We start from the raw sequence: 285386 nt of genomic DNA, 5'->3' as shown, positions 1-285386 counted from the left end.
TGGCCTGGCGGTTCAGAGCCCAGGGCCCCTATCTGCCTGGCAGTTCTGAGCCCCGGGCACCTGGGCACCTCCGGGCCTGGCCGTTCTGGTCCCCAGGCACCTCCAGGTCTGGCTGTTCCAAGCCCAGCCCCCAGGCACCTCTGGGCCTGGCTGTTCCAAGCCCCGGGCACCTCCAGGCCTGGCCGTTCTGGCCCCTGGGCACCTCCAGGCCTGGCCATTCTTCCCCCTGGGCACCTCCGGGCTTGCTGTATCAGTTATGAATGTAAAAAAATTGCTTGTATTGCAGCATCTCTTTTGTCACACATTAAGCCCTGGCTGGGGGCGCTCACTGGGCATTTCCAGGAGGGGCACAGGGCTGGGGTTCTTTGACAAGTGAATTCCCTGTGCTGGGGACACGGTAATTACAACCTCCCTGCAACCCCTCACCGCACTGGCGCTGTCTCTCCCTCTTCCCTCCTGCCCAGCACAGGGCTCTGTCTAGGAATTATTTTGGCCAATGTGATTGCAGCCAGCGCCGCACTGGGCTAGGGACTGCACAGACACATGACAAAGGCTGGCCCTGCCCCAGAAAGCTCCCACACCAGGGAACATGTAGCAGGTAGCACTGTGCACGAGCGTGGGAACAATGTGCCCAGTGCGGAGGCTGAGAGCCATTGAACCAAACTGTAATCCCTTAGAAACCACCTCAAGTCTTGGGGTGCGGCAGGCCCCCCGGCACCTCTGTCTCCAGCTCCTATTGCTCTGTGTGCTCAGGGAGGAGGACAAGGGAGCAGCAGAGAATAGTCAGCACAGTAGTTTTAACCCTATATCTCTTCTCATCACATACGCTGACAACTTTCCATGCCCCCTTTTGCTGTCCCTAGCTGTAATTTTTGGACACATGCATTTTTGGTGCTGTCAGCCATTTTGGGGGGGGGGGCGTGGGGGGAGAGAGAGCGCTTTAAAATTCCCATTTAATCTAACCTTATTGGGAGTATTAGAATTAAGTAAGGTAATAGAGTTTTCCATGCCTTTTCTTCATTTGAAGAAAAGGTATGTTCCACATTAAGTGCAATTCTAAATAAAGTCTAGTAAGCAGGGGTATGAAAAGTCTCAGGGACAGAAGACTATAGTGGTAAATTGTTAACAGCACAATTCTAAATAAAGTTATATAATAATTTAAATTTTTTAGGGATGACAGAATAAAGTCTTTATACAGAACAGGCATTTCTCATTTACATTGTATGCATTTAGTACATTTCTAAATAGCCATTAAATAATTGGACAAAGTCTTCATGAGACAGGAATAAAGGAAACGAGTTAATACATATGTAGAATTATGCATTTTTATAGGAAAATGTGTTTTATGCCATTAGTGCATTTCTAAATAAAGTCATTACATAATATATACAAAATCTTAGTAAAAGCAGAATAAAAAGTGTAAGGACATATATATGTGTTAGCATGCATTTTTCTCAGTTTTTAGAGATTTTTTTTAATGCAGTTAGTATATTTCTAACTAAAGTAATTAAATAACTGTACAAAGTATTAATGACAGGAATAAAGGAGAAGTATTAATACACATATCATGCATCTTTAGCATTTTCTTTATCACAGCTAGTACAATTCTAAATAAAGTTGATCAAACAATTGCAAAAGGTCACAGTATTAGTGACACAGAGAGGAAAATACAGCCATAGAGTTAGTTACACTACACAGAGTACAGTTGTTCCACCGCCACCTTAAGCTTCAGACATTACCAAGAAAAAAAGGCAGGAGGAAGAGATAAGCATCTCATCCCACAGACTGTTACTTGCCAAATGGCAGAAACTGGAAACCTTGTTCCAGGAGCCTGGGAGAAAGCACACCTCATTGGCTCAGCCAATCAGAAGGCATTCTTTTACCCCAGGCTGTCTTGCAGAATCACACATCACAGAATATTAAATTGCATCACATTTTCCTGAGTCACTCTGCAGGTTTTTTCTAAATCTACAGCCTATAGAAATAGTCACTACAGCATATTTTAAAATGTAAATTAGAGCTAAAATGCCAGTCACAAGGGGCATACATTTAGATTCCTTTACTGAATTTTTCACAAAAAAGTTATGTAAATTTAGCAGTTAGCTGGATTTGTTTTTATTTCTGGACCAGAAATAAAGGTTACCTCTTTCTACATAACATTTATCCTTGAAAACTGGCAGAGAGACCCTAGATGAATACATGCCTAACTTTTATTACTTCCCTTATTCCATTTACTCAAGGTAATGTATTTCTTTGTATTTATTGTAAGTTAGCATGATTGGCTTTAGCTCAAAGGAGGCCTGTTAATTTTAGCAGAGCTTTGCTTAAATGAATAGCCCACCATGCAAAAGCAACCCCAGCTGAACAAAACCCTGGAAATATAGTTCACATGTTTACCATCTGTAACGCATGAAGAAAGTTGTAGATTCCAGGGGATAGTATAAAATCCCCTCTCATTTACAGAGGAGCTTTACAAATATTAAAACACAAGCCAAGGCTTTCTAAGGTTTAAAGGACAGGGATAAGAAGGTTGGCATATGCCACCCTCCTCCTCAGCCCCCCTACTTTCTGTTCTGGGTTGTAGTGGTTATCTGAAGAAACATGATCCACTCTCCAAAAGGAGCATGTAGATGTATCAAACTTTTTGCATAACCTACATACATTTAGTAGTTAAACTTATATCTGTAGATTTCTGGACCAGGAATAAAATATCCTCTTCCTACATAATTCCTTTCACATTTGTCTTTCAAAACTGGCGGAGTGATCCTAGCCGAAAGACACGTCTAACTTTTATACCAATTTCCCTTATTCCATTTAGTCTAATATGTTTCTGCAGAGCCTTCTATGTCCATCTGAGATTAGCTTCTATTGGCTTAAGTTGTAGCAGAGGCCTTCTGAGTTTTGTACAGTTTTTGAAGGACAGATAAAGAAATAAAAGTTAGAAAATCATAAAACCCACAGGCACGGCACTAGTCACCCCAGCCCCACTCTGCCCTGCTCCCCAAAACAAATTAAACATACATTCAAGCCAATGTGTATATGATTTTAGGGCTCAACCACCATAAACATACATTGAAACTAGTTTTATATGTGTCACCCACACATTCATACTTGGTTCCCTCCCCCTCCCCAGCATTACTTTATGCAAAACACAGAGCCTAAGAAAAAAAAGAAATCTAACAGCCTAAAATTGGTTACTACATCCACGTATGAGACAAAATGCAGGCCCAGTTTAAATTACTTTTTATATAAAGAGTTGCTTACACTTTTCTCCACACTAATTGTGCTCTTTGTTGTTCTGGAAACCTGTAACTCTTTCAGAGGTTAAGGTCTGGAATGTAGATGAATTAAATTGATTAAACTTGGATTTAATAAGTCAAATAAAAGCAGGAATGGAATATTAGGGAAAACTATCTTTTAGTGTTTGAGGCAGTAGATGCAAACAAAATGTTCTTAAAATAGTATATCAAATACTTTAGCAGTAAATATTTTGAATTAACAACTTATTTGGCATGTAAACACATGGCCTCCTCCTGAGTGTCCCTGTAGGGCTGCCCTGCCTCAGTTTCCCTCTTGGATTCCCAGTAACTCCATGGAAGCTTAGCCTCTCTAGTCCATCAATACAGTTTAACAACAAAATCAGTGCAAAGAAGTTATAACAGGAGGCCCACAACAGAGTCCCGATCACCCCAGTGTACATAGTCCTTAAAACCCAGCTTTGTTCTAGCCCCACCCCACTGTATTCTGCCATCACTTCAGCCAGGACAGCCAACCCAGCCCTACCTTCCAGGATGCAACCCCACTCGTCTGTTCATCCCTGGCTATCTGATTTGGGGATGATAGCCAGCAAACCCCTCTTGACACTCTCCTTGCCTTCAGCCTTCTCCCAGGAACCACCTCTCTCATCTCCTGCTCGTACAGTCCCGTATGACTCCTGTCGGACCTTTTATAGCCCACTGGTGCTGTCCCAACCTCTTAATTTGCACAACTAAGAGCACATGGCCTAGAACAGGAGCGCTGAGCCCAGTTTAAGTTAATGGTTCAGCTACCCTATTCCATTGTACATTTAGCAAAATACAAAAAAGAAATAAAAAAACCACACTCCCACACATACACTCTCAACCCCGCCCTCAGAGTAACCCAGCCTTTGAAAGGGACCACGTGAAAACAGCTCCTGGGGATAAGAGAGTTGATCTGGATTTTTAGGGACATTTTAATGAATGTTTGAAATCTTCATTTAATGATGGAGGTTTGTAGCCATTCTTTGCTAGTAGTCATGCTTTCACAAGGGTAAACGCGTGTCATACAGAAACTGTCCTCAGCCTCGTGAGGCACCGTGTTACCTGGTTTTCCAGACTTTCTAATAATTTTTCAGAGCGGTTCAGAAAGAGCATGCACATAATAATTACAAAGACATCAGGAAGAATGAATATATCTACTGGGGCAAGCGTGCAAGATTGGCTATTTTTGAGGCCACGTGTACCCTACATACGGCCACCGCAATTATCAAATGGTGCGTGTGCGTGTGCACGTGGCTCCTTGTTTTGGGGATGCATGTCCTCACCAGGAGAGTTTGTGTCCATTGTACTGTCCATGTGGGGCATTGTGGGAAGGCGCCTGAAAGCCGGTAGCGGTCGACATAAGCAACGCAGCATCTACGCTGACACTGTCGAGCTAACTACATCGACCATGTCTCTGTGCTGCTCGGGAAGCTGGGGTTGCTAAATCGGCATAGAGAGGCATGTACAGCAGCGGGAGCCCAATTTCAGTGAAGACACTTCTGCAGGTAGGTTGACGCAAGGCAGCTTATGTCGCCCTAACCTGCTAGTGTATACCAGGCCGCCCTGAGCTGAAAAGACACTGTAATATGACACATGACACAAGACACACATGAGGAGCAGGGACTAAACATGGAACCTAAAAGGAACGACAGGGGGCCAGGAAAGCCCTCGGTGATACTCTGCTGGTGCAAAACTTCAACGAGCAAACTCTATTGATTTTTTCTGACTGATAAAAAAGGCCCCATCATGTCCCTGTGATGGAATCAAATGAAAAGCCGCAGCTGAAGTGGAAGAAGGGTGATTTAAGAGATTTGAAGGAAAAGTGGGAGATGAGCTGTTCAGGAGTACTTTGCAATGGACCAGATCCCTTACCATCTATGTTCCTACCACTCGCCCACAAGCCCCGAGGAACAGGGTAACCCCCCAACAAGCACTGGATATAAAAATTGTACCAAACTCAATGTGTAAAGGTCTCTGCCCTCCTTTCCCCCCCTTTCAGTCCCCTTCCTACTATGACACAAACACCGGATACAGATTGAGAATCCCTCATCCCCTCCAGTTTTTGCTGGGTTGCCCACACCCTTCCAGTCCTGCTGCTTCAGATCTTACCCCGCTTCATGGGACAGGGCTATGCTGGGTAAAGAACGACAGGCAGCAGACAGTTTGTTGCCCTCCTCAGGGGCTGGGTCAATGCTTACAGAGCCAATGAGAAATCAGTTGCTCTTGGGGGTTTGCTGGGCTGAGTCCTTGGAGGAGTGGGGGAATTGGATAAGTGGTTTGCAGGGGATGAAGCGCATAATCCTTCACTTTACTTCTTTGTGCTTTTCCTGCAGTAAGCGAAGTTGAGCCGGTTTAGTCTGACGAAGCCTCCAAGCATCTGGCTGTGGCCAAAGGACGTGTCTTGGTATCTGGGGACACCGACCTGCCCCTTCCAGTTCTCTATACAGCTGCACCATCTGGAAGCACGTAGGAAGGCAGCGGTACTCGCTCCCACCTCCAACCTGCCTGCAGCCATGGAGAACAGCAGCAAGTTCGACAGTCCCACAAACATCTCCCTGGCCAGCAGTGACGCCATCTTCGACGTGATCGAATACAAAGCCATCTCGGTCTTCCTGGTGCTGGTGATCTGCGGGGTGGGGATCGTGGGCAACATCATGGTGGTGCTGGTGGTCCTCACCACCCGGGAGATGAAGACGCCCACCAACTGCTACCTAGTTAGCCTGGCAGTGGCCGACCTGATGGTCTTGGTGGCTGCTGGCTTGCCCAACATATCGGACAGCCTGGCAGGGACGTGGATCTATGGGCATGCCGGCTGCCTCGGGATAACCTACTTCCAGTATCTGGGCATCAATGTCTCCTCCTGCTCCATCACGGCCTTCACCGTGGAGAGGTGGGAGAAGACGCGGCCTGCCCCTTTGCTCTTGGTGCTGGATTGGCAGCCCTGGTGGCTAGATCCCTCTGCCCACAGGGCAGGGCAAGCTTCCCCATAGCCACGCCCTGCCCCTCGCCCTCATGCAGACAGACCCCCTCTAGGGATGTGACAGTAGTTCTGTCTCTAGTGGCTATTCAGTTCTTGGCCTCTCTGGTGAGCCACCCTGGAAGGGAATCAATTAGCACTAATGTTAACTAGACCCAGCTCACCACAGCCTCTCAGAGGCTGCTCACCCACCAGTGAGTGGTAGTAACTCTAGCTGTTCCCAGCCCGGGTCAAAGGGGAAATCAGTCACTAGACACTGAATGGTGCCCTCTTACTCTGAATCTGAGAGAGCCCCAGCGACACATATGCAGCTCCAGAATTCTCAGCTCAGTCACCCTGAGCTGCCTTCAGAAACAGCTGCCTCCATCACTGACTCTTCAGGTCTCCAACCATCCTCCCAACTACCTCAGACCTTCCCCACGTGGCTGCCCTGTAGCCTCCCAAGCAGGATCCAGAATAGCAGCAGCAGTTTCATCCTCGGCAGATTCATCACACTGATCTATTCCTGGATGGAAGATTCATTATAATATCACTGAGGCTCCTAGTGTGCTGATCTCTGTGATAAATCTGAACAGAGGTCGTGATACAGCTGTATAATAACGAGTCGTCTCTGCCCCACCCTGCCTGCCTAGCTCTTTGCTCGTGGCCAGTGTCATGGCTCTATCCTTCCTGTTCCCAGGTACATCGCCGTTTGCCACCCTATGCGCGCCCACACCATGTGCACGGTATCCCGGGCCAAGCGCATCATTGCCTTCGTTTGGAGCTGCACCTCCATCTACTGCATGCTCTGGTTCTTCCTGGTCGACATCAATGTCAACAAGAGCCAGCACCTGGAATGTGGCTACAAGGTCTCCCGCAATCTCTACCTGCCCATCTACCTGCTCGACTTTGCCCTCTTCTTTGTCACCCCCTTGTTTGTGGCCACCATACTCTATGGGCTGATCGGGAGAATCCTCTTCGCCAGCCCCATCCCTGACCAAGCTGACGCCATCGCTGAGCCCTGGAGAGAGAGGAGCGGGAAGGAGAAGAACGGAGTGGACACACGGGGGAGCAAGCCCAGCAGCTGCTCCAGGACCAGAGGGGCTCTGTCCTCCCGGAAGCAGGTATGGAGATCCCTTCGGTGGCTCTGTGCCCGGCTTGTGTAGCCAGGTTCACAGCAGGGCCTCCTGACCCACACCTGGTAAATGCTGCCTGGGGAAAACCGGACAGTGCGCATGCAAAATCGATGCTCTAGCAAACCGTGGGGTGGTGGCCCCCCAGAAAGGTGACCTGAGCGTCTTTATTTAAAGAAGGAAGATGCTGCCCAGTGCTGCCAGGCTGAGATGGCTGGGAGGCGCCCTCATGCTGATGGACATGTCCAGCCATCCCGAGGGTCTAGCTGAGCACAGCAGCCATGGGGGGGTGGGGGAGGGAGGAACTGGTCTGGCTGGACTCTCAGGGGGAAGAGCACAAGCTCTCTGGAGGAGCCAAGCACAAGGCCTCCCAGTCCGGTGCCAAACTCTGCCCTACTTAAGCCACAGCATTAGCCTTATACTGGGCCCTGCATGGGGGGAATGTCAAACTCCCCTGGCAATGTGCATGCCCCACACCGCATGCTGAGCCTTGGGGATGGGGGGGCACATCTTGCTTTACACTGGTGACAGTGATGGGCTCAGAGGGGCTGGACAGGGGGTGAGGGCAAGTAACTTTGTCTGACAGCATCCTCCTAAGGCCACCATGGCTCAGCCTTCCCCACCCCCCATGCCCAGGCACCGGGAGGCAGACAGGTGTGGGTATTAAGCCAGGGGGACATTACAGGCAGGTGGCCAAGTGTCAGAGTGTCGGGGGACCAAAGGGGAAGATGGCAAGTGCTGGGATAAAGGAGGCTGGAGTGGAACCGTGGCATCCCCTGCTCTGGGGAACAGCTGGGTCCTAGTGCAGTGGTCCTCAAACTTTTTACTTCCCGCTCAGAGGTAAGGAGGCTGGGGCCAGAGCTGGGGCTGGGAGCAGAGCCCCAGACATGGGCTGGCAGTTGGGCCAGCAGCTGGAGTTGGGGCTAGGAGCAGAGCTGGGTGGCACTCCCTCCCTTCTCACCCATGGGGGCTGGCCTGGCCCCCTCCATTCCCCCCCCGCATATTCCTCCGCACCCTAGGGGGGGCTCGTCCCACAGTGTGTGGCCCTCTGTTCTAGTGGTTAATGACATGACTTGATTTACACTGGTGTGCGCGCGCGCGCACACACACACACACACACACACACACACACACACACACACACACACACACACACACACACACACACACACACACCACTCTGCTTGGAGCCAGCAGACTGGCAAGAAACGTACCTCTGGGCCTGGTGCTGCTGCTGTGGCCTGGAGGGGGCTGTAAATCTGACTTTGGACAGCTTCCCAGGAAATCCTGGGTCAAACACCACCACCTCCAGGGACAGCCCACGGCAGTCGAGCCAAAGGGCCCAATGAGGCAACTGCACAAATGCTTCTTTTCTGCATTTAAACTTAGGAGGAAGGTGAGAGAAAGAGAGAGATGAGCAGGGGACAGTCAGCATGCAAGGGCCAGCCTGAGTTTCTGCTCCTGTTAATAATGCCTAGCTACCCAATTTGTAACCTAGGTGGGCAGGACTAGGGGAGCATACTGTGGGGGGGGGGGCTGTCACCATCTCAGTAGAAGACACAGATGTTCCACATAGGAATGGCCATTCTGGCTCAGAGCAATGGTCCATCTAATCCAGTGTCCTGTCTTCCAACAGTGGCCAAAGCCAGGTGCTTCAGAGGGAATGATCAGAACAGGGCAACAATCGTGTGATCCATCCTCTGTCGTCCAGTCCCAGCTTCTGACAGTCAGAGGCCAGGGAAATGCAGAATATGGCGGGCTGTCCCTGCCCATCCTGGCTAATAGCCATCGATGTCTCTATCCTCCATGAACTTATCCAATTCTGTTTTGAACCCCACACGTGGGCTCTGCTCTCTCTCCCTCCTGTGGATCCACTCAGTATAAATAAGCCATCAAAACTGCTAATGGAAGACACGCGTCTCCGATAACCTAACTGCGACCGACAGGAAATTATTCGAGCCCGACGCAATGAATAGTGAGTGAATCCAGGCCGCTGTGCCACAGGGATTCAATCATTCGCTCAGAGAGGGGATTGTCTTTCTGGAGCCCATCAATAACATTAGGGCCATGGGGGATGTTGCGAAAAAGGGCTGAAATAAACCAGCACCTCATAGACTTATTCTAGAGAAGCAGATGATTGGAGGATTTTTACAAATCAGGACACAAGTGCACTAGCAAAACATGTGTGGGAGAGATGGAGGAGCTCAGGGCTGGGCTAGCAGGGGGCTGTGGGTCAGGACTGAGGGACACTGGCAAAGCTGGGGGGGGGAGAGCCAAGGGCTGGGCTAGCAGAGGGCTGTGGATCAGGACTGAGGGGCCTTGGCAAAGCTTTGGGGGGGGGGGCAGAGCCCAGGGCTGGGCTAGCAGGGGGCTGTGGGTCAGGAAGGAGGGGCCTTGGCAAAGCTGGGGGGGGGGGGCGGAGCCCAGGGCTGGGCTAGCAGGGGGCTGCAGAGCAGGATTGAGGGGCACTGGCAAAGCTGTGGGGGGGAGCTCAGGGCTGGGCTAGCAGAGTGCTGTGGGTCAGGACTGAGGGGCCTTGGCAAAGCTGGGGGGGGGGCAGAGCCCAGGGCTGGACTAGCAGGGGGCTGCAGGAAGGGGCTCAAGGCAAAGGGTTGGGGTGCAGGAGGGGTCTCAGGGCAGGGGATTGGGGTGCAGGAGGGGTGTGGTGGGGCCTCAAGGCAGGGTGCAGGAGGGGTGTGGCGGGGGCTCAAGGCAGGGTGCAGGAGGGCTATGGGAGGGGGCTCAAGGCAGGGTGCAGGAGGGCTATGGGAGGGGGCTCAAGGCAGGGTGCAGGAGGGGTGTGGCGGGGGCTCAAGGCAGGGTGCAGGAGGGGTTTGGGGTGTTGGCTCTGGCCCGGTGCCACTTACCTCCAGCAGCTCTGGGGTGGCAGTGGTGTGCAGTGGGGCTAGGGCAGGCTCCCTACCTGCCATGTCCCTGCGCCACCCCCGGAAGTGGCCAGCAGGTCCAGCAGTGACTCCTTGGGGGGGGGTGCACTGCCCTCACCTGTGGGTACCATCTCCCGAAGCTCCCATTGGCCGTGGTTCCCATTCCTGGCCAATGGGAGCTGCAGGGGGCGGTGCCTGCAGGCAAGGGCAGCACGTGGAGCCCTCTGCCCCCCCACCCAGGAGCCTCAGGGACGTGGTGCTGGCCACTTCAGGGAGCGGCATGGGGGCCAGGGCAGGCAGGGAGCCTGCCGTAGCCCTGCTGCTCCACGGGGCTGGCAATCCCGCGGGCTGTAGTTTGCCCTCCCTTGCCCTAACGCCTGCAGAGCTACCCTGGGAGTAGAACCTGCGGCTGTCTGGGAGCAAGCCACAGAAAACCAGCCTTCGCTTGGCCCTCCCTGTGTTGGGCTGATTTCGGTAGCTCATAGCATCAAGAGACACTTCAGCCAATCCACTCCCCGCCCCACTGCTCTTAACCAGTCCGGTCGGTCCCGGAGCTGCCTAGCATGGAGGCAGTGCTGCTCTGTCCTAGCAATGGTGCTGGTGCAGCTGGCAGGTCTGCTTCTCCGCTGTAAGTGAGACACCCTCCACCCCCTAGCCAAGCCCTGATTATAGCCTAGACCTCTGGTCACTGTCTGGGGGCTGCCTCCAGAGAGCTCCCAGGGATGCTCGGGGGGGGGGGCTGGCAGTTTCCAGCCCTGCATAATTCCTCCCTGCTGCAAACCTGTGGGACACCAGAGGAGGCAGCTTGCTCGGCCTGCTGGATTCAGGCAGGGCCCCTGTGCCTTGGCACGGGGACATTCAGGGATGCCCAGGGATGCCTGGCTGGGTTCCTCCCTCACAGCTCTGTGAAAGCAGGAGCACCAGCTGCAGACAGCAAGCCAGGTGCTGAGCAATCAGTGCAAAGCCCGCGGCCCTGCTCCGGCAGATCCCCAGGCAACACAAAGCCAGGGGAGGAGGTTGAATCCCACCCCTACCCTTCCCTGCCTTTCCCTGCCCTCCCAGCTTTGAGCCAACAGGCCCTGCTGGCCTGATAGCCATGGGCCAGGTGGGAGAGGGTGTGACGTGGCTCGAGGCCTGACCCTGGTGATTGTGATTATGGGGACCTGCCCAGACAGTGCTTCAGCTGCAGTGAGTGGTGAGACTGGGGTCTGGGAGTTGGTTTCCATGAGAGGCGAATTGTCCCCATGGTGACACTCTAGGGCACCAGTGACTCAGCTAGGCCTCCCCACCATGTCCCCTCTGCAGGTCACCAAGATGCTGGCGGTGGTGGTGATCCTTTTCGCCCTGCTCTGGATGCCCTACCGGACGCTGGTGCTGGTGAACTCCTTCATGGACAACCCCTTCCTGAACCCGTGGTTCATCCTCTTCTGCCGGCTCTGCGTCTATGCCAACAGCGCCATCAACCCCGTCGTCTACAACCTCATGTCCCAGAAGTTCCGGGCCGCCTTCAAGGGGCTATGCAAGTGCGGGGGGGAGCCGACGCCCCACAGCCTGTACATGGCCACGGCCAGCTACAGCCTGGCGAGGGAGCCCCTGCCACCCACGCCCCAGCCCCTGGACCACAAGGAAGGCAAACAGCCCCCAGTGGCGAGCAACACGGCTCTGCCCAAGCAGCAGCAGCCACCACCATGGAGCAAGGGCAACAACGGGGATGAGCTGTACTGCAGTGTGGTGTAGACCCCCTCGCCATCTCCGTGGCTCCCCCGTCTCCATATATAGATGTGCCCCGTGCACTGGGGAGGCTGGGCTCAAAATCCAGATCCGATCTACATCGATGTCCAGCGCTGGCACTCACAGAGCACACCTGGGTGAGGGAAACTCCAGGACACACAGAGACTGAGAGGGCCAGCACGGAGGTAATCAAACCAACCCCCACTTTGTGCCTAGATGTTCTGACATGGCTTGGTATCCACCACTGCAGCCCGGTGGTGAGGCAGCCAGTCCCAGGCAGGGATCACAGATCCCGAGACAGACACTCTTGTTTTCCCGAGGGTTCGCTAGCACCTCTTTGAAGGCTGTGGCACTGTCGGAAGAGCTACAAAAATTGGAGTGTTACTGCTTCTCTGAGCTCCTCAGTGGGGCTTGGCTTCCTGTGTCCAGCCTTGGAGGAAGTCCTGGTACTGGATGGGGAAAAAAATCCATACGATTCCACAAACAGCAGGCAGTTAACAATCCAGCAGCAGTGCTCCAGAGCTGGTAGTGAGGAATTTCTGTTCTCCCTGTCTCATAACACAGAAACCAGGCGACACTCAATGAAACTGAAAGGTGGGAAATTCAAAACGGATAAAAGGAAATCCCTTTTCTCACAACGACTGTGGAACTCACCGCCACATCAAGTCATGAAGGTGAAGAACTTAAGATTCAAAAAGACCCTGGCTATGGATAACATCACAAGGAGCAAACAGCCCAGTGTCCTACCAGCCAGGGCTCTGCTCACCAGCTAATGTGTCACAGCCAATATCAGCGTCCCTGCATTGCAGCTGCAGGTTCCACGGGGGGCTCGTAGGAGATCACTGAGCATTGCACAGAAAAGAGAGAGGGGCTCTTGCTATTTAACCCTTCGAATGCTGGCCTTGTCCAGCTCATTGACTGCATTAGAGAATCATCTCCATTGGCTCCTAAATGATGGCAAAGCCTCCAGAATGAGAAACTCCTGCCCCAGAGATCTAAGGTCTAAGAGAGCTAAGGATCAAAGGTTGCCCCCTCGGGCAGCATTGGCTTGGTGGCCTGTTTGTCCTTAGCTGGGGTCACCGACAGTCCCGGGGAGCTAAGGGCTGCTTGCAGAGCTGCACCCTCCCTCCTTGGAATGGCTCTTTAGCAAGGGGCCATCTGAAGGTGAGAACTGGGGTGAGACGAGGGCAGCTAATGCTGGGACTGGAGTTTCAGTTGTCCTGGGCCCACGGGTGAGGAAGAAAGGGGAGCAACACTAGATAGACTTTACCCTCACGTACATACTGCCTGCCTGCATTATTGATCTGGTTTTACTAGACATGGGCTGCAGCCATGAATTTTGGATCTGGATGTAAAGATCGGGAGTATTTGGATCCAAAGTTCTGGTTCAGCCCATTATAAACAGGGGGCAAAATCGGGAACCAGCCCCCATCTCAAACCCCTGCAGAATTCCTAGATCCTCCCGTCCTGGCCTTGCTCCAGGTTTATTTCTGACCAAAGCACGGGCCTATGAGCAGGATGTGCCATGTTCTCCAATGGCCAAAGCCCCTGCAGCATGAATACAGAGCCCCGGACTGCCCCACACAGGGGCTGCGGTTTGTATCCACGTGAGTCTGGATAGCTCAGCATAAACCCAGGTAGCTGTTGTCTTAATTCACGCCTGGATTTGCAGAACCTAAGACCCTGTGGCCCTTTGTATTTCAAGCCTTTGTGTTTCTGGGTATTTGTATTTCTGTTTTTCACCGGCTTGCTCAACGTCCTGAGAAGCCATTTGTAGGGGTGAGTATAACCTGAGGCCTGGTCTTTGCTGGCTAGTTGCAGATCCTAGTTTACTCAGCCTACAACTGCCTGCTTTGGGATTTCCTCCCCTTCTCGCTGAACCGCAGAGAGTTGCTCCATGTGGGGGCTGGGCTGGGCTGCACAGCTGGCTGCTTTTCCCTCTGATGTGGGGTGTAGCCCTGAGCTGGGTTCTGATGGGGGAGGGGTCCTGAATAAATAACACCATGGCTGCACTAGGTGGATGGGGGGAAATGCTGGTAGGTTGGTTGCTAGATCTTGGATTTCAGCCCCAGCCGTGGCTCCGGGAGGCTAAGGAGCATGGGCAGAGCAAGTACAGAAGCAGAAGGCATTGGCCCCTTGTTGTAAATTACTTGTAACATTCTCGGAGAATAAATCGTTCATTCAGAAATTCTCATTATGTATCTGTTCACAGCCTAGAACACGGAGCGATGCAGCCCCCAGCACAGGGCGGTTTAGATCAGGGGTTCTGGTTGGGCCCATAACAGAGATGTACAAAACGTCTGCAGTATTTGAGCTGCTTTGAGACTCCAACACCTCCCTCCACCCCTGCAAACTGCATGGGAGTTAGGAGCCCAGGCTTTGATCTGGGCCAGTCCTAGCCTTCTATACACACGCTGGAAAAGGACTGAAGGGAAGAGGTGAGTTTTAGTGGCCCAGGCCTGCTCACTGGAGCCAGGAAGAGCTTCTCAACCCGCAAGGTTGGGGACGTTCAATGACAGAGAAGGGTAGCACGTTTAAGGAGGCTAGGAAGGAAATACTTTTGCACACAAGGCCTGATTAGCCTGTGGAACACGTTGCCACTAGGTTTCCTGGAAGCCAAGAGGTTAGTGGGATTTAAAAAAGGACTGGCCAGCAAGCACAGCCAGAGGGGCAATAATACAGATTTAGAACAAACTGAGTGCTTGGGAAAGGAGCTAACCCTCCTGCTTCAGGGCTTAAACCAGCCACTAGCTCTCGGGGGGTAGGCAGGTTATTCCATAATACCCAGTACAGGGGATCTTGCTCCTCCCACTGAATTGAAGCATCAGGTACAGGCCACCATCAGAGTCAGGATCCTGGACTAGACAGACCAGAGGGCAGAGCCACTCCAGCAGTGCCTTAGGAATTCTAGTCCTGGCTTTGACTCGGTTTCCCTCATGCCTCACTTTCCCTGTCCCATGACAGGGGTGCCAATGCTTTCAGAGTCCAGCCCCCAGCATCACATGTCAGCCAGCAGCAGAGGCCAGGGAGCTCCGACACCTAGCAACAGGAACTCCCAGTCCCTCGTGCAGCTGAATTTGTCTTGCCACTCAAAAGGCTGAGTTTTCAGATTCACCTCTGCGCTGTCAGACGCCCACTCCCTCCCCACACAAAAGCGGCCCCGTTTCCCATCACAAAGCAGATCCCTGCAGTCAACCATGCAGCGGTGTCAGCTGGCTAGTGACAAACCTACAACTACTTTGGATTCACGGCTCTGGCACTATCCTCCTCCCAGGGCTGCTCAGAACTTCCCAACAGACGCAAAGAGAGAAATCTGCCAGGGCGCAGCCCCCTTCCACCTAGGAACAGGCATGCTCGTGTCATGCCAGAATGCTCCCTACACCTTCCAGTGCTTCTTTTAGGAGCTGGAACAGTGTTTCAGGGCTTCTGCCAGTCCCTTTTCCATCCCACGTCCTCCAAAGTGGTAGGTACTGGTGCTAGCGGTGGGAGCCTGGGACGATTCTGCAGGCAGGAGTGGACAGGGGGGGCCATTGGGAACCTGGGGCAGAGCCGTTGCTGGAGCCAGGTGATGTAGGGAGCTGGGTAGCAGGGCTCCCCAGACATTGGCACCCTCCGCTGGGAGCAGGAGCTGAGCACAGGTAGGGGGGAGGTGAGGATGGGATGGGCTCTGGTGCAAATCACTGCCTGCTCTCCTGGGCCTTCACCAGCTCCCCTGTCATCCTCTCAGTGTCTTCTGCTCCCTCTGACAGCCCTATGTTCCAGCTCTTCTTTTTTAAGGACCCCAGCAGTGGCTGAAGGAGAATCTCCATCTGTTGTTAGCAGTACAGGGTCTAGCACACAGCTGAGCACTGATATCATCCAACCGAGGGAGTAGCAGGCAATTGCCAGGTCACTGCAGTATATATAAGGAAATGTGAATTCCAAGCCCCCAATCACATTGCCTGGGGGACAGCTGAAAATTCAGCCTCCTTTCCCTCGCCCCAGGGTAGAGGCCTATTCAAAGCATCTGGGGCCTGTGCAGAAACCTGCCACTTCCCTCTAACTCCCCAGCCAGCCCAGAACCTGCGCTCCTCCCCCGGCTGCTGGCACAGGATCTCCTGCAGCGTGCGTCACACACCAGCAGTGCGCGTGTACGTTATCACCAGGCTTCAGAGGAGTGAAGTGTGAGGCGTGTGAACACAAGCCGTGAGCCGAGTCGCTCTTTCCTCTAGCACTGTCTTTTTCAGTAATAGACTCGGCGACCTCCTCTCTTCCCCTGCTCGCTCGTTGCCCTTAGGACACCTGCCCTAGTTATGAACGCAACAAGTGCTCATCAGAGCGTGTTGGAGCTAGACAGTGCCAGAGCCCTGCAGGGGCTGATGGCTACTCTTGCTCCATGCGACTCCCTGGGGCAGCAAATCCTGTCTGCCCAGGAGCAAGTATCTGAGCCAGATCCTCCACGTGCCAGTCCTAAGGGGCATGGCAGGCCCTTCCCACAGCAGCTACCTGGGTTGGGAAGAGGGCAACTCAGCCTGCATGCCCTTGGACAGGAAGCCAAGGAAAGGGTGAAGAAGGGTTGTGTTTCTTGCCAGCGGAGGGCATGTTAGCTAGGGCCTGGACTCAGAGTTACTCGCTTCCCATACGCCAAGGACCCGTTGTCTAGCAGGGACTGTCAGTCACCACAGCCCCAGCACGGGGCACTTGAAAATCTCCCTCTCTGAGCCACCCCCATTCCCAAGGAGGATATGTTCCCCACCACAAGCCAGGATTTCCCTTTCTCAGCCTCCTGTAAGATGCCAGCAGCCAGAGAGAGGAGGGAGAGAGAGAGAGAGAGAGAGAGAGAGACAGAGTGTGTGTGTATCATTCACTAAAGGCAATTTGGAAACACGCTGGGTGCTCCCAGTTCAGCCCATGTTTTACTACCTAGTTTCCCTGCAGCGCTTGGCAAGCTGAGATGTGTTAGCACCTCTGAGCACCCACGAGGCAGCAAAGCAGCCCCCGCGGCAGCAAAGCAGCCCCCGCATCCAGGGCGAGAGAACACAGGAAGTATCAGAATGACACTCTATAGATCCTTGGTCCACCCACACCTGGAATGCTGTGTTCTGTTCTAGTCGCCCTATCTCAAAACAGATATTAGAGTGGAAAAAGGTACCGAGAAGGGTAACAAAAGCGATGCGGGGTCTGGAACAGCTTCCATAGGAGAAGAGATGAAAAAGGCTAGGACCGTTAGCTCAGAAAAGAGATGACTAAGGGGGGATATGACAGAGGTCTATATAATCATGACTGGTGTGGAGAAAGTATTATTTACCCCTTCACATAACACAAAAAACAGGGGTCATCCAATTAAATTAAATGGCAGCTGGTTTAAAACAGACAAAAGGCAGTACCTCTTCACACAGCGAACCTGTGGAACTCCTTGCCAGGGGATGCTGTGAAGGCCAAACATATAACTGGGTTCAAGAAAGAATTAGATATCCTCTGTGAACTTAGATCCATCAATGGCTATTAGCCAAGTTGGTCAGAGACACAACCCCATGCTCTGGATGTCCCTAAACCAGAAGCTGGGAGTGGACAACAAGGGATGGATCACTCAATAAATTGCCTCATTCTGTTCATTCCCTAAGTGGCCGGCACTGGGCACTGTCTGAGACACAATACTGGGCTGGGGAACCAGTGGGCTGACCCAGCATGGCCAGTCATGTGTAAGGCCCAGTGAAGGGTGAGGCTGGAACCCTGGCGATCAGCTCCTGCCAGTCACCAGAGGAGAACGAGGAGCTGATTCTTCTCCCTCCCCTTGCCTTTGCCACCGTAACACCACTGACCGCAGCCCAGTTACGCTGATTCCCACCGGCAGGAGAGGAGAATCGGGCTCAGGGAAGGGTGAGCCAGAGGCCTTCCCTCTGGGGGGTCTGGGGAGGAAATAACTAACCTTGGAACAGCTTATGCAAAGGGCCGAAGCAGCAGGGTAGAGGGAAGCTGCAGGCTCTGCCCTAGCAGCCAGGGCCAGTGGAGGGGAGCAGCGAAAGTAGCATCCAGTCACAGGTGGTTGTGGAACGTGCCAGAGTTCAGTCTGGGCCATCCAGGCTGCAGGTGCTGCCTCAGCACCATGGCCGTACCTCCCCCACCTTCCCTGCGGGAACCGCTGCAGGTTCCTCCACTCTCCTCCTCATTAGGTCCCTAAATAGCTATTGGGGAACTGCAAAGCAATTGTGGTTGCCAGGGTGGTTCGGTTCATGACTCTACCTTCCCCGCTTTGTTAGTCGAGCAATGTGTCGGGTTTATTAAACTCTGCTTGTCACAGGCGGCCACGCTACAGCTCCCAGATTACAGGACAAGCAGTGACCACCTCTCACTGGTCTGGAGTGCACCCAAAACCGTTACAGGAGCCGAGTGCAAATCCTGAAGAAAATCCTACAGCCCTTCCACTTGATCCTCACTCAGGTGGACGTGAGCTGTGGACACACAGGCCCTCTGGTGATCAACCCCCCCAGAATCAGAGAGACTCACATCACAGGCCGCTTGGGTAAAGTTGGCCCTGGAGGTAACTAAGGATCAGACGCAGTGAGGGGCAAACCATGGCCCCTGCTTTGTAGGGGTGGTGGCTCCAGGTGCTGGACCTGAACTGTGGGTGCGAGAAGGGGCAGGAATAGGGGCATAAGAACCAGAAATGATTATGAAACTGACCAGCTCGAGTATAATGTCCCATCTGAGTGAAGGACAAAAGAGTAATACACAGTATTGGGGACAAAAAGCAAAATTAGATTTCTAAAACCTTTCCCGGCTGGTCCTTTGAGGTTACAGCAGCGCGTGGTATTCTTTTAAATTTAAACCTCCTCCTGTACCTTTGAGCCATAAATCAATGCTAAATAAAAATTTAAGTGACATCTGGTAGATGAGACGACACTTACAAGAGAAAAACAACTGATGTATGGGCTTTCTGGCAGAGGCTGATGCTTCCCCCTTCCAGCTGGAGAATCGCTGCCTGGCTTCTTAGCAGGTCTCTATTGATTTTGTTGTGCCCAGGGGTTGTAAAAGCGGCTAACCTGGCATTTTGGATTAGGCTCCTGTATGGAGACATGTTAAGCATTTAGGAGAAAGGCAGTCAGGGAAAAACATCTGCCTGGCCTTGAAAACAGAGCTTATAAGTGACACGGAAAGATGGTCAAAAGGATTCTATCCAGCTTTCCGGGAAAGGGTCCTCCCTTACAAAGATATATCTATTGCTCACACTCACCCGCTCCAGGGTACCTGAGCCAAACATCCCTCAACCGCAGAAAATGTCCAAGCCAGTTCAAGCATCAGAGCTGCCCTTTCTCTCTAGAATGGGCTGAACCAAATCTCTAGAGCAGCATGGCTGGACTTGGCAACATGGTCCAGCTCTCAAGTAGTCACAGCCACATCCTTCACCCTCATTCCTTCAGCCCACAGGAAGTAGAACTGCCCATCTTTAGCCACTGCTAAGGAACCTGGGGGTGACTTGACTAAACAGGGTGCCTGGAATCCTCTGCACATCTGAGAGCAGGCTGCAGTAACATGCCTCTCACTTCCCATGCACCCTGCTCCCAAGCGGACTGCTAGTGGATCCTGGTGGATAGGGGATCCTCCCCACAGCTGGAGTCTTTGGGACTGAGACAACGTGGGGGTCCCAAATCTCTTTAAAAATCCGGCACCCAACCATGGTGGAGGCCCTTGTCTGCCTTGGAGCACTAACGGTCTTGGAATATTGTTCCCCTTTAATGTCCAAACTCCTGGGACACCCCAATCTACCAGGTATCAGAGGGGTAGCCGTGTTAGTCTATAAAGGTGCCACAGGACTCTCTTCCAATCTACCACTCCACCACCTCTGCCATACCTCAGGCATGTGATGCTGCAACTCCCCGAGTGTTCCAGACCCTCCACACCCCATTCTGTAGGAGCTGAGGAGAACTGCACAGCAGACATCTGTGTAGGTTTCATTGCAGGGACTCCTCAGCCAATTTAATTGTCTCAGCCAGTGTGCAATTTCTCCCTTCACAGAGGGCACGAGGGGAGATTTATTTTCTCCATACATCATTTACTCAGTAAACTCTGAATGAGGCTAGAAATCACCGATTTATGCCGCCCTCGGATCAGAATAAAATGAGGATGGATTCTCCCATTTAGCACAATTTTCCATTCTGCGTTCACAGAGACTCTCTTTAATTGGATGTTTATAAAGCTATTTCATCTTCATTATTGTAGCCAAAATGATTTATAGTCGCTAAAAACTCAGTGAGCCCTTTACCAAAAAAAAAAGACTGAATAATGAATATCACCCTACAAAATACCCAACAAAATTCCTTTCTGTAGCGGATTGTGGGTGGGGGCTGGAGAACGAGCTTTTCTGGGGGATGCTTAAAAACCAAACCTGTTCGGGTTTCTAAGGCAGCAGTGGGAACGGTACTTTTTGCTGGGAGAGGGAACGGCTACATAGCTAACATAGCTACGTTGCTTCTCCCCTTGTCAAGGAAGGTGGGATCCCCCAGAGCCAGGCCTAGACATCACCACAGCCCTTTAATTGCCCCAGGCTGAGGAGTAATCAGGGGAGTTTAGCCCCACAGCTCTTGTAGAAGTAGTAAGGGTCAGAAAGGATCGTATTGAACGGTGAAATTGTCTCTCTTAATCCTTCTGCTTCCTGGAGTCAGCAGCAACAAGGGCCAAGGGTTCCTCTTAACAGAAAATAGAACGAGGCCGAGACCTACCCAGTAATCTTGGAAATTAAACACTGGCCTTGCGGTGCCTCTAAAGGGCAATACTTCCCCATGTGCAAGCGCTGAGTCTGGGTATAAAAACTTTTATTAAAGGGGAGAGGGAACCTAGGATTCGTTTGGGAAAACACCACAGCCATGTGACTATAAGCAAACCGAACCCCACGGTGTGTTGGGCAGCATGCTTTGCCTTAGTTTCCTACCTTGTGGTGAGAAAGTCCAATGAACAAGTGTCCCTTTAACACTCCCTTCTGCCTCCGCTGTACCTCACTCATGGGTGGCTGTCTTTGGTTAGCAAAGACCCAGAGCTCAGAGGTGCGTTCATGGGGCTCACCTCCCCCCTGAGAAGGGGCATCAAGCAATCTCTCTGCAGCCACTGCTGCTCCTGCAATGTCACGTTCTGAGGTTCTGAACCCAGCCCTCAGCGACTTCAACCCCACATCCAGAGCAGTCTAAGGGATCATCACCTGGCAACACACACACACACACACAGCTGAGCCTACCTGCTCCACCATTAAATGCTGGGGGGGAGGGGACTCAAGTGGCAGCTAGGACTCTTTAGACACAGTCCACCCCCACTATGTGTTGGCATCCCTACCTGCTGCTTAGCAAGTGAGGTTCAGCTGAGGGTGGCATGCCCTGAGCGAGGGGTCAAGCACAGTTCTGCGGCCCTTTTCTCCTACAATCAAGGTAACACGTCAAACACACCTTCACTCAAATCCCAGAGTGATTTGTAACCCACAACCAGCCAAAATTGATCATTTTGGCAAAGCAGCAGCTCCATCTGCTGCGCACCTAGGCAGAGTAGGCGTGTCTATGCAAACACACTCTGCTCCTGAAGTCTCTCCCCCTGGCTCCCCACTAGATGTCAGGGGCGAGCTCATTCAGACCTTGCTTACATCTAAAGTAGAAATGAAGTTCGGAGCTGGCTCAGAATTCAATCTGGAGGGGAAGAGGACCCAGCTGGGAGCCAAGGAGGAGGTTTAGGTTGAAAACAAACCTGTATGAGCCAGTGCTCACAGGAAGAGCTGTGCCTGCTAGCTCCCTAGCTTGGAAGCTTCCCCCTGGCTCTGCCTTAGGTAAAGCAGGCCTGACGGGGCCATGCTCAGACTCTGAGTAGGGTGGCCAGGGCTGCATTTTTTGACCGGAACACCTGGTCAAAAAGGGACCCAGGTGGCTCTGGTCAGCATTGCTGACCAGGCCTTTAAAAGTCAGGTTGGCAGCACAGCTGGGCTAGCAGGCTCCCTGCCCGGCTCTGTGCGGCTCCTGGGAAGCAGCCAGCATGTCCCGCTAATAGGTGGAGGGGTGGCCGGGCGGTGGGGGGATCTGTGCACTGCCCCTGCCTGCAGGCGCTGCCCCGAGTGCTGCCTCTGTAGCTCCCAGTGGCTGGGAACTGCAGCCAATGGGGGCTGTGGGGTGGTGCCTGCAGGCCTGGGCAGCCCGCAGAGCCCTCCTGGCTGCCCCTGCACCTAAGAGCCTGAAGGACATGTCGCTACTTCCCAGGAGCTGCCGGAGGTCAGCACCGCCTGGAGCCCGCATCCAAACTCCCTCCCATGCCCCAAACTCCTCGGCTGCAGCCCAGAGCCCCCTCCTGATCCCCAGTCCCTCCCCAGAGCCCCAACCCCAGCCAGAGCCCACACCCAATCCCACTCCTGCACCCCCTCCCGCTCCCTAACCCCTTCTCCCAGCCCGGTGAAAATGAGCAAATGAGTGAGGGTGGGGGAGAGCGAGCAGGCGGTGGGGCCTTGGAGAAGGGGCAGGACAGGGATGTTTGCTTTTCTGCAGTTAGAAAGTTGGCAATTCTAACCCTGAGGCCATAACTTGCCCACGCGAGTGTCAGAGACAGGAGGGCTTAATCTCATCTTTGTGCAGGCAGGTTAATCTCCTGGCTCTTGTCACATCCTAGTGGACAGCACCTCAAAGCATCCTGCTCCAAAGGAAACACTAAGCGAGCTCCTGTTTAAATCGCTAAGCCACTCAGCTGAATTAAGGTTTATCTCCTGTAAGGCTCTTTCCCACCCCATCTCCTCCTCCCCCAAGCTTCCAGGGAAAGGAGCTAATTGGCAGCACAGCTTCCTGTGCAGATCCAGGCCCTATCGCTCCCTTCATCTCCGGAGATTATTCCGCCATTCGCCAACAGAGACTTCACTGGGCTGCACAAATCTCTCCTAGCCTTTATGCCACCTCGTTGCAATCTGTGGCCAATTTCAAGCTTGTAACAGGAATTCAGATAGAGGGCTTAAGAAAAATGATTAGGGTTTAGTGAATGTTCCCAGGGTAATTTCTCTTTTCCAGCTGCAGGCTGGATTGGTCACAGAACAGGAGGCTGGTGCTAGCGAGGATTGTGATGAGGAAGGGTTTGTATTACAACGGGACCCAGAGGATCCTCCTACCCTCCCCCACCCACACTTCTGCCACCTCTTCAGGATTCGAGCTACATTGTGCTCAGCGTTACACAAACATGGGACCATGAAGCTGTGGGTCCTGCCCCCAAGAGCTTAGAGGCTAAGGCGGTTATTGCAGAAGGTCTGCATAAGATGTGGATTTACCTGGTACATAGCTCTGGTGCAGGCCCCTGATCATAAGGCTGAATTCTACCCAAAGGGATAGGCCTGAACCAGCATTCCAGATCCAGACCTCCCTGAACTCCAGGGAATTTGAAATCAAAACCCCACTCTGAGCTCTGCACACACTGCTCCCACCACCACACCCCAGATCTGGACATTCCCAGACTAAGTGTGTGGGTGCGAGAGACGCTTCCCAGGGCGCCTTGCGTTAGGAGGCACCTCGCCCCCACCTGCCCTTAGTGTGAGGAAGTCTTCTCTGGGCCTGCTGCGGATCAACTCCCTGAAACTACCAGCCTCTGGCAGCACGAGCCAGAACCGCCGCAGACCTTGCTCTCTCTGTACTGGGAGCACTGGGCTCATACCAACCCCCCCAAGTCCTCTGAGCGTTCCCTGGAGCCTCCACTGGACTCCCAGAATCACCCGGCGGGCTGGTCTTGCAGAGTAACTGCAGCTTGGAATGCAGCTTGGCCAAACACAGCAGCTGGATACAGCGCCAAGAGCTCAGAGGGACAGCGAGCACCCAGATCGGACTCAGTGAGTTACATGCAACACACAGTCGTACTCCGCTTTGTTGAGCCTCACCTACATGAGCAGGTCACTAAAGGAGCGTCTCACCCAAAGCTCTCCCCAGTGTTTTCAGTTGGGCTCTTTTCAGGAAGCACTCACTGTCCAGTTACTTGTGAGGTGAAGGATGCCGGGGTGTCCTCTTTACCCTGCAAATATACCAGCACAAACCTTTGAAGTGCACCCCAAGATAGGGTCTGCTGCTCTTTACCTTCTGTTAGTGTCTCTAAAATGGGGCTAATGATGCTGACCAAAGCATTGCCAGCTACCGATTAAAGCACTAGATAAAAGCTGGGCATTATTCTTACCCCCTGGAGAAAGCCCCTTCCAAAACCCGACTGTCTCCGGAACAACCAGAAGGGGAGGGCGCTCCCAAGAGAGTCCACCTCGTGTTTTCTGCTAAGCCCAGTCCAGGCTGTGTGGATGCCTATGGGTGCAAACACACTCCGAGCTTGAGCTCGGGGCAGCCCCAGTGCCTTGGGCTGAAGGTGCTGCACCTGCGCCACACCATGCTTGACACTGCTGCAAGCTTTCTGATCGCCCCATCCCCATGGAGACCAACACCTGACTGTTTGCAAGATACACCGGAGGGGGAGACAGCCGGCGACTCACTAGCTGCAGCATTCTTCCTCCACTTCTGCCCAAACGCCATCTCACCACTGTGCCCACTGGTGTTATCCCAGACGAGTGTCCGGGGCTGTCACTTGGCTGGTGCCAGAGAATGCACAAATCCCAGGCTGCCTGCCACTGGCAATGAGTTGGCCTGCAGCAGCGCTTGGCCCCATAGCTTTCTGACCCGCACGTCCCACCCAGTAAGGTGCTCAAGGCCTTGCTGTCCGGCCTCAAGTCCCTCTGGCCTGGCGTCTCCAAAGCGATGTAGCTTTCAGCAGAGAAGCTGGTGCCCCCTCCCCAGTTCTTGGGCCACGTTTTGCATGTCCTGTCACAGCAGGACAAAGCTGGCTTATCTCCCGCAGGTCGTGGGGCAGCTCTAACTCCACGTGATGCCCCGGTAAGCCCTCGGGCAGCTTCACCTGGCACGTTTCCTCTGCCTGCTGCTCTGGCCGTCAGTGCTCATAAATTCACGCCCTTCTCTAGCACCTCCCAGCACGGGATCTGCGACCACTTCCCCAGCATGAAACCATTTCCCTACCGCCCAGGCTGTCCTGAGGAGGACTCTCATTTCCCCCATTTTGCTGATGGGGAAACTGAGGCATGGGGGAAGGGACTTTACACAAGCAGTCAGCACCTAGCCAGGAAGAGGATAGAGCGACCATGGATTTAACCTGATTGTGACAAAATGCAGAGCCCCAAAGCTTTCCAGCAGTAATTTTCCCAAATAAAACCAGACATCTGGCGATCATGACTGAATAGCTGTCCTCCCATCATGTCTCTTGATCTCGCCTATCCAGGGAACACACTCCCTTTAGTTCCAGGGTTACATGCCACACAAATCTGGAACAGCCTTCCAAGGGAAGCAGCAGAGGCGAAATGAAACTGGCTTTAAGACTGAGCTTGGTAAGTTTATGCAGGGAATAGTGTGATGGAACTGCCTAAAAGGAACAGCCCATTGGCAACTGCCAGTAATAAAAATTCCCAGTGGCCAGTGATGGGACACTAGATGGGGAGGCCTCTGAGTTACTACTGGGAAAGACTTCTCTGGTGTCTGCCTGGTGGGTCTTGCCCACAGGCACAGGGTCTAACCGATCGCCATATCTGGGGTCAGGAAGGAATTCCCCCTGGGTCAAATTGGCAGAGACACTGTTTTTTGGGGTGTTTTTTTTTTGCCTTCCTCTGCAGTGCAGACAGAAATCAGTTGCAGGTTTAAACTAATGTAAATGGTGAATTCTCTGTCACTTGAAGTCTTTAAACCATGTTTTGAGGATGTGAGTAACTCAGCAGAGGTCGGGGGCTATTACAGGAGTGGGCGAGTGAGGTTTTGTGGCCTGCGAGGTGCAGGTGGTCAGACTAGATGATCAGGATGGTCCCTTCTGGCCTTAAAGTCGGAGTCTATAAATCTGGTATCCCCTCATTTTACTGCTGAAAATTATTTATAACCAGCAGTAACCATATGAACTACCCGGAGAGCAAGCATGAGTGCTGCTTATGCAGACCCCACAGCATTTTAAGGGGCCAGCCTGAATGATTTTCACATTGGTCACACCATGTCCCACACACCTGGGCCTCAGAAGGCTCAGCGTTCTCTTATGGAACCATTTCCTCAAGGCCTTGAGTTTGCAGAGCCATTGAGCAAGTGCTTAACTCCAAGCAGCTGCTGAAGTCCCATTGAAATCGATAGCAGCCTTGCTAAGGTCTCATTCCGCCAACCTTCCCAAAGGGAGATGGCAATACTGCTGAGGACGTAAAAACGCTTCATCAAATCCCTGCCCCTCTGTGCCTCAGTTTCCCCATCTGAGAAACCAGGCTAATGGGAGTTGCCAACCTCCTAAGACGTTGTGAGGATGGACTGGTCCTGCGTCAGTGCGGGGGGGGGGGGGAAAGGAGTGGATGACCTCTCATGGTCCATTCCAGCCTGACATTTCTCTGGATTTTCAGTAGGTTCATGGCCAAATTCACCCCTCCCCTCTCCAGCCCTCAGGAACAGTCCACACTAGGTAAATGCTGCAGAGCTTAAGCCAGGCCTGACACTGACAGTCTCAAACCAAATGGATTTCCTGGGAGCATTCTCACCCATGGAAACACTCCTGGAGGGACTCGTCTCCCCATGCTAAGGAATCCAGATCCAGGGCTGTGCCATGAACTGGAGAGCGAAGCCAACTGCTCCACTTTACCTGTCCAGGCTGAGCGAAGGACCGTCAAATGAGCAGGATGGAGAAGGGGCCATCGTAAGGGCGTTCGATAAGCAAACCATACTGCAGGAATGGGCAGCCCTGGCGCCCCCCACGCCCACCCCACAAGCTGTTAATTGCATAGCAACAGTTTAATCACCAGGGAATTCTTGAGAGCTTTGCAGCTGGTTAGCAAGTCTCTGCATTAAGGGACACGCTCCTCCGTCCTTACCAGCGATTTCAATCAGGTCAAGTGCTCTAGGTGTCACCGAACCAGCCCTCAGCCGGTCTAAGCTAGTTCAGAATTGATTTGTAACGGGCAAGGCCGAGACCAGACAGCGGAAACACTCAGATAATCAGCCAGCTGCTCCCCATTGGGTGCAGAGCTCTTCTGAAAAGCCACTTTGCCCAGCCTCACACAGAAGGTCAAGCCAGGACCTGGACTCCAGGAATGAACCCCATTAACTCATTATTTCATCAAGCCAGGAACAACCACAGCTAGAGGGAGGAGAAAAGTTTCATCGCCAGAGTAGTACATACAAATGCAGGAGACGCTGCTATCTCGCCTGCTGGGGGCCTCTTCTCGCTATTGCGAGACCAGCCTCCCAGCTACGCCGCCTCTCGCTTTGTGGGGTGGCAGCTGACACGCCCCAGCCTCTCGGTGCCTGCAGGTCATTCTGGGGGAAAGATGCTGCCGGTTCTTGGAATTTTATAGCACATTGTACGAAAAACGGAATTGGTTTCGGAGGATGACGCAGGGCAGTTTGCTGCAATTAGCACAGAGTGCAGCTCTGCTCAGGAAAGGGACAAACAGCCGGCGTGGGGGGAAGTGTCTCTTAGCGAGGCCACATTGCATATGATTAGTGTACAATCAAGAGAGTCCTCCTGCTGCCCCCCCCCCAACTCCCCGCTCTGCAAACACAGGGGGGCCAGTTCTGGCAGTTTTATCTTAGCTCAGTTGAAGGTACCGGGGGTTATTTTATGAGAATCTTAGTTTCCTTTTAAAGAAAAAGGAAGTTTCCAGCATTCCTGATGATGGAGAAAGGCTTGAAAATGTGACCCAGGTGTATTCGACATCTCAAACAAATCAGAAGTCAAAGAAAAGGAACGCCCCCCGGATCGTCTTAAATCAGGAGATTTAAAAACAATCACAAGATTTTTCTGCTTGACCTGTGAACGCTACAGCCTTCCCCTGCTACCCGTGAGCCAAACTGGGTATGGGTGGCCATTCCAGCAGGCAACGTCCTCACACTGCCTACCTGGCTTCTGGTAGGCGAAGGGAAAGAAGAATGAACAAACAAAAGAATCTCCATGCGAGTCTGCCACTTGGGACGTTCCTCCTGCCAGCAAGCTTCCTACAGGCCAAAAAGTGGAACATATAGAAAAGAGAATCACAGCTGGATGCAGCACCAGGGCAGGGGAGAGAGACGCACAAAGACCCATGGAGCAGGGGAGCTGAAGAAGGAATAGCTCAGTCCCAGCAGTTGGCAAAGAAGAGCATTTTGTCTGTTGCTTTCTGACTGGTCTCGGAAACAGGGAGACCTGGGAGTGGCAAGCAGGTGTCACCAAGGTGTAGGCGAGGTCTCAGCTGATGGCAAAGTGTGGAAGAGGTGGGTGCTGGGTACACAGAGAGGGAAGCAGTCAGATTTGGCAAGAGCCACCCTGTTCATGGACAGAGGAGGGCAGAAATTTGCCAGCTGAATCATTCATGGCTAGTAGTTCACTGACCCCCGATATTCCCCGTGGCTGCACACATGCTTTGGCCCTTCGCAGGGAGTAATAAAAACAACAGCATGCTTAGAAGCACTGTGGCATCCTCAAAGGAGCCAGAACTCCTGGAAGCACTCGGTGGGGAGCGTGGGCTGCTACAAATTGTTTGCCTGGGACACAGAGAAAGATCCCACTTGGACATGTGTACTAGTCCACCTCTTCCCCGGCCCCATAGACCCCTCTGCCCATCCCTCTCAGCTTGTCTAGCCTGGCCTCCTCTCTGTCCCAGCCTAATCTTGGGGCAAGAGCCTTCTCCACCACAGCGCCACAAACTGGAAAAATCCTCTCCAGGCAGCCTCTGCTCTTCCCCTCTTCTAGTCTGACCAGAGACCATCTCCCCCCACATCCATGCTGCATCTCTCCCATGGCTGTTAGCTGTGGGCCCCAGCTGCAGTGTTTAACTCCACCAAGCTGCGTGTTCTCTGCCATGCTTACCTACCAAAGCAGGTTGCTTTGTAGTGAGAGGGGGCGGGGGGTTGAAATGGCTCCGAAAACCCGATTAAGCTCTTTGGCTGGCATGCCCATTTGGATGAAAGCTATAATTAGTGGTTGCCAGCTAGGGAAAACGGCAGCCCAGGTTTATTCCAATTAATAGAATAGAGGGAGTGAGGCGGAGCAGCTTGGCTTGTGGCAAAGCTCATTTCCATAACAAAAGGCGAGGTGCCTATCAAGTGGGCCCCTGTTAATCTAGACAGCAGTGTCTGATGTGGCTGAGTGGGCAATGCACTGCATGTGAGTTTGGCGTGTGAGAGAGAGAGGGACTGGGTGCTGCTCTGCACATGTGTATCTGACTATGTGGTGCATGTGTGAGCAATGCCATGCCTGCAAGCATGACAGAGCATGTGCACTGCAGCATGCCCTGTGCATGCCTGTGTACACATATCTGTGTGTGCTTATGTATTCGGATGAAGAGATCTGACTCCCTTATTAGATGTCTCCCCAAATTTCAAACAAAGCTGTATTTAGCCCCATGGAGCAGGGACACTTCCTGGGGGAGAACGCCAGCAGCAGGGCTCTCCTCTCACCCACTCTTGCAGCCAGGCTGCTGTAGCTTCTAGCAAACACTTCAAAGCAAATCAAAGCCTCCGGTGAGCTCACTGACTTCTGCAGCCACTTGGGCTGCGTGGCCTCCCGGCTCAATTCAACATGGCCGGGTTGGCACGACCAGCCCAAGCCCAGAGTTTCTGAAGCGTGTTAAGGAGGCAGAGCCCTCAGGTATTGGGCAGAGGCAGGTCTGATTGGGCTCCATGCTGTGCCTAAGTTTGAACCATGTCCACTGCTTTCTAGGATGGCATTAGGACCTTCCCAGTATGACTTCCAGCCCTTCCCTCCCCAGCACTAAACGCAATTGAGAAAACAAAGAGAAACCCAGGCCAGGGACCTCCAGAGCTAGAAACATGAGTTGCTACAGCTTGAGCTAGAAGCCAAGCCGCTGGGGCTGGGGCTGGGGCTGGGGCTGGACCAGGACCAGATTCATATGCTCTGTAGGGAGCTGTAACACACTCCCCCCTGGGTTACAACAGCTCCTGGTGCACACTGAAGCCGGGTAGCCTGGGCTGAGGGATGCCCCTGACCCGGCAGCCCCCAGCCGCTTGGCGGTTTCTCTGCACCTCCCAGCTCTGCAGGACTGCTAATGAGCCCTGCAGGCCAATGCTCCTGCAGCAGGACGAAGGCCTCTGGCAGTAATTAGCGTTACCAAGCCCAGACCTAAACGAATCTGACAGGCGATGGAGAGTCGCCATCCAGGCTAATCGCCAGATGTTTGAGCAACCTGCCACCGAGATGAGGGGGAGGGTCAATCTCTCCCCCCCCAGCTGAATGAGGGACAGGGTTAGTGAGACTCCAGGCCAATTGACACTTAATGGGGGAAGATGATGCTCCACCCTGAACGACCCATTTGGCACAGGCTGCTGAGCCCCAGCAGAGCCCAGGTCATGCCCCGCCCACCTCTCTAGTCCTGGCAGCCACCTGCCATAGGGTGTGGCCCTGCCCTGCCCACTCAGCCCTGCCCTTTCCTTCCCAGGGGCGCTGGAGCAATGTGTAGAGTGGGGATGCTGAGAGCCATTGAACCAAACTGTAACTCCCTGGATATGATGGAAACCACTTCAAGCTGGGGGGTATGGCACCTCCCCTCGTTCCAGCACCTCTGCTCCTCCCCCCTCGTGCACAGCACACCCTCTGGGCAACTCCCCAGGAAACTCACACTACAGCAGCCTGGGCTGCAGAGTCCCAGTCACCTCAGCCTTTCGGAAAGCCCCGCCCCACACCAAGGGGGGCAGGACCTGCCTCGCCCCTCCAGGTGCATGGTGCTGAGAGTAGAGATAGGGAGTCTGCAGTAGGGAGGTAGCCAGTGGATCCAGCTCCAGAGCCCTTTGTGGCTTCTGCAGCCAGTATCCATCTCCAGCATCCCGCTAAAGCCACCATATGACTTGCTTGCCCCAGCACTGATTGAGGGGAGGGGAGGGGAGAGGAAGACATGAGTGTTGGGAAAGGGCTCTCCCTTGCCTTTGCCACTACATTTTGATTGCAGATCCCCAGCTCCTCACTGAACCCTCCTCGGAGCTTGGGCAGTGGTAGGGATGGAGCATCTGAGTCCATAGCCACCTCCGGGGAAGGGGAGGCCAGGCGTGCAATCCCCACCCCTGGGGGCTTCTCCAAATGCACAGCAGAATAGACACTAAGGAAACCCTTCACTGCTGCAGGGCCAGGGAGAGGGGTCAGCCCCAGCAGGCAGCTGTTCTCCATCAGATGCAGGCCAGAGCTGATTGCCAGGCAGCATGAGGGGCCCTCGGCATGATCCTTGGAGGATTCTAGCCAGAGCCGCCCTGAGGAACGGTTGGGTAGGCAGCTGACAGGTGAGCGTGCAGCACTGGGAAGGCGATGTCAGCACTCCAGTGAGCACTCCACAGGGCAGGCCCTGCCCACCCCCGCAGCACCCTTTGGACCACAGGACAGAGCTGCTCAGAGCCCCAGGGCGGAAAAGGGGCCATGCAGGATGGGGGAGCCTTGGAGAGCAGCTGCTGCCTCCATGTAGAAGAGATCGACGCAGTGCTGATCAGCCCCACACTGGCTGGAGCCTTGGCTCTCTCTGGGGAAGGCTGTTTGTGCTAAAACAGGATCTTTGCTCTGTTCGGGCCCAGCTGGCTCAGCCCAGCATGCTCCGCTTCCAGTTGTCACCCCCAGCAGGTCAAAGCCCCCCCAGGGTTAGACCCCAAGAGACCCACTGCTCAGCTCCTAACACTTGTGGCTGATTTACGGCTGGTCAGCACCTCACTCCAGGGGGTGGGGAGGTGCATGTTTCACTTCCTTCCCTTGCCCAAAGAGCTACTGCTGTGATGATCAGCAACACCCAGCAGCACAAGTGCTCGGAGCTGGACAGTGGCACTCAGCTCCTGCAGGGTCAGGAGGAGGAAATCCCAGCACTCTGGCCACATATTTTCTGTTCTCTACCAGGGAAGTGCTGGGGTGAGGGAGGAAACAGGACACAGCAAGAGAAAGCAGCAGTTCCCGGCCCTGAGACTGGGCAGGGGAGTGTCACGGGGTCCCTGGGCGATGGTCTGGAACTGCTCCCCACAAAGCCAGTCAGGACTTTGGGGAGCCTTCTCTCCCTCGGAGCAGACTGTCTGCAGGGCAAGAAGCTCACACGGCTTCACCTCCTGGGTCTCTCCTTGGAGCATTCAGCATCCTCTGCCCCTCCGTGCGCTTCCCACAGTGAGCCCGCCCCAGTGGGGTCCTGGGGAAGCCACTGGGTCCTGCACCCCCACTTTGCAGTCAGACGTGACTCACAGCCAGCTAGTAAAACAGAGGTTTATTCAATGACAGGAACAGGGTCTAAAACAGAGCTTGTAGGTACCACGAACCAGACCCCTCAGCTGGGTCCATTCTGGGGGGCAGTGAGCCAGACCCCCAGGTCTGCCCTCCACCCTTGACCCCAGCCAGTTCCAGACTAACAACCCCTCCAGCCCCTCCTCTCTGCTCAGCTCCTTTCCCGGGCCAGGAGGTCACCTGATCTCTTTGTCTCCAACACCTTCAGCTGGTACCTTTGCAGGGGGGGGGGCCAGGCCATCAGTTGCTAGGAGACAGAGTGCCAGGCATTTAGGTGCACTGGCCCTTCGCTCTGCAGCAATCACACACCCTTATTCCACCACCTAGATACTTAAGAACTGCATAGGGGACACTGAGGCACCAACACAGTATTCAGAGCAAACACTAAGAACATTCCTAGTTCGTCACACAGGCTTTGCGAAGGATTTTAGACAGTTACTCTATACTTAGCACAAGAGATACACGGTCCAGCTCTGTGTAAGCAGCACACCTGCATGCGTTTCTCTGCCTCCATTTCCTCCCCACTCTGGAGCCTTCTTCGGGCTCAGGGCAGATTCTTGGTCTACAGTCCCCCTCCAACACAAGGGAGTCTCTTCCAAATAATAGATGTTCTCTCTCATTCACCAGCCTTCCTTTCACCGGGGCTGGTCCTGCAGCTAGACAGGACACCCCGGCTACAAAAAGCATGCCTGCCCCAAACCACCAGCACGTGTGTGAGTTTTCCACTAGTCTGTCCAGCCTGTGGGGTGTCTTGAAGACTAGTATCAACTGCTGGTGTCTTTGGTCTGCTGCTTGGGATCTTCCCTGCTTCACTGCCCCAAAGAAACATGGTCAGACTGGTTACGCTGGACTTTAGCCAGCCCTGAGCCCACTGTCCCAAGGTGTTTCCTCCTGCAGAGGAGACAGCTAGAAATCTAACAACCCACCATTGGGTCTGGGCTGCGAGAGACAGGCAACAGCCCTGACAGCAGACACTTCCAAGTATTCCATGACAGCAACTCCACAACTGGAGGCCCCAGCCTGCTGGTCACCTCTTGCTCACTGCAATGGGGTGGTCACTGATTGCCCCCCAAATATCCCCTCCTGGCCAGAGATATCACAAAAGTACCCTGCTTGTGTTCCTACTCTCCCCACTGCTCCCTCCCCCTTTTAAGGGCTCACTCAGTTTAACAACAGTTCACACAGTCTCCTCTTAGGGGCAAGTTTTTCTAATCCTGCAGTTCATACCAGCTCTCTAGACCCCAAACCCAGTTCAGTGCCCCCCTCTTAATTAACCCAAATCAACATAACATAAACTCACACATTCTTCAGCTCACCAGGCCTTTAAATCCTCTCCCCTACTCAGACAGGAATCTCTTCTAGGCCTCTGGCCCTAAACAGCTTCTCCCACTAACGGGGCACCTTACCCCGTACACTATCTCTAAACATAGCTTCAGTCTCCTAACCCCCTGGGTTTCCATCACATGATGCCTGGTCACCTCATCCTTGACCACCACCCCAAACCCATTACTTGGAAGAGGATAACAAGGCACAGGTGGGACTGAACCCAAATCCCTTAAAGGGCCAGCCCAACCCTAGGACAGTGTTTTTAAGCCAAAGCCAAAGCCAAGTTTTCTTGTCACCCCTTTTGCCATACCAGGACCACAACAGAACTCCCCACCGCTAGTCAGGACACTGCTCCCAAGTAACAATATAGGAAGGGCAGAGTGGTCATGCACTCCTGCTCCGGTTACTTCCCTGGGCTGAAAGCATAACGAGCCAAGGGAGCTAGGGGCTGCTGGCTACTGTAGCTGCCTCTGATTGGGACACTAACTAGCCAGTCAAATCAATGAAACAAACTCTTGTGCAGCATTGAACGAAGGCTGGCCTGGCCGGGGGTGAATTCACGGGGGGGAGGGTGTGAATGACTGGGGAACCTGAAGCTCTGAGGCCTGGAGTCCCAAGGTATTTAGGTACCTGGCTCCCACTGAAACAAATGGAAGTTAGGAGCCTAAATACCATTGCTGATTTGGGCCTGAGTCCCAAGATTACTGGTTTTCCAGTCCCTGGGCCATGACTGAAATAGCTACACCAAACAGCAGCACCCGCTGGCCTGGCAACCCTGCTCAGGTTCCAGCAGAGGCCTAGCCATTGCTCTGTGCAGAGCCTTCTGGGAGCAATGGAAGCAAATAAGCTGCTTTTCAGTCACCTCTGGCCAGCCCCTGCTTTCCCTCTGCCATACAACAGCTCTCCTGGGGCCTGGTTTTAGGCACACAGCTGCAGGCCTAGTTTCTTTGTGCAGCTCCCTCCCCCCCCCCCCCGCCACGATGCATGGGCCTGGGGAGCTGCCCACACCTATACAGCTCCTCATTCACTTGCCCATGTAGTTCCTGGGTCTGGGTGCACCATTGGTCACTGTGTTTGCAAACGAAAGGTACATTTTGCAGAGGCATTTGCACTCCGAGAATCAGGCCGTCCTATTGCACTGTCACCTGGTGAGGTGAGAGGGCACCAGAGGTTAGATACCAAGGTGATGGGCCCTTCTATTAGCACCTCTCAATACTGCAGTGCCTGTGGTGAAATGATTCCTTTGAGCCTTCAGTCTCCCGGCATAGCTCTCTTTGTTCCTGGCCTGCCTGGCAGCTCAGCTGGAACCCTTTCTCCCCTTGCCTGAGTCTCAAACCCTTCCACTCCACAGGATCTCCTCACACAAGCCTTCCCCACTCCCTGGCTGCCCCCGCTGTAGCAGTTGAAACCTCTGTGAGCTGTTTTTCAAAGAGGTGAATGGGCCAAAAGCACTAACCGCTAGGCCCTTTGACCACTCCTTGCCTCGCAGTGGTCCTGGAAATGACAAAGCCATCTATTATTTTCCTCTCTTCAGAGGTTGATTTAGAGTTGCCTGTAATAGCTGCTGATTGCTTAAGTGACTCCTCCCCTTCTTACAGCTGACAGCTGAGACAGAAGGAGGGAGCTTCTCTCTCCCCATGGCAGCCTCCAAGCTCCAGGCAGAGCTTTCCTCCTCCAAGGAAACAGTCACGGGCACAAAGCAGCTGCAGTGTGCTGCACAATCAGGAGCATTAGCAAAAATCCCCTTTAACGCTCACGTGTCCACTGCCACCAAGACCTCAAGCTGTTAGGCTGAGGGCACCGTGGGCAGGGAATGACGTTAGCCACCAGGTGCCCAATTGGCACCAGGGCCCACTAGGTCCAAGAGGCTGCAGTGAAGGGTTGTTGGCAATGGTATGGTGATGGGTGCTGCCCGGCTGACAGTCTTCAGCCCTTACAATGCTCAGACGGGCGCTAGCCCTCTTTTAGCAATGGGGGGAAAGTGACAGAGAGAGAATCGCCCGGCTCCTCACAGGTACCTCAGCTCCTAACATCCCCTGATTTCAAGGAGCCTAAATACCCCCAAGGATTGGGGCTGATAGCTAGGCAATGGCAAAGCAGGGCCTGTGACTTTGGAGCTGCCGGCTCCCAGGCCTCACCAACAGCCAGACGGTCGAGTCCTCAGCCAGCTTCCAAGTAAGGGCAGCTGCCTGCTCCGAGCACCTCTCCCAGGTCTGGTTTGCTGCCCAGGCCAAACAACCACAACACAAACCCACCGCCTGAGCCTTATGCCCTGGGCATGGCTGCCCCGAGCATTCCTTCCAGCGAGCCCTGTCTGTCCCAAGCCCCGTGGAACCCAGAATAGCTGCTGCACTCTGCACAGTGGAAGCACATGCTGGTCGCTAGCGCCTGCCCTGCATGGAGGTGAATCTCCAGCATCACATGCTGCAGCCACAGCTCTCCCCTGCCTCGGCCAATCCATGCTGCAGTCTGTCCCAACCTGCGTAACTGCTGTGTGCACAAAGGCCTCAGAGCTCTGAGACCCGCTCCAGAGACAGACTTTGGAAGAAAGAGGGACACGGAATGAATAAAGATGTCATCAAGAGTGCCGGTGCTTATCTGCCCGCAGAAAGAGCAGCAATGCATTGACTGCGCGGGGAGGGGGCTGGCTCACCAGCAGGGAAAAGATCCAGCATGCCAGGGAGACAAGCAAGACTACACAGGGAGAGGCCCAGCGTGGTGCCCTGGGAGGGCAGGGTCATGCTGGGCGTAGCCAGAGTGCTCGGCATCAGATGTGAGACACTCATTCGCCAGTGAGACACCCCTGCCTAGGACAGTCTGTGCATATGTGAGCAAGGGGAGGGAGCAACTGGCAAGCTTCCCCTGACCCAGCCTGCCCTAAATTCCCAGACGAGCCCTGTGTTAAGATGGAGTTATGGGTGCGTGGCCGGGTCAGGAATTTATATGACAGGGATGGTGCAATTCTCCCCAAATTAAGCCTTGTAAACCCAGGGAATTCAGCCACGGTGCAATTTAAAAGTGATCTGAGCCTGTTAAAGTCTGAGACACACACAAACCACCTCAACTCCGCCTGTCACTGACTTCTCAGCGAGATAAAACTCACTGCAATATTGTCCATTGGCTAGATCCCAATATGATTTTTTCTAGGATTAATAATTGTTTTGTCCCTGTTACTGTTCAGACCCGAAGGTTCCTCTTTCACCAGAAACCTGAATGGCCCTGCAGAGACACCACGAGGAGAAAATGAAAAATCCTCAAAGGGGCCTTGCAGAATTAGTTTAATGTGGTTTCCCACACACTCACAAGCCTCAATCCAAATCATACGGCTCTGGCCTGATGTCATTACTGACCAGCCCCCATTGAGGAAGAACAGCTCAGTTATGAAGAATAATAGGAGACAATGCCCAGTCACCCAGTCAATGTCTTCTCACCCAGCCCCCTGCACTAGCTCCCCAGTGAATGGGGCAAGTCGGAAGAGGCTGTGTCATTCTGCTCCTGCGATGAGAAGGGGCAAGGAGAAAGATCTGATGCTCTCTGGCCCTGCTGGTGGAGAGTCACACCGGGCTGCCGGGGGCAGCCAGAGCTGGTGCTAGGCATAAGCAAACTAAGCTATTCTGAGGGCTCTGAGCAGCTCAAGGGGCCCCCTATTATTAGTATGTGTTGCATGTGGGTGGGGCCCCCAAAACGTTCCTGCTTACTTAGGACCCCCAATGGGCTGGCGCTGGGTGCAGCCCACCAAGGCCCCTCCCCGGTGACAGAACGGGGCGCTCAGCCCGGGGACTGAGGTGCCCTGGCAGGAGCAGGGCAGCACGTGATGAGGCACAGAGACAATGGCATAAGCTGCCCACCCTACTCAGTGCCCAGAGGGGTGCAGGCGGCAGGCAGAGGGGAACAGGAATTCCTCGCTCAGAGGAAATTCCATCATTGGGCCCCCTTCCTGGAAACACCCCGGGCTCCCACCAGCCTGCAAGGCAGAAGCTGCAGGTCCTCCCCCTGCCTGCCCAGACTCTCTGCATGGGGATTGGCTAACGAGGCAGGGCGTGAGGGAGGAGTTTGGTCCTGGTCAGGATATAAACTGAGCCAGAGGAGCTGAGAGTGAAGCCACAGAGATTTTCTGGCTGGCTAGTAAGTGTCTGCTCCAGGTAAGGCTTCTGTTTCTGCCCTGAGCTTGTACCTCTGGCTAGATGGATGATGTGGGGGAGAAAGGGGTGCTTTGAAGGTGTGAGGGCTCTCCAAACCCCGGGGGGGGGCAAGGGTGCTTTGCTGGGGCAATTACTGAGATCTGCTCCTATAGCACGAATGAGCAGCTTGCTATCTCTAATTTCTCTGGGGGGGAGAAGGCACAGTGGAGGCCCCTGGCTCGAGGGGCTAAGCTCTGACAGTCTCTCCCTAGCCCTGTGTCTGGGGGAGGTGCAGTTCTAAGGGGCAGCAGGGATGATGGCCTGAAGATGGGGGTGGGGCAGAAATTTGAGGGTGAATCCAGGAAGCTGGGGGTGGCTACAAAAGGTGAGATCATGGATGGGGGAGGAAGGCAGGGAGCTGCTAGAGGGGTGCTGTATGTTCCCCATCCAGCTCCTCCATAGCACTAAACTGTCCAGCCAGGACTGGGGCTTATCATGTGCCTGGCCCATGCTGGGGAGGGCTGTGGTGGTCCCTGGTAAGGAATGGGAGAGGGTCCCCACCAGACCCCCTGCCTTGGGTGTGGCCCATACTGGGGGGGGGGAGGAGAATTCCTTCTTTTCACTCCCCCACTTAGCTGCATGTTCTTGCCCCCATCCAAGGCATGGGAGGAGGGTTCCTTGTGGGGCCCTCACTTGGAGGGCTGGGGTGTTTGGGGAGGATGGTCTCTCTTGCTGGGGGGACTCAGGAGGGGTGAGGAGATGCTTTGTGCCCATGAGTCCAGGGGTCTGTACTAAGGCAGGATGGCCCTGGGTGGGGGTGGCACTTCCTGGGGGACCCTCCTACTCCCTGGAAGAGATGGCAGCCTGTGGTGTCTGGGGAGGGGATGGCATGGGGCAAAGGGCAGCCCCTGCTCCCCCTGACTGAGTGCAAGCAACAGGGGGCAGTGTGAATGCTGGGCTCAGAGCAGTCTTCTGCAGGTGCTGGGGAGCCAGTGGGGTGGACCTCCAGCTGGGGGAGGCTAGAGTGTTAATGCAAACAGTTCCCCTGCAAGGCATGAGGGGAGGCAGTGTGAGCTGGGAGTGACCTGGGAACCTTGGCTCCCTGAGCTGCTGAGTCTTTCCCACGTGCTGCCTTGCTCAACAGCTGAGCTGGCAAACAGACTGTGTCCTGGGAGCAGCCTGTCCTCAGCCCTTCCCTGGCCAAAGGGCACTCCCTGCACTGGGGCATTTGTGGGTCAGGGTGTGATGTGAGTACCCTATGCAGAGCTCTCTCTGGAGACTGGCTAAGGGACAGCCACAGCACAAGGTTCTGGGGTGCCTGTGGTGGGGGAGGGGGGCTGAGGCTGGCCTGGGGGGAGTCTGTGCTGGTGGGGGAGCGAAGCAGTCTGGAGGGGTGATGCTGATTGAGGGGCAGGTCAGTGAAGGATTAAAGGCCCTTTCACTTTGGGTGTCTCTAGCTTAGATGTGATAGCTGGTGACTGAGTAGTGTGGGATGTGAGGATGCCCAGTGTGGTGCCAAAGGGGCAGTGACTGAGCAGGTTTCTGGCAGTGACAGGCCAGTGCCTGGGGGCTGATGGCAGTAGGGGGGCTTGCTGGAAGAGGCAGAGGGGGTGGTGGGAGCCATGGCCTCTGTACTGAGCACCTCCCCTCTGCAGACCAGGCTGCTGACTACCAAGATGGACTATGCCAAGAAGTCACTAGGCCTGCTGTCCCCAAGGTCCCTCTCCAGGTAAGTGTCAATGGGCTGAGACCCTCGCTGCAGGGTGAGCCCTAGGTGGTACAGCTGGCTGCAAGCCTGAGCCCTTGCTGTAGGGCTGGGGTGCAGAGATGGGAGAGGCAGGTCCGGTGCCTAATTACAGGCTGATCTTACTGGCCCTGTGCTATCACTGATCCCTATGCCACTGGGTAGGGAGTCCTCAACTGGCTCCTCCTTCCTCTGCTTTGAGTGGGTGGCTGATCTTGCTTGCAGGGCATGGTGGCCCCTGCCTAGCTGGGGAGGGCTGGTGGGGCAGATCCCTGCCTGACCCCTCCCTCTGTCCCAGGTGTGTTTCTGTCAGTGCCTCCATGACACAGCAGCTGCTGTCCAGTCCTGTCCCCAGGGCCCGGCCCTATCGCATCTGCAACTGGGACCGTAGCATCCGCAAGGGCCTTGTGGCAGAGAGCCTGAGGGACCTGCTTGACAAGGTGAGTGTGGATGAGCTGATCCTGGGGGTGCCCTGTCCCACCTGCCTCTCCTCACCTGTGGCCTTGCCTTCCAGGTCCGTACCATGTTGCTGATGGTGGGCACCATTTCACTCGTCCTGGATGAGGATGGCACCAGTGTGGAGACAGAGGAGTTCTTCCAGACACTGGAGGAGGGCACTGTGTTCATGGTACTAGGCAGCGGGCAGACATGGCATGCAGCCAAGGTGAGCAATGGGATCCTGGCATGATCTCTTCTCCCTGCCCACTCACCCTCAGATCAAGGGAGCTCGAGTCTTGATCACTCCTCCAATGCTGGACCAGGGCCCTTGGGATGGAGCCAGGCTAGGCTATCCCAGTCCACTGACCTGCAGTGCCTTGTACTAGGAAGCAGGGCTGGATCCTGTCTGCCAGGCATTGGGACCCTCTCACAACCCTGTGCCAGGGACCTGATCTCCTGGAGTGCCCAGAGATGGCCTAGTCGGTGCTAGGCTTAGCAGTATACCCCACAGGATAACTCAGGGGTGTAGGTGCTAAGAAGGGCCCCAGAGAGCTCCATCCATCAGTGAGATGGAACTGAGCTCTGATCCACCCATGGGGGCAGATCCCAGGGTACTCTGCCCTTCCCTTATTAAGAAGGTAGGTAATGGGAGGTGGGGGAGCAGTCTAGGGAAGACTATGGGGCAGGAGCAGCCTAAGCCTCTATGGGAAGGGCCCAGGTACAGCCTTCTCACCCTATCAGATGGGTCCTAAGCAGCCAAATGCTCCCTAGTTGTCCCTGCAGCTCCATGTTGACCTGACCCCTGCATGGGGAGCACCTCTGGCTCCCTGCTAGCCCTGTGAAGGTCCATGAGGCCAGAGCTGGGGCTGTCCAATAGGGAGTTCCTGCTAGGGGTTGGGGGAGCTCCACCAGGCAAGGTGGTGGCTGCTGCTCCCTGACACTGGGCTGGTCTCTTGCAGATGGCAGGGTACCAGCTGTCTCTCTCCCGCAAGCCCCGCCGGAGGATTGATGTGGCGTGTGTGACTTTTGACCTATACAAGACCAACCCCCAGGACTTGGGCTGCTTGAATGTCAAGGCCACGCTCTATGGCACATACAGCATGTCCTATGACCTGCAGTGCTATGGGGCAAAGAGGCTCATGAAGTGAGTGCTGGGCAGACACCCTGCATGGTAGATGTAGCGGGGAGGGAGATCCCTGCCACCTGTGCTGGGAAGGTTGGAGCCACATGGCCAACCTGAGTCCAAGGGCTGGTCTGCCTGGATCTCAACCCCCTCCACCAAGCTGGCATGTCCACAGACCTGCCCCCATTCCCTTCTGGGAGCTACTGAGCCTAGGGGGTAGGTGCTACACAAAGGGATTAAACCCTGCTGACTCCAACTGGGCTGCTCCTGTGCTGGAGGGCAGAGCAGGGTGTTCTCTGGGCAGGGCTTCAGGTAGATGCTGGTCTCTAGCACAGCTCACTATACCTATCCTGCCACTCAGTTCCTGTTCTGATCCTAACAGCTCTCCCCTTTCCCCAGGGAAGCCCTGCGCTGGACTCTCTTCACCATGCAGGCCACAGGCCATGTGCTGCTCGGCACCTCCTGCTACATGCACCAGCTGCTGGATGCTACAGAGGAACAGAAAGAAGAAGAGGCCTCATCTCTGAGGCGCCTTCAGACCCTTCACTGCAGGAAGATGCTTCAGTAAGGCCTCTGCCCTTGCAACTGCCTGAACTCTACTGTGACCTCTCCCACTGCCGCATCTGCCCAGGAGCAGGAGGTGGAGAGTGGGAGTGTCAGCACTACACTGGCTAGGAGGGCCCAGCTCCCCAGGGCAGGTTCCCTTGGGCTCTTGCATTCCTTGCTCTTTGCCTTCTGCCTAGGGGTGAAGGCCTGGCAGAATCAGCTCTGCTTAAGCCAGCCTGCAGCTGGTGACTTGCCTGGAGTAGCTTCCTTCCACACCCTGAGCTGGCCTCACTCACAGCTTGTTGCTGTCCTATGGCACTTTCTCAGCCTTGGCACTGTCTGCTACTCCCTGTAAATATATTTATTCACATTAAAGATGGTCTACAAAAGCCTCCAGACTCCTGCTTGTTCATACACACACCTCCACATCTCTGGGGTGTCTGCAGCCTCCTGCTCTCTCACCTATCCCACCACTACACAGGGGCTGTTCCCTATGGTCTCTCCAACTGAATTCCCCTCAGCCAGACCTAAAACTGTCCTCCTGGGCTTAGGGACACTCTGAAGCAGGCAGGTGAAGACATGAGGCTAGTTTGGCTTGTTAAGCCATTCCTCTAGCTTCCTCCTCTCAAAGGGGATTAAGCTGAGGTGACAAGGGCTGCCTCTTGCCTGCACAGTAGCTCCTGGCTTCAGCAGCACACAGCCAGGATGGGGCACCCACTCCACGGCTAACCTGCCCAGCAGTGCATGAATTCAGGAGCTGCAGTCACTGCCCCAGGAGTCTGCAACCTGAGCCAGCAGCAGAGGGACCAGCCCCAGGTGAATCCTGCCTGTCTCATGGAAGGCAAGTGTAGGGAGATAGGGAAGGTGTGATCAGCAGAAGCTGCATGGGGCATAGGCTGGTATCTGACTCTAGATGACTCCCCAATTCAGCTTTCTCCTAGCCCCCTGCCCTTGCACTACAAGCCTTCCTAGCATTAGGTGCTACAGACACTTAACTGCTTGGAGGTGGTATCTAAGCCATGTCTAGCTGGGTTGGCAAAAGCAGCCAGTTGTGGTTTGATTCCTCTCTAGCTTGGTAGCCTGTAGCGCCCCAGTGGGGTGGGTCACCTGAAGAACAAACAGTATGATGCCTCTGTTGCTCTGCTACAGGGCTGAAGCCTCCATGAGGAAGAATGTGGAAGGGACCAACAGACCTCTCTGTCTAGTAAGACACTCTGCCCTGTTCCACCATGGGGGAGGGGAGCTCGTGGGGGTGGATCTAGAGTAGGTTAAAACACTTCCTTCAGCTGTGCACTTCCGGAACTTAAAATCCAAAGAGGCTACCCTACGTCGGGGTTTGGGGATAACCGTTATACAGTGGAATTCAAGTTGAGTATCATGGCTTATGGGCTGGGGCAAGCCTGGAAATTCCATAATGAACAAGCACAAGGAGACCATTACCAGGTGTCACTTCTGATGACTTGATTATAGGAAGACTCCCCCTCCCCTCACTTTCAACTCTATCATGACTTATGGCTGGAGGTGTGGGAGCCTCATGCCACTCTGGAAAGGCACAAAGTAGCCACAGCCTAGAGCCCTTGCAGCCCTCTTGTTTTGCCAAATTAGGGGTGGAAACAGACTTTGAACACACCTGCCTATTACTCATTGTATATGCAAAGGCTGCTCTCAGCCCCCCATCATTGAATAGGGTTGATGCAAGGGGGGCAGCTTTCAAAAATATTCCAGTTTGATAATCCTTTGCTATTCTGTCCTAGGTGAAAATTTGTCAGAGAATCATCCTCACCCATTGTTCTAGGGAAGCTATCTTGCCCCTCAGCTTTTCCCTAACCACATAGGAGGACACTGATCACGAGGGTACCATGAACAATGACTGGAAATAACTTTCCAGAAAGCTTCCCTCCTGTGGGGCAGTTGGAGTCCCATTGCCAAGGGGCTGGGGCAGCCATTTTGAAAGAAGGTAACTTTCAATGCACTAACCTAGCACAGGTTTCAGAGTAGCAGTTGAGTTAGTCTGTATCTGCAAAAAAAACCAAAACAGGTGTACTTGTAGCACCTTAGAGACTAACAAATTTAGTGGAACATAACTTTCGTGGGCTACAGCCCACTTCATTGGATGGATGTAGTGGAAAATACAGTGGGAAGATATATATATACACACATCATGAAACAATGGGTGTCACCATACACACTAAAGGAGAGTGATCAGTCAAGGTGAGCTATTATCAGCAGGAGAGAAAAAGAACTGTTTGTAGTGGTAATGAAAATGGCCCATTTCCAATAAGTGACAAGGAGATTTGAGGAACTAGGGGTGGGGTGGGGGAAATAAGCATAAGGAAATAGTTTTACTTTGTGTAAAGGCCCATCCACTCTCAATCTTTATTCAAGCCTAATTTAATGGTGTCCAATTTGCAAATTATTTTCAATTACAGACCTAAAAGTTGCAATATTACAACAAAAAAACTTAAAAAAAGACACTCCAATGAGAGATTGCTGAATTGGAATTAATTTGCAAATTGGACACCATTAAATTAGGCTTGAATAAAGACTGGGAGCAGAGGGGCCATTACACAAAGTAAAACTTTTCCCCCTTCTACAGTTCCTTGCATCTCCTTGTCAAATTGCTGGCAATGGGCCATTTTCATTACCACTACAAACAGTTCTTTTTCTCTCCTGCTGATAATCGCTCACCTTGACTGGTCACTCTCCTTCTAGTGTGTGTGGTACCACACACATACACAACATGAAACAATGGGTGTTACCACACACATACACAACATGAAACTGGGTGTTAACATCCATTGTTTCATGTTGTGTGTGTGTATATACTCTTCCTACTGTATTTTCCACTGCTTGTATCCAGTGAAGTGGGCTGTAGCCCACAAAAGCTTGTGCTCCAATAAATTTGTTAGTCTCTAAGGTGCCACAAGTACTCCTGTTCTTTTATCCTAGCACAGAGGATTCTCCCCCTCAGTGCTTGCAGAAGGGGAGAAGTTAGTGGGCTGGGGCCCACTCTGAAGAACAGGGGGAAGGAGAGAGAGAACTGATCACTAATTCTAACATGGCAGATGGAGTCTACACAAGATTTCACTGAGTTTTAACCTGAGGGGAAGCTTGGTGCTGAGATCACTGGGGCACAATGTCTTGCAACATCTTGAATCTCTCTAAAGGATCCTTTAAACTTAACCCAAATAACAGATTTACCTACAAAATGTCATTCTGGATGTGGTGTATTAGCAGAAGATACTCTGTATAGCTCATACAACAGCCTGAATCCCTGCTTTATGTGGGAAACTTAATAGTTAACAGTAGTAAGTCAAAAAAGGGACCCTACCAAAAGGCCAGCCTTGAGTCCTCCACTCATCCCTCTAGTATTGCCAGCCCACCCATGGCTTTCAAGTCAACTAGAGAATTATCCCCTAGTCCAGCACAGAGGTGGGTTGGTAGCAGTAGCTGCCCTTTGAAGGCCTCCAGGGCATTCCTTGGGCTGTGTGTGTGGCAGGACCATAAAGGTGGTAGGAACCACGGAGTTTCAGGCTGGAAGATGTGGCTGAAAGCCTGCCCAGGGGGAGCAAACACAGCTGAGCTATCACCTAAGGGATAAACTGAGCACTCCTCCTGGAAGTGCCCAGGGCCGTGCTCATCCCATCTAGGAGCAAAAGTACCGCCCTGGGACTGAGCTGACCCCTCACCAGTGAGCTAACTCCTCAGACAACTTGCAGCAAACTTGTCACAGTCAAGCCGGAGAAGAAAAATAACCCAGAGTACAGGACCCAAGAGGAGATCTGCTCATTAAGAGTTTTTTTTGTTTTTTTTTTAAATCAGCTTTAAATTTGGCTGCTGCCCATTCTTCTGTCTGCTCTGCTCTGCTCCTGAATCATCATTATTCACTCCGTGCTATTCATCCCTGCTGCTGAGTGTCTGGATTCCAGGCGTAATCGGCAAGTCTGTCACTGAGCCAGGCAGAATGGGACCTTTCTCAGTCGGCTGTAGCTATGCTGGCAGGAGAAAGGGGAGTGAGTGGGGAATAAATTGGCATGCTACTCAGAGCAGCAGCAAATAGTTAAGGGCCCGTGTGTTATTTTCATAACTCTGGTCCCAACCCCCAGTGGTGGTGCCCAGGCTCTAACGGTGGAGCCCTTTGCACAGTTGGGCCTGTTGTTGCATTTTAAACTCCTCGGGCCAGACTCTCTGCTGTCTCCCTGGGGGAGAGCCCCACTGCTCTGGCCAACAGCAGAAGGCTGGCAGGTGCGGGCAGCCTGGCCCACGGTCCGTCTGAGGACACCTTCCAAGTGTGCAAGAGAGAGAGACAGTAAATTGCTGCTCAATAGGAAAATACTTTTGCAGTCTCCATCCTGCATTCCATGGGCCCCACCCTCTCCTCAGGCACGTGCCTCCTGTTATAATTGTTTGCACTGGGTGGCACAGAAGGGTCACAATCAGGGCTCCATGATGACAGGTGTGGTACAGCCTTAGTCCTCCCAGCGGCAAATTCCTTCTACTTACAAAAGATCAAGGGTGGGTTTTGCTTTTTAAGCTCCTGCCATTTGTCTCCTGCAGTCTCTGTTTGACTGTAAACTTGGGCACAGGGACTGAGGGGCCATGTGATTTGTCTAGCGCCAGGCACATTAGTTTCACAAGCTGGTGCAATGGATCCTCCCCCACAAACGGCTTCGGGACGTCATGATACTCCTCGAGTACAGTCCTGCACTGAGATATGCTGAAATCGACAGGAACGGCTCCTTTTTAATGTCAGCCACTGCTGCCTGCAGGGGGAAGAGATTTGTCCTACCTAGGCTCTCACCTGCTGAGCCTCCCGCCTTCCCCTGGGCCTCAGCCAGGCCTGGAGAGAAGGGGCTTGCTGATCTGGTTCTAACGCAGAGGGCTCAGTTTCTTGGCAGGTGTACATGAACAGATGCACTGCTGTGACGCACGGATGGACTGGCACATGCCAGAGCCTGGGGCTTTTCCTCACACTCCCTTGGCATGACTCCCTTGGGCTGCGAGGGTGGTGAGCACAGCCAGACCCATTGGGCCCTCTACAAATAATTGGCCAAGAGGGGGCACTTGAGAGAGAGCACCATAGCCACCTCCTCCAGACCTGGAGCAGACAGTCAGCTCTTTCTATCCATCTGCCTAGAGCAACGTGATTGCTTCTGGCTGCCCATTGCCAGTAAAGTTCACTGTCTCTTGTTGGTGCTTACCTGGCTAGTGATATAAATGCCCAGCAATCAAGTTTTATCTCATCCTCTCTGCCTGCACCTGGTTAGTAGCAGCAGCGTGGAGAGGGTTTTATAACTAGCCTGGTCAAGCCCCTGGGAATAAATAGATTGCACTTCCCGATCCAGGCTCATCGAGGCCCAAAGCAGCGACCCGGCCTTCTGCTGAGACAGCCTCGGCCAGGTGCTCGGGGTAGAATTAAAATGGAAATCAAACCCTGAGAGTTTAGGTTCAAAGCCGAGCGGAGGGGAGGAAGCCAGACACAGACTGTGCAAGCAGCCTCTCAAGACGAATTGCAGGGAATGAAGCACCGCTCCAGGGCGAGCACAATCAGTTCTGGCAGCTCAGACAATGGGGACGTCTCTGGGGCAATGAGCCAAGCCAGCTTTGCACCTGAGGATTTTGTTTCCCATGTACTGCACCTTTCAGTTGCTAAAATCCTGGCTGGCTGCAGCCTAGAGGCAGCTGCAGCATGTAACCATTACAGAGGGGGGCAGCTACCTGGTGGGGCTTCACTTTTGCTCTTTCCTGCTGGGTGTTGCTCAGACTGAAAGGACACGGCTGCTCCTTGCGAACACCACGTCGCCAATGCCAAGCCTTTGGAAAATCATGAGTCAGGCCCCAAAAGCTTTACAAAAAAAAATCCAAAATGCTTTTTCTCTTTTTTTTCCCCTTTTCTTCCTGGCTTCTGAGCCTTCAGGGTGCCTGTGGGTCACATGTTTTGAAGCTTTTCTCTGCAACCAGCAGGGGTAGAAATCTTTTCTTAAATGAGAGCTGAGATTTTCAGGTGTAGTCACATGACTGCAGGAGCTGGGCTTTTAGGAAAAACACCAACTATCACAAAACACAGCTGGCATCACTCTGTACCACCCATAGAATGCCAGGCATGTACACCACTTCCACTACACCCAGAGCAGTATGGGTCCAGCATCACTCTTATGAAACAGGCCCTATATACCTTGATAGGATTTAAACAGTGGGCTGCTCAATAACTAAATAAATAACCCCCTGCATCATTTCTATATTTACTGCAGTCATTGGTAACACCTACAGCATTTCTTAGTGAATAGAATCATAGAAACATCGGGCTGGAAGGGCCTTGAGAAGTTAACTAGTCCAGCCCCCTAGACTGTTAGGCAGGACCAGGTAAACCTAGACGACCCTTGACAGCGATTTGTTGAACCTGTTCTGAACAATCTCCAAGGACAGAGATTCCGCTGCCTCCCTGGGAAGCTTATTCCAGAGCTTAACTCCCCTTAGTGTTACCAAGTTTTCCCTAATATTCAACCTAAATCACCCTTGCTACAGATGAAGCCCATCACATCTTGCTCTACCTTCAGTGGACATGGAGAACAATTGATCTCTGTCCTCTTAAACAGCTCTTAAGAGATTTGAAGACTTATCAGGTCCTTTCTTGGTTTTCTTTTTTCAAGACTAAACATACCCAGTTTGTCAAAACCTTTTATCGTGTTTGTTCCGCTCCTCTGACCTCTCTCCAATTTGTCCACATATTTCTTAAAGTGTGGCACTCAGAACCAGACACAGTGCTTCAGCTGAGGCCTCACCAGGGCCGAACAGAGCAGGACAATTATGTCCTGTGTCTTACATACAACACGCCTGTTAATACACCCCAGAACATTTTGCAGCTGCATCACACTGATGACTTATATTTGATTTGTGATCCATGCTAACCCGCATATCCTGTTCAGCAATACTACCGCCTGGCCAGCCATTCCCCGTCCTGTAGGGGTGATTGAGTTTGATTTTAACTGCCGTAGTGCCGTACTTTGCACTTATCTTGATAATAATCAATACAATATCCCTGCCATAGCATTCTAACGGCTGGTTTAAAGATTCAATATACAGTTGAACATGCTGTAGTAAATTCTACAGGGTTTTTCTTATAGAAGTCGCCCACAGCCTAAACAGGCCAGACCAGACACTCCTATCCCACCATTAAAAAAAATAATCTGCGAACAAGGTTCCTCCCAGGACAGCTGAAAGGAGTTAGCCAGGAAGCATAGGATGAGAACAGCATAGCTGACGTAGTCAAAGCTTGGTGCAAACATTAACTAGTTAATCCTAATTAATCATCCTAGCAATGCGATGTGTTACCCCAGTAAATCAATGAGCCACAATACCAGTGAATGCCGCTGGCTTAATCTCCTGCCACCCAGACAACTGCTGATAGTCAGAGAGCTGGTGGCAGTCAACGATAACGGCTGAGCAGGCTGCGGGCATAGGGAAACCCTTGTTCTCGCTGTAGAAGAGGCGTATCTAGAAATGATAGGCCAGCAGACGCAGGCACACATGCTGTGCAAATCCTTCACTGAGACAGACAGACAGAGCGGCTGTTCGGCAAGGATTTGGACAGCTGCTGTGATCCTGCTCCTGATTGATGTGTCACCTCCCACAACCCCCCAGGGAGCACCATCTGTCTGCTGCTCAGGTTTGGCTGGGATGTTGTGTGGGTTGGGGAGGCCATGTCGTGCTCGATAAACGGAGAGCTCAGTTATTGCAGGAGGCAATGGTCACATCAACTGCATGTTTTATGAAACGCCGAATTTCCTCTCCCACGTTGGGTTGGGAAGAGATGTGTGGATTTGAATGGTTTCCCAGCACTGGTCAAGCTGAGTCCAAAATGGGCAGGCTGCATTACTGCTCCCCATCTCTTTCTGCTAAGGACACGAGACCGGCCATACTGGGTCAGATCAATGGTCCATCCAGCCCAGAATCCTGTCTCCTGACAGTGGCCAACCCCAGGTGCTTCAGAGGGAATGAACAGAACAAGGCAATTATCACGTTATCCGCCCTCTGATGTCCAGCTCCAGCTTCTGGCAGTCAGAGGTTTAGGGACACCCAGAGCACGGGGCTCTGCTTAATCATTTCTCTTCTTCCATGTGCCATGATCCTCAGCCTTAGGGGCTTGGGCATTTCTCCTCCTGGCCACGCAATCTCCAAAGAGGGGTTAGTTGTTGAGGCTTCTCGCTGTAGAAGAGGTGTATCTAGAAATGACAGGCCAGCAGCCGCGGGCACACCTGCAGTGCAAATCCTTCACTGAGACAGACAGACAGAGCAGCCGTTCAACGAGGATTTGGGCAGCTGCTGTGATCCTGCTCCTGGTTGATGTGTCACCTCCCACCCCCCCCAAGGGAGCAGCATCTCTCTGCTGCAGCTTCCCTGCAGGGCTTTAGGGAAGACACACGTGCAAGTAGACAGTTTTAAAATACTTTTTTTCTAACGGCTTTATTCTTATTGTTAAAACAAGTGACACTTTGCTTTAAAAGCAGGCTGGCTTGCCATTGTGTTCCCCACTGGTCCCAGACCCCCAAAGGGGAGAACCCAGGCAGGGATCAAACCCAGCTGGCACAGCTGGGTAAGGTTGAGACACAGGGTGCTGTAGTCCAGGGCCCAGCCGATGAGTGGGAGAGTCACAGCACATCTCCCCAGGCGGGGGGAAGACCTGAGCCCTGACACTCAAGGGACACCTATGAAAGGCCCGCGGTATGGGCTGCAGCTGGCCCAGGGCAGCCGAGCTGGGCTTGCGGATTCAGGCTGTGCCCTAGGGAGCTAAAAGATGCAGTGTAGACGTTCGGGTCCAGTGTAGACATGCCCAGAAGGCATGGAGGCGCCCTGTAACTGTGACACCAGCTAGCTCAGAAGATAAAGCTACTGGTCCTGGATTTCACAGACCAGTTTAACAGTTTCCCTCCAGTGACTACAGCGCCGTCTTCAGGCTCCTCCTCAACCCAGGAACTTCCCAAGAGTCCAGGAACAGGGTTTGCCTCTCCCGAGCACAGGACCCTGCTGCCCCTGACTGGCTGCTCTTCAGCTGCTCTGCCAATTAACCTGCTGTGATATGGCACCTGATGGGCAGGGAAGAGGCAGGCAAGCAAGTTTCTCTTCATTAAGGGGTGTGTGTGGGGGGGGGTTGTAAACCCCCTACAGGCCAAGGTGGATGCTATCCAAAAGTGGCCTGTCCCAAAGTCAAAGAAACAGGTCCAATCCTTCTTAGGCTTGGCCGGGTACTACAGGCGATTTGTACCACACTACAGCCAAATCGCTGCCCCACTGACCGACCTGACCAAAAAGACCCAGCCAAATGCAGTTAAGTGGACTAATAAGTATCAAAAGGCCTTTACTCAACTTAAGGCAACGCTCATGTCTGACCCTGTGCTCAGGGCCCCGGACTTTCACAAGCCATTCCTAGTAACCACGGATGCATCTCAGTGTGGTATAGGAGCAGTTCTCATGCAGGAAGCAACGGATCACAACTTCCATCCTGTCGTGTTTCTCAGCAAGAAACTGTCTGAGAGGGAAAGTCACTGGTCAGTCAGTGAAAAGGAATGCTATGCCATTGTGTACGCCCTGGAAAAGCTACGCCCATATGTTTGGGGATGGCGGTTCCAGCTACAAACTGATCATGCTGCGCTAAAGTGGCTTCATACTGCCAAGGGGAACAACAAGAAACTTCTTCGTTGGAGTTTAGCTCTCCAAGATTTTGATTTTGAAATTCAACACATCTCAGGAGCTTCTAACAAAGTAGTTTATGCACTCTCCCGTGAGAGTTTCCCACAATCCAGTAGTTAAAAAGTGTTCTTAAAATGTAGAAGTCTGTTAGTTATATACTTAGTGGTATATGTAAAGGTGCATGTGTTGTGTTAATCTGTTTATTTTAAAGTTCTAGCAGGAAATCGCCACCAGTGAGCTTTCCCACTGTCTGCAATTTGGGGGGCGTGTCATAAACAGATAGCTAAGGGTTAATGTCTCTTTCACCTGGAAAGGAGTAACCTGAAACACCTGACCAGAGGACCAATCAGGAAACAAGACTTTTTCAAATCTGGGTGGAGGGAAGTTTGTGTGTGAGTCCTTTGTTCTTGTCTTGTGCCTGTCTCTCTCTTGGCTATGAGAGGATTTCTGTCTCTTGCTTTATAATCTTCTGTTTCCAAGTTGTAAGTACAAATATAATAAGGCAGTAAGGTTTATATGGTTTTCTTTTGTATTTACATGTGTGTAGTTGCTGGAATGTTTTGAATTGTATTCTTTTTGAATAAGGCTGTTTATTCATATTTCTTTTAAGCAATTGACCCTGTATTTGTCACCTTAATACAGAGAGACCATTTTTATGTATTTTTTCTTTCTTTTTATATAAGCTTTCTTTTAAGATCTGTTGGAGTTTTTCTTTAGTGGGGAACTCCAGGGAATTGAGTCTGTGCTCACCAGGGAATTGGTGGGAGGAAGAAGTCAGGGGAAACCTGTGTGTGTTAGATTTACTAGCCTGACTTTGCATTCCCTCTGGGTGAAGAGGGAAGTGCTTGTGTTTCCAGGACTGGAAATAGGAGAGGGTGGAGTCCCTCTGTTTAGATTCACGGAGCTTGCTTCTGTGTATCTCTCCAGGAACCCAGGGAGAGAACACCTGGAAGGGAGAAGGGAAGGGAAATGGTTTATTCCCCTTTGTTGTGAGACTCAAGGAATTTGAGTCTTGTGGTCCCCAGGGAAGGTTTTTGGGGGGACCAGAGTGCCCCAAAACACTCTAATTTTTTGGGTGGTGGCAGCTTTACCAGGTCCAAGCTTGTAACTAAGCTTGGAAGTTTTCATGCTAACCCCCATATTTTGGACGCTAAGGTCCAAATCTGGGAATATGTTATGACAGGGGTGTCTGTTGCTCTATGGGCTATTTGGGAACAGGCCCTGACTATCTCCAAATGATTATAGAAGGGTCCCTGTAATTTTTGCCACTTCTCTCTAATTGGCGTCAGAATCTAAAGAAGGTCTTAAAAGGAGCAATGGGAAAATAATGGAGGACTGCACGACCCTGTGGCACAGCCCCTGCTGCGATCCACAGTGCATCGAGGAGAGAGACCGATACGTCATTATAAGTAAGCCAGACACTGGGCCAGCCTAGCAATCTGGCTATAAGCGCACAGCCCTGCCGCGGTGTCGTGTGGCCACACCCGGAAGAGTGCGTTCAGCTCCATACTGCTCCTTGCTGGAAAGATCCCAGGCTCGGCTCCAGGCGTGTCAGGGACAGAAGTGATCGGGGGCTGATCTGGAAGTTTGGCTACACAGAGCTTGGCAGAGGCGTGGTCTATCCTGGGGACATGCGTCATGTTAGCAATGGGTTGGTTAGCTTGTTAGCCATCACTTAGCACCAGTGTAGACAAAGTCCCCTTGGGTTAACCAGGACCAGCAACAGGTTTTTAAACAGGAATTCTGCTGTCAACAGTGGGAACAAAGTCCCAGTGCAAGGCAGAATCGGGTTGGTTATAACATGTTGGCTAACAAGCTTTAAAACTCCAGCCCATTTTCCAAGGCCAGACATGGCCCAGGAGTGACAGCTGAGCAGCACATCATGAATTAGAACCTGAAGGAATATGGCTTGGGGCAGGCGTACACGATAGAATTACTTTGGGAGAACCACGTTGCTCAGGGGTGTGAAAAACCCACACCTTGAGTGACAGATGTACCGACCCAACCCCGTCTGCAGACAGCACTATGACACAGCGTCTCCTGCTGCCACACATGGGGTGGAGTAACCATCCCGACGGGAGCCCTCTTGCTTCACTGAAGCGCTATAGCAGTGCAGCCCGTTGCAGCCAAAGGTTGTAAAGATCCACGCCCGCATTGCATTCAGCCCCCTCTCTAGGAAGAGTCATTCCAAAGGGATTTCCCCCCCACATGGGAAGTGAGAATAAAAGCCAACTTCGGCTGGGACACACAGGGACAGCCTTGGTCAGCGTGAGGTCTGGAATCCATCCCACCGACGAGCATCTGCAGCCCCTACTTTAGGAGCTAGCTGAAGCCAGTGCGCTTCTGTGGGGCTGTAAGAGAACAGCTTTGTTGCTTCACATCTTTCACTCTCTCTTTTTCTTTTATTGATGCTTCCCATGAGTATTGGGTGGGGGAGGGGCTGGGGGTGTATGGCAAGTGAATGGTCTCTTCTGGGAAGACAGGGCTTGTCTGTATGAAGCTTAGCTCGCAGCAAGCTGGGGGGTAAGCTACCCCTCACCAGTCTGCCGCACGCTAGTGGTCCGTGTGGACCCTGCTGTCGTGCACTAAAAGTTCCTACTGCACTTTGAGTTACCCCACTTTGAAACAGGAATCGCAACATCCTGGAATGTCATGAACAAGCATCTTTGGGTCACAACCCCTCTTCTGTATCCCAGTGAGTCCCCAGCCAAATGGGCCCAGTATGGAGAAGGCTGAGAACCACTGCTCCAGTGCAATAAGGTGGCATCTGGAGATGACCCTTGCAAAAGCATGATGCAGATGATGAACTACAGCTTAAATGGTGGCGAACTCCACTAACTTCCTTAAATGCAGGTTCTTATTTCTTCGGGAGCTACTGGCAGCCTGGTGCAGTCGGAGCCCAGAGAACTCTCAGGCAAAGAAACCGACTTTTCCCTCACTTACAGCAAAGAGACCGAACTGAATTAAAGCCCTGGGGAGCTGGCATTGTCAGAAGCAATAACTCCTCTGCTAAGGTTAATGGTGCCAACCTAGCCAAACAAATCAAGCAGAACTGCATTTGCTTTCAATGGGTCTCTGATTAAAAGTGCACATGCCCGGGTACAAAAAGTCATTTGAAAATGCCATCAGCCTTCACCTTCCTCGTTGCCAGGTTTAAAACCACAGCCGCAGTTGCGCATGACACAAGGCGGCAGCTGTTGCTGATAACACTGACCTCTCCAGAGAAGACAAAAGCAAGCTAGGTTTCAGTTCTGTCAAGGCCACCCAGCGGCACTGTGGAGGGGGAGGAAGAAGTGGGTGAGTGAGTGCTGAACTTTCTGGAGGTTTATCTGACGAAGCAATCATGCCCTCAAGATGAGTTTCTCCTCAAATTCTCCAGCTCCTGGAAACAGACAAGAGCTATTTCCATAGCAGAACCTGGTGATGATTCCATTAGCAAACCTATCTGCCATCCCCCAGCAGGAGCCTTGATTCATCCCAGCCATACAACAATGGGGAACCACAGGCTGGGCTTTCCTCTTCCCAACTACAGCACATCCGTTGTGTCAAGTGTGTTCCAAAGGCCTGGGAATGCTGTATGGATCAGAGGGGCTTGTTTGGTGATAGCTGTTGGGTAGAGTTTGCTACTTCAACCTTAATGACACTTAAAAGCCCCTGCAGTTTGGAGACTGTGCTGCTTCTACATTTGCCATTGTCCTGTCTTTCCCCAGTTAGCGAAGATCATCCGCTAAACCAGGATCTTTATTTGGTACAATAAACTCAGGTGAAGCAGCAAGAGCAGATGAACTTTTAAAAAAAAACATGGGCTCTGTTTTTGCACACATCTGCGTAAACATGCACACACACGCTTTTCTGCACAAACTACCATTTGCCCCCAAACCCACAGAACTGGCCCATGTAGCCAGATTTTGATAACTCTTTGCAGCTAAATACCTGCATACTTAACTGACATGTGCAATCACAGTACCTGTGCATCCAAACCACCAGTAACACACCTCTTTGCATATTTCTTTTGCATATGCCACTAGCCAAACACATTTGAATTTTTGCAGGCACAAATTTGCACCCAGCTATAATAATCAAGATTACACGCTTTATTTGCCAACCTCATGAAAATCCCATTTGAGTGTGCCGTTTCCACCATGAGCTGGGTGCGCTCAGAACTGCCCCCGTCTATGGATGGGCATGCAATTGCAATGTCAAATTAGAGACCGGGTGTGGGAGCCTTTGAAAATGTGCCCTGACAGACTGAAGACCTGGTTATGCATTTATCCCTAATAATAATAAGAACCCGAATGAAAGCAGGAAAACAAAATGAGTGGACATGACATGGAGGCTGAATTGTCTCTAAGTAGAATGCTTTTTAAGCTTTCCCACGAGGCATCAGTGGGTGTCGAAGATTTTGCATTTGGGGGCTGCACAGCAGAAACCGTCAGTAAATGGAAAATGTAGCTAGTGGCTACAGCATGAAGCCTCCCCACCGATCTGAATACCCGGGGTGCAGATGTGTGGGAGGAAGGCTTGCAAAGTGGAGGGGGAAAGAGAGAGAGAGAGACGGGGCACGGCTGGGCTGGGAATTGAATGGATAAAAAAGCATTCCAGATATAGACACAGAAGAAACGGGGAATGCGTGTGTGTGTGTGTGTGTTGCATTTTTTGATGCTTGCAGTGCTACAGACAAGTAATTACAATCAAGTTTGGGAGTTGTGAAATAATCTCCATTTCCCCTTCGTTACACCCCCTTTTATAAGGGAAAGGTAACAAACCCCACATATATGTCTCCATCTATCTTCAGTGCCCCAAACCAAAGCCTGAGCATTGATCTACATTTTCCGTCCCACTCTTTCTCCAGGGGCTTGGCTTCCACGGGCTGCCTTAGTGGGCGCTAGCTGTGGTGGGGAGAGGGGAAGGTTGCCAGAAGAGAGACTGCCTTTGCTGGTCATGGCCTCAGCAAACACATGCTTCTTGCAGCCTGATCTACAGGAGGGAAATTGATTGAATATATTTAGATTTCATAGAGTTTAGGGCGAGAAGGGACCAACTGGTGTGACCTGCTTTATACTGCAGGCCATCACATCTCACCCAGTTACTGCTTTATTGAGTCCAATGACTTCAGCTCGGCTAAAGCATTTCAGTCCTCAGTAGACAAAACTGTTCTGTGTCACAGGCAAGAGACCCCTGGAAACCTCTGCCATTGATTGATTAGGTGAGACATGCCTACATGATCCCAGCAGCCAATCCACACTCCATGCTGCCGAGAAACGTGAACCCTCCCACCCACATGATCCCTGCTAATCTAACCTGCGGGAAAAATTCCTTCCTGACCCCAAATCTGGTGATCAGTTAGCATGCAAGCAAGAATATCACCAGCTTTTTAGAAAGAAGATTTTCTGTTCCACCCCTGAGACTGGTTCACCCCATTCAGTGTCCTGTCTACAGCTGTGTGGAATCTCAGATGTGTCAGAGGAAGGTGAAAAAAAAACGTGTCCTAGCATACATCAGGCCAATTGGACACCAAGGGTGGGGAGGAACCTACCTGAACCCCAGCAAACTACAGGCTGAAGCCCTGAAGCATGAGATTTGATTACAATCGTCGTCTTAATGCAGAGTGTTATGAAGCATATTGAGAGCATTGCAGGCAATTCTGTTCTCCCCATGGCTCAGGAAGGAAAATCCACTTCATCTCCTATAGCAGATGGATGCTCTAAGGAAGCTGTTGCCATACAAACAAAAATTCTCACTTAAAAGATGTTTTTGCTCAGCCTCTGGCTCTGCAAAGTAAGAGCCAGGCAGCAGTTCAGAGAGTGGCTCAAACTTTGCTCTAAGCTGAGAATTTGGAGGGACAAAGCTCTCCATGAGGATAGTCCCTCAGCTTTGGAATTCCCGTGGACCTAATTGGCCCAGACATATTGGTTTTCAGGGTATGCTGCAAAAATCCATCTTTTTGAATAGCCTCTGGGAACCAGGGGGATTTTGACTGGCTTCATCTTGATTTGCTGCTTGGTGGCTACACATGCTAGAGGTGCATCGGGGACACTGCTGTTCTTTTAGCTTTGTAATGGTTTCTATGTGACGGCAAAGGTGCCTGGGCCCTGGGATCTTTTGTGGCTGTTTATCTAAATCTAACAGATACAAATGCACTTAGAAATGAAGTCCAGTGAAATTACATGCACTCCCTCTGTCACGGAGTCACCGGGCGATGCTCTGGAACTGCTCCCCACCAAGCCAGTCAGGACTTTGGGGAGCCTCCTCTCCCTTGGAGCAGACTTGTTCAGGGCAAGAAGCTCACACGGCTTCACCTCCTGGGTCTCTCCTTGCAGCATTCAGCATCCTCTGCCCCTCCGTGCGCTTCCCACAGCGAGTCCACCCCAGCGGGGTCCTAGGGAAGCCACCGGGTTCTGCACCCCCACTTTGCAGTCAGACGTGACTCTCAGCCAGCCAGTAAAACAGAGGTTTATTCGATGACAGGAACAGGGTCTAAAACAGAGCTTGTAGATTCAGCGAACTGGACCCCTCGGCCGGGTCCATTCTGGGGGGGGGCAGTGAGCCAGACCCCCACGTCTGCACTTCACTCCTCGTCCCCAGCCAGCTCCAGACTAACAACCCCCTCCAGCCCCTCCTCTCTGCTCAGCTCCTTTCCCGGGACAGGAGGTCACCTGATCTCTTTGTCTCCAACACCTTCAGCTGGCCCCTCTGCAGGGGAGGGGCCCAGGCCATCAGTTGCTAGGAGACAGAGTGCCAGGCATTTAGGTGCACTGGCCCTTTGCTCTGCCAGATATTTAAGAACTGCCATGGGGACACTGAGGCACCAACACAGTATTCAGAGAAAACATTAAGAACATTCCCAGTTTGTCACACCCTCTCTCTCCTACCGCTGAGCGTGAGCCCTTCAACATGGACGTTAGGGTATGATGCTCAGAGCCGGACTTGTTCGTTCAACAAGCTTCTCAGCAGCCGGGCCTTGAGCACAAATACACAGGACCCTCTATGTGCCCCTCTCCACCTTCTAATCACACAGGATGAGCCCTGGGGTCTGACAGTCACACCTAGTGAGGACTCCACCAGAGCAGGCTGCCTCTTCTGCCTTAGGCTCAGCATCACCACTTCAGGAGCAGTCGCTCATTTCAAGCACGCCAAGGCTATACCCGCCCACCCCTGCACCTGCGCATTTTTAGGTGAAGTACAGCAGTCAAGAGAGGGAGTGGATAATAAAGCACAGCATGGACCAGCTCGGCTGATGCATCTGAATCAGCCTGCAGCACCCCCTTTGCTATTACAGGCCTGCATTTCTTCCTACAGTTCCTCCAAAGCCTCTCAGTCCTCACTGGCTGTTTCCCCTGCCACAGACTGCTGGTCATGTGGGTTTAGACATGTTCCCAAAGTGCCGCATCTCCTGTCTTAACTAACTGCCAAGCGACAGACCTTGGCCTGGGCCAGATCCAGATTTCAAATCTCATCTCCCCCTGTGTTCACAGTGTCTGGATAAAGGGTTTGAGGTTGAGCCCACCTCTAGCGTCAGTATACTTTCAACCTCTTAGGGTATCCAGGAGGAGTGGGCCGGTCTAGTGGTGAGGGCAGGGGACAGGGAGTCAGGAGAGGTGAGTTCTGTAGCTCCAAGTTTATCACTGAGTGAGTCACTCAGCCTCTCTGGGCCTCAGTTTCCCCATCCATATATCAGGCAGTGAATCTCAGCTGGCAGATGTTGTGAGACCTCAGATTATTTTTGGTGGAGGAGGGTGTGCGCGTGGCGAGGATGATTTAAAGGAAGCTTAGGCTCCAGCAGCAGGAGTTCAAAATGCCTTCCAGACCTTTACATCAGCAGCCCTGTAAGGTAGTTAGGCAGGTCAGCATTAATATGACTATTTTACAGATGGGGAAACTGAGGCACAGAGAGACCATACCCACACAAGGAGACAGTGGTGGAGGCAGGACTAGCATCCAGGTCTCCAAACTCCCATGCTGCCTCCCATAAAGAGGGCAGGGCAGGTGCTTAACAGGTCAAGCCCTTTCCTCTCAAGGGTTTTAATCACTCTGTGGTGTCAAGCCCCTTTACTCTCATCCAGTACAAAGCAGCAGCGGCGAGCTTGCTTCCTGCAGTGTTCAGACCAGACAAAGCCAGGCAAGCGGCCATGGTGATGCGGTGGGATGGGAGGACCACCACATGTTTTCTGTAAATCTGCCTGGCCCATCTTACAGACCAGGGAAGGGGAGAAGCACCACGCAAACATCACTCGGACATAAACCCTCTCTCCTCCTCCATTTTGGGTAGAGGGGCGTGAAATGGTAACAGCTGAGCTCCCCTCAGCTTTTGATCTTTGGAAGAGGCTCCCCGGGACAGCAGGAAGCACAGACCCCACGTCACCCCGGACACCACTTCAGATCTGAACCAGAAACCTCCCCCGTCCAGCCTGGGCAGCACAGAGTAACTGACTTACCTCTCCTGGCCACTCCCACGGAGCTCCTGTACTTCTGGCTGTGGCACAGCGTCCTCTCCACGCCACTCCCAGGCCAGCATGTCCCTTGAGCGGAGCTCCAGCATTGGGAACAGCCAATACAGCTTACACCTAAGAGCCAGACAGGCTGGTGCCTTGGTCCCTTCAGAGCCAGGGCATGCAATGACAGGCAGTGACTGTTGCTCCCTGGGATTAAACACTTTGTTCCCAGGCTCCCTAGGGGCCAGGAGAAGCTCCATTTCAGAAGCCCGAGGAGAATTCAGCTCTGAGTCCTAGAGCAGCTTGCCACGGCTGGCAGGCTTGTCGGGCCTAACTGATTGCATGTGTGTAGCTGGGCAGCAATCAGGGGAACCAAGCCCAGGGACAAGCCAGATTTGCTTAGATGCTGGCCAGCTGGGGGTATGGTGCTTTCCTTGTTTCAGAACTGCCTGTTAAATAAACCCTGCCCTTAGGGGGCGCTGTGAAACGTGGGACCTGGACACCATTACTCACAAGCCCCAGGGCTGCTCCACCAAACAGCACGCTGTCGAGCCCGCTTCTTCGGGAACGACGACACCCTAGCAACATGGGGAACAGCCGCTCAGCACCTCCGGGGGTAGCTTTGCACCACGCAGGATCGAGCGTATTTCTGTGGCAGGCCAGGAAACCAGTAGCGTTTTCATAGCGGCTATTCCAGGTGAGATGGAAGCAGCTGGAGCTGCGACAAGTGATCGCAGCCGCTGCTTGACCCTTGCTCCAGTGCATTTGTGCTGCAATTCCCTGCCTCCCCTGGAGCTGTCATGAGTCACAACGGGCTGTGTTCTTCTCCGGCTGAACGCACACGACAGGGAAGAAGGGAAGAGAAGCCGCCCTGTGCAGTAGAAAGGTGTCACGCCCCTAGGAGGCCAGCCCTGGGCTAGCTGGGGGTGCAGCCTCCTCCCAGGACTAAGATCGCAGCAGGTGCTCTGGAGGGGCTCCCACACACTCTGTCAGCCAGACCTGAGCAGCGATTCCCCAGTTTGGGGGCAGCCTAAGACCCCTTTGCTCGCACGGGGAGCAGCTGCTCACTCACATAGCCCTGCTAGCGTCACGGGCCAGGAACTGCTCCCCAGCCTGGGGAAGGGGTTCCCCCTCCGCCACTCAGCACGCTGTGTCGGCCAGCCTGGGTGGGGGCCTCGCGGCACCTAGCCAGCAGGGGCACACTACAGTGGAAAGGGAGCGAAGGCCCTGCAACCCAGTCACCGAGTGCCCTCCCCCGAGGGGGCAAGGGGCTGTAGGGCAGCCGTATCTGGGCAGGTGCCTCTCATGGCAAGGGCTGGATTCAGGGCACAGCCTCTCCAACGTGCGGGTGTATCTGTGGGGGGTCGAGGTTTGGCCCCAGTATGGAGCAGATGCACGGCTGCGGGCATGGGATCAGACGGGGCCTGGCTTTGCCCTACCGCACAACACAAGGCTCAGGGAAGCAGGTGGAAGGGTTCGCGGAGTGTCAAGTCTCAGGGCGGTTCCTCCAGCTCTTCGGCTCACACCACTCAAGGGTGCTACAACGTAGTCTGGGACGGAGGGCAATGTGGCCTTGTCCACCCCAGCCAGCTCCCTAGCCAGGGGCTCTTCCTCTTTGCAGCTCAGGCCTGTCTGCAGAAGAGGCAGGTTCTTTGGCCGCTCCCAGAGAAGGGTTTGAACCCCGTCCTTGTTCTGCTGGCGTACGCCTGCCTGCTCTGCGAGGCCGGGGAAGAGGAAAGTGCGATTGGATTTGCCAGGCTAAATCAGAGCCCAGCTGTAAAATCCCTCGGAGAGCGGCTGCCTGGGGCCTGGCTACCGGCCAGCAGCACTCAGCAGCACAGCTCTCCCTGAAACGAGTGTCATTCCGGAGCTGTTCATTAGCCAGGCAATTAATGTGCAATCAGAGCATCGCAGAGATGGCTGGCACGTCACCAACAATGTCATTGAAAATAATTGGGGTCAGCAGGGCTCCTGCTGCCTCCCATTGTTCACTGGAAAGGAAGGGCCATGCAGGCTTCTCACCACCCACGGGGCTGTTGCAGCCCAGGGAGCGGCTGTGTGTGGACACTCACCTGGGAACAGGCTGACTGGCGAAGGCCGGGTGGAGGAGACACGCTTACCTGCAGCGGAACGGCTGGGGGTCGCTCTGGGGAGTGCGCGGGCAGCGCTTTGCATGCTACTAGCGGCTCCGTGCACATGAACAAATAAAATAACAACCAGTGGACGTGCTGCTGTTTGTAAAAGGAACCAGCCTGTCAGATTCCAGAGAGAGAAGGAGAACCGGCTGAGGGGTTTTTAGTTAAACAGCTTCCAGAAGTGACTCGAAAACTAGACCCCACATTATAGTTCTACAGGGTGGTCCAAACCCCACTGGAAGGATCCCCTTACTGCAAGGAGGGTCACCCTCTTTTCAGCTCATGCCCCGCACCGTGGGCAAAACATCCTCCTTCAGCCAACCCCTTCCCACAACCCTTGGTGGCTGCAAAGGACAGTGGGATTTGGGTCACGGGACAAGGTTTCAGCCATTCTGTGGGTTGTGAATCAAAACATCACGAGGGGTGAGGGGCTGGTGCAATTTGCTTGGGAAGGGGGACTTGTGCTGCCATGGTGTGGGTGGCTGGAAAGTATTTAGGAAACTGGGGAGAATGGAGATAATTCTCAGCTGAGGTCAGTAGGTTTCAGATAATCACTATAGCCCTCTGCTGGGCTCATCGTTCTTGGATTCAAAAGGCCTTTTCCAAAAGGGCGGGGAAGCTTTGTGAGTCTCCCATGGACCCCGTAGGCAAAACTTTGCCTTGAAGGAAGCTAGAGCGGGACAGACTCTGATGGGCGCGTCCAATCCCACATCCCACACTAGCTGTCCCTGAACGTTGACCCAGCTGCATTTCCCTTGGCCTGGTCCAATTCAGAAGGAACCACTAGCTAGGGAACAAGGCCAGCTCTGATTAGCTGACTGGCCCGCTCCAGGGGGAGGTAGCAGGAGAAATGGTTAGCAGGGGAAAATGAAAAGAAAGATGAAATGTATATGGTCATCTTTGGAGTCCTTGACCAGAGACGGTGAAATAGTAGCTTAGAGAACAGGGAGCGTTTCGGGGTTACTTTCATTGCCTGCTGGGCTCGCTGTCTCTGCTGAGCCTTTTAAGAACACCCTCTTGCTACTGCAGCCTGTGGATAACAGTTAGGGAAGAGAAGAGGCTAATGGGAGAGAGGGGTGAGGAGAAGGCCGAGTCCCCCCTTTGGTTTGCCAGGTGGACACTTGTTATAACCGAAGGGCCGGATCTTCAGCCAGACGCCGGCTGGTCTCTACGGTTTGCGCCCTCTTTCGCACCCACAGCTGACTGCACCCAAGAAGGGGACACCTGGCTTGTGCCCTTGAGCCCGCTGCGTGATGTATGCACTCAGCCAGCTCTGTGGGCCTGTGACAGGCGGGTGGGGGGCAGTCAGTGCCCTGTGCCAGAGTAGTTGCACAAAATGGTGGGGGGTTGCTAACTTAGCCCCAGCTCTTTGTCCTGGGCACTGTTACTGGTTTCTACCCATGGTGCCTGCGCAGAGCTTCCATTTATGCTATGGGGAGCTGGACTGGGGAAGGGGGACAAGCCTCCATTACTGGGCCTAGCCCAGACTTAGTTTCAGCCTCCAGCACCCCACCGTGCAGTACCAGCCTGCTATGGTGCTCCATAAACAGAGAGCAGCCCCAGAGCCCCACTCTGCCAGATTTGTAGCTTAAAGACAGCTTTAAGAAAGAACAAAGGTCAAGTCCCCATGAGAGCACATGGTGTAGCTCTCCCCTCTGTCACAGGCCGAGAACTCAATGGCCGTGACCTCTGCAGAGGCTCATGTTTTCCAGTCTGGCCAGCCCAGATTCAATCCCCAGTGGTGGCCAAGAGGGCAGCCATCGCATGGCGAGGAGCACATGTTCCTGGGATGTGCTGTGGATCTGCTATTTCCTCCAGCTACTCCCATGTCTGAGCTGCTCACGTAGGGATGGCCTGGAACCCTGGCAGAGGGGAGCAGGAGACAGAGGTGGCCCAGGCCTCGATGTGGCAGGCGCACTACGGGCTGTGCCTGCCGAGCACAAGCTGAGCCGTGTGAAGTGTCTGGCGTGCGAGGCTGTTCCCATGAGCTGGCAGAGAAGCTGTGGGGCTGATGGTATTTTGCCAGCCTGCCAAAGTTCTCTCCTCTCATTTAGCTGCTGCCAGCTGGTTGGTGGCTCATCGGTTGCACGTGCAAGCGGATTTAGCACAAAACCGGCTCCCAGCCCATCTGCTGCCTGCACCGTGGCTATTTTGAAGCAGTAGGTTATGGATGAGTCTTGCGCACCTTCCCCCGCGTCTGACGGGGAGGCCGAGGCGGGCAGGATGCATGTACACGTGCGAGAGCTTTCCCTCCTCTCTTCTAGTCCGGTGCTTATACTGTGCCCATCGCCGCAGCATCTGAGCCCCTTCCAGTGGGGCAAGTCTGGGCAAACCCTCGGGATAACCTATCGGCGGCCCAGTGCCTCCCTGAGGCAGTGGCTGCGGGTTAAGTGGCAGATTAGGCGTTGTCATGAATGAGCGGAGCGTCTGTAGTGACACCGGCTGGGATCAGTTGACCCAGGCGACCTACCGCTCCTCCAGCTGCAGGGCCTGGGCAGCTCAACACCCAAGTGACTTAGGAGCTGGAGTCCCACTGAAAGTCAAGGAGCCTTGAGCTCCAAAGCACTTAACTCCCTTTAGAAATGGTTCCCCCCAGTGCCTGGGTTATAGCTCTTAGGTGCCAGCAGAAGGGGTGAGTGGAGGAATCCAAGCCCCACAGAGCTCTGCCATGGTTACTCATTATGCCACCCCTGCCCTGTCTGCCCCACCAGTGAAGCCAGCCTTGATGTCCTGTTCTCTGCTTCCCACCCAACCGGCTCTGCACCTTTTTCCGCTTGAAGCCTCATGGAAGTGAGGGGCACACAGCACTCCCAGGAGCCCAGCTTGGGGGTCTGTGCCTGCTGTCCACCAGGCAGCTCTGCCCAAGCATCCCAGCACCCCCCAATACTCCTGGCCTGCCCCTCTCGCTGCTTCCGCCCCCCCATCGCTGCCAGTGCACCTCTGCACCATTGGCTATATCAGCCCTAGGCCAGCCCATCCCCTGCTTCCCGACCCTGCACCCTTCCATGCTCCCAGGGTTTGTTGGCTGTAACTGGGAGACCCCAGCTCGTAGGAGCTGTGGCTGCCAAGTGAAGAGGGTCTAGTCGGGAGGAAAGGGGATGCTAGGATCTCCGGGAATTCCCGACTCATTGTGTCTGGCTTACGATAAAGAATAGCAATCAGCTGAGGCCCAGACCCAGCCGCGCTGGCAGGAGGGGCCCCAGAGCAGGGCATAGGGAAAGCTGCTGTGCCCAGGCCGGCAGCCCCCCTGCAGCGAAGGCGGGGAAATGGCAAGTGCAGGCTCAGATCACGACTCGCCCTTGGGGGAATTCTCGTCAGATATTTCCCTGCGAGGCGCTGAGCTCCGGGGGGGAGGAACGTGGGAGGAGGGAGAACGAAGCTTAGCAGGGGACAGGAAGCTGGCAGGGAGCATCGAGGGCAGCAGTGGGGCTGTGAGCTGCTGAATTTATTTGGTTATTGATTTGTTTACGGGAGCCCAAGTAACCGTGTCGGCCAACCACACGGACCCCCACTGTGGCTCACCCGCCTCTGCTCCACCAGAGCTTTCCTCCTCCTCCAGGCAGCCTTCTTCCCCCGGCCAGCCCTCCCGAGCACCCACCTTTTCTGTCACAGCGTGGCTTCTCCACCTGGCTGGGCTCCACCCTGGCCCTCGCTCCCTCCTGGCACGGCCCCCCGGGCCTCCCCCAGTCCTGCTCCGCCTTCACAATGACGTCCTGCACCGCCTTCTCCACCTGGCTGCACAGCGCTTCGGCCAGCTCCACCCGATCAGCCGTCGCCACCTCCTGTGCAGCCTTTGCTAGGATACCCCGCAGAGCCACTTCCACGTGGGCATGCACGGCCCTCGTCAGCTGGCTTAGTACGGGGAGCCTCTGGGCCTGCTTAGCCCTCTCCAGATCCTGCATGGCCAGCACCAGGATATCGTGCACAGCCGCAGCCACTTGCTCATACACCTGCTTCAGGACGGGCCCGGACATGGCCTGGGCTTGGGCCGACTCGCGTGCATCCTTTAGCCAGTTCTTTTCCTGGGCCTGCAAAGCCTTCAGCTGGGCTTCTGCAGTGCTGGCTTGGAGCTGCGCAAACCGGGCCTGGAGCTGGGCCATGTGCATGAGGATCTGCGGAAGATGGAAGACGGTCTGCGTGGTGTTCACTGGGGCCTGCAGAAACCTGGCAGGGGCCCGCGCCGCGGCCTTCACCTGAGTGTCAGTCAGCACATCTTCCCACGCTGCCTGCAGCTTGTCCCAGTCAGCCCTCACCTCTTCCCAACCAGCCTTCAGCTCAGCTTGATCGCCGATGCTCTGGTCCCCGGGGGCTCTGATCTGGCCTAAGGGAACCTTTCTCCACCCCTAGCAGAGAGAATAGAATGAAAACGGAGGGGTGAGGTTCCTTAACTCCATCCCTCTCCTCAAGCCCCCTTTCCTTCCTCTGGTTTAGCAGCATCTGTTCGAGTCTGGGGGCACCCCCCACGCCCTGTCCAGGAGAAGATGAGAATGAACCACCCGGGTTTTATTGCCCGTGCCTGGGAATTACGCAGAGGGGGTTGGGCTGCAGTGGGAGGGTCACTGTGTTACGCTCGAGGGGTGCAGTTAGCTGACAGTGCAGACAAGAGCAAGTGGGAGGTCAGCGCTGCTGGCAGCAGGGTGGACATGCCAACAATGCTGAACGCTAGGCCTTGTCCACGCTGGCAGGTGAGCCACTGCCAGCAAACTTGGCCCAACACTCCTGTGGAATGCAATAGAGACTCACGTGGCAGCAAGCCCACAAGGAGAGAGGGGGTCCGTCCATCCCAGGTCTGAGAGCCAGGCAGAGAGGAAACTCCAGGAATTCCAGATTCAGTGCACCTGCTTTTAAAAAGCAACTAACCTGGCATTAAAAAAAGAGCCTTGGCTCGGCCCCCGCCCCTGGCGGTAGCCATGGTAGGGGGAGGTGCCCCAGAGTGGGACAAGGGGAAACCCACTGTGTCCAGGATGGCAGCCCCCCTCACAGCAAAGTTAGGACTAGGAGACGCTGCAGGGCAGGGGAGACCTCGAGAGCTGGGTTTTTACAAAACATGGCTTGTGAAGCTTGAAATGGGAGTTGCTCCTTGAGCTCAGGGAGTGCAGTGCTGAGACCAGGAGAAAGGAGGAAAGAGTCGATTAACAAGCACTAGACTAGACAGCCGGCCTGGACAGTCGGGAGAAAGGAGGAAAGAGTCGATTAACAAGCACTAGACTAGACAGCCGGCCTGGACAGTCGGTGGCGATGCCTGTCCGAACAGCTTGTTTATTTGTAAGGAGTCCAAGCAGCAGGTCATTATCTCCGGTCCCTGCTAGCCCTTCCTGTGCACCTGGCCGCGCCTTCTCTAATAGCGTCTAGCATTATAACGCTCCCACCACCCTTTCTTTTCCATCCTGGGCAGCCAGCTGGACTTCCTGGTCTTCCAGCCCAGCTTTCTGCTCTTCCAGACAATCTTCTTGGTCCTCGGGGCCCAGGGAGGCTTTGCCTCCCCACCAGCCATCCCCCGAACCTCCGGCTGCTCCTGTGGGGCCTGCAGCTGGTCCCACAGGGGGTCTTCCACAGGTGTGGCCTGGTCCTGCTGGAGCTCGCCTGCGTCGTCGTGCACGGGCCTCACCCCATTGCCCCGCAGCTTGTATGTGGATTTGGCCACTTGGCTGGGCCCAAGGCCACCCCGGTTTGGCTTCTCCCTTGCGGCCTTCACCCCTGGGTCCTGTGCGGGACTCACCTCGCTCAGGACAGCCACCAGCTCAGCCTGCGCGGCTGCCAGCTGAATCTGAGCCTGCTCGTGGCTGGCCCTCAGCCTGGCCCTGGCCACATGGAGCTGGCCCTGAACGCAGCCCAGCCTCTCCGCGATGCTCTGCTCCATGGGGGCGCTGATCCACCCTTAGGAAACAGAACAGAGACTGAGGGGGGAGGCCCCTGGATCATCTACTCTGCCCCACTGGTACATGGCCCATCTCCCCGTGCCTGTCCCTGAACGCCGAGGGGTAGGTCAAACCCACCAGCTCGCTAAAGGCCTAAGAGCCCTGGGGTAAGCGTTCATAGGCTGATGAGATGGAGCTGCCTTCAGGCCTAACTGAGAACCTTTCCCTGGCTGTCGGGTTGGAATCCAGACAGGCAGGTCCCCACTGGGAAGGAGCAGATGCTGGCAGCGCGATTCCCTGCCAGGCAGGGTGGGGATAGGGGAGCCCAGTGCCGGTGGTGGGGTGTTCCAAGTCCCTACACACCATCATGGGCAGAGATCAGCCCCTGGCGGGAGTGCGTGCAGGGATTGCTGTGAGCGAGGGTTTGGGGAGGGTGGTGTGGCCAGCCTGCAAGAAGCTGGTGGCTTGGGTTCAGATGACGTGCCATACACAATCCTTCCTCCTTCACAGAGGGGTCCCAGTATGACCAGGGGGCAGCCGTTCCTGGATCCAGGTGCAGGTGCTGGCCATGCATTTGCCCCTCGGTGACTGGATGATGCGTTTATGTGGGTTCTGGGGCAGATGCTCCCTGGGCAGGAAGACTGGCACCTGGCTGCATTTCGCCAGCCTCTGCCCTTCGCACCAGCTGGGCTTTGCGCTCCTGTGTCGGGATCTCCCTGGGGCAGCATGGACAGGACCAGGCAGCCCCTAAACTGTCCACCCCCAACTCTAGCCAGGCGCAACCAGCCGGAGCCATGTGTCCCTTGGGGGCTCCTCCTCTCCCTCCTCTCCCCCATCCAGGCTGGAGGGGAGTTTGTGGCTTTGGCATCTGTCTGGGGATATGGCAGCAGCTGGGTCTTACCACCACGTGTCCCCTCTCCCAGGGGCAGTGATGGCAGGTAGTTGTGGGGCAATCCAGTCCCTACGACATCCACCCTTCCCCAGTCTCTGGGAGCAGCTTCCTTCCCCTCCGATGCAGCCAGTGTCTCCCAACTGCCCGCTCTTCTAGAACCAAGTCCTGTGACATCAGCGCCAGGCTGCCTAGGGGCCTCGTAACCCCGGCCAACAGGGGCGAGGGGTCCCGCGGGCACAGCGATGGGCAGTAACTGCCGGGCTGCCTCCACCCAGTGCTCTCCTCGTGGTTAGAGTGGGGGACCAGCTCAGGATGCCTGGGTTCTACGGCAGTTCCGTCACTGACCTGCATGGGCATATTCCCCTTTCTGCCCTCAGGTCATCCTCCCGCTCACTGGAGCCAGCGAAGTGCCCCAACAGGATGCGGGGCGCAGCCCGTGTTTGGCGTCGGGAAAGTGGTGTTATTCAGGCATTGCCTTCTGTCCCCGTAAGGCTGCAGTCGATGCAATTACCCTGCACTTTCCTGTGGTACCGCTGAGCCCTCAGAGCGCACGGGTTGAGTCCGCAGCCTCCAATTCACTGCTGCCGCGGCCCAGTAATCCAGTAAGTCAGGGCCCTTCCACCATTCGGCAAACTCCCCTTTCTCTGCCCAGGGCTGATCAGCAGTTCGCTCCAGCCCTCGCCCTCCATCTCAGCTTCTCTCCTCTTAACCTCGCCCCCTTCCCTTCCCTGTCCCTGAGCCCTTCACTTTCCTTGCCATTTCGCCAGCCTCTCCCACCTAAACCCACCCCCAAAACTCATGGCACTACCGCATGCTTGGCAGCCATCACATGGTTCACTCTGCCGGTGTGAGATCCCCCTCCCCACCCGGCGGCTGGGATCGGCCGCTCGTGAAGGCAGGGGCTGGCTAGTGCATGGCACAAACAGGGTCTCACACGGCGGGCTGGGCATGCGTGTCTGTAGGCACCACTGTAATAAACAGGCGGAATATTTTCTTAAATCAACACAACTAGCTGGCCGGTGCACTCACTGCGCTTGTCCACTTACCTTGGCTGCCACGCTGGCCCCGGCCCTGCTCCACGCTCATCGGCTCTGCCTGTGATCAGGAGCGTGGTGCTGGCCGGGCGAGTCGCAGCGCGGGGGAGTTTGCTGGTTGTGTTTATCTGGGATGCTGGGTGGGCATCGCGCTGCTAGCCCATGCTGCTGCTGCCTTCATGGCTACTGCTGCCCCAGCAAGCTTGGCTGATGGTAGCTCAGGCTGCTAGCCCTGCTCCGAGTGCCGAGCTCACAAACCTTCCCCCCCTCCCCGTTCCCACCCGATCATGCTCAGTCTCCACCCCCGCTGGGACGCCTGCCCCTCCACCCTGCCCTGGGGGGTACAATGGCAGCAGGTGGGGGCAGGGCGCTCTTGAAAGCCTGGCCTGCCGTGTAAGGCCCACTCCCCGCCCTGTGACCCTGGTGTTGTGCCGGCAGCTCCGCTGGGATGGGAGCCGCACGCACAGCCCTGCTGGCATCCTGAGCCCTCGCCCCAGGCAGCCTGGCCGGCCCTGCCGCCCTGGGCCCAAACTGGGCTCCTGGCCCACCCAGCCACAGACAGGAGGTGTCGCCGCCTCCTTCCCGGGTCTGGCTATGGCCCTTCTGGTTAAGACTGCGAATAAATCAAATTACTTGTCCCCCTCCACTCATCCCCCAGCAAAGGCCCAAGCGTGCCCTCCCCTGGGGGGTTATCACAGCGTAAGGGTGAGAGCTTTAGCACCATGCCCTTCACTCCGTTGTTGTACCCACACCACGGAGCAGAACATGGCGGCAGGGCTAGCTTTTGGCCCTGTAGCAGGTGGCGAGGGGGAGGAGAGGGGTGTCCTGGTCTGGTTTTGGGCCCATCTGCTGCCTCAGTTTCCCCCCAGTCAATTCACTGGCTCCCCTCCCACTGCGGCCCTCCAGCTCTCAGCATTGTTAGGGCATGGAGCCTGCCGGCAGTTAGCACTGAGTACGGTGACCAATGTCCCGATTTTATAGGGACAGTCCTGATTTTTGGCTCTTTTTCTTATATAGGCTCCTATTAACCCCCACTCCCTAGCCCAATTTTTCACATTTGCTGCCTGGTAGCCCTAGTACTGAGTCCAAAGGCCAGTCTTCTCCTCCCCGGGCACAGCCCTCCCCCCGACGGTTGTCTTCATTTAATGGCCACTTCACCCCTTCTCCTGGGCTTGGCTTTCAGCACTTCTAGGCCCCAGCCAGGCCCTTCCCCAGTGATGGAGTGGCTGCCCCCCCTCACAACAGCGCAGCTGTGGGGGAACCTGCACCCATCTTCTCCTACCTGTGTCCAGCCCTCGGACCGGCTGGCCTGTGATCCAACCGGCCCTGACTTTCCTCGTCCTATGGCCCGGCCATGCCGCTGGCTGGTCCCCCACTCTTTAACAGCGCCCCCATGCCCACATCTAGGTGCCCTCTCCCTGACTGCCCCGGGCTCTCCCAACAGGCCTGGCTCCTGATCTCCTGTGCCCTCAGCCAGGACCCTGGCACCCATTCCCTCCACCTGGGGCTGTGGCTAAACCTGGTACAGGTGAGGCTAAGGCCCCCACCCCCTTAAAGGGGTCCTGGGAGCAGGTGTGGTTCCCATACAGCATGCCTGGGGCAGGCTGCGGCGCTGGGCAGAGTGGGCTGCCCCCGAGCAGGGAAGGACAGACACGGGATCACACCCTGGACCTTTGCACCTCCCTCTGGGGCTGAGCCCCTTATGTCCCCTGCCTCTGCCCCGCTCCTTGATCAGTGCTCCATCACCATCCACGCAGCCTCCCTCCCTTGGCCTGTGTGTGTGGGAAGGGAGGTGCATGGCGGTGCCCTGCTCTCTACCACAAAAGCCTATTCAGAGAGCGAGCGCTGGCTAATCAGCCCCGCGGTGATTCACCGTGTGTCACAGCTGCTCTCCAGAGGCCTGTTGCAATGGCCCTTGTGAGCAGGCCCACACAGTGGGCTGAGGACTCGGCTGGATCCTTTGGGTTAAATGGTCAAAACCACGCAGCTCCCACTTCAGCACCTGCCAGGCGGAGCTCAGCTGGGAAACCAGCCCCGAGTTGGGTGCTTGCTCGCCAAGATCCCAGCCCACGGCTCCCTCTAGCGGGTCCAGGTCTGCAGCACCCTGGGTCTAGCCAGGCCTCACTACAGTGGCACCTCTTTACAGCCCTGGCAGAGAGCTGCACTAATGCAGTGGCCCCAGTGGGATTCAAACCTGCGCCCCTGGGGTTCCGAGACCACTGCTCTCACCCCTGAGCTATGGTGCCAAACCCCCCAGCGCAGGGAGGAGGTTGGTGAAGGCTGAGGCACCAGCATCTTCCTCCCTGCTTGGGAGCTGAGCAGATGTGCTAGGTTTGCACGACCCCAGTCTCCGTCCATCGTCTCCGCTCAGCTCCCCTGCAGCAGCCCATTTTCTGTCCCTCCCCAGAATCCCTGTCCCTGCAGCCTCACCAGCGGGAAGCGCTGCCCGTTTCTCTCTCAGCCTCCAGCCGTCTGAGCTGCACTCTGAGCGGTGTTTGCCCTCGCCTGTCACGCACCCTTCGTGGGAGGCTGTGCCCAAATGGCTCCCTTCGGTCAGTGAGCCAGGCTGGAGCACGTGTCTGGGGGTCACCCCTGCCCCACTCCTTGCAGGGCCTTTCATCAGCCCAGGCACTGGGGCTTGCAGCACAGACTCCAAGATAGCCCAGGGTCTTCAGGGCTGAGCCCACCTCCTGGGAAAGGACAGCAGCTCAAGAGGCAAAGGGCTGTGGGGGTGGCCAGCCGTCCCTTCCCGGGCTGCTGCAGCAGAGCGCAGAGGTACAGCTAAGGTAACTTATGCTGCCCGCCCGAAAGCAGCCCCACTGTGGCCTGAGCCCCACCAAAGGCACCATCCTGCAGGGCCTGCCTGGATGGGACAAGAAAACGCGCCCCAGCTACAAACATGCCAGTGTGCCCCAAGCCCCCGACTGGCATGACCTAACTGCCACCCGCTGGCCAGAAGCATGAACTGCTCCCGGGCACGATGGCTTGAGCTGGCACATCCCTGGCCATGGTAATAGCAGAGACCGCTTGTGGAAGGGACGTTCTAGCAAGGGCGGCTTCTGGCCCAGTCCCGGCAGGCTGTGCAGGGACATGAGCTGCTTTGGCAGGGGTGGTGTCCAGTGCAGCACTCCCTCGCCCAATAAAAGACGCCCTGATGGTGGAGAGTGCTGCAAAAGGGATCCCGGACCACAAAAAGCAGGCTGCAGCTGGAAAAAATGAAAAAAGCGCCTTCTCTCTGGCGATGCTGGTACCCCCTAGAGCCAGTGGGAGGAGGAGGGGAGATCCCAGCTAGACTCAGAGTATGCTTTGCCCGCCCGGCTTTGGGGCTCTGCCGGCACATTTTGAGGATGCTAAGGGCCTCCCCATTTAGCACCTGGCCCAGCCACGCTACCCTGGCCAGTTTCATCCGGCCTGTTTCCAGTGAGTATCCCTGTCTGGTTCCCCCAACCCCTCCTCAGCCAGCACTAGGGGACAGTGCGTACAATTGCCCCTGCCAGCAGCTCTCCCTCTTACTGCTAAACCAGCAGCTGTGATCAAATGCCTTTCAAAGGGATCTAAACCATCAGGCCTCCTTCTTCAACTGTGGGAAGGCTGGGGATGAGGGTGCTTTCTGCCCTTCCACCGCCCTTACGTTGCAGCCCCTTCCCTCCCCAGCTGCAGCCATTCACTGGGGCTCTGATGCTCCCCCCTCCTCCATCCTGGCAGAGTCCTGGGCCAAGCGCTGTGGGGTAACCAGCACCTCTCACCCTGAGGTCACATGGCTGAAGAGAGTGTCACGTGGCCAACACTCCACACGATATCCGTGCAAAGAGCAGGCATGTTGGACAGCTCCCGGCTGGGTTTAAGGGCAGCCTTATGCCAGGTATAGAGACCACCCGCAGGCACTTCTACAGGCCTGTGTGACAGCTGCCCACTTGGCCGACACACCGGGGGCTTCTCCAGCTAAAAACACAAGAGCCAGGCCCTGTCCCGACCTCTATCGCTGTGGATCAGGCACCAAAGGCTTCCGGCAACGCACACGGCCCAGGAGGTGACCCAGGAGCATGCTGTGCGAGCCTCTCTGGACACACATGGGGGAACACAGGTTCATTAGACATATTTATTTATGTACATGCTTATACACACACGTGTAGGCTTCATTCTCATCTTCAGTGCTGTCTTGTTTCTTGTTCCAGTCCCCCTTGGTTTTACACACCCGCCCCACCCCGGCACAGGCTCGATGGGGGATGAGAGGGGGCCCACACGACGCAGGGAGCTCTGGAGAAAAGATCCAGAGAGTGGCTCTAAAGAAGAATGGGGCCTGGGCCTCAGGCGGAGGGGTCTGTGAGCCGCCAGCCGTGGATGCCCTTGCCCGGGCCCCCAGAAAGGAGAATCCAGGCATCACTGCTATGCTGTGCTGTGCAGGGGGCAGCCCCTTACAGAAGGGAGTCTGCAGACAGGTGGGGAGGGGGGATATTTGCCCAGACTCCTGTTCTCTCCTGCTAGCTCTGAGAAACCAACCTAGTGCCGTCACCAGCCTGCCCTCGCCCCAGCAAGAGCGAAGAGCCACCAATACCTCCAACCTCATCCTAGGGCACAGCGCTGCCCGGGCACAGCTTCCACCAACTCCACTGGGGCCCCACGGGCAGCAGGATTCCACCGCGAAAGGGGATGTGCCCTAGAACTGTCCCCGTGCCCAGGGGCACAGCCTGGGGACCGAGGCTGCACAGACTGGGTGAGCAACTGGGCATTCAGGTGGATGCAGAAGAAGTTGGCACCCAGGGATACCCAGTGCTGTGCTAAGGGTGCCAGGCAGCCTCCCTGAGCTGCCTATGCCAGCGCAAGGCTCTCAGCCAGCGGCCAAGGGATTGGCAAAGGGGAGAATGAGGCTACTGCTCCCCTAAAGGATTTCTGGGCCCAAGGGACACTAGCTGGCAAAGGGTTTTCTGCTCAAGCCCCTTCGGCCTGTGCTGCCAACACCCCCTGCTATTCCAACAGGCTGTTTACGAGCCGGCCTGGCCCAGCGGGTCTCAGCGCAGGGCTTAGAGCCAGGGAAGTTGGGCTGTATACCAACTTCCTGCATGACCTGGGGAGAGGATCCGTGCCTCAGTTTCCCCATCTCCAAACCAAAGTGCCAAACCACCTGCTGGATGCTGATTGTGAGAGGCTGGAGCGAGGCCTGGGAGACGGAAGGAGAGAATCGAATTTCTGCATATTTGCCCCCAAACCTAGAAAATCGCCTCGACCAGCACTGGGGAGCAGGGAGGCAGCCCAAGCTGCAGAACCAACACCGAGTCAGAACGAGACCCCTGCAGTGGGCGGGTGTGTCGGGGAGAAGGTGGGCGAGGGGGGCTGCCTTTCGACATACACAACCCAGAGCTCAAAACTGCGGTAGCAGGGAACACTCCCTCCCTCCAGCTTGTGTAACACACAGGGGGGCAGCATGTAGCCCTGGGCATGGGTCCAGCGCAGGCTGGGTGTGTCCCTTTCAGAAGAGCCGCCCCTTCCCCCCGTTCCAGCCTCCTGCAGGGCCCTGGCTTGGGGCGAGGCCTGCTTTAGACTCCGTCGCTGGGCCAGAGCCAGCGGCCACGGGGTGTGAGCTGGGGTGGGGCAGGGCTCACTTGACGTGCTCGGCGGCGTGGGAGGAGCAGTAATACTTCTTGTGGGCGATGAAGGTGGACAGGCTGCTGAACTTGATGTTGCAAAGGCGACAGTACCTGTGGTTGCCGTTGGGGACTGGGCTGGGGAGGGCCTTGCTGGGCGCGGTCTGCACGCTTTTGTCCGTGTAGCCGGATGTGAGCCCAGGCTCTCTCAGAGCCTCAGGCACCGGTGACACGTTCAAAGGGGCGGCGGGCGAGATGGGCAGGCTGGGCCGGGGGGAGCCTGCGGGCAGGGGGCTGCCGTTGGAGGCCGAGGAAGCGGCGGGCTCCTTGCCGTTGAAGCTGTCCTTGCGGAGCCTGGCGAGGGGCTGGGGTGGGGAGGCCGCGGGCAGGGGTGGCAGGCTGCTCTCCGGAGTGCAACCGGCCGGTGTCCTGGTGGCAGCTTGGAGCACAGCCTCTGGCAGTCCGGGGCCCACCCCTGGCTTGGCTCCGAGGAGCCCGTGGGCATTACGGAAGTGCTCGATCAGGTCTCCCTTGACGGCCCCATTGAGTGGGCAGTAGGGGCAGCCGGCCAGCGGGACCTTGGCTCCCATGAGGGGGAGGGCTTTGGGGCTGGTGTAGCGCTGCAGGGAGTCCACGCCGGAGGCACAGGGGTACGTGGCTGGCAGGGCCATGGGTTTGGCCACCAGGGCCCCGGGGCTTGCCGACAGCACTGCCTTCTCCACCTTGACCCGAACCTTGTCAGGCTCCTCGCCCGGCATGTCCGGGCTCTCAGGGGCACCACTGCCCCGGCCTTTCGAGGGGGGGGGCATGGGCCCCTTGATCTGGTGCAGCTGCTGCAGGGTGCCGGCCTGAAGGGGCACGGCGGGGCAGTGGTACTTCTTGTGGGCCAGGTAGCTGTCCAGGCTGTTGAAGCTGATGCGGCAGGCCGTGCACTCATGGTAGTCCGCCAGGGGCGGCAGTGAGGTGGGCAGCACCTCCCCCTGCAGCCGGGGCTTCTTGCTCAAGTCAATGGGGCCGTCGGCATCGGGGCTGGAGCTGGGGGAGGGGGCAGCGCTATGGACCTTAGCCACAGAGATGAGAGCCGAAAGCATGGGAGGGACCTCGGGCTGGGTGCCCCCTGCCAACGGGTCTGCGGCGCTCGCCAGGCCCCCTGCCAGCTGCTCAACCAGGTGGTGGGCCGGTCCCAGGGCAGGGCTGGCGGCGCCGTGGATTTCGTAGAGTTTGCGGCGCTTGCGGGCGCGGACGGGCTGGTGCAGGAAGGGCACCTTGGGGGCGCTGGGCCGGCGCAGGGGCGGGTCGTGGCGCGAGGCACAGTAGAAGCGCTTGTGCACCATGTAGGTCTCGTGGCGGCTGAAGCGGATGTTGCACGCCTCGCACACCGTCTTGCTGGGGTCGTCGTCCGCGTCATCCACCGAGCTGCTGGGGCTCTGGCTGTCCTCGCTGACCCGGCCAGCCCCATCCGCCTCGGGGGAGCCTGCCTTGGCACCGGCACCGCCCTCCTCCACCTTGATCTCCAGCTTGGCCTCTGCGGCAGGGGCAGGTGGGCTGGCGTCCCTCTCAGCCTCCCCTTCCTGCAAGGGCGGCCCCTGGCCTTCGACAGCAGCGGGCGGCTGGGGTGAGAGCAGAGCTCCGGGCGTGGCCGGGCCCTTGGCGGTGGTGGGAGGGGCTTTGGCCTTGCGGGAGCCGGGTGGGCTGTCCTCGGCCAGGTGGCGGCTGGAGCAATAGAGGCGCTTGTGCACGTAGTAGTTGTTGATGTTGTTGAAGGTGATCTCGCACTCGAAGCAGGTGGCGCCCTTGGGCACCGGGGTGCTGGGGTAGAGAGTCGGGGGCACCGTGCCGTGCCCCTGCTTGAGCCGGCTGTGCACCAGTTCAGACATCTTGGCCAGGATCTCGGAGGCCTGGGGCATGACCGTGGCCTCGTGGCCGAACATGTACTGGGGCAGGAAGACGGTGCCGCCAGCTGTGCCCACCCCCGGCTCGCTGGGCACCGGGCTAGACCCTGGTGTGGGGCTGGCGATCTCCGACTTTACCTTCCCCGAGTGCAGGCTGCGCGGGGACGAGGCCCTAGAGGAGGCTTCCGGCTCCGACCTGGGGCTGGCAGCCGGCTCTGCCGGGGAGATGCCTTTGGCCACCTCACCCTCCCCGCCTGGGCTGTCCATGGGCTCCTCCTTGATCCTGAGGGGTGGTGCCGCCTCACTCGAGGAAGACGAGGCTAAGGGGCAGCCTTCTGCGTGGCGGGGCCTGGCCTCGCCGTTCTCCACCTCGTCCGCCAGGGATGGCTTCACCGCCGGGGTGTTGGCAGGGGACTCTGGCTGTGCCAGGGCTGATGTGGGCTCTGCCCCTCCGAAGACAGTGGGCAGCGGGCCATGCAGTACCACGTGCTGCCGGAGGCTGGCCAGGCTGTCGGCCACAGAGCCGCAGAGACTGCACTTCAGGATGGGGGTCCCGCTCGGCTGGCTCGGACCTGTCAGCGGGGAGGGAATGGGGGGGATCAGTGTGTGACTCCTGCCTGGCCAGGCCCTGTGAACTGTGGGGGCTGAACAGGCCCCGTGCCCCACCCAAGCCCCCTCAGTGGGCAGGAACCACAGGCCCAGCCCACGTGGCTGCGTTTCTTAGGGCCGGGAGATTCTCCTCCCTCACTCCTTTCCCTCCCACCCTGCTGGATCCCATCTGGAGCAAGTGCAGGGTGCTCAGTGACCCAACCCCACTGGCTTGGGGCCTGGAGCGGACAGCACTGCCTGGCGAGGGGCACAAGCAGGGGGCCTACAGGACATGCCTCTCTGGATGGCAAACGTCGGCCCTGCCCCAGGGCCAACTCTGCCCCAGGGCGCCAGAATTCCCATGGGCGTGGGGGGCAGGGCAGGGGCAGGGTAGGTGCCCTGCGAGCCTGAGTCAGCCCTGGGGTTAAATCCGCCTGGCAGCTGGGACTCCAGGCCCAGCTCTCCTGTCCCCTGGAACCCTCTGTAGGGAATCTCTAGGGAAGGGCAGGGCCATTTCCCAGGGCCCCTGGTGCTGATCGTTTGCTTCGCTCGTCAGTTTCAATTTCCGAGGGGTTCTGCACAAACAACCCCTGCTGTGCGGGGTGATCACAGATCATTTCGATCCAGTTTGGGGCCAGCACTCTGTCCCCACTGGCACGAGGCAATTCCAGCCGGGGAAGCCCAGCCTAAGCCAGGAGCTCCAGTGGCTCTGGGTACAATCGACACAGGCAGACAAGTTGAGGCAGGGCAGGGGAACAGACTGGGCCTGGGGTCAGTGCCTCTGGGCTCCCTATACCTGGCAGACTAAGGCCAGCTCTGCCACCCTTGGGCACGCTGGGCCTGGCACAAGAGGGACTCACCTGGCGCCAGCGGCTTGGCGGCTGGGAGCCCGGGCCCAGGGGAGTACACCTCGCCTTTGGAGCCTGGCTGGCAGATCATGTGGTTGGTTACCAAGTGGCTGTACAGGATGTCCCGGGTGGTGGAGATAAAGCCGCAGCTGTGGCAGACTCCTGCAGTCACAGGAACGACAGCGAGAGGAAGAGCTGTGAAGGCGATCGCTGCCAGCGAGCTTCACAGCGGTCGCGCGGGACTCTGGCTGTGCTGCAGCTAGGGGGCGTGACGGCGGCGCGCTGCCAGCTTGGGGCGAGCTAGCTCAGGTCCCAGCAGCCGTGAAGGCACAGCCGCCTAGGTCAGCCGCCTGAGCACGTACCCAGGCTCCCAGCCATGGCTCCGAGCTGGCAGTGTAGACATCCCCGCTCCCACTCGGCACTGCGAGAGCTCTGGGGCAGGTGAACTGCACTGTTCGTATTTCCAGCTGGGGAGAGTCCCGATCTGCCGCCCTGATCCCACCAAGATGGGCTCCCAGCTCCTCCTCCCTCCCCAGCCCGTCGTTAAGCAGAGCCTCAGCGTGCAGCTCCCTGCTGCGTGGCGAGCCAGCCACAGGGGACACGGCGACCCAGAGCCCAGCCGAGGGACCCACCGTTCAGAGTGTCCGTGTGCACCTTCAGGTGACGCTCACAGTTGGCTTTCGTGGTGAAGGCGGAGAGGCAGATCAGGCACACGAACGGCCTCTCTCCTGAAAGGCAGAGAGACGGGCGTGAGAACACATGCTGCTCCCTGCCCCCATCAGAGCCTGCGTGCCCAGGCGCTGGGACGCCCGGCAGCGAGACCCCAGTGCAGTGCAGCCCCCCTCGGCCACACAGCTAATGGGAGCAGGGGCACTGCGGGCATGCGGGTCTCAAAGCTTTGAGGGGAACGACTGGGAGGTCCCAATGTTTAAGATGGATGCACACTACTGCAGTGGTGGGGCTCTGCCAGAGAGATGATTGACAGCTCCCCAGTGGGGCAGCCCCACCCAGCCCCTGGAGGAGGCAATGGGCTCACTGCTCATTTGACTCCATGTGCCAAGGGAAGCTGTGCCTGGGGGCGTGGAGGGGTCACGGGCTGGCTGGCCTCACCCCGACTAGAGGCTGCAGTCACACGGCCAGGGGGAGGAGGACAATTCTGGCTTGCAGAAAATTTCCGAATCTCAGCTAGAGCCACAGCCCCAGCCACAGGCCTGGGAGGATGTGTGACAGCACAGGCTGCGATGGGCTGACATGAGTCTCTCTCTCTCCCTGCTAGGGAACAAAGCAGGAGGTGGCACAGGAGGATTCACGGCCCGCAGACCTGCGCTTTGATCCTGCCCCCAACGATCCGGAGGCTAAAGGCTTCCCCAGCATCACAGCCCCCCAGCCTGGCTTGAAGCTACACACCCTCGAGCCCTGTGCCACCTCCCTGGGCCTCGCCAGGGGCGCCCTTACCGCTGTGACTGCGCATGTGAATCTCCAGGGAGCTGGCGCTGGGGCAGCTCTTCTTGCACTGCGGGAAGGGGCAGACGCGCTCGTTGGGGTAGGTCTCCTTGGGCTTCTCGTCCACGGCGGGCGAGCTGGAGCTCTGGCGGCTGGCGCAGTAGTACATGAGGTGGGCCTGCAGGTTCCGCTCACTCCGATACCAGATGCCGCAGTCCTTGCAGGGGAAGACATCCTCTGCCAGGGGAAGACACGTTAAACAAGGGGAGCAGGGCAGAGGTGATCACGAGTCCCCTCCCTCAAGTCCAGGGCAGATCCTGGCCAAGGTGGGCCCAGCAGGGTCATGGAGCATCCTGTCTAGGGGGCGGCCAAGCATCTCCCCGGGACATGCTCCTTCCGATGGCAGTTGGTGGAAAGGGTTAAATAAATGCTACTTCACACGAGCAGCACTTCTCTATCCTCCCTTCGCCTCAGAGCCCTGCCTAGACTCTATTCAACCCCCGACCCCGGGAGCTAGGTGCCACTCAGTTTTAGAGATAGGGAAACTAAGGCCCAGTTCAGTGGAGCATTGCCCGGGGCAGAGCTAGGAACAGCACCCAGAGCAGACCCTGCTCATGGCATGAAGTTGGGGGATGAACTGTTGCCCTGGATTGCTGGAGGGCAGGGTCCAGCCTGATCGGTCTGGGGTGGTGAATTCTGTGATGCAGGCGGGTGTCTGCCGGGAGCCAGGAGGAGGACAGCTGGATCGTTTCCCGCAGGGTTGCCCGGTGGCTGCTGCTGACTTACTGTTAACGACAGCTGTGGCCAGGATGGCTGCCATGCCCGCCTGCTGGGGCAGAAGCTGTATGTCCGCATGCAGCATGGCTGGGTAGGTGGAGTCCCCGGGCTCCGATTTCATGGTGTGGTTCGGGATGCCCTGCGGCTCGGCCATAACGAAGGCACTCAGCAGCTCCTTTTCCACAATGGCCTGGGTGGTTTTGCACCAGATCAGTTCACCTAGAAGGCAAAGCTTTGGTTACAGGAGCACTGAGCATCCTCTCCCCACCCCAGTGCCCCCTGCCTCAGTGCTGGGAGGGGACGGGCAAAGAGAAAAGCTTTCCATCTAGGGACAGATCAATGATGCAATGACCTTGAAGCCTGGCCAATGTAGCACACAGTGGATGCACCAGAGGAAAGGGTAAATCCAGCACACATAGCACCTCACTGTGTAGCACTATGCAAGGGGAGGACACTTCTTCCTGACCTCAACTGATGATCTACTTATGCCCTGAAGCATGAGGATGGATGCCCCCAGCAAGCTTCTTTTAGGAAGTGTGACTGCAGGGGCTCCCTGAGCCTTACAGAGTGGGGATCCCTCAAAGCTGCTCTGGCTCTGTGTGCTCAGAGCTGCAATGCCAGCGAGCCCATGAAGCAGGAGCCCAGGGCTGCAAAGCCTTCTGGATAACGACATGCAAATGAGAAACGCCAGATTGTTTTAAAGGCGCAAAACAGCTGCCTCTCCAGCATATAGCACAAACTCCGGAAAACCAGTTCTACCCTCTGATCCCATCCGCCCAAGAAAAATTGCCAAGCATTGAGAGGTGAGCTTACAGACGCCAAGGGTTTCAGCCGCCTTTATACAGTAGCTCGTAATACCCACAATTGCCTGGAGGTGGCAGTGTCAGCACGTGCTGAGGCTTAGCAGATTATAGTGGCCTATTCACACTTTAGGCTGGAGCTCTCCCTGCCCAGCCGCTAATGGCCTGCAAACCAGGGAGCCCCCAGGAGGGCCCCTCTCCAGGGGAACAGTTGCCCGGCCGCCAGGAGTCCGGGGAACAGTTGCCCCAGGACTTCTAGCTGTGGAGTAGAGAATATAGACGGCGGGGGAGACTGATGTAGGGCAGTGGGGAGAGATGGGACGGTGACCCGATGGGAACTAATAGCTCTGTCCCCCTCCCATCCCAGGAGCCTTCCCCCCCAGCCATGCTCAGCCCAATTGTCAGCGAGCGCCTTGGCTCTATAAAGAGGACGGCGGCCCTGTGGCTGGCACGACACACCCATGTCCTGGGCACAGTGAGCCGTGCTCCCTGCTCGCGGCCCGGGCTGGCCTTCTGGGGACACAGCCTAGCGAGCCAGGCTGCGTTAGTACGGATCAATAATTCCAATCGCAGTCGGCTTTCTGCCACTGATGTTCTCCCGCAACGAGCTGCAACCTGCAGGCACAGGGCGTGGACTGGTGCAGGGAACCAGCCAGTGAAACTGACCAGAACCAGAGCGTGAAACTGATGGGCACTCATTGGCCTGCCTGAGCCGAGTGACGGGCAGGACGTGATGAGCAGTAGCCGCAGTTACTTTCTGCCAGGCCTGACAGCCTGGCCCAAAGGAGTGTGTTTGTGGGGGGAATAAATCTGATTTTCAGGGTGACGCTGGCCCTTTAAACACGAAAGGTCCCCAGTGGACAGGATGTGGTAGGTGCGAGAAGAGGCCAGTTGGCTTGCTACACAGTGCGGGTAATACCAACCCTTCCTGTAGATCACCGAGTTGGCGTCGGCTTCTCCGGACACCAGAGGCAGCCTGGACAGCCAGCAGCACTCGTCCCCCAGCATCAGTGTCACAGGCGGACTCTGCCAACAGGGGAAACACAGGAGAGAAGATGCGAGTGAATGTATGGCTGTTGCTGACCCATCCCAGCAGGGAGCAAAACAAGCCCTGACCCAGCTACCTCTGTGGGGTACCCACTCGCCTGTGCCCCAATGGTAAGAGCCCAGCCGTGGAGGTCCTGGAGGTGGGGGACACACAGAAGGAGGGGAGAGCCCCAGCGTTGAGCTCCTCCTGGCAGGATCTGGGGACTGTATAAGCCCCACTCCCATTCTGTACGTGGGCACTGCTGTGTCAAGTTCTCCTGGGGCGCTGAGGCGTGCGAAGAGACACGCGTGGGTTCTACGGGGATTGATGTGGGGGAGAAGGAGCTGCTGGCCAGGCCAGCATAGGGAGCTGGAGAGCTCTGGGGGCACAGAGCTGCCAGCACTACTGTAACACCCCCGCAGGGAAGCTCAGCCCCAGGCAGCTGCGGGGTGTAGAGCAGCAGGACAAGGCCACCCCTTGGGGGTGGGTGAAGAGGAGACAGGCTGGGGGTACGAGACAGTCGGGAGGGGGAACTGACTTGCCTGGCTGACCCACTCAAAATTGGACTCGTTTGCAATGTCTCCGTATTTACGGTAGGGTATGTGCATGCTTGGATACACGTCCACACGTACATACAAGACACCCCTGCGTCCCCAGCATACATGCCGCTTGCTGCAGAACTCGGCCCTAGGATGAGCTGTCGCATGCACACTACCCGCCACTGAGATCATCTCATCTGGCAGCCGAATTGCACTGACTCCCGAGAGTCACTTCTGACCCAGGCCCCTCCGTTCCCCAGACCTTCAAGATCCCCTCCCTGCCCTGCCCCAAGTAGCTGGATGCTGGGTCTGAAGCCATTCTGGGTACAGAAGATGCAGCCAGGCACCAGCCCAGGTTACCGCTCAGCAATGGTGCAGCATTTGCATCAGCCAGTCGCTGCTGCAGCATCAAACAGGGACAGATGTGTGGGGTCTGAGAGCCCTCGGGGTCCTCTCCTGTCACACCAGTGTCAGGGCATTGGATCAGGACAGCCCCAGCACCGAAGGGTGAAACCCCACCCCGACTCCCCCACCCGCACCCTCCTTCCGCTTGGAGGTAGGTGGGCTCCTCTCGGCCCCCCTCTCTGTAGTCCTGGAACAGCTCCCAGCAGCGCCCGCCCCACAGAGTGGCTGGGGAGCCCCTCCCCTTTGATCGACCTCGGCCCTGTTCCCCAGAGCCAGCTCTGCTGATTGTCCCACGAGGTGAGCTCAGGGCATTGAAACACTTCGCCTAGGTCTGTGCCTGACCAGGCTACACTGCACATGGATCCAGATCAGCCCCTCCCCCTGGCCCACTGCCATTACGGGCATCAGCAATACTGCAGCGTGCCGTGCAGGCCGCTGGCCAGCCGCCCCTCCGGCACCACGCGCTGCTGGCGTGCTCTGCACTCGCGCTGACAAGCATGTTATTTCCTCTGCTGCTTAACTCGGGGTCTAACAATCCCACGTGCCCCCTGCACAGGAAACACTCGCATCACCTCTGGCCTTGGCGTAGCGCCAATGCCGGGGGCAGAGAGGAAGAGAAGGGAGGGACTGTCTTTGCTTGTCCTGGTGCTAGCAGGATTCCAGTAGGCATCTGCCAGCAGGGGTGGGCATCACAGAGCACTCTGCATCCCCGCAGAGTCAGTGCTGGGCCCCGGGTTCACATGCCACGCACTGCCGCGGCCTCGGGGATCCGACGGGGGCGAGAAAACATTTGCACAGGCCACATGGTGGCAATAGCAGACCATGAAGCACCGGGGCCTGATGCTGCCCCCCACCACTGTGGTAGGGGGCAGCCGTCTGCCTTGTAGAACCCGCCCCTGCCATCACGGGCATGGGGGAGATGTGGTTGTGTCACGCTGACTCTTCCTGACTAAACATGCCCAAGACACTACCTCTGTGCATAGGAAAAGGCCAACAGGACACGTGGGACCCCCCACCAGAGCCAGTTACACCCAGCCCTACCATGCCCTTCTGAAAGGCGGAGAGACGGGCCTGGCCTCCACCGGGCCCTGTCGGCTGATAACCAATGGCTCTGCCGGCAGATTGGGGAGAGGAGTCCCGAGCGAGGGGCCTGGCTGATCACAAAGAACGCTGGCCCCCAGAGGCCTGGCTGATCACATCTGCCATGGCCAGACCGCGAGGAGAGATGGTGCCTCTCCAAGGGCTGGAGCCCACACCGTGGAGGTTTTGCACAAGGGGAGCCTGCCTTTTCCAGCTGCTCTTGTGGGCCCCGCCAGACAGTCTGAAAAGCGCAGAGGGAGGCTGGCCTCAAAGCCAACCCCCCAGAACAGCTCAACTAAGACGCTAGCACTTGGGGCGTCGGCCAAGCTGGGTGCCTCGCTGAGCACTGTCCTCACGTGCCCCTTTGATCACAGCCCCCTGAGCTGCTCTCACTGGGGACAGGGCCCTTGGGGGAGCAGCAGAGCCAGGCCAGCACTTCACAGGGCACCGTGTGCCTGCAGAATGCACGCCTCCATCTGTGTAGCTTAACAAAGAGACGGTTAAAGGGTGGCTTGATCGCAGTACCTACACAGGGAACCACTATTTAACCTAGCCAAGAAAGGGCTAACGTGATCCAGTGGCTGGGAGCTGAAGCCAGACAAATTCAGAGAGTAATTAACCACTGGAACAATTTACCAAGGGTCACGGTGGATTCTCCAGCACTGGCAGTTTTTAAATTGAGGCTGGGATGTTTCCCTAAAAGCTCTGCTCTGGGAATTACTCGGGGGCTGTTCTCTGGCCTGGGCTATACAGGAGATTAGAGATGATCACAGTGGTTCCTTCTGGCCTTTGAATCTAGGAGTCTATGGACTGACTGAAGGCAGCAGGCTCTGGCCCATAGCATCGTGCTGCTTTCGGGGCAGGGACTGTATTTGTACAGCGCCTGGCACATTGGGGGTCTGCTCCAGGATTGGCTCCCAGCCATTACAATAATACAAAACCCAAGAACTATCCCAGCAGGTTCAAGCCTGGGCAGAGGGACACAGGGATGCCCCATCTCCAGGGAGCCACAAGTTTCCAGTCTAGCTTTATTCACCCCACCAGTTACACACCAGCTTCTCCCAGGCGACTGGTTCATGGCATTGTCCTGGACCAGGTTGGCTGGCTCCCAAGCTGTGCCACCGGCGGCGTGAGCACCAAGACAATGCACATGAGGGAAAGCACCAACACACACCACAGGAGTCGTGTCTGTTGGGGAAGGACGGGGAGCTTACAAAGAGAAGGGGAGCTCCTCCGGAAGGACCTCGGGGAAAGAAAGAGGCCCCAGCAGCCGGGATGCACCACCCCCGGCAAAGCGTCAGGGCTCCAGCAGCATCTGCCTCCCACTCCCCGCTTGTGTCTGGCCTCAGACCAGCTCTGCCTTCACGCGTCTCTAATGAATATTAATGAGTAGAGGAGGGGAAAAAAAATAAATCTGCCTGATCCTTCGATGGCTGCTGCGGTAACGATATGAAATCTAATTATTCCTCCCAATATTTCTAAACCCTCACACTCCGACTGACAGGTTTGGTCGGTTTAGGCCTTATCACCACAAGGAGCAGAGTGCTCCTAGCGTGATGATACACACACACACACACACACACACACACACACACACACACACACACACACTCTTTTGCTGATGGTGCAGAAAGGATCCTAATTTTTTGTATATATTTAAAAGAAAAGAAAAGAAAAGAAAAGATGTAACGGCCGGAGCAATCCAAGGTCAGAGAGGCGGGTGGGGCTATGGAAATGAGGGGGGTTCACGCCCCCCAGGATTGGGCAATGGAATGTGCTCATCTGTCCCACACCAGCGAGCCCAGTTAGCTGCAGATGCTCCCACTGGCTTTTTCTGTCCCCTCCCCCAAACTAGGGGCAATCCCCAGCATCGGTGCCCAACAGGAAGCAAGTCCGGCCTGCCCCTGTGGGAGCCACCTGCCTGCCTCTCGTGCTGGGCAGGTGTTTGGAAGGGTTAAATATTCGCCCCAGACACAGGAGTTCTGGCTGCATCTGGGGGTGGGCGAATCGTCTCCTGGGAGTGGGAGGAGCGCGTGCGCTGGCGTCCCATGAGCTGCATTCTGGGATTGTCCCGGGCGAGTGGGGGGGTTGTTGACAGCCCCCGAGTGCCCCAACCCACCGCCTGCTGGGACAGAGTCCTTGGACGCACTGCTCTGTATGGAGCCCCCCAGCATCGAACCTTCTCTTGCCACACAAGACTCCCCCCCTTGCCCAGTGCCTGTGAGCTCCGCCATGGCCCAGGCCACCTGAGCAAACCCCTCTACTGCCAAACCAGCCCAACAACCATCTGACCCCAAACCAGCCCCTATGGCTCGGCCCAGAGACCCTCTGATCCCAACTGGCCCCTGCAGCCCAGCCCAGGACCCCAAACCAGCCCCTATGGCCCGGCCCAGAGACCCTCTGATCCCAACTGGCCCCTGCAGCCCAGCCCAGGACCCCAAACCAGCCCCCATAGCCTGGCCCAGAGACCCTCTGATCCCAACCTGCCCCTGCAGCCCAGCCCAGGACCCCAAACCAGCCCCCACGGCCTGGCCAGAGACCCTCTGATCCCAACCGGACCCTGCAGCCCAGCCCAGGACCCCAAACCAGCCTTCATGGCTCAGGCCAGTGACCGTCCGACACCACACAGACTCCCGCATCGCAACCCAGGAACCCTCTGACCCAAACCAGCAACCCCCTCCCGTCCCAGTGACCATCCAACCCCAAACCAGACCCCGTGGCCCAGCCCAACGCCCCAAACCAGCCCCTGTGTCACGGCTCTGCAACCTTCAACTGCAAACTGACCCCTGAAGCCCAGCCCAGCAACCCCACACTGCCTCCCCCCGATTCAGCTGAGCCCTCCTCCAATCCCAAATCGGGCCTGTGGCCTGGGCCACCGTCCTACCCCAAACTGGCTCTGTGACCCCCTGACCCCAAACCGTCCCCCATGGCCCAGCCCAGCGACCTCAAAGCATCCCCCAAGGCCCGGCCCAGTGACCATCCAACCCCAAACTGACCCTGCCTCCCAAGTAACCCTACAATAATGAACCGTTCCCCAGGGTCCCACATAAAGTGACCCCCCCTGCCCAGTGCTGCTGAGGGAGCAAGCAACAGCCACGCGCATACAGAACAGAGGGGAATGGGCTAGAAATCCCCCCCCCGCCCCCACATTTACACTGGTTTGGTCTAACTGCATCCAAATACAATGGCTCATCTCCCTCCTGCACCCCCATCTCCCCAAATTCAGCAGGGCTCAGCCCAGGCCCAGTCTCCCTCTGTGTCCTGGCTCAAGGCTGGGGAGGTATCGGGGAGGAGCAAAGCCCCCCGGCCCCTCTGACTGATGAGTGCTGGCCGCCTGGCATGGCTCCCCCTTCACGTGCTCCCGTCTAGGGTGACCAGACAGCAAGGGTGAATAATTGGGACGGGGGTGGGGGTAATAGGCACCTATATAAGAAAAAGCCCCAAATATCAGGACTGTCCCTATAAAATTGGGACACCTGGTCACCCTACCCCTGTCCCAAGGCCATGCTGTGCCTTGTTCCTCCCTCCCCCCCCAGCTGCCCGATGGCTCTCACAACTCTCCTTGTTTTTCTCTTAACAATGAGGTCAGTGTCTCGGTTCTGAACCGGCCCCGATAACCATCAGAAACCCTATCTGCGCTGCATCCGCTCGCCAAGCTTTATCTGGGGCAGTGCCGACCCCTGCTCCGCTGCTCCGACACCAGCAGGCACGCCTGGGGGTGGGCGGGAGCAGGGACCGGCCCCACCAGTTAGCCATTAACTTTGGGCCGGGGCTGTCCAGGGCTTTGGGGGAGGGAGACACCTGGGTGGGGGAGGGAGAGGAGAATAAGGATGCAGGCAAGGCAGGCTCAGGCCCTGTTATAGCAAACAGCCTGGGGAGCCCCCAGAGCTGGGCTGGGCAGCTCTGTGGTTCACGGGCACCGGTCCAGGCTGGCTTTGACAGCACTGCAGAGAACCAGCAAGGAATAGTCACAACACCCCTGTGCCCACCCCTTGGCACAATAGGGCCAGTAACATTCTCGGGGGGCCCTAGGCATCCGTGTCCCCATTGCCTGGTGGGGGAGCAGAGCCCAGACTTAGATCCAATCCCCTGCCAGACTCAGATGGCACCGTGATGCAGACATCTTGCCTGAACGGCGGTGGCCCATGAGCCGGCCCTGCAGGGCTGCTGCACAGGGCTCATAAGCAGAGTGGGACACCTGGATCCTTGTGTCCCAGGCAGAGGAGTAACTCCAGCAGTGGAGACATGCCAGGGCTTTTATCTATGGGGGTTGTAGGCCACCCCTTCCTAGCTGGGTTCTTCTCCAGGGGGGCTGCAGGCCAGGCTGGTTACTTGGCAATGACAAGGTGCAGGATGTCACTTTGCCCTACTAAGGGACAGGAGAACCCTGCCTGGTTAGCGCCTGAGGGGAGGCAGTGTTGCCTAGTGGCTTGAGCACTGGCCTGGGACTCCAGAGAACTACCCACCACTGCCACCATCCGATTCTGGACAAGTCACTGCCCCGTTCTGTGCCTCAATTTCCCCATTTTACAGCTGACGCTGCCCTCCTTTGTAGGGCGGCTGGAGAGCGACAGACAAGAAGTGCTGGTCCGTAGCCCAGCTTGGTGTTAGTATTACTAGGTGGAAAGTTGTGCTGGCCCAGGCTGCACTTTGCATAGCTTGAGCAGATGGCCACGGCCAGCGACAGTGGAGACGGCTTGTGGTGCATCTCTAACAGCAAGGTGACGGGAGCAGGGCGTCCCTCTGAAGAGCACTTGCTGTTTGGATGTCACTGTAAGCCTGTAAGCATTGGGTGCACCCATGTTTACCCCAGCAGCCAGGGCAGCCTGCCTCAGAAACTTGGCTGGCCCAGAGTTCCCAAGGCAGATCGGAACTACGCTCCTGCAAAGTGCGACGTCCCCCCAGCTGCCTCCCCGCAGGTCGGGCACAACAATCAGAGCGAGACAGACAAGCCAGGCCCGAAGCATGCGCCCCGCGGCTTGTCCCCGGGCAGGATGGCAGCCTGTAACCAGACGCCCCGGGGAGGCCGTGCTTTGTTCTTCCTCCCCCCTCCTCAAAAACAACAAAGGAAAATCGACTGAAGGGCGATAGTCACTATCAGGGATGGAGCTGCGATTCCTTCCTCAGTTCTCTGGGCAGAGATAGGAAGGGAGGCGAGCGGCAGAGAAAAGCAGGGCTGGAAATCATCAACACGGCTCGATAAGGGAGCTGCTGAAATAGGAGCAAAAATATTTAGACAATAAATGAAGTATCCCAAAAGCCGCGCGTATCTTTAAGGAATCAATCATCCTGTACCGGGTGTCTGGACATACGGCGCCAAAGGAGAGATAGCCGCTGAAATGGAGAGATAAGGGTTAATCAAGGATTTAATTCAGCAAAGATAAACAGGGTCTGAGCTAAGAAAAAAGAGAGAGAGAGAAAGACACAGCCAAGACTTTGTCCCAATATTTCTTGCAAGAACCTTAAAGTTCTGGAAGATCCCACCGCCCCCTCCTGGTTTCTGAAGATATGGTGGGGCCTGGCCAAGCCCCCGCAGCATCGGGCCGCGGCTGGGAGGGAAATCCACGGAGGGCACAGCTGTCGCCTCAGCCTGTCCTGCTGGAGATGGTGCTGTCTCTGTAAGCTGGGAATCTGTCTCCCCGCGGAGGAGTGGCTGAGCTCCCAGCGAGCCAGGCTGGGCCGTGAGACACAGACGGCACTGCCAGGATGACTCAAGTGTTGGGATGGCTCGCTGGACAGGTTTCAATCGGGCTTGGGAGCAGGCTCCCAATCCCGCAGCAAGGACATCTGCTCCCAGCAGCTTGTCTGGTTCAGAGAAGGCTGGGGTGAGGGAATGCCAAGCCATCCCTGCTAGCTTATCTGCCACTCTGCACCCCGCTTCCAAGCTGGCTTTTCCCCTGGTCCTCCCAGTCCATGTAGAAAGGCAGATACTTCTTAGGCTGGCAGCCCCCAGAGCCCGTAAGCTCCTGGCAGATGGCGGGTGCCACGCAGATTAAATAACGAGAGGGCTGAATGCAGCACACTCGGGACAGGGGCCTGGAGGCACTGGCTTTACGCCAGGTCTGCCAGTCTGCTCCACTTTGTACCACCTCCCTTCCCTGGCCTAATGGCCAGTGCTGCAGATGCATCTTCCAGAGAGGAGAGTGGAACACGGTCTCCTCGGAGTCACCATTGCTGCCCCCTGACTGGTTGATGCAGGCGTCTGTGACTCACTGGGATGTTCCTATCTGCCCCCCAGCAGCAGTTCTGTGCTGCTCGTCACCCTACGCCCAGTGCAGCTCCCTGGGCTACCAGCATCACCGCCCCCCCCCCACAGCAGAAAGGTACCGTGGGTACTGCCCGAGCTGGGCAGGGGGCTCTGCCAGCGCACTAAAGCGGGCAGAGTCTGGCCAGGCACATGAGTACCACTGGGACCGCGACAGCCACAGGCCCCCGACTCAGCCTCGTAACTCACAGCCAGGGAGCCTGACCTGGTTCGTTAAAGCAGGTGACTGCTATAGAGACACTCTAGCCCTGCCCCGGGTCTCACACCCCGTGTGTATTTATGATACCGTACAGCACTCATTGCACCGTCCATCCACGGAGCGCCGTGATTTCCAAACACCATACATAAAGCCTCAGACATCGCACTCCGATGTGGGCAGGTCAAGGGCATCATCTCAATATTAGTCCTGGGGAAACTGAGCAGAGAAGTGACATAACCGAGGTCACCCTCTGAGTCAGTGGCAGGGTCAGGATTAGAGTATGCAACCCACAGGCACAGAGCATGTGAGGCTGCTCTGCATCCCTGCACCCTCTCAGGTAGGACACCAAGCCCGAGTCAAAAGGTCCGCATCCCTTCAGCCCCCTGGGAACTGAGACACCAAAACTGCCCTCCTGAAAGGCACCACTGTCGTGTGTCTGGCTCTTTTATTTTCCAGTGGCAACTGGGTTCCAAACTCTGTGTTTGTGCTAGTTCTGTGCAGAAACCCTGCTTGCAGTTTAGATCGATCCTTGTATAGCGCCCGTGGTCTTTGTTAGGCCATCCCTCTCTCCAGAACCTTTCGACACCGGCTCCCTCGGCTCCCTCAGACCAGAAGAGAAACCCTGCGCTCTCAGAGACATGCACCATGACAACGCACACACGACAGTAGGTGGATGTGCAACTTCAGCTGGCAGTTTTGCAAGCATTTGCTTGAAAATATGGCCCATGACATTACATATATGAGACAAGAAGAGTATGTTACCAAAGCATCATCAGTTCTTCTCCAGTCATACATGCTCCTCCTACCCTCCCCTGGGCCAGAACGGGGCAAACTATTAGCAGCGAATAATCTCTTTTTTGACTTTGGCTGTTGATTTTTTGTGTGAATTGCCTGGCTCAGCTCCCATGAGTTTGGGTGCACTGGCAGCTACTGGACAAATGTCCAATGGAAAAACCACATTGTCCACAAACTTTACTGCGAAGATCCAGCAGTCACTATTTGAACCGGGAACAGTTCTGCCTGGCTGTAGGGCACACAGCACTCTTTCAGTTCCCTGATTGGATGAACGTAACTCTGAGTACCTTGCAATTGTGTATTTGCAGGGCTGAGGTGGCCCATGCTTCCAAGTGTGCAGAGAGGCCTGACACGGTGAACTGGACGTAGGCCACGGATAGTCCTGCTGTGGGGATGCACTGTGACACCCTACCTGGGAGCTGGGTGGCGATGACTGAGCCCTTTGGGAATTCCGGGTGGCTTGCCCTGTACTGCAGCTCTGCCCGGGGCATTTTAATAGAGCAGGAGGGGAAAACTGGTGTGTCCCTCTTGCTGGTCCCGCCCTCCCTGCATCTGTGGCAGTCCGATGTGAGGACTCCGCGCACACTCCTGCCAGCCACCTCACCCACTGGCTGCTCTTGGAGAGCGAGAACACAAGTGGCCGAGACAGCCACAGCATGGCCCTTGAAAAGGTGAATGAGCGTTGGGGAGCCATTTCTGCAACATTCCCCCAGGTCTAGACAGGTGCAGGTTCCTGGGGGCAGGGAGCTGTAGGTTTGCCAGTCTATGAAGCACCAAGGGCACCTGTAGAATCTGGACCCATGCTGAAGAACGGGAGGCAACAATGGATTGTGCTTGCTGGCAGGAGCCGGCGAATCCCAGGTGTGCTGCTCTGATCCTGGGGCCATTCCTGCCCCGCTGTCCCCAACACTCTACAGAAAGCCTCTGGCATATTCTGCAAGTGCGGACACAGCTTCCAAGCAGACTAATAAAAGTTTGTGCAGTGCCTGGAAGATCTATCATCCTATGGAACTGGCCAGGCTGATCACAACGTCACGCGTCTGATCAAGAGTACTACGAAGCAAAGAAGAAATTCTAGTGGGGAGGGGGACATGCTCCCCCTGCAGTACATCTGTGATGAGGGTTAGTGAAACAGGGAGGGGGGCGCACAGTGAGAGACAAGAGTGTGGAACAAGTTTGGCTGGGTCTCTGCACCACTGACAGCGGTGGACTCAGAAATTAAGCCCCGCAGGTAGGGAGCTCCAGCTGGGATTTCAAAAGAGATCACAGGTCTGTTCATCAGCGCACTTCTAAAGCCTGCTGCTGCTGTGATACACCCCTGCCAGGGTCGGCATTAATGAGATGAACGGAACAGGAGGGATGGCAGCTTGCGTCCCGCGTGTGAATGGCCACGTTCCGCCACCAGGGAACTGGGGCCTCGACTTTGTGTTATAATTACACCCAGGTGTTTGGAAGGGACTGGGGGAAAAGGGAGTCAGGCATGCACAAGCTTGGGAGACAGCTGGTGCAGTGGGAAAAGCAAACCTTAAGCCTTGTGCCAAACTGCAGCTTGGGGACAAAACCAGGATGACTCTGTTGTAACGGTTTATCAGCGAGAACAAACGCAGCCCATCCATCATCTTGACCAGACCTGTGCACTGGGCCTGGCCTTTTCTCAAGGGGGGCTGTGTGCGTGAGATTTTAACCCCTTTCAGTCACTCACAGAGGGACGGAGCAATTCTCAAGAGCCTGCCAAAGTGAGCACAAGTAATCTCATCGCCACGGCCAGCCACAGCTCGCACCAAACCTCGCAAGAAAGGCTTCCAAAGAGGGGACCAATGCCCCACAAGAAGACATCTTCCAGGCATCATCCGACACCACCGAACACTAAAGCGTACGTCAGCCACGGTACTTCTCCAGGGGACGGGTGTGCACGTGTGAGGGAGGGAGATACCAGTTGAGACAGTCACTGAGGAACAGCGCATCCACAGTGCACAGATTGTGGTAGGGAGGGAAATTCCTGCCAGAGTCTAGATCTGGAGCCAACTAAGTCCTCCTGCCTGTAACTCTAACTCTTCTCTCCAACCGCCCCTCTTTGGAAGAGATTTACACCCTGTTTCCGCCACCACCATTTTAAATAAGCAAACAGGAGAGAATTCACTGGCGCCTTTTAGCTGATGGGGTATTGACAGTTACAATGGCCTCTCCCTAGAGAGGATCTAGGGGACTGCATGCTGAATGGGGAGCTCCTGGGCAGAGCTGGCCTTCCCTAGATTTCTTGGTAGGGAAAAGTATTTGATTAAAAAAAATAAATCAGAACAATGACTGACAGTTCCCATTGGCTGAAACCCAGGGTTACAGCACGTGAGATTGACGATAGCCATGCAGAGACTGTCCATGGATAATACAATGGTTCATGAGCTTTTTCCTCTGGGGAAAGGGGGGAAAAGCCCTTTTTTAAATGAAAAGAGGGTTGGTTTGAAAACTTGGGGTCAGTGCTGTCCCCTGCAGGCCAAGCCCAACTCTGGCGGCTCCTGGTGCCCCAGCTGCCCCACTCTTGGGGTTGTGAGGAGCCCTCTGGGGGTCTCTGTGGACAGGCAGAGGGATCCCACACCCTGACCGGCCAGTTTCTGCTGGGGCCTGCGTGTAGCTGCTCTCTGCACTGTTCCTGCCTAGGAGCTTCAATCTCCTCAACAAGACATTCCAGGCTGCATCCCTATGGCTAGGACCATTCCAGAGCCACCACCGTGACCTGGACACAACCCCCGGAGATACCAGAGCCAGCCAGGAGCACGACAATGCCTGTGTTCCTCCAGCTCATTCCATGGTGCAGCCTTGTCAGGCTTAAGTGCTGGTAACCAGGGCATTTGCTGATATGTAAATAAGGCAACATACTGGCAAATAGGTAAATCAGGGCCACAAGTCATTTGCATAAACTCTCTGAGCCGTCAGCCTTAACACGGACGGACATCTCACCTGCATTTTATGAAAGAATAAAAAACGGACAGTGACGGCACCAGGCAAAAGTACCATCATCCCTGAGCTGGTCTGGAGATGCCACAGCAAGGAAACCCCCGGAGTGCTGCTGCAGGGCTGCGAGGGCTGGTTCTCCCATGGAGGGGACAGAGGCCCTGGCAGACCTCACCCAGACCAGCTGCATGGGGCCCAAACAATGGGAGCAGAGAGTGGTTCTTACCGTCTCGCTCTGCCCTGGAGACACTGGCTCGCTGTGGATATTCCCTGGGTACGGCCCCCAGGATAATCCCTCCGGCAGGCTCCGCCTAGCACGCACTCTGCTCTCCCCCTCCACTGCGACCAGCTCCAGCTCATCTGGGGAGAGAGAGGACAAGAGGAGGGTGAGGGAGGGGCCTGGATTCACCCTACTGCCCCATGACAGCCGGCAGCATTCAAAGGGCACAGCAGTAACCCGTCAAAGCCAAGCCCAACCGAAGAGCACTGCCTGCCTTCCAGACTACAAATGGTCCCCGTTGAACAGGAACAAAGTCAGACCTTTGCTTGGCGATTTAAATACATGTAAGTAACCGACTTCTCATGGGACCTGCAGCCCATCAGGAAGCAAGTGAGCATCGAGGCCTGTTTGCAGGAGATTTCCAGGTCAGTTTGGTGGAGTCAAGAGATTCTCAGCTGGTTCAGAGAAGGATCAACTTTTGGGTGCTTTGCTGCATAGAATCAGCAGCCCTTCCTGTTTACCAGGCACTGTGTTCTCTTTCAATCTGAGCGACATGTCAATTCCCTCTGGAAATGTCTAGGGATTAACTAGGTGTGGCTGAGAGGGGGAATGTGTGTAACATGGATATGCAGCTACCTAAAATAGAAATGCACAAAACCCAACAGTGCTTGTGTTCTGCACAGCTGGGGCAGACGGGGACAGAAATATCTTCTGGGTCCAAGGCAAACCACCCTTTGCAATTCAGCAGCTGGAGTGGAGGAGACTGAGCTGGTAATGAGGAGTAGAGGGAGAGATTGCACACACATGGGGAGGGTGGAGCTGATAAACTGGAGAACCAGGCTGAAATCAAGGGAATCAAGCAAAGGCTGAACGCACACAGGAAGGCACAATGAGATGAGTGGGGTGGACAGCACTGTAGGATAGGAGCTGGGGGAGTAGTGATGGGCAACATCTGAAGGTGAGTTGATGCAGAGGTCAAGACTCTTTAAGAAGTAGTTTCGTTTTCTCAGCAGCAGCAGCACCAGGGCTGGCTCCAGGGTTTTTGCCGCTCCAAGTGGCCAAAAAAAATAAAAAAGCCGCGATCGGTGCCTGCTCCACTGCACCACTTTCTTCTTTGGCAGCAATTCAGCAGCCGGTCCATCCCTCTGAGAGGGAACCGCCACTGAATTGCCACAGAAGAGCCCGACATGACGCACCTTCCCCTTGGCTGCCCCAAGCACCTGCTTGCTGAGCTGGTGCCTGGAGCCGGCCCTGCCAGGTGTGCACAGCTCAGCCCAGTGCTGCTCCCAGGGCACAAAGCGTCAGGCTAGGTCAAGTCCAAAAGGCCTCGTGTATGGTGCGACTTTTGAGCAAGTTGGCTCTAGCCAGGTGCAGACAGGCAACTGGCATTTTAAACCACTGTGGTGTGCAAACATGACCAGGATGATGTTACCCGGTGGTGAGGACACCTGAGGCCAGACTACGGCACTGCCCCCATCTTTGCTAGCAGAATAACAGCAGAGCTGCAATAATTCCCAGTCTAGTACCAGTCCAAGGCAAACAGTGCTATCTAGCAAGGCCTCTTCCTCAGTGCTGGAGCAGGGAGGGTCCTGCCACTCGGCCTGTTCCCATGTAAAGCCATCCTGAGCCACAGAAACCTAAACGCACCGCTGCTCCTGCCAGTAATTGTCAGGAACAAGAGAACCAGAACCATCTTCCACTCAAGGCAACAGCAGGGAATTGCAGCCCAGGCTCAAGGGAAGGATTATATGTGTAAATGCAGGGACCTGCGCTCACATGCGGGGGATCAGACTGATCCGTACATATAGGGTTGGGGTCCTGCAGGGGTCAGTCCTGGGTCTGGTACTAATCAGTATTGTCATTCATGACTTCAATAGCAGAGTGGAGAGGATGCTTATAAAATCTGCAGCTGACACCAGCTGGGAGAGGTTGCTAGCACTTTGGAGGACAGGATTAGAATTCAAAATGAGCTGGACAAATAAGAGAATTGGTCCGAAATCAACCAGATGACAGGCAATATAGAAAAGTGCAAAGTACTGCACTTAGGAAGGAAAAACTCAAACACACCAACAAAGTGGGGGCTAACTGGCCAGGCGGGAGTACTGCTGGAAAGGATCTGGTGGTTACAGCGAATCACTAACTGAATACAAGTCAACAAGGCGATGCTGTTGCGAAGAAAGGCTACTATCATTCTGGGGTGTATTAACAAGCATGTTGTATGTAAGACATGAGAGGTAATTGTCCTGCTCTATTCGGCACTGGTGAGGCCTCAGCTGGAATCCTGTGTCCAGCTCTGGGTGTCAGACTTGAGCAAAGATGTGGACAAATTGGAGAGAGTCCAGAGGAGAGTGACAAGAAAAATAAAAGGTTTAGAAACCCTGAGCACTGATGAGGAAAGATTAAAAAAACTGGGCCTATTTAGTCTTGTGAAAAGAAGGCTGAGTTGGGACCTGATAACGTAGTTGGAGACTGTTAAGTGCTGTTATGCAGTGGACAGGGATCAACTGTTCTTCGTGTCCACTGAAGGCAGGGCAAGAAGTAATGGGCTTAGTTTGCAGTAAAGGAGATTTAGGCTACGTATCAGGAAAACCGTTCTAACTCTAAGGATAGTTAAGCTCTGGAATAGGCTTCCAAGGGAAGTTGTGGAATCCCCATTGTTGGAAGTTTTTAAGAACCAGTTGGACAGACACCTGCCAGAGATGGTCTAAGTTTACTTGGTCCTGCCTCAACGCATGACGACCTCTCTAGGCCCCTTCCAGCCCTGACATTTCTGTGATTCTATGAAATCATTTAAACCTGGGACACATTTCCAGACAGCTCGGGTTTGCTTTGCTTCATGTCTTCCTTTGGACCTCTGAGCAGGGATCTCTGAGCTAGGATCTCCTGCTATGGTCAGGACAGTATGCCCTACAGGATTACGATTCTTGGTGGGGCTCGGTCTCTCCTATCGGCTTGTTTTTCCACAGCATCTTTCAAATCTAACTCACATAGCACATTGATTTGCACTACGTCGATGCCTCTCACAATGAAAGAGGCTGTGCCCAGGTGCTCATGTCTGCATCCACGGCAGAGCATGGAGTGAAAAGCCTCTTCCATCACGCACCCCGGCATTCCATCACAAGGAGGCAGTAGGAACCATTTCACTTCCGAGAACTCTAAGTCGAGGCAGCTTCAGGGCTTAATGGCCTTGATGATCTGATAAGTTTCTAGGTTTAATGGGTTAGATAACATGTAAATACACTATGAATGCTGCTCTAAAATGTTTTAACTGCGCTTTTGTCTTTCCAAGTGCAGATAAGTCGGCAGCAAACCAACACTCAGATGTGTGCTAAATGGAGGCCCCATCACCCCACTCAGCAGGGTTAAAGTGAAGACACCAGTGGAAAGGGGACAGCTATTGCATCCCCAGAAAACCTGCACCGAGAGAGAGAGAGAGAGAGAGATTCACGGAGTCCAAGGCCAGAAGGGACCATTGTGAACATCTAGTCTGACCTCCTGCATAGCGCAGGCCACAGAAGCTCCCCAAAATAATTCCCAGAGCTGAGCTTTTAGAAAAACAGCCTATCTGGTTTTTAAAATGGCCTGCGACGGAGAATTCACCACGACCCTAGGTAAGTTGTTCCAATGACTAGTTACTTTCACTGTTAAACATTTACACCTTATTTCCAGTCTGAATTGGTCTGGCTTCAACTTCCAAGAGTTGGATCCTGTTAGATCTTTCTCTGCTAGACTGAAGAGCCCATTATCCTGTATGTGTTCCCTACATAGTACTTATAGACTATCAAAGTCACCCCTTCACCTTCTCTTTGTTCAGCTAACTCCTGTAATCATTCTTGTGGCTCTTCTCTGAACCCTCTCCAATTTAGCAAAGTCCTTCTTGAATAGTCGACACCAGAGCTGGACACACTGTTCCAGCAGCGGTTGCACCACTGCCCAACAGAGCGGTAAAATAATCTCTCTACTCCTAGTCAAGTTTCCTCTGTTTATACATTCGAGGATCACATTAGCTCTTTTGGCCACAGCGTCACACGTTCGGCAGATTATTCACTATGACTTCCAACTCCTTTTTGGAGTCATTGCTTCCCAGGATAAAGTCCCCCATCCCGTAAGTATGGCCGACATCCTTTGTTCCTAGATGTAGACATTGGTGTTTAGCCATATTAAAACGCCTATTGTTTGTCTGAGCCCAGTTTAACAAGCGATCCAAATCACTCTTCATCATTGGCCTGTCCTCTTCGTTATTTACCACTCCAATTTTTGCATCAGCTGCAAACTTTATCAGTGATGATTTTTTGTTTCTTCCAGATCATTGATAAAAATGTTAAGTAGCCAAGCACCAATCCCTGCAGGACTCCACTCGCAACATACCCATTCAAGATATTTCCTTGTTTAGAATGACACTTTGAGACCTATCAGTTAGCCAGTTTTTAATCCATTTAATCTATGCCATGTTAATTTCAGATTGTTCCAGTTTTTTAAATCAAAATGTCATGGGTACCAAGTCAAACGCCTTACAGAACTCTAAGTATATTACATCACCACTATTATCTTTATCAATCATGCTCGTAATCTCTCTCTCAAAAAAAGATATCCAGTTAGTTGGACAGGATCAGTTTTCCCAAAACCCATGTTGATTGGCATTAATTCCCAGATCAGCTGCTCCATTATCTTGCCGGGATCAATGTCAGGTTAAAAGGCCTATACTTACCCGAGTCATTCCATTTACTCTTTTAAAACATTGGCACAACTTTTGTTTTCTTTAGAAATGTCCCCGGTATCCCAAGGCTTATTGAAAAGACTGCTGTACATGCAGGCTGCCCTCTTGTGAAGCTGACCTGGCTGCAGCCCAGCCTGGCTGTCCATGACATGGGCTGGTGACTGTTGTCACGGAGTGTGGGGAGTCCGGCCCTGCACCCCTCTTCCTGGGACCCACAGTGACTCTCAGCCAGCCAGGAAATTAGAAGGTTTATTGGACAACAGGAACACCGGTTACAGCAGAGCTTGCAGGCACAGTCAGGACCCCTCCACCGAGTCCTTCTGGGCTTTCAGGGTGCTTGGATCCTAGCTAGGATACCCTGAATTCCGCCCACACAGGCCCAAGCCCAAACTCAAACTGCTTCCCTCCTGCCACTCCCTTCCTTTGCCCCTTCCCGGGCAAAGGTGTTGACCTTTCCCCTCCCTTACCTAGCTCAGGTTACAGGCCCTGGCATCATCCATCCCCTAAAGTCCTCCCCTGCTCTCCCACTCCCCACACAGACAGTCCCTACTGCATCACAACTGTCAACGAAATACAATTGCTCATTTCGCTCTGAACACCCATGCAGATTATCCAGGAGGTGGTGGGAGAAAAGCAGAGATTCCAGCCTCTGAGCACTTATTGTGTCAGGAGAGGTACAAAACAGTTCTGCTATACCGACTGATCCCGGCCGACTCTTCATGGCTGGGCCCTCAGCTGGGTTTGAAACCTCTGATCTTCAGAGATGAAAATCTAAGCCTTTATTGTTTGAGCTAAGGGAGCAACTCTACTCACTGCTAGCAACAATATATTCTTAACCTCAGAGGCAGGCAAAGGCCCATGCTTTCCTAAAACTGGTTTTACACTCAGTAAAGATGGACTTTCCAATTGCAATAAACCAGAGGAAAAAAAAAATAAACAGAGACTCCGTAGACTACGTTGGCCAGATTTTCAAAGTTAGGGGTGTGCAATTATACATACATTTATGCATACCCAATTTGCATATGCAAATACAGCACTAATACACACACACTCAGAGCCACTTATAAACCCACATCAGATGTCTGTATGCCCAGCTCCCCGACCCTGGCCCTGGATCGGTCTAATGCAGAGTTGAATATTGAAACATTCTGGACTGAGATTTGTCCATGCTCCCTCTCAGCTATTAAAAGTCACTTAATGTTCGTGAGGTCTCCACTACCTGCCAGCTCCTTTTCCTGCCTGGATCTGCCTCTCCAGTCTATCATGTCTTTCGATGGCATCATCTGCCCCACTGGAAATTCAGCCCAGCCATGGGATCCGGCAGGCCAAGGGGAGGAGGCGGGGCTTGTCTGAAGGCAAGTTGCTTTAGTATTAGAAACACCGTGAGGCAAAAATAATGTGCCGGTTGGATAGCTCAGAGCCTGATGAGGGTTTTATTACCCAGCAGGTCTCTCTGCACTCAGGGTGTTGGCAGCTCAGTGTCTGTATCCTCAGAGCCGGGGTTATTTCAGGAGAATTACAGCACTAAGGGGCATCATCCACGAGGGAATGCCTGGCTAGGAGGGGCTGATTAATCTGAGCTGGTCCTCGGTCCACACCAGACTCAGCTGCCTCCTTCTAGGTCTCATCTCCATGAGCTACGAACCTTGCAGAAGAGCATAGGTGTGGTTTCCGTCTGGGGACTGCCCAAGCTCTAACCATCGTGGTGTCGGAGAGCCTCGCACACAGTGCCGCTGGGAGGGCAGAATCACCATCCCTGCTGTATAGGAAGGTGGCTCAGCACGTCCCCCAGATCACACTCCTCCAGGGCTCAAGGGTAGCAGCAGCCACCAGGCAGCTCCAACGGCATCACAGATGCATGTCCTTTCAACATGGTTGCTCGGTGAGATCCCCGGCGCCTGGTGCCTAGGCCAGCCCTTCGGCTTGTGGGCTTGGGCTCCCACAGATCAAATCAGTCCAAAGCTGCCTTCCCGGCGAGCCACTGTAGCCTGTGATGAGAAACCACCCCCAGTTCAATTTCGGAGCCCCCTGTCCACGTGGGGCTACCTCCCCCAATCATCCCACTCCTGCTCCCTTCCGCTCTGCCCGCTGACTAGGAGTGAGCTTTAGCAGAGAGAAGCCTCTCCTCAGATGTTTTATAGCGGGGTGTGGCTTTGCTTTCTGGGGGGTGAACATAAATAAGAACATAAGAACGGCTGTACCGGGTCAGACCAAAGGTCCATCTAGCCCAGTATCTGTCTACCGACAGTGGCCAATGCCAGGTGCCCCAGAGGGAGTGAAGCTAACAGGCAGTGATCAAGTGATCTCTCTCCTGCCATCCATCTCCATCCTCTGATGAACAGAGGCTAGAGACACCATTCTTTACCCATCCTGGCTAATAGCCATTTATGGACTTAACCACCATGAATTTATCCAGTTCTCTTTTAAACACTGTTATAGTCCCAGCCTTCACAACCTCCTCAGGTAAGGAGTTCCACAAGTTGACTGTGCGCTGTGTGAAGAACTTCCTTTTATTTGTTTAAACCCGTTGCCTATTAATTTCATTTGGTGACCCCTAGTTCTTGTATTATGGGAATAAGTAAATAACTTTTCCTTATCCACTTTCTCAGCATCACTCATGATTTTATATACCTCTATCATATCCCACCTTAGTCTCCTCTTTTCCAAGCTGAAGAGTCCTAGCCTCTTTAATCTTTCCTCGTATGGGACCCTCTCCAAACCCCTAATCATTTTAGTTGCCCTTTTCTGAACCTTTTCTAGTGCTAGAATTTCTTTTTTGAGGTGAGGAGACCACATCTGTACACAGTATTCGAGATGTGGGTGTACCATGGATTTATATAAGGGCAATAATATATTCTCAGTCTTATTCTCTATCTCCTTTTAAATGATTCCTAACATCCTGTTTGCTTTTTTGACTGCCTCTGCACACTGCGTGGACATCTTCAGAGAACTAGCCACGATGACTCCAAGATCTTTTTCCTGACTCGTTGTAGCTAAATTAGCCCCCATCATATTGTATGTATGGTTGGGGTTATTTTTTCCAATGTGCATTACTTTACACTTATCCACATTAAATTTCATTTGCCATTTTATTGCCCAATCACTTAGTTTTGTGAGATCTTTTTGAAGTTCTTCACAATCTGCTTTGGTCTTAACTATCTTGAGTAATTTAGTATCATCTGCAAACTTTGCCACCTCACTGTTTTCCCCTTTCTCCAGATCATTTCTGAATAAATTGAATAGGATTGGTCCTAGGACTGACCCTTGGGGAACACCACTAGTTACCACTCTCCATTCTGAGAATTTACCATTGATTCCTACCCTTTGTTCCCTGTCTTTTAACCAGTTCTCAATCCATGAAAGGACCTTCCCTTTTATCCCATGACAGCTTAATTTACATAAGAGCCTTTGGTGAGGGACCTTGTCAAAGGCTTTCTGGAAATCTAAGTACACTATGTCCACTGGATCTCCCTTGTCCACGTTTGCTGACCCCTTCAAAGAACTCTAATAGATTAGTAAGACACGATTTCCCTTTACAGAAACCATGTTGCCTATTGCTCAACAGTTTATGTTTTTCTTTGTGTCTGACAATTTTATTTTTAACTATTGTTTCGACTAATTTGCCCGGTACCGACGTTAGACTTACCGGTTTGTAATTGCTGGGATCACCTCTAGAGCCCTTTTTAAATATCGGCCTTACATTAGCTAACTTCCAGTCATTGGGTACCGAAGCCGATTTAAAGGACAGGTTACAAACCTTAGTTAATAATTCCGCAACTTCACATTTGAGTTCTTTCGGAACTCTTGGGTGAATGCCATCCGGTTCCGGTGACTTGTTAATGTTGAGTTTATCAATTAATTCCAAAACCACCTCTAATGACACTTCAATCTGTGACAGTTCCTCAGATTTGTCACCTACAAAAGCTGGCTCAGGTTTGGGAATCTCCCTAACATCCTCAGCCGTGAAGACTGAAGCAAAGAATCCATTTAGTTTCTCCACAGTGACTTTATCGTCTTTAAGTGCTCCTTTTGTATTTCGATCGTCAAGGGGCCCCACTGGTTGTTTAGCTTCCTGCTTCTGATGTACTTAAAAAACTTTTTGTTATTACCTTTGGAGTTTTTGGCTAGCCGTTCTTCAAACTCCTCTTTGGCTTTTCTTACTACACTCTTACACTGCCAGCTTAAGTGCTTGTCCTCCTTTCTATTTGTCTCACTAGGATTTGACTTCCACTTTTTAAAGGAAGTCTTTTTATCTCTCACTACTTCTTTTACATGGTTGTTAAGCCACGGTAGCTCTTTTTTAGTTCTTTTACTGTGTTTCTTAATTTGGGGTATACATTGAAGTTGGGCCTCTATTATGGTGTCTTTAAAAAGGGCCCATGCAACTTGGAGGGATTTCACTTTAGTCACTGTACCTTTTAACTTTTGTTTAACTAACCCCCTCATTTTTGTATAGTTCCTCCTTTTGAAATTAAATGCCACAGTCCGGGCCAGCTCCAGTCACCAGCTTATCAAGCAGTTGCTTGGGGTGGCCACTCCAGAACGGGGCGGCACTTTCAAGGATTCGGCTGCAATTCGGCGGAGGGTCCCTCACTCCTGCTTGGAGCGAAGGACCTCCTGCTGAATTGCCGCAGATCGTGATCGCAGCTCTTTCTTTTTTTGGCAGCTTGGGGCAGCAAACCCCTGGCGCCAGCCCTGGCCACAGTGTTGGGCTGTTGAGGTGTTCTTCCCACCACAGAACACCTCAACAGCCCAACACTGTGGCAGTAAATATAGCCTCCAGCAAGGGGCTCACTAGCTGATTGGCCCCTCTTTTGGGGTGGGGCTGGGGGGTCAGAAGCATCTTTCCTGTAGCTGTCAGAGAACCTTCCAGGTTTGCTCCTTCCACTTTTCTCCCCGAGGGTGGCTCTGATCCAAGAGGTCTCTCTCCCTCCGAAGCGTGGGATCAGCCCAGAAGGTGCGAGCCAAACACCCTCGACCCGCAAGCTGTTGGCAGAAGCAGTGATGTCAGGAGAAGCCAGACAGGTCCTAAGCCAGCCCCTGGCTTGTTTTCTCCATAGTTCAGTGCAGGACGGTCCACTGCTCAGGCTCATACAGCGCGGATGGCAGCGGCGGCTATAGGACCCAGGAGTCCTGACTCTGTTCTGTGCACGACTAGCTAATGCTGCTCTCAGACATTATCCTCCTAGAGGCCAAAGGGACTCAGGCTACATTTGTATCTTAGGGTTTATCCTGATTTAGGAAATTAACACGGTGATGGTGCTGCCCGTCCAGTGTCCCATCAGCATGTCCCTGCTGACTGGGCCTCCTTAGGTACCATTACAAACCAGCTTCACTCCGGGATGAGAGGATTAGGGGAGGACAGAATAAAGCCACATCTCCCTGGCAGGAAGAGGCAGAAGGACAAGGGGAAAGAGCAGAGGAAACAGATCCCCTGGCCTCTCCTCTCCTGGGAGCTCTCAGCCACGTGGGACCCCTTGCTGTTAATGAGCCTTTGAAGAGCTCAATCGGATTTGCTGCTTTGACACAAGCCCTGCTTTATTTCCCCGTTCTTGAAGATGAGAAGGAAGGACAGAGGCAGTAGCCACCTGCCCACCTAATCCCTGGCTCCCGGAGGAGTGTGAAGGACTCTGAAGGGCAGGTGCTGGGCACAGCGGGAGCTACTCCCTACCCCATACCCCTCTCCCCCAGGGGATACTGAGAAAAGGGAACAAAACCCAGCAGGAACAAGGAGGGAAAAGCAACCGAATCCACAGTCCCTTCCAATCAGAGACGGGCAAGGAGGGAAGGACTCAGAATCCATTCGGATCAGGCTAAGGGTTGGGGCTCGGGTTCCAGCCAGAATCAGAGCTAGAAGTTGACAGGGCTGAAACCCCTGCACTGGGCCCCAAACGGTGGAAATCTCGGGGGTCGGGGGAAATGAGATGGTCTCATAAGATTTCTGCCATCTGGAAACACAGCAAATCTGGTCTGGCAGAGCCAGGACACTTTCCTTTGCTGATCCAGTCCTGGCCAGAAACCAGGGGTAGGACTCACATCCAGAGGCACAAATGTGAACATGCTCCCCCTTGAAGAAAAGGCTGGGTGGGGTGGAATGGGGCTCCAGACACACAGCGCTGGCTTGGGCCCATCAGGGCAGAGCTACAACTTTACCACCAGCAGAGAAAAATACAGAGGGTGAAAGCGGCAGTATCCCTGCCTACGACGCTGTCCTACAGGCAGAGCTTCCGCTCCTCACGCGGTAGCCTTGATTCCCTTGGGATGAACCACCAGCCGCGCACGGTTCCTCTCACGCTCTGGGCACGCCAGAAAGAGCCCCTCTTACATCAGTGGACGGGGCCTGGGTGCCAAGGACCGACTAGTGAAGATATTCTGTACCTGTCAAACCAGCTCAGGGGTCTGCGGCTCAGAAACACCCCGGGGCTGGCGATGGAAGAGCACCGCCGACAGCCTGGCAGTTAGGGCATTTAGGGATGTGGGAGAGACCCAAGCTCAAATCGCTGCTCTGCCTGGTTCAGCGGCACTATCAGTTTCAAGCTGTTCTGCTTTGTATCAATAATTAATTTTTTGTTGGGCCAGAGAGCACAAGACTATTCGGCGCTTCTGGGGTCTCTTGTTTTGACCTGGACCTGAGAAACCTTCCCACCAAAAGTTTGGTCTCAGAGACCTTCCTGGGAAACGTTTCAGTTTTGATGGCTCAGTATTTTCAGCTCTGTGGGCAGATAGGGAAGGGTTGTTGACAAATTCCTGACCAGTTTGACTTATGGCTACCACTTGTGGAGAGGGCAAAATGCAGCCAGCACCAGAGGGGAGAAGAGGTCATGCTGAGATAACTGAAAAGCCAAGGGTGAGGAATAAAGGGGTGATGGGGGGGCGGGTTAGACACCCTCTCAGCTCCCAAACGAAACCTGCTGCAAGGACACTGCCAGCAGAACTGGGCAGAACAGGCTCTGTTTGGGGGATTACTCTATGGCCACCTTCCCTGGGGTCTCTTTGGCCTGCATCTCCTCCATTAAATTTTATGGACTCTGCTCAGAAAACAGCAGCCAAGCACATGTCTCCTTCCCGCAATCAGTCCCATCCCTCTCCCCCGCCACTCCCTCTCTGAGAGTGTCCAAGCCCACCCTGCCAGGCTCCCTGGCCCCCCACCCAACAGCCATACTTCCCTTCGGTGGCAAGATTTGCATTTCTCAGCGGCACTTGGGCACCGCGTGATGCTGGAGCAGTTTCTGTTACTGCACATTGGCATGACAGAGCCGGGCTCCGAGTTCCCATTTCCCAGGGTACAAAGTGAAACGCCCCTCGGGAAGGGCCTGCCCTAGCGCACACAGGGGACTTGCCCACTCTGCCCCGGCACGAGACCTGCCACTACACGGAATTCTCTGAGCCAGCCTCAAACACCGGGAGAAGAGGCTCATTGCAGAGACATGCACCATCTGAGCCACGGGGCAGGGTGCTGAACAGAGGCGCCAGTCCATGAGGGGCCAAGGCCCTGCTGCTGGGCTCCAGAAGCACCGGCCATGCTGCAGAGAGCCAAGTTCTGGGAAAGGGACAGCTTCAATCTCACGTGTCTATTCCCGGTGCAACAAGAGCACAACCTTGCCTGGCTCTGGAGGGGCTGAGGCTCCCCAGCTCTCCTAGGCCAGTGAGAAGGGAGAGCTCTGCAGCTCAGAGAGCGGGTGGGTCACCTGGAGGTCCCTCCAAACTAGTCACCGCCCGAGATGGGACCAGGAAAGCACAGCACTGAGACGATGGGGAACAGACACCGAGCCGCCCGGCCGATTTAGTTTGTCTCGTCCACTGAAGACATCACCAAGGGCTGAGCCCAGTGCTGGGAATCTGGACTTTCCACCTACTTCGGCCCTTGGACTTTGTTACCTAAACAACGACACACATTTGTATGGCATCTTCCCCCTGAAATGATCCCCAACGCGCCACAGAGGCTAGCCCCCCGCAATGCAACCAGCGGGTACACAGCACCTGGCACTGCCATGAATCCCTACTCGTACAGAAGGGGCCGGCATGCCCATTGAGCCCTGCCTTTCCCAGGCTTGTAGGAACTTGTCCAAAAGACAGAGTACACTGGGCCTTGAAGGGTTAATAGCCTAAATCCAAACCCCAGGGACAGGCCTAAAGCTGTTAAAAATCCCAGCAAGTGGATACAGGGTCAGGACGCCCGGTATCTCCCTTTATTACTGACAGGGCTGTGAGCCCATTTCCCCAGTCAACCTCCCAGGGCCCAGCCAGAAAGCGGCAACCTCGCTCATTAGAGATACCCCCGGGCTTAAACCCTGGAGCCTTTAACTCAGGCGATGCTCCTGTCCCCCTGAGCTTGAGAGAGAGTCCTTGGGCTCCCAGCAGGAGCAAAGGAACAACATGCTGCGGAGGGAGGCTGGGACTGGGCTTTCTGTTAAAGGGGTCCCTGCTGAGGAGCTCCGGGGTGCAGGGATCTGGCTCCCAGTACGGCCCTGATGGCTTGGCCCAAGGAGCTTGCTGTTTGCTTGGCCCAGCAGCAGACAGGAATCCCTGCAGCGATAAGGTGGCGCTGTATTTTTCAGGCCGGGGTGGGGGGAGCTGGTTCCTTGCATACGTTTCTCATTCGAGCAGCTTCCTCCTGTAGGAAACCTCAGGGGAAATTGGTGACACCCTAGACAGCTTGGACGGGCCCGGGGGTTACGCAGCGTTCCTGGCCAGTTTGGAAAAGGAGCTGATTTGATGCCCAATGGCCACCTCCCCTCCTTGGCCCCTACCCCCACCAGCCTCTCTGTTCCTTTCCCCCCACCCTGTCCCCGCGTCTCGCGGGCTAATCAGCTGCGTTTGGGTCAGGAGACTCCGTCTCCGAGATAAGAGCGCCGGCCTGACACTCTCCATGTCAGAGTACTCCATCTTCTGTGTATCAATCCCCAGCAGAGAAAACACACAGCCACTGATAAAAGACAACCATTCCAGACACAAGGGACAAAAATAGTGCAGCCTGCGCCAGCCGGCCACGAGCCTTCTGCCCGTGCCAATGGTAACTGGGGATGCAAGGGGGCGAGCGGATGACCCTGCCCTTGGCCCGCCAATTAACAGGCAAGTGGGCAGGTCAGACGTACTGGCGGCTGCAGCAAAGCGGTATGGGATGAGCGCAGCAATGCTGGAGTTCATGCCACAGCAAGGTCAATATTTCCCTGTATCAGGGACAATTATCCCCAACTGCCTGTGGCCTGTGGGTCCCACATGTCCTGCTCTTTCCCTGCAGGGTGGTGGTCGATTGTCGCAGAGTGATTGCAGTGCGGGTGTATGGTGTGCTCTGAGCCACTGACCGCCAAGGCAGAGCTGAGCTGCCGGCAAGGCGCATTCCCAGCCTGGGCAGTGGGGGGTGTAACTACATTGCTAACTCATGCACCATGTGGCTGAAATTCACAGCGAGTCCCAGCAGCAAAACCGAAACGACAACGACAACAACCGCCGAGGAATGAAGACTCTGCACCTGCATCGCCACCCACGTGTCTCCAAGGGCTTCTCTTCACTGCACTGTTAGCTTGAGCGATAACTTAAGGGCCGCCCCTCACTGAGCTCAGGTCAAGCCGCGCTTTAAGCCTGCCCACAGCGAGCCAGTGTGGAGTAAAATCTAGGCCTCCTTGCTCCCTGCTGATGGAGCTGAAAGGGCAGGGCACAAGGGGCCGGCATCGGAAGGGCGAGAGCAAGGCGCAGCGGTCCAGGTCCTGCAGCAGCTCACCGGAGTGTCTCCATCACTTTATGGGGGTGGTGGGTGGAAATGCAGGAGGCGCGAGAAGGAAGGAAGGAAGGAAGGAAGGAAGGAAGAAGAGACGATGACAGACTTGGGAGCAGCTTGAAACAAAGTTTGCCCACCCACTCCCAGGAGTCTGAGGCCAACCAGTTCCCAGCCTCCATCTACAAACCACATGCCAAGCAGGCCTCCTGAATGGCACCTGCCAAGATGCTCAGCCCCCATGCTCCCACGCGACGCGGCCACAGAGGCCTGCAGAAAACCTGTCTCGGGAAGGTTAATTACGGATTAAATGTCACCTTTAAGACTTTTAGCTGGAGGCAGCTACAGAGAAGAATCATATAAGTCAGAGATGGAATGAGCTGCTAGTCTCCACACTATGCCCCAGCCAGGCCAGGCCTGCTTCCTACCATGCATGCCCTGAGTGGTTTGTCCTCTCTGTTTATTTGTATTATGGTAGTGCCCTAAGAGAAAGCGGGGCCCCTGCACGCTGGGTGCTGTGGACATGGTAAGAGACAGTCCCTGCCCCAAAGAGCTTCCAATCCAAACAGACAGGAGGTGGGAAGAGAAACAGAGGCAAAATGATTTGCCTGAGGTCACTGCTAGAGCCAGGATGAGAACCCAACTCTCCTGACTCCCAGCTCCGCTCCTGCTCCACTCGGTCGCAGAGTCTAGTTTACGAGTGGTCTAAGGAATGGGGCTTCCGTTGCCTCCCTTGGGTAAAATCTTAGCAGAGACAAGGCCCCTGCAGTTTTCACAGTGAGGAAGGCTGGTCCAGCGGTTACTTGGAAAACCCGACTTCAAGTCTTTGCTCTCCCACGTGACTCTAGGCCAGGGTCACTTCATCCCTCAGTTCCCCGTCTGTCCAAGGGGGATAACAGCATTGCCGCCCCTTGGCTGTGGTGAGAATAAATCCACGAAATGTTGTGAGGCTCAGATACCACGGTGATGGGCGGTGGATGAATACAAAAGATAGCCAGGCCTTTACTTGGCAGTGAAGACAAAGCCTCAGACACATTCCAGAGCCCCTAGCCCCACCCCAATCTGCCACTCAATAATTCCTTCCCACCCTGCTAATATTTGAAGAATGGTCTTAGCCTCTCCCCCATCTTAGCCATCTTGGAGCCAAGCTGTACAGATTTCACTTAAGTCCCTCCCTCCAGCTACAGCATCATTTTTATCGCACTTCTATGAGCTCTGGCCAGTCTGTCAGAATCCTCGTGGCAGTGCAGTAGCTGGAAACAAATGAAATATTCCAGGTGCGGTCATGCTGGAGCAGCACACGAGGGATTAGTGCCTCCGAAGTTGTCAGCAGCTCTGATCGCTTTGTTCTAGTCCATAGTTATTGCAAATTCAAGGTTGGATCAACTGGAGGAATCTCAGGTTGTAGCCAAAGAGTTCTGGGGATTTGAAGCAGAACTGTGCCACAACTTGTCCCTCGCCAACAAAAGCCCTGGCAGTGCCAGGAACCAGGGCAACAGTGCCCAGCATGCCCCTGCTTCTTCCACTGTGGCCTGCTGGTATGAGTCATAAGACATAAGAACATAAGAACGGCCATACCCGGTCACACCAAAGGTCCATCCAGCCCAGTATCCTGTCTACCAACAGTGGCCAATGCCAGGTGCCCCAGAGGGAGTGAACCTAACAGGTAATCATCAAGTGATCTCTCTCCTGCCATCCATCTCCACCTTCTGACAAACAGAGGCTAGGGACACCATTCCTTACCCAGCCTGGCTAATAGCCATTTATGGACTTAACCTCCATGAATTTATCTAGTTCAGCCATCACCGGGAGGGATCCATTCTAGGTATAAGTATAGGAAGGAGAGCGTGTGTCTATAGGACTATTCTAGGGTGTCTGCCCAGCATTGAGCTGGATTCAGGTGCATTTCGCTTTGTCTTCAGTCAGTTGGGTGCATGGGTTTGAGAAGTGACGCAGCGGGTAACTGCTCTGCAGTCACTTAGCAACCTGGGCTTGTTTTAGTGACAAAAGGTTTTTGGCTGGTAACGTTGCACTTTCCAAACACTAGCTCACTCCTCACAGTCAGGCAGGGCAGGGCAAGACCAACCTCTATGTCAGAGATGGGGAAACTGAGGCATGGAAAGATCACACAGTCAAGGGCAGGGAACTCCCAGGCCTGCACTCAAACCACACCCCCCTCTAGTGTTTCGGAATGGCTGGGATCCCCACTCCTTCTTGGCTATGTCAGACGCACATGCACATGTCTGGCCCCTGCAACAAACCATTTCCCCACGGTTCTTGTTCACACCACACAACTTTCACAGCTGCTTGAGTTATGCTATGCAAACAGCACCAGAGGAAGTATCCACATAATGCAGGCAAACAATGCTGTATTACGTTATTTCCATTTCTTCCCCTCCAGCACAGCAGAGGAAAAAACGAGACATTTCAGATTCTGCATATTTATAGTCTTAGGCCTTAAAAAGAAATCTGCTAATGAATTCCCTCCTGCACTCCAGAGACAGAGAGAACTTTACACTGCATCCCTTCTGGGCCTGGGGGAGGCTTCTCTCTCAGGGAAGCTGCTCCCCTAATCCGACCCCAGAGCCAGTGAACTAGCAGAAGTGAAACCCAGAGGGGCATGATGCCACTTGTTCTTTAATGAGAGGCACCAGTCAAGGCTGGGAAATGGACAATTAGGTCCCTCATGAAGGGGACATCTCGGTTGCTGGCCTGGTAAGGCACGAGGGAATGCAAATGAACATGAGTTCTGCTCAGCTCTGTCACGTCACATTACTACAAGCTGCATTTGAAGGGGCATTGGAAAGCCAGGTTCTGCTCATGTTCTTCCCAGAGGAGGGGAAGACGGGCGGATGGGGCTGCCATCAGCCTAACACTAGAGAGCCTTCAAAAAAAGAGGAAAGTGGGTTTATATCTAACTACATTTCAGGTGCGTGATACAAGGAAACCATGACCAAGGTGTAACCCACCCTCCCCTCTGCGTTCGGAGGGCATCGTGGCTGCTTCGGCGACATCTCCAAATAACCAGACCTGCAGTTCTGGAGGAGCAAAGTCCATTAGCTGATCTGAGTGCCGGCCGTGCAGCAAAGGCCCTGTGGGAAGCTTGCCCTGCACTGTATGCACAGCTCAGCAAACCCAGGCTGCTTGGGGTCGAGCTGGCAAAGAGCTGATTAGCACTCAGGAGTTCCTAATGCCTGAACTCCAGCTCTGCCACCAGCTTGCCCAAGTTTCTTGACCTACCTGCTCATCTGTGAAATGGGGACAACAGCCCACTGCAGAGGTGCTGGGAGAACTAACTAGCCTGGCTGTAGAAAGGTCTAGGTGCTATTCCAGAGTAGGGTGCAGCATGTGTCCACACACACGCACAGCCTGGGTAGCCGAATCTAGGGGAAAAGTGGCTTTGATCCTACCAGATCAGAATACAGGTCCCATGACTTCGACCTCCAGCCCTCAGGTTTCAGTACAGCATCCGCTCATCTCACCTACCTTGAGCCTTCACAGGGACTACTCACCTGAGCAACCGCTCACCAGCGTGGGCAAGGGATGCACAACCTGGCCACATGCATGCGGCCTTACACCTCTCCTGCACAGAACCTCCCTCCCCGCCCCCCCCGTGACGCACAGGGAGTGCACGCTGCCTTATGATTAACGCTGCGAGTCCGTCACGGAAGTCATGGATTCCGTGACTTTCCACGACCTCAGTGAAATTCAGCAGCTGCAGCAGGTGACTGCAGGGCCAACCACAACGGTTGCTGCTGGAGCGGCCCCAGAGGCAGCCACATCAGCCACTGCTCATCAGCCCTGGGCCTGAGCAGCTGTCCCGGGGGCGGCCTGGTGGGCTGGCTCCTGGGACTGCCTGAGCAGCAGCCTCTGGGCTGGCCCTGGGCCCCCCCAGAGCAGCGGCACCCCAGGGCAGCTAAGATTTAGTCAGGGGTGTTTATAGTAAAAGTCATGGACAGGTCATGGGCTGTGAATTTTTGTTTATTTCCATACCTGTTCGTGCCTTTTACTAACAATACCCGCGACTACACCTTAGCCTTACTTATGATCATTTATGCAATATCCTGACTCCTTGGCACTACAGGGGATGGTTGCATGTGTTCTCTAGTGGGGGCTGCTAACAGGTGTCGGGAGGGTCCCACATAGATCCCGGGTAGATTGAAGGGAGACCATCACCATGGAGGGCTTTACCGCTCAGAGACACCTGCAGCATCGCCAGCCAGAGAACAAAGCCAGGAGAGGTTTGCAAAGCGCAGAGAACAGAGAGTGGAAGGGATTCCACAGTCACAGCCATGCCATTCCTCCGGCACATCTGTGCCCCCGCCGAACGCACAAGCGCCCTGGCAGCTGAAAACAAATCAAGTCAGGGACAATCATGCATATCATTAAGAGCCGGGCCTCGCTTGCTAATAGCCAAAACAATCTCTCCGATTATCACAAGGGACAAAGTCCATTCTCTCTCCTTGTGTGTGTATGTGTGTGTGTCTCTCTCTCTGCCCGTAATCTCAGGATCTGTGGCGCTGGCTCTCAGTTTCACCACCCTGCAGGTTAATACAATTCCCACTTATCTTATCTCCCCATCAGTTTCCTGGCAAAGCTGGTATCCGATTGGCTCCCGCCAGCCAGCTGGTCTGGAAGTTATCGGAATAATTTCTATCTCCGGGATCATTAACCAAATCGGGCTGTTTGCGTTGGATAAAAAATAAAATACAAAAGGCTGATGCGTGGGGGGCAAAGGGGAGGAAAAAAAATGGATGTAGTCAGCAAGGTTTGGCCTTGTTGGATTTCACCTGCCGAAGCAGTCCCCAGGAGGAGTGGGAGGGGGAGCAGGGAGAGCTGGAAATCCCATGTGCCCTCACTCCTTCGACAAAACAGTCTCTCCGTGGCTCACAACCCTTCTGGGAGGCCAGGGAGGCCCCCGGCGGAACAGGGAAATTGCAATAGGCCAGTTACAGCTGGGGACCCTGAAAGCGCAACTGACTAGGGCAGGGATGAGCTCAGCCTGGCACGTGTCAGGCAAGGCCACAGCCCAGAGACAGCCCCGCGGCGAGCCCGGCAGCAGTGCTGCCTGGGCTGTTCCAGGCTCTCCTGGGGAAGGTCTGCATCATTTGGAAGCAGTGTTATCGTTACGCGCCCTGGCTCACTCACCATGAACCAAAAGGGAAATGAGACCCTGGCTTAGGCAATGCACAGGGGCATGAAACTGGCGAAGCATCTCCCTGGAAGCAGCATCAGCCTACGCTGTTATCTCACTGGCGAGCATCCCATTCCTCCCAAGGGACATTACATCCTCTCTCCCCCTCCCTTCCTCAGAAGGGTCAGCAATTAGCAGCTGCCGAGGTACAACACCAGGCTTCAGAAGGTGACTTGGGCCAGCGCAGCCAGCGTATGACATGGGACACTTCCCCTGCTTCTATAACGTAGCCGCCTCCCCACAACAACCCCACAGCGCCTTTCCTTCCAGCGCGCTCCGCCTCAGGACAGGCTGGATTAGCAGACTGCAACCGCTGACTCCACGTCGGCACCACTGCCGTGTGCCCATGACCCCCCGGGCTCTCTCTGTGTCCGGCTCGCTCTAACTAGACAACAGACCATGCCGGCTCCAGCCACAGCCCACCTCGGATGAGATAACGGAGCCGAGTGTCGCTGTGCACTCAGCCGGGGGAGGTGATTACGGCCTTTGGCACTCAGCGCTGCCTGCGTTTCCTTTAGCGCAAGCAGGAAGCGAGGATGTGCCATTTCACAGCCACTCACAAATTCAGCTCCGGCTATAAACATCTGGCAGGGGCTTTCCGGCTCTTCCAGCTGGCATACCAAACAGCACACGCAGACCTCAGCCCGCCAGCAATGGGGGCGTTAAACATTAACCTGGCAAAGGGGCAGCAGCGCAAACAGGAAGCTTGTTCTGCTGACTGGCACCAGCAAGGACACCAGAGAGCTCTGGCCCTCAGGGAACCATGCTCAGGACACAGACTGATGGAACAGCTCTTGCTAAAAAGCCTTTTGCAGTAGCAATGGGGTTCTTTGTTAGCCCAGACCCCTACCTGCCGCAGCGGGAACACGAGAGGAAGCACAGATGCAGCAGACCCAGAGTGGTCACTGCATGGACTATTGAAAGGCATGCTGCAGGACACCACTGCACGTGCACACACTTGAGATTCTCGGTCCAGGCCCAGGCTGGATAAACTGTTAATGCTGAGTTCATGCAGCTCTTGACTCTGCTGTAGTACGGCCCAGTGAACATGGGATCACAACGCCTAGGGACCTCCTCCACTGGGATGGCCTCAGGACCCCTGCCACTGCCTCCCCCCAAAGGCTAGGGCTTGGGAGATTGTTCCTTAGCATCTGGGGCTCCCATCTTTGATCCCGCCAGTCCCTCCCATCTTTGATCCCGCCAGGGCAGCAACAGAAAAAGGGTTCTGAAAAGCAGGCCCCATGGCCAGTCCCTTCCTCCTCTGCCTTTGCCCTCGCTGCAGATACCTATGACTCAGGAAGGGCTCTCGCCCCTCCCAGCCTGCGGGCTCCAGCAGGGGAAGTCAGTCACCCTGCCCTCTGACATAACAGCCCATCGCCTTCCAGCAGCGGAGATGGGTGGGGAGGATCAGAACCCCATCACAGTCTCAGCCACCTCACCCCTAAGAGCCATGCTGCTGCCCAGGGGACCATCGCTGTGGGAAAGGGGAAATATCGGTAGGCAGCAAGGAGGAGGGTTGGCACATCCAGCATCCTTTCATTGGTTGCGCCTTCCTTGCTTAGCGCGAGTTCCCAGGGGAAGGGGGTGGGAGTTGGTATCTGTGGAGTCAAACTAAGCTTAAAATCAACATTTTCAAGGCCCAAACGCCTCACCCACCACACACCCCTACAGAGCACAGGGCAGCCCGTTGGAGCCGTCCCTTGCAACTCCTGCCACTGCAGGCCTTGCTGCCCATTCACCCCCTAAACCAGGCCGGAGGGTGCAGGAGAATGGGCAGGCCCCGACACGGGGACAGCAGAAAGCAAAATGCCGAACAGGGAGCAGACACTGGAGTGTTGGGATTGCAGGGACTCTAGTATCTCCAAGGCTTTTGCAGAATCACCTTGCTAGTCGAGCCGGTAAATGGCCTCTATGGGGACTATATGGGGCATCCGCCAGGACAGAGGCCAATACCCCTTCTGTGAAAATTCAGGTTGATGGCTCAGCTGAGTCCTGTGCAGTAAGAAGCCACCCGCTAATGCCACAGTGGGCTTTATTACCATCTCGAAGGGCAGAGCTCTCCCTACAGTCTCAACCCCGCCACTCCTTGCAGCACCCAGGCTTTTATCCGGGGGGTCTCCCATGACAGCAGGGCTTCTCAGCTTCCAAGATCGCACCACGCCATAGCCCACAGCAGCATGGCTGCAGTCAGAGCGTATGTGCACTGCAGAAAGGGGCCGAACGGAGGTTTCTTCTGGCTGGGCGTGTTGCGTGGATGGTGTGTATTTGGGTGGGCGGGGGTTGGGAGGGAATTCAATTCAAAGGTGACCTGAACAAAACCAACCCCCAAGAATTCAGCTCTCTGAAAAACCCAGCACATGTCAGTGACAGACACACACACTAGTTCAGGGGCAATCCTCCCAGGCTTTTTAGCACTGCTTAATTGGCAGCTTGAAAATCTTAATTGCTTTTCTCCATTGTATGCCGGGGAGGTGTGCTTCTCCCCCATATTTCTTTGATGGGGTAAAGATGAGGCCATTTCAGGCTCCTGGCTGACAGTCGGTTACATTTTAAAAAAACACCTCCCTGCCTCCATGTTCCTGGTTGAACTTTCCTTTTTTATTCTTAGGGGGACGCAAACCTCTCGTCTCACCCCAAGCAGGCTACAATGTTAAAGTCTCAGAGCATTTGGGGCTGGAGGTGGAGAATGGAGTGGGGATTCTGGCCCAGGATGAGCCACTGAGACATATAGCATCTAACAGCAACTCTGCCAATGACACCGCAGTACAATCAGTTCCATGTCTCCCTGCCTCAGTTTCCCCACTGGGAGCACTATATATACCCACCTACGTTACGTGCTTTGCACTGATCTTTTCAGCCAAAGATTTCAATGGATTAGCCCTCCCGCGTGGGAGATGGAGAGCAAAAATGAATCCCATCGGCACGACGCTGTAATTTTTCGGTGGATAAATTCATTTTAAATAATTCAATTGCCACCCAAAACCATCTCTTCTAGACATGCTCATAAAACCAGTGCCCTAGTGGGACTGAGCCAGGATCGGATAAGGAAACTGTGTAAACCCCCACATAGGAATTCAGTTCATTGCCAGACTGCTTTCCAAGCGTTCAGAGCTTCAACACTGCCCCCACCACACCCACTGTTAATTACAAACACAATGACAGCTTAAAGGAGCAAGATTTCACCTGCCTTCAAGTAACTAGACCCCAATCTTCCAGCTTGCAAATATCACTAATACATTGCTTATGTAGGACCTAGACTAATGTTGCTGTTTCACACGTAGGTAGCTCCTTTCATCAAAAGATTTCAACAATATTTTCATGCATTCATCCATTAAGCTGCGCTACTCCCCTGTGGATGAGGAAAGGATATAAACATCTTCTACATAAGGGGAAACTGAGGCACAACAGGCCTACTGGCCCATGGGCTGTGTCTATACAGAGCATCTCCTGCTATCGCTGTAGCAGCGTTGCAGTTTCATTCGAGGGATTTGAAGAGTAAACTCAGGGCAGGCAAGAGCAAAGTGACACAACTGCCGAGTCTGGAATTTAACCAGAGCTCTGCCTCCTAGCCAAATCCAGGGCGCTCACGCTTAAAACAAAGACCTTGCAGTACTCTGATATGTCCAATACCAAAAGCCATTCCAGTGCTATCCACGATGCTGCGCACAAAGATGCGAATCAAAGGGGCTGGGTAGGTTTAAACTCCATAAGGAACACCGGGGCTGGGCTGTGGGGAATACCAACAGTTACCCAAATGGAAAACTTACCAGGGGAAAGGGCCTTTTCAGTTCCCAGCATTCAGAAAAGGATCTTACAACCAAGGGGAGAGGGAAAAACTAAACCCAAGTGTAAATCTTGGTTCATGTGCCAAGCACGTGCAGTTAATAGTCTCTAGTGTGGGAATCCGTAGAGCTGTAAAAAGCAGGAAGCAGAAGTGAGAATGTTTGATTATTAATTATTTGTATTGTGGTTGCGCACAGGAATGCCCTCAGGGACCTACTGTCCCAGGTGTTGTACAAAGACCATGCTTCACCCAAACCGCTGAAGTTAGGTTTTGCAAGATTGGATTTGCACAAAAAAGTACAAATGAAAATGCTTTCATGGCTTAAACAAACCGAAACACAACCAAGGAAACCTGCTAACTTTCCCTTCCAGCGGGAGAGAGCGCTGGGAGGAGGCAGAAACATGAGAAAGTGAAACTGACCAAACAAAAAGGCGTAACTGTCCAGCCTGGATTCACAGGGCCAAGCACTAAGGGGGAAACATGAATGAGATTTGAAAATTCCTTCCAGTTCAAGTGTTAGCGACCCGGGAGAGGGGGGTGGATAGCTGACATATCAGCACTGATCACGGCAGCACTGCTGGAGCTGGAGCCAGCCTGTTTGTTTCCCATACGGAATAGCACTGTGGATAGAGGAGCATTTCTGGACATTCACACACAGTCAAATCCCAAAGGCAGGGGAAGGGGATGTGCATCCACTCCAGACCCAAAAGGCTGCGGGGAGATGACAGACTATAACCCCCATGTAGCAGATCGCTGCTTTTAGCCGAGCGGGAACTCTTCATGTGCAGTTTTCCCCTTCCCTAACCTTTCAGTGCCCCGTCTGTGCAAGATCTGAATGCTGCGAAATCCCACCTTACTGGGGGTCAGAAGAGGAGAGAGATTTTTCCTCCACACGACCCCCACTTCACCCCACCCCCTTTTCTTGACACCTTAATAAAACATGGAATAGTGAAAAAATTCTGCCCGTCTGCAGTAGGTTTTATTTGAAGACTTTAGAGTGTTTGGAACTTCTAGGAGAGCATCTGGATAAACGCTGCTATCAGGGGTACCCAGCCTCTGCGCTTCCTGCCCTAATCCACTGAGGTTGGCAGGGCGAGGCAGTTAAATGCTTATAAGTCACATTGAGGATTTAATGCAATAGACCAGTAGTTCCCAAACTTGTTCTGCTGCTTGTGCAGGGAAAGCCCCTGGAGGGCTGGGCCGGTTTGTTTACCTGCCACATCCATGGGTTCGGCTGATTGTGGCTCCCTCTGGCCACGGTTCGCTGCTCCAGGCCAATGGGGGCTGCTGGAAGCGGCAGCCAGTATGTCCCTCAGCCCGCGCTACTTCCATTGGCCCGGAGCAGCGAACCGCTGCCACTGGGAGCCGCGATCGGCTGGACCAGCGGACGCGGCAGGTAAACAAACCAGCCCAGCCCGCCAGAGGCTTTCCCTGAACAAGCGGTGGAACAAGTTTGGGAACCACCACGCTATACACACACTTGTTACTATCAACCCTCCGCTGTTCAAAAGACCGAAATCTCCTTTTGGCAGGAAATGCCAACATTTCAAAATTATCTTTTTGGAGGGGGAGAGTGGGCAATATTGGAATGAAAAGTCGAACTCTGAAAAGCGTCCTGGGGATGAACACTCGTTTTGAAAGTTCTGAATGGACTTTTCAGAACAGAAAGTTCCATTCCGAGTCTCCCGCCGAGACGGTTCCACACCGTCCGCGGAAGTGACATTTTCATGGGGAAAATTTCAAATGGCGACAAAGCCGTATTTTCTGGTGGGGACATTTTTGGGGACAGAAAATGTCAACCTGCTCTACTCAGAGCCTGGGAGCTGGGCACAGGGTTTGGTGCCTTGCCCCCTGGTTACAAATGGAGCTGCTAGCATGGCCAGAAAGAGTGCCCAGGGCTTCTGACCCCATGCTTAACCATTAGGCCATACTCTCCTACACAATGTATGGGAAATTCTTTCCTTCTCTGTGTGAGTCCAGGTAGGAGAGGACTCTTGCATTTGCAGCGTGCACACCTTGCCCACTCACCAGATGGCTAATCCTCATTACAGCCAGATTTCCAAAGGTACCACAACTGGGACTTGGTTTTCCAGACAACTCAGCTCCCCTGTAGGCACCAAGGCCCTTTTGAAATCCTTGCCCCACACAACTTAGGAGCATGTGTCCCAGTGGCTTTCAATGGGACTTGTGTGCCACAGAGCTCAGTGGGAGCTGCCGGGCACTTGGGAAAATCTAGGGCCTGGGGTCTCCAAGCGTCGGTGCCTTTATCACTAATGACGTCACACTGGGACAGGCCGATAACAGGAAAACACAAGCTGATCACAGCCAGCTGGTCCTTTAGTCCGTTCCCAGCGGCAACTGATGAGCTGTTTGAATCCTGGCAACCTGGCACATTCCTGCCTTCAAGATGCAGCATCCGCACGCACCAAGGAATCGCTATAATTCTCGCCACTCTGTACGCCACCGCAGCCCAGGCTCAACCTGGGGAACCCTCCTGTTCCCCACCGCTACCCCCATGCCCCTCATTTCCAGCCTGGAGCTCACCACTCTGTACCCCACTGCAAGTAGCTGCCACCGGTGCGGGCCCTGCGGTCCAGCACAGCACCTCTGATGGCAGCAGTCAGGAGGTCCCCAGTTCTCAAGGCCTAGCTCCCCCTGCCTTCTAGCAGGCCTCTGGGCGAGACCCACGCCAGAGCCTGGGGCTTCGAGCAGCCGCTCCCGGGAGACGGAAGGAGTAAATCCTGACAACTCTACTAGCGAGGCGATGGCACCGGGCCGATAAGATGGAGGGGAGCGACTGGGAGAGTCTTAAGCTACATACAAGCAGCATCTTCGCTCTTCACCTTGACTCATGAAAGGAAATCACTCCAAAGGGGCTAAGGAGATTATCCCAGCTTTGCCGTCCTGGGTGCTCAAGTAATCAGGGCGGCCTTGGGAACACAAAAGAGTGAGCAGGGCTTCAATTAGAGCGGGCGACAGGGGTGGGGGGTGTTCAAGGCAGGGGCAGGCTGCTGTTCTGCCACATTTCCAGGGGACCCCAAATCCCTCCGCTGTCCCCCCTGCCCATTATGGCCCATTGTTGTGCTGAATGGAGGTGCCTGGGGGAGCACAATGAGGAGGATTTAGTAGGGAACTGGCAGCAGAAGGGGGAGGTGGAACGGTGGCAAAGACCTTTGGTACGTCTCAGATCCACAGGCTCACGATAGCATTGCCTGCTGCCCTGCTAGCTTTGCCCATCAGCTGAAACCCTTTGGAATGCACCCTCCAGCATCCACCCCCCTCCACCACGGAAGGAAGGAGGGTTGGGGGTGCTAGAGAGGGGGGGCAACGAGTGTGTTCCCAGTAGCAGCCAGCAGAGGGCCCTGCAGCCTCCCAGTTTGCTCCCAGTGGGTTCCCCAAGTCCACTCATGCAGGTGGCCCCCCAGCCATGCCAGCTGGCTGGACTGGGGCTGGGGCAGATCCAGGTTCAGGGAGGCACGGGGCAGCAGAGGACAGAGTGCAGCAAAGGGGAGTGAGGCAGCTGGGCCATTGCACTGAGAAGGGAGCGTGAATGGAGAGGATGAGGGCAGGGGGCTGACCCTGGCAGGAAACAGGGTGGCTCCATGAAAGATGCCCCCCAGACCCTCTCTCAGCCGCCAGGCCATGTTGGAGCACAGTGTCCCACCACTGAGTAGCGGGCAGGGTCAGACTGGCACCTCCCACCCAGAGGTCTTCATACACGACTGTGGGGTCTGTCTCTGAGCTCCGTGACCCCTCCCCCAGCACTGCTCCCCTCTTCAGGCTCTGTGCCTCTCTGCCCCCGCTTGCAGACCATATTGCCTGGCAGGAAAATGTCCCTTTAATGCTGGATATGGGCACAGCTGAATCCTCTACAGGGGAAGAGAAAACCTTATAGGAGAAAACGTCCCATCCCCTCCCCGCCATCCACTCCCATCTCTAGGGGCTTCCCAGCCCCCCTTTTCAACATAAGCCCCCCTCTCCCCATCCAGCCAGGAGCCAATATAGACACAGCCCCTCCCCCCGCGAGCTGGGTTTGGGGGATTTCTCCTCGCTATCACTTCCCAGCATCACTTGGGAGTTATTGATTTTTTGACACAGTACAACAGCAAATCGTTATCGCGCCGAACCCTGACCCCGCTTAATGGAGGAGCTCTTACCTACCCTGAATAGCAAAATGGGCCAGTCTGCTGGCCTGGTTCCCAGCCCCTCACCGGTGCCAATCCTGCGCAGAGCTTGCCCCTCGCATCGTACCGGCCCTTCCAGGAGGGAAGCAGTGAGGGGAGGGAGGCAGCGGGTGTGATTTTACAGAGGTGTACTCTGCATATCCCCGCTACCAGATCAGAGGGCCAGTCAGTTACTCCACAGCTACCAATCTGGGCTGAGCGCCCCGTACCCCTCATGCAGCATGGGGGGAAGTCTGTACTAGGCACGCTGGGGACGCCCCGTATTTTATAGCAGGGGCAGGGTAACATTTCAGTGCCCAGGGTCATAGGCTCCAGCTCTGCAGAAGAGATCATTATCTCCAACCAGACCAGTAGCCTGCCTGCGTCCCACCACGGATACTCCTGAGCACTGCACGGCACTGGTACAGCTCCAGCCCCGAAGCACCATGGCTCGGTTGTTTCATCTCGGATTTTGTCACCCCCAAGGATGCAGCCACTGATGTGGCTGAACTGGTGAAGAGCTTTCGGGGTGCTAGGAAAAACCATCCTCCCAGGGGGAATGTGCTCGGACCCAGGCGAGGCTGCCCTAGATATTAAGCGTGGCTTAGAAAAGTTTCCTGTCTATGCAATGAGCATGGCCAGGGCTAGGACCAGTGTAACCAACCCATGCACACAAGGGCCTCACAGGGGTCACTGAAGATGCTGCTCCTATCCAGAGCCCAAGCCCATCCTCTAGGCTTTACAAATCTAGGGGCTTCACATGCCTGGCCTGTGGAACTCCTCACCACAGGGCGTTCTGTATCAGCAGAGATCCCCAACACAGAGCGTGGCAGAGAGGATCCCGTTTCTCTTCCCTTTGCTCATTAAAGGGTTTGACCCCCACCTCGGCCTCCCGCCTCAGGCACCCCAGCAGGTATGTGGGGATGAAACAGGCGCAGAACACCCAGCTGTGCCAGGGGCTCCCGGAGCAGGCGTGGGGAGCTCAGCACAACACCTGCTCCAGGGACCCAGCGCGGAGATTGCCCTGTCAACTGATGACACCGACAGCTGGCAGATGCCAGAAGAATACCCTGGAGAACCAGCGGAGGCTCAAAGGAGGGGAACCACCCTGATGGTTGCCTTCATGTCCCACTGGGGTTTGCAAGGCTCTACGCCCGTCCCAGAGGGTTGGGGTGAGTATTCAGCCCTGCGCTTGGTTGCTTGTAGATGGGAATGGGGCGGGGGGAGGAAGGAATCGACTCCAAGATCCAGCAGGATTTTCCATCTCTGCTCCCACTATCTCCTGTGCAGGCTGCCCTCACCCCGATCCTGTAGAACACGACCTTGGCTGGCTGCACCCAGTCTTGGCACCCATTGCCCTGGCTGGCACTCAGCTGACAGGTGTGCTCCTTAGCCCCCATGCCAGAGCTTCCCTGCCCAAGCAGGATGTGCACAGATAAGCACCCGGCCGACTCCTCCTCTGAGGGAGATTTGCACAGAAGGTGTCTCTGATGTTGCAGCAGCAGCTGCTGCTGGCTGTCGGGGAAGTGTCCACCGCGCACACTGGCACCTCAGTTTCTTAGGCTCGGTCAACACGGCAAAGTTCGGTCGGCGTAACTCTGCTGCTCAGGGCTATGAAAAACGCCCCACCCCGGGTGATGTCGTTAAGCCAGCCGAAGCCCTGGTGTAGGCGGCAGTAAGTCGCTGGAAGAATTCTGCCGTGCAGCTAGCTACCGCCTCTGGGCGAGGTGGATTTTCACAGAACCCTCCCGTCATTGCCGGGAGCGCCCCCACTCTCGTGGGCCGCTGCAGCGTTCCTAGTGTAGATGGACCCTGGTTGAAGAGATGGAGCTGCCATCACCTAGACCTGGCTCTCCCCTCCAGTCCCACAGCCCTCCCCTGTCCCCGGGGGGAAATGAACAATGGTGGAAAGCGCGGGGCTCGCATCGGAGAAGATAAAACGGTAGCTCCAAAGAGGAGAAAAGAGCCCACCCTTTTATTGCAGACAATAACCATAACCCTGGCGGGAGATACCATCGCAGTTCATTTCAGGCCTGAATGTATGCCCTTCCAGCCAGGATATGATCAGACCCTTCCCTTTGTCCCACCTCTTGCACTGCGATGGTATCGGGGGCGGCTGGCCAGGGCCGGCTGAATGGGAAATGCTTTAAGAAAAAAAAATCAGAAATAAATTAGAAAAATCCTTCCAAGGAAAGAAGAAAACTTTAAGGCTCCCAGAAGCTGCCGGCCTCCCCCAGAGCCCCTGCACAGCTGGCTGCATTGGAGGGATGGAACGGTGGGGGGAGCAGAAGATCTAGCCATGGGAAGGGGGCTCTCTCAGCCATTCTGGGGAGTGGGTGCGGGGAGGATGACCCCCCCACAGCCCCTTCCCAACTTCTACAAACAGGCTGACTGGAGCCAGCCCAACTCCATCAGAAGCCTTGAACGGCAGCGTGACAGCTCCCGTGCGCCCTGCTGAAGCACCTGCCCCCTCCTCCCTTCACGCCTCCATATTTGAGTTAAAGTAAAAAAACATTCGACTCACTCCGTTCTAGGCAGAGCTGGGGTGATGGGGGAGAAAGGGAAGCCCAATGCTGGAAAAGCCATTGAGGCTGGGGGTCAGGGCTGATGGGCACTGGTACAGCTGGAGGTTGGGGGAAGTCAGGGCAGGAATATGCAGCAAGGCTGATGGGCACTGGCAGAGCTGGGGGTGGGGGGCATCTCTTTGCCGCAGCCCTGCAGCCAGCGTTCCAGCCAACTGGGCCGGGGAGCCAGGGCCCATTCTCAGGAAGCGAGGACAGGAGGAGGAAGCAGAGTTGAGAGCCACGAGCTGCCACCGAGCACAAGAGAGATCCTGTCCCGGGAACCAGCCAGTGGGACATTCAGCCCTGGGCTGGTTGGGAACAGGAGGGCAGGCCCAAAGCCTGGGCTCTCCCGGCTGGAAATGGCCAAGGCGGAGAAGCCAGGCCCAGAAAAGCCTGCTGCTACCATTGAAGCCATGGGCCCCACTGGATATGGTGCTGGACCCACTAGACCCTAATGGCCAATGATGGGACATGAGCTGGGGAGGGCTCTGAGTTACCGCAGAGAATTCTTTCCCAGGTGTTTGGAATGTGGGTCTCGCCCACATGCTCAGGTCCAACTGATCACTAAATCCAGGGTCAGATTGCCCATGGGGTTTTCTCCTTCCTCTGCAGCATGGGGCACAGGTCACTTGCTGGTTTGAACTAGTGTCAATGGTGGATTCTCTGTCACTTGCAGTCTTGAAACCATGATTTGAGGCCTTCAGTGACTCAGCCAGATGTCAGGGGGCGATTACAGGAGCGGGCGGGGGAGGTTCTGTGGCCTGCGAGGTGCATGAGGTCAGAGTAGATCATCACAATGGTCCCTGCTGGCCTTAGAGTCTACGAGTGACTCCCTGGACAGCGGAGCCTGCTCAGCCCCTGGGGCCTGGGTCCAGCAGAGGACAGACGAGGGCACCTGGGGCATCAGGACAATCAGAAGGGACTGCGGCAGTGCATGCTGTGGAGGAGACAGGGGTCTCCAGCTCAGACCGGCCGGGGCGCCCCATAACCCTACCTCCCTGCAGCTTTACCTGCACCCACTGCACGGCCCCAGGCCTTCGCTGCAGTCCTCTTGCCCCTACCCCAGCTCCAGCGGCTCTGAGCAGGGCAGGGGCAGGTGCATGCAGCTCTCAGGGCTCAGGGCCAGACCATCCCCTTCCTCCCCACTGGCACTGGCTGCCCCCTCCTCCCTCGCCTTGTAGTCTCAGCAGCAGCCCCAGAAGCACGTGGGCCACCAGATCCTGACCGATCTCCCCCTTGGCCACCAAGGCAGCTCCTGCCGGGCAGGGGCAAGGGCTGGTGCAACCCTCTGGGGGCTCGATGGAGCCCTGCAGCCGACCTCTCACCTCCCCCCAGCACAACACTCCAGAGAGCTGCCGTGATGCACCGATTGCCCGCCCCTGCACATTGGCTCTGAATCCCCCCAGCCCTTCACACCCATGTGCAATAGTGTCTTGGCATCGCAAGGACTGCAGAACCGGGAGAGGGGGGAAGCAACCCAAAGAGGCCATGTTTGGGCCCAGTTGCTCCTCTGTCATGCCAGCTGGGAAGGGGGCTCTGCCGTTTCGTCATCCAGCTTCAGTTGGGGCCAAGGGTGGCTGCCCCCACCACCACTGCTGAGTTCAGATTTTCAAAAATGGGGGCACGGGGGGATGGCCTTCCTGTTTAAAAAGTGTGCGTGAGGGGGGAGGGCAACAGCCCTTTGGCCTTCCCTGGTCTCTGGCACCTGGGATCTTGGCAGCGGCTTGAACAACATCCCTGCTGGTACGTAGTGAAACCCTGGCCTGGGCACTCCCAGCTGGCCCCATAAGGGGCACCACAATGCCACTACATACTTTCATGGGGGCAGGGAAGGTCATTCCAGATGTGCTGGGTCCCCCCCCCCCAGACAGGCTTAGATGGGGCAATGACCCCATATGTGGGTAACAGGCCCCTCAATGACAGACGAGAGCTTCCCTGTTTGGTACAGACTGGCAGAGAATTGGCCAGTCAAGGTCCGCAGCTGCCCTCCCCATCCCATGCTACTCCAGGGGAAGGGCAGCAGAAAGATATCCAGCATCAAGCATTATCAAAGAGGCAGTGCAGTCCAGTAGGTGACACACCACAACTGGGAGCCAGGACAGCTGGGTTCTATTCCTGGCTGTGCTGCTGACCCGTTGGGTGACATTTAGCAAGACAAGTGATTGCTTTGTGCCTTAGTTTCCCCTCCGTCCATCTATCAGTCTTGTCTGTTTAAACTGGAAGCACTCTGGGGCTGGGACTCCCGCTCCCACTGTTTGTCTGTGCAGCGCCAGGCACCATGGGGCCTTGACTTCAGTCTGCCACCAGAACAAACACCAGACACACAAGCAGCCAGTGAAATCTAAGGAAGGGAAGGCCCTAGCGAGTCCTCTCAGCACCCTGCCCTTATCTCACGTATCTCCCCCTTTCCCCAGGATCTCCCTGTACTTTGCTACAGGAAGCGCTGTTCCTGGTTTTCACATGGGAATGCGAGGCGGAGGTCTACTGGTTCATCCCCCAGCTCCTGCATCATCTCTGTCATTCCCCCACAGCACCTCCAAAGTGGCCCACAAACATCTCACCCATCACTGCTTTGCAGCCACCTCTGGGTTGGAACGTGGCAGCTGCTTCACAGCTCACAGCCACGCTACACAACAGTTCAGGGCTGGACGCTGCCAAGGGGAAGTTGAGCAGCTTTGGCTCAGATCATAGAAGGTCAATGTAACGACCAGGGCTGGGACTGAGTCAGGTTAATGGGGCTAAACACCAATGTGCCTTGGAGATCTTTCATGATCCCGCAGGGGCTGGGAACTCAGGTGAAGGAGCACACCTCCAGCTGCACAGCGCCCCCTAGTGCTGGACTAGGATCAGACACACAAGTGCCCCCCCCTACTGTGTCACCAGCACAGAGCCAGAGCAGCAAGCAGAGTTATCAATGGTGCAGGGGACACACCAGGGTGCCAGAGGCCACGGGTGGAGGGCTGCACGGGCAGAGGGCTGCATGTGGCCCATGTGCGTGTGGGATCCTGGCGAGTTCCAGAGGATCAGGTGCTGCCTCCCCCCGCCCCCAAAGCCAGTTAATCTAAAACAAATAGAACGAGTTGGTGTTAAACTCAGCTCAAAGCGATAAAGGAAAATAACTGGAATAATTTTTCCCACCCACACATACCAAAGGGAAGGGAACACACACACACACACACACACACACACACACACACACACACACACACACTGCACTAATCGGGAGGATCTCTCCTGGCCCTGTCCATCAGCGCAGGCCGTCCCGCCTCCCTGGGCCCTGCTTGGCCCGATAATAAACCTTGAGGTTTGCACACAGACTCCAGGCTGAGAGAGATTATACAGACAGGAGTCACAGTGCAGATAAACACAACTGAACAAGAGAGTGGAGAAAAAAGGGTGGGGGGAAGAGTTTGCAGTTTTAATTAGTGACAGTGACCCCACCCTTCCCACACAGCGAGGGACGAGGGTGCTATAGGGAACTGGGAAGCTTCATTGGGGTGGGAGGGATCAGACCTTCCCACATGTAGGGGTTCTATAAATGGGAATGTGGCTATTCTCCTCCCCCAACACACATACTTGCACTGGTCTGTGCTGAAGGCAGTGGGGTTCAGGGGTTACAGCAGAGGGCTAGGAGCCAGGCAGGACTCCTGGGTTCCATTTCTAGCAACGGTTCCCACCTGCTCCCTGATGCATACCAAGTCACCACCTGTTGATTCATTTTCTTTCCCGGCCCTGCAATGGGAGGCTGTTATGCCCTGGTTGGTGGGGTGAGGCTCGGCCGCATCTGGAAAGGGCTTGGCGATCCTGTGATAAAGAGGTGACGCAGCAGGGCTGAGGGATTGGTATTGCATGGGCTGGGCATAGGGCAGCAGGAATTAATCCAGTGAGCGGGCGGACGAGAGCCACTGCTTTAGACACAGCCCGCAGCGAAAGGAAAGGGAAGGCAGCAGGAGAGGTCAGGACACTACAGGGGCAGGGGGCTTGACGGCTAAAGTGCTCCAGCAAGGCTGCTCAGGATCACTGGCTGTAGGCCGGTCACTGCCCACAGCAGCTACGCACCAGCCAAGGGCTGCCCTTTGCCGAGTGAGCTGGGTGACTCCCCTGCTTGTGCCCCTCCTTCAGCCCCATGGCGCTAGCCATGTGCCGGCCTCAGACGGGACATCGACACAGCACAAGCTGGGCCCAGGCTAGCCTCCCCAGGCTAGTAGCTGCCATTCAGACCTGTGCTTTGAGAGTCCCTGGGCTACACGGAGTCAAACCCCCTTCTGGGAGCAGCCGGCGTCCCCTGCCACTGGACCCCACCACTTTGGGGCTGCTCAGAGACGTCAGAACATCCCAGCCCAATGGGGATTTCTATACCCTCCCCGCCGGGGGTGGGCACCGCCATGCTCCGTGTCACCTGAGAGACACGGGCTTCCAGCAGGCACAGAAACGGGATGGCTCTCGGGGCTACCTCCCCACCCAGCCAAGAAGCTGGCACTGCGAAGGACAAACCCTCCTCAGCGTCCGGATGGGACTAGCCTAAGAACAGAAGCTAACCGGGGTTGGGCTGGTCACTGGGAGCCTTTCAAAGAGATGAAGGAAACTTCTGATTCAGTGGGGGTGAGGGGGCAGCCCGCTCTGGTCCATGCTGATCTAACGACCCGGTGTACCACAGCATGGCAGGGGCTTGCTTCCACGTGAGATGGAAAACTGAGCCACAAATACCTAGCTACCATTATGGCAGTTTTGACAGACAGTGCTTTTCTACACCAACCCCACTCTGTCTGCTTGCATGTTCAGTCTGATACAGTCTTCTCCTTCACTTCCTGCCCTGCGCCGTTCCACTGCCTCCCGTGCACTTTCAAATCGCTCCCGCATTCCACCCCAGAAGTGGCTGCATTTCCAACCTTCTGCCTGGAAGTTCTCACACAGACCTGCTAATTCCAGGTCAATCTTTGGGAGGCAGAAATAAATTCTGGCACCTGCAAACAAGCCACCCTGGCTGGCTCCCAGCTGAGGGACTCTTGAGGCAGCTGCACTGGGGAACATGCCACCCCAACTCTCTATAACTAACAGTGAATAATCTTTACTGCGCACCCAGGGACAGAGGCAAATAAAACCAAATAAACGAGGCAGTGTTAAAAGGCCCACAGGCTGCAGATATACTTAAATCTTTGATGGGGACCAAACGGAAAGACAAGAGCCCATAAAGGGCAGAGTTACAGCTCGGCGGCGGAGGAGGGGGTGGAGGTTTTCAATTTTCCGTTTTTACAGGGCTGATTGGTATTTGTGGGGGCCGAAAGGCTGCCATGATGAAGGCGCCAGAGGCTAGGCGCATGTGAACGGGCAGGTACCTTGATCTAGCTGCAGAGCGCACCCATTATTCAGCAGAAGGATGGCGCAGCGATCGGCCCTGCATGGGAGACGGTCCCGTAATAGCCTTGAATGAATCGCTCCTGTGCCGGGCTCAGAGCACTGCAGCTGCAGGGGGCCGCAAGGACACCCCAGGCAGTGCAGAGAAAGGGGTGTGCCACTGCTGTCAGGGGAGAGACCTCAGGCTTATGGCAACCAGCTCCCTCTCCCTCTTCTCCCGCCCCCCTGCCTGCTCCACTTGGGCCCCGACCAGATGCCTATCTCCACTCTCGTCCCACCCTCCAGCCACCTCTCAAGCCAGAAGATGCTCTGCTGGGGGCTGAACCAGGAAGATTCCCTCCTAGCTGCTGCCCGGCCCCTCTACAGCTGAGAGGGCAGGAGGAGCCTATCCCAGCCTCTCCTCCCAGCCACATCTGGGGAAAGGAGCAAAGGAGACAGGGAAGAGAGAGCACAAAACTCAGGAAGCCAGTGAAGATGGGAGAACATTAGTCAATATGGTTCCACTTCCCTCTGCTGTCCAGCTGTTGGAGAGACTTCGAGCTAGAGTCTGGGCTACGGGATGATTCCACCCAACACCTGAGAGACAGCGAGCTGGGACATTAGCACGCTTCAATCTTCCTCCCCTATTTCTCATCTGCACCGCTGGACACACTTCCCCAGTGCCCCCCACCCCCAAGAGGGACCAGCTTGCCTTTCGGATTACTCACGGCACAGCTGAGAGAGCTTGCCATGGGAGGGCTAAGGAGAAAACAGAGGCCTGTCTTGGGAAGAACTAAATTCCCCCTCCCTTAAAGAAACACTACAGAACTATTTAAGACTCAGATTTAGAACATTTAAAAAAAAGGGTGGGGGAGGGAAAAGGTTTGTAAACCCCGCCTCTAAATAAATAGTGCATTTGAGATTTTAAAAGTGGCACTGAAAATAATGTGGGCTACTGGAGGGGAGATGGTGTGGGGGGCAGGGAATGTCATCCCCATCACACCAGGGCACAAGCAGCAAGGAACTTAGTTTCACTGTCCAAGCCGAGCGCCCTGCAAATTTTTTTAAAAAGAAAACGTTTGCAAGCACAAGTTAACCGTGGAAGGATTTCGAGAGATTAAGGGGCGGGGTTTCAAAAGTGAACTCAGTTGCCTGCGCAAATAGCAGCTACCGGGACTGGGTAGACAGGGTGTGTACCCAAAGTGTGCAAAGAGCCAATTAGGTAGCGCCCTCGCCATTTGGACATGCAGCTACCCAGGCTGCATGTGCATCTCTGGTAACTCCACGTACACACTTCCATTGCACGGCTGCGTGCGACGGTTTGCCTGTGCAGTTTAATCAGTGTGGTCTAAAGCAATTTCAGTAACTCCAGTAGGAATTTGGGGTTTCCCAGTATGACTTACAGCAACAGCATCCGTTTAGCCAAGTGCCAGTGCAGCAAGGGATTGTACGCGGCCATCTCTCTGCTCTTCAGGCTAATTATAGAGCCCCTGCAGTCGCCGAGACACTCACCCTCCCTAAATCACTATTATGGCTTGGCAGCCTGTATTTCAGTCGATACAGACCAGACCTGAATAGGGCAGCAGAGCCATTGCTACAGTAAATCTACCATACTCCGACATTGAGCTAGCCTGGGTTGCAGAAGGTTGCCAATAAAGAGCTTAGCCCGGTGATGCATGAGGGGAAGAACTTATTACTCCTCCTCAACCTTGATGCCTGAACCAGATGCTCTGGTGGTTTTCCCCCAGATGCACCAGCAATTCCCAGACAAGTTACTTAGCTAAGAACTCTGACGCTGTGGCTGTGCAGAAGCACACCGGCTACAGAAAGAGGCTAGCGGAACGTTTCGGAGATACCAGAATCCCAGCCAAACCTTGGAGAACCAAACCGACAGCCAAATAAATTCATAGCTACTGTTCCATAAACAACCTTAACTCTCACCCACTTCCCCTGAGACAGATACCTGGAGGTTTGGTTCTAGAAGCAATCTCACAGTGGAGTTTCTGAATCCTTGCAGGAAGGGAATTGGGTAATTAGTCTCTTGTGGTACCCAGTATACATCAAAAGGGGAAGGGGAAGGTCATCTGGGGCTATTACAACTGCTATACGCAGGGTGGAGGAGGCAGAGGACATTACAGAGTCAGAGTAAGGCTGTTGGTGGCAATTTAAAAACCACGAATTTGCCAGTGAGGCTTTTCGCTGCAATCAAGGATGTGAATTTACACCTTTCTTGAAGGGTTTGGTCTAGGAATTGCATTTGTTTTTTAGACTAAAGTAACAGATATCATTGGTTACAATGAGGCGCAGCGACCCGCGCTCTGTGGCAGAACAATGCCATTTCTGACGAAAGTCTCATTCAGATTAGATTACAACCCAGATTAACCAGATGTTAGGAGGAAGGGACGAGACTCAGTGAAAAAACTCTCCCCCCCCCCCCAGTAAGTGGCAGAGAGATGCGATTGGAAGACAAAGGACGACAGGTGGAGATGAAAAGACCAGAAGCCGGCAGACGACTGGGTGTGTTAGTGATGAGTACCTGTGTGCACTATTCTTAGCCAATCACAAACAGTAAAGATTTAAGGAAGCTGGGTGCAGTGAGAATGGAGATCTAAAGCTAGCTACACCGCTGATATGGAGTCACCAATGGTGCTCCATAATATTATAGTACATGCTCACGGACCAAGGAAAGGGACAAGACGCTCACAGGCTGGCCTACTCTGGGGGTTTGATCACTAGTGCACCGGATCTCCCAGAACCAGAAGGGTTTCACCTTCCAGCCAACTGGATGCAGGGCCTGGATTAGCATCTAGCTACAGCTATGGATGCATGAGGACTGCATCTCTATCCCTGAACCACTGGCCGAGCCCCAGTGGAACCCCAATCTGCTGCGTTCATGCTGAAACATACACGCACAACTCAGATAAAGCCAAAGAAATGGAGGTTGTCTCTCCAGCACCTCAAATCTCTGAATGGTGCCTCCTTCTGGGGTATCAAGGAATTTAAAAAAGTAGCTTCTGCAAGGGGGCAGTCCTGGGCATGGTGCCTCAGAGGACCAGGGTAGGAAGGAAGGGAAGGGAAGGGTGAGAGCATCTGATCCTTTGGAAGGGGGCTACTGAATCTGAAATCAGCATAAAACAGACTCATGCACCTTATTCTCTCCTGGGATTGGCTAGAAGCTAAGCCTTACTGATCAAAGGCAGCAATTTGTGAAGGCACTTGCCCATCTCAGGTAGAAGCCACTTTCATGGTGGGAGGATTCTGCTAAGAGGAGGGGGGCAGGAAAGTGAGGGTCTCTTTTTGAAACAGGCAACAAACTGGCTGGCCAGTCAGGACTTGAGTAGGTAGCACTGGGGTCAGCGCAAGAGCCAGCCTACAAAACAGGAGGAAAATTAAACGGCACAGTACCTCTGTAAACGCTCCCAAGTTGAGGATTATAGATTATAGCTATCAGCTATTTGCATATCAGAATTTTAAGCAGCCAGCCACCTCCAGCGAACAAGGTCATTTCAAAGATAAAAATATTCCTTCTCCCCTGCCTTTCACGCTCAGTCGGCACGCCACACAACCCATGCGAGAGATTACCACGGAGACATGTGCAGGGGTCCCTCCAACGAACAGAGAACTCTACAGCCCAGTGCTGGGCGCTCCATCAGCCCCGGGGGAGTGGATGGGAGAGGGTGCTACCGGGTTAGAGAAATGAAACAGTGCGGGGCACACCAGAAAGGAGACTGGCGGTGCAGAGTGGGAGAAATCCAAATGGGGGCATGGGAGAGGGGCAGTGCCTAGACACAGAGGAATGAAGAACAGGGAAGATCTAGTCTCACGGAAGAGCCCCAGGTCCCTAGAGCCATAAGAAACTGACCATACGAAGCACGACCACCCAAGTCCAAGGAATGGGCCCTGGATCAGTCTTCCAGCAAGAAGGAAAAATCTACACCCCTGCCAGCCACCACTGAGAGTGTGTGTGTTGTGGGAGGGAAGGGGGGGGTCTTTCCTCCCCAGCAGAAGGGAGGCCAGCAAGAAATGAACCTGTCGGGTCATGTGCAGAAGGGGAGAGATGGGCCTGATCCTGTGCGGTCTCAATGGGGAACTTCTACAGACTTCAGAGGCAGCTGCACCAGGTCAGGTCCCAGGCTTCCCCTCTGCTGGCAGCTGCTCTGCTTCATAGACAAACAAAAATGGAGCCAGATGAGCAGGTGGCAGAGGGGGAAGGGGAGAAGCTAAAGGGACACTAGCAAGTTTAACCCCTGCAGGGCTGGAAACAGTTGTGCTAGTGCACCAGAACCAGGAAGTGAAACGGACCAGTCTGGCTTCAGGTGTGGAGCAAAGAGATAAACACCAGCAGGGGGAAGCACGCTGGGTGTTTCAATCGCTTTCACACTAAGTGATCCAATGCATTGACACGGCCCCTTCAAATGGAATCTCTGGGACCCCTGAATGGCTGTGGGGGAAAATCCACCCTGAGGAGGCTGGGGGCACAGAGTTGCCCACTCGTGTGATTCTATCACTAAGTCTGGTGATATTTAGGTTTTACTTCTCTCCGGGAGCCAGAGCTTTAAATCCATCCCTCACGTGGAAAACGTGTACGAATCCGGCCAGCCACGTTCAGGAAAGGGGAACACATACTGGAGCAGGTGCAGAGAAGGGCTGCTAGGATGACCAGGGGTACGGAGAGCCGATCTTAGGGGAGGAGACTTTGGGTACGTCTACACTGCAAAACCACCCCGCAGTAGCAAGTCTCAGAGCCCAGGTCTACAGACTTGGGCTTGTGCAATGGCGCTTAAAAATAGCCGGATAGATGTTCCCACTCTGAGATCCACCCCCTCGTCGGGCTTCAGAGCCGAAGAAGCAGGAACACTGACCCAGCTATTTTTCAGGCTCTAGCGCAGTGGTTCTCAAACTAGGGCCACCGCTCGTTCAGGGAAAGCCCCTGGCGGGCCAGGCTGGTTTGTTTACCTGCCATGTTGGCAGGTTCGGCCGATTGCGGCTCCTACTGGCCGCGTTCACCGCTCCAGGCCAATGGGGACTGCAGGAAGGGCGGCCAGAACGTCCCTTGGCTTGCGCCGCTTCCTGCAGCCCCCATTGGCGTGAAGCGATGAACCGCAGCTACTGGGAGCCGCGATCAGCCCAACCTGCGGACATGGCAGGTAAACAAACTGGCTCAGCCCGCCAGGGGCTTTCCCTGAAAAAGCAGCGGCCCTAGTTTGAGAACCACTGCGCTAGTGCAAGCCTGAGTCTGCAGACTTGGGCTCGGAGACTCAGTCTGCTGCAGGTGTTTTTTTGTGGCCTCGACCTACGCTAAGAGAGCTTAGCTTATTTAGCCCAGCCAGACACAAAGAGGACCAGATTGCGCTCTGTAAACACAGCAGGGGTAACACTAGGGAGGGGAACAACCCCGCAAGCTAAAGGACAATGGTGGCACAAGAACAAATGGGGATAAACTGGCCATGAATAAATTTAGGCAGGAAATTAGAAGGCTTCTAACCATCAGAGGAGTGAGGTTCTGGAACAGCTTCCCAAACAACCCCCCGGCTTGATGGTGGAGTTGGATACATTTATGAACGGGATCATCTGAGATAGCAGGGACTGGACTTCATGCCCAGGAGGTCCCTTCCACTCCTATGTCTCTGGCAAGCCCAGCTTTCATTCAAAAGACAGGGCAAGTTTCCAGGTCTCATGGTTTCATAGAGAAGCTTGAAAATGTCCCTCAAGAGCACCCCAAAGAACCAAAACTCAGAAGGGAGATCAAAGGAATCCCCCTTCAAAAACTAACCTTGATTTTAAAGCCCATCACATGATTTTATGGGATCTCTTAAATTCTAGGGGATGGTGATACTGATTATGTCTTCATGAGTCTATGTACCACTTCGGGTGCTACTGCAGTGGCAATTGTGAATTCCTAACGAGGAGCAAACTTTACACAGAAATGGGAGGAGGGGGAGAGAGAGAGGGAGGGAAAGGGCATGCAGGGAAGTGTTCATGCTTGCTCTCTTTAACCTAAAGATCTGATCTGATCTGCCCTGCATGCTGGGAGTTCGGATCTCAACTCTGCAGACAAAATTTCTCTCTCTCTCTCTCTCTCTCTCTCTCTCTCTCTCAGACACACACACATACACACGAATTTGAGTTGAGCTGGACCATGCCCCTCTTTGGCATGTGCCAGTCAAGGAAGTGGGGGTTGAAACCTTTGCATCTCTAGCAAGACTGGCCCCCGCAGAATGGGGGTGTGGCCAGTCTGACAGGTGTCATTAGCTGCCCATGCAGATGGTGGGGCCAGCTACACATATGGCCCTCAACATGTAGGCTTGCAGCCCGCCTTTGCTCAAGACGCCCTTGTTGCATGTTAGAGGAGAGAGGATGGGGTTGTCACCCGGTGGCCATGTGTGCAGGAGGCCCAGGTCTGTTAAGCCAACAGGGGTGGGAGGAGAAACACTCTTAGGCAGATGGAGCTCAGGCAGCAAGGTCCAGCCAGCCCAAGGGGTGGAGTTGAGACACTCCCAACATGGACGCAGCAGGGCCAAGCCATCTCTTCTCCACATCAGTGGCCAATCACCAGGCAGTCTGCGGCACAGAACGAGCCCTTTTCCTCACTCAGGGGTCCATCTCAGCAGGATTCCATGATCCTACACAAGGGGGCCACTGCTTAAAACGTGGACGCCTCGTTAGCCAGCTGCTTGTGCCCAGAGCAAAGTGGAAGCCACTTCTGTAGGCCCTACAAAAACGTGTTGCTTCCCCCCACCCCCCAAGTTACACAAGCCATGAACTGATACGTTTAAAACAATCCTGGAAATAGATCGGTTCTTCGGGGGCTTCCCAAGCGAAGCTCGGTCACAGTCAGCAATGTGGAGTCACCCGACAACATCTCTTTTAAAGGGAGTCATTCCGTTACACGGCCTCCCTCAAAATAAATTCATACACCGGTCGTCCCCCAGGACTTAGCATCGCAGGCAGAGCCTCCTCTGTCACTGAGAGGCGACTGAGAGATCAGCAAGTGAGGCATGACGGTGAGCTACCTAGCCTCTTTGCCTCCCTCCTTCGAGACGATCCCAGAGGGGAAGTGATGCTGCCACCCCAAGTGCCCCGTGCAGCTCCAGGCAATACAGAGATACACCTATCCCCTCCCCCGCCAAGCCCCACAATCCCCAAAGGAAGTTCACCAGAGCAGATTAGAAGCGAGATCCAGAGAGGCACAAAGAAAAGCGTCTGGGAGCAGAGCCGCTCCCTCCCCCCCCCCCAACCTGCATCTTCACAGCTGCCATTGCTGACATATGGCGGATCCTGCCAGATAAAAAGAAAATTCAGGCTGCTCAAAGTTTCCCTTTTTGCCAGTTCTATTCCTGATAAGTGCAGTGCCTGCACGGAGGCTGATAGACGGCCTATCGTGGCGGTTAGCACGAAAGGAACTCCCTATCGCTCCAGCATCGCCGGACTGCCATCAACTCCCAGCCACACAGAAATTAATATCACTCCAATTACCAGAATAGAGATGGGCTGGGAGAAGGCGATAATAAAATCTCTTTTACATATAGAATGCAAATAACTCACTCTGGCGCGGGCAGGGGAGGGAGAGGAAAAAGCGGCGCAACTTTCCCCGCACACCTTCAGCCGATTGAAAGACAACACACAGGGACAGCTGGGGCGGCGCAGAATCTGTTCTATTTCACTGCTGCTTCAGCCTCTCAGGCAGCTGGAGAGTGACAGAGGCAGGGATGCTGGATCGATCAGTTTGCACGCAGCGTAATTAGGGACACAGAACTAGACGGGAATTCCTGGCTCATTCGGTCCGTCCCGTGCCAGTACAGGCAGCCCCATCATACTGTGGATCGTTCTCCTCCCAGCATAAAAGTAACACGTGCTCTAGCCGCTAACCCCAAGTATGCGCGTGCACACACTGCTCTGAGCCCCCAATTCTGCCAACAAGCCAGGGCACTCTGCTCAGGACTCATATGCAACCCTACAAAAACAAACCCAAGGTGAGTGGCTCAGCACCAGCCAGCAACCTCGTCGCAAAACAGCATTCCCAGGATGGCACTCGCAGGTAACTCTACCAGGTTGCCCATGGCATGTTGTGGAAGAAAATTATCTGGGAGATTTGACCTCCCAGCTTCCTAAGGGATGCTGAGCAGTGAGATGAAGTTACTTAAGGTATTATGAAAAATACTATCACAATAACCCAATTAAATTAAGTATCCAACCCCATAATTATCTCCCTGGCACTGCCGACCGCTGGGATGGGGAGGGAATAGGAATACTTTGCTTTTTATTCCCTGGCTTGGAGGGGTCCTGATCAGGCTGCTTCACCCCGCAACCTCTTGACCTGCCTCCCAATTCATTCCACCAGGCGACCAGTGAACCAGAGGAGAGCTCTGAATATGGGGGCTAGGAACTGGGGAAGCTGCTTGGCTGGAAGCAGTGCTGCAAAAGGAAGAGGCAGAGCTGCCAGGGCTGAGGCTGCTTATTAGCAATTAGGCTAATGAGGATGAGAGGTCAGAGAGAAAGAACACATCACGTCACCTCTCCTCCGCCTCCCTCCATGGTCACTAGGGCAAAGGGCCAGGGTGGGAGGGAGCAGATAAAGAGGAGATTGGTGAAGTGGAAGCCGCACAGATACTTCCTGCCAACGCATCCAGGAAGGGCCAGGGATATCAACTGGAGCACATTTCCCTTCCTTGATGAGTTTAAATGGGGGAAGGAGGGGAGGAAGGGGACCACTGACAGTATCAGCAGCAAACAGCAGAGAGATTCATGCTGGGGAGGAGGCTGGTTAACTCTCCTGCCCCAGTCAAGAGACGGGGCCAGCGCTCTGCCAGGCCCTTCTCATCCCCAATGGGCATGGCCCCAGAGGGAAGGTGACAGAACTGATCCCCACTCTTGGCACAGCCCCTCCACACCCCACTCACACTCCTGGTTGCTTTGCACCAAGGGGAGCGTCTGCGCCCTGGGAGGGGATGGGCAGGGCTAGCCCTGGCATGGGGCCTGCTCAGTGCCACGGGGCCTGTTGCCAATGGGTATTTCACCAGATGAGGCAAAGGCACTGGCGACGGGGTCATGGGAGCTGCACATGTGCCTTGGCACTCGGTGTTTCCCATGCTGCTTCGATAGCAGAGCCGGGACAATCTCCAATCTGGCCCTTAGCTAGGCAGCCCTAAGGCAGGGCTAGAGGCCATTCCTTCAGCAGCTGGTCTTTGCCATGGGTGGCACTTAGGGAAGGGAGGAAGGCCCCCATTAAATAAGGCACACGCAGGCAGAGCCACAGAGCCAAGGGATTCACAGGCCCTTCTCCCCAGAGGGTATGGGATTCAAAGTCAAACCGACAGCAATCGAGCCTCAAGGTCACACCTTCCCAGCATGCAACGAGGGCTCAAGCCGAGTGGGGAGGGAAACCCAGTTCTCCTTGTTTAAAAACCCAACCCCAACGTCTCTCTTTCTGCAGCGGTTCTCCCCCGCCCCGCCATCCCACCCAGCTCCGCTAGATAGGAGTGTGACACCACTGCCAGCGGTGCCCAGACGCACGGGGGAGTATAAGGGAGACCTAAACTGACCTACAAAGAGGACAGCTGAATGGTAGGATAGGAAACACAGGGATCATCTCCTTCAATGGATGAACTACAGCCACACCCCCACCAACTTTCACCTAGGTCTTTCTAAGCTAGGTCTTTCCCCCTGCCTCAGTCCATGCAGGGAGCAAAGACACACCTCTCGGTCGCAAGGAGGATATCCACACATACTGCACATCTGTTAACGTTTCAGGTCTACAGCGATCCTCGCCCAGATTTGGGGGGTTAGGGGGAGGAACCTTCCACCTGGGCACCATGGCCAAACGTTACCAAGACAAGCCTGTAAGCTCCTTGGGAAAAGACCGTGTCTTCCTTTTGGTTTCTAGATACCACAGCGATAGGTCCACCAAGGGCCCAGATAGCATGCACAGTACTGTATTGTCTGGCAGCCGTCACGCAAAGACACTCAGACTCAAAACACAGAGATGACAAGACAGGAAGACGGCGATATACGGCTATACACACTTCTTGGGGTTTTGATAACATCACTAACCACTCTAGCTCTCTTCTTGTGGTTGCCATGATGCTATCAAAGCTCCACCGTGACTGCGTAGGAACGTAGACCAATGACCAGAGCTGGTATTGCAAATGCAATCACATAGCGGTCAGCGCCGGATAGTTTTTTCCAGAAGAAAGGAAAAACGTTATCCCTGGATCACCTTACACACTGTATATCAATAACTCCTCCTTCCTGACACCACATGCTCCTGAAGAATGGAGATCCAAGCATCTTCAGCATGATATTAGCATGCAGTTATATTAGCATGCACTTATAACCCAGGCACTACGTTAATACAAATAATAAACAATTAAAAGCTATTCAAGCCCTTTTGAAAGAAAAGCAACTGCAGTACAGGTCCCTGCTCTCCTGCAACAATGAGTTCCACAGGTTGGCTGAGTTTACATCTAGTCCTATTAGTGGTAAATATACTGTCCTTCACCATGTCATCAAACGACCTCATACTCTTCTGTTAAGGGCCAGGACCCGGGTCCCCTCCAGCTCTTTCCTTTCTCCTGGCTAAATCCTGAGGTTTGTAATATTCTATCACACACAGGTCCCACTAGACCCCAATCTCCGTTGTTACCCTGTTCTGGGCCTCTTTTAGGATCAATGGCACCTGTTTTGAGGCTGGAGGCAACAAAGCCTGAAAGCCACACCACAGATGAGCTGAAGGTACAGAATAGGGGAGTGAATGCAGCTCCTGTTTCAATCCCAGGCTTCAGCCACCGCCTGCGCTTCCTTTGTTCTCTGGCCTGCGTTCTGCAGGAGATGGGACACATCATCACAGTGGTCCCTTCTGGCCTTGGAATTTAGGAATATCGAGGGGACAAACGTGGCATTCGGATCTGGGATTCAGAGTCCAACCCTCTCCCCTCCTTCAGATGCAGGAAGTTTGGTGGTGCTCGGATCCCGAGTCTCTGCTGCCTACAACGGCTAAATACACCATCGATGCTGTATTTCTCTCAATGCCCACATTTCTTGGGCCACACATTCAAGTAGTTTGTAACTTGCCCCACTCACTACTAAATCTGCTTGTGTTGCGGGGGTGGGGCTTCCTCCTCGTGTGACATTATTCAGGTCTCCTTGTTGACTTCAGGAGACTGCACACCTGCTTCCCCACCCCCTCCAGCTATCACCCCAGTGTCACTGTGTAAACAGACCTCCTGAGACATTGGTGCCCATTCTTCTCAAAAGGTCACTGGCTGGCCAAGCTGCTCCCAGCCGCCTCCATGGAGCCCTTTGAAAGGCAAATGGCCTGGGAAGACACTGACATTCAAGACATTCATATATCTGCCTGGTCATACATGACCGGCCAACAACAGAAGAGCCCAGAGACAATGAGCAGCAAGAGAGAAAGGTCAAAGCCATCAAACCCGGAAGCCAGGATGGCTGCTGCCTCCATCCCAGGTCCAGCCATGGCATTTTTCAGCTGGAAGACAGTGTAAGCCATGCTTCTTAGCGGGGACAGCACGGAAACGAAACCGTGGAGATACACGCTGCTGAGCCCTCCCTCCTTTAAGATGCAGGGTGTCCCCGCAGGGTTCAGGATGGGGCAGAGGACACGTTTTGGGGACAGGGGGGATTTACCTGGCCCAGTCCATGGGTTTGGCTCCTGCGGATTTTCTCCAGGCTCTTCCTTTTTTGACTCCTTCGGACTTTCCGAGGCTTCTTTGGACTCTGCTTCTGGAATGGAAGAAACGGCCTGTTACCATGTCGTACAAGCTTAAAAGGAACGTCAGATACAACTTCCCACCGTGCTGGGGACTCCTCTGACAGCCCAAAAACCCACCAGAAAAGGGCCACCACAAACGGGAGACAATAGCAAGCAACGTCCTAGGACGTTCTTCACGGAGTAGAGTTCCACGGCCCGTTTGCAGGCCTTTCCCCACCCTACTCATCTCGCATTCACTTCCAAAACCTCGAAGCTCAAGCCCCACCATCCCACAACGCCAGCCTCCATTGTCCAGTTCCTACCTTCTCAAACGAGCCCTTCTGTTCTTTCTCCCAGGCTGCTCTCCGCGCTTGGGGAGAACTTCCTGTAAACACTTGCAAAGCCACCTTATCCTCGCCCTTCAAATCCCTCCTCCAGCCTCGGCTCTCTGCAGCAAAGCCTACGACTAACCAAGCTTGACAACTAGCCAAGGTGCGCTGAGACCACAGCCTGTCATTCTGGCCTTCTTATGCTCCCCCATTGGCCCATCTCCATCAGTCGCCTCTTGCCTTGTATTTGGATTGGAAGCTGCTTGGGCAGGCACTGTGGTTTTCTTCTGGGTTTGTAAAGCACCTAGCGCCTGATCCATGGGGATCTCCTCGGCATTACGATACCGCCAAGCCAGGAACCCCAATTCTTCCTGTCTACTTTGCAGGCATCCCCAGTGCACGCGAGCAGGAGGAAGCCTTTCCATCCAGGACTCCTGGGTTCCTAGCTGTGAACAAGTGAACAGCAGCCTTTTTGACACCCTTCTCAAGGGGGCATTAGTCCATACACAACCCGCTGCTGTGCAAATTGATGGGGCTGGTAGTTGAACAGCGGATGTGCCCCAGGTAAAGACTCCAGTGTACCGGGAGAGTCCTGCAGGGGCAGCAGCCACTGACATAGCAGCATGGTTGCGTATGGGGCAAGTGAAATGGGGTCTTACGGCTAGAACACAATGGAGAGCTGGACCCAGGTCAGAGGAGTACTGGCAAAGCGGTGTGGTGAGCAGCGGCCTGGGAGATAGGATTAGAGTAACAAGGGGGGGTTGGGCAACTGAGGTGCACTGGCAGATTGACTGGGAAATGACCTGGATTGGACTCGTATTATCCACGCATACAAGGGAACTTCATCGTAGATCCAGAGCAGAGCATTGCCAACATGGGAGAAAGCGAGAAGGGATGCGCGTGGGGGTGGAGGTGGGAGCAGCAGGGCGGGAAGAGTTGGCATTTGTAGATTTAAGAGCAACTCAGAGCAGATTTTTAGATTTGTATCAGCAAAACATGCTCTGGGAATGGTGATCAGTTGCACATGTGCAACCAGCGAGATACTGCCCACTAACGCAACTGTGCAATGGCACGTAGCCAACACCTGACCCTCGGTCTCCAGCCATCTGCCCTAAGCAGAAGGATATCGCACAACACTAACCGAGTGGGAGCAAGGCCTTCAGCGAACGGAGAGTGTAGCGGGGTGGTTACCCCGCTCTTGAGAGTAAAGGGAAGCAGCCACAGCTGGGGCAATGCCCCGACCAGGTGCCCCTGGCCCTGGTATAAGGGCTCAGGGAGGACCTGGGTCAGATTCTCTCTCTAGCTGTGGAGAGAGAAGGACCTGGCTGCCTGGGAGCAGGGTACCGGAAACAGGGCAGTGCTGGGGAAAGGCAGGAGGAGATGGGGAGCCTTGGATAAGGCCCAAAGTGGGTACTAGGGCTACAGAGGTGTAGCCTGGGGATAAGCAGAGGCACCTGGTCCGGTGATGAGTGACCATTACAGATTGCAGTCTGCCCCAGAGAATGAGGGCTAGATGATGATTGGCAGTAGCCACTGAGGCAAGGTGGGGATAGAGGGTTGGGGGTTTCCTGGGGAGGGGAGACTCAGAGTGGGGGTACTGCAGAGGGCAGAACCCTGAGGTGAAGGGGGACCAGGGTCTGGGAGGGACACGGGGCCATAAGGCAGGCGAGACACTGGTCTGCAGAGGACGCTCTGGGCTGGACAAAAGTTAATTCCCAAGATGACTAGCAGGAGGCGCTGTGCCGGCGAGTCTTCACTCTGCTACAGAGGGGATTGGCTGAGTGCTGGTTTTTGCAAATTTCAAGTCACGCCAGAGGAGTATTCAAGCATGCGACACATGCAAAGAGACATACCAAGAGCGGGTGAGCATCTGGAGACATAAACCCCTTTCTCCTTCGCTGTGGACTTGGAAGTTCTCATTAACATTCAGAAGCCTGAGGGAACCTGTGGGAAGGCACCTCCTTACCTTTCCATCCCACCAAGGGCCCCATGTCAGGGAGCCTGCTGAAATACAGCTCCCAGCATGGATCTATTTGTGGCGTCTACATAGCAACTTGATAACAATTATTTTCTCCATTAACTGCTGTTAAAGATGGTGCCGATAAGCCTATCTGCATATGACAGTGCGACAGATTAGCGCCCAAAGTGCATGTTTGTCTTCACATCCAGGGCGGATAACCATTGCAAAGCCCAAATCGATAGGCGCCATAAAGAACGCCCCTGGGTGACGTCACCGGCATTGGCGATATTAATACAGGTGATAAGCAGGATGATTAACATCAAATAAATCAATCACCGGGTATAAAAGTCCTATTATTTTTGGCTATAAATCAAAGTGCCTGGCATATTGATTTTTATCCATCTCGCTGAAAGCTTTCGCGGCTGTTATTGCTGCTCGGCATTATCTGCACTATCACCTTTTTATCAAAGCAGCCTAGTGCCAGGTGCAGCTCTCCAGCTGAGTTTCCAGCTCCCTAACCCCCCAACCTCGGGACTGCATTGAGCTCCCCAATCAGATAAAGAGCCACTCGCTTCCTCTGTCAGCCCAGCCCAGCGGGGAGCAAAGTCTGCCAGCAACAAACCACTTCTCAAAAGGAGCCTCCTTAAACGCCCCTCGCACTCCCGCCCCTGACCACCTCAACAACCATCGCGCTTGGCGGATGACCCAAGGCCCCATTCAGTGAGAACAGGGCAGGGGGTGGTGTGGGAGATACAGAGGCTCACGGACAAGACTCTGGCTTGGAGGAGCTCATGCGCTCCCACCACGCTAGCTGCCCCTTATCGGGAGATTAACATTCTGCTCCATTTGCTCAAGGCCTCCTCCCCCTGGGAGTTTTCCTTCCCTCTATCTAGGGGGCAAGTGCTCCAGTTTATTGACTGCCAAGTCAGAGGCCAGAATCTTCCAGTGGCATCGATCTCCAGAAACCTTCGCTATCATGGCAGGTCTCGGACTTTGACGGAGGGTGGATTCCTGCTAGGAAATAGATTCCGCAATCTCCCTGTGGTGGCGCTGACTGCCAGAGCCACCTGGTGGGGTCCAGCACAGGAAGGGATGTGTCTACGATCCGCACCACGCACGGGATAGGAGAGTGTTTCAGCTCCAGTACGGGAAAGAAACTAACCCTCTCCAAAATGTGTATCAGAGCTAAGACTCCGGTACCTCTCACCCCGGGGCATGATCGTATTGATTATCACCATCTGGCACCACTGATCTCAAAGGGCACTGCAAACATTCACTGAGCATCCGGAGCTAGGATCGCTTCGCGTGGCACTGAAATGCAGTCACCTGCCAGGCTGGGGTGCAGTGCAGCTGCCGATTATTGCTGTGTGCCAGCCAGGGATGCTGCATGATTGTTTGGACAGGAAGCAAAAGACAAGGTAGCAAGCATCATGCCACTCGATCCATGCCTACCTGGGGCAACTTCCTCCAGTGACATCACCATGACAGCTGTGCAACATCATGTGCACATTTCCACTGGGGAGAGAGCCAGCTATCCACGACCGTGTCCCACGATCCTCAGTGGTTGCAGGCTGGCTCCACTTTATGGGTCACTTTGCACCTGGTAGCCAATGTCACCAGATTGCACTGGCGCATTTAATGCAGTGCAGCCCTGCACCTACTAGCCAGATCTCCCACTCCTGCACCCCCCTACCCCCTTGCAGACGTACCCCTACGCTGGGCTCGTGCACTCTAGGGGAGGCTGTCCTCAGATCACCGCACAGGGATGGTTAGAAGAGCTGAAACGGACATGCAGCCAGGAGGCCAATTAATTAGCAGTCAGCCCCATGTCAGTATCACACCTCAAGTTTCCACATGCCTGCTTCTGGCTCCCCATACAAGCTCAGTTTGCCTCCACCAGATTGCCAAGCAAAGGGGCCGCTCAGAGCGAGACAGGTAAAGAAACGGCCCTACAGTGACCAGAGGAAGAGCCCATCTCCTCCTTCCACTGGCTGCACTGGTGGAAGATGGGGCAAAGGGGCACCGGCTGAACCAAAGTCAGAATTACTGTGCCAGGACACTTTCTGATGGGAGGGTCAGGTTAGGAAGCATTTCAAGGTGGAGGCCTGGGTGCCTTTTGCCAGATCTCAGGCCTCACGGAAGTTGCTCCTCCCAGGCTGATTGCCAATCAGGGAGCCGAACACACCCCATGGCTGTGTGGAGTTGTGAACCCTGCAGGGGCAGAGGTCCGGAGGGAGATGGTGGTCACGGAGCCACAGACCCAGCCAGCAGCTCCCCCGACACCAGGGAGGAGTCTCCTTACGCGGAGCCAGATGGGAGCAGGTCAGGGATGGGTCGAGCATGGCGCCTGCAGGGATTCGGATTTGCAGGTGACAGTTGTGATGGCATCATTCTGCCAGTCTTGTAACAACAGAGTGGGTTGTGCTACCCATGCCCGACTGCTGCTCCCCACCTGGGGCAAGAGGCCCTGGGGAGGACCTAGCATGAAAAAGCCCCCACGAGCAACTAAGCCAAACATCAACCTTCTCCTTGAAGCACCACAACCTCTCGCACTCCCCGGAGCAGAGCCCACCCCAGACACCTGATGGACAGAGGAAAGCGGATCTCAGATACAGCCCCAGCGAGGGGCCAGGCTGGCTGCTCTTCAGCCACAGCGGGTCCAGAAGCAGCCACGCTCAGACCACAATGCTTCTCTTTCTCCCATCATTTCTGTGGCACGTCAAAGGCTGGAGGAGCCAATCCTGCAACAAAGGCAGTGATCCAACCACTGGAGAGCCAAGAGGAACCCCAGCTCCTCAAATACAGAGCTGCCAGGACCCCTGTGACTCCACCTGGTTCGCCTAACACCCTGCCCTGGAAAGCCCCCGCACCGGGGCGCATAGGGTAATCACAATCAACACTCACTAGCGTTCTCGAAGGGGCCTTAGAGGCCAAGCCATGGACAGGCCTTGGAGAAGAAGCAATCCTGGCATTGTCTTCGGAGCAGAGTTGAGGCACGCTGGCCAGGGGGTGACCTGGTGGGCTTGCACTCCTGCTGCTTTCCTTACCGCCCCCTGCTTCCCCACTAAGTAGAAGGCTACTGACGCCCTTGGGCAGGGATCTTCTCTCACCATATGCGGCTTTACACGAGAGCCCAAGCAAGCAGAGCAGTAACTCCACGGCCACAAGCCACCAGAGCAGGACTCACCTTCACCGCCAGGAGGGCATGAGACATCACACTCTGCAGATCCATTTTGGGTTGATGCTGCACCCTCTCTCTCAGCTTGGCTATTCTCCTCTGCCGGGGCGTCGTCACCTTCCTCCATCTCCCCAAAGGAACCTTCAAAACACAAGAGGAGTCGGACAGGTAAGTGACGAGAAGGCAGAGCCCTCGGGCCATACATCCAGGCAGGTGCCTGGCACAAAGGCCTGGCTAGCAGTTTCCATCAGGCAGATTCTCACCCTTCCTTCGCTGGGGAGGGAAGATGGGAAGCCACCTATTGCAAACTCTGAAGCATCCATAGTCAAGGAGCCCTCTTCACAGGGGGTCATTTCACAGCACAAGACTGATAAAGTGCCTTGTTCTTGTCAGGGCTTGGAGAGCCACCCACTCCCCCTCCAAGAAGTGTTTCCTCCCCAAGGTTTCCCACCTCTTCCACTTCCAGGGAGAGAAGCAGACAAACAGACACATGCTAATTTCTAAGAGATATGTTCCTTTGTCCTCTCCTTCCTGCTAGGAGCATAAGAAAGATGCTCCAGTGACACACAGTGACTCCAAATGTTAGATACTCTTCCTCCCACCCCCTACACTCTCCTGGGCAGATGGAATGGGTCCTTCCAAAAACCCTACCTGCAAGAACACAGATTTCAAAGTCACACACTCCAGTCACAGAGAACATTGAGGGCGTCCTGATAGACTAGCAACAGTTCCTCCCCATGAACTAGTCCATTTCTGTGACGGGGCGAGAGACACTAAGTGCCAGGATGGATTTTTTCTGGGGGAGCACGAGCAGGGTTTATACCAGCTCTGATTCACTCAGCTCTATGTGCAAGAAGAATTCAACAGCTGAGAAGTGCCTCCCAGGGCGGACTCCAGCGTTTTCCACGCTCAGCACTGATCAGAGCACTGGCAGCCCTGACTCGTAGGCAGGGTCTGCAAGCAGCACCCCCAGAAAGGGATCAATATGCAAAGAACAATGCCCAGGGGAGGGTCTCCAGGGCACTCGCATCACAGCACCCAGGGTGAAGGCCATTTCCTTCACTGACCTTACCAAAGGACCCGGATACGGCTCATCCCCAGCCCCTCCAGAGGGCACCCCCCCGAGCCCAGCTAGCAGGCTCATCCCGCGCCAGCCAACAGAAAGCCCGGCTAGTTTTATTGTCACTTTTATAAGCTCCGCTGGCCACCACAGACACACGTTATTGGTTATTGAAGGAAATATATTAAGGCTACAAATGTCTCTGTGCCTTGTAAACAGTGCTCTCCAAACATGCCACCTGCTCAGCAGAGAGCAATCTGGACAGCTCAGAGCCGGGCTGGGGGGCGGGGGGGGGGGGGTCTGAAAGAAACCAGTAAGGCAGGAAAAGAAGAGGGGCGGAGGCCATGGCTAGATAGGAGCTGCTTATAGTTCCTTCTAGGTTCTACTCCTAATCACACAGCTTGTTTGAATCCATCTGCTCCTGGAGGCAGGGAGCTCAGTTATCTCAGGCAAGGAGGTGTTCTACTTCCTACCTGGTGGGACAGAAAGGAGAGGGGTCCCTTCCCCCCCAGACCTGCCCATCCAGAGTGAGAAGTCCCAGGGGCACTGTGGTTTCACCTGGGTGGTTTGCTTCCCACCCATCCGGCAAGTGCTTTGGTCTCACACTGCTAACACAGGGCCCAGCGGCGAGGATGTCTTTCGCCATGTTAAGGCATGCAGGGAACTGGGCCCAAGCCCTCTCCATTTGTTTCACAGAGATCCCAAGGAGCCACCCATGAGACGGCATGAACTCCCGCAGCTGGGCACCAGGCGGACTGGGACAATGGAACGGGCTTCTCTCGGCACTCGCAAAGCCCTTGTTTCACAATGTCCGTAGAGATCGGAGCAGCCAGACTGATTCCCGCACTGGCGTCTGGGGCCCATGGGGAAGAGGGACGGGGGGCAAAGGGGAGAGAGGATTATTTTGACATGCCCCTTGGGAAGTTGAGGGGGGGCAGGGGTTGAAGGAAACTTTCCCCACTCACTTTACTCTGGGGTGAGGCTGCCTTCATCTCATTGGCAAGGCCGCAGCCTGCATGGAGCGATACTGAAATGTTTGAAAACACATAAGAACAGCCACACGGGGTCAGACCAAAGGTCCATCTAGCCCAGTGTCCTGTCTTCTGACAGTGGCCAATGCCAGGTGCTCCAGAGGGAATGAACAGAACAGAACTAGGAAGTTTAGACTTGAAATTAGACGAAGGTTTCTAACCATTAGAGGAGTGAAGTTCTGGAACAGCCTTCCAAGGGGAGTAGTGGGGGCAAAAGACATATCTGGCTTTAAGATTAAGCTTGATAAGTTTATGGAAGGGATGGTATGATGGGAGAGCCTAATTTTGGCAATTGATCTTTGATTATCGCCAGATAAGTATGCCCAGTGGTTGGTGATGGGATGTTGGATGGGATGGGATCTGAGTTACTGCAGAGAATTCCTTTCTGAGTGCTGGCTGGTGAGTCTTGCCCACATGCTCAGGGTTTAGCTGATCGCCATATTTGGGGTCGGGAGGGAATTTTCCTCCAGAGCAGATTGGCAGAGGCCCTGGAGGTTTTTAGCCTTCCCCTGCAGCGTGGGGCATGGGTCACTTGCTGGTGGATTCTCTGCAGCTTGAGGTCTTCAAACCACAATTTGAAGACTTCAATAACTCAGGTATAGGTTAGGGGTTTGTTATAGAAGTGGATGGGTAGGGTTCTGTGGCCTGCTTTGTGCAGGGGATCGGACTAGAGGATCACATTGGTCCCTTCTGACCCTAGAATCTATGAACAGGGAATCATCAAGTGATCCATTCCCTGTCGCCTATTCCCAGCTTCTGGAAGCCGCTACTACACATTGTGTTTTTCCGTAGCATCTTCCGGAAGACATTAAAGCCCTTTACAGACATCAGTGAATTCAGGTTTGAAACATTTCTCTGGATTATCATCATCATCCCATTTGACCGACAGCAAAGCCACGGAATGGCAAATCAAGGGAGAACAACGCTGGCTCCTTAAGGGACTGGGCTCCTCAAAGTGTGAAGGACATTCTCTGCCCTCATTTTCTGTGCAATCATAAATGAAGACAGTCTGAATTCCTTGGAGCAGAGTCTAATATGGCTGGGCCATGTGTCTATCCAATGATGCCATCTTGGCAGACACAATGGGGTTGAAGCAGAGGCCTCCAGAGCTAGGAAGGTGAGCTGCTATAGCTGGAGATGACAAGCCAAGCTTTCTAGCGAGGGTGGTGAACTCCCATCCTCTGCTGATCAGGCACCAGGAGGGGACGCGGAACGCACACACCTCAGTGGGTCACACGTACGCCGAGCTCACTCCAGAACTGGAGGCAGCTTTGCTCTTGCAGCCTCTGGATCCGAGTGCGGGTTGCGTTATGTTTCTAACTTCAGTTCCACTGTGCAGCCACGTGGCTGTGCCACACAGACTAGCTCCAGCAGGACCAGCCCCTCAGGGATTAGTCGGCCTCCTCTTGGAAACCACCTGGTTCGCAGCAGACACGTCCACGGTGAGCGGTTGAGACAGGCACGTCTAACTCAGGGCAAGTCAAATGCTGCTAGCGCTGGAGACAGGAATTCCCGAATAGGACTGCTGGCCAAGTCGTTTGCATGCTGCTACCCAGAATGCTGTCTCTCGCAGCTCATGGCACAGCTGGTCCGGGAGCCTGGGGCCCACGTGGAGAGGTTTGGATGTGCTAGTGCAGTGGTATTCAGCCTGGGGTCCGCAGACAAGCTTTAACATCTCCTTTCCCTTTCCCATTCCCTCTGGGGCGCCTGGCATTGGCCACTGTTGGAAGACAGGATGCTGGGCTGGATGGACCTCTGGTCTGACCCAGTATGGGTGTTCTATGTTCTGCCCCTCCATTTGAAAATTTTTAAGGGGATTCACAAATGAAAAAAGGTTGAAAACCACTGCACGATTGAATCCCCCCCCCACACACCCCATGCAGCTGAGAGGGGGACTTCCACCGTACGCAGGAGTAGCAGAATGAGTCCCACCATACCCAGGAGGCACTGCCTGGCAGGTCATCCAACCATTACACCACTTTCAACTGGCTGGTCAAAATGTGCAGTCTGCGTTACCCCACACGTCAGTGTGCCATGGCCACAGCAGTCTGTGCAGTGACTGAGCCAGCCAGGTTCAGAAATAAAACCGTAGTCACTGAAAGAAGAGAAGAGAAGCCTGCTTCTAATGACGGAGTCGCGTAAGGGAACGCTGCCGTGGTAATGAGCAATCCAGTGCAGAGAGAGAGAGATCAAACACAAAACCACAATCAAACCGATTCCCCGGGAACAGACCATCGCACCCTCCAAGCTTAACCAGGCCTGGAACCTCCAGCCTCCAAATATGGCAAGCAGCTCCTGCCAAAAAGGGGAAGGGGAATAAAACCGCACAGCGCATTTCTCCAGACCTCAGCCACTCTCTGTGACTCCAGGCATGTCTATTTACACCGGGAGAACAAAGGGCCCATAATCTATACAAAGCAGACAACAATAAGTGTGAATAAAGAGGCTGCCGGAGAAGGGAAGGAAATTTATTCTAATTCTGCTAATTTCAGTTCCAGCACAATTAAAAAGACTCTGATAATATTCAGAAACAATTGCCAGCTAACAAATCGTTTCTCTTGCGGTAAATGAAACATTGTTAGGCTAATTTTTTCTTTCACGCCTTCACGGCTCTTGGGCGTCTGATAAAGTTAACCCGATTCTCTCCTCCTTCTCCTCTCTTCCATTCCCCCGCTGTGGGCAGAAAAGGCCAGTCCTCGCCAGAGGAGAACAGATGGGGCGGACGGGACACAAGCGACGTACACACTACAAGCTAGGGGTGTGGTTCCCCTGCTCCTGGACGCATACTCCCGCTAGCTCTCTTGGAGCTAACTCGAGTACAAATAGCAGAACAGCCACAGTAACAGGGGTAGGGGTAGCAGAAACACGGCTGAGCTGGTTTCCATTGGGTGCACACTCTGCATGGCTCAGCCATGCCCCTGTTCCGTGCTCCCGTGGCTCCACTGCTGTTTCTACCCATTGAGCTAGCACGAGCATGCAGACACGAGCAGGGAAATCACACCCCTAGCTTGTAGCACAGACACAGGCACAAGCACACTTGGCTTCTATCTGTTCAATTGTCACTGTCATGCCCAAGGTAGCCCAGGGCTGCTTGTACTCAGCACTGACCACCCAGCCGCACCCTCAGACATCACCCAGCAGCAATTCTGGGCCCCAGCGAAGGGCAGGAATCCTGTTCAGAGAAGCCTCGCACTCCTAGCTGGACTGTCACTCGGAGTTTTGACAGCTCCTATTGCAACACAGCCCCGATCTCGACCTGGGCCTCTGGGTGTTACCATAATACAAAATAATATTAATCCAGCCTGACAGAACAGGAATCTACTCAGACAGAACTTCCCTGAACCCCTCTTGCCAGATGGATTATGCTGGGCCCTTCCACTCCTTATTCTGAATCAGGCTCATTAATCCTGATGAGAGGAAAAAGCTGGATGGCTCGTTAGATTGAAAAAAGGGACCAGGGCCCTTCCACCACCAGGCCCCAGATCAGGATTAGGCATCCAGCCGCGTCACCAGGAGATGGACACCAGCATTGTAAGGGGCATCATCATCCCCACAGCTATGCCCCTGTTTAAAGAGAGACCCCAAAGACTGACTGAGTCATGGAACATCCCCATCCAACTCCAGGGCCCATCTGTGGGGCAGTGTGGAGGTAGGTTGTAGTGTCTCTGCATGTACTGTGTGTGTTCTGAGAACAAATGGATCCTGGTCTCCAGGGATGTCAATCTGGCACCTATCAGCACCAAATTCACTCTCACAAAGGTCCATGTGGGGTCCTGTTGAACTTTAGGTCCATCTCTCTCCTTCATGAGATCCTCTTCCAGTGGAAAAGGCACTTCTCAGACACCAAGGCACCCAGCCCTTCTGGATAGATGCCAAGCATTAAATAGTTCAGCTCTGGCACAACAGGAGCCAGGATCACAGCAGCAGTTTGAGGAAGCCCCTGCTGCGTACAGCGTCATGGAATGCAATGGGTGTCTCTGCTGTGCGTCCCTGTGCCGGGCCAAGACACGGTCGCATTTCAGGGAGAGTAACGTCATCCACTCAGTAGCTAGCGCTCAGGATCCCGGGGTTCAATCCAGGGCCTGTGCACCCAGATAATGCACGTGCAGAAGTTCAAGGAAAACTGACTCCCAATCTCTGCTGTGCACAGGAGAAAATGCAGGGCCAGGCAGGGGCTGGAGCTAAAATATTTTTGTATTTCCATCAATGATGCTTTATGGTGCCACCATCACAGCCCCACATTCTTGGCACACAAGGTCAAGCTATTGTGCCCCATCTGGCTTGGGGATACGCTCGCCAACATCCCCTCGCACCCCCACACTTGCAACTTTGCACCCCTCACTCTAGCTGCAATGTGCCAGGAGCAACAATATTCCCAGCTGCGCGGGTTAAATGAGCTACTGGATATTTAAAAAAAAAAAAAAAGAGAGAGAGAGAGAGAGAGAGAGACGAAGCAGTGAGTGGAGCGTCATTTCTCTGGGATTGCTGGAAGCCTTGCACAGTTATCACCTCACGCAGACTCCCTCAGCTTGCCTGATCTGTCTGTTCTTCATTAAGCAAATACGCTGAAATGGAAATGAAAACATAATAGCTATTTGATTTTCGGAGAGATATTTTGCATATTGGTTCAGTGCTGATAGTGGAATTTCATCAACTCCCTTTTTTCATGCTTTAAAACTGAATTACTGAGGCTGGCTTTACAGAGAGGTGATGAGCCAAAAAATGCTCCGTTCCAAGATACTCCGCTTAGACGATTAACTATTCTCCATCCCCCCTCCCTCCTTCTCTTTCTCGCTCTCTTTTTTTTTTAAATGATAACAAGGAAGGATTTCTTTTTTAAATTACAGCGATTGTAAAAACTTGCATTAATCTGAGATGTGACAAAGTTAACCATGTGAAGGCTGGCCCCGGATGAGATCAGAGCCATTAATTTATGGCTTGGCTGGTGGCGGGAAGAAGGGGTAGAAAATTTTTGCTTGGCAGGATGGGAGGGGGGAGTTGAAAGTTCCAGAAAACTGAATATCCTACAGAACAAGCCCATCGTACCTCAGAGTGCAAGGGGCAGCACACTAGAACTGGTCAGAGACAAGACTTGGGAAAAACCTATTAGCCCAATCACCTGTGTCCTCCACCCCCAAGCTATACCCCACTCCTGTAATTTAAAGGAATGTAACAATTGCGTGCTGTTCACTGTAGCCATCTACCATCAGTACGGAACTCAACAGATCGTAGACAGTGTAGCTTAGTACATCTCCTCTGTTGTTGTTTTACCTTCTTTCCATTCCTGGCTTTGTCCCACCATTCCACACCTCTCTTTCCTATCACTAATCAGGGTGTATTTTTTTTCCTCCATGACTCTGTGTCTGTGTGCGTGTCTCTCTCTCTCTCTCTCTCTCTCTCTCTCACACACACACACGCACACTTTCCATTGCTTTAACTTATCCCAACATTGTTCCCCTACCTGCTGCCCCTCTCCTCCCATAGGGTCTGAAATGACCAGAAATCTCATTGCCACAATATTAAACTAAGACAAGAGGCTCAGCTATCCAGGGGCAATGGCTGAGCGAGAAGCCACCTGCCTCCACGTAGTTATTGGAGAAGCGGGAGGGTGAAAGAGTGCTGGGATAAGCATCAGGTACCTCAACCATGCTTGGGAACGCCACCTCTGTCCCTCCATCAGTTTCTCAGCTGCTGCTGGGGTGCAGAGGTCTCACCTGTTTCGCTCTCTTTTGGGTCCCTGTCCCCCAGAGGGCAGCTCTGGATCACCATTGTTCTCAGCTCTTTCCAAGGCTGCAAGCGTGAAACTGACCTGGCTTGTCAATTTCACATGGAGCGGCTCCCTAGGTAGCAGCAATGAAAACTGCCTAGTCAGGTTTTGTTTTTCAGCAGCTTAGATCTCTGATCAGCAGTGGCAGCCTTGGAGTGCAGTGGCACACTCAGTTCAGGTCTGGGAGACTTGCATCAGAGCACAAGGATTAGAAACCAACAGTTTTAACAAAAGCTGAGGGCTTGTCTACATGGGGAAGTTATACTGGTATAAGCCAATGTGTGAATTTATGCTGGTATAATTATCATAGAATATCAGGGTTAGTAGAGACCTCAGGAGGTCATCTAGTCCAACCCCCTGCTCAGGACAGGACCAATCCCCAGACAGCTTTTCACCCCAGTTCCTTAAATGGCCCCCTCAAGGATTGAACTCACAACCTTGGGTTTAGCAGGTCAATGCTGAAACCACTGAGCTATCCCTCCCCCTCATGCAGACATGTTGTCTGGTACAAAAGGCATATGTGTGTGGGGGGAGGTTAGTTTCTGTATATTTGGAAGGGGCTATACCAGTGTAATTAGATCAATTTACTGATATAATTGGCAAGAGACCTTCCCAGGTAAACAAGCCCCTAGATACTGCAGAGCTGAACAGCCTTCTCTCATGTCAGCTTCCTACCTACTCCCACCAAACTGTTTCTTCGAGCCCTTGTAACAGGTTTCATCCACCCTCATGTATGTGTCTCCAAGACGTAGGAAGTTGCCACCAATTCTCACCTTGCAGCGAAAGCTTACTTGCACCTCGAGAGAGGCACTGGCAGGAGAATTGGAGAGTTTTATTCTTGAGGGCAACATCTCTCCACCCCCAGCAATCCTCCAACAAATGCTTATTTCCTGACTCACTCAAAGCAACCCCCCCCCCAACCTTTGGGAAGAATTTAGTAGAGCGAGGTCTCCCCTACTTCTCTTCTCAGGCGCCGTCTCCCTTGCCTTCAGGAGTTGATAATTAAGATGTGCTACCCCACTCTCCACCCTTCTACACAGAAGGGCTTTTGAGCCGATGTTCCCATGAGTGATGCACATCGGTGGCCTAAGGTTTGAAGCCCCAGCTCATTTCCTCACTGAATTCCAGATGCTCCACTCTCCCATCGGATTAGGAGGTGTGGGGCCTTCACAAACTCTGCCTCGGATGCAGGCTCTCACTGTTGTCCTACAGGTGGGACACATGGGAGAGCTGCTAAGCAACGGCTCTTTCTTCCCCAGCCTTGATCACAGAAAGTTTGTATCAGCACCCACCAACTCCAACCTCTACTTCTGCACCTGTGGCCCCAGTCAAGTCTCGTCTCTTTGAGCCTCAGGTTCCCAGTGTGTGAGATTGGGACAATAACCCCTGCTTCCCTGGGGGCGTGTGAGGGGCCACCTGCCAAGCCCTCTGGAGAGGAGGAGCAGCGTGGGTTAGAATTCGAGTTCAGACACAAGACTCTTACATGTCAGGGGATTGGGGAGAACCACCGTGTTAGCCAGACCACGGATTCATGGATACATTTACACACCCAGCAACTCTGGAAGTGACTGGCGATCTGGGGCATCACTTACTGGGGAGAGGGGCTGTCCCAATCTGACACACACTAAAGGAGCCAGTTTTCCAGAAAGCACGTAGCACCCACCTTCCGAAAAAATATCAGGCCCTTTTTAGGTATCAAGTTGGGGCACCCCAAAAATGGAGGCTCCCAAAGTCACCAGCGGCTTCTGAAAAATCTTGGCCTGTGTGTCAACTCTCCTGCTACAAGCCACTCACTGGTCTCTGCATGGGCTGCTGCAGGGAGAGTTTCACCTCTAGTCTCCATTTCTTAGATGCCTACCCCACGCGCACACCCCTATTGGCGCACCAAGGCTCCTGCCAGCGGCTGGAACGCCCTGAAGCCAGACTGGTGCCGGGTTCTAGCCCCCTCCCTTCTCCAGCAACAATGGCGGCGGGCTGGAGCAGCCGTATTTTGGGTTTACTTTATTTTATTTGGAGAGACACTGCGAGAGAGGGAAAGTGTGAGTGACAAACTAAGCTGTGTGGGCTGTCAATCATCCCTTTCAGGATCAGGACAGCCGAGATAATCTCCTGACGAGTCCTTGAAATGCCCACTTTGAGGATGACAGGTTCATATTTAGCACATCAGTCTCCCCACAGAGCCTAATTACTACCTAGGAAGGCCACTCGTTCATTACCAGAGGATTAGAGCAGGGGGTGGATAAGGATAGTTAGCAGCTACCAGCGCAGGAACAGAGACAGCCAGTGTCACGGAGTGTGGGGAGTCCGGCCCTGCACCCCTCTTCCTGGGACCCACAGTGACTCTCAGCCAGCCAGTAAAACAGAAGGTTTATTGGACAACAGGAACACCGGTTACAGCAGAGCTTGCAGGCACAGTCAGGACCCCTCCACCGAGTCCTTCTGGGCTTTCAGGGTGCTTGGATCTTAGCTAGGATACCCTGAATTCCGCCCACACAGCCCCAAGCCCAAACTCAAACTGCTTCCCTCCTGCCACTCCCTTCCTTTGTCCCCTTCCCGGGCAAAGGTGTTGACCTTTCCCCTCCCTTACCTAGCTCAGGTTACAGGCTCTGGCATCGTCCATCCCCTAAAGTCCTCCCCTGCTCTCCCACTCCCCACACAGACAGTCCCTACTCCATCACATCTCTCCCCCCTTCGAGACTGAACTGAGCGGGGTCACTCTGCCCAGTGACCTGGGGAAGTTCAGGGTCCCCTCTCCGGGACAACGCATCCGCTGTCAGGTTGGCACTTCCCTTCACATGGACCACGTCCATGTCATAGTCCTGCAGGAGCAGGCTCCACCTCAGGAGCTTGGCGTTGGCTCCTTTCATCTGGTGCAGCCAGGTCAGGGGAGAGTGGTCGGTGTACACGGTGAAGTGTCGCCCAAAGAGATATGGCTCTAGCTTCTTAAGGGCCCACACCATGGCCAGGCATTCCTTCTCGATGGCCGCGTAGCTTTGTTCCCGGGGTAGCAGCTTCTTACTCAGGTACACGATGGGGTGTCTCTCCCCCTTTTCATCCTCCTGCATTAACACTGCCCCCAGTCCCGTGTCTGAGGCATCAGTGAACACCATAAAGGGTTTGTCAAAATCTGGGTTTGCCAGAACTGGGCCACTAACCAGAGCCTCCTTCAGCGCCCGGAAAGCCTCCTGGCACTGCTCAGTCCAAATCACCTTGTCTGACTTCCCCTTTTTGCACAGTTCAGTGATGGGGCCGGCTATGGCACTAAAGTGGGGCACGAACCTTCGATAGTACCCCGCCATCCCAATAAAGGCCTGGACCTGCTTTTTGGTTTGGGGAGCAGGCCAGTCTCTGATCACCTCCACCTTGGCTGGTTCCGGCTTTAGGCAGCCGCTCCCCACCCGATGGCCCAGGTAAGATACTTCAGCCATCCCCACCTTGCACTTCTCCGCCTTTACTGTTAACCCAGCCTTTTGGAGTCGGTCTAGGACTTGTTTAACCTGGGATATGTGGTCCTCCCAGGTCTGGCTGAAGACGCAGATGTCGTCAATATACGCCACGGCAAAACTCTCCATCCCCCTCAGTAGCTGATCCACCAGGCGCTGGAAGGTGGCCGGCGCTCCCTTGAGGCCGAAGGGCAGGGTCAGAAACTCATAGAGCCCCAGAGGGGTGATAAAGGCCGATTTCAGCCTGGCATCTGCGTCCAGCGGCACTTGCCAGTAGCCTTTGGTAAGATCCATAGTGGTGAGGTACCGAGCACCTCCCAGCTTGTCTAGGAGCTCGTCAGGCCTGGGCATAGGGTAGGCATCAGATACGGTGATGGCATTGAGCTTTCGATAGTCCACACAGAACCGGATTGACCCGTCCTTTTTGGGGACTAGCACCACTGGCGAGGCCCAAGGGCTGGAAGACGGCTGGATCACCCCCAAAGCCAGCATGTCCCTGACCTCTCTTTCAAGATCCTGGGCAGTTTTCCCAGTGACCCGAAAAGGGGAGCATTTTATAGGGGGATGTGACCCGGTCTCCACCCGGTGGACAGTCAAATTAGTGCGTCCAGGCTGGTTGGAAAACAGCTGTCGGTACAGATGCAGCACCCCCCTGATCTCAGCGTGCTGGCCCGGGGTCAGTTGATCAGAGAGGGGAATTGCCTCCAGGGAGGAACCAGCCTTTGTCCCAGGGAATAGATCTACTAAGGGGTCATCTCCCTGCCCCTCCCAATGTCCACACACGGCCAACACCACATTCCCCCTGTCATAGTATGGTTTCATCATGTTCACATGGTACACCCGACGGTGATGTGCCCGGTTTGACAGCTCCACCACATAGTTTACCTCATTCAGTTGCTTGATAACCTTGAAGGGCCCTTCCCAGGCAGCCTGGAGTTTGTTTCTCCTCACGGGGATAAGAACCATCACCTGATCCCCGGTGGCGAAGGCACGGGCTCGTGCTGTGCGGTCATACCAGACCTTCTGCCTCCTCTGGGCTCGGGCCAGATTCTCCCTGGCCAGGCCCATGAGCTCGGCCAGTCTTTCCCGGAAGGTCAGGACATACTCCACCACTGACTCTCCCTCGGGAGCGGCCTTCCCCTCCCATTCGTCCCTCATCAGGTCTAGGGGCCCCCTCACCCGCCTTCCATACAACAATTCGAAAGGTGAAAACCCGGTAGATTCCTGGGGCACCTCCCTGTACGCAAACAGCAGGTGAGGTAAGTACTTGTCCCAATCTTGTGGATGCTGGTTCATAAATGTTTTTAGCATCATCTTCAGCGTCCCGTTGAACCTTTCTACCAGCCCGTTGGACTGGGGGTGATACGCTGAGGCCCAGTTGTGCTGGACCCCACATTTCTGCCATAAGGACCGGAGCAGGGCCGACATGAAGTTGGACCCCTGGTCCGTTAAGACCTCCTTGGGGAACCCCACCCGGCTGAAAATTGTCAGCAGCGCATCTGCCACTGTGTCTGCTTCAATAGAGGACAAGGCCACCGCCTCGGGGTAGCGAGTGGCAAAATCCACCACCACCAGGATGTATTTCTTCCCTGACCGGGTCGTCTTGCTGAGGGGTCCCACTATGTCCATGGCCACCTTCTGGAAAGGTTCTTCTATGATGGGTAAAGGCCTCAATGCCGCTTTCCCCTTGTCCCGGGCCTTCCCCACCCTCTGGCAGGGGTCACAGGATTGGCAGTACTGTCGGACATGGGTAAAGACCCCAGGCCAGTAAAAGTTCTGTAGCAGCCTCTGCCTGGTGCGCCGGATTCCCTGGTGCCCTGCGAGAGGGATGTCATGAGCCAGGTACAACAGCTTGCGACGGAACTTCTGGGGAACCACCAGCTGCCTCCTGATCCCCCATGACTCTACTTCCCCTGGGGGAGCCCATTCTCGGTACAGGAACCCCTTCTCCCACAGGAACCTCTCCTTGCAACCTCTCCTCATGGTCTGTACCGCACTAAGGTCAGCCCGGTCCCGGTGCTTCCGCAAGGAGGGATCTTTCTGTAACTCGGCCTGGAACTCAGCAGCTGGGACAGGAATGGGGACTGGCTCTCTCTTGCTGGCTGGGTCTGGGGCCGCAGCCTCTCTGCACCGTGCCCCTGGGCGTTCCCCGTTCCCTGAGTTAGGGTCCTGCACCTCAGGTCGAGTACCTTCCCCGTTGTCGGGGAGCAGTGCCATTTGCCGACTCTGACTACGAGTCACGACCAGGGCACTCTGGGTGTTACTAGGCCAGTCCTCAAGGTCCCCTCCCATTAACACGTCAGTGGGCAAATATTGGTGTACCCCCACATCCTTGGGGCCCTCCTTGGCCCCCCATTTCAGGTGTACCCTTGCCACGGGTACCTTGAATGGGGTCCCGCCCACGCCCATCAGGGTCAGGTAGGTGTCGGGCACCATCCGATCTGAGGCCACCACCTCGGGCCGGGCCAGCGTCACCTCTGCGCCTGTGTCCCAGTACCCAGTGACCTTCCTCCCATCCACTTCCAGGGAAACAATGCACTCTTTCCGGAGGGGCAGCCCTGCGCCCACCCGGTAAACCAAAAACCCGGAGCCTGGAGCATCCACAGGTGGTATGTTGCCAACCCCCCTTTCCTGGGAATGTAGCCCCTCCTCCAATTGGGTTTTTACCCAGTCCACCCTCTGTGGGTTGGGTCTGCTTGGTCTGTCCCTGAGCTTGGGGCACTGGGCCCGTATGTGACCTCGTTGGCCACAGCGATAGCAGCCCATATCTCGTGGGTCCCCTTGAGTGGGTCGGAGGGACCTGCCGCTGGATGTTCCCCTTTTGGGGGGGTTCTCCATAGGCCCCCTTTGGGAGGTCCCAGGATGACTCTCTCTCTGCGTTGAGGCAGGCCTGCTCCTTCGAGACTCCTCCCTGCCATCCCCTGCCCGACTGTCCACAAATTGGTCAGCCAGCTGGCCTGCGTGCTGTGGGTTCTCCGGCTTCTGGTCCATCAACCACAGCCTCAGGTCGGACGGGCACTGCTCGTACAGGTGCTCCAGTATGAATAGGTCAAGCAGGTCCTCTTTAGTTTGGGCCCCAGCTGTCCACTTGCGGGCATACCCCTGCGCCCGGTTGACCAGTTGTAGGTATGTGACCTCACGGGTTTTACGCTGGCTCCTGAACTTTTTCCGGTACATCTCAGGAGTCAGCCCAAACTCGCGGAGCAGGGCCTGTTTGAACAGTTCGTAGTCCCCTGCCTCCGCCCCTTTCAGTCGGCTGTACACCTCCACGGCTGTGGAGTCCAGTAAGGGGGTGAGAACTGCGATCCTGTCTGCAGGGTCAACCCTGTGCAGCTCGCAGGCATTCTCAAAGGCCATCAGGAAGGTATCTATGTCCTCCCCCTCCTTACGCCGGGGCAGCAAGTGCTTATCAAAGCTCTTTGTAGGCTTGGGCCCCCCCTCACTCACCGCAGCCGGGGCCTCACTGCTCCTCAGCCGGGCCAGGTCCAGCTCATGTTTACGCTGTTTCTCCTTCTCCTCCCGCTCATGTTTACGCTGGTTCTCCTCATGTTCACGCTGTTTCGCCTTCTCCTCCAGCTCTTGCCTCTTTAACTCGAGCTCCTCCCATTTCAGCTCCCTTTCATATTCCAGCCGCCTCCACTCCACGGATGCCGAGCGTTGCCGGGAGGATCCCCTGCTGGGGGGTGAGCTTCGCCGGGCGGATCCCCTGCTGGCCGGGGGTGTCACGGTGCCCTCGGTATACACTGGGCTCCTCCCCGCCCTTCCCCTACGCCTAGGAAGGGGGGGTCTCGGGAAGCCCTCGTCCGCCAGCTGACCGCTCCCAGCGGGGACAGACACTGGTGCCTGAGCTGCATCTGCTCGGCTGCTTCCCTCAGAGACAGGGCTCCGTTCATTCATGCGGTCTCCCTGCTCCAGCTGGGCAATCAGCTGGTCCTTGCTGAGCCTCCCCGGGCGCAACCCCCTCTGCTTGCACAGCTCCACCAGGTCACACTTGCGCCGCTTGGCATACATCTTCCTGCTGGCCACTCACAGGCCGGGGCGCTCGCCGCTCCCCACGGTTTCCAGGGGGACCCCTAGTGCACCAGCCCTTCGTGAGGTCACCACCTCTCTGCCAGGGTCGAGCTGCAGACTCCTCCACCCTTGGACCGCTTGCTGCAATCCCCCGGGGGACCCTGTTACTGCAAAGTCCTTCTCACTGGGCACACACTCCCAGGGGTTAATCACCCCTTCGTTTTACTGCTCCCCAGTCACTTACTGCAGGAAGCGCCGTCCACGGGGTGCAGTATATCCCACCGCTGCCACCAGTTGTCACGGAGTGTGGGGAGTCCGGCCCTGCACCCCTCTTCCTGGGACCCACAGTGACTCTCAGCCAGCCAGTAAAACAGAAGGTTTATTGGACAACAGGAACACCGGTTACAGCAGAGCTTGCAGGCACAGTCAGGACCCCTCCACCGAGTCCTTCTGGGCTTTCAGGGTGCTTGGATCTTAGCTAGGATACCCTGAATTCCGCCCACACAGCCCCAAGCCCAAACTCAAACTGCTTCCCTCCTGCCACTCCCTTCCTTTGTCCCCTTCCCGGGCAAAGGTGTTGACCTTTCCCCTCCCTTACCTAGCTCAGGTTACAGGCTCTGGCATCGTCCATCCCCTAAAGTCCTCCCCTGCTCTCCCACTCCCCACACAGACAGTCCCTACTCCATCACAGCCAGGTTGAGCTTTGAAAGGGAAAATGGCACATCCAGCGTCAGCACCAGGCATCAGCTTGCCAGCAGGTTCAAGATGCTGCCTCCTGCCTTCCCATGAATAGAGAGAAGCAGGACCACTTCCACCCCACTTACTTCGCCCAGCCCTCCTGCTGCATTTCAGGCTCAGTTCAAAACTGCCCTCCCAGTTTCTTAACTCTTCTGCAGACTGGCCCCACTCTGCCTCGTGACCCCACAGCTTTGTTTGCCACATGACAAGAACACTTTGCAGAGCCGTGGTAAGAAGCACAAGGGAGGAGGATGGCTGGTTAAAGAGATTCTACCAGCTGGGCTGTGGCATCCCTCCAGTCTGTGGAATTCACTCCTAGCTGTACTCAGGTTCTGATGTTTCCATTAAAAACAAAATAAATATTTCTAGCCACCGCCACTAATCACAAAGAAAAATCTTTAAACACATAAACCAAGCGCAATACATGTAGCAACGTCTGCCTGAGTCTGCAGACAGCAGAGCCCCTTGGAGAATGTGAACGACAACAAGAAGTTATTTGCAAACTGGTGTTTATTTTCCAGCCCTAGCAAACGGGCTGAAAAATTAAATATACGGGGAGGAAGGGTGGTCTAAGAGCAAAGGTCCTGGATTGAAAAGACAGGTTAAATCCCTGGCCCGGTGACAGATTTCCTGTGCTGACTGCAGGCAAGTTGTGTCATTTCATCTATAGAGTAGGGATATTTAGCACATCCATCTCCCTACAAGTCTAATTACTACCTAGGAAGGCCACTCCATTACCAGAAGATTAGAGCAGAGGTTGGGGGCTAGATAAGGGGGTGCTTCTCCACACCTCACATGGCCATAGAAGGTAAATCCATTTAGCAAGTGTAATGTTGTGTAGCTACCCCTCCTCCCCCCCTTGCCATACTAAATCCCTAGATACCAGACTGTAGTTTGTACACATGGTACTAAACAAAATGAAGTGCTTTCCTGTGATCAGTGTTAACACCAAGAGACAGACGCAATATTCACAGTCAGGAAGCAAAGAGGGTGCAGGTCAGAAAAATTGTCATTACACAGGTAATTATTTGATCATTTCAGTCCAATTAAACTTCTTTCAGCATCTGAACAATAAACCTTTTCTTGATCCTTCTCATTTATCCAGCAAATTGAAAAAAAAATTTGTTTCCCGTCTGCCAAGTGAAAGACCCTGGACTATCCGAAAGCAGGCATGCAGACAAGAGCGAAGCGATAAGAGGCCTTGATAACAGATAGAAAATAGCAACAGATTCAGACTTTCCCACCGGCTTGGAAATCAGGGGAGGCGGCGATTCCACGGGGCAAATTACAATCTGTTCTCCGTCCATCGCCCTCCCAATGTAGGGGGAAGGGGAGACAATGACAAGACAAATAGGCTCATATCTTCAGCTAAAATATGTTTGATCCTCCAGGACTGTTCTGCACTGCCACAGGGTAGGGGCCCCAGTGTTGCCAACCTCTGAGCCTTTAAAAATAACAAAATCCACAAATTTATTCGTCTCCCTGCAAAAACAGTTAGATTTTTATGAAACCAATCACAGGATTTTCAGTTTGGGGGTCTCCCTACCTGCCTTCGGGCCCATATTTCCAAGCTCCTGTCTGGAGCCGCGAAGGCTAGACACATGCTGCTTTTTTTTAAAAATGAAAGGACAGGTTCTCACGCAAAGGACTCCAGAGGCCGAGGCACTGAGAAAAAACCACCAACTCTCCAGGCCTGGGAGAGCTGGTGACGCCATCCCCATAGAGAGGTTTTACTGGTTTACAGAGGATCTGAACAGCTTAAATGCTACACATGCAGATGCTGAATGCAAACTCGTAGGGTGTGCGCATGCGGGAGTCAGACAGCCCGCCAGGCCTGCCATGGACTTAAGGGTGATCCAGAAGTGGCTCTAAGTTAGTAGAGAAATGAGGCTGAATCCTTCCTTCCATGCCACCAGTTTGCTGTGTGACTATAGGCAAGTTACTGTCCCCCAACCTCCCTCTTTTGCCTGTCGTGCCTATTCAGACAATAAGCTCCTTGGGTTAGAGACTGTCCCTCTCCTTCTCTGTACAGCTCCTAGCACAATAGGGCCCTGATCGCATCAGGGGGCCCCAGGTGCCATCGGAAGACAAATACAAATTAAACAGTGTATTGAGTTCTGCCCGTCAGCTCTGTTCAGAACCTTAACAGCCACCTCTCCCGCAGCTGCATACGTCCCAGCCCTTCATCCACTGGAGCTCACAGCTGGTGTGGAGTGAGCTTGCCCCTTCCTCTCCCACCCAACAGGAGGAGCAGGAGGGATTGGGATTCATTGGACAGAGACCGAATAATGTAGCTGGAGCTTTTCCCTGTCCTCCCACCCTTGGCAATCCTTGTTTGTGTAAAGAACATGGGGGACGCAGAGAGCAGGAGGAGATCGGCACCCCTGGAAAAGCTAGATAAACCCGTCTCCGGGGAGAGCTCCTGCTCCTCTGAAGGCAGCCGAGGTCATTCCCACCACAGATCACACACCTTGGCAACCCAGATGCTTGGGGTTTCCCAGCAAGCCCAGGGCACTCCCAGCCCTGCAGAATGCACAGGAAGGAACAGAACCATCATACCAACAGCTGGGGATAGACCAGGCCGCACTACAAGCCCTGGTTTTAGAGGGCTCCTAAGGACGCCAGAGGAGTTTGAGGGTCCCCCAACTGTGCACCCTAAAAGCATGCAAGGTAGTGAGGTGCCCTAGCCAAGCATCTGGTTCCCCAGTATCATGGCTGAGGAGGCAGGGTGTGGAGAACAGAACAGGTCTCTTCAGACACTTGTGACTTCAACACAACCATATCGGGCTGGAATCCCGACCCCGCTCAGGCAGGCAATAAACTCCCCATAAAATCAATACAGGCGTTCTGCCCTGGTGGCTATGTCTACACAGTGTGCCCAGGCTACCTACCTGAGTGAGGCCAAATCCAGTGATCGCAAGGGAACAATAGCCATGAAGACAACACAGGGTCTGTGCCATCGGCGCTGCGCTGCCTTCACTGCCACTGTTACCCACACTAGCTGGATCCAAGCTCGCCCACGTAGGCCAGCCCATGCACAACTTTTGCTGTGTAGACAAACCCTTAGAGACCTTCTGGACTGACACCTTAACACTGTGCCGGTTTTAATAAATCCTCTCCACCCACAACAGCTACATTTGAGGACTAACCGAAGTTAACCCCAAACTAAGGTCTCTGCCACCTACTCCCAAGAGGATGCATTGTCCCCCGGCCAGCAGTACAGAGTAAATAGGATGCATCTCTCCAGATGGGGACCCCTAACAGCAGGAGCACTGCAAGGCTGATCTGCAGCCCATGGAAAGCACACATAGGAAACCAAGCCAAGCTGGGAAAGGCAAAGCACTGCAGCAGATAAAAAAAAGTTAGAGGGAGAAAGATGCTAAAAAGCAGGAACAAGGGTTGGTTTCTAAGCCTTGTAAGAACCATGCTCACCTGCCACCGTCATCTCCCAAAGCCCTCCCAAATCAGGGGCTCTGCCATCCCAGAGATATCCCCCACACACACACACAGCCCCCTCCAACTTAGATCAGGCGTCCATTCCACCTGGCTGGAAGGGTCAGCTATTACTAGTCGGAAGCTCTGATGCTTTGTTAAGAATTTGGAGGCATCTTTTGGGGCCAGCTCTGCACTTTCAGCAACGGAAATGTTTGAGCTGGTCCCTGTTCGTTCACAATACCACCCCCTGGGTGACTTCCAAAGCTGCCACACAGCATGTGAATGGAGGCGCTACAGGCAGCTGGACAATTCAATAATGCTTAGGGGGTGGGAACAGAATAGGTACACGGCAGGATGTGCAATTCTTCCCGATTATTTCTTCTCCCGTGGCCTTTACCTTCCCTCTGCAGGGGACAGCATAACGTCTGGGGCGGCTCTTGGCAAGCCCACCCCTAGCAAAGCTTTCCCTCAGCAGGAGAGAGGAGATGCTCCGGACTAGCCAAGTGGATAGGTCATAGGTGCACGTGCCAGGAGCGTGCACACAGAGAAGGGCCATGCGCACAGGGCACCTGCAGGAGCCAGCCCAGATTTCTCGAGCTGGCCGTTCCTGGAAAGCGTTAACATGCAAGCAGTGCCGGGCTCTGAGGGAACTTGACCCTGAGGAGAGCAGGAGGAGTGACCATGCTGGAATGAGAGGGCCATGCACAAGGAGCTGGGGGTGACTCCACGTTCCCCTGCAAAGTCAGCGAGCTTGATAGAAAGCAGATAATGGCTCTTTGTCTCTGCAGCGTCCTTCAGGCTCTTATCCAGTCGCTGACCCTGAATGCATCTTCAAATTAAAAAGAAATATAGAACGGAGACTGGAGTCGGCAGGCGGATGCTTCCCACCAGGCCCTGGGGAGCTTAGAGACTCTCCCAGATTGTAAAACATGGGCATGCTGTCCACCAGCCACTTGGCAATTGGGAAGCAAGGAGACCAGTTATTACCTGGGCTTGAAAACACTCCCAGCTCCCCTGTCAACTTGGCCCCAAGAGTCTCGGCCCCAATGCAGGCGCAGGTCTCACTCCAGCTACCACACTTCCCTCTACCAACGTCTTCCTCCAGCCAAGGAGAGAGTCTTCCCTGTTCTCCCCAGGGCTTTCCTGCTCTGGGCCAGTCTGACCAGAGATCCAGCTAAGGGAGAGGGGATAAGCGACTAACTTTGCTCAGTAAGCCAAGCAGGGATCTGCCTCCCCTAAATGCGGGACAGCCTTTTGCCTCCTCACCATTTGTCTCTGACCACCATACCCGGAGGGCAGGGACCAGGCACCCGAGATGAGAGCTTCCCCACTTGCACGTGACCAACAAGTCACTGGGTGTAGAACAGGTTTGGCCAATCATCCAGGCTCCTCCATTTTCCCCATGTCCTCATCACAAGGTTCACTAGGGTCTCTCCCTTAGGAGCTGCGTGCACACACAGCAGGGGAAGGATGGACAAGTGGTTAGGGCCCTAGCTTTGGACACCTGAGTTCAATTCCCTGCTCCGCCACAGACTTCCTGTGTGACTATGGGCGAGTCACTTAGCTTCTCTGGGCCTCAGTTCCCCCATCTGTACAATGGGGTTAATAGCACTGCCCTAGCACACAGGAACTTCAGGGTGGTTCCTGTTGCGATCTGCCATCACCAGAGCCACTGACCAGATAATCACGCTCGCCGTAGCCAGCATCAACAGATGACTTTTTACACCAGGGAGTGCCGCAGAGAGGAAGCCATTGTTGGGAGCAAGCAGGTGGAAAGCCACAGTGCTGCAGACATGGCAATCATTGCTCTCCACCGCTACAGGCATTTTGAAGAAGGACTTTAGCTCCCTCCCTTTGTCCTCATTTTTACTTCCCCCTCACACCATCTTCTTAGGCCTCGTCTACACTTAAAACTGAAGTGGACATAGTTTGGGGGATCAGGGATATCCCTGGTCAGGCTGGCTCCAGCTTTTTTGCCGCCTCAAGGAAAAAAAAAAAGAGATAAAAGCCACGATTGGCAGCACTGCAGCGCCAGCTTTACCGTGCCACTTCATTCTTCGGCAGCAATTCAACGGTGGGTCCTTCACTCCGAGAGGGACGCACCACAGACCCGGATGTGCCGCCCCTTTCTATGGGCCGCCCCAAGCACCTGTTTGCTGCGCTGGTGCCAGCCCTGTTCCTGGTGGAGACACAGCGAGGTCCAGGGAAGAATGTTTCCACCAACCTAGCTCCCGACCAAAAAACAACCCCCTTCCGTCCCCGTAGGTTGCCACAGGCCCAGTAGCGTAGACTCAGGGCCTTAGTGAAAGAGGCGTAGAAGTTGTACAGCCATCGGGGAATGCTGCTCTTTATATTCACAAGAGCAAAAGACCCCAAAGCACCTTCACCCACGCTAACATCCTCTGAACATTCAGGGTGAGGAATTAGGGCTACAGGAGCCAGGAGAGTTCAGAAGTGAGGGGGTTTAACAAACAGCTGCACTCACCTAACATTTGTCATGGGTGTTTTCTTTGTTAGACTGAAGCTCGTTGTATTATCACCTGTGGGTACGTTTAATGCCCACTACTCATCACCACCGTCTCTGGGCACCTCAGTCTCAAACATACTTACCCTCACACACCCCTGGGAGGCAGGACGGTGCTATTACCCCACTGCACAGAAAGGAAACCGAGGCACAGACAGATTAAACTGACTGCCCACAGTGACAGAGTCTGTGGCAGAGCAGTGACTTGAACACAGGTCTCGCAAGTATCAGGCAAGGGCCCTGACCACTCGACTATTTTTCCTTTCTTATCCTATAGGGTATTAAATAGCTACCCCAAACCTCGCTCCAGACACACACAGAGTTCTGGCCAAGCCAACACTATCAGAAGACTTAACTTTGGAAAAACCATGCCTGCGAAGCACAGATATAAGTCTCAGTAGTCAGATACCCCTTTCACAGGTTTGGCAGCTGCCGCTCCCCAGTTTAAAGCTCGAGTGAGGCACAAGCAAAAGCCACCACCATTATCAGCACCTCTTTGATCTAGGGCCCCGAATCTGCTCTTTGGAAAGGCACAGAGCCCAGTGGGATATGCCTAGTGTTCACCAGCCACCCTGGCTGCCTCCCACCACCTGGTTCAGCCAGACAAGAAGCCAGCTCCTTAGGCAGCCCTCACCCACACTTACATCCTCAGACCACAGCCATCAGAGGTGTGGGGGAGGGAGTTCGCTCACCCAGCTCAGTCGAGGCACGGGACTGCGGCCACAGGCACAAGCAAGCATGCGATGCCATCGGCTGTTTTCAGACGCCTATCTCCTCTAGAAAGGATGGGTGACCGTGCTGATAATTGCGGATACCGCAGAAGAGGATGCTAGGGAGATAATCTGCTATTATAAAAGAGGAGGGTGGCTCTTGGCCAGATGCACAGCACAGAGAAAGGGCCCCAGAGATTGCTCCATTCCACTGCAGATCAGAAATCCTTTGGCTGACATCAGTTCCCCCTGCCCAGGATCTGGGGGCGGGGAAGAGCGGAGTTAGTGAAGCTGAAAAAGGAGCATCTCCTTCCCAACGCGGAGAGGCCCTTGTAACTTACTTCCCTGAGCCGTGGTTTAAGATTGATGGAATGCGAGTCTCTTCCCAGCAGTGGCTCCTAGGGGTGATGGCCGGATGTCTCTGCCAGCGCATCCCTCTCCGGCGCTAACACCCCCGAGCAACAGCGCACAGAGCCAGACCCAAACTTCAGGGGCATCCTGCCTCAGGGTCTGACTTGCGCTCACCACGTCCCTGGGAAGCGCTCACCAAGCCGAATGGCGGCATGGCGTCATCCTGACCTTTGACCGCGCCAACACCAACAGCATTTTGAAAAGAGACAAGTCAGCCACCCGGGCGGATGCATCTGAAGGGCCAACTGGATCTTTTCCTATGTGGGAAACCCTGCGAAGCAGGAGCAGGCAGCCCCCCCGCAGCCCAGCGACAGGTTTAAAGAGCATCTCAGGGCCTGGGCTCCCCCCTCTTCCCGATACGTTTTAATATCAATCCCCTGCGAGTAGCTGATAATGTTTGGGCCCGGCCCAGCCCCATGCTACAGAGGTACCTATCGCTAATTAGGAGCCCTTCTCTATCACACCGAGATAAACTCGGCCTGACCTTGCCTGGTGGTCTCCATGGCAACACGGGTGCCCTCTCCACATTATCTGTCCCCTCCCCCAATGATTAAACCCATTAAGTCGGGGGGGGGGAGGATAATGGGGAGGGGAGCAAGAGAGGAGATGCTGAGCGGAGATAAGTCAGGCAGCTCTGGCAAGCGGAGGACTGGAATCTAGTGTGATGTACAAAGCCGGCCCTGCAGGCACTTGCTAGCAGAGTCCTGCTAGTGTCCTGACTGGCCAGTTCAGCCGATGTAGCTACGCAGTCCCCGCTTCGTCTGCTGGTTTCCATCCTCCCACCTCCAGACTCAGATGCACCTTTTAACACACCTGCACGCCCTGCACAGCCCAGCGGTCCTTGCACCACCTGCCTTTCCCCGAAAGCATGGCACCCACTCAGCCTTGCATCCCTGCTTGCTGCTGAAGCAGCTTCGTTTGCAGCACTGGGCCAAAGGTTAGGGACTTTCTGTGCCATGGCACAGCCGCGTGCGGGGTACGGGCCGGGCCTGGCCGGGTTACACAGGGGGCCTGCTGGGGCCGCGATGTGATGCTGGCCAGAGCCAGTGCTCGTTTAGCATCTCTGGGCGGTGCTCAGGAAGTGCTCCATTTCGGCAAGAGAGCAGCGATAGCCAAGCTACTACTAGCGAGGCGTCCCCCCCACCCGGGGCCTGGCCAGCAAGTCGCAACCCTGAGCTAAGGGCAGGGGACGGAAAAGGAAACCAAGTCAGAGTCTCTCTGGTGACCCTGAGTTGTACCACGTGAACACCTGCTGGATGGCAGCTTCCTATCACTACAGGCCTGGCTCTGAGCTGGCAGCCTAGAGGAGACAGGCCCCGTCAATCACAGACTATCCCCAGGGCCCCCCCTCCGCAGGACATCTCCCAGTCTGGCCAAGGAGGGCCAGCACCATGCAAAGACCCTCAAAGCCAAGGTCTCCCATCCCAGTGCAACAGCTAATCCCAGCAAGATGCCGGCTCCAGCTCCAGGTGGGGGAAGTGGGCCAGGCTGGCAGCAGAGGGCACAGGAGGTGTAGAGCCTCCATCAGCCACACTCGGAGCAGCAGATGGGGAAACGAGAGGGAACAAACCCTGCTCTCCCATTGTGAACAGCTGCTCCTCCCTGCTCGTTTTACTAGAGAGCTGGGTGCCCCGGCAGAACGTCTTCTCCCCAGAACAGAAATGCCCCCCAACACACACACACTCGCCCTCAAAAGCTTTGGGGGAGGCTGGATCTGAACTTTGCAGCTCAGGCCCCAGAAAAAGGGGTAGGGGGGGAGAGAGACAAGGAGAGCCAGAGCCTGAGAAAAAACAGCCCTGCTGATATCGGAGAGATTGGTTTCAGACGGAGCTGCTCCCTCTGCCAAGTCCATATCCTATCTAACCGGGGTGTAGTTACTTAACATTCATCACTGGCTGAACTCTGTAACTTTATCAGCTCCCAAGCATGGCGCCATCTGAGGGCCCGGCCATTCTCAGCTCTCAGATAGGCCAGATAAACCACTGATAGATTACAGGAGATTGTTTCACTTCAGGGGATGCGATTACTAATAGGAATAGTAAGAGAGCCCGCATCATATCAAACAGCCAACAAGGGGGAGGTGCTGGGGTGGGGGTGGGGGGGGGGAAGGAAAATAATGAGAAAGAAAAATACAGGAACAATGGCAATGAAGTGACTTTACGTTTCAGATAGGGCCGATAAAGCACTGATAGATTTTAAGGGAGGAAAGATTCTAATAGAGCCATCCCCAGCCCTACGACACATCAGATGGATAGAAACAGATTGCTTCACAAAAGAGAATGCGACTTTTAATGCAATCCTGGCTTTTCATCTGATAGAGGAGGAGGAAGGAAGGAGGGAGGGGGAGAAGAACTGTAAACGGAAGGGGAAAAGTGTTTAAAATTACACCCACACTAGGCCAGACACAAAGGGGCTTTGGCTGGAGTCTGGGCTTTTATGGCACCTTCCATCCAGAGGCTCGGACAGTAACATGGATGCCACTTTTCAGATGGGGAAACCGAGGCAAAGGGGAAGCAATCAGTCGTGGCTAGAAATAAAACCCCAAGCTCTCAATTCCATACTAATGTAAGTGTAATGTAAAGCCAGCGCTTTCACCCCTTCCTGGTTTTTAGTCACTCCAAAAGCATGGGCTCATTAAGGGCCCGTTGCAACAGCCCATCCCTACCTAGCAAAGCACAGAAATACATGCTCAAAATTCAGCACGTACTTTTGTTCTGCTGAAGTAACGGGCCAGAACCATGTACTTCAAGTCAAGCACATGGTTAAGTGCTTTGCTGAAGAAGGATGAATGTAAGTTACGCACTCAGAGGCTCTGTCAAATGGGAGACAAATGGCACAAGTCTAACCCAGTGGTAAGTTTTCCCTTTTAAATCAAAGGAGATTTCAGTTCTTAGAGCTCTCCACTCCGAAGAATCCCAGATCAAGCAAGCTATGTCCAGCATGGGGGTGTATATTTTGCAGAATCTCTTCAGCCAGCTCTGAGTCACAGCTGTTTAGCAGCGCATGCCACCACTCGTTTAGGACAGGAAGTGAATAACCACCATCTCCAACCAACATGTGTTAGGCAGAATGCACAGTAGTTATCCCCAGTGGGACTGACCAGGATATTGGTCCTATTTCAAAAAAGGATCTGGAATGAGGAAGAGCTCTCAAGGCCTCTGTTAGCAGCTGCGGGCAAAGAGGAAGTTGGGGGATACGTACTGGGCCAGCATGTGCCCACAGCCAGGAGCCGGGAGTCATGCTTCAAATGGTTTCACATGCCCAGGGGAGTCAGATGCTCCAGGTCATCTCCAAAGATGGAACTTTCAAACACCCAGCGTGGCTAGCAGTGGAGAGAAGGGAGGAGACAGTCTCTGAGTCAAGCCCCACGCAACTCAAGGCCCATTTCTGTTCCCCCTGAACCGGCTCCTTTATCCATTAGCCAAGTCCCACTCCCGCTGCCTTCCCATCCAGATCTCAGAGCTGCCCCACCCATTGGCTCGCTGGGAGTTATGGAGAGCAGAGCAGCTGGGAGGACCCGTTCCCTTTCTGCCCCCAAAGTCCATGGTTCTATAGATACCTGAGCAGATTCAGATCCAAGTCTCTGCAAGGAGATCGGTGCAGTTGCTGTGCCAGCCCATTGACCATCAGCGGCTGCTTCTGCAGCCTTGGAGGAGGGAGGCAAATAATCACAATGAAGGTTCATGCAATTGTACACAGCTACATGGAGCAGAGAACGAGGCCTGGAGCGTACTGGTCTCAGGAAGGGTTCCTGTGGCACTCTAGACCTCTCCATCATCAGAACACTACTGACTCCCCCCATCAAGCACGCCATGACGGAGAGGAGGTCTAGACAGCTGGAGACCCGAGGGGGTAAACAAAGCAACAAGTGGCTCAGACAGCATCCAGTAAGCCCTGGCGCTTAGACCTTTGGGCTCTAGAAAAGTTACTTTGCTGGCATTTCTCACACCCCAGCTGCTGAGTGACGCTGACAAAGGCAGAGGAGGATTCCGAGACCAGCAGGGGAGATGGGTGCCTACAAACTGGGGAATCTGCCAACTTCGTCCTATTCATGGCTTAAAGGGGAGCCACACGATTTCGAGACTTGGAGCAAAAGGTAAATGAGTCAGGACACCTGGGTCCTACTCCCACCTTGGTGTCCCACTGGAGCGAGTCATTTAATACACCCAGTGCCTCCACTTCTCTATCAGAGAGGAGACTTGTTCGGTCCTCAACCCTGCAAGGTGCTGTAAGGAAGTTTAGACTTGAAATTAGATGCAGGTTTCTAACCATCAGAGGAGTGAAGTTCTGGAACAGCCTTCCAAGGGGAGCACTAGGGGCAAAAGACATATATGGCTTCAAGACTAAACTTGATAAGTTTATGGAGGGGATGGTATAATGGGGTAGCCTAATTTTGGCAATTAATTGGTCTTTGACTACTAGCAGTAACTATGGCCAATGGCTTGTGATGGGATGTTAGATGGGGTGGGATCTGAGTTACAACAGAGAATTCTTTCCTGGGTGTCTGGCTGGTGAGTCTTGTCCACATGCTCAGGGTTTAGCTGATCACCATATTTGGGGTCCAGAAGAAATTTTCCTCCACAGCAGATTGGCAGAAGCGCTGGGAGGTTTTCGCCTTCCTCTGCAGCATGGGGCAGGAGTCACTTGCTGGAAGGTTCTCTGCACCTTGAAGTCTTTAAACCATGATTTGAGGACCTCAGTGGCTCAGACACAGGTTTGATATAGGAGTGGGCGGGTGAGATTCTGTGGCCTGCGTTGTGCAAGAGGTCAGATTAGATGATCATAATGGTCCCTTCTGACCTTAAAGTCTATGATTCTATCTATGAAAGTGGGTGCTTTTCTCAGTGAGCATAAAGCACTTTGAGATGCTTGGACACAAGGTGCAGTATTCCTGTCCCACGGCTCTATATAGCCCCAGCAGTAAAGCACCCTGAGCCAGTAATGTCAGAATATTACCACCATGCACTAACTAGGAGAAAAAGTGCTTCAGGGATATACACCCTCATGCTTCAGGGCACGAGTCAGCTACTCACTGTCAGCAGCCGGGAAGTCACAGCTTTTCCCTCTGGGAAAGTCAGTGCACAGTTGTCCATTACAGGGGATTTACACTTCCTTCTGAAGCCATTGTTATTGCATCCTGGCTGAGAAGGGATAACAGACAAGATCGAGCATTGGCCGGCTGCGTATAGGGATTCCTACATTCCTATTGCCAGAGAGATTTTACTTCTCTTCCAAGCTAGAATAAGCTGGCAAATATTTGCTCACCAGATGCAGCCCTCAGGAATGCCCTCCCCCCAGCTTCTGGCAGGGCAGGAAGGACCCGAGGGAGAGATCTGCTATGGGCAGGCTTGAGGAATGCTTCAGGACTTCCCTGCCGGTGCGCAGGACTGCATTTGGTACATGATTCGTGTGTGTGTGCGCGCGCGCACGCGTGTGCTCTGTTAGTGGAGTGCTGCTGGGGGGGCCTGCAGGGTGGACCCAGAACAGAGTGGGGCGTAAAGGTGGAAGTTGGAAGGGGATCCGGACAGGTCTTTATCCCCTTCCCCGTCTCCACTGGATTCAGCCTCTCCATGATCTTTCTCCCCAGTCAGGACAGGTTTGTCTAAGGCAACAGCTGCTGCAAGAGTGTAGAGAAGCCACTTTTGTTCCCTTGCGGGCAAGAAAATCTGCCTGGGCGAGCAGCTGCCTCTCCTCCAGTGCTACTACGCCCAGGCTGCAGGAGCCTGTAGAGGGCTCCATCCCCCCCTTCCCCCATCCTCAGTGGGAAAAAGCAAGCACCAGGCTGGCAAAGACCAGCCCTGCCCAGTGTCTAGCAGCCTGCCTGTCTCCCAGGGTCTTCCTTACACAGAGCAGGCATGGACCCAATCCAGCCTAGCCTCAGGCGTGCTAGAGATGGCACAGAGTCTCCTCTCCCACTAACAGCAGCCTCCAAGCCAGGCGTCTTTGCACGGGAGGGAGAGGAGTTTCATTCCCACGTGGCAGGGGAGCAGAGAGAGGGAAATGGAGACAGAAGCAAATTCTGCTCTGGATTCACACTCCATGTCTCTGGCCTTTGATGGAGTTACTCTTGATTTACACGGGGGGGGGGGGGGAGAGAGTGTGTCTGTGTGTGTGGAAGGCCAGATGATTGTGCCCCTCTACCCCCGGAGCTCAGAAAGGCTCCCATACATTCGGTGGGAGTTTCTCCCCCCCACCGGGGCTGCCTGCTCCATTTGTGTGGCAGGCACCGTGGCTCCTGCCCACAGAGAGAGTCTCCAGCGGAGAGGAAAGGGTCTGTTCCTTGGAAGACGGCTTCTGTGGTTTCCTCAGGTGGCAGCTCAGACCAGATGCAGACACATGATGTAAGCGGCACCAGAGAGATTGTAAACACTTTCCTGCCATTACAGCAGCTAGGAAGAATTCCCCGCAAAAGCAGCTGACAGCTCATTAAAGAAGCAGATTGGGCTTTTGGTTTTGATCACTGAGTTTTAGTCCCAGGGATGCTCAGCCAGTCTCTCTGCTTCCTGCCTGCAGGTTTGGCTCAAGGAGATACACAGAACTTACAGGCTTCTGCCTGGAAGGGAGGGGAAGGTTCTGTTCAATCATTCCTTCCAGCGGTTTGCCAGCCTTGCTGCCCTGCAAAGAGCTGCAGAGGTCACCAGTGGATTTCAGGTAGCTTCCCCAAGGAAGGGCAGAGAGGCTGGGGGAGCCACTTTTAAAAGATGGTCACAACTTTCAAGGTGGGGGTGGGAGGGAAGAAAGATCAGTACAGCAGTAGCCACAGGACCTCAGACACTCTCCTTTCATCCTCCACCAGCCTCGTCTTCTCTGCACATTCTCCTCTGCAGCTCCTCCATCCCTGGCAGGGCGAGTTATCTGCTTGCAAAGCTTGCTGGGAACATGCCTTGGTTCTCCCTCCCCCTAACTTCTACAAGTTCCCCCCCCCCACATCTGGGTGGGACCTCAGACACCACAGCAGAGGGAGACACTACGCAGGACTGTCCTTGCTATGGCTCAGAGAAGCAGACACATATCGGTCCTGGAGTGGGGAAGGAAGCTATTTTGAAAAGGAACTTTCACACAAGGGGAGAAATTCCAGAAGAGATTTATTGCGCGCGCGCACACACACTCGCACACTCCAAATCTGCCAGTGTCAGGCACAAAGGGACTCCCCAGAATCCATAAGTCTAACTTGCTAACATCATCACAACTGTTCCTGCAGCAAGGTCACAGCACTGCAGGATTAAGCAGTCAGGAGACGCCATGCTGCAAGGGGCGAGTGATATCATTTGAAAACCCTGAAGCTCCTCCCTGGAGAGCCAGGATGAGTGCCGACTGGCGATCTGCTGACACATGGAATCGGAGTGAGGGCCACTTGGTTGAGCTTATTCTGGAATTTGAGCTGTTGCTTCTCAAGAGGGGAAGCTACTTCTGCTCGCCTCTCGCTGTCTCAGACTCTGGACAGCCCTACACATTCGCCGCCATTGCAACTAGGCTAAGGACCAACAAATGGCCCCTTCAGCCCAAGACACATACCCAAGCTTTGGCAAGTCCCCACCAGGGGAGGCCTATTCCAAAAATGCTTTTGCAAAGCCGCACCAGGTTGGCAGGCCACCTTTCAGTCTGGAGCAAAGACATCGAGGAGAAAGGCCTTGGCCAAGGAGCCCTGCCCAACAACTGCCCATGACATGCACCGCTCATGGAGGAGGAGACAGAATTCATCACCTGTATATTCCCAATGCTCCTGCATACGAGACTGACACCAGCCCTGCCTGGGAGGCCAGGAGAGCCACCTAGGTAACTGGTTAGTCAGTTCGAGTCCTTTACCTGGACACAGGTCATGCATCCTTCTGGTCAAACTTTGGGGGACCAGACACTGGATGCTGAAGAGTGAGGCACATCCGAGGTGCGCTGCTAACTTTGCCCGCCACTTTCCCTTCAAAGGCAGCGGGGATTGCTCAAACAGAAGGAAAGCAGCAAGCTAGGGTGGGGTGGAAGGGGAGGACTCAGTTACAGTGGCCTTTGGGGAATAAATCACAGATTCTAAATAAAAGGGGAAAAAAATCAGGCCTAGAAAGAAAAGTTCTGCCCAGAGTTTCTTTAGGTACATCTATGCTCATCTCATCGCTGGAGAGAAATATTAGCCAGTCTATAAAAATATTTGATTCTTGCGCCAACCTGTTACCCATATGGAGATCATCAATACCAGGCGATATTGAGGTCGTAGGTTAAACTGGAGGACATCTGGCTAATCTAGGGACAAATTACTGTTCCAAAGATAGTTGCAGTGTTGTTGGAGCTGTGTTGGACCCAGGATATTAGAGAGGCAAAGTGGGCAAGGTGATACCTTTTACTGGACCAACTTCAGCTGGTGAGAGAGAGAAGCTTTTAAGCTTACAGAGCTGTTCTTCAGGTCTGTGTTACAGAAATCTAAAGCTCACGGCCTTCCAATATCTGGAGAAGCTACGAGGGGTCTTTCTAGTCAGAATGGCCAAGTGATGCACAATGGGTTCCAGCTTCGCAGAGTCTCCCAGGATACCCAAAATCTCAGGCCAAAGAGGGGCTGGGTTCTAGACGAACGTTGGACAGACTGAACCATTTCCAAGCAAAGCAAGGCAGGATCCTGCAGTGTACAGCAGGTACCCAAGTACAGCGTTCCACATTCATCTATTGACCATGGTGGACAACAGCCTCGATTTGAAGGCACCGATAGAGCAACACACATGGCCACGGGGTGAAGTAGCGGGAATGCAAAATGCTTCCCACCCCCCAGCCACTGGGCTGTGCAGGAACCCACATCTCCATCGCCTTCTGTCCCACCACGAGTCGCTGGGGAAGGGCATCATTTTACCACAAAGCCTGGTCAACACACCAACTGGCACCAGTTTAACCTGATTTAGGGTGACCAGACAGCAAGTGTGAAAAATCAGGACAGGGGGTGGGGGGTAATAGGTGCCTATGTAAGAAAAAGCTACAAAAATCAGGACTGTCCCTATAAAATCAGGACATCTGGTCACCCTAACCTGATCTAGTGTAGATTTGTGTATAGACACTTGGCTTCAGGACCGGCTTATTCAGTTTAGTTGGCTTTGGTAAATATACAGGCAAAAACTAGACACGTGCGTGTCCACATAGTGGCTAGCACCTGTTTCCATTCAGTCGGTTTATAAACAGGTTTTAGATAAGTCACGGCAGCTGTTGCATTTTGATGAAGCCTTGGCACAGAGCACGCTAAGTAAGATACACACACCGCAATGGCATTGCCAGCTGGGACTCCAGGGTCACGACCTGCGTTTCAGGGCAATCTGTCGCTCAGTAAGAGTTCCGTGTTAAGAATTTGATAGCATTGCCTTCCTTCAGGTGAAGCTGCACCCACAGTGTTGCATGGACTCTCTGACCAGGTTAAGTGCTTCCCGGGGAGACAGTTGGCATTCTAGATCCCAGCTGATATGGCTCGAGGGCATGGGAGGGAAGCAGGAGTTCACTGCCTGTGGATGCCAACACACTAATTGATATGGGATTCCAAGCAAAGCTTTGCTTTTAGATGTGCCCACCAGCTTGCATGAGTCATTCTGCACTTTGCACACACCCAGGTGCTCTGCAGGCCCAGTCGCTCATATTAGGAACGTGGGACACTGGAACGGAGTTCGGACACGGGATGCTAATAGGAAAAACGTTGCTTGTAACCCATCATTCAGGACAACAGAGTCCAACTTGAGAATGCTGAAAGTTAGGTGCCTAACTGGTCTGGCAACAGCCACTGGTATTTGGCCGCTTTCCAGCCAACATGGCAGATCTGAGCTGAACTGACAGTCTCAAGATATTTCCACATTCCTGGCAAGAATGAGCTTGGGGTTATGGCAGGAGACTGGGATGTGGGGATCAGGGTTCAACTTCTGGCTCTGGCACAGACTCCCTTGGCAAGTCCCCTCCCCTCGCTGCACCTCAGTTCCCCATCTCTAAAAGGGAGATGAAACTACCTCTCACCCTTGATCTTCTCCACTCAGATTGTTTAGCTTTTCAGGGCACAGACAGTCCATGTGATTGTACTGCACCCAGCACAATGAAGCCTTCAAATCAGAGGGGGGCCTCTAGGCGCTACAGGAAGACAAATAAAATAACCACCCAGGAATCCAACACACCCCTATAGGAGACCAAACATCTTGTCTGGTTTCTACTCTATGTATCATGCTCCAACGCCAGACACATCCCCCGCGTGGGAGTCTGAGTGCCTCTTCTACCCTGGGCTAGGAGTGGGAAGCTAAGAAACAGGCCCTGGATCAGTCAGCCAGTCACTTCCAGAAAGAGCAGGGGAGCAGATGCAGCAGGAGAAGTCAACTGGGCCAAGCCAAAGTTTGGGACACCCAGGTTTCCCAAGAACTTCATTTTTTAAAGAATTTAAAGCAACCGGTCACACTGAAGACAAACAGGAAACTGATCCTGAGCAGGGATGCAAGAGCCCCCCTGTTCTTTCCCTCCGGCTCAGCTAGGGTGACCAGACAGCATATGTGAAAAATCAGGATGGGGGTGGGGGGTAATAGGCACCTATATAAGAAAACGTCCTGAATATCAGGACTGTCCCTATAAAATCGAGGCACCTGGTCACCCTAGGCTCAGCCCCAAGACTGCCGGTGGCACACGCCAGGAGCAAAGCAAGAAAGGGAGATAAACAGAGGAAACAGTTTTCTGTGGAGGTGGCATTGTGATGTCACAGGTAACTCAGCCAATCAGCACGCAGCTGACAAGTTCATTTACATGTGCTTACAACGTTGCAGAAACTCTCGGGGAAATTGCTAGACTTTCAAAAGGTGTTATTTCCAGCGAAGGTGTCACAGGCATTAGCATAACAGTAAGCCACCAGGCCCTGCTAAGCCAAATGACCTCAAAGCATTTTTAAAATGTCAGGGGAGCCTTAAAGGTGCTGTGACAGAGCTATGAACAACAAAAATAATTGCTGAAATGCAGCCACCTCTGGGTTGACATGTGGCAGCTGTTTAACAGGTGAGATGCTGAAGTAAACACACCTTATCTTGTAGAAAGTGCCATGGGGTAGCTGAAAGTCATGGCCTCTGCTTTAACGCTCACCTTAAGGATCGCACCTCCTGCAATATAGACCACGCTGTAAGCCCACCCCGGGACACTGCTGACCCAAAGGGAAGGTGCCCCCTAATGAGTCACTGCCACCACTTCCTACAACATCAGGGCTGGCCCACAACATTTTGGCACCTGAGGCTGGGAGCTCAAATGACATCCCCATGCCCCCTCACTTGGGCCAAAACTTTGAAAGGTCTCAATTCGGCCTTCTTCCTGTTCCACTCCTCTCATGGTACTGCTCTGCTACCTACCCCAATAAAGGAGACTTAACAACTTAAAATGCTTTGTTCAAAAATTTTAAGTAACACTTATCTTTCAAACACCTGAACAGCAAATGTAACTTTTCTTGTCTGCATAGTAAACACTGGCATTTTTATCTGTTTGAATAATCAAAGTGGTGCTTTCCGTGCCTTCTTGGTTGCAAAGATTTGAACTGCTTCCTGAAGGTCCACAGTCTGAGCCAGCTCACGCTCTACTGAGATGGTTGCAAGGCCGATCAGCCTCTCTGTGGCATTGTGGAGCGTAGATGTGTTTTTATTAACTTGAGCTTGGAGAAGCTGCGTTCTTCACTGGCAACTCTTACAGGAAGTGTTTGGAGTATGCACAGAGCAACAAAAGCATTAGGAAAGAAGGTGGTTATCTTATTTGTGAACATATATTCCAGAACAGCCTTTGGAGTTGATCCTGCTGAAATGTATCTTGAAAGGGCTTTCAGTTCATCACCTAAATCACCCGCATCAATATCACACATGTCATCATGTGTTAACACTGTCTCTAGTGCCCTGCATTGCTGGTGTAGGTCTTCTTCAGGGATAGTGAGAAGTTTTGGAATATAATACAACATCCCAAATATACTGCTGTGTTCCTTGAGCTGCATGAAACACTCTTCAACTGGCTGTATTGCATAATCTAGCACCTGGTTAAAGAATTCAACTTTGAATTGTTGTTTGGGGTCTCTTATGGGATTATCCCGTGCCTTGTAATCAAAATGTCTTCTTCAGTGACTCTTGTATTCTTGAATGGGTGGGGAAAATAGCTTCAATGTGAAGTTCCTCTGCAAACTTCTGTGCACTCTTCAGAACGGTTTTGAAATCCCTCATCTGACTGGTAAGACTGTATGTATGACTTTGCTTTGTCCAGTTGTTCCATTGCTCCAGATATATCAAGGTTAACATCTTGGAGTTTCTTGCTTATAACATTTATTTCAAACAGTATGTCAAGCCACAACACTAAGCCACATAGAAATTTGAAGTTACATATGTTTCTCGTGATTCCATTTCCCTCTCCCACTGTTCTCCCACGTACAGTTCCTGTTATAGCATTATCCTCCATAATGGCAACTATGGCATCATCTGTCTTCCCAATTTGGTGTTTGATAGGCTTTATCGCCTCCACTTGACTGTCCCATTATGTGGCACGCAGTGGTTTCAGCGTCAGAGAGGATGTTCCCAAATGTTGCTTCAAAATTTGCCATTGATGAGTTGATGCAGAAAAAAAATACAAAGATACTTTGAATTACATTAAAAAATTCAGCAGCCTTACTAGAAGCTGATGCTGCATCACTGACCACCAAGTTCAATGAAAGAACTGCATGGAACCAAAAAAAAAAAAAAAAGTTTGAGGGTTTAATTCTCAGATCCGTGTCTGCACTCCTCTGTTCTTTCCTCTCATGTTGGCACCATTATCGTAGCCCTGATCTCTCATGTCAGCTGTCGCAATTCCTGTATCTTCCAGCTTTTTAAGAAGCACATTTGTCATACCAGCTCCTGTACTATCATCAATGTCAATAAATTCTAGAAAATGCTCTTTGACAGTCACCATTGCAGGGACATTTTCACTAGGTTCTGTTGTCATTACAAAACTCACCATTAAAGTCATTTGTGCAGTCCAGAAGAGAGTAATATCATCTTGCTGACTTTAGATTTGCCACAATCTTCTGTTTGACTTTTGTGGCCAGTAACTGTATGATCTCATTTTGAATTGTTCTTCCCAGGTAGTGGTGTGTACTTTTCTTGAGTGGTGACTCTTCTTAGATGCTCCTGGAGTACAGCATCAAACTCAGCCATCAGCTCCACAATTTTAAGGAAGTTTCCATTGTTTGGCACATACAGCTAATCTGAAGCGCCACACAGTGCTAGGTTTTGGGTAGCAAGCATTCTCACAATGGAAATGGGCATTTTCAGAACATTTTGACACTGATGAGACTCTGATGCAATCTTCTCTTGAGGCTGATCATCTATGGTGGCCTTTAACCTTAGTTTCATCTCAAGCTCTTTCCACCTACGGAACGCTCTCTGGTGATATGCTGTCTTCTCATGGCATGCTAGATTTCTTGCCAGATTTTTTCCAGTCTTTCTTCCTGTAGAACCCAATGTGGCTGGAACATTAGACTGGAAGAGTTTGCAACAAAAACAGTATGCAGCATTGTGGGGTTTTGAGTACATAAGCCCTGGCCTCTCCACTTTGTCACCACTGGGGATTTCACACCAGTGATGTGTTGGATGGAAACTTCTGTTTTCATTGTCTTTGGGGAACATGAAGTTTTTCACTTTCTGTGGCCCATGCAGTACAAGGAAGTCCCTCAGGCTACAGCTCAAGTGGGTCCACAGTCCTGGATCATCTAGACTTAAGGAACTAAACTCAGCAGAGCTGTTTCTTGTGCCTCCACCACATTCTTCTCTGATCTACACTTTTCTTCAGGAATGGGCATGGTTACATCCATTTGAGATGGAGATATGGATGCTGCAGTAGCTGCCAGGTCTCCCGCCCTCTGACTACCTGGAAGATCAGGCATCTCCTCACCACTCACATCCTCACTGGGGCCGGAAGGCTCCCCGTGAACATTTGTGTCTGTGTATCTCAGGAGAGCTCCTTCCTGCTTGGATAGAAAAGCTTCCTTTGCTTTCTTTCTTTTTCTGAATGCTGCCCCAGAGGGGCGTTTTCTTCTTTCACTCATGGCTGCTGTTCTGTGCCAGCTAGAGTGGCTCTCAATGCTCAAATAAGCAGGCTGGTAGCAGGGCCAGAGTGAGGGAAGATCTCAGCATCTTAAGGGCCTAACTGGCTCCTACTACTTCAGCTGACTGCCTGTTCTCCTCAAGGGGGTTCAGGGAAGCAGCAGGAACCAGGAAGCTCTCTGAGAAGCTGGTGTGAATCAGTCCAGTCTCCTGGGGGTGCTAGAGAGGTACATTAAGAGGCTCCTCCTCCTCTCTCCCCCCACAGCTCCTGCTGCTTTCTGTCATTCCCTCTCACCTTTTCTCCTGCCTGCTATGTCTCTTGTGCCCTCCTTCCTCCAGCACCGCACTCCACCATCTCTGTGCATCTAGAGCAGAGTGAATACATATGCGCCAGCAGCAGACAATTTTCTACGCTCTGGGTCTTAGGGGCCCCCACATAGACTGGCACACCAGTTTGCCCCATGGTAAGGCCAGCCCTGTAACACAACACCACCCAGAAGTTCTGGCCCAGTCTTGCTTCACTCATGAACTACGGAGCGCAACACAAGGTACCACACTGCTGGCTGCAGGAATTTTGTGCACAGGCAGAGTCCTAGATACAAGCACAAAATGATCTTGCAGTTTAAGTGGCAGCAGCTTCCACCAAAGCCTGTTAGCACAGCCAGAGGTAGCAATCACTGTTCAACCCCTGGGCAAACAGAGTGAAGCATATAACAAGGCCTCTCTCTCTAGCCACTTGGATCATCCCAGATTGTATTACACGAGGAAAGAAGGGGAGAATGACAAAAGGGGTGAGCTCTGGGGAGTACAGCACCATTGCCTGGTTGCATTTTGACTTCATTTGCAAAATGAAAATAAAACCTACCATTAAAATAAAATTATAACATTTTATCACCAGGTCCATGAATTGTCAAGGCACTGGAGTTTGTGCGTGCAGGCTTTTTTTTTTTGTTCTTGGCATTTTGGTGGAGCGAGATAAGAGTAAAAAACAACAGAGCTGCTCAGAGAGTGAAAAAGGGAGATAGATAACGCAGATACCAACTCCTACACAAAACAGTCCTGGCTTTATCGCTGCTTTTTATCACAGTTCCTTTAAAAAAAAAAAAAGGAAGAAAAAAAGAAAACAGCCCAACTGGAATGGGGCAGCACATTAAAAATGAACTTTATACTGTTTGCTCTTCAGTTTTATATTTAGATGAAGCAAACTTAGATTTTCAGTCGATACTTTCCCAGCGCAAGAAGCTGAAAGTTTGGAAGCCAGAGGCTCACCCTCCTCATTTGCGCCAAAAAGTAGGTGGCCTAAATATAGATTTAAGAACCTAAGAGTGACTTGATTTTCAAACGGTACTGAGCAAGCGCAGTGCCCTGTTGGCTTTTTGAGGATTTGTATATGCTGCACTGGCACGAAGAGGGCAGGGGGGAGGAGACAGGACGGGGACCACACAGTTCTAGGTTTTAGAGCCAATTATGGGTTTAAGAGCCTAACTTTAGGCAACCAAGTTCAAGAAAGTTTGGGTCTTTATTTTTATTACCTGTTGGCCACGGATGGCAGCATGCCTCGTCACTACTCTAAAAATGTGGCATTGTAAGAGATGAGCCGCTCCAGTCCCGCAGACTGAAACAGCGTTTGCTACCATGAAGTCAACGGAACTACTTGCAGTAGCTACCATGAAATTCAAGTAACAAGCTATCAGGAAGTCCAGGTAACAAGCATTACAATCTGTAGTAAGTGCGGGCAGGGTGGGACCCCAGAAACGTCAGGGGATGCAGAGTGGAATATGAGTCAGACAAAATAGGACCCAGATCCAAGCCATGTGTTTTTATGCACAACAGAATTTAGCAGACTATGTTCTGCAGAACACAGCATCCCTTCAAGCTCACTCACCTACCTCGCAGCTTTGGATAAAAGCAGCTGTTTGCTGACTCTGGGTATGGCTATACTGGAAATTTCAAAGCGCTGCCCCGGCAGCACTTTGAAGTGTGAGTGTAGTCAGAGCCCCAGCGCTGAGAGAGAGAGCTCTCCCAGCGCTGCATGTAAACCACATCCCTTACGGGTGTAGCGTGCAGCGCTGGGAGCCGCGCTCCCAGCGCTGCAGCACTGATTACACTGAGGCTTTACAGCGCTGTAACTTGCTGCGTTCAGGGGAGTGTTTTTTCACACCCCTGAGCGCGAAAGTTGCAGCGCTGTAAAGTGCCAGTGTAGCCATGGCCTTAGTGCCCCACTTGCCTTAACTCGCCCCAGCGTTGATGAGACTCAGTTACAGGCCAAAGGAAGAAGCAGCTCTAGGACATTTTGGCAGCATGAAGAAAGGATGATCCACAAGCCTAGGACTTGGGAGGCCCGGTTTCAATTCCCTGCTCTGCTACAGACTTCACATGGGACCTTGGGCAAGTCACATAGGCTCTCGGTGGGGTCAGTTCCCACATACATACAATGGGGATCACAGCACTGCCCAGCCCCCTAGGAGAGCAGTGAAGATAAATACAGTAAAGATTGTAAGCCACTAAAACCCTGCAACGATTGGTGCCATGTAAGTACCCAAGCTGGAAGGTGAGCTTGGTTCCTGACAGTGCAGTGAATGCAGACAATGGTGGTGATACAAATTAAAAACCAGGATTACCACTCAGAGGTGCGGAAGGAACATTAGCGAGGAAAATGAAAGGTTACAACTGACAGATATCCAGCCCCATCTTTGGCTCAAAATAGAGTCCAGACCTTCACCTGGGTTACCCCAGGCACTCACTCTTGGCACTCAGTGTTCCAAGTGCACTGTTGGTTGTGACCTCCGTGTGAAAGCTGCAAACAGATTTCTTGGTCAGGCATCGCAGGGCTGCTAGCGTACAACAGTGCATTAGTGAGCTATTGGGACTTCACTGAGAAAGTGAAGATGGAACAGATTTGATCAGACAGACGTGAGCAGAAAGGGGAGGTAAATTTTCAGCTGACCTGCCACATCCATAGATCCGTCAGCAGTGCTCCCTGCTGGGAAGTGAATAAATAGGGCCCTACCAAATTCACGGTCATAAAAAAAAGCATCACAGACCGTGAAATCTGGTCTCCCCGTGAAATCTGGCTATTGTAGGGGGGTCATGGGATTGCCACATTTACTTCTACACTGCTGCTGGTGGCTGCGCTGCCTTCAGCCGGAGAGCAGCAGCTGCTGGCTGGGAGCCTAGCTCTGAAAGCAGAGCTGCTGCCAGCAGCAACACAGACGTGAGGCTGGCAGGGCATGGTATTGCCACCTTTACGGCAGCTGGGGGAGGTCCCTGGAGGTGGGAGCATGGAGCTCGGTGTACAGTAGGAGCCCTTGGCTGGGGTGCTTCCAGCCCTGCCCTCCCCAGCTCCAAGCCGAGTACTCAGGGGCTAAAGGAGCCTTAGGCTGGCTGTGTGAGTAGGGGGTGACCACGGTGCTCCCCCTGTCTACGACTTCCTGGCTGGAAGGTTGGCCCTGCCCCCCTACCCCAAAAGTGAAAACCCGCCCCATACCAGGCCACCCTCGCTTCAGCGCTGTTGCTGGTTGCAGCGCTGCCTTCAGAGCTGGGCTCCCAGCCAGCAATCGCTGCTCTCCAGCTGCCCAGCTCTGAAGGCAGCGCTGCTGCCAGCAGCAGTGCAAAAGTAAGGATGGCAATACCACAACTCCCCCTTACAATAGCCTTGCAATCTCCCCTCCCCCAACTCCCATTTGAATCAAGACCCCCATTGTTTCAGTATCATGAAACTTCAAATTTCAATATCTGAATCTGTGAAATTTACAATTTTAAAAATTCTATGGCTGTGAAATTGACCAAAATGGACTGTGAATTTGGTAAGGGCCTATTCCTTAACATATACACTGCCGTGGCAGATGCCAGTGTAGGGTGGTGTGATGCAAACAATACAAACCCTGACTGCATTAACAAATCAGTCATGCTCATAAGACACTTGCTGAGATAATACTCCCTCAGGGGGAGGCAGAGGATTTTTCCTGCAGTGGCTTTTGTTGGGATCAGACTGCATCATCCTCAAGGCTTGAAAGGAAAAGCTTTCCTTCAGTGGGACACAGAGCGCTTGAAAGGTGGGGCAGGATGGTCCCGTGCTTGGACTGGAATGGGACTCAGGAAAAATGTTTTCTAATCCCACCTCTGCCCCAGATCTGATCCCGGGCAAATCACTTCATCTCGCTGTACCTGTTTCATCTCCTACACTTTGTCTGTTCGGACTACGGCCAGGTTAATAATACATAGTTAGGTTAACACAAGGTAGTTTACGTGGACCTACCTATGAAAAAGCGTCTACACTTAAATGTCGCTCACACAGACGTAACTGTCCCGCTACACCGCCTGAGTAACTCCACCTCCACAAGTGGCGTGGAGTCACGGTCAAGGCAGTTAGGTCGATGCAGTATCAGTATAGATGCTGCCTTGCTTACGTTGACTGTTACTGGCTTCGAGGAGCCTTCCCACGATGCCCTTCACTAACAGTACAATCGATACAAGCGCTCCTGGGAAGGACGCACACTGCTGACACGAGGAGCAGAGTGTAGACATGCACAAGCAAAGTAACCGCTGCAGAGGCTGCGTGCGGACCTAAGTTAGGTCAACTCAATTTTGTAGTGGACACTTGACCTAAGCCCTTTGAAGCAGGAAGTGTCTCTCACTAGGCGTCTCTCGCCCAGCAAATAGGGCCTTGATCTCAGTCAGGGTCTCTAGCACTACTCTACGACAAACAAACAACAGGAGAGCCAGTCACTTCATAAAGTGGGTAAGAGAGGAATTGATGATATATGAATACTTGGCATCTGTAAATCCACTTTCATATGAAAGTCTCAGAGCCTTCAGCAGCCACTAACAGACTAAGCCTCAACCCTTCCAGGAGGCTGGTATTAATCGTTAGCTGCGTTTTACAAATCAGGAAACTCAGACAGAGGAGCAAGCTGCCCAGGATCACACAGGGCGTCAGCGTCAAAAGCAGTGCTAGGATCAAGACCTCCTGATCCTGTCTCTGGGCTCTAACCACTAGACCAGGCCGTGACTTGGGAATAGGCAGGAAGTAAAAAAGCCATCGTTACAGGAATGGAGTTTTTCAACCTAAATTTGCCCAGTCCAGTTCAGTTCTCCACCAAGCACCTTTGCATCACTGTTGTGACCTGCAGCCACAGAACCATGAGCTGTGATTCCAACAGAGCTTAGAAGCCAAGCAGAGTTGGCTTGATGCAGACCTATATGGGAGACCCGGAAGGAAAGCCCAGGGTGCAGCACGAAGTACTGAAGGAGATTCAGAATGGGTCACTATCTCCCAAGTGCAATGTGCTTTGCAAGAGATCTGTATGGTTTATCCCTATTCACAGACGGACACTGAGGGGTTAAGGGATTTCCCCCAAGGTCATAGTGAAACAACAGCTTCCATTCAGGTGTCCTGTCCCTGGGTCACCAACACCCCACCGTGAGTCCCCTTCTGCATCTACTGGTGGCTCTGGTGTCGGATGACACCTAAAACACAGGCTTTCCAACTCGTTATCACTGGCGATCCCATGACAATTCCTAACCCTCCGCCACCCCGGAGTGGTAGCCCCAATGTTCTAGACTAATTCTCGTTCGGATATTTCACTTGAATACTGTGTTTTCCACTTCCTGTCCAGCAGCACTGCTGGGCACATCTTAAACACAGAATATAGAGGAAGATCCTGCTGGGAAATCCCAGAGCCAGCCATAGACAGACTCCCTGTGAATCCTACGCCCATTCCCTGCAGGCAAGTTCCCTTCTGCCCTTGGAAGGAGAAGGGGATGGCACAGTTTAGCAGCGAGCTGGGGGAAGCACTTTCTGCCACAGCACCTGACATCAGATCCCAGGATGAAAGCTAGATGGCTACAGAAGTAGGTTTGATTGCCACTGGGTAAAAGGGCAGGGATTCAGCTGGCAAATCAACTTATTATTCTTATGAGCTTCTCCCTGCTTGACAGCAACTCTTTCCGCCCCACCCTCTGCGCAAAAAAGAAAATCTCTTTACAAAGGCAAACCCCCCCGATGGGGAATCTTGATGGGTCAGGGACTACATTGAAATTGGGGCTGAGGAGAGAATCAGAAAGCTTTGAAATCTTCAAAGCTCTGGCTTGACAAATCCCTGCTGGAAATGGCCTAAATTCATCAGAGTCATGGGAAATATCTATATTACACGCCCATTGCATAGGCACTATTCACGCAGTGTTGCTTACACAAGCAGGCCACCGGGGTCAGGTTACTGACCAACAGACAATGCCCTTACAGTATAAAAATACAGCAGCAATGGCCTGAAACACCACAGCTGACAATGGAGCTAATGCTGTGGTTGGGATCTTGACCATAGGATGTTTTGATAAGGCCAGGATAAGCAAGGCACCTCTCCCTGCACCCACGTCTGTCCTAGCATGGGTCACGACTGGGGAGGCTACGGAGCGGGAGTTGTGGTGTCAGGGCAGAGAGAATTATTTGTGCTGGCTACTGGCATTTAGTGTGTTGCTTGGTTTTAAGTGGCTCCTGAGCCCAGGCGCCATGGCTAAGGCATATTCAAGGTACAATTCAATATACAGAGTGTGGCCTGCCTGGGCTGCATGGCAAATAAAGCCTGGGATATGAATGGTTCCCTTGTTCGGTTTGAGAATGATCAGCCCTTGGCTTCCCATCTCACCCACGCGAAACTGGCACCTATTGCGGGGAAAGGTGAGCTCCAGAAGGTGCCAACTAGTGTCCGCTTTCCCCTCCGTTCACAGCACCAGGGTTTCAATGGCAGCAGAATCTAAACACGAATGCGAATCTTTGATGGGCGGATGCATTCCAGCAGGAAACCCCCTATTCCGGAAGGGCTGGAGCTGGCCACAGCAGAAAACGGGGCACAGTGAGAGAGAGAAAAATTAAAAATGGACTGAACGGTTCCTCCTCCCCCCCCCACACTCCCTTTCCTACCTTCTTTTTGAAAAACATAATTTATCGGTGTGTTATCCAGAAATCCAGACACTTTAATCAGTGAGCTATGAAGTCAGTATTTCCATTCTTATCTAGTGGAGGAGTGGAAATGGAGAGCAGATAGGCAGCTCCCAGCCGATCCGTGGTGGGGAATGTTAATGGGAGAAGAGGGAGAGCTATTGGCTACTGAGCACCGGCTATCTCCACCATTATCAAGCCGTTATCAATTCAACCATCGCAGCGCAGTAATGGGGCCAGTTCAACTTTCCGCATTATCATAGGAGCTGAAACCTGCATGAGAGGCCTCAGCTGGGAGACAGAAAAGTGAGTAAGCAGCTGAACTCCATATTTTAAAAGCAAAGGGTGGGGAGGGGGCTGGAGGGAGGGAAGAAAAAGCCAGATGAATCAATTCAAAAGCAGGAGAATTAAAGAGGAGCAGGTTGAAAGGCTACAGGCAGAACAGACCGTGTAAACTGGGCAAGGAAGCCAAGCACAGGTGAGCAAGACAGGATTGTGTGTGTTTGGTTTCTGGAAGGAGAAATCTGAAAGACTCCATCGGAAGTCCACCCTGGTCAGACAGCGAATAACTCGTGCAAGGCAACTTGTGTAGAGGTGCCTAACCAAGTGGCAGGCCCTCGGCACGTGGCAGCGTCACACAGGCAGGAGAGCAACGGGAAGCTTCCTTCCAGCAGGGCTACAATGAGACAGCCCTCTCGAGCCCTGCCCAACATCAGAGCCCAAGATCTGCTGACCAGCGTTAGACCATGGGGCAGGGACCACTTCAGTGTTGCGTGTTTGTACGGCCCCTAACGCGATGGAGCAGGGCTGCTGTAAAGCGGATCAGAGTTACAACCCGAAGAGTAGAAGGGAATTAGGGCGACCAGACAGCAAGTGTGAAAAATCGGGACAGGGATTGGGGGAGTAATAGGAGCCTATATAAGAAAAAGACCCCAGAATCAGGACTGCCCCTATAAAATCGGGACATCTGGTCACCCTAAAGGGAATTGCAGCTGAAAGAGAAAGGAATAAGGCACGGAAGGATGGGAGAGGTCACCAAATGAGAGTGGCTGTTCTCACTGGCCCATGCAGGGAGGGAAGTGGTCAGGCTGGGAACCTGGGACAGAGAGAAGTGAGACTAGGACAGGACAGGTGTAAGTGCAGGCGGGCCTGACTTCCTCAGAGGTTCCTATGAAAACTGACTTCTGCAAATATTTGTAAAGGGGTGAGGCAGAAAGAGAGAGAAGTGTGAATTAATTCAAGGTGCACGTCATCAGAGGCCTTCTTACTCAATGGGCAACTCAATTGCACCCACCATGGGAAACGCGCATCCACGCCATGAGCTCGAGATTTCGCTGGGAATCCATGCATGCCATCTGTGACTGTACACTCACCGAAACTGCACGCACAACTGACAACACTGCGCATGCGTGCCGGGCCACCTCTCCACCCGGATTCTTGCACTGGCCCCTGTCAGCACCTCTCCTTCCGAGTGAAAATTTAAGATCTCTGCATTGGTGAAAGATGCCAGATTTACAACCCTTCTCTGTTTACCCATTAGACAAGTACAGCATGAGCAGGAGCTTCCTTCCACCAGGCCCCAATGGCGTATCTCAACTTCAACCTCCTCTGGGATCAGCGGGGAGTTCAGGCCCTGAGACTCAGCCAATCCTATATCCCCGGTTGATGTTGAACTGGATCCCCTGTTAGCAGCTTCAGTTGTGGTTGGCAGAATTATGAGAGGAACATGTACGTCCACTGGGAACTGAACCAAGACCAAATCCACCACATACAGGCTCACTGGCCAGCCATCAGAACCAAACATGCACTGCCAGATGCTGGCGGAAGAGAGATCTGAAGATCCAAAACCATGCAGAAAAGCCACCTTTATTTCATTCATTTAGAGTTAACCCTCTTCCCCCCCCACTACTGAATGGGTTTAAGCCACACATCACGTCCTACCCCAACGCGTTCTAGGTGGGGCAAGGCAGGAGCGAACCCAAATCACAGCAAAGGGGTTTATTAGACAGACTGGCATTTTCCACCAAAGTGCAAACCGACAAGAACCAGGAAAATAGTGACTGGATGGGGAGAGACATGGCCAACAGGAGGGCTTGGAAGCTGGGCCCGGGGAGTTTGATTAAATAGGTAGATGAGGACAGAAGAGTATCAGAGAGTTTGTGCAAGCCACTTCCAGTGGGGTTAGCCAGCAGAGTCCTTTCTACTGCTGGTTAAGGGCTTCCTGCAGCGAGCAGCTGAGCCCAATGCTACCACAGCCAGCAGCAGAGCTAAGGGCCTCGCACCATAAGGAAATATTGGGGTTTTTCTGCCTGAGGGCAGAACTGGGCTGTAGGGAGCGCATCTGCCACCAGCTTCAGCTTTTGAGCTTACCACGGCACAGGCCACACCTTTCAGCACGCCAAGTTGCACGCCGCAGCACCAGCGGCGCGTCCACAGGAGAGAGAGACACACACACGGAGAACCTGGTGCCACATCCCAGAGAGGTGGCCTTCTCGCTCCGCTCAACAGGAGGACGGTCTGCAAACAAAATGCAGGGCTGCGTCTGCAGAGAGAACGTGAGCCCGAGGGAAGAACCCTGGAGATACAGTTTAGGAAGTGCCACATTCCAGCATACTTTGCAGCCTCCACAGTGCGCTGGTTCTCTCTCTCTCTCTCTCACACTCTCTGCAATCGATCTCTCAAAGGCAATAACCGACTACAGCCAAAGTCTTCCCTCCCCACCGTCCTACTCACCTGCCTACCTTTGAGCTGCACAGATCAGATCACATTTAGGTCACTTTTCATGGAGCTGGAAGCCAGAGTAGCTAGGATATTAGGTTTTAGATATTGGGGAGCCCTCTTATTCCACTCCCAGCACTCAGGAGTCGCTACTGACATGGTAGCATACCTGCCACAAGGCATCAAGATAATCCAGGAAGCTGCCTGCTGACAGGGTTTCTCTACAGCCAAGTTCCCCGCAACTTGCAGTCTCAGCAAATCCATGGTTATAATAAATGAATAAAATAAATAATAATGTTAAATAAATCTTGGTGCCCATTGCTTCCCTCAACACCATCACCGCTGTGGGGACAGATCTCTGAATTTCTTGCTCCAATAGCACATTCCCCTGCCACATGAGGTGAAGGAAAATCTCTATTCGCAGTACAGGGTCTATGACCCAGCTCTCATTCCAGCCAGTCATGAGCAGTGCTACACGTACGCATTAGCCAGTTTGTTACAGCAATTTTGATTCATAACTTAAAGCAATTCTCACTTTGGGGGAGGGGGCCTTGTTTCTTTTTAATGAAAAAAATAATCGATGGGCTGGCCATGCGAGATTAAAAAAATAATGTATCAGATTAACAAATTAGAGAAACACATTTCCTTTCTACACTGTAGAATGGGAGATGTCACGGAAATATGCTGATGGGAGAGCGAGGAGATAACGAATTATTTTGGAGGAAAAAAAGCAGTGAAGGCTGTTATCTGAAGTGACTCACATATACACTCCTTAACCCTATTCCAGCCCAAGGTCAACAGTTACATTCCTTTCAGCATTTCATCCCTTCCAAAAAAACATGTTGCTACAGGAACAACAAGGAGTCTTTACTGCTGCAGTGAGCCAAAGGCGGAACTTTATTACCACGAAAACACTTGAACTCAAGAGAAATATAAATCAGGAGGTCTGTCTTGTCAGTCTCCAGTGTTCAAAAATCATGAGTCACGTAAATTTGTTTTTAACATAGTGATAAACGTGGGTGTCTTTTTGAATTGCCTTTAGGTTTTGGAGTCTTCAGGTAACATCCAGGGCACACTTACAAGCTTACCTCCACCACCATAAGGGTGAGAAACTTTTAAGTGAAAGCTACAAGGCTTCTATGATCACAGGATTCCAGGGGCTGGGGCTTCAAGATGACACACTAATTATCATGAGAGTTGGCAACACTGGTTCTGGAGTCAAGGTCTCCCACGCAGCCCAGTTAACTAAAACATCTCAACACAGAGGAAAGCCCTGGGAAAACAGCTCCAGGAACCCCAACACATTTTACAGTGTTTTTTTTTTTAAAGTTTGATTTGGTTTTAAATCAAGTCAGTGAAGAAAACCCACAAAGTTTCCCTACTAATGTGGTTTCCCCATTAAATTGCTGTTCTTCACTGTCTATACTGTTTGCCTCCTTTTTCAGTTCTCGTCTCAGAGACAATTCAGACAGACTAGTCAGTTTCTAGTCAACTTCAGTTTCAAAATCTGAAGCACTAGCCCCAAGGCTGTAATATTTGGCTGTCATATATGGCAGAAAACCTTTAAACAAAGTTCCCAAAGGCCAAGATTTTCAGAAGCAACAAGTCACCTGTTGTACCCAATTTGTGATGCCTTACAGGGGCCTAAATTTTCAACAGATGGATAATCTTTATATTTCATTTTGTAGCTTAAAAAAAACACCTACATTTTAAGCCAAATTTGACCCAATAGTGCCTCATTCAACACATAGGAAAAGGAGCAGCCTGATTCTTCCTTTCTGGTTTCTTAGCCAATTTAGTCCCATTTTTGAGGTTCGGGAAGTTTTATCCTTCGGACTATCTGCAAGCCTCTCCCACTGCAGAAGGTTCATTTTAATCAGAAAACAAAGTTGTGATTAAATGGAGTTCTTGTCTGCAATCAGGAATCACATACACAAGCTGCTGGGGGTCTGTGAATCAGAGGCAGTCTGTCACCTGTGCAGATGCAGTCTGAATTGGATCAGATTTCCCTTGTCTCTTGCTTATTTTAGTGCTTAGATTTTTGTTGAGCCTACGTTCTGTGCGCTCAGGCATCAGGCTGGGGAGCTCTGCTCTGTTCCCAGCTCCGTCAGTAACTGCCTTCATGGAATGGGGCAAGTCACTCCCTCTCTCTGTTTCAAGTCCCTATGTGCAAAATGGGAATTATAGTTCCTGACTTCACAGGGGTGTCAGGAGAATTAATCCATTCATGCCCTCTCTGCAGAGAGCAGGAATAGCCTGTATCAAGTTACCTTCTCTGCATAGCGTGACCAGATGGCAAATGTGAAACATCGGGACAGGGCAGGGGGGTAATCAGTGCCTATATAAGAAAAAGCCTCAAATAATGGGACTGTCCCAATAAAATCGGGACATCTGGTCACCCTATCTCTGCATAATCAGGACTGCAATGTCCTGGGGGGAAAATATCACTTTTTTCCACCTCCTGGCTGATCAGCTGGCAACTTGTGTAGGTGAGAGAAACCAGGGCCTCGTCCAACAATGCCAATGGGCTTTGGATCTGGGGCAACAGAATCTTGAATTTTGGCCCGCAGTGGCCCTCCAGTTCATCCAGAGGGCAGCCTGCCACAGCTAAAGGGTTCTAACAACCCAGAGCGCAAGCTGACTATTGCTCCTTGCCAATGGCTGGTGAGCTCAATGACAAGGGATTTCTCTTGATCTCTCAAGGGAGAAACAATGACAAGCAACTATTAGACTGTGGGCATTTGGTTTAAAGGGAAAGCACCACCGGGCGTGTTTGTAGGTGCAAGTCCATAGCAGCTCTGTCTCCCAGCAAGTGGCTATCATTGTCGCACCACTAGGTCCCCTGCTTTAGATGCAAGACAAGTGAGTGAGAAATTCTTTATGGGACGTGAAAGATATAGGGGGGGCAGGTGAGAAAATACGAGAGGCCTCCTTCTTCCAGCCCTGGAGGTGAAAGGCTGCACAGTGAAATAGAGCAGAGCTAATGTATAGTCTGAGAATCCCTTTGGTGATCACCAGGAGAGATCGGACGCCAGACAAAAAAAAAATCAATGCGAGCGCGTCCTCCCCATGGGCCCTGGGAGCCGCCCAAAACCAGATCCGCTGCTCTAACTCGCCAAATGATATGACATGCCACCTCTCCGGCATCATCCCTGCTGAGCTCCTGCCACAGAACCAAAAAAGAATGGGTGCTTTGGCATTCCATGAGACAGGTTCTGCCACCGGCACCGCACAGCCAAAACCCTGCGTGAAGAAATGGGCTATGCCCAATTGCAGTCAGTTTCTTCCACTTTCAGTGTAACTAAGTAAACACCGGGTGGGCATAATAGAGGCACATTGCTGATAACTGTGATGTTAAGACAGGAGGAGAGTCCAACAGCTGGTCTGCAATACTCCTGAGTTACTCTAGTGACTTCTTAGGAAGAACTAAGCAGTTGCCAATTTTATTAATTTGTTCAAGCAGAGGAGAATATTTCCTCTTCAGACAGAGACGTCCCGGATAGGCTGTACTAAGCATCACGAGTGGGGCAGTGGCTGGTGCCAAAGGGAAAAATTAGGGATGTTGATTAATTGCAGTTAACTCATGAGATTAATGCAAAAAAATTAATCACGATTAATCACAGTTTCAGTCGCACTGTTAAACAGAATACCAATTGAAATGTATTCAATATTTTTGGACTTTTTCTACATTTTCAAATATATTGATTTCAGTTAGAACAGAATATGAAGTGTACACTGCTCACTTTATATTATTTTTTATTACAAATATTTGCACTGTAAAAATGATAACCAAAAGAAGCAGTATTTTTCAATTCACTTCATACACATAAAAAGAGATGGCACTAGCGTATTTGTAACTTACATAACTGAACTCAAAAACAAAACAATGCAAAACTTTTAAGCCCACAAGTCCACTCAGTCCTACTTCTTGTTCAGCCAATTGCTAAGACAAACTAGTTTGTTTATGGAAGATAATGCTGCCCACTTCTTATTTACAATGTCACCAGAAAGCGAGAACAGGCATTTGCATGCGACTTTTGTAGCCGGCATTGCAAGATATTTACATGCCAGATATGCTAAACATTCGTATGCCCCTTCACGCTTCGGCCACCATTCCAGAGAACATGCTTCCATGCTGATGATGCTCGTTAAAAATTAATGCATCAATTAAATTTGTGACTGAACTGCTTGAGGGAGAATTGTATGTCCCCTGCTCAGTTTTACCCACATTCTGCCAGATATTTCATGTTATAGCAGTCTTGAATGATGACTCAGCCCATGTTGTTCATTTTAAGAACATTTATGCTGAAGATCTGACAAACACGCAAAGGTACCAGTGTGAGATTTCTAAAGATAGCTACAGCACTCTCCCCAAGGTTTAAGAATCCGAAGTGCCTTCCAAAATCAAAGGGACAAAGTGTGGGACACGCTTTCAGAAGTCTTAAAAGAGCAACACTCTGATGCAGAAACTACAGAACCTGAACCACCAAAAAAGAAAATCAACCTTCTGCTGGTGGCATTTGACGCTGATGATGAAAATGAACATGCGTTGATCCGCACTGCTTTGGATCATTATCGAGCAGAACCCATTGTCAGCATGGACATGTCCTCTGAAATGGTGGTTGAAGGGCCATATGAATCTTTAGCACATCTGGCATGTAAATATCTCGTGACCTCAGCTAAAAAAGTGCCATGAGAACGCCTGTTCTCACTTTCAAGTGACCATGTGAACAAGAAGCGGGCAGCATTATCTCCTGCAAATGTAAACAAACTTGTTTGTCTGAGCAATTGGCTGGACAAGAAGTAGGACTGAGTGGACTTATAGGCGCTCAAGTTTTACATGGTTTTATTTTTGAATGCAGTTATGTAACACTAAATCTACATTTGTAAGTTACACGTTCATGATAAAGAGATGGCACTAGAGTACTTGTATGAAATGAATTGAAAAATACTGCTTCTTTTGTTTATCATTTTTACAGTGCAAGTATTTGTAATTGAAAATAATAAAGTGAGTAGCGTACACTTTGTATTTTGTGTTGCAATTGAAATCAATATATTTGAAAATGTGGAAAACATCCAAAAATATTTAAATAAATGGTGTTCTATTATTGTTTAACTGCACAATTAATCGCGACTAATTTTGACAGCTCTAGAAAAAAATCCATTCACAAAACGTGGCAGTGGAGCAACCCAGCGAGGACACTAGGGGGACACGTTCTGATGGATCAGTGTGATCTGCGGCACATGAGCTGTCAGAGACGGAAGATACTGCCTGGCTAAAGGAGTTGATAATCGAGGCAGATGAACATAAGACACTCCAAGAAACTTGGAAGGACGTGCTCCCTGTCATTGGTGGGTTTGTTTTACAGCACCAAGAGGGTTCAAAGAGAAATCAAAGCCCCCTGATGCTGGATACTCTGCAATCTAAGGCTGGATTAGTGCCCTGCTTTTATAGATGGGGAAGGGATGTGCAAGGAGACTATAGATTTGCTCATCACACAAGGAATTTGTGGCAGAACAGAGAATTTTGATCCAGACCCCAGAAGTCCCAGTCCGGTAGCTTAACCACAAGGCCACCCTCCCTCATGCCTTTTCATATCACAAATGGGAAACAGCAGGTTACCAAGGGCGGCAAGCGCCTGCGGAAGAAACGAGGGGAGATTTGAGAGAAGAGCATGCGCCGGCACTTGGCACTTTAGGATGCAGACAGAGGGGACAGCATGGAGACAGGGTGAGAAAAGCATGAGGTGGAACAGTTTCATCGGCAGGAAATAACCACCAATCGTTTTCACAAGGACGATTCTTTTCTGGAGCAGATGGGTCGTAGCATTCAGGGTTCTGACAGATGCCATCAACAGGACTGACACTGGCTTGCTGCCATAGAAACGACAGGTGAGTCATGTAGTCAAGGACATGGCAATCCGCTCCAGGCCTTCCTCCCCTTTAAACAGAGGTGAAAGGAAGCCAGTTCGGTCCGGTCCGGCTTGGCTTACTGGCAAGAGCTTGTACACTGTGCCGGACCCAACCAGCTTCCCCAGGCTGGCGATTTAAAGGGCTCAGGGCTCCCCGCAGCAGCCAGAGCCCAGGTCCCTTTAAATTGCCTCCTGAGTATCGCTGCCAGAGCCCTACGGTAGCGGCAATAGGGTTCCGGTGGTGATTTAAAGGGCCCAGGGCTTCACTGCGGTAGCCAGAGCCCCACGCCCTTTAAATCACCCCTGAGTGTCGGGGCTCCCAGCTGCCTCTGCAGCTGGTAGCTCCGGGGGTGATTTAAAGGCCCCGGGGCTCCCAGCCACAGCCCCGGGGCCTTTAAATCTTGTTTAAGGGCCCCGCCTTGTCCGGTTGAGGCCCCGCCCCTCCCAAGGACTCTAGCGTACTGGTAAGTCCTTTAACTTACTTTCACCCCTGCCTTCAAAACCTCTTTTTACCACCCTCTTCCCAGGAGGCAACAAGACCTGGGGGGAGACGCTGAAGGAATGATCTGCACTGAGACGCGCCAAGTTGCACATGGAGAGAAGAGCGATTAGATGGGCAATTTTAAAGTGCTACAGGCCACATTACAGAGGCAGCCTCTGCTCTGTACACGAACAGTCCAAGTTTCAGGCACGGGGGGACGAAGGGTGGGCAGGCGGAACAGCAACGGGAGCTATGGAATTCCCTGTTCAGACACATGCAAGACAAAGCGGTTCTGCCACGTGTGTTGTCTTTACTAGAAGCTAGCCGCGGTGGGATTTTCCAGGCATGTGCATCAACTAGGGCTGCTCCCACTGGAGCCAGCAGGGGCTTTACCCTCACTAGGAGCCCAACCAGGCCAGCACTGAGGCTTTCGGAAAATCCCTCCCCACGTGCTATTGGCTCACTTCCTGCAGGGGCACAAAAGGGATTGAAACAAGAGGGTGGGGCTGGCCTGAAAGGAGGCGGAGACCCAGCTGTGGGAGCAGTCCGTGAGGCTGGCATCGCTGGGCAGCAGAAGCAGCTCAGAGTGATGCAACAGAGGGGTTCAGCTGGGTCTGAAGGGGAGGGCAAAGAGCGAAATTGGATGCCACAAAAGAAAGGGAGGTGGTGATTGCGGGACTGACAGGCTTAGGAGAACGTTTTCATGGCTGCATTCTAGACGGGGGCGCAATCTCAAGGGAAGGCACGGATTACAAGCACAGCGTGGCAGTCTAATGGCAACAGCAGGGAGCCTAGGTTGCGTCAGCAATGGTGCCTCTAACTCGCTGTGTTCCAGGTCACACATCACACCACGGCCTATTCACCTTCCCCGGTAGCCATGAAGCACGTGGCACAAACAAAGCCCCCAGGTCCCGGGAGAAGAGGAGTTACAGGAGAGGGCAGAGTATCGCTGTTTCACAAGACAAGGGGCGTAGCACCTCCTGCATATACCTCAGCTGGTACAGATCAGTTTCGCTTCATTGACTTCAGTGGTGCGATGCCGATTCACACCAACCAACGTCCCGGCCCAGAGTTATTTGATGGGGAGACAAAGAAAATAAGATGACGGGGGGTTGGGGGGACTTCCGTTACCTAACAGTAATGACAGAATTCACTGAGGACACTTCTCACGCCAGTGGCCATTTGTGTTATGTTTAGCATTTACGCTCAGTTACACATGATAAATTAAGTAACGCTACTTACATAATATCCAGCAGAGGGTCCCAGAATGCTCTGCAAGCATTCAGTAAGCCTCACAACAGCCTCCAGGGAGATTAGGTTTTATTTGCCCCATTTGTGAAAAGGGGAAAAAGAGGCACAGAGGAGAAGCAATGTACCCAAGATCAGAGTGAACCAGTGGCAGAGCTGGGGAAAGAACCCAGGTGTCCTCTGCATTAGTCCCCCAACGCCTTGCTAATTGGGGCCAGCAGAATGGCACAGAAGTGTAGAAGCGTCAGAGAAGCACAAGAACTGAACACACTAACAGAGAAAACAAACAGACAGAGTAAGAGAGGCAGGCGGGAGGATCAAAAGCCATGGGGTTAAAGCAGTGGAACTAAAAATAGACTCCAGTCTGGCTACTATAATCATTACAAGCAGTTCGCTTCCATTTTCCAGAACAAGCTATCGTACGTGTGAATGTGTTTATCGGGGAAGGCCCAGTCCTGCAAATCCTCGCTCACAGGAGTAATCCTTACTAGTCTGTAAGGAATCTTTCCTCATGCAAGTGAAGATCGACTGTCAGGGCTGAGTGTAAGAGCCCACTCCTGCTAGCTCCCAGTAATCACACCCACTTCAGCAGGGTAACTTGTCTGGGGCCACAGGAACCCTTATGAGTAATGCAGCCTGCATTCTCCATACGCCAATGCTCCCGCATCAAATGAAAAAACCCACCAGATCACACCACTTGACACCACTAATAGAGTTCGGGCCAAGGCCCAATTCCCCAAGCTTTACTCACTGGGTCTGGCTCTTATTTGTATCTCACTGAAGCCAGTGGAGATACTTGCATCGTTCCTTACTCACGTGAGGGTCTGCAGAATTAGGTTCATGAATTCTATCTAGGCCAACTAAATGAAACACGCACACAAAACACTCAGCCCAGAACAGGCTCAGTCTAAACAACGTAGAACATACTTGCTATCTGGCACCATCTCTTAGCAATTAAAGAATATCCACAAAAATATATATGATTGTGCTGGATTTTTTTCCTTTTAACATTTTTGCTACATGTAGCGGAGCGGCCTGGGAGATAGCAATCAAAAAAAGAAAAAGTAAGTCAGCCTTCTTCAAACTCATGCAACATCTGTAACTGATAAAAAAGACACCAAAGAGAAATCTTCTAAATTAAACTTATTTTTTTCCTATACAAGCACTCCATAAAGTAAGTGTAAATGCAGGCCACCCTCCCCCACCATCAGATAATTAAAAAACAGCCTTAATCATATTCGCAATGGAACAAATTGTTGGAGCCCTTTCGCCTCCTCTTTTCAGTGTTTGTTATTGTAGCAAATCCTGCTCCAGTCTGGTTGGTAGAGATAAGAAGCCCTTATCTTACTTGGCAATCTTTATCAGTATGGAGATCAGGCCCCAGAGCTTATCAGGAATTCAGATCTACTTAGCCCAGAGCAAACCAGAAAGGGAAAAAACAGGCAGGCCCAAGCAATGACTGTGAGAATTTTCACTTCAAGCTAATGTAAAAAAAAATTATAATTAAAAAAAAAAAAAAAGACACACACAGCCACATCAGCAGCATGAGATCAATCTCCTTGTTTATCAGTTTCCCTCATCTAAAAAGCCAGAACTGTAACTACGTGAACACGCAGCTGCCAAAAGATTCACTCATTTTATATATGTGCCCACACTCCCATGTTTGAAGTTAATAAATGTAACAGGCTATCTAGGTTTGAGATCAGCTGCCTGCCTCTTATCAGCCATTCACATCTATCTAACAGCAGAACAAAAGACATACAGAAAAGAAAGAGCAGGCAGCTGCATCTCAGCTTGCTGTAATTTCATAGCCTTTGATAAATACTGATGGCGGGGGAGGGAGGGAGAGAAATACAGCCTTCATCACTAATGGAATCAGATTAATTACCTGATCTGCTGCCACCCACCCCAAAATCCCGCAGTCACAGGCGCAGAGGGCTAGCAACTCAAGCAGCACTCAGCAGAAGGATTCTCCATAACATTAAATATATAATGCACAGGGCATTGTCATCAACTATCTGAAATAGCATCAGTTCCTAGTTACAATCAACTTTTTTAATGCCTTAACTCCACATGTCATCTAAGCATAAACCAGGCCAGAACTACCAGGGGGAATAACAAAAGCAGACATCGTGAGTGCCTTTCTCCAGTGCCCCCAGTAGAGCAATTCTAACCAACGCTTCACAGGGTGCCTGCCACTAGCCACTTTTCCCAGAGTGTTATGCTACAAGCCATGAGGCTGTAGCGTTTTGGCCCTTCCTGTCAGCTCCGGACTGGCAGGCCAAGGACGCGGTTGTTCGCATTGTAGGATTTAAGGAGCTTGTTAAATTAAAAAGTATTCAGCACTAAAACGCAAACACAACAGTTGGTTAAACATAGTCCAGCATCTGATCTTTGTCTTATCACTTTTGGCAATCACATGCGCTCCCCGAGATCTCCCTTCTGAGCTATCTGCATTTCACATCAAGCTGAAAAAAACAGAACAAAGAAGCACAGAGGAAAAATAAAATAAGCAGCTAAGAATCTGGGGGAGGATTTAATGCTTCAGCTGAGACAATGTAAGTATAGACTTTATGGAAACGGGTCCCGTTTGCACATTATAGGAGTCTAATTACCAGCCCCCTGATTCATGCATACTTGTCCCTCCTCAGGAGAGTGCAGTACAAGCAGCAGAAAGCCGCTCTCGCAGCACTAGACATCTCTAATGACTGTTTTCATGTTGACACATACAGGAAGGGTTCCAAGCTTTCAGCTTTTAATCAGTTTTGGCCATCACCATCAGCCTGAGATCAGCCTCCCACTTTATCATTTCTTCATATCTCTGAAGAAAGCAGAAGAGGAAGGAGATAGAGCAGCCTTCAGTACAGCTAATACATTCAGAACGCTGCCCATCCTGGCAAACATCACAATCCATCTTAAGATCACCTTTTACTCCCTTATTAAGCAGAGTACGTCTTGCAGAGGTGACAAGAAAGGAGCTGAGAACAAATGCACAACAGTGGTTCACCGAGACCTAACAACTCATGCAGACAAACTGGATGGAAAGTTTAAAATAAAGTCTGGCAACAGATCTATGCTGGAGGACGAATTTGCGTGCTGTTAATATGTACCCTCCTCAGTGGAGTCTTGGCAGATCTGAAGGGCACTCACTTCCTGTCACAAACGAGTGCGGATCCCACGTACTGAAATACTTATCAAGAAAAAGATCAGCATTGTTATTTCAGCAGCTGAGTGTTCAATGCAGAGGTGCTGCCACTAGCTTCTATAGTCACTTCAGCTAATTAAAATGGGATGGTTACACAGGAGCACAGCCATTTGATTAATGCCACCAAGAAGGTGATATTTCTTGACCAGCAATGTTTGCAAAAAGAAAGCAAAAGAAGTTGGATGAAACTTTTTTTTTTTTTAAAAGGCAGACAGAAGTTGAAAGTCACTATTTTTAACTTCCAGAGCTGTAAAGGTCTGGTTCAGCCTTATCAGCAGAATCACCCCAGGCAGGCAAACAGGTAGATGCAACACAGTATTGCAATTATTTCAAGAGAAAGATAAAGCAATATCATCACATGATGGCCAAGTTTATCCCCAACATCTCTGCCTTATCACCAGTTTAGATCAGGAGAAAAGAAAAAAGTCACTAAACCTGTCAGTGGAAAAGTTCCAGCAGTTTATAGAATTTCCCAAGAATATGCAACAATAATCTCTTTTATCGCCAGACCTGAAATCAGATTCTCCTCGGTTGATCAGTTTGGATCTCGGGAAGAATGATAATCCAGAGGCAGTATCATCAGCCAGGGGAAACTTGGACAGAGCCAGAAATACAAAGCAACCCAATGGCAGTCTCTCCCCGGCTTTTGTCAGAACATTTATCAGTTCTCCCAAATCTTATTGTGGTTGCAGAACGAGGTGGGATGGACAGGGGCTCCCCACAGTAAAATGGACGGGGTGGGGGGGAATAACCAGGGCACATTTTGGTCACAAGGTTTGCAAAGGCATTTTTAAAAAGCAATATGCATAGCACAGTGAGCAGATGTGCGATAAGATGATCCCAGTTAAAGATCTCCAAATACTTTGCATCACATTTTTCAAAAGTCCTCCTCCATGAGGCTTTTTTAATGCAATGGATGTGAGTCAAACACAGATAAGATCACAATTTCAGACCGTCCCGACAGAGCGATCTTATCAGGATGGGACTTGCTGAATGGAATATTTTAAAGCTTTATCTCAGCTCTGATCAGTGGCGGCTGTATCAGGCTGAAACATCTCTGTGGAAGGAGAGAGAGGGGAAGGGGAAGGAGAAAGGTGCGGGGGGTGGGGGTGACACTGAAAGAATATAAATAGGCACCCGGGACACAAACTTCTGTAACCATATGCAGAAATCCTGACCAGCCTAATTGGACCACGCAGTGCCAGCAGCAAGCACACACACACACACCTACCCACCCACCACTCTGCCCTCTGTGGATATTAGATTACAGGTCCCTGTGCAAACAGCCAGCCCTGCAGCACACCAACAGCACCCGCGGGTGGAAGGCAAGAGGTGATGTGGAGAATGCAGGACGCCCAGAGGAGCGCAGAAAATGCATCGGAGGGGAGGAAAGTGACAGACGAGACCCGAGCAGCTGCCTGACAGACACACTAGGGACCAGCCCCATCGGAGCCGCCTCTCCTAAATTCGCCTCCTGACTGTCAGGGCCGTTGCCGCTCCGCTTGTTAGAGGCTTGGGAATCTCGTGGTTTAAAGATCCCAGACACTAACCCCCCCCACCCCCCAGCTCTACACTGGGCAGGAGGAGGACAGGCTCCCTTTGCCCAGGGAAGTGAATCAGGGGCATGGTCCGTGTAGGAGAGTCTGGACTGGCTGGAGGTGGGAAACAGACCAGCGAGGGGAAGAGAGAGATCCAGGGGCACTCGCAGCTGGGGCGGGGAACGACGACTCTGGGCTAGGATTCCCTTTGCAGGGGACTGGGAAGGGGCAAGGATCCAGGTGTACTGACAGCTGGTGACTGGGGGGAGGGGCGACCCAGGGTCACTAACAGCTGGTGGCTGGGCGGGAGGGGAAGGGGCGACCCAGGGGGCACAAACTGGGGGGCCCGGGACTCAGGCGGGGGAGTTTGGCACTCACGTTTGATCTGCCTGGGGTTGCTCTGTTTCCTCCTGGACATTGCTCGGCAGTCAGCGCGCCCGGTCCCTCCTCCGGCTGCTCGGACGGCGGCAGGTCGGTGGCAAGGCGGGAGGGTGGCAGGCAGGCACCCGGCTCTCATGCCCGCCAGGCGCTCCCAGGGCTGGGGAGGGAGGGAGGGTTCGGAGCCCCGGCGCGGGGAGACGGGCCCCGGGCTCCCAGCTTGTGTCTCGGCACCGTCCCGCTGGCGGGGAGGGCGGGAACCGGGGCTCCCACCGGCGGCCACTAGGGTCCGACTCGGTTTTTCTCAATGGAACCTGAAATGTACCAAACCCGCTGAACGTTCCATTCGGGGCGGGGCTTTCCCCGGCCGCTCGGAACGGCGGCCGCCCATAGGCCGCCGCCCTCCCGCTGGGCACGCCCACCGGATGGGGTGGACGCGCTGTGGCGGGGTGGGCGGGCTCCGGGGCAGGCGAAGCGGGAGTCCTGGAGCCCGAGCGGAGGGGATGCGCCAGGGGAGGAGAGGCGGGGAAACGGGGGGAGCAAGTGGGGCAATTTATCCCAGGACCCGCAGGGGCCCCCACAAGAATATAATATTCTATAGTATTGTAATTTTTGTATGGAAGCCCCCCCCCCCCAAATTGCTTTGCCCCAGGCGCCCTGAATCCTCTGGGTGGCCCCGGGGCCCCTGGGCAATCTTCCAGGGAGTCTGAGCCATGGCAGAAAGTGGGCTGGGTGCCTAGGCTAGGAAGCCGCAGGTGCCCTTGGGTTGGGAGTTTAGGGAGTTTCAGGGTGTTCCCCCCCCCAATAGCAGTGACAGTGGAGTTTAACAGCAAGGGCAAAATAGCCCATGATGCCTGAACTAACTGGCACCACCATACACAAAAGAATAAATTACACCCCTCTCATCTTGTTATAACCCTTGTCCTCTCTCCCTGTCCCCTTCCTTTCTCATCAGCCTCCCTCATCTAATACTTGGATTGTCAATTCTTTGCAGTAAGTCCTATGGCCCAGATTCCATTTAAATCAATGGGCGATAGGTGTAAATAGCTTCTGGGTTCTGGGCCTACGTCTGTCTGGAACCTCCAACCAATGCTGGTACTTTGGGGCTAACTTTTCAGCCGTGGTTACAAAAATTGGGCAGTTGAGTGACTAGGAGCAGTTAATGTTCAAGGAGGCCAGAACATTTGTGGAGTCAAAGGTAAACCACGCCAGCCAAATTCTGCTCTGTTACACTTGTGCAATCTTACTGAAAGCAGTGGGGTCCCACAGAGGGGGAGGCTGGACTTGGCCCACTGTTCAGCTGCAAGCTCCTTAAATCCCTCCAATTTTTGACAATCTAATTTTCACTCGGTAAACATTTTGCTTTAGGAGCAGAAAGCTGCCAGGGCTGCAGTGCCGCGGGAACCCCGAATTCTCACCGGTGGTGCTGCTTTCTGACATTGCAAGGACGAGTTTGCCAAGAGTTTGTTCTCCATCTGTCCCGCCTTTGCAGACTGCATCGTTTTTGTCTCAGATCAGTTGTTTATGTGCCATTGTTCAGAATTCAGTTATATCATCCAAGCCTTAAGGGCTGTGAACTACTGTAGGCTTGTCTGTGCCTCTCCCACAGATTTATCCGCGCAATAGCCGTGGGAGGTAAGGAAGCACTATTGCTTTCATTGTACACATGGGAAACTGAGGCATGGCAAGGCACCGTTACTTGTTCAAAGTCACACAGTGATCAGTGGCAGAGGTGGGAACAGAATGCAAGAATTCTGGCTCCTAGGCCCTGATCAAACCACTCAATCAAGTGAGGTTTTAGCCCGGCAAATAGGAAACCCTATTTTCTATAACTCACTTTAGCTTTAGAAAAGGAAAGGTTAAAAAAGCCTGGGTATGTTTAGTCTTGAGAAAAGAAGACTGAGGGCGGACCCTCGAAAGAGACTTCAAATATATTACGGGCTGTTCTAAGGAGGGCTGTGATCAATTGTTCACATGTCCACTGAGAGCAGGACAAGAAGTAATGGGTTTAATTGCAGCAAGAGAGATTTGGGTTAGATTTAGGACAAACTTTCTAACTAGAAAGATAGTTACGCTCTGGAACAGGCTTCCAAAGGAGGTTGTGGAATCCCCATAATTGGAGGATTTTAAGAACAGGTGGGACAAATACCTGTCAAGGATGATCTAGATTTACTTGGTCCTGCCTCAGCGTCAGGGGCTGGACTTGGTGATTTCTCGAGGCCCCTTCCAGCTTGACATTTCTGTGATTCTATGAAACAAACCTCCCCAAAGCCCTAAGCATATGTATAATACAATTTAAAACCACATTTAAAAAAAATTCAGTCCAGCCACTGCCTACATCCCTTATCCTTTTCTGATTATTCCCATATCCAGCAATTACCCTTTTCAGTTTACTGTGTCTCTCTGCAAACGACCCCAAATACACCAAGAGGTTGGAAAAATAAAATTCTGTTGCACAGGGAAAAAACGTCAGGGTCTGCTTATTGTGTGAGCCTTCTGTTGCAACAGGATGCACAAGGGGAAAGTGACCAATTACCTCCTAAAACACATGGCAAAGTAACTGCAGGCTGAGCCCAGATGTTAATTTGTTCCCAGAGCTCAAATGCCAATGCTGTCCGGAAATAGCTGTGAGCTGGGTTAGAGAGCCTTCTGGGTAACGGGCATGCAAATGAGCACCCAGTGCATCCCATTTCCCTTTGAAATTCCTGTCCCTGGCATTGCTGCTTGCAAGCAGCCTTTGAACTGGTGTTAAATTCAGCATATTCAACAGACATGTTTCGAGGGCCTTTTGGGAGTCATCACGTCAATCATCAGAGAGGTTGGCTCCTGGCTTTTGGGGTATATAGGGTACAGCTATGCACGCAATGGTAATCTTGGAGCAGATGACAGGGTATGTGGATTCCTGGCATTATCGGAGAGGTACTGAAGGACTGTAGTCACTGCTATCTCCATCCAGCATGCAAATGCTCAGCACAGCAAGACTTGCTGACATTGATGAACGCTCTTTTTTTTTTAAGGGTTTTTAATTAACATCCTGTTTCAATAATGAGTTTTAAGCACCACATGATTCCAGGAAAGACGTCAAGCTTGCCGTGAGGATGTCAAAATAAATTAAGTTAGGAATTAGGAAGAGTTCCAAGGGGTGGCGGGAGATCTTGCTGTGGAAAATGGTTCACTGCCACTGCAGTTGTCAATTCTGCTACCAAATTGGTAGGGGCCAGTCACCCTAAGCAGCCTGGGTAGCACATAGTGTTTGTTTATATTATTCTGCACATTTCAATTCAGTTTCTTGTCTTGCTGGTTGTAGGTTCCCATTAAACTGTAGGGCTGATAGATCTCCTTCCCGTTCAGGCAGGCGCTGTGGTCTCGATACTGCCACAACTTACACACAGCAGTGGGGCTACTCATGTGTGTCGAGTTGAGCACATGTGTAAAACTTTGCAAGATTGGGGCCCATGTGAACTTCTCACATGTGGGACTCGATTGTCCTCTGCACCAGCTCATTATCAATCAGACTTAACGCCGTCAAAGGCGGGGGCGTGAGGTATAATGGCGAAAGGGAGAGGAGAATCAGGCCCATCCTCTTTAGAAAATTCTATTTAGCATCTTTACTTTGTATCAGAAGGGGCTAGAATCTCTCTACAGCCGCGGTGTCAGACCTTCGGAGCGCCACGGTGAAGGGAAGGAGCATACTGGAAGGATAGAAGCCCAGTTGGCAGTGGCCAATTTCCATATACATTTAGATAATTTCAGAAATAAATGCACAAAGGTAATATTATTTCCTGAGCACCTCGCCTGGTTGCTTATGCTTGTGTCTTCCCTGACAGACGATGAGAGAAATTGCTTGGTTGAGTACAACAGAAACAGAAACCACGCAGCTGCTGAGGTTTGAGCTCCTACAGCAGTATGACAGAGAGAGAGAGAGAGAAAGGGGAATACCTTTATCAATTGGGGAAAAGTCTGGGTTCCACAGACAATACAGCAAATGCACATAGACCATGGACCAAATTCAGTACACACCCTGGTGTAAATACAGTGTAACTCCACTTCCACCAGTGCAAAGTGAACGCAGAAAGCGTGTCGCTTATCTATATTTTCCTTTTCACATAGACACGAAACTCTTCCACTTTCGGAACTGTTTTGGTTCAGTCACAACAACCTGAGAAAACATGAGTGACCTTAACCAAGGATGAGGACAAGGCTGAGGTTAATCAGATACAAAGTGCTGGCTCTGGGGCAGAAATGCAGGGAGAAATGGCTTGAAGGAATCTGTGCTGTTTGGACTGTCACAGCATGGGCCATGAGTGAAGGGAGGGCCAGTGAAGGGAGGGCCAGCTGGGTTTCCATTAGACCTTCTGCCGTTGTTTTGGCCCGGATCCTGCTAAGACTTGTGCACGTGTTTAACTTTACTACTTGCAGTGGACCCATTGATTTCACTGTGCTCACTCATGGGAGTCAAGTTAAGCATGTCTTTGCAGGCTTGGGGCCTTGCTGCCTTCTCCCCCATGAGTGTATATTAATTGGAGGTTGGAAGGCTAAACATTTGCCCTACTGGTCATTCTGAACCTGTTTTAAAATCCAGGCAGTGTAGCTTTTCTTTCCAAAAATAACCACTTCCTTGTTACTGTTGGGGGCTTGTTCTTTGTGTTAAATCAATGGCAGCCGTATCGATGAGCAACCCTATCGTAACAAAACAGCCACAGAGCTCTGCCGTCAGCAGCATCCCTACAAAAACAAAGCACATCGCGCAGCCCAGCATGCAGGAACAATGCTGTCATTGTGAGTCAACGTGCACAGCCCCGGGCTTGTGGGCAACCCTACAATAACGAACCAGTCCTCAAATCCTCAACCAGCGTGAATACGTCCCAGTACTCACAAGCAACCCAACAACGACAACCCAGAGCATGTCGCCTGGTACTCCCGAGAGCAACCCTGCAATATCAAACCAGTGAACGTGCACCATGGAGGCAAACACACCCTGACATAATGAACCAGGTTTTAGTCCTTAGAATTGTACATTCCTTGCCAGGGGCCTTTTAATTGGCCTAGCTCACTTTTGGTGTCACACCAAGGCCTGTCAGATCCCCAAGACCTATGAATCTGCAGCTGCTTTGGACAAGTGCCTCTTACCAGAGCCAAAGTCCAGATCCTGGAGGTTCTGCACGACTGTGATAGATGCCTTCCAACCCCTTGTGTTCCCAAATCCCTCTAACTCCTAGCACCTAATGGGGCTCAGGCAGGGTAATCTCCATGCCAGTCTCCGCAGCGGGCAACCCAATCCTGCCAACAGGCCATAGCAGCCAACTGGTTCCAATTATGTTTATCGAGGTGCAGCTGATCTTGCAGACTCTGGTGCTGAGCATTCACTAAGGACATTAACCACAGATAATGGTTCTGACAGCAAGGCTAGTTGTGTGTGTGTGCGCGCACGCGCGTTTTTCCCTGCTCAAGTCATGTTTGTAGAGAGATTGTTATAATGTAACAGAATAAATAGAATGTTTTCCAGAGGAGTGAATTACATGCCTGCCGTGCAGAGATAATATGCAACCAGCCCTGGTTCCCATTGTGCGGGAGGTGACATCTTTTTATGGAGCTGTGTACATTTGTATTAGTGCCAATTAATCTGTAGTGATATTATTAGCGACACAGAGCGAGCGAGAATATGTTGGCGGAATGTAACGGGAAGGCCAGCAGAGGCTGCGCCTCAGGCATGCTCAATGGGGTGCAGGGGGAGCGCGGGGGGCGGCCAGGCGGAGAGCCCTGGCTGTATTTTGGAATGCTGACCCGCACTGATTTGGGTTGGATATTTAAGAGAGGCACCCAATGGGCCATAACAACACGGTGGCACGCGGCAGGCCTCACCATGCTGAACATGCAGCGAGGTCACTGTAACAGTCTCCCCCCCGAGGATTCTGCCTGTGAGCCCCGAAGCTGCAGACCATGTATTTTAAAGCTTGCTTGCTGCACACAGGGTCATTCTCTCTCTCACACACACACGTTCAAAACTCCACCGCCAAAGAGTGATGTAGAAAGTGCTGCCACCTTCTGGCCAGGCTATTTTTGACTTGTGTGCGAGATTCATCCAATGGCCCTGGTTTGTTCCTAAAGGCCGGACAATTCCCTGCCAAACAATTAATTGTAGTTCCGAGGCTTTTAAAATGGTTTAATCCGAATTTGCAGTGACTGCCTCGAAGACCTTTTCTCACCTGTGCGCAGATAGGTTCCATTTACGCCTCTCCTCAGGTCAAACGCAGCCCGAAGAAAGGCACGGCTGTGCCAGGGCCGATGCCAATGGGACGCTCTGTAGAGACAAGAGAATGTAAGTTCCTTGGAGCAGGGCTGTGTCATCTTATATGTTTATAAAGTGCCCAGCGTGATGGAGGCCCAATCCTGATTGGGGCTTTGCCGTCTACCACATCATCTTGATTTATAATAAGCTAATTCTTCCTAAGGGGAAACCGCCCCCCCCGTCTCTCTCTGGCCTTTTAACATACCCCACTTACAAACATCCCCTGGGTGCTGTGGGTTCTTAGACGCTGATCCCTGTTCGTAAAAAAACAGAAAGGTTTCAGGTAAAACCAAAAAACAACAACGAACATGACTCTGGCCTGTATTAAAAGAGCAGTGGCACCATCTGCATTGATTAATGTCCTGACACAAGCTAAACCAGTGAGACAACATTGGACCAGAGTAATTGAGTCTGCACTGGGGGGTAACACTATTTCAACTAAGTCAGTACCAAAACGGTGCTTTGGCAAGCCCTCCGTAATACCAGCCCGCCAGCCCTAGGGAATACTTATGCTGCTTTTCACCTCTTCCACATGGAAAGCTAGGTTCTGCTTTCCATTTACCCCTGTGTAGATCTGGAATAAACGACACTGACATCTAGGTTGCAGCCTGTTACCCCACTGTAATTTAACCAGGAAACAGGTAACAGCTTGAACTTTGGGGGGGAAGTGCCAGGGGTTTCTTTAATGGCCACATTCAAAGTTCTCAGGTTACTGGCATCTGCAAAAGCTGGCAAGTCTACCAGTGCAGCGTCTCTTGATGTTCTTCGGGGGCAGGAGTTCACTACTGGCTCAGAGGCCAAAGTGACACCACTTCCTGCAACACCACGGTTTCTTTTGTTGTCTCCAATCCAGCTACTGACCTGACCAGCCCTGCTGTGCGAAGTGCTGAGATCACAGCCGGAGGTGGTATGGCTAAGGAGTGCAAGGGGGAGTGCCACAGCTTTCATGTTTTCCTCTTGATCTCACTATTTCTTCCTGAGATGCTCTATCGCACCAATGTCCCTGGGAGCTGCCTTCCGCTAACTGATTCCTGGAGGGATTTGCAGGGATTTCTGCCCTGCAGCAGATTGTCCCTTCGCTTCTAAATGCTGAGATCACCAAAGGCAAATCACGCTCTCGCTCATATTCTGCCCATCAGCTACCCTCCTTCTCTTGCAATCCCTGCAAACAACCTCCTCCTCTCCTGGTGCAACCTCAGTGACATCTTGCTGTACGTTCAATGAGGTGAGACGTGTTCCCCTGAGAGTACAAGCGTAATTAATCACTGGAACAATTTCCCAAGGGTTGTGGTGGATTCTCCATCACTGGGAGTTTTTAAATCAGGATGGGAAGTTTTTCTAAAAGATCTGCTCCGGGAATTGTTTTGGAGCAGTTCCATCACCCGAGCTATAAAAGTAGGGGAGGGGGAGCAGACTAAATGATCACAGTGGTGCCTTCTGGCCTTAGACTCTAGATGTGTGTATGTGAGGGGGGTGTGCACGCGCGCGTGTAGTTTGCTGTTACTGGCGATGAGCTCCACAGCCCGGAGCCTTACAGAATATGCCATTTGTCTTGAGGGTGATTTATTAGTACGATCGCAGAGTGATACTGTAGATGCTAGAGATGGAAGAGACAGGCTCATTCCGAGAGTCGAGTGATGCTGCTCGAGTCCAGGCACTACGTCTCTCTTGGCAGGATAGTCAAAGGTGTGGAGGGTTGATGATTTGCATTGACACTAATGAGAGTTACGGGTGCTCACTCACATCGCGGAGGCCAGCTGTGAATGACCAGTGATGGCCAGCCCCGATTTTCTTTGTGTGTGTAGGGGGAATGGGAGATAGATTAACCATGACTAATTTGGAATGAAGGCCCATTTTTAACTCTAGAATAAATTTAGTCTCCTAAAAAGACCCACAACCCTTTAGCTTTTGATGGCAGCTTTATGCCCATGGCACCTCTCGTCATACCCAACGCATCATGGAGAGGCTTAAAGCCCTAGAGCGAAGAGTTAGGCATGTGGTTTAGAAGCCAGGTCAGCTGAATTCTGTGTGCACGGTTGGAGCAAACAGCCACTGTGGGAAGTACTGGATTTGCAAGGGAATAGAGCTGAGCACATACAGCAAAAAATAAAACAAAATACCCTAACGGAGATTCTCACAGTTCAGTCCTAGCCAGCCTGCTTGGGTGCTACTCATAGGACTTTTTATTCACGTGTTTGCAAACATTTGACTGTGCTGAGCAAGGTGTTGTGCATGAGAGCGGCCGTGGAAAGGAAAAGCAGCACGAACATTTTGCACCCAAAACGTTCAGGTGGCCACTTTGACATCTCTCTTTGGGTTTTTTTGGCTCTGCGCAGTAGCTGTCGCCCATTCTGAACGTTCGCCGATGACGTGTGACCAGAAAAAGGGCCCTCCCTGTTTGTTTTCATCCCCAGAGCTTAGGTCAAATGAACCAAACAGCTGCTATGCAACATCACCTGCCATGCCTGACCAATCACACAGTGACCAGGTCGCAACTGAACCAGAAGCCAATGTTCACTTGTGTGAACTATGTGGCACAACAGTTGTGAACAGCAACAGCCCCCCTGTAAAGATCACAATCAGGTTGTGGACAGAAAAGCAGACTGCACTGGTCGATTCAATTATTTGCGGTGCATAATTTGCTCAGGCATAAAGCTTTTCCAGCTGCTTTCCTGAGTTCTCTACGCAATGAACATAACGTCCAACAGCATTCGTTTCCATTTGTCTTCTAAAAAGGAAAAGAAGAGAGGGGTTCATATGCCCTGCAAGAGAGATGGATCTCAGCCCAGGGGCGCTGAGATTGCTGGCTATGTGCCATCCTCTGCCTCTGCGTGTGCCCTCCAGCGATCAGCCCTGCAAAGGGCTTGGGGCTCAGACATTATCTACAGCCGTGTGTCCTCACCAGTGCCAAGGGAAATCCCAATGCAAATTAGCGTGACAGTGGCAGCATTAACATATGCCAGATCCCCACCCCTCTGCGCTGCAATTCCCCCGAGGATGTTTGAGTAGCACTGGTATTTAGGGAAGATCATGGCTGCCTGGCTCTCTCGGGGATGGGTTGTGGCAATGTGGGGGTACAGAGCTTCTCCAGACAGACCTAGGCTTTGCTCAGTCTTAGGAGAATCAGCCTGAATCCCAGGCACTATAGGGCCCCACCGACCTCCCCAGACAGGAAGATGGCAAGGAAAGGCTTCAAGGGCAAATTCATCACGTTTCCAAAGTGGGAATAACCCACTAAGAGAACAACGCAGCACAGCCCCTTCCCCCATAGTAGTGGCACGCACGGTTGCCAGCATTCACACAGTAAATAAGCCCCTCAACTTTCACAAAAAAACAAAAATCAAGCTAATCCTATTTCAAAACAAGGCCAGAGCAAGCCAGTCCCTAAGAACCCCAACGCTGTATGTGACTAGATCCCCCTGGCCTGCAGTCTGGGACTGGGCCCGCTGTGCACCCTGACTCTCTCCCCCACTTACCCCTGCTTGCCGGGAGCTGATCAAAAAAGGGAACAAACAAGCTACAAGCCAAAAACTAGCCACCAAGCAACTCACAAGCCAATTAAGCCAAAACCAAGCCCAATTTCTGCATATTTGCCCACAGGTTTGGCATGTCTGCTGGCGTATTGTCTCACCTAGCTTTTGAACCCAACTTCCAAACCAATCCAGCAGGCAAAATCCTGGGCTGGATGCTCCACTGGTGCCAATCAGGAGAGCAGCAGTGGAGTCGGGGGGCAGATCCCCAGTGGTATGAAGCAGCGCAGCACTCGTTGTCGTCAATGGACTGGATCCCCAGCAGTGTAAAAGTCAATGGACCTGCCTCAATTGACACCAGCTTAGGATCAATGAAACTCCACTGATTGACACCAGCTGAGGATCTGCCCCTCTGTCCCTAGTTACAGATACTGTCGGGTCAGTGTCTCCTATGTCTGCTCAGATCTGAACTGCATCTGACCTCCCAATTACAGCCAGCCTCTCCCCCTGCCTTCCCCGACACAAGTCTCTCCTCTCCCCGGGTAGGCGCTGCGCAGCTAGAGTTAATCTTTCGTTGCAGAAAGCAAACCAGCTTTTCCTTTCTCATTGGAATTACGTTGGTGGAGGCCTGCAATCTTCTAAGTGTCAAACACATGCATCCGACGAAGTGGGTATTCACCCACGAAAGCTCATGCTCCAAAACGTCTGTTAGTCTATAAGGTGCCACAGGATTCTTTGCTGCTTTTACAGATCCAGACTAACATGGCTACCCCTCTGATACTAAACACGCCAGAGCCGCGTGGTGATAATGCAGGTCTCAGCAAACTCGAGGGCTTCAGGGAACTGAGTCTGACTGATGGACAGGGGGTTTCTTTTTCCCAGGCAAGAGCACCGAGCTGGGATTCTCCCCTGCTCCCGCACGGGTCCTGCTGTGCTGCTTATTATGCACAAGCCATTTTCTGAGCTGAAATGTGAGGGGCGCTCAGGTTGCATGGCTCAGAGGAGACAAAAATGACACATTTTGCCTGCAAAAGGGAAAGGAGGAAATCAAGTATCTCCCCATCTGTAAATATTTCCTTGTCTCTTGCCCAAAAGCCAAGTCACAGAACCAAAGCCTGCGTGAGCGTAAGCGGTTTGCCGTCCCTGGGGCATGGCAGGGGTCGGAGCTATGGAAGGGAGAAGGCAGAGAGATCTGATTCACACGCTGCTAATGCTACCCTGAATGGAAGTTACCAGTGGTCCAGATCCAGGCACACAGGGCACAGTTTTGCTCTCAGTTACTCACTGCAGTGAAATCCTGTGCTGCAGGTGACAGGTACAGTTAGTACCAGATCAGTCACACACACACACTGAGAGGACTAGAACGCTGGGCCTTTAGTTCCAAAACCTGCAGGCACCTGCTACTGGAACGAAAGGAGCTCCCTGTTCCTGGCCCGTGCTGCCAGGGTCCAGGTTTTTACAGAGTTTGGGGCATTGTGGCGGTCAGCAATGCAACGCCTAACTGATTTAGGCATCTAAATCTCATTTTCAGAAGCGATCTGATCCCATCCACTGTCAATGAGATGGTGGCTCCTAAGCACCTCAAACCCCTTCAAAACAGAGATTTAGGCTCCTAAATCACTTAGGTGTTGCACCGCTGACTGCAGCAACACCTCAATGCCTTTGAAAATCGGGGCCTAGGTCACCCACCTTTGCTGCGGGGCAGTCACCGGAGGGGCATGTGACATGCCCCATCCCTCCCCACCCGGAGGCAGAAGCCAGTCTTATAGCGTAGACAGATGCCTCTGCCCAGGTAGGACGGGGGCCAGTGCCAGTACATTCAGACACATGCAATTCACTGAAATCAGTTAAGTACAGGCTGGCTTTAACTGACCTCTGAGAGGCCCTTTTAACTATTTTGTCCTGGGAGACGGGTTCCCCTGTAGCAAACGCTGTCAGACAAAGGGTGTTTCTAAACTGGACCACGAGCTGGCCGGGCTGCACACCAGCCCCTTTTCTGCAGCTCCCGGCCTGCGGCGTCTTCCCGTGGCACGGATGTGCTTTTGAGAGCGCTGAGGAGGGTGGGCCCTCGCGGGAGAGGCTGTTGTTGACCTGCCACCGAGCTGTCGAATGTGCCGAATCATTCCTACTCGCTACGGAAGAGATGCTTTGTTTAAGGCCAGAATGAGTGAGGACGGATGGCACCAAGCCAGCTGCCGCATCCCCTGGAGCGGAGCCAGTGTCACGGGGAGCTAGCGGCCAGTCTTGGTCTCGTTAAAAAGAAAAAGTGACTTGTGGGCATTTAAAAGGCCTTGACCCATCCTGTCCTTTCCCCTGCCCAGCGCAATACCTACATCATCATCGGGGGCAGAGTCAGTCGGGGCAGCAGCTGGCCGAAGACGACGGCTCAGGGATGGATCATATTTTTGCTTCCAAGACCCCCAGGCCTAAGAGATCCAGGAAGGAAGAACTCTTGCCCTCTGTCCCCCAGTAAAAGATTTGAGGTGGGGCAGCCTATGGAAGGAAGGACAAGGGTAACAGTAACAACAGTGCATGGTTATTTAGGCCAGCGACATGCAGAACCAGACTCTGCAGCCCTTAGTGAGGCTGGCTACCGCCTCGCTCTGCACATTGCTCCCCAGAGAGTAAGATACCGCCTAGCGTAGGGTGGCTTGAGGGAAGCTGAACAAAATGTCCCCTGGGAGACAATCAGAACGACTGACCAACAGCATCAAACCCTGATGCTTCCGTGCCCTGCAGCTAAACTTGTTGCTTTCCGCCGAGCTGTTTTCGAGGCACTGCCAGAAAGAACCTGGAGCAGGAATTAAAATGCAAGAGCAAACAGGAATGAAATATTCCTCTCTCTGGTGGGCTTGTAGCCCTGGTGAAATAGAGTCAAGACAAAGCATAAAAGTCCCATTTCCAACTCTATAATATTTCCTGCCAAAACCAACTAAAACGTGCTGCTCTAAATTTTCTGCAAAATTCTTCTGAGGTTATTCTTCCCTTAAATTAAGCCATACTAATTATTTTCAGCCAGCTTTATCTCCACTCTGCAACACACCAGGAGGGTGCAGGCAGCAAGCATTTTAAGCCTCCATAAACAAAAGAGGAGTTTGGAAAATAATTCTATCAATTAATCAAATTAATCCTGCAGTTTTAGTTACAAGCCCCAAGTGGCAGGGATTCTAGCCTGCGGTTACAAGCTATCTCTCATTGACAGTGTTTAAATGTTATGATTGCAACAGTAATTAAAGAATATAATATGCTCACGCTCTGTGCCAGCCTCCTACCTTCAGACCTCAGTGCTGTGCAAGCAGAGGTCACCTTGAGGACAAACTGATACTGACCAAATTGTGCCAGCTGCGTCCCTCTCCCTCACGGACAAGACACCAGCATCGTTTCACTTCATTACCTTCCAAGCTCTGAAATGCAGTAGCATCTTGTTGATCTGCATATCACTAAACCTCATAAACTATGCAAAAACATTGGGGGGCTCTTTGCAAACGGTTCAGAGATTTTAAAGCCAAATCAGATTGTGGGATTATCTAGTCTGATCTCTGGTATAACAGAAGCCAGAGAATTTTATCCCATTACCCCTGCATTGAGTCCAATAACTTGAGTTTGCCTGAAGTGGATCTTTCAGAAAGGCTCCAGTCTAGATTTTAAGACATCCAGAATTGGAGAATCTACCACCTCCCAGCAGATAGTGCAGTGAGTTCTCCTGTGACTCAGGTTTCATTACGTTTCCACAACCGACCACGATGACACAATCAGACATTCAAACTAAAGTGCACTTGACCAAATGACATGAAGAAAGGGGTTCTAAGGTGCAAGGCCCTGGCTCTTTGACCTGCTTGTTAATTTGCCAAATTCATTCATTTGTAGTCTGTGTCCGAGCCATTAGCGAGGACGTGCTGCACAAGGAGGGAAATAGCGCCAAACTCCCCTGGGATGTCCTACTGATGAAGTTTAAAGGCCACCTCTGGCCAGCCCTGCACAAGAGTACAGGTCAGGATTCCCCAGCTTGGTGTTAGTATAAGGACCAGCCATCCCAAACCCGAGCCTCAGATATGGGCCAGTTCTCCGGAACCTGGAGGTAGTATGGCCCAGCAGTCCAAAACCTAATGTTAAGTAACTATAGACAATATATCTCTGTCACGGAGTGTGGGGGAGTCCAGCCCTGCACCCCTCTTCCTGGGACCCACAGTGACTCTTAGCCAGCCAGTAAAGCAGAAGGTTTATTGGACAACAGGAACACAGGTTACAGCAGGGCTTGCAGGCACAGTCAGGACCCCTCCACCGAGTCCTTCTGGGCTTTCAGGGTGCTTGGATCCTAGCTAGGATCCCCTGAATTCCATCCACACAGCCCCAAGCCCAAACTCAAAACTGCTTCCCTCCTGCCACTCCCTTCCTTTTTGTCCCCTTCCCGGGCAAAGGTGTTGACCTTTCCCCTCCCTTACCTAGCTCAGGTTACAGGCCCTGGCATCGTCCATCCCCTAAAGTCCTCCTCTGCTCTCCCACTCCCCACACAGACAGTCCCTACTGCATCACAATCTCTAACTGCCATCTAAGTAACACTGTTGTTATATATTGGACTGGTATGAATCATACATGACTGTGTATGATCTCATGTATGATCATTCCATACACATATATGTAATTTACATACCTGATAAGCTAGCACACATGAGGCATGCTGGCCCTTTCCATATGGATTGAGCCCCCCAACTTGGTGATGTTCACATGCGGGCTTTGATTTGGCCCTGACAGAGATCTGAAGCCCGGAGTCAGAGGTCTGATTTTGTTCCATATCTGTTTTTTTCCTCATTTGAGGAAGTAGGTTATCTCAGCCCCCTTTCTCCTCCCAACCCCTTTTTGTGCAAACTGTCCTGGCAGCAGCTGGTTGCTTTAAGTGTCACATGCACGATAGTTGTCTCTGGGGAGATGTGATCATTTGCTGATCTGATCATGCACCAGTACAGCTGTGACTGTTCACTGCATTATCAATTTCAATGGGATCTGCGCATCTAAATCCAGTAGGCAGCTTTGAAAACTTCAGACTTCATGAATTATAAGCCCTATTCTTTGGGCTCTGGGGAACACACCTATATGAACAGGGTGTAATGCCATCAACCAGACACTGTCCCAGTCTTCTCAGGAACGAACGTTTCTATGAGGCTCCCTACCCATTTTAGAAAAAATGCTGGCAACTCCCATTTGTGTTGGGGATGCGGCTGATGGACTGAACGTTAACCGATGTGAACTATCTGTCTGGCAGCTACCATATCTCATGTTACTTGGACAGCTCCCAGTGATACCCCCAAGAGGGGGAAACATCCACATGACAGCACGTCCTTGAATTCCACTCCCAGCCGGTTCCCTGGAGTTGTGGGGGTCACAGTGCTCAACACGTGGGGCTCATGGCTCTGCAATATCTGGAGAGGCATGGTACAATGTTAGAGCAAGACAGCTGGAAGTCAGGAGACCTGAGTAACGCTCCTTGCTCTTCCATTGACTTCCTGCGTGATCTAGGACAAGTCATTTTATCCTTCTGACCGCCAGCCACCGCTATTTCAGTCCAACCATGACCTGTAACCTCCTCTCCCCTCTACTGTTCACTATTGAAGTCACCCACCCAGCACTGCCAGTTCATCTCCTTCCTGACCAACAGTCCCCTCTGCCACTGCGGAACTGGCCCCCTCCTTTCTCAGCTCTGTAGGTGCCCCTCAAGCTTGACCTGCTGCCCCTTGCTATTCCAGCCCTGGGATCAGCTACATAGCTGATTCATCTCCATACTATCTAGGGGAGGATTTACTATAGAATTCATTACCAGGCAAATTAAGTCTGCTCCATGAGGTCCCTACTGGACTTAAGGACGTTCCCTAGTCAGCTGGAGGTGGAAGGATATTTGACCATTTAAGCTAAGTGCTGACTGAAGCAGGATACTGTGGCTTTGCACCACTTACACAAAGGGGGAGCAGGCATCCACGAGGAAAGGCGAGGACAATGACCTGGCCAATTATTCCAAATTTACCATTACACAAAGTTTCCCATTACTTTGGTCTTGCCTGGGTTGCCTTTAAGCCAGCTACTTTTTATCCAGGTAGCTTTCTCCTTTGGGCATTGTGAATTCCTTGTGATTGTGGTGGTTGCATCCATGGAAGAAGAGACACTCATTTGGGTGAGATAGGTGCACTGCTGGCAGAAGAGTCCACGAACAGCAGCAAGATGCCCAGTGATCTTATGTGGCTATTGCAGTAACTGGAGGCGACCATAACACTCCATTGCACGCTGCAGAGAAAGGACTTCAGGGGTGAAAAGCAGTTGTCCATCACCACACTTTGGGTCATGACGGAATGACTCAAGCCAGTGTAGTACGCCAGCTACCTCACGTAAGCTGGAAAGCAGTACACCATGGCTGAAAGTCAAGTAGGATGAGCATTGAGTTGTGGGCTCCATCCAAGGTCATGAGAAGGCTGTCTTGGAACCACAAAAGCTGACCCGGTCTGAAGCCTGATTGTGAGGCATCCAGGATGCTGGTAGTGGTCACACATTGTTGTCACATTGGTTGTCACACCTTTCTCAATGACTTTGCCTAGGAATGGGAGGTCTGACACTGGGCAACAGTGGGGGAGCTTTTCTGCATCTAGCATTGGCTTTAGAGGAGCAGGTGTGTTTCTCAAACAGGGCCACTTCTCGGCAGGTGGGACTGGTCCTTTCTGTTAGGAGCAGACAGAGTGGTTCTCTGCAAGCCGTCATGGCTCTGCTGCAGCTCCATTACCTCTCAGGGCTTCTAGCACTTCATTCTGGGTGACCAGGTTGAGCTACAGCTGGGGGCGGGGGACTGGAGGCAGGGGCAGTGCAATGATACCCACTAGGGTACAACGACTAGCGAGGGGTGAACTGCAGAAGGGTCATTTTTGTTTGAGAAAAGCACGCAGACGTTGAGATGCTGCTTAATCTAACTTACTGCATCTGCAAAACTGGCCGGGGATGATCATGAGGTTTCGCAGGATTCCAAGCGCCTAATTCCGCCAGTGCAGCTGGGTGACTTGTGGGAACAGATTCTTGTCTTGCTGCAGGTCAGATCCTTGATCCTCCTAAAAGTGCAGTGGAGGGTGAAAGTGAAAAATGAATGAGACAAAAGCTAACTAGCCTCACTTATCTGATCTAAACCAGTCTGACCACCTGCAAAACTGACCAGGGCAGTCAGAATCCTCATGCTTCAGGGCATAAGTTATGGGTCAGGCAGAAATTCTCTTGTCCCCCTTCTGGTATTTCAGACACAGGTGCATTATAGGGTTTTTTTCCTGAAGCAGCTGCCATTGCTAGAAACAAGCTATCAAACTAGGTGAACCACTGGTGTTCTGGTATAGCAGTTCCTATGGACACTACATCACAGTTCTATTTACTGAACTAATGGATGCCGTGCGGGTATATAAACCTACATGTCACACAGTGATTTAGTGCATGTAATCTGTGGGCTGTAGACTCAGGTACACTGAAGGTGAAGGAGGCAGAAAAAAGACTCAGGAGCATTAAAAACAGAACAAAATAGACTTCCTTGTAATTTTAGGTCCCATAAAAATGGCAATAATTTAGGTAATCAGTTGACGATAATTGCCTGCTAAAGCCAACCCCCTAGAACTAGAATAAGCCTTTATCCAATTCTCAGGCTGGTAGTGGGCTCTGCTGAAAACCAAGCTTCCCCAGCAAACCTTTGCCTGTGTTAACTTCCCAGGCTACACTAAGTCACTGGAACAGGCTTTTGTCTAAGGCAAGCTTCCCAGCTGAGCTCCATCTTTGATATCTACAGCTACCTCTCTCGGCCCTTGAGTCTATCACACAGGCCCGGAGTCTATCACACAGGCCTCTGGCCAAGTCAAGCTTCCGTGCTACACTGATTCTTTTAAAGTGGGGGCAAATTTTATAGTTCTTTAACCCAGTCCCAACTAATCTCCAGCCAATCAGTAATCACTCTCAGTGATGGTCCTCTCCTCACAAGCCAGAAAGGCCTCTGTGGGTCGGCCGCCTTCACAGTCTGACTGCTCGCTTCCCAGTACATCTTATCGAACCTCAGCTTGAATCCTGGCAGCGATGGTGCCGTTGTGGACCAGGCAGCATGGTCCAGTGGACAGTGCACTAAGCCGTTTGGCTTCTAGTCCCAGCTCTGGCACTGACCTACAGGATATGACCTTGGATAAGTCTTGACCCTTTTGTTTCCCTATATGCAGCAGGAGGAGAACTGACACTTACCATTTCTGTGTAAAGTGCTTTGAGAGGTCTGGATGACAAGCACAATAGGTGAGATAAGTGTTATTTAAAAACTCCCATCCAGCAACAAGAGGAACGATGGCCTAGTAGTTAGGGGCTTGGAGCCTGAGAGATGCAGGTTCAATTCCGTGCTCCAACCTACAATGCCTTGTGTTCTTGGACAAGTCACTCATCTCTCTAGGTCTTAGTTTCACCATCTTTTAAAGGGGGGTAATGGCACTACCTTACCACAAAGGGGTGCTGTGAGGACAGATACTGTGGTAATGGGGCCACCTTAGGTGGATAGAAGTCATCTAACCTAGCAAGCTATTATTTTAGTGGTTATAAGACCACACCAGATCCTAGTGTGTGTGTACCTGCACATGCGCGCGCGCGCACCCACCCACACACACAGAGTAATAAACAGTCTCTGGCTGCAAACTCCCAGCAAAATTGGGGAGTGTGTGTGTGTATGCAGTGCAGGAAAGAAGAAGAAAGAAAAACATCTGACAAATTCCATGGAGTCAGGGGGTTTCTGTGAAAATATTGGAATATATTTGAAAAGATTAATTAGGTATGATTTTACAGTACCACCCCATATTTTCATCTCATACTTTATTTAACAATATTAAAGAGGCACTTTAATAGCACACATACGACATAATAAAAAGGCATTTCTTGCTTTCTTTTTCCTCTCTGACAAAATATCAAAATAAAAACTTTTGACATAACACATTGCACCCAAGGTAAATTACCTACAATAGTTTTTTATACAATACAAAGGACAGTAAAGATACATATTAACAGGATAAAGCCTCTTTTTTTCCTTTTAAAACTAAAAAAAATTTTTTTGTTTGCAGGACAGACGCAAAGTACTCTATTTGTTCATATCACATCAGTGCATTACTTCACCTCCTTGACTTGGGAGTATTTCAAAAGTATTTAAGTATCTTCCATGTCCTCATTTGCACCTGAGATTTCTTTCTGGTTCAAAGTTCAGTTGTATACCTGCTCGATAACATGACATAACCTCTTTAACACTATGGAGTACCAGCATACAGGATGTTATAAAATGCTTTGTTTTCCTGCTTTGATTTCTTTTACAGGTCACTGCTACTTCCTATCTGTTCCCTTTTATTTTTAAATCAAGGAAGTCTGTATTCACATTACAAAATAAAAATAGCACCAGTAACTGCATAGTAAAAAGCTGATACCTATATAGCTACTAAGTCAATACAGTAAGATAGTTTAGAAGTTATACCGTTATGGTCACTTGGACAGTACTATTCTGGTCTGGTAAGTTGGCACAGTTTTATCCGTGAAACAAAAAAAGTTTGTCACAAATGTCAAGGTGCAGTTCGCTAGCGTTATTCTCATTTTTCATGCATTTACATCATCTACAGTGGTCAAATAAGGGCATCAATGTTTGAAACACTGTAATAGGCCCACGCAGCAAGCAAGCTAGTTCATTATTTTCTTGGCAATGTAGAAACAAATTCTTAGGAATGGCTGTCAAAATATGTGGCACTTGATTCTTAATTTAATTTTTTTTAAATTTATCATGTCGTAGGCCAGTTCCCAATTTAATGAATTGTACAGGATTATTTGTGCAAAATCTTTAAAAAAAATTGCTTTCTACAGTGTACTGCACCTTCTGAATAAGACGTCTATGGAATGAAGTTCATCTCTTCAAGTACTTTGTACAAAGATAACACAGAAGCAGTCTCAAAAGGGTCTGAGATTTGCAAGTATCCTTATAACCTCAGCACTTCTGCAATAAAGCAATTGCTCTTGACGATTCAGTCTGCCCAAAGCGATTACAATTTCAGTTCATGAAAATCATCAGCAACATCAAAGTTCTAGCATTTGCATGATAAATCAGGTGAATTAAAGTAGATTAGTAGACACAAAGCAAACTATTTCACAGAGGCTGCAGTGCAAGTTCATTTAAACTAGACAGAAAAATCATGCTACACAAATGAATTTAATGCTTTGATAATTTTTCCCTTGCAAACCCCATGAAAGCAGCTGAGGATCACCATAAGTCACTTTCATAAATTATTCTGAAGTATCTCTTCTTAAAGGAATTTTAAAGCTCGTTAATTTCTGTCCAAACAGTTGGCTTAGGAGATTGTTCTGGGATTCGGCTGTCCTGTAATTGTGAGAGTCAGCAGGTTTAGCACCTTGGACAGCTCTGTGTCTGTTTAAAGAGCTGTGGAAGGATGTGGTGGGCCCTTTGGCTAGGAGATGGTGAAAGGTTTTCCCCAGGATGTCCTTCTTATGCTTCAGGTCTCCATTGGAATGACGGTTAGTCACCTTCTTCTGATTGTAGGTGTCCAGAGCCATCTTTTTCAGCTGGTTGCCAACTCCTGACATTTTGGGCTTGGGGATCAGCTTGTTGCAGTGCATTTCCCTCTTCCCGGGGGAAAGGGCAGAAGCCTCATTAGTCCATTCGGCTCTTTTGAGCTCTCCAGCCCCGTCATTCCTCCCAGGACCCGGTGTTCGGGCTTTCTTCTTCTTCCCATCTCCCTCAATGTTCTCCCTAGACGCTGAGCTGCCTCTGTGACTCAAAGACTTGTGCTCTTTTCGCTTCTTCGGGTGCAGCTTGCCAGGCCCATTCAGAGCCAGCTTGTCCAAGGATTTACCTGGATCTGAGTGGCTGTGTTTCACAGCATTGGCCACTCCCTCATCTTTGAGTTGACTTGAGAATCTGTTTTGATTGCATCCTATTTCTCTGACACTGGCATTGGCATTGCCGTCTTTGGCACAGATACCTGTCTCAGGCATGGCCTTTTCTTTTAGTGAGCAGGATTTCTGGATCTCCTCTGTGCTGCCCAGATTATCAGTTGCAGCGGAGGGAGCTTCGCCACTCACTTGACTGCCTGTAGTTTTCTTCTGAGGGGCCGAATCTTTGGCAGCCCTGTTTAAAACAGGTGATGCTGTCTTGTCCTTCAGAGGCAGAGAGGGGTAGGCAGACTCTGAATAATTGGCCTTGGATGCAATTTCCCTAGGAGCACCATCTATATTCGGGCTGCTCCACAATGTTTTATGAGCGTCCTTGGCCAGTGGAGCTTCTACTTTTGGTGCAGAAATTTCTGGGATTTTCTTAGCTAGTTTGAGGCAAGGGATCTCTTCGACAGGCTCTTCTCGTGAACTGGGATTGTCCAATATCCGCACCATATGTTCTCTTTGATTGCCTGTGGTTGGTTTTGCTTGGCCATCTGCATGCCCATGTTTCTCAGTGAGATGAGGTGGAGATAGCTTTCCGTCCATTGCCTGGTTATGAGCTAAATTAGCAAGGTCCATTCGAAATTCAGAAGAGTCCAGGAAAGGAAGAGGCTTCCCATCAAAGGCTCCTTTGTCTAGTTCTTCAATGGAAAGCATTGTGGTGTAACTGAGCTCTGGATCACTCACGATAGCCTGGGGCAGAGGAGACAGGCATGGGGGCGGCGGGAGGGTATCGAACTGAGATTTTTCCATTTCATCCAGGAGATCTGAGAAGTCACCCATGAGGTCTTCTGTTTTCACAGAGGTTTGGGGCAAAGTTGCTCCAGGGTCATCACCTGTTTCAGGGCAGGACTCACTGGGAGGTGGTAAAGGCACATCAGCTAGCTGCAGTTCATTACTATGGTCAAAGTGCACAGGTGAGTTGTGTGGATCCAAGCTGCCATGGTGTGTGAGCTTCCTTTTCTTGCGTGGTGGCATGTCCATCCTTGGATAGTTTTCCTCTTTGATTTTCTCATTGCCATCCTTGGACGAGGTGCCAGGCCTCATGACCCCTCTGAATTTGAAAGTCTTGTTGCTTCCCGCCAGGTGCTTCTCCATGTGCCTGTCGTACTGTTCTTTCTTAGAGAAGGTGTAGTTGCACATGCTGCATATAAATGACTTTTTGATGACATGCATGACATCCGCGCAGAGCTCACATGCATACAGCGTGGTGTGCTTGATCTCCGGCTCCTCTGCTATCCCATGATCTTGACTGAGGTGACTTCGAAGCTCTTTTGTTTCCAGATAGAACATCGGGCACTTGTGGCACAAGTAAATCTTCTGTAAGCTGTGCACCACTAAGTGACGCTGGAGCTTGAAGGGCTTGGGAAATTGTTTTCCACAGTGATGGCAATCTCTGGAAGGATCCTTGCAATCCGGATGCATGGGGACAGCTTTCTGAGTGCTTTCACCTTTTGGCATATTGTCTGGAGATGGACTGGCAGGCCCTTTGGAAGAGCTGGAGGTGGAGGAAGTTAATTTAATTCTGACACTGCTTTCCAAGGTGTCTTTAGTTACCTTTGCCTCTTGGTCGGGGGGTGGCTCTTTTAGGCTCTTGTTCTCTTTGCTGGCAAGGTGTTTGCTGGTGGAATCCACCAGCTTGGATGACTTGCTTGGTTTCCGATACATGATGGTGTTCAGGAAGTGGGTGACCGCAGCATTGTCCTCGCTGAAGCAAGTGGGCAGACCCATCGCTGATTTCTGAGCCTGACCTTTCCGGGCAAACTGCGTGGCGTGCTCTCTGAGATGCTCGTTATACATCCAGACATCGGAAATCTCCTTCAGGCACATTCCACAGGCCCACAGGCCAGCTTTGTTTTTTGCATGCTTCTCTTTTAAATGGTCCCTCAATTGCTCCCTTGAGCTGAATTTGCGCTGGACACACATATAGCAGGTAGGTGGAGGGGAAGGGTTATGGGTGAGTTTGTGAAAGTCCAGTTCCCCTAAGGTGAGAAACCACTGGAAACATACTTTGCATTTGTATTGTTTATCCTTAGTCTTGATGTTCATATCATTGCGATTTTTGCCTGGCTTCCCATCTTCTAGTTTATTTTTGCTGTGTTTGCTATGCTGGCTTGGCTTCTGCTTGAAACACACCATGCTTTCATCCAAATGGCCAGGATTATCTTTGCAAGGGCTGAAAAAGCACATGTCCTGCATCTTGAACTTTGCACTCAACATCTCAATGTCAATTGTATGAAACTCAGGTGAGCCTTGGTCCTCATTTATCTTGCTGTTGAAGGGTTCCTCTTCCAGCTCCGGGGGTTCTGGGCTAGTTTCTGCTATTGAATGTTCATTTTCAAGCTCCGTAGGGGACTTGAACAGTATGTCATCAGCGGGAAGATTTTCTGCCTCCTTTTCAAGACTTCCCCAAATGTTCCTGTTCGGAATGTTTTCCATCTGGTTGTTTTGGCAGAGGAAGGTTAACATGTTATCATGCTCCAGGTCAATGACCTCCTTCCTTTGGCTGTTTTTCTCATAATCTGGCTGCAGTGCAATATTTGTGGAAGCATTGGAGCTGGCATCACACCCCTTTGGCTTACTGTTGTGACACATGTTTAGCATCAAGGCATCGTCAATGGAGATGGTTTCATATTCACAAGGATCATCCCTGGTGACACATAAAGAGCTGGTTTCACTGAGATCTGAAGCCAGCCGGATGGGAAAGAAGTCTATGGCACCCACTGGCCTGATATTTGCATCAGTGACAGGTTTGGGTTTCTTGGTTCGTTTCCCATACACGCGCGTGCACTTCCTCCGGGTGAACTGGTTGTCCCTTGGAAACAGCTGTGCGAATGTGACGTCATCATCAAATAAACCCTGCAGGTCTGGCTCAGTTGCATCACCAGTGCAGGACTCCTTTCTCTGTAATAACTCTCCCCTTCCCCAGGGCTTTGACTCTGCCGAAAAAGGGCTGTCATCAGAAGCATTTTCCAACATGCCTTTAGTGGGATCCCTGTTGGCTGTTTCAGATTCACAGGTTTCTAAAGACAGATCTGGTCTGGCAGGACTCAAGGGATACCTGAAGGCACTACTATGATTCCCATGATTGCTCTCTCCCAAGGAATTCTCATGTTCCTTCACATTTGTGCCAACACCACCATCATGCTGTTCTTTGCATACCTTGCTCAACCCCTTCTCCACTTGCTTCATAAACCCACTTGCCCATTTCTCTTTGGCCTGTGCCTTTTCTCCTTGACTTGGATCTTCCACCTGCTTTTGACAGCTCACGGGGACCTTTAGTGACTCCTGCTTGTCTGTCTCCATGGAAGAGACGACCAAATCACCCACTTCATCTGCATGCTTAACTATGCAAGGTGACCGTTTTGCTGTGTGAGACTGCTGGGGTGAGCATGACCTGTCTTGTTCCTCTGCTGAGATGCAACTGCCTGGCTCAGCCAAATCTTCAATCACATTTGACAGACTGGAGTTGATTCTACTGGAAAGAACATTGGAAGGACCATCAGCAGCATTCTTCTCCAGGTTGGACAATCCATTGACTTCACTTTCATTGGGAAACATATTTACTTCCCTTCTTGCTTTTCTACTCTGTTTCTTCTCTAAATTTCTATTTATCCCTCCAGGATCTTTGCTTTGGCTTCTTCTGCCTTTTCCCCGTTTATTTGGTTGCTTTTTAAGCCCAAGCTTTTCTGTCACTGATTCATCCAATTCCCCTGTCTCTGAGCTCTGAGATTTTGTCTTTGTTTCTTTACTCAGAAAATCCGTGTGATGACGTTCATGGCACACTTCAAGCGATATGACACTGAGGTCACCAAGCACTCTACTAACTACTTCTTGCATTTGTGCATTGGGCTCCTTCTCTTGACCTACACATGTTTCCTTGGAGATGTGTCCAATAGCGCTGGTTGGCATTTGTGTGCTATTCATTCTCTCCTTGGCAGTGGCCTTTATGCTTTTCCTAGAGACTTTCTTGGATATCTTAGATGTTTTCTCCAGCAAATTCAAACTGAACTTTGAAGTTTTGCTCGGCATCAATGTGCCATCATTTTTTGTCCGATGCTTTACAGCTTTGTGCCTGGTCAATCCTGGTTTGGATCTAAAAGATGCAGAACAAATATCACAAGTGACTTGGAGGCCATTTTGTTTCTTTTCTTTCAGATGCCCATTTCTGGATGCATTTGGCATATTTTTAAACATGCCACTCTCCTCTTCTTGCTCCATGTTATATAACATACAACTGCTGTCTCCTCCAGTACTCTCTGCCCCATGGCTTTCCAAGTCATCTCCTTTTGAATTATTTTCTCTATTATCCACATTTTTGGAGGGGTCACTAGGTATCATCTCTGGCACCTCTGTAAACCGGTGGACCTCTTGATCAACAGGGCCAGAATCTGCTGTCCTTTTACAGGCAGTACTTACAATAGTTGGGATCTGTTGCATGACAAAGCTATTGCATGAGGCCTCTGGCTCATTTTGATGTTTATTTCCATTATGATGGCACTTTTTAAGCTCCTTTTCTTGATTTAAATTTACCTCTCCGTCTCTTTCTCCAACTGGCGAAAGATTAGTGGGCTGCATTGAGTAATCTTTGGTTTCTGGTGTGGGCTGACAAGCATGGATGCCCTGCAGAGGCATTGACTGAGAATTAATAATCGTCTCTGTGACGGTGCATGTCTTGCTTCCTTTATAAAGAGGGTATAACAGCTCAGCACAAGTGCTTTCCAGCAGCCCATCACCAATGTCATTTTGCTCCAAAGGTGGCATGCAGGGAAGAATACAGTCGTTCATTTGCAATTTCTGGGGGCTTTCCAGCTCCAAACCAGAAACTGCCAGCTCACTGGGGCATTGTGGAACATGAGGTTCTGCCGGTCCTTCTTTTTCAGACTGCTCAAAATTAGTTAGAATGTCTTTGGCAGGACAATGACGAATGTTTCCAATAGCATCCAAAGGTGCGGGAGCAGTGGTGTTGCATTGCTGAAGAGTGGGTTGAAAGACACGTGTGTCTTTCCATTTTCCTTGCTCTAAAGGATTTTGGGTAGAACAGCAAACTAGATTTTTCTCTGAGTCAGAGTTGAACCTTTTCACAATAAATGAACTTGACTGAGTCTCTGTGTTAAGCACAGGGGCAGTGTATCTATCCTCTCCCGAGAGCTGCACACTGAAGTCCGAGAACTCTACATTTTCATTATGACTGTTCTGCAAATATCTGTGGTGAGAAAAGCTAGTTTGCAAAGGCAAACTGGCCAGAGAGTCCTCTTTGGAGTGACAAGCGTCAAGGACCTGCTTTTTCTCTCCATTGCCATCTTCAGGAAGCTGAGCATTTACTGAACAGATGTTAGTTTCATGCAACAAATTATATTCCTGGTGAAGATCTTCAGAAGGATTCAAAGAGCCAGCAGGACCCAAAGATGCACTGCAAGGAAGCTGTGTCTCATGTCCCACCTGGTTATTGGTTGACCCTATGCATTTGGTTTTTATGGTGCATGACAACTGCATTTGATGACTAGCTCCCTCAGACCAAGCATTACCTTCAGCAGTGCTTACTTTTAATGTCTCTGTCAGTGCACTGCTTAATGTTTCTTTCTCAAACAAACTATGGTTTAAATAGGATTGTCTGTGGTTTTGAAATGCCAAGGTTGCTTTGTTTTTATCTTGCTCTTGCTCCTCCACAATCTGATCAGCTTTCCTTACCTGCCCTAGCAATGGGGTTACCGTTGCGCTGCTGCATGCTGAGAGGTTATTATGCTCTTGTGATACGCCATCTGCACAGATATTAATGTCACTGGGCTCTGAACATTCATCTGCTAAGTGCTGCAGCTCTGTTACATTATTGTGCAGCTTGTGGTTCGCAAATGTGGATTGCTCTGCAGTGTAGGTGTCTGTTTCGTTGAACGACTCCAGCTGTTCACCTGCCTCTGGAAAAACTCCAGTTGTTTCTGATGTAGTAGCCATGCTCTCTGCTTCTCCTTCCATGGGCTTGCTCCCCTCTACACATGCATGATGACATGCTGAATTCTCGCCTTCCAAGCTGCCCAGGCCTTCCTCTTCCTGCTCAGACTGGATATTGGCATTTGAAGGTTGGTGACTGGCAGAGAGCAGTACTGGGAAGCATGGCATCATCAGCTCTTCTTCATTATTCTTGACTGTCCGGGCAACAAACAGTTGGAGCTGCTGTAATGGGTTTGCAGTAGTTTCTTGGGAGGCTAGCACCTTTTCTGAACCACAATCAGTCTCTTTGGACACACTCAGTATATCGAATAATAATGCTTTCTGGTTGCTAGCCTTGTCAAAGGGCCCTGGGGTTTGGTAGACTTCAGGATCATTACTTTCTTCAGTCTCTTCCAATAAAACAGATCCATTGTCATCACCTTCAAAGTGCAGTGAGATTTTTAGCACTTTGGGTGACTCGGCTTTGTCTAGAGGGCTTTCTTCTGAGTCCATGTCATTTTTGGCATGAGAAGACAAAGCGAGATCCAAGGTGGGGACCCGATCTTCCTGAAACCCAAATTCAGATTTCAGATTTGGAATGTGGCTGCTGAAAGATTCCAGCTCTGGAGGATCATCAAAGGTTTTATCCATTTTCCCTGGCTTGGAAAACCCATCAGCTCCGTGTTTACCTGGCAGGGACGGAAAAATATCATGTTTATTTAGTTCAGCTGCCTCTAGAGTTTTAGGGAACAAGGAATCAGTAACAATGGCAGGGCTTTTTATCATATGGTTTGTGTAGATTGGAGCCTCTAATTTGTCTGGCATGCATGAATCAGGGATAACCTGGGAAGGTTCATTCTCCATCTCTCTGGAGTCACTTTCCTTGGAAGTTTCAGCATCCTTCAGAGCTTCCGGGAGCTTATCGCAGGCCTCTTTGGAACAGAAATGATCTACAGAGATTGAATCTTCAGCAGCTGGTGTACACATGCTTGATTCTAAAGAACTAAACTCTGCTGGGCAGGGCCAAGAATCCTGGTGGTTCTTATAGTTGCCATCTATGTTGGGAACTGTAGGCTTCTCATTCACTAAACTTTGGCCCACACAGACTTTTGTGGAAAGAAGGTTTGTATTTCCAAGGGCATCTGTCAAGAACAAATCCTTTTCATTCCCTGTCTCTTGATCCACGTGTATAGGTGAAAACTGGTCAGTTGCTTTTCTCAGCTGTGTGCCGGTGTGTTGCTCAGATGTCTGATGGAATTCGGATGCCTCATTATTTAATTTGCTGGTTTGCAGCTGACTTTCCAGTTCCGTAACTAATCGCTTGATCTCCAGTTCATCATCTGATATATTGTTCATAAAAGCTACATTATAATCTACAGTCCTGTCTGCCAAAGGTAAAGACATTTGATTGTGCGTTATGGCTCCCTCATCTGGGAATTTCTTAGCTAATGGCTTTTCCACCGAAAGGGTATGAAACTGACCAATGTCTTCTGACAAAATTGGAGACACTTCCTCCATTAGACCCCAGTCCTTCTCTTGAAGAAATGGAGGATACTGCTCCTCAAACGGCATCGTTTTGCTGGGTGGATTGCATCCAAATGGGACATAATTGTCCTTACTTGTGGCGACGCTGTTGTATAATGGAGTATCAAACTCAGCTACGGGAAGTTCTCCGAATATTGAAGAGGAGTCAAAGCCAAGAGGGGAAGACACTTTGGTTTGCTGATTTTCTGAGGCAAAGGGGGTGAAATCAGAGTGCTTCTGCTCAAATGAACTGGTGCTAATGTCATCTTGGCATAAGTACATATCGTTAATGTGTGAGGCCCCCACGGCTGGAGGCTTTGAGAAAAGGTTAGGATCATAGCGACTGGACAGGTCTTTGTGGTCATAAAGTGTGTCGTCAGTGCTCACATAGGTATCGGGTCCTTTGATGGCTAGCATCATTCCAACAGGATCCCCATTGTAACAGCTGACTGGAGCAGCATAATCTTTATGGTCATCACAAAGTCCATGTTCCTTTAAGTACTTGATTCCAGCCGGCGAATAGGTAGCGCTCACCTGTCCAGGGCTGGCATCAATACCAATGTGAGAGGGAGGAATTAACTCTTCTGTATTGTAAGGGAGGGTGTCCTCATTATAAGCAGCAAATGGACGCCTCTGACTGGTCATTGTCAAATCAGTGGAATCTTGAGCACCTGGCTTAGGTCTTGCTGTCTCACTTGCGTGGCTAGTGGCTCCTTTCTGCTCTTCTGTGTCCTCCTCACAGTAAAGTCTGATGGGACCCTTGTTGAAGGCATCTCTGCTGTGATGTTGTTTTTCTTTGCTTTCTGGTGAGCTTTCCTCGTTCATAGAACCTGCCGGAGAAATGCATGACCTATCGCTGCGACGTGTCGTGGAGGCAGTCAGCAAATATTTGGCTGAGCCAAACCTCCTTGTCCCTCTGGAAAAGCCCACTTTGGTTTCATTGCTCATCTTTAGAGTCTCTTTATCAAGAAGGCTCAGCGAGTTCCTTGGAAGTGGTGTGATCTGCTCAGAACTATCTGGGTATCTTCTGTTCTGGACGCTTTCATTCTCGTTGTCAGAGTCGGCCCTTTCAGTGCTTGGGGGGCTAGCGCCAGTTTCACTGGACAAGCTAGTGCTATGACTGCTGCCGGTGGACGATCGGATGCTTCGTCTTCGGATTCTGGCTGCAATGCCATCTTTCTTTATTGCTTCATTGCTTGGGGCCCGCCTGTGCTCCTGACCATCTCTCTTCTGGCTATAGGTCCAGGTTGGCTCTCTCTCTTTGGTCCTCTCCCCTCTCCCTGAGCACCTCTTGCTAAAGCTGTGCTTGGTCCGCCCATTCGATACGGACCCCAGCTTCTTTCTGCTGTGCAGCTTGGCATACACCACCCCTTCGTCATCTGAATCCGAAATGTACTCGTACTCGCCGAATTTACTGTCCTGGGCTGCCGGCAGCAGTTTCTCAGTGGCTCTGGAGACTGGGGTGTTCTTATCGCTCTTCGCATGGAGCTTGTGCAGCTTGTTTTTCTGCTGCACGATTTTATGAATGAGCTCCTTGCTCCATGTGCCGCTCCTCGGCTTCCGCTTTTTCACGTCCTTCATCGGGAACCGCAGCAGCTTGGGATTCTTATTGGCGGGCCCTGGGGTGGTACCACTTGGCCTGATTTCACTCTTCAGATAAGCATCCTCACTAAGGCTTCTGGGCTGGTTTTTATCAGAGTCAGGTTGGGTCATAGTCACTGGAGTAACAGAGCCACCATCACCCTTCCTCCTCATTTTCAGCTTGGTATTCTTGTCAGGCTGTGCTTTATCAGTCGTCACCCGATTTGCAGCCTTGCTCTGAGCCAGCTCCTTGACACTGGATTTCTCCAGCCTTTTGTTCCCCCGGTCTGTGAACTTGCCTGCCAGTCTCCTCTTAGGAACATGCTGCGTCCCCGGTGCTCTGCTCTGAGCCTGCTCTCCGCTGGGATGATCCTCTTCATAATAACAGATGGCTTTTGACTGACTCGCTGGCTTCTTGTCCTTCCCAGCGTGCTTCAGTTTGTTCTCCGAGGCTGGGCCATCCTTCACCTTGTGCGGCATCCCGCTGCCTGTGCCCTTCACTGACGTGAGTTCCTCATCAGCAAACACATCTATGAAGCTACTGTCAATCTCGGGGTTATCGGACTGATACTCCAGCCCATTCAGCGCTTCCGTGATCAGACTATCCAGCTTGGCATCATCGATTTCTAAGTCGGAAGCAGTAAGTGGCAAGGAATTTGTGGTTAGCCCATGAAATATATGGCCTTTCAGCGGGTCCTCCTTTGCCTCCCCTCTGCCTTCCCCGTCTAACAGGAAATTGACAGGCTTGTTTAACGCGAGCAGGTGTGAATGGGTGTCAGGAGAAAGCGATGGCCCTGGCCTGGCTTGAGAGTGTTTCGTGGACTCTAGTGGGAGCTGCTTCCTGGCCTCAGCCCCCTTGGAAGCATCTCTCATTTCGCCCTGGAAAGCCACATGCGAGTTGCAGAACTGGCGGTGCTCCAGGAAGGAGGAGAGGTTGCTGTAGTTCTGGTCACACTGCTTGCAGGTCAGCAGCACGTCCAGCTGGTCCAGGCTTGCGCTGCTCAGCGAATTCGCCAGTAGGTGATGGGAGGAGTAAGGCGGGGGAGGCGGTTCCCCCTCGAAGGCATCCAGGCAGCTCTTGGCCATGTCAACATCTGGCTTATGGAACTGGGTCTCCGGGAGGCATTTAAGAAGGTGCTCGTCCTTTGGGGTGTCCAGGGGGAAGTGTAAGGGCTTGATAGAGTCTGGAGGGTGGTAGTGGAGTGAGCTGGAGTTCAGGATGTCCACAGGGTGGCAGGGATGGTGAAAGAAGGGTGCTGGGGTAAGTGCTGCAGACAGCTGGCTGTCTTCGAAGTTGTGGTTGACCGGGCTGCTGGACATAGGCGAGAGAGAAGAACACGTGCTGCTGCAGGTGGCGTTGGGGACAGGTGATGGGAGCGGAGACTCACATGGTGAAGCTGCCACCAAGGCCGATGGTGGCAGAGCCAACGTCGGATTGGGAGAGCTCCTGGAGGTGGCTGGTGGCACCGTTTGGTTCATGCTGAAGAAGAGGGGTTTGCTCCTGGAGTCACATGTGGGAGACCCAGTGTCCTTCCCACCTTCAAAGGAGAAAGCGTTCGTTGAGCCGCAGCTCTGCCGGGTGGGGTCCCTCCTTTGCACCAAGAGACCCTCTCGTGCCAGGAGCTTTTGGCTGTGATATCTGGGGGTGCCTTTCTGCAGACTGCTGCCCCCTGGCCATTGCGAGGTGCCCAGGGGTAACGGGAATTTCTGGCTGGTGAGCTGTCTGGATAGCTCTATCCTGTCCTGGCTGGGCACTGCAGAGGTGAGATGTATTTGCTGCCATGGCATCCTGGAGTTTTTCTGCACGTGCTGCCTCTGCTCAGGGCTGGACTGGCACTCGAATGAGAACTGACTTCCAACAGGGTTTGAATAAGGTGCTGAAGTCTGGTCCACAGGCGGGAACGCCTTATTGGCTCCATCCCAGGTTTGCAAGAGCCGGGGGTGGGCTTGAGGTGCACTGGGCATGCTTTTCTCAAAAGGCACCGATCCTGGGCTTACGCTGCTCACCGGGGAACCGCAATAAACTTTGTTCCGAAAGTGCACTTGGGGTAGAGAGTTCTGTGGCATATTCCTTCGCAGAGAGCTACCTTGGGTCAGTATCCTTTGACTAGGTCCATTGTCTTTCAGTGAAGGCTGCCCCTTACTCACTGGCTTTGGCATACTAGTCGCATGTAAACTAGGTGGGAAAACAGATTGGTTTTCTTGGAAAGTGCTTGGAGTTTGGTCGATAGCACCAGAAGAAGAGAGAGCACCACTGAGCTCACCAGAATGCTCATCCCTTCCTTTGTAGCAAGGCAGAGGGGACTGCTGCTGGACCCCAGGGGCCGAGGAATGTAGGAACTGAGCTGGTTGAGAAGACAGGCCATATGTCCTGCCCTCTGGGGCTACGGTTTCGTAGGAGCCGTTGCCCAGAGCCTCATCTTGCCAGTCCCTGGAGGAAGAATGAAAGCCGAAAGCACCATGAATCACCTGGTTAGTTGCCAGCGAAACATCCATATAATCTTGGCTGGTAGTGTCATTACGGAAAGGATCCTTTGCTACGTCATGCAGCGGCTGGAAGGGGTATTGAAATGGCAAGGAGCCCAGACAGTGCGTGCTGGCTTTGCCACTCTCGGGGAAGGGGTATGGTTTCTGAGCAGAGATACCATAGCTAGCACCCGGGAAGTTTTTGTCCGGTGAAGGCCAAGACTTATTCCCATTTGCCTGGAACTCTAAATAGTGTAACTGCCCGTTAGTGCCAGGGTTTTTATGGGAGAGGCCAGCCGACGGCTGTCCTTTCCCGCTGTGGTTCTGGCGTGCGGAAGCTGGTGTGTGTGAGGTATAGTTGCCAGAGGTGAGGCTGGAGGAGACCTCCGGGAAGCACTGGTTGAAGCTCAAGTCCTCTTGCTTGAGCTCTGCCTCCCTCTCGGGGATGCTGGGCACGTGGAATCGGTAGCTTCCCGAGCTGGGTCCTCGGCTGACTTCTGGCTTCTTGGGTGGAGTGACCTTCTGCTGGGGGTAGGCGATGCCAATGGTGGGGTTGGACCGAGAGTTGCTAATGCTTAGCCTGTAGAGCTGGTGGTGACTGCGCTCCCCTTTCCCAGACCGCCGGTTCTTATCCCTCACTCGGCTCTTCCCTGTGGGAGACTGCGGGCTCCCCTTGACGCTGCCCCACGAGCCATCGCTGGAAAACTTGGGCTTGTTGTGGAGGGACTTGAAGTCGATCTTGCCTGCTTGCTGCGGCCTGATCACAGCTTCCCGTTGGCTGTGGGGCTCTTTGTCCTTGACGTTGGGGAAGAGGGACCCGCTCTCGGTCCCGTTGTGCAAGCACAGCTCCGAGGTGTCCAGGGAGCTGCCGTTAAACTCCCCTCCACCTTTCCCACTGAAACGTTCAAAGGCAAAGTCTTTGTCTTGATCTTTGGAGCTGGACTCATTATCACTGACGGCATAAACATGCTGGGTCTCTCCTGTCATGATACCGAGGGGCAGGGCTAGAAGGCACTCGTTTCCCTTACATCTGTGGGATTAGATCCTTCCTTCACGAGCATGGTCTCTCGTTGGTAGGTGGCTAGGATGAGGCTTGGTTAAATAGGCAGCGGTACCCTGCTCCCACATCTATCCTGGTTACTGGGCAGGTCTCGCTGGTAAAGAGTACCTGGGATTCGCCTCATGCTTCCAGACGGGACCTGCAATAGAGAAAAACCCCAGTGAGTCTAAGCAGGACAAAGGACATGGGCATGTCTAATAGCACAGAGCAAGGGGAAGCCACAGCTCAGCCAGGGGCTGGATTCTCCCGTCCCGCGCCTTGTGGAGTTAGCCACGCCTGGGCACAGAGTGGGTGTTCAATGCTACTATCCTGATTTGCCAGTGTTTGACCCCCACCCCCTGCACAGATGTGAATGATGGCACAAGGAGCCAGGTGGGATGGATCAGGTCCCTCGGGGAGTGTATTTCACCCGTATCTTTCCAGGGAAGATTTTGGGCAGCCTGACTTCTAGCTAGCCGGAGATGGATGACATTTCTACAACAGAAGAAAGCAGTTTGGCTCCTATACCTGTCGCCACCTGGGAGCAGAGTGATTAGAATATTGGCTTGGGGAAGAACCTCAGCAGGATTTCAGAGAAATTCTTCTGACAAGCTTCTCTCCCTGATTGCAAAAGCCCCTCAAACATCCAGCTTTGCAGAGGCCGTTATAAGCCTTTTTGGCAAAGCATGCTAAAGGAGGCATCTTTTCTTCCCTTGGAAGCTATTTCTGTGGGCTTATTAGCAACGTAAGCAGAGAAAGATGACAGAGGAGCTCCACCTATGGATTACTGGCCTTGATGGGCAGAAGCAGGCTCGGCACTTTGGCATTCCTTTGAGCGATGCCCTGGAAACAGAGAGCCCACCTTTGCCTATGCCCGGCCCGCCCCCTGCTTTCCAGCTCTCCTTTTGACATTCTCCCTTTGACTCCCTGAACTTCCCACAGCTGCAGCTCCTGCGCTACCCCAATCTTTGAGACAGGAGCTTTGGGCTGCCCCAAGGGCAGTGATCATATCGCTGGGGGAGCCATCTCTCCTCCATCTGGGGATGCTGGGTGTGTCTGGACTGTGGACCCACCCCGAGGCCTGTCCCTGCCTGGCCCCCTCCCACAAGGCCCCCCTGCCTGCTTCTCATGCCTCTCCCCCCGAGACCCCCCTGCCCGCCACTTGCATGTCTTCATCTTCTCCCCAAGGACCCCCACCTGCTTAGCCAGGCACATCTCTTCGCCCCCTCCCGAGGCCCCCATGCGGGCGGAGCAGGGGTGGGAAGAGGTGGAGTGAGGGCAGGGCCTCGGGGTGGAGCGCGGGTGAGGCCACAGCCCGGGCACCCTTTTGGCAGGCTGGCTGTTGGCCTCTGATACCTGCTGCCCACGCTGTCCCCCCTGTCTCAGCTCTTTAGTTCAGCTGTCCAAGCACAGTCACCCCCAACTAGCTCTGTGCATTGACACATACCGTAACAGAGCTGGGAGGGACCATTTCCAAAAAATTCACCTAAGAACCCCACGGAATGACCATGTTTTCTGGCTTCTGCTAAGGTGAGAATCATTTAATGATACCAGGACACACTACATTACAGGGCCATTTCTTCTAAAGCATCCTCTTTACAACACTTTACCAACTGTATATTGTGCTTTATACCAAAATCGTTTCACCCACCATGGACTAAATCAGTGTTTCTCAACAGCTGGCCCGTGGACTGGTGCCAGTCCCTGAGATCTCCCTGACACAGTTTAGGAAGGCAGCAAGCCAGTCTCTGGTATCAGAAAGGTCGAGAAATGCTAGACTAGTGGATCATGAGGGACCTTTCTGGAATTAAAATCTATCAGTCTATGAAATGCAGCCACTTGTGGGGTGGAATACAATAGGTCAACAGCACACAGCAACACTTAACAGCACAGGCCATGAAGGAAAGAATGCTAACCCACTGAAGCTGCAGTTGAAATTTGGCCACCCTTTATCAACCCTGCTCTTGCAAAAAGCACCCCGGGATTTTTAATGACCCCAAGTAACGTCTTGTAGGACAAATGATCCTGCCAGCAGCACAGCGCCCCTGGCATTGCGCTGGGACACTGGGTTCAGTACTGACTCAGAGCGAAACACATTTGAAGCAGCACCCCCGGCTTTACCATGGTGCTCTCCCATGCAAGCCCTGGCCAGCTCTGACCTTGCTTAGCTTAGGAGAGCTAGTGAGGCTGGTACGCAATGTTACAAGGGAGAAAAAAAATCTCTTATCACCGGTCAAGTCAAAATAAACATCTAGGATGAAACGTTCTGTGTCACAATGACCAACATGTCCAGGGCTCTACTTCACCTGCTGGAGAAATCTCTAGGAAAGCAAGAGAGATTGGCAAGGCTCTGGGGGTGTCGATTACCGTTGCAGGCAAACTATGGTCTCGATAATTCCTTCCTGAGTCCAAGCGCTGCTTTTGGTGACTCGCTGGTCGGCAGATTTCTGGAGAGCTTTACGTCAGGGCTTTATTAACGCTTCTGATATCACATTGAGACTGCGGTAGTGCCTAGCAAGCACAGCCAGACAGGGCCCCTTTGAGCTGGACACCGTCTAAACATGTAATAAAGAACAGTTCTGCCCTAAAGAGCTTACCCTCTAAAATCCACTGTGCCTGATGTAGCTGGCGGGGGGGATGGGGCACAAATGCCCCCCATGACTTGCAGGCACTGGCCCAGTCCTAAAGCTCAATTTAAGGCATGCCTGCACTGGAGCTTGTAATTTCCAGCTCCCGGAGACATACCCGTGCTAGCTCTGGCTGCACTAGTGTGCTAAAAATAGCAGGATAGCCAGGGTGGCACGAGTGGTGGGAGGGGCTAGCTGCCCCAAGTACGCCTGTAGACCCAGGCTTTGAGGTTCACTGCCATGGGTCTCTGCTTGCTATCGAGATGTATCCTTAAACAGTCATCCCTACAGCTGGGAATCCCCACACATTCAGTGCAGAAGGAATTCAGTTCCTGCAGTGGTTCCCCCCACACGTGAGCACTTCAGGTAGGAAAGGAGGTTCTTTATTAGCAAGACTGAACCTCTGAAACTGACTGAATAATACAAGCCACATAGCCTGAGTTAGCCCCATGTAAATCCAGAGCAACTCCCCTGTGTCACACCTTGTGTCCTTGGTTACACCTGTCACGAATGGGTGTGGCATGGCGAGTGGAAGATTGTGATTGGTGGCCTGTTCCATGCTCTGCGCTTGGATGCACAAAGTCCAAGGTGGGAGGGAATCAAGCCTGCAATTCTGCATTTCACTGCTGTGACTGGCAGAATCACTTGTGCCATGGGTAAAAAAAATTAATCAGTTTAGCTCAGTGCAATTAGTGTAACATGGTTTAAAAAAAGCCTGTACTTGGGCAGTGTCCACACACACCATTACAAAGGTGTTTACTGTGAACTGGTAATTCACTTGAGATAAAGACCTACAAACGTAACTCGGGCTTGTCTTCTCAACTCAATTGTCAAACACACCATAGGCATGGGAATCTTGGCCCAAATCTTCTAAAGAGGGTGCATGTGCCTTTGAAAATTTGGGAGACACTCGGATAGACACATACAGGATATATATTTTTGAGAACTAGGTAGCTAAATAAAGTTATGTCCTCCAGGCCTAGGAAACCACAACGCGATGTTACTGTCTGTCACAGGCACAGCTAGCATGAGTACCGCCAAAAGATGTGGTCAGAGATATTTGGATAAAGTGGCAGATGAAAAACAATCCCACAACCAGGAACATGTGTCTGGGGCCACCACAGAAGGCACTGAGGTCATCTCACCATGCTCAGGGGACAAAGGCCATGAAGTTATGTTATGTGCTGAGCAAAGATACGTCTTTGGTCTGACGGAGATGGCTGAAGCAGGGTAGCCCTTTGCTCTCCTAGCAAGGACCAGGTATGAGATTGTTGCAAAGGGATAAGCGCCTGATTAGAGACCAATCCATTTTGGAACAGAGGATTTGCCAAGCCAGATCAGAGCTTTGGACCGGCACGGCCAGTATCCTGTCCCTAGCAGGTGCCAATTCCTGATGCCAGAGGAAGGCAAAAAACCCAAAACAAAGCAAAACACCCAGTGAACTGAAAAACCAGCACCAAGACTCTCTTAACGCCAAGTCTACACTACAGACTTCTTCATGTCACTCAGGGACATGAAGAGTCTAAGGGTACGTATATACTACCCGCCGGATCTGCGGGTAGTAATTGATCTATTGGGGATTGATTTAGCGCGTCTCCTCTAGACGCGATAAATTGATCCGCGAATCGATGCCCGTACTCCACCTCAGCAGGAGGAGTAAGCAGCGTCGACGGGGGAGCCGCTGCAGTCGACTCGCCGCCGTGAGGATGGCCAGGTAAACCAAACTCAGATACTTCGACTTCAGCTACGCGAATAGTGTAGCTGAAGTTGGGTATCTTAGTTCAATCCCCACTATACTATAGACCAGCCTTTAGACTATGTCTGTACTCGGAGTGCTTTACTGGGATGGGAATACCTGCACACTATACTTACAGTCCCATGACAGTCTCTTTAGATTTTATATTTTTCCACTGGGGGATGGGGGAACTTGTGTTACTTCATTTTATCCTGCCCCTGGAGGTGAGCCCACCCTGCACTCACCCCACAGCAGTAGCTCCTGTCCCATGGACCTGGGCCCGGTTCCCCATGCTGGTGTTGAGACCTGGTGCATAGGAACACAGCACTGCTCCGGTTTAGCCTGGCCACCCCTCTCTCAGGACACATCTGAGTGAGCAGCGCCGTGGCTCTGTGCACCAGGTCACAAAGCCAGAATGGGGAGATGGGCCCAGCCCTGTGGGACAGGAGCAGTATCAGATGCCACTGTGGGGTGAGCGTCTCATGTTATGTTATTTTATGCATCCTTTGGAGTTTTATTTAGACTTATTTTGGATTTGCAAAAAACACAGGGCTCTCATTATACTGGCAAAGCACCTCTTGTGAGGACACAGCTAAACCGGTGGGACCTGGATTGTAAAGCCACCACCATGAACTCAATTCATCTGCAGAAGGGGAGTCTGCTGGCACAGCTACGTCACTCCAGACGACACCTCATCACACCCCTGGCTGACAAGCTACGCTGGCTGAAGCTCGTAGCGTAGATCCGGCCTTGGTCAGGCGGCGAGCGAAGCACAAGACAACGAGCGTTTGTGATATGGACTGGGGCAGCCTTCACTCCCTTCTCCTGCAGACTTACACTCCATGCAGCAGGGACTGCGTCTTTAGACGTGCCTGGAAGGAGCCTAGTACTGTCTAAATAATATATACTAATAAAGATCACTGATCGCTTCTGAGTGGCAAGGCCCGTTATATTTGCCAGGGAGAACAGCTAATTGGGCTACTTTGGATTCCCAAAGCTCCGAACTGAGGGTTGAAGTTTCACCCATTTTCTATTTTTGAAGGGTTTCCATTTGTTTCCTTTAGCCTGCAATCAATGAGCCCACCTCCCTCGCCCTCACAGATGTGATTCATCCGGCCTCCCAAACAGTCTCTTGGAAAGGGAGCCCAGAATGAATCCAACTACATTTCAAGTGTTTGTTTGCAGTGGAAGGGCCGTGACATGTGACTAAAGCTTTTTCCCAGACAGACCAGCCAATCAACCAACCAACTAGCCAACTGGCAACATAGAGGTTCACATCAGCATCTTTCATGTCTACATGCAATTACACCAACTAGCCAGAAGAGGGCTTCTGTCTCTATGGCAGCCTTGTGATGGTTCTAGGAATGTCTTCTGATTTGAGTGTAACTCGCTAAGCATTTCATTATGAGTTACTCTGGGTTTCCAGGTTTTCTTGACTCGTATAGGCCCCTTTATTCTGCTGCATATCCTTCAGACTCGGGGACAGCATGACTGTATATAAGACAGGTGTCTGGCAAGGCTACGTGTTTATACGTCAGTGCTTGCTCCTTGCCCAGGTATCTGAAACCAGGCTTTGGCTTTGGCAGCAATCTCTCTCCTCGGTCATCTTTTCTCACTGTCATGAAGGGCCAATTTCCCAGTAGAGTTTTTAGGTTTTAGGGCCACCTCCTACCCTTTAGTTGAGTATATGAGATCCGAAAAAATGAGTAAAGAATTCACCGGATGACACACAATACAGACTTTCAAGTCACTAAATGTGAAACAAGAATCAAACACAATTTTTAAAAAAGGAAACTGTCAGCTCAAGTGGGCCCCAAATTTAAGTGTTGGAAAGAAAGCTGTTGAAATGACTGTGCACTTTTGTTTTTACAAGTCTTTCTTTTTAAATCCCACTGAAAGCAATGTTTTTAAAAATAAACATTCCTCTGCAGGCTTTCCAAACACTGCAGCATTGGACTAGTGCATGGAATCTCTAAAGGAAAACTGACGAGAAACTGGCTGAGGGTGGGAGGAGGGCGGTAGTGGAACTGATCAGTTTACAGTCATTGGTCAAGGGAACAAAAAGAAACCAAAAATTACTGAAAAGTAAAGTAGCTGATTAATGTTCTTTCATGTTTAATAACCCAAGATGTAATTGTAACATGTGTGAGGAGATTAGATGTTTAAAATCTTTTGATTTGACTTGACAGGATTCCTATATGCCACTGAATCATGTAGCTTTCCCCTATATGGCACTGAATAGACAATCCTGTATGGAAGAGATCTGAATAGAAAGTGAGAACTTCTGCAGCACCTGTAGACCATAGTAGTTAGTTTAATTGAAACAACCTGAAGATAAGGGTGCACATTTTAATACTGAGGGTAATTAACCCTCAGAACAGGTACATCCACTCCATCACTTGAAGATTTTAAATGGCGATTGGATGTCTTTCTATAGGATATACTCCAAACTCAATCAAAACTGATGGGCTAGATACAAGAATCAATGGGTGAAGTTCTACGGCCTATGTTATGCACGAGGTCAGCCTAGTTGATCAGAGTGGTCCCTTCCGCTCTTAAAATCTATCAATTATAAATAATCCTAGGACAGAATTCTATTTGTTCTGTGGGTCAAAACACCCTCCTGGAGAGAATTTCAATTTGGATAGGGTTTTTGGAGTCATTTCTATAAAACTCTATTGGTTTTAACCCTATTCAGTTCGACAGGGACTCTTCCATAAAGGAAGAGGAAGAGATTTTGCGCATACAGCTGCTAGCTCAATGGCGGAGACTCTGAAGTGCCATCACAGTGCAAATTAATAATACGCACGATACAGAGGTGTGATCCCGGGAACGTCAGCGCTGCATTCGGGAGGCAGATTGCAGCCTGTGTAGGCAGACCCGAGTCAGCTCTCACTGATCTACCTTGCTAAAAACAGCAGTGACGCTGCAGCACTCTAAGCAGTGGAACAGGCTGGCAGCAGAGGGTCGGGTGGGTTTGTACTGGTACAGTTAGCCTGTGCTGCAGTGGCTTCACTGCTATTTTCAGTGAGCTACCTCAGTCAAAGCTAGCTCGGGTACGGGCACACAGGCTGCAGTTGCCCCTGTGATTGCAGGGTAGGCACCCGCCTCACAGGGGTTGGTCCTGCTTTGAGCAGGGGGTTGGACTAGCTGACCTCCTGAGGTCCCATCCAACCTTAATCTTCTATGATCACCAACGCCTGTCACCTTTCAGCACAAACTGGGTCTGACCCTCCGTACTCCTGCCCTCCTGTGACCAAATCCTGCCCTGAATACATCCAGGCTGCCCCTAAGAGGAGCAGAGCTTGTCCTCTAGAATTCAAGTCCCCTGTCGCCAAGATCTGACGCGTGGCTCAGAATCCAGGGTGTAAGAGCAGTTGAGGCCAGGAGTCTTCCCAGGATATTTACCACCTGGGGATATATGTGAATCAGCAGCGGCACTTCGACCTCCTCAAATGCATTTGAGGACAAAAATCTGGAAGCTCAATCCCTGCTCAGCCTAGCCCTGCAGCCTGCAGGTGTGCATAGGACTCGTGGGGAGGGGGAAACACCCCACGACATCTTCTCCAGCTCATCGCATTAGAGAACAATCCTGCTAAAAGGAAGAAACCTAAGATCATTCCCAGTCTTCCCAGGGAATGGTGGAGGGCCTCAGCAGCCTTGTTCAGGGCTGATGCCAAGGAGACAGGGTTGTAGGGCCAGATCCTTTTTGACTCCCATTGAGAGCTGTGCCTGCTGACAGAACGCCCGGGGTGCACTCATGGTCACATGCAATCCTTTTCAGAGGCACCTTGAGCTCCTAGGACAGAAGGTGCCATAGGGGTGCAAAGCAGCAACCCTATTAAGACTGCTTCAAAGGGCAGCCGAGCGATCAGACACGAGACAGTGACATGCTTCGCCAAGGACGAGAGACTCAGCCGACCACGCGGCTGTGGGAGGCTTCACCGAAGCCTGCAGAGGTGGGTTGCTCCTCACCTTCGACTGCGTGGCTCTATGATCCATCTGTTTATCTACCTGCCTATCAATCCAGTCGCTGCCAACAGACACTGCCATTCTAGAATTCCTCTGTGGTTTCACACTCCGCTAAGCAAAATGAATCCCAGACTGATACGGCCAGAGCCCTCTCTCTCCTGTCCCTGCTGAACTAGCCAAAGTTAACACACGGCCCTTCGGCATGCATGGATTCCGGGTTCACAACAATGCGCCACTTATGCTGACTCAAGCCCCTGTCGTAAAGCCTGTTTATGGCTGTTTAAATTTGCACAGGCTCCTTGCCAAGAGAAAATAACCAAGGCCAGAGCCAGTTACATTATCACAGTTGTGCTCAGTCAGCCACATAAAGGAGCCATTTTTGAAGGAAAGGCTCACTTGTGTATCCTAAAAACTGCAACATTTGCATCGCAGGGGCCTGAATTAACTGTTGCATTATTGCTGGGAGCCAGTATAAAGAACTGCCAAACTTCCTGCCCAGGCAGCGTGGCTCAAAGGTCCAGCAGTTTAAAAATAAACAAAGCCAGTGGCGTGTGGAACTGTCCTGTTAATAAAGGAAAAAAACCACAAAAATGATGTGCTCAAAGCTACCATGGAAACAGTGTGCTTGCCAGGGACCTGAGAGGAGACACTGCCCCCTTGCAGGAGGAGGATAGGCTTGTGGGTAAGGGGCTGGAGTGGGACCCAAGAAAGCTGGATTTAATTTCTAGCTCAATCTTCATGTGTGACCTTGGGCAAGTCACTTAGGTCTTTCTGTGCCTCAGTTTCCCATCTGTACAATAGAATAATACATCCTTTGCCTGTCTTGTCCAGTTAGGTCTAGGGGTACGCAGAGGTCTTCCAGGGGGTACGTCAACTTATCTAGATCAGTGTTTGTCAACCTGGGGGTTGTGAATCCACAGGGGGTCCTGGGACAGGTTTAGGAGGGTTGCAAGTGCAGGGCCAGAATTAGGGATGGCAAGCAGGGCAATTGCCTGGGGCCTCACGCCAGAGGGGACCTGGCGAAGCTACGTTACATACTTCAGCCCCAGCTGGCGGGGCTCAGGCTTCAAGGATACAATAGCTTGGAAAGACTGAGAACCACTGACTGAGATGGTAAACTCTTAAGGGAAATGACCGTCTCTTCCTATGTGTCCGTACAGCGCTCAGCACACTGGGTCCTGGATCTCATGGGAACGTCTAGACACTACCATGATATTAACAAGCATTAGCATGCTCTAGCCAGTCCTGCAATCACTTTGGATTTTATTTTAAAAGCTAATGGAGATGCTAGAGATTGAAGCCTCCAGAGGCTGAAGTCCTGTATGCTCAGGAAGGCCGGAGCTCATAACACGTGCAGTCTGCTCCCTGGAGGGCATTTGCTGGGAGGGCCATTTGGGATGAAAATGGCCAGTTTATGCAACTAGCTCTCCTTGCACATGCAGTTGGTGGATTGTTTGCATGGTGGCAACAGACAGATGAGCCCAGCAGGAACACAGTTTAGGAATTGGTCATTTCAACATTTTACTGATGGGACATTTGAAAAAGTTGGGTGTTTGGTTTTAAAGGGACACTCTCTAAGCAACTGTTCGCACTCAGTACTGTAGTGTCTGGTGGTACAAGACAAAAACCAGCTTGAAAAAAAATCACCTCCTGTGTTACTGAAAACAGAAAATGAAATGGAAATGGGAAGATTTTCTAAGAATATGCTTATAACCACCTATGCTGTTTGTTTGCTCTTTTACATTTCCCTCAGCGGGGACTGGGCTGGTCTGTTTCACTTCTTGTTTATAGTCAATTTCATTTCTTGCTTCTCTGGTGACCACCACAAGCGGATTGTTTCTAAGACTTGGTCTACACCTAAAACTTAGGGCAACCTAGCTATATAGCTCAGGGTTGTGATAAATGTCATGCCCTCTGTGACCTAGGTTGACTTAACCCCAATGTAAACACTGCTAGGTTGATGGAAGAATTCTTCCATCATCCTAGTTACCCACTTTAAGGGGGTGGATTTATTACATTGATGAAAACCCCCCTTGCGTTGATGTAGGAAGCGTCTACACTACAGTGCTACACGGCACAGTTATGCCGCTGAAGTGTAGACAAAGGCTGAGCTTTAGTTCCCAGCTGTGCAGGTGGGTGCGTGGGGTGGGAATTGGGGGATGTTTACATTTAAAAAATAAGTTAAATTTGAAAACAGTCTGGATGGTGCTGGTGATAACCATTCTCCTGTGCAGCTCCTTCTGCCTGGAGCAGCCTCCCTGTATTTCTCTGCCCCACAGACTCTCATCTTTCACTGCCTCTCTCCTCCTTTGCCTGCACCTCAGAAACACTCCTCTCCCTTTGCTACCCTTGTTTCGCTTTAACACTGTTTCTCTCCCTAGGAAGTGGCTTTTGGGCTGCAGCTTGGCTGAAGGGAGCTATACCAATTGAAGCTGCATTTGACTGTATTGCCCAGCCTGACGTTTCTGGAGCTCAGCGTGATCCCACTTCTCCCAGTCATAGCCCTGCTGGCCCATCCTGCCATCAGTGTATTTATGCTGTGCTTATCACCGGAGTGTCTCAGCACCTGGTTGCCCTGCACCATTCCTCTCTCCCCTCGGAAGTGAGCAGGCCCCACGCTGGTGAGCATTTCCTTGTGTGCCTTGCATGGCAGGCCTTGGAGGAGTGCTCCGGGACGCAAGGGGCTGTGTTATCAGCCCCTTGGCAAACACAAGATGACCACCACTGGGGACTCACACTCCCCATGGGTTCTATTCAATACTCCACACACGCATGGAAACAGGTCTGGCCCCATTTCCTGGGTGGCTTGTGCCATTTCTCTGGATGTTAGAGGCAGGGAAGTAGGATCCCTTTCTTTACTACAGATGCTTGCAGCTTTGTCTCACTTCTGAGATGAAAGCCCCTTTTCGGGGAGCTCTGTAACACGGGGTGACTTGAAGGAGCTTCTGCCAATTTCTAATGGCAAACACTGATGCCTTTGACCAAGTTCGGAGTGGAGTCTCAGGGAGTCTGACCCCTTCTCCCAGCCCACATGTAATACCAGCACAGACCGCTTAGACTCACACCCCCTTACCAACATGCGACTTACGAACAGGGCCTGCCGTGTCTGAGCTCATGTCACTCGCAAACCCAAGGGCCTACGGACAGCAATGCCGAAAAAGTGGAGGAGGGGCATGGCAGGGCCATCTCCTACTTTCACTTACACCTCCAGGCAGCTCTTCAGCGTGTAAGTTCAAACTCCTGCACATGTTGAGCACCCAGCTGGAAGCAGGTCTAAGCTAGTAGAAGGGCATGTCTAGACTGCAATCAAACACCTCTGGCTGGCCTGGGTCAGCTGGCCCAGGCTGTGAGGCTAAAACTAGCAAAGTAGACATTTGGGGGCTGCACCCCGGGCTCTGGGACCCTTCTCCTGTGTCGGGTCTCGTTCGGCCTTCAGCTCCAGCCCAAGCTCAAATGTCTACACTCCAATTTTACAGGCCTTCAGTGTGAATCAGCTGAGCTAGGCCAGCTGCGGATGTTTTATTGCAGTGCAGACATGCCCTGAGAGTCCAACAAACCAGCCTACATATCGCCTCGGAATTTAGAAACCATTCTGCTGGGTTTTCATACGTTTTTCCTCTCTCTCTCCCTCATTCTTTATTCGCACCTGCATGAAAGCAGGATCTCCGCTGCTAGATCACAAGATCCTACTACCTAGAGATAGAGACAGACAAAGACCAATTAGGCCATTCCTGCTTCGGCCAGTGCAGCCTTTGGGCAACAGGTGATCAGGAGTTAAAATGCAGCTACATTCAGTCCCAGACGAGAATTCTGCCGGCTGCTCATTCGCTGCCCGGAATCAGGATCTTCCAGGTGTACCACAGCTGGTTGTGGTGGAAATGATTGTGATGTCGCAAACATATTCAGGCAGCTTTTGAAGCGAAGGTGGAGGGGTCCGGGGGAGGAGAAATATTTTTCCCGAAAAAGAAGCATGTTGTGGTTTTTCTCTTGCAGTTTTGGACAGTTTCCCACCTTGTTCCCATCATACTGCCCCGGCCAATTGTGCCATATTATACGTACATGTAGAGGAAAAAATACCTCCCTTTCTGCCAAAGTGAACTTAAGCCTGATGAATAGTATTGTTGTTAAGTCACTAGGCTGGGACATAGAAGACCTAGATGCAATTTTTGGCTTAGTCACAGACTCCCTTGACCTTGTGCAATGACCTCACTTGAATTGCTCTGTGACTCAGTTCTCCAGCTGTAAAACAGGGATAATAATATTTCCTGTCTCTTGTCTTTTGTTTGTTTCCTTTATTTAGCCCATAAGTTCTTCAAGGCAGGGGCTGTTCTCACTATATGTACATACAACTCCCAACACCATGGGGACTTGATTTTGGTTGGAGTCTATGCAGCTCCCTGCACAACTGGGCCCTGATCTCACTTGGGGTCTGGACAGCGCCCATTGCACCGGGGCCCTGATCTCAGTCAGGGCCCCTAGGTACTACCATAATACACACAATCATCCTGAGTTTGATTATCGGAGTGTGTAGAACTGCCCAAGTCACCGGGGATGACCTGATCATTTTCGGTAACTCCAGCCACAAAACACACAGTTGCTCAAGATGAGGAATATACAGAGGGAGTGGTGAAAAAAAAAGATCCCGTGGGGTTTTTCAGGCAAATCCCATTTACTGATGAGGGCAAGAGAAATGCCGAAAATATGAGCTAAGCCGTATGGTTTGTCAGCAGGCCCCAGAGCGCTTGCCTTTGCATCCAGGGAAGTGGCACCCACCACTAGCATCCCTCCGGAGACGGGTATAAACGAGACCCCAGCCCTGTAGTGCAGGAAGAATTGGGCTACAGTTAGAAAAGCAGCCTCTGGACTCACCCCCATCCCGTCCCCCCTCCCCCCAGCCTTGTTTATTAGTTTTAAAAGAGCTCCGTGAGAAAGAGGGGTGATGATGAAAACACTTCTATTTTGTCTACCATGAATATACAGAAGGCTCTTTAACCAGCAGCTTAAAGATTTAAATGATACTCCGGCAGGTTAAATAGAAGTCTCTGAAGCCAAGTCTTTGGCTGGGGCTGTGAAAAATCACTTCCTCTTGTCAACTGGCCCTTTCTCAAAGCCAGGAACTGTGCAAAGTTTCTGTCTCTTCTTGCTAGGCTGCAGTTTAGCGTGAAACTTCTGAGCCCGCGAAGGAGCTGGTGACTCCAGTTAAAGTGGTAACAAAGGTCAAGAGCAGAGGAGGGCAGGCAGTGTGCTGGGGGGTCTGTTTGCTGGGACATCATGGAACCAGCACATGGAGGGAGCGGGGAGGAGAGGCATCACTGCAGCCTGTCAGAGGATAAAGACCAGAATGTCTGGATTGCAGAGCTAGCCCCAAGTCCCGCCTTGTCAGCTGGCCATACCTTGGAAACTTGCCGTCGCTCAGCTACTGCCGGGGCTCAGTTTAACCTCCCATGAAATGTGAATTTCTTGGCTGAAAAGAAAGTGAAAAATATGTCAAGAATGTGTGTTTGGCTTGGCGGCCGGCATGGTGGATCACAGCCTCCAGGCGTCTAAGCCGAGCTTTGACGTGCAGGGACTGCTCTCCGTCCGCGGCGAGGTACGCCATGCTGCTGGACGTGCGGAAAGCGGGGGCTCCCACGGGACTAATGTACAGACAGCCTGCACCACCGCCTGTGAATGACTCAAGTGAGCCGGTTTCAAGTGCAAGCTCTGGGTAGTGGGCCAGAGACACTGGACTTTCCCAGGAGCTGCCAGCAAGTCACCGACTGCAAAAACTTAAAAGCCCTTTCACTCAGCTTGTCAGTTTTGTGGCTTTAGCTGGACCTTTGCCAAACAACAACAGTATTCAGCACTGACATAGCATATTCTCAAAGCACTGGGCAAGTGTTAACTAATTAATTCCTGCAACATTCTCGGAGGCACCATAGGCATGGAGCATGAGCCCCGTTCCACAGATGGGGAAGCTGAGGCACAGGTAAGCAAAGGGGCTTGCTCCACATCTCAGTGATAGAAGCAGGAATAGAACCCAGGAGTCCTATCTCTCATTCCCTGCTCCCATGCAGTTGATGGCAGCGTTGCAGAAATCCCACAGGCCAGATTCTGAGCTCAGCTGCATTGGCGTAAATCTGGAGTAACTCTGTTGGGTTGCTCCAGGTTTACATTCCTGGTACGGAGATCAAAATACAGTTTCTCTTTCTTTATGAGACTATTGTGATCGTCTAGGGACCCGAGGGATTAAAAACCGGTGCGTTGCTGCCAAGAGGTTGGAAATAGATAAGCCAGCGGGAGACTCAGTAGGAAAAAGTGAGATTCAAGATGGAATAAAGGCTTAAAAATTAGATGGGAGGAGAGCAGCCCAAACCATCTCTTTCCCATGGCAGCAGCCAATCAGCTGTAGGTGTGCTAAGGAGTCCCTGGCCCCTGAAGGAAACTTCTTATAGAACTGTTTGCTCATTTCTGTGGCCCAGCAACACATGGATACAGGGCAGGCTGACCTGTGGGCTCCAGGGTTCCCTTTCCAGGATCCAAGATCTTACAGTGTGTGATGAATGGTTCCTGACTTCAGAGGTCCCATAAAAGCTAAGAAACGCTCCAGAATCATCTCCTTCCTAAAGTTAGGAAGAGCCCCAAAAGAGCCCTCCCAGCCTAGTACCTTGCCCTGGGTTATTCTGCTTTCTCAGCAACCTGGGTTAACCAAAGCCAGCCACATTCCAGCTCCAGATCAGAGCTGCCTGCAACCTCAGTTTTCCTTTCCCCTCTTGTAGGCCCCATGTTAGTTTCACCTCAGAGACAAGGAGGGCAGGGCGTGTGACTCCCTCCTGACTCCATTGGCGCCACTCCAGAGAGGGTCAGGAGAAGCCCCATCTCAGTGCGCTAAATTTGCTGCCTTTCCAGAACTCCCTGCTGCTGCTGGATTGGGGAGAAAGAAGCTTAGTTTGCGCCCCAGACTAGAATCCTTCTGTGACGAACTGGGAATGTTCTTAATGTTTTCTCTGAATACTGTGTTGGTGCCTCAGTGTCCCCATGGCAGTTCTTAAGTCTCTGGCAGAGCAAAGGGCCAGTGCACCTAAATGCCTGACACTCTGTCTCCTAGCAACTGATGGCCTGGGCCCCTCCCCTGCAAAGGTGCCAGCTGAAGGTGTTGGAGACAAAGGGATCAGGTGACCTCTTGGCCCGGGAAAGGGGCTGAGGAGAGAGGAGGGGCTGGGAGGGGTTGTGAGTCTGGAACTGGCTGGGGTCAAGGGTGGAGGGCAGACCTGGGGGTCTGGCTCACTGCCCCCCAGAATGGACCCAGCTGAGGGGTCCGGTTCGCTGTATCTACAAGCTCTGTTTTAGACCCTGTTCCTGTCATCGAATAAACCTCTGTGTTACTGGCTGGCTGAGAGTCACGTCTGACTGCAAAGTGGGGGTGCAGAACCCGGTGGCTTCCCCAGGACCCCGCTGGGGTGGACTCGCTGTGGGAAGCGCACGGAGGGGCAGAGGATGCTGAATGCTCCAAGGAGAGACCCAGGAGGTGAAGCCGTGTGAGCTTCTTGCCCTGAACAAGTCTGCTCCAAGGGAGAGGAGGCTTCCCAAAGTCCTGACTGGCTTGGTGGGGAGCAGTTCCAGAGCATCGCCCGGTGAGTCCGTGACAACTGGTGGCAGCGGCGGGATGTACTGCACCCCGTGAATGGCGCTGCTTGCAGTAAGTGACTGGGGAGCAGTAAAACAGAGGAGGGATAATGAGGACCAGGCGTGCTGAAGGCTCAGAGAGGGACGGTTTCAGGGGGCAGTTAACCTCTGGGAGTGTGTGACCAGCGAGAAGGACTGTTGGAATAACGGGGTCCCCCTGAGGACTGCAGCGTGCAGTCTCAGGGGCGGAGGAGCTTGCCGCTCGACCCTGGGAGAGAGAAGGATTTTGCAGTAGCAGGGTTCCCCTGGGGATTGCAGGAGTGGTCCCAGGGGCAGAGGAGTCTGCAGCTCAACCCTGGCAAAGAGGTGGTGATCACGAGAAGGGCTGGCACACCAGGGGTTCTTCCTGGAAACCATGGGGGAGCCAAGAGCACACAGGCCTGTGAGTCCAAAGCCACTTGGGAACGGTGACGTGTTGGCCTATCACCATCTCCTTGAGAAGGACATTGTGATCCTGTGCACAAAGAGAGGGTTACGCATGGGGAAATTCACCAAGGCACAGTTAATCGTGCAGTTGGAGGAGAAGCACCGCGCTGAGGAGCAGATTCCTGGCCCAGATGGGGCTACAAGAGGATCTGAGAGCAGCTGGAGCATCAGCCAGGCATCCCCTGGAGTCTGGTCCCCAATCAGACGAGGGTCTTCACGATTGGGTTCCCCATCAGGGGATCGGAGACGGATGGGATGGGAGCAGGACCGTGAGAGCGAGCAAGAGCCTGAGGAAAAGCTGCAGGAGAAGCAGCAGCAGCATGGACTGGCGATAGTGGAGCGGAGAGACATAGGGGGCTGCCCAGGGGTCAGTGGGGAAACACACTTGGGGTGGCGAGATCCTGGGACAGAGGGAACTGTGGTGGTGCAGTCGCAGATGCTGAGGGGCTGTGGGACCTGGGTGAAGGTCCCCAGGGTGAAGCCCCTCACCCTGCCTATGGCCCGGATCCCTATGCAGATCCAGGAGTGGTTGGGCTGGCTGGTAGTTGGGGTTCTCCAGGATATCAGCTGGGAGGTCCTGTTGGGGGGTGACTGTCTCCCCATGGGACAGGATCCAGGCCCTGCTCCTGTAACGGCCGAGGGTTTGAATTCAAATCCAGGGAACCAATTGGCTAGGATGGAAATGGTCAGTGAAAATGCAAATGACCTGGCTGGCAGGGGGGAGGGGCTGCTGGGCTCAGGATACCTGCCTACCTGTAACCAGCCCCCTGGGGCTGAGTGGGAGGGAGAGATGATCCCCGGCTCCCTGCACAGCGGAGAGGGGGCTCACACTGGCTCTGATGTTGTGACCAGAGCAGAGAGCTCGCTGCCTGTCCCCACTGGGACAGCAAGGGCAGCGCTGAGCACGGGGGGAGCTGAGACCCCAGCTGAGTGGGGGGACACCCAGGCAGGGCAGGTCAGCTGCCAAACAGGTTTGCCTGGTCCAGACGTGCTGCTGGGAAGTGATTACACAGCAGGGAGGGAGCTACCAGGGACAGGGCTCGGGGGGCTGTGACCCCAGGCCCAGCCAGCGAGAGGAAGCAGGTCCCACTCCCTGCCCCAGCTGCTGAATCCCAGACAGAGCTGCAGAAGGATCCCTCCTTGGAGAAGCTGAGAGAACTTGCTGGCCACAGCGCTGCAAACCCCCTTGGGGAAGGCTGCAGGGACAGAGTCCTGCAGGAGAAGGGATTCCTGTCCCGGGAATGGGCTCCCCAAGGGGAAGTAGAACTGGGGGGAATCGGGAGACAGCTGGTGGTGCCCCAGGAATCCACAGGGTTCTTCCCTTTCGAGCTGCTGGATGGGAGGAGAGTGAGGGGACCCCTGGACCTGAAGAGGGAGGATTGGATGAAGAATGGGGAAGACCCCCGGGGGATCTCTTCCCTGAGGCGGGAGACAATCTCCCCGTCAGGTGTTCCCCGTTCAGAGTCACTGGGAAAGCAGCCCAGAACCTGGAGAGAGAGGTCAGGAACATGCTGGCTTTAGATGTGATCCAGCCGTTTTACAGCCCATGGGCCTCACCCGTGGGGCTGATCCCCAAGGGAGACAGGATGATCTGGTTTTATGGGGGCTATCAGAAGCTTAAAGCCATCACAGTGTCCGATGCCGACCCCATGCCTAGGCCTGGGGAGATTCTAGACAAGCTGAGAGGGATGGAGAACTTGGCCCTGGCAGACACTGATAACATGTGCATCTTTAGCCAGACCTGGGAGGAACAGGTGTCCCAGGTGAAGAGGGGGCTGGGCTGCCTCAAGGAGGTGGGACTGACGGTAAAAGCTGGAAAGTGCAAGGGGGGACGGCAGAGGTGTTGTGTCTGGGCCACAAAGTGGGAAGCAGCTGCCCAAGCCCAGAGCTGGCAAAGGCCAAGATGGGGGCTCTTAACCAAGGGAGCCTGAATCACAGACCAGAGGGCTGGGAAAAGACCCAATCCCAGCTTGAACCCCAGGGGTACTGGGGTGGCAAAGGGTGTGGGCTGCATAAACCTTCCCACATGCGGTCTGCAAGTGCCATCAAGCACACCCGACCTAAGGGAGGGCGTGAGACTGGACTGTCCTGGTGTAACTCACACCAAGAGATGGGAGAGATGCTGGGGCATCCATGGGAACCTTGGTGGGTTCGAACTTCCCCAGGTCACTGGCTGGAGTGACCTCGCTCAGTTTGGTCTCGAAGGGGGGAGAGATGTGACGAACTGGGAATGTTCTTAATGTTTTCTCTAAATACTGTGTTGGTGCCTCAGTGTCCCCATGGCAGTTCTTAAGTATCTGGCAGAGCAAAGGGCCAGTGCACCTAAATGCCTGGCACTCTGTCTCCTAGCAACTGATGGCCTGGGCCCCTCCCCTGCAAAGGTGCCAGCTGAAGGTGTTGGAGACAAAGGGATCAGGTGACCTCCTGGCCCGGGAAAGGGGCTGAGGAGAGAGGAGGGGCTGGGAGGGGTTGTGAGTCTGGAACTGGCTGGGGTCAAGGGTGGAGGGCAGACCTGGGGGTCTGGCTCACTGCCCCCCAGAATGGACCCAGCTGAGGGGTCCGGTTCGCTGTATCTACAAGCTCTGTTTTAGACCCTGTTCCTGTCATCGAATAAACCTCTGTGTTACTGGCTGGCTGAGAGTCACGTCTGACTGCAAAGTGGGGGTGCAGAACCCGGTGGCTTCCCCAGGACCCCGCTGGGGTGGACTCGCTGTGGGAAGCACATGGAGGGGCAGAGGATGCTGAATGCTCCAAGGAGAGACCCAGGAGATGAAGACATGTGAGCTTCTTGCCCTGAACAAGTCTGCTCCAAGGGAGAGGAGGCTCCCCAAAGTCCTGCCTGGCTTGGTGGGGAGCAGTTCCAGAGCATCGCCCGGTGACTCCGTGACAGATTGTTATTGTTATTTTGGTAGATGAGGCTAGATAGATGGACAGAGGGGTGGTGTATATGGGAATGAAAAGGTAGACAGACAGAAGAATGGTGTGCATAGGGATAGATGGAGTTACACGGTGTGCGTATGGGGATGGAAAGAGAAAAAGAGAGATACAAAGACAATGCAGTGTGATGGGGAGAACTTTAACTCCAAAAGCTGCATGTTGACTTTGTTCAACACAGGGGAGAAAGTTTCCCTTCTTGTGTTTTGCTATTTTTTCAAATAAAACACCAACTACGCCTTGTTTCTAGCCTCCCCCCCCTCCTCCCCGACATAGATGATCCATGTTCCTGATCTACTCCTGCAATATGCTGATTTCAAAGCAGATTTTCAACCCAGCAGTTTTCAATCCAGCTCTCGTCTTCCAGAGGCTGGAGCTCAAGCATTTCCTTGTGGCAGGCCAGCTCTCCGTTAGCTGGTGAGTTTAGTGTGTCACAGGGTGGGTGGCTCAGCTCTTGGTGGACACGTGCAGCTGGAGCTGACACAAACACACACACGTACTTCCTGGGGAGATCAGACCATAGCTGTGCAGACACTCTTCACATCCACTGCATGGCATTAGCAATATCCTTTTTGAGCCCCACATCTCAAGCATTTCTACTTCTCTCCCAGGTGCGTTTTCCTTCATGGGGCCCTTCTGCAGCGACATTATAGCCACCACCGTGGCTGTGGAGGCTGGACAACAGGGCTGGTCATGGAATTCAAGTCTCCCACAGGGCAATGAAGACCTTAAGTCCTCAGAACAACCCCTCAGGCATTTATTTCTAAACTCTTTCTACTGAAAACAGTGGGAACGCCAACAACAGGGGACTGGCTGATCTGTACGGTCAGTACTGAGTTCCACTGCTAACTGTGGACAGAAATTAGGCTACAACCACCACTTGAAGGCTGTGTAGACCCCTGAATTACAAGACCTTCACCAGCTGGGCTCCTGTCATTCAGAGACCCATACTAAAAATTGGGTTGGAAGAGGCCTCTTCCGGCTCATCCAGTGCATCCTCCTTACATGGTGGAGGAGACACTGTTGCCATCTTGCAGCCAGACTCTCTCATGCTGTGATCTTACCAGACCTCAGAAGCTAAGCAGGTCTGGCCAGTATTTGCATGGAAGACTTGACCTTAAAGAAGAACCCACACTGCTGAAGGAAGTTAGTGATTCAAGAGGTAGCAGTCCACTTCCAAAGACAATATAAAGTCAATGCCTGGTTCAGTGCCAACAGGCACTGCACTGCTACAGATGCTGTCTTTAGACGAGACGGGAAACTATGATCCCCAGTAAATATCCAATGGTATGTTTCAAAAGAGTGGACGTGTTAACTGTGGTGTCCTGGCTAAATCCCCGTCTGGGTAATTCCAGTTTAGCTATTGACATTCCTTTTTAATTTCAATTCAGTACAGGTTTATTCTTCGTTTCTTGTCTTGCATGGGAGGGTAGCATTGTTGCGTGCTGTTAAACAGCCACCACAATACCACCCCAGAACTGGCTGCATTTCAGTGGTGGATGAAGCAATTCCAGTGTACACTAGCTTGCAAAGCCTCTTGGAATTAGTTGGGAAGAAAGCCGCCATTCAAAAGGCAAGGTGGTTTTATAAAATTATCATAATTCTCAAGTGACTGAGGACACTTCTGCAGCTCTAAATTTATCCTGCAAAGAGTTAACAGGCATTTGAGTTCCCGAGAAGTTTAATAATCGCATGGTCAAACCAGAAACATTTCTTAATCCCTTTCTGACATTAACCCGTTTCCTGGTCAAATGAATAAAAAGCAGAATGGGAGCATCTGGCCTCTGCATCACCCTTTGGAAAGCAGAGTTCGGAAAAAGCCCAGTCTGGGACCAGCAAAAACAATTAGAGCTTTGATCATTCCTTTCTCCTGCCTCCATGCAGAGAAGCAAAGGGCTCCTCCTGGGTAGCATATTTCAGAACTACCCTCTCCCACTACTGCTGCCTCCCTGTGCAGTGGACAGGGGAGAAACACTTCAGAGCCCCGGGTAGATATAGACTGTAACTACCATAGTTCCCAAATTACCACTGGTGGGGGTGGGACATACGCCTCAGTCTGGTAATGTACCCAAAACAGATTGCACTGAGAAAGCAAGACAGGTTCTCTAAGCCAGGCAGTGCTGAGATCTGGCTGGGAACTAGTCAGCAATTGTACATTGTGGGAATCACCTGGGAAGGAAAAAATAAATGATAAAGGCCTTAAAATTGGACCCTGTCTCTCGCTGGGAAGGAATAGAAATATCATGCTGCTTTTGACCAGCGCTAGGGATGGGTGGCTTACTGGCTGTACACAACACCAATGGAGCCGAGCCTCACTCCTAAAGCTTGAACAGAACCATTTGAGGAGGTCTGAAAAAGGTGTTTCATGGTTTGTTTGGTTTTTTGCTTGGGCTGCTTCCAACCACTCCTGGGAGCAGAAGGGCTGTTCCCAGGGGATTCTTGCTAATGCCGGTTGGTCACTTCTTGCTAGTGATGGTCCGGGCCTATAAGATGTTTGGAATCCAAATGTGCACTTTTTGGTGATCAGTTCTATTTGGATAATCATCCAAACATTCTAAGCTTTGCTCCTCGGTCCAGCTCGTGCGATCTTCGTGAGAGAGGCACCTGCCTGGTAGAATGAGCCCAGATTGCAGCTTTAGCTGTACTTTCTAGGACAAGCCATGATTTTCAGGAAATGAGAGGGAGGTTGTCAGTAATGTTGGATACTGGAGGAAGATATGGAATGTGGTTCCCACCAACTCTAAAAGTTACCCATCCAGATGTCCACTTTAAAATGATTGCACTGCTTGAGGTGACTTGGGAAGGCAAATCCTATAATTCCCATAATTGACTTTTGGGACAGCTCAGAGTCAAATAGCCCATCTGGCTGATAAGTAAGATGAGGGAGATTTTTAGATTCTTTCTTGCCCGTGGTAGCAATCAGAAATCCATTTGAAATCTGCTGAGTTGGCAGATGCTGGGCCAGGAACCATTGGGATGGACTGGACAAAACAAAGAGGACTAACTTTAACTGGTCAACTTCATACCAGTTCATACCAATTCCCTTGAAGTCAATGGCAGTCACACTGGGGATGGATGACTCGGTCCATGGCTTTGAGTGTGGAGCTCTGCACATGGCCATCAACTGCATCTCCTCATTCCAGAGGCACTAGATTTTGTTTAGTCCCCAGTACACATTCATGTGGATGAATATCACATTTAGAAGAGATGTGGTGCTCATGAAAGGAGGCAGACTGGACTGCACAAAATAGGAACAGTACAGTAACTGGAGGGAAGATAATTTTGGGGGAGGGTCTCACTTGCAAGTGGGACACAAGCCAATATCACAACAGCCATCATCACTGCCAGTGCTCTTTGCTGTAGACCCTGGGAATGAAACCCACCTCCACACCCAGGCTTTCCTACGGGCAGTGCCCTGACGGGTGTTCTTGCACCTATGCCCCAATAGAAAAACACAATGAAAGGACCAAGCCTACTTCTTGTCAGCAGGAAGGGAAAGAGGAATATTGCTGTTGGTTTTTACTCATGGGAGGTGCTCAGATATTTTAGTGATGGGGGCCACAACGGGACCTAGATGAATAGATGGAATGAACCATGGAAACTGACTGACCAGGAGCTAATGCCCATCAGCAGGAGAGCATGTGGGAAACTTGTGCTGCTTCTTCTCGTGTCTGGTGGATCAGAGATGGGACATGCTGCAGAATTTAGGCCCAATCAGATCTGGGGAAGTGACATATCCAGGGATGTCCCATTATAAAGAGAGGGGCTGGATTTGATTCTGAATTCAGATTTCAAACACTCCTGAAGTTTGGGGTTGTTCAGGTCCAGGAGCTGGTTGCAGTCCATTTCATAGTGCATAAGCAGAAGACTTCACTTTCAGAGCTGTCGATCTGGCACCTTTTTAATTGCATTAAATATACTTAAAATTGTACAAAAATGGCATCTAACCCCTCCCTCCCCCCAAGCCTGCAGTGGTTTTAATCTCCTACATGAATCAGAGGGCCTGGGATTGACAGCAGCATCTTTGTGGGATTGTAATAAAGAATGACTTATTTTGACACTTATTTAAGAAATATTAATCTTTCATTTTGCTTCTAAATGCTCCCGTTTGCTAAGGAACTATCTGTTACCTGAGTGTTCAGATAAATCTTCTAAGGTAAATTTATATGTTAGATGCTGCCAGAAGGGTACATTTAAGAATGCTTCCCAAATTATCAACTGCATTAATCTTAATTACTTTGGTAAAAGTAGAGTCTGGCATTAGGGCGAACTAAATTGAACGGGTGTTTGTTTGTCTTTATCATATCACATATTTGAGATCATTTAACAGAACGGAGATAAAAGGAACACGGGACAAGAAGGCAGTGAGCAGGTTTCCTAATGAAAACCATGGTTTACAAAGGACAAAGAACAGGCAGAGAGGAACAGAGGAACCCCTGGGGTTCACAAAGCAGCAGACTTGCCACTGAGTCAGCGCCGTTCGCAAGAGCGATATACAAGCAGCTCAGTATAGAACCGGGGTGTACGTTTTCCACTGCCGCACTGTAAAAAAAATAAAAATTAACTCCTTAATTACAATCTCCAATGATTATAGGATTGAAGCTTCATCCCCTGGCTTCCTGATGGCAAGTCTGCTTTGGTGACAACTATGAGGATGGTCTGACCTCATTTCATCTGAGGATCTCAAAGTGCTCTACACACAATATTGACATAGGCCTCTTCACTTTCCCGCCTGTTCGGGATGCATCAATATCTCCATTCGATACGTGGGTGAAGCGATGTACAGAGATGTGACAAGACTTGCTCACAATCTTGTGAGTCAGTGGTAAAGGGAGGGCTAAATCCCAGGTGTCCTGACTCCTAGTCCCCTTGTGTTAACTAACAGACTGCCCTCCTCCCCAGAGCTGAGACTAAAACCCAGGAGTCCTGGAGCCCAGTCTCCTGCTCTAACTACTAGACTCCACTCCCTCAACCAAGCTGGATAGGTTCCCCTGACTGAAAGACAACGATTGACTCATTATGTGGAGCCATGAACGTTACAGATAATGTCTCATATTTTCACAACCGAAGCCAGTTATAGGGCCCTGCTGTTTAAAGCCATACATGCTTGCAGGCAGCTCTGAGGTAATTTGATTAGCAATGAAACACTCCAGCTTTTGAGGTCTCTCTCTCGATCGTGCGTGCCCCTCACAGCCTGCCTGATCTGTTTCTACTGGCTGTGGGTACAGCGAGTTCACCCAGCAGCAGCTGCCATGACCTGCAATTAGAAAGCGGTGTGGAACCAGATCTTCATTCAGGCTAATTAGACACGTTTGCTGCTGAGCGACCCTCAGTGTCAATAACAGAGGATAATAAGCAGCTTCTTCTGTTTCCAGGAGCCACCATTTAAAACTCTCTCTCTCACTCACACTCCAGCAGTGAAGTATTTTCCCAAGTGCCAAAGGCAAACCAAGAACTGCCTACTTCATATTACAGGGCAAAGCCAGGAATTCTAACCCCCTCCCCCCTGCTAGAGTTTTCACCAGGTTGCTGTATCACACAAGGATACTATTGTTTAGCAGGAACAAAGGCATTTTATGTATTTCTATGAATGTCTTAAAAATAACCCTCAGAATTTACACTTGGAAGCAGGTTCCATGCCTGACACCCGCAGAACAAGATTCTTCCACTGACCCTCTGGTTAAACCTCTCTGCTTAAGTCCCATTGACTACTTGCTTTTTTGGTTCATGGCTTTATGAGTCCCACAACTTCAATGAGACTTAAGCACATTCTTAAGCATTTTGCTGCAGCAAGATGGACTTAAAGCACATGCTAAAATGCTTTGGGGAACTGGGGATTTGGAGAGGCATTAAATATTGCTGATGCTGTGAGGTCTCCTAATCTATCCAGGTCTGTGTCATCTGAGAAGTTTTTTTTATCATAATGGAGTTAAATGGAACAGGCCAAAGTTTCTAAAGTGGCTTCTAGTTTCTTTGCACTTGCAAAACTCTGGACATGGAAGCAAATATATACAAATAACCCTCTGATTATTCTAACCCTATGGTTCTATGATTCTATGAAATCATATTGTTGGATTTGGCTGGGTTTGGGGAGGTGGGTCATGCCACCTGTCTACAGATGTTTGACGGGACCATGACACCATGAGGGTGAGCAATTATTTGGTATGGCACAAGGAGGAGAGAAAATTAGGAGTTGTGACATGAAATTAAGAAAGGGAATATTTATGAGGAACATCAGGGACTCACTCCTGATAGGACGATGTAGGAATGTGTGAAAAAGTTTCCCAAATGAGGAGATGGATGCCCCGCTGCTTGGGATTTTTATTTATAGACCGGGTATGACAGTGGTAGAAGTGAAAGTGTACTGGGAGGTGGTGTAACTCACACACCTCCTGGGTGTGCTGTTCTGTCCCATCTAGTGGCACCGAGACCACTTAGAGAGATTAAAATGACTTTGCTCTACAGCCTTAGCTAGCAGCCACTTGGCTTTTAGCCTATGTGGTAGAGGCTCATGCATTTAGCTCCAGAGGTCCCAGGTTCGATCCCGCTCACCGACAACCAGGGTCTGTCACTGTTATAGGTGCACTGGGCAACAATGGCGCCCCAGCAGGGAGATAGATTGGATAGCCAACTGGGTCTTTCCCATTTCTCACGCCTATGAGTCTATGAAGACAGTGACTGTGTATGTATGTACATCTCTATATCATTACTATGGTGTTGCTGCTTCTTAACATTCTGTGACCTCTGGGCCTGATCCAACCCCACTGAAATAAGTGGGAAGGAATCCCATTGCCTTCAATGGGGTTTGAGTTAGGCTCTGTGGACAACTCCCCCCCCAAACTTGACAACAGTTAGGCAACTGGCATGCTGAGACCACTGCTTGTCACACTGACCAATACTGTCTCATTGTTTCATAAATTCCCAGGCCAGAAGGGACCACCATGATCATCTAATCTGACCTCCGATAGAACACAGGTCAAAGAACTACCCCAAAATAATTCCTAGAGCAGAGCTTTTAGAAAAACATCCCATCTTGATTAAATTGCCAGCGATGGAGAATCCACCACCACCTTTGGTAAATTCTTCCCACGGTTAATTACTGTACTTTCATTGTTAAAAATTTACCCCTTAATTCCAGTCTGAATTTGTCTACCTTCAACTTCCAGCCACTGGATCATGTTAGACCTTCCTCTGCTGGACTAAAGAGCCTGTTATTAAATATTATCCTCTATGTACATACTTATACACTGGAATCAAGACACCCCTTCACCTTCTCTTTGTTAAGCTAAATAGATTCAGCTCCTTGAGTCTATCATGATAAGGCAGGTTTTCCAATCCCTTTTATTATCCGCGTGACTTTTCTCTGAACCCTCTCCAGCGTATGAACATCCTTCATGAATTGTAGGAAATGGATGCAGTGTTCGGGCAGCGGTCGCACTAGTGCCCAATAGAGAGGTAAAATAACCTCTCTGCTACTCGCCAGTCCCCCGTTCATGCATCCTGAGATCACCTTAGCTCTTCTAGTGGTTTCCTCCACTGTGTCTATCTGTATCCATTTTGTTGTCTCTCTTTCTCTATTTAGCTTGTAAGCGATGCAGGGCAGGGACTGTGTTTGTCCAGCACCTAGCATAACAGGGTCATGGTTCACGACCAGGGCTCACAGGCACTATGCTAATATAAATAATAATAAATAATGATCCAAGCCTGAAGGGCAGATTGTGGTAACATACCCCCTAAGTATCATCGCAAGGAATAACCCGGGTGAATGGATGAGACTTCGGGGCAGCATGGAACCATTGATCCTTTAACGTAAGCAGGGCTGGCTCCAGGTACCAGCTTATCAAGCAGGTGCTTGGGGCGGCAACTCCGGAGCGGGGCGGCACTTACAGGTATTCAGCGGCAATTCAGTGAAGGGTCCCTCACTCCTGCTCGGAGCGAAGGACCTCCCACTGAATTGCCACAGATCGTGATCGCGGCTTTTTTTTTCTTTTTTTTTTTGGCTGCTTGCGGCAGTAAAACCCCTGGAGCCGGCCCTGAACGTAAGGCTGGAGCTGTACTCAGCCCTTTGATTTCATAGACAGCTTCTCTTTCCCTTTAATAGCATGGTGGAAAAACAACACATGCTAGCTGACCTAAATACAGCTCTCAAATGAGTCACTGCAGGGTCATGGGTCAGCAGCTAACTCCTCACTCACCCAGGCTGTTACATTTTTTGATGTCGAGGCGACGGAGGAGATGCAGCCACAGTGTTTGATAGCGATGCCAAGTGAAGTAATTTGTTTGTGTTGCCGTATTATTAATGACAGCAAACCCAACTCCGCTCTACAGGGGGGCGGGGCAAGGGGGCCGTAGCTGAAATAGCCAAGGGGCTGAATACAGCACTCGGTTATTTCGTTGTTGTTGTTGTCGCCATATCAGCTGCTGTCCCACTTTCCCGAGACACGGTCTCATTTTGACACATGCATCCCTCCGATTATCTCCTGGCCTAAAAAAAGCCAGTGGGATGCTTCCCAGACCAGTATCACATTTCCTTCCTTCTGTCTGCTGGAGTCTGGGTCCATCCCAGGCCGCCTCCCTCCCTCTGTTCCTAGTTTAAGTTCTGGTCATGTAGGGACACGGATGGACAGGGAGCTTGCAACAAGTAAGCACATTTCTCAAGTGTCCCTTAACAAACTGCCCCCCCCCACTTGCCTTTGCAGAATGACACAGCCGGTTTCTGTTGGACGGTGCATCATTTTAGAGGTAGGAGGCAGTGAATGCGGAGCCCCCAAGTGAAAGCTCCATTGCACTGTCACATTTAAAATGGGACACCCAACCCTCAGTTAACACAACCCATTGTCAAATGTGGGATATTTCAAAATGAAGGGAGGCACGTTCCTCCCTAGGTATCTCTAATATCTGCAGAGCCCCTTGGGGGAAGGCTTGCTGAGACCACAGCCTATCATGCCAACCAGCAACAGATCATCATTTCCTTGTACTCTGCCATCGGGCTGTGTCCAGTGGTTCTCTCTTGTCTTGAATTGTGAGCTCTGTCCCATGCAGGGACTGTCTTTGCTCTCTGTGTTTGTACAGCACCAAGCACAATGAGGTTATGGTCCATGACTGGGTCTCTTAGCATCATGGCTGGGTCATGGGCAGCAAGATCTAGCAGTCGGAGCCAGAGCCCACAGTTATGAGGCAGGACTCAGGCAGGGTCAGGGTAGCAGGAGGTTAGAGGCAGGAAACACACGGGTGGCCCGGAACCACAAGTCAGATGCCTGGAGCAGGAGGCACACAGCTCAGAGCAGGCTAGAGCCCACTTTCTGCACCTGCTGCTGGCGCAAGTAGGACCAGTCGGCCTATCAGCTGCTCCAGGGCTCTGACAATCAGACTTCAGGGGTGGAGCCTCACACTGTGTCTGGCCTTCCTTGGTCCCAGGTGGTGGGTTGGAGTGTGGCAGGTCCCATAAACACTGCCAACCTGGATTCGAGACCCATGGCTCGTGACACTTCAGCACTACAGCAATATAAATAAATAAAAAGAAGAGATTGAAACGCTGCTCTTTCTGGACATTTCCCAGAGCTTTGAATCCTTTTTCAGGCCTCTCTCTAGTCATGCTCTTAAGCATTGCAAACCTGAAACATCATGCAAGTTTTCAGCCTACAGAAGAGCACTATGGAAAATACCGCTTGGAGTTACTGGGCTTGCAAGAGAGAACTGGTTTGGTTTTGGCCTCGAAGGCTGCTGGACCTTGATTCTGCCCTCCAGCGCTGCCTCCCTGGCTAACTAGCTCATCTCATCACCGCTTCGCAACTGCAGACCTTACCAGTCCCTTGCCCTCACTAAGTCTATGTCTCCTACCCCACTTCCCAGGCTTCCCCTGCAATGTCAGAAACCTTGGCAGAAGGGCTTAAATTCTCAGTGAGTATTTCCCGGAGCCCTGGGGCTTGGGACTTCAGCCTCGTGGGTAGAGCTGCGGATGGAAGGACTCCTGCGGATTTGAAAATATTTACCAGAGCTCTGCTCCAGACAGCTCCAGCCGAATTTAAGCCCTGTTTGGCAGAAGCGCCTAGCTCCCTGCTTTTACTAGCCAAGAGATGAGAGAGAAGCAGGCTACACCGTCCTAAGGGATGGCCCTGGGTGCATCTCCAGCTTACAATGGGCATCTTTAGAAGGCATTTTGCCCCATGACCCTGCTGGGGCAGTGAAGCCCTGCATCACTCCAGCACAGGCCAGCACACAAATATCATCTTGCCTTTAGGAAGTAAAGGAAATGGAGAATAGGTTCATGAGACTGCGGGTAGCTTAGCCAGTTACTACAGACCCTATTCTGTGCTGTGCTGGGAGCACACAGTGGTTTAGTGCTCACTTTTGTCCTCCCCCGATCCTGCTGCTGCTTTGCGCAGAGCCAGTCCTCCCAGCACAGAGGCCTGAAACGGAGACAATGATCCGCCTGCCGTATAAACTCCTAGCCATGGCTCCTTTCCCTGCTATACCAGAAGCAGAGGTGGGGAGAGTGGCATAAAAGTCTTGTGGCTGGCTCTGTGCCTCTGGAAGATCAACCTTATGCTGCCTGACTGGCTAAGCCAGCGTTGGGACTGGCAGAGCTGGCTCTGGAGGAGTTTGGAGAGCCAGCTGGTGTGCTGCTAGGGACAATAACTGAACCTTGCTGGGAGATTATCACGCTGCTCGCGAACCTGGATCGGTAACTTTCTACAACAATAACAACAACAATAATGATAGACAGCAGCACCAAGAGACTCACTGATTAGCAACGGAAACCAACACAGAGCTGCTCCTATTCCTTGTGCTTCGGTCTGCACTGGATTTCGGTGGGTAGGATCACTCCATTTTTGCCCCCGGCTCTCCTTTCCTTTGCCTGTCACCCACAGACAACATTTCCTCCTCTCCCTGTTGATGAAATATACTTCACCTGGCACCCCACCTCCCCAGCTAAATCTGAAGCTGCCCTGACAATGTCACCACTGTGCATGTTTGTCTAATGCCCTGGCCCCATTTCCACAGTAATAAATCCCACATCACCACCATGCAGAGAGGAGATAAAACCCAGCTGCCCCCAGCAGAGAAACCTAATGCAGGTCACCTGCACAGCCACAAAGACAAAGTGCTTGTTTGCTATCAAATGGGGAGGCAGGAGATCACTACTGGGCTATGAAGAGTAGGCAAGTTCCAGCAGGGTCCTACTGACCAGGGAAAGATGCTAAATCAGAGCAAAGGAAAATGGCAGTAACATGATTTGTCCATGTTTTGCACTCATGTCCATCCCAATAGTTTACATCTAGGGAACACATTGCAGTGTTTGTTTGGGTTAAAACACCACACTATAGGAAACGAAAATGAAGAGCCATGAGCAAACACTGCTCTCACTTAGACTATGGTGCAGTAAACCCAAAGCAACTCTATTGAAATCAGTTGAATTATTACTGATTTACGCCAGCGTAATAGGCAGCATGGTTTGGCCCACAGTGTGCCAACCACACACAAATGCCAAGGGACAAATTTTTCTCTCACTTCCTCCCCCCCCCAATTTAAACCCAGAGTAACTCCACTGAAATCAAGAGCTGGAGTAACAAAGATCAGACTCTTTCCATAGTAATTGTGTCAAATTGTGCCCTTGGATAGAGACGCCCATATCTCCCACTGAAGTTAATTGGCTCATTGCGATTCAGACAGTCCAAAGCTTTGAATGGAGTTTCATTTCAATGTAGACTGGAGACATGTTAGAAAGGATGCAAACGTGGGTCTCTCTGGCTGTGCACGGCCCTTTTGCACCGGGGGCAGTTTGCTCATCCCAGCCTCCTTAGGTCACAATAAACCCGACGTAAGAGAAATCAGTCTGTGCTTTGGATGCTCAGTCCAGATGGTCCCTGCAGCTCAGTTAAAATGCTAGTCATCCTCCACTGACAACCCCTCTACCCGAAAACCTCTATCAACAATAAAAATAGAAGCAGTTAATGCAATGACAAAGCAGAAGCAAAAACCCCACCCCCAAGCAGCGTTTTGACCCCAGACAGGGAGAAGTGTAAGAGATCCATGAAGTCCACTAGACATTTTGCTATTGAAATTGATTTTAAGTGAAAGGTCCTCAGGTACCACAATGATAGATAGATGGATCGGTAGGTAGGTAGCTAGCTCAGACCGCTGTGATGACAGCAAAGTTGTCGATTTCCAGTTCCAATATCGTTGTTGTTTAAATGGCAAAATTTCCATTAAATCAAACCAGCCTGTGATACTCTGATGCTGGGAGATGGCTGGACCAGCATGAAAGCGGAGATGACTGATGCAAAGATTCTGGATTGACACAGGAGCCGGATCAGCTTGGGAAGCACAGCTGCCGCATTGCAATCACCAGGCAATGGACTAGCACAGAGCAAAGCCCCTTTCCCAAGCCGCACACAAAGAGCTGTCCTGGTTGCTCCAGTGACACATGTAACTGACGCGCTACCGACAGATGCCCCCCAAAAGGGAAGCAGCTGATTTTCTGCAGATTGCCTGATGGGGCTGCCTAGAGCAGCATTTGGGCCCAGAGGATGAATGGACATGGGTCAGGTGGAAATACCAGTGCTTTGCAATGCAGCAGTGGGTCTCAATAAGTACTTATAACTCCCATCGGGCCTTAAGGCAGCAGGGATCTTTAATTAACACCATAAGATTCTGCATCCTGGTACAGAACTAGCAGCAAGAGGGAATGCACCCAACTGGGCTGGAAGTCTGCAACGAGCTGCGAGCACGCACCTATAATGCCCTTCTCCAGCATGCCCAGGCAGGGCTCCTGATCTGGGGGGACAGTTGTTTCTCCTTTGCTTGTTCCAAAGTCCTGGTCCAAAGGTGAGCTCCCCTAGGCCCTCACAGACCCCAGTGATGAGCCACCTGGGAATAAACAAGGCTGAGATCCCCTGTCTTGTTCCAGATCTAGTTGCACAGTTCATGCCAAAGATTCCTTGCATCTTCTCCCTCTCTGATCATAAGATCATAAGATTTCCACCACCAGCTACACTTATTTTAGCGTGAACTAGTTTAAGTCAGGATCTGATAGGAGAAGACTTTTGCCAGATTTGGGGTGGGGTGGGGGGGTTCAGCTGTCAACTTTCCTCTAATTATTAGCAATGTTTTAAATCAGCTCTCTTCTGAAATTTGCTTCTGAAAGGCAAGATTAATGAGCATTTCCTTTGGGGATTTATTGCACTGTTAATTAATCTCCCAGAAATTTGGTTCAGAATATTATCAGTTTTTTTTTCAATTAAAAGTGATTATAATTTGGTTCTATGTAAAAGAAAAGTAGATTTCAAATAAAATAAAAATCCCTTCCTGATTTAGTATAATAGTAGAACAACTGAGATAAAACTAACCAGTAGCCCCTGCAGAACATACCATTCAGATTTCAACTACGCAAACATACACTTGACGTTCCCCTCACAACCGCTCCCTTCTACTCTTTAAGTTCCAACACCAAATCCAGATGGTGGTACAAATAAATGCACAGATGGAGTGTGATGCTGTTTATTCAGACTTCCCGAAGAGGGAGCCAAAGCTGTCTAAATATGGAGTCCTCTCTTTAGACTTAACTTTATAAAGGGATGAAATGCAAGGAGGAGATTGTACGGGAGCCTCTAGGTACTTGCTACGTAAATACCCTTGCAAAGGGAATCCTGTGCCTTTCCTCAAATGGGCACCTCCTCTCAGGAGCTAGCCTCTTCCTCAATTTCCAGCCGTTCAGATCAAACGGGCTCTCAGTTTTGTCAATCTAAAGGGAATTGCTATCCCAGGCACTGACAGCAAGAGCTATTTTGGGGAAAATCATTTTTCCCTTCTGATCTCCTACTCCTGTAACACAGGATTTAAAGGAGGAAGATATCTCCGGTGCTCGGTAGATTAGAAGTGTAAAAGTCTGACAGAGTATGCGCTAAGCTGAGCTGAAGGGCTCATGATAATTAAGGGTCCAGTAGGGTTTCCATTACAAAAAGACTCTCCCTTCAGGGTTTGTACGTTAGTAATAACAGTTCTCTCTAGGCTGGAGAAAGCTGCTCAGATTCAGTCTTAAAAATGCGCACTTTAAAGCTCCAGGAGTGAAAGTCCCTGGGATTACACTTTCCCAGCACCTTATAGACTCATAGACTCTAGGACTGGAAGGGACCTCGAGAGGTCATCGAGTCCAGTCCCCTGCCCTCATGGCCCCATCACCACCTTCTGTCAGATGATCTCCGTGTGTTGCACAAATGCTAATTAGGAACCGTGCCTCTTCCCCGTGAGATAGCTCCTATTACCACGTTACCCAGGAGTAACAGGGGCTTGCACCAAATTACACAGTGAGCTAGTGGAAGAGCCAGGAATTGAATTCCAGGGTACGTCTACCCTGCAAAGAAAAGCTTGCCATACCAAGTCTCAGAGCCTGGGTCAACTGACTCACGCCCATGGGTCTTGAGCTGTGGGGCTACAAATAGCAGTGTAGACATAGACCCTCCCCCCTTGCCAGGTTTCAGACTGCAGGCTCCAGTTCGAGAGGGAACGTCTACTCTGCTAGTTTTACAATGGATCTGGGCTCTGAGGCTCAGTGCCACAGGCTTTTCTTCGCAGTATAGATGTACCCCAAGAATCCTGATCCCTCATCCGCAGCTTTAATCTCGAGATTACACTGGGCCTTTTTAAAAAGCTACCATTTTGCTACCTGTTACTGTACAACACAGACTAAGATGGGAGGAAGGGGGGAATTGGAAGAACGCTGCCAGAGGTGTGCAGTAGGTGACATAGGTCATATTGGAGGACAATTCTTAATTACTCAGGTGCACCACTTCTTACTGGAACAAGCAGCTTTGTCTGGCCTCTGGCTGATACATGGCTAGATTTACCTCGCTGCACCTTCTCTGTGAGTGACTGCAGCGTGACCCAGGAGAATAGGCGCCCTAGACAGGATCTCAGGAGTTCTAATCCCAGCTCTGCCATTGGCCTGCTAGGTGATCCTGGGCAAGTCACTTCAGCCGCTCCGTGCCTCAGTTTCCCCAACTGTAAAATAGGGATAATGATCTTGACCTCCGTTGTAAAGTGCTTTGCGCTCTATAGATGAACAGCATGACCTAAGAGCTAGCTATTGTTATGTCTATTGTCATATAGGGCCTGCGAGATTATGGGATGCTGTGGGCTGTGCATACAAGCTTCAGATTGCTTCTTACACTCCTGATCCAAGCCACCTAGTTTCTGACTAGCAGCAGCATCCCAAAAACCAAACAATTACAACTTCCTGAGGGGCCTGGGAGAGCACCTGGGGCTTGTACACACTACCACTTACGGTGGTACAATTTATGTCACTTAGGGGTGCGAATAAGTCACTCCCCTGAGCACCAATACACTCGCCTAAGCGCCGATGTGGACAGCTTCTCCTGCCAACAGCTCCTGCCGCTCACCGGGGCTGGAGTAATTAAATTGAAGGGAGAACTCTCTCCTGTCAGCTTAGAGCACCTGCATTAGCAACGCGACAGCATCAGTGCTGCACTGCTGTAGTGCTTCTAGAGTAGACGAGTCCTGAGTGTGTCCAGCCAGCAGCACTGCAGAGCTGCGTACTATGTCAGTGGCCCATGAATGGAGGAGGAAGCACATGGTAATCCATAGCAGCTGGCTGTCGGGTCTGCAGTCTGCATTTTAAAAGGATTCCTCGGTCCCTACTGACGGCATTATACCAAGGGCTCATTAATTCAGGTTTTGCTGAGTACCCTCTGAATCAATGTCAAGACCCAAAGAGGGGTCAGGCCTGATGGAGTCTGGTAGATCTCAACCCTTCCATTCAAGAGCCACCAGGGTTCCAACTGCATAGCTCAAACTGGCCTAGAGGGGGAAAGCCAGTAAGTTACTTTGGAAGCAGAGTAGATTCAAGTGTCACTATATTCATGTATGTGTTTAACTGCTAGTGCCCAGACGCACTGGGGAGGGCTGCCTTAGCGAGAGGGTAGATTAAAATAGATTAGACAGCATGGGGAGGCAGTATGGTCTCAATGACTGGTCCTTGGAAATCTCCCTGAGACTCATAGACTTTACAGTTTAGGAAGGCAGCAAGCTGGTCCCTGTTATCAAACAGGTCGAGAAACACTGTAGTGGAGAGCATGCTGGACTTTAATTAAAGACACGGCTCCTAGTCCAGGCTTTGCTATTAATATCCTATGTGCCCCCAGGCAAGACACTTACCCTCTGTTTTCTACGCGCTCCTCCCCTTTCCCTCCCTCCCGCCTGTCTGTCTTGTCTGCTTAGACTGTAAACAATTTGAGGTAGGGGCTGTCTCTTACTATGTATTTGTACGTCTCGCGGCACAACAGAGCCTTGATCTGCGATATATACCAATAAGCCTGTGTATGTTCAACATATATTATGGGGTACAACTCTTCTCTTACAACCATACACCAGCGTAACTCCACCGACTTCAACGACTGTATCTATGGGTGACAGCTCCTCTCTTGGCCAACACACCCAGGAACCGGCAGAACTGCAAGCATAAGTCTCTACAGCTTGAGTGAAAGAACCAGGCTGTGTGACTAGGAGTCTCACATCTTCTGTGGACTGGGACACAGACACACACACGCACGCACAAGGACATCCCCTTTCCTCCTCGTATTCCTAGGACTGGGACACACTCAAATACACTGTACATATTCCTACACTGTTCCCATGCAAAGTCCTAGATGTTCCCAGTGCAAGGATAACACTGTCATTGCACATATAATCTGAGAAAACGGCACAGAAGTATTTATCAGAGTTTATGGGGGGAAAAAGCAGCTTTTTGCTCCTGGAGTAGGGCAGAGAGTAACAGGCAAGGCAGGTATTAGTCTCTTTTCTAGCCCACTGTATTTAGATAAAAATGATGAAATCTCTTTCCCCTGTGCAGGAGCCAGGACGACTCCAACATATGGCTGGAGAAGAGGAGACAGAAAAGAGGGAGACCCGCTGCTCTCCCAGACAGCCTAGACTCTCAGTGACCTGTAACTGGAACACAGACATTCTGATAAAAAAAACCCCACACTCACAACCTTCCTCCTCCCACAAAAGACAACAACCCACACATGTCATTGCTGGAAAACGGGGACTCTTGCCAACTTTCACAGCTTACAGAGAGAGATTTTTAAAGCTGCTTCTGTCTGGACACTTAATTTACTGTGTATTTATGCCTTCTTTAAAATTATGCTCGCTATTAATTTTTTTTAAAAATAGGACCCCATTCCCTATTTCCCCAGTTTATATACGTAATGAAATGTTTCCCTATTGTTCTGTCAGTGCTACTTGTCAACAGCAAGGCCTCCCATTTCCTACAATGCCATCTTCAACTCCAAAGGGAATGACATGCAGCCAGTTGTGTGGTCTTGAACTTTGGGGGTAACCAGGTGCAAGAATGGCATGGCAAGTTTGCAGGCGTACTGGAGTCCAGGAAGAGCTAGTGATCATTTTGGACAATATTCAGTTGGGATATTTTGTGTGTGAAGCACTGGGTCAAAAGGGAAGAATGTATCTGCAGCAAGCTCATTATCCGCAGAGGCGAACGTGCCCTGGAACAAAGGGAATTCTGTCTGATGCAGTGCAGTAGGCAGTACCTCCTCCTTATGGCTCATTGCTTCTCACTGGCAATTCAAAGAACAACCAGGTTTGGCTTTCTGCAGTCCGACTAAGAATTGGCCCCTCTGAAGAAAAATTTCCCTTGGTAAATAACACAGACAGCATCCTCTCCAGCACGTTAAATAATATTCCCTGCTAGATTCATAGCATTTTATAGGCGGGAGAGTTAAGAAATAACCCTTAGCAGCAAGGACCAGCTCCATAACACCTGGCTCGTTAAGGCACAGGCTTTTATCATCCCTGCTTGCTTCTTTTCCATGGCAGTTTGCTCTTCAGATAGAGCTGGATCCTTGGCGTGTCACCAATTGGCTCTCTGCCGGAGGCGTCAATACACTGATTTGTTGTGTTGCAAAGTGGTGCCTAGGTAATGGCTGCTGTGTACGGACTACTCATGTTTCTCTTAGGGTTGCCACCATTCCCTCTGCCAAGACCCCATCCCCTCCTCATGCAAAGTTAAACCTCCCACAAATATCCTGAATTTAACTTGGATCCAAACCTAACCCCGCGTGTGCGTCATGATGCAATGCGATGTCATGATACAATGGAAACACACCGTCCAGAGCTGTCCTAAACACTAAGCAATATGCAGTAGGGAACAATCTTGCACTGGCCCGGGCACCTCAAGATGACCTCATAGGCCTCTTATATCACCATCTTCCCTGATTCCAGGTATCTGTCTAGCAAATGAGGCCCTGTGAGAACTCAGCAATGGTAGCTTGCCTTGCACCTGTTATCTGTGCCCTTGTTTTTAAGCTCTACTTGCTCATTTAGGCTGAGGAAACTCCCTCGTGGTGCAGACTTGGGACTGACCTTGACTGACGCCAACTGGACAACCGTTCCATTTCACTCTAGCACAAAGCAGTTCCTCCCTGGTGTTTCCTGCCAATGCTGCAAGACTAGAGCGGACTGTGGTGGGGTGGGAACGCAACTCTTCAAACCGCCCATTGCTCTGTCCAAGTGTAGCATAAAATGATGGGATTTCCTCCATCCTTCTGAATTCTGGGCCATCTCCCTGAGTGTAAGAACCACTGCTAGGCCAACCTTGTATGTAGCAGCAGGTCCTTCACCTCCTCCCAGCCCTAAGAAAGCTGTGAAACGTGAAGTTCTCCATCTGTTTGACATGGAAATGCATCACATGGTTAAAATTTCAGCACTGTAGGAGGTTAGGCATCCTAGGGAAATTCAATGGAAGTTGGGTTTCTAACTCACCTCAGCTTTTTTAAAACCCCCTCTATGCTTCATGGGCTGGCTGAGGTTTACCCAGTCCCTCCCGGTCAATGTAGGATTGTTTCCTTATTCTGTACTCACTGGTGTTTTATCCACATTAGTTTTAAACATGCCATCTAATGGTGTTTCCCCCCGCGGTCCCAGTGAAACGACAAGATCTCGCTGCCAGGAAGGGTTTCAGCCAACATCTCTCCCTTTCCTGCTTTTGTCCAAGCTCTGCCAATCAGTCAGTCAATCTCTCTGTGGTAATGGGATTCCCAGGCAGGAACAAAGCAGAGCTCCAGAGCCATATACAAGGGAAGTAACACCTCCCTGCGTGAAGCACATGGCTCGGCTCAGCACCGAGAACTATTTATTTAAATTTGTTTAAAGGCACTAATCGTGGATCATGCACATGCATAAAACTTCAAACAGCAACTAAGCGAAAGCATGTACTAATTGGCTTTATGCTGGCACAGAACTGTTCCCAGCCATCACCTCCGACCCCTGAGTCAGAACATTCCCAACCCTACCCCCCATCTGTCTGGGACGGGCTGCACATCCAGGGTGTGGCAGAACGCGTGGCAGAGTCAGTCGCAGAGAGGAGGGTGGCACTCTGAGAACGCCCTGCCAGCAGCATTATGGAATGTAAACAAGGAGACTTCTGCTGATAACAGCTGCTGTGGCATCATGCCAGGAGGCAGAACCTAAAGAAAACGTCTCAGATGGCACGTTCTCACTAGAAAGGCCCTTGTTTCTCAGGAGTATCTCAAGAAACACTTCTTTTCCACAGGAGAAACATGATAAATAGGCCAAGTTACCGAATTACCAAAGTTTGACTCCATTATAACACATCTGAGGCTACCTAGGACGTGATTGTCAGTGGACTCCTGGGCACGGTCACTCAGAACTTCACGGCGACACTGAGGCTAAAACCCAGATCCCACTACCCCAAAGCCCGGACCTTAATTGCCTGATTAAAGAATGAGTTATTAGCAGTACAGGGCCTATGAGACACTGGCGGGCAGTTCTGATTCTATTCCAGAGGGACTAGCTGGGCATCGACACCCTATCCACTTCACTACAACAGATCAAATGAAAAAGCATCTAGACAGCACCATGTACCGCGCAGGTTAGAAACAAGGAATGAGGGAACCCGCTTGGAAGCATATAAGGACAGCCCCAAACTTTCCCCTATTTGTCAGACCTCAACACAAACCTAGTTGCAGGTTCAGAACGGCTCCATTTCATATTCACAGGCGGCTCCTGCAGCTTCTTGTCCCAGCAGTCGGTGCCTAAATCTCTTAGGGAAGGTGGATCTCACGGTTCTTCTGGCCTAACCAGGAGCCGGTATGGCGGTTGCAGAAATCCCATGAGACAACTTGTTCGGGGGAGGTCCTGCCAGCCCCCTTTTGCTTTCCTCATCAGAACCTTTTGCCCATCTCTAGTCAGAGCGATGCCTGCTGTCAATGACTGTTATTATTGTACTGTGTACTTCCACTACTAATGGGATGGTGTTATCGGGACCTCACTGTGCTAAGATTGTGCATACGCATAGTAAGACACAATCCTTCCCCAGCAGACAAAACAGGAATAAACAAGTCACAGAGAGAGGAAGGGACTAGGCCAAGATCACCCAGCAGGTCAGTGGCAGAGGCAGGTGTCCGAGTGCCAGCCCCATGCTCTATCCACTGGACAACACTGCCTCCGAACAGAAAACTTCGTTCCAGGAACCTACAATTTACCCGGCACATCACAGTCACAAGACCCCAAGACAGAAATTGTGCTGTGGAAACTCTCCACCCTGGTGGATTGTTCTCTGTTCCAACGGACATTCTGAAGACTCTTCGATTTTATGGTGGGTGCTGCTCCGGCTAAAATGCTTTAAAATGTACAAAGAGGTGGGGCGCCCCCCGGAGAAACAGTGGGGTGAACACACTATAGAGGGGAAAACTGCTCTCTTCATCGACAAGTTTGAGACCGGAACATCGTGCGGATAACGTGGAGGTGGCTGGCAGCAAGCCAGTGAATTTCAGGTATATGCATAACACAATGCTGGCTGCATTAGTAAGTGATAGCCCAGCACTTTAAAAGAGGTGAACAGCCAGCTAGAAAATCAACCTCACCTAGTAATGGCTGCTGGACATTTGCAGTCTCTTCCCCTCCATCCCCCGCCCCCCCCACGTCCTTTATCTGCAGATATATGGAGATGAATTAAGTTAGTGGGAGTGGGAGGAAGTATATTTTATCTTGGCGATGGCAAATTAACCCTGAAAACGCACAACTGCCATGACTTTGGTCCATCAGGATACAGTGGGATGGACCTGCTTCTGTAATAAGCCATGGGGGAGTAGGGAAGGCACATGAAGAGCGCTCCAGGGCTCCCATCTGCCCCTTAGCTGATTACCAGAGCACGAATCCCAGTCATTACCAGAAAGGCAACCAACGTCTCCACCGGCAAATGCAACAGGCAGTAATTAGGCCGGCCTCCTAAATCCTTTGGGAGAAGGATTCCGCTCACCTTTCTCACCTCATTCTTCAGTGACAGAAAGCATGGACGGCAGATGTGTCTAGGGAAACATCTCTCGCAGCAACGGCAACCACAGAAAGAATACACACTTCATAAACTGTGAAGGCTGCCAGCTCCTAGCGAAGCCAAGCATAGACCAGGTCTTTCATACGATCACTATCTCCCAACAATGGCAGGTTACAAGACAACTCGGCCCCACAAACCCTGTGTGAGGGAAACTCAATGGATGCCTGTATTTTTTTTTTAAACAGGTCCCATCCGTGAGTAAATGTGATTGAATAATGCCAATATTCATCCATGAGACAAGGCTGGCCTCTGTCTGGTTAGGAGGTCATTTCTCCAGAGAAATACTACGGGATGAAAATCCCCTTCCCGCTCCAATGTACTCTTCTGTCAATGGTTCAAAAAAATTAAAATGGGATATTTCAGACGGCTGAAGAAAGGCATCGTGAAAATATTTTCCTTTCGCCACTGCTGTGCGAGGTGGAAAAGTATTTTGGATGCAGCAATGTCTCTCTGCTCCGGCACTGCTCAGGACAACAAACCCCAGCTGGGATGTAGGTGTCGTGTTAAAGATCACTGCCCCTGGTCAAGTAGAACATTACTCATCATAAAATATTCCCAGAATATGTCCTCTAGCCAAGAGAGGACTGGGAAATTCTGGGAAGTTCCTATTCCCTCAGAATATTATTCTTCAGCTAGAGACAGGAGCTTCTAAAGAAATCGATTGAGTAAGATCAGTTCTGAGCTAAGGATACTGCTGTAATGCCTGTAACGACTGCCGACATTCAATCACCCTCATTGACTTCCAACTGGAGACTGCCGTCTGCCTGCGTGGTTATGGAAACTCTCTGCTCTTGGAAGTCTTCTCTTCTTTGGAGCAAAATATTTGCCCTGGGGATGGGGTATGTGTGTACCAGAGAACTGTCTGTTAGTGATGAATTGGTCCCCTTTGGAAGGGCATTCCCTGGGCAGTAGCATGGTGGGCGGAATGCTGGCCATTTCAGCATGGAGCGGCCCTTGGTGTCTTGCCCTCACGTGTTGGCTTTGTGGCAATGCCCCAGGCCTGCGTGATGGGCAAAAGCTGGCACTGGCAGGGGCTCCTCGATTCCCGTGAAGGGCGTTCCGTGCCAGTCAGCTGGCCAGGTCAGCCTCTGGCAGCATCAAGAAGGTAAACAATGCCAGCCCCCTACCAACAAAAGGTATCTGGAAGCCAGCCCGCTCTCCTCAAGAACAGCCACCACACTGTGTGCAAGGTGACAGGTTGGCCAGCACTGGGAACTGAACCTGGTAACTCCAGCCCTATACAGCTTCAGCTCTGGTGTTGGACTGATGTCCCTGGAGACTGACCTCCTCTATCCTTAGTGCAGACACAGTGCTGAGCGGCAGCACAAGATTCCCCAGGCCCCATACAAATATATTCCAGCCCCTTTCTGGAGGGCACTCTTCTAGGCATGAGAAAGCCTCCACAATCCATTCAAATCTCTGCTAAGACCGACAGCAAGGAGGCCAATTAGCGCCAGAGGCATGGTAAGATGGACATTTGTCCACCGAGACCTACAACCCAGGCTACTTAACAACCCCCCACCCACAGTCATTCTTGATACTTACGTAGGCTGACTATGAACCAGTGACTTAGAGGTGAAAGGCTCTGTAATGAATCACCGGCCCCCTGTGCCAGCCTCCAGCCCTTACAATGCCTTCCTAGTCAGGACATAGCTACAGCCCATTCACAATAAATGTAACTGCTTTGCCTAGTCCAGAAAGGCCGTAAGGACCCAAGAGAACAGAACAAGGTTTTCTTCAGAAGGCTGTTGGTCCTTGTCAGACGTCACCCTAAGAACACTGATGCTTGGAATTACATTGGTAAAAGGGAGTACTAACTTCTCACAGGCTTGCCAAGATTTCCACTCCACTGAAGAAGCACATGCATCCAATTATTAGAATCTCAGATGACGAGACGACCGAGATGACCTGAAAAGGAATCAAGGGTTGGTGGTCTCTGACAAGTTCCAAGAGGGCATATGTCCTTGCCACGTAAATCACTGCTAGAGCTGATGCTGAAATTGCAAAGACTTCAGGCTGCTAATTTTAATTCCACAGATTTCAAACAAGGATCAAGTTTAGGTTTATTCACAAATTTTTTATGGAAAGTTTTCAAAACATTTGTCCTTCAGGGCCTTTTCCTCTCCTTTTCTCCCATATTTCCCTTTTGCCACTGAAAAGGAAACAGCGGAAGATAGAAAAAAACCCAAAACCTCTGGAAAAGTTCTTTTTTTGTGTGTGTTTTCAGGTTTTGTCAGAAAAATGTGAAATTTTCTCATGAAGATTTCTGTTTTTTGGGGGAAAAGGCTGTTTTTCAATGAAGAACATTCATTCATAGGTTTCATCCAGCTCTAATCACAGCATGAGCAGTGATCTCTGGTTAGGGGAGACCCAACCATTACACAGCAGAGGCGCTGCAAATCATTATTCAGTAGCATTGGCAGAGCTATGAAAAAGGAAAGCATCTACTTGCAATGGGCATAAACACAGATGCTGGATTCTTTTCCCTCCCAGAAGAGAGCATCCCGAATCTGATGGACACCAGAAACTGTTTATATTGGTCAGCTGTTTAGCACTGCTGAATCAGCATGAATTTAGGATCACATTAAATCCTGCTTAGTCTGACAATGAATTCACAGAACAATGTGGTTGTTACCTCACCTGGAAATCCAATGATGTTTAAACTTGGCACAATCATCTTTGACAGGCAAGTGACCCAGTCGAGCCAGTCACTGCAAGTATTAGCCATGAGGACATGTCTACTTGCTGAGACACCAACGGTTACATGATACACAAAGTTTACCCCTGGGCATATCTCTCACTCTAGTGGATGGACTTCCTCAGAAATGTCACAATACCTCAGACTGCTGGGAGATGGGAAGTAACAAGAGCTGGGATTTAGATTATTTCCCATAAAAAGCAAAATGTGTTGTTACATTTTCCAGCCCTACACCGGGCTAAATGTCCTGAACTCCCATTGTCTTGGGGTTGTTCCAAAGGCTGCTATTGAGAACCAAGTTTTCAGCGTGGCCTTACCTACCCTCTATTTTGGGGGATACAAGATTGGGAGCAACATATAAATGGGTGCCTTTTTGCACCCACAAATTAGGACACTTAGATGTTTAAATCCATGATTTGCTGGTTGGTGCCTGATCCCATTGTCACTGGAGTCACTGGGAGTCTTATGGACTCAATGAGCACTGGATTAGGCCCGTAGATATATAGGTGAGTAGACGCTGGTGTATGGGTGCACAAAACTGCAGCTTCAGTTAATTGTACCTAGAGAAACGGAGCTTAGTGTTTTAAAATCAGGACCTGAACGTATAGTAAGAAATTATTAGGGGCCTGGGTAGTTTGGAGGATTGACAGTGGGGTCTCTCACTAGATCATGGTTTCATGCCACTAGTAGCTGTTCCAGAGCACTAGTTCTGTGTGCACGTCTGCGTTTGGTGATTCTCACTGGGAACAAAGCTGGAAGTGTGAAAACACCACGAAGTTTCAGTGGAAGCTAAAGAAGAGCATAAAGGGGCAAATTGGGCTCCCAGTGATCCTGGGGCAAACCCAGAGCAACTCCTGTGAAGAGTGTGCAGTGACTCTGGGTTTGCACTGAGAGCAGGATTTGGCCCATTATGCTTCCTGCACTTTCTGCCGAAATGTCACAACTGATCATTTTCACACATGTTGCCTGCACACAAGAGCTGCTGCAAAGTGGATGTTTATCTCATTAACAATCTCCTGCAGCTATCAGATTTAGGAAAGGGGGTGTCAGAGAAGGATCCCTGTGCTTTGTGGGGTATCACTTTACCCCAGAACTTCCTGCCCAGGTGAACCCACACAAACCGGCCTGTGTTATGGAAAACATTCTGCATCCTAGACAGGTTTCCACTCAAACACAGGTTGCGATTCAGCTTCCCCTCTGAGCCTTCCAAGACATCCTCCTTTTAAAATAAAAAGTAGCATTTATCTCAAGATTTTTTAAACCCACATTATATATATTGCTCCAGCAACGTCTGCTCCAGTGCTTTCAACATCCTTGTAATCAATATCTCAGGGGGTGAAAGCGTGGCAGCTGCCCAATAACATCTGCTGAACAAACTGAACAAATTGCCTTTCTGAACACCTGTATCGGTGCAAAAATGATGCTTTTCAGAGATCCCTGTGCTCTGAAAGACTCTTTCTGCCAGATCCTCAGCCGGGGGAAATCAGCAATGGAGCTATGGCCATTTAC

General features: G+C 52.2%; 4 protein-coding genes across 9 annotated transcripts in view; 2 read left to right on the top strand and 2 right to left on the bottom strand.

The window, feature by feature from the left end:
* LOC115660626 (thyrotropin-releasing hormone receptor-like) overlaps window positions 1–14114 on the top strand; it is a 17761-nt gene extending 3647 nt beyond the window's left edge. For both annotated transcript variants that reach the window (XM_030582207.1, XM_030582205.1), the window contains exons 2-4: window positions 5615–6171; window positions 6938–7361; window positions 11561–14114. In XM_030582207.1, the coding sequence (XP_030438067.1) occupies window positions 5795–6171; window positions 6938–7361; window positions 11561–11992 (1233 nt within the window). In that variant the 5' untranslated portion in view covers window positions 5615–5794 and the 3' untranslated portion in view covers window positions 11993–14114. The remainder of the gene's footprint in view (window positions 1–5614; window positions 6172–6937; window positions 7362–11560) is intronic.
* A 25191-nt stretch (window positions 14115–39305) lies between these two features.
* On the top strand, window positions 39306–41709 carry CIDEC (cell death inducing DFFA like effector c). The gene is made up of 5 exons (XM_030581805.1): window positions 39306–39379; window positions 39693–39834; window positions 39909–40058; window positions 40792–40976; window positions 41355–41709. Exons 1-5 carry the CDS (start codon window positions 39327–39329, stop codon window positions 41521–41523), a joined length of 699 nt encoding a protein of 232 aa, XP_030437665.1. The 5' UTR covers window positions 39306–39326; the 3' UTR covers window positions 41524–41709.
* A 31915-nt stretch (window positions 41710–73624) lies between these two features.
* Window positions 73625–207467, bottom strand: ZFPM1 (zinc finger protein, FOG family member 1). 5 transcript variants are annotated; one of them, XM_030582131.1, is made up of 11 exons: window positions 207171–207192; window positions 204665–204870; window positions 147606–147737; window positions 142066–142161; window positions 94955–95088; window positions 82393–82495; window positions 80679–80888; window positions 79905–80129; window positions 79082–79177; window positions 78462–78611; window positions 75136–77585 (listed from the first exon to the last, which is right to left on the bottom strand). In XM_030582131.1, the coding sequence occupies exons 2-11, from the start codon at window positions 204678–204680 to the stop codon at window positions 75136–75138; spliced, it is 3612 nt and encodes a 1203-aa protein (XP_030437991.1). In that variant the 5' UTR covers window positions 204681–204870; window positions 207171–207192. The 5 variants fall into 5 exon arrangements, with proteins under 5 accessions (XP_030437989.1, XP_030437992.1, XP_030437990.1 ...); XM_030582129.1 differs by lacking the exon at window positions 204665–204870 and having other exon boundaries at window positions 73625–77585; window positions 207171–207467; XM_030582132.1 differs by lacking the exons at window positions 204665–204870; window positions 207171–207192 and adding an exon at window positions 194061–194098 and having other exon boundaries at window positions 73625–77585.
* Window positions 207468–225768: 18301 nt separating this feature from the next.
* On the bottom strand, window positions 225769–240377 carry ZNF469 (zinc finger protein 469). Its single transcript, XM_030582154.1, has one exon. The coding sequence runs from the start codon at window positions 240375–240377 to the stop codon at window positions 227223–227225; it is 13155 nt and encodes a 4384-aa protein (XP_030438014.1). The 3' UTR covers window positions 225769–227222.
* Window positions 240378–285386: the final 45009 nt, after the last annotated feature.

This window comes from Gopherus evgoodei, chromosome 12 (genome assembly GCF_007399415.2).
Source record: "Gopherus evgoodei ecotype Sinaloan lineage chromosome 12, rGopEvg1_v1.p, whole genome shotgun sequence".
In the NCBI taxonomy this organism is placed as follows: Eukaryota; Metazoa; Chordata; order Testudines; family Testudinidae; genus Gopherus; species Gopherus evgoodei.
Note: the sequence above shows the minus strand (reverse complement) of the source record. Positions and strands in the feature narration are given on the sequence as shown.

What these genes read in the sequence shown, in the direction of transcription:
- ZNF469 (XM_030582154.1), bottom strand. Translation starts at nt 240,377, where the DNA reads ATGACAGGAGAGACCCAGCATGTTTATGCCGTCAGTGATAATGAGTCC.
- CIDEC (XM_030581805.1), top strand. Translation starts at nt 39,327, where the DNA reads ATGGACTATGCCAAGAAGTCACTAGGCCTGCTGTCCCCAAGGTCCCTC. An exon ending in TGAGGGACCTGCTTGACAAG is followed by an intron (nt 39,835 to 39,908) that starts GTGAGTGTGGAT and finishes CTTGCCTTCCAG; the next exon opens with GTCCGTACCATGTTGCTGAT. An exon ending in GGGGCAAAGAGGCTCATGAA is followed by an intron (nt 40,977 to 41,354) that starts GTGAGTGCTGGG and finishes CCCTTTCCCCAG; the next exon opens with GGAAGCCCTGCGCTGGACTC.
- ZFPM1 (XM_030582129.1), bottom strand. Translation starts at nt 207,309, where the DNA reads ATGAGAGCCGGGTGCCTGCCTGCCACCCTCCCGCCTTGCCACCGACCT. An exon ending in CAACCCCAGGCAGATCAAAC is followed by an intron (nt 147,738 to 207,170) that starts GTGAGTGCCAAA and finishes TGTGTTTTGAAG; the next exon opens with GTTCCTTTGGGGAGATGGAG. An exon ending in CTCCAGGGCAGAGCGAGACG is followed by an intron (nt 82,496 to 94,954) that starts GTAAGAACCACT and finishes CCCTGTTGGCAG; the next exon opens with AGTCCGCCTGTGACACTGAT.